The sequence below is a fragment of the Podarcis cretensis genome, assembly GCF_951804945.1.
Source record: "Podarcis cretensis genome assembly, chromosome: 5".
NCBI classification, from domain to species: Eukaryota; Metazoa; Chordata; class Lepidosauria; order Squamata; family Lacertidae; genus Podarcis; species Podarcis cretensis.
In genome coordinates this window covers 1,963,566-2,201,719 of record NC_137174.1, presented here as the reverse complement: position 1 = coordinate 2,201,719, position 238,154 = coordinate 1,963,566, and the positions used below count along the sequence as shown (strand labels likewise).

The following is a 238,154-nucleotide window of genomic DNA, read 5'->3' as shown; positions in this document are numbered from 1 at the left end:
GACCTGGAGCTGACTGTGGCTCAGATCATCAGCTTCTTATAGCAAAATTCAAGCTTAAACTGAAGAAAGTAGGAAAAACCACTGGGCCGGTAAGATACAATCTAAATCAAATCCCTTATGAATACACAGTGGAAGTGAGGAACAGGTTTACGGATTTAGATTTGGTGGACAGAGTGCCTGAAGAACTATGGATGGAGGCTCGCAACATTATACAGGAGGCAGCAACGAAAACCATCCCAATGAAAAGGAAATGCAAGAAAGCAAAGTGACTGTCCAACGAGGCCTTACAAATAGCGGAGGAGAGAAGGCAAGCAAAATGCGAGGGAGATAGTGAAAGATATAGGAAATTGAATGCAGATTTCCAAAAAATAGCAAGGAGAGACAAGAAGGCCTTCTTAAACGAGCAATGCAAAGAAATAGAGGAAAACAACAGAATGGGAAGAACCAAAGATCTGTTCAAGAAAATTTGAGATATGAAAGGAACATTTCATTCAAAGATTACCATAATAAAGGACAAAAGTGGTAAGGACCTAACAGAAGCAGAAGACATCAAGAAGAGGTGGCAAGAATACACAGAGGAATTATACCAGAAAGAAACGGATGTCTCACATACCCCAGGTAGTGTGGTTGCTGACCTTGAGCCAGACATCCTGGAGAGTGAAGTCAAATGGGCCTTAGAAAGCACTGCAAATAACAAGGCTACTGGAAGTGATGGTATTCCAGCTGAACTATTTAAAATTTTAAAAGATGATGCTGTTAAGGTGCTACACTCAATATGCCAGCAAGTTTGGAAAACTCAGCAGTGGCCAGAAGATTGGAGAAGATCAGTCTACATCCCAATCCCAAAGAAGGGCAGTGCCAAAGAATGCTCCAACTACCACACAACTGCACTCATTTCAGACGCTAGCAAGGTTATGCTTAAAATTCTACAAGGCAGGCTCAAGCAGTATGTGGACCGAGAACTCCCAGAAGTGCAAGCTGGATTTAGAAGAGGCAGAGGAACCAGAGACCAAATTGCAAACATGCGCTGGATTATGGAGAAAGCTAGAGAGTTCCAGAAAGACATCTACTTCTGCTTCATTGAATATGCAAAAGCCTTTGACTGTGTCGACCAAGGCAAACTATGGCAAGTTCTTAAAGAAATGGGACTGCCTGATCACCTCATCTGTCTCCTGAGAAATCCCTATGTGGGACAAGAAGCTACAGTTAGAACTGGATATGGAACAACTGATTGGTTCAAAATTGGGAAAGGAGTACGACAAGGCTGTATATTGTCTCCCTGCTTATTTAACTTATATGCAGAATTCATCATGCGAAAGGCTGGACTGGATAAATCCCTAGCCGGAATTAAGATTGCCGGAAGAAATATCAACAACCACAGATATGCAGATGACACAACCTTGATGGCAGAAAGTGAGGAGGAATTAAAGAACTTTTTATTGAGGGTGAAAGAGGAGAGCGCAAAATATGGTCTGAAACTCAACATCAAAAAAACGAAGATCATGGCCACTGGTCCCATCACCTCCTGACAAATAGAAGGGGAAGAAATGGAGGCAGTGAGAGATTTTACTTTCTTGGGCTCCATGATCACTGCAGAAGGTGACAGCAGCCACGAAATTAAGAGACGCTTCTTCTTGGGAGGAAAGCAATGACAAACCTAGACAGCATCTTAAAAAGTAGAGACATCACCTTACCAACAAAGGTCCGTATAGTAAAAGCTATGGTTTTCCCAGTAGTGATGTATGGAAGTGAGAGCTGGACCATAAAGAAGGCTGATCGCCGAAGAATTGATGCTTTTGAATTATGGTGCTGGAGGAGACTCTTGAGAGTCCCATGGACTGCAAGGAGATCAAAGCTATCCATTCTGAAGGAAATCAGCCCTGAGTGCTCACTGGAAGGACAGATTGTGAAGCTGAGGCTCCAATACTTTGGCCACCTCATGAGAAGAGAAGACTCCCTGGAAAAGATCCTGATGTTGGGAAAGATGGAGGGCACAAGGGGAAGGGGATGACAGAGGACGAGATGGTTGGATAGTGTCTTCGAAGCTACCAGCCTGAGTTTGACCAGTGGCAGTGGAAGACAGAAGTGCCTGGCGTGCTCTGGTCCATGGGGTCACGAAGAGTCGGACATGACTAAACGACTAAACAACAACAATTCCTGTAGCATGAGATTATTCCTTTTTATCTACTGCTGTTAGGTTTTTGACTAATAACTCTGTCTTATTTTTATTTAATTTAAAACCTGCAACTTGCCCAAACTCCTGAATTTTTTCTAACACTATTGGAAGAGAATTTTTTGGATCTTCAACTGTAATTACCAGATTGTCGGCATATGCTTTCAATTTATATGACTTTTTCCTTGATTCCTGTAATCCTTTCATCTGCCCTTATATTTCTCGTCAGGACTTCTAGAACCAAAATAAATAATAAAGGTGATAACTGACATCCTTGCCTTGTTCCTTTCTGTATTTTAAGTTCAACTGTTACCATCTGATTAACAATTAATTTTGCTTCTTGATCTGAATAAATAGCTTGAATTCCTTTTCTAAAATTATTCCCAAAATTAATTTATTCAAATACTTTTTTCATAAACCCAAGAAACATTATCAAAGCATTTATCCGCATCTATAAACATCAATGCCACTTGCTTTTTCACTTCCAGGTATTCTATAACATCTATAATAATTCTTATGTTATCCTTCATTTGTCTCCCTGGAAGAAATCCTGCCTGGTTGAGACTGGGCATTTTGAAGGTTGCCATGGTAACTGGGTGTGAGGTGACATGAAAAGAGAGGCTTGAGCAAGGGTTGCTGGGAGGAAGAAGAAGGAAGGAAGACTGGGATCCATCTTGGGCAGGCCGGCTGAAGGCCATTGGGTCACTTCCAACTCTTAAGATTCTATGATATGTCTCAGTTCTCCAAAGGAACACAGAACCGAGCTATCTGTGACATGATTGGTCAGTTTGCGGAAGCCACGCCTATCACTCTGTCGGGTTGCCAGTTACCTCACTAGAATGCACCACAACATAGAATCACACAATCTTAAGAGTTGGGAGGGACCCAAGGGTTGTCTGGTCCAACCCTCTGCATCCATGACAGATGGCCATCCAACCTCTGCTTGGCTCGAGTCCCACCCTCCAGAGCAGGAGAAAACAAGCACGCTCCTTCTTCCACGTGACAGCCCTTAAGCTGCTTGCAGATGGCGAGTCTCAGTCTCCTCTTTTTCTATCATCCAAGTGGCCTCAGCAAGCAGTTCAGTTTCAGTTATTCTGATTATTTCTACATTTAGTTAAGTATTTTTACTTATTTACTTGATATGGTGGGGCAGCTACGGCCATGTGGAGTGATGCTCTAGCAGAAAGAGTTGTGAACAATTAACCACTTCATTATAACAAGCTGTGCAATTTCTTAACAAAATGTCTTGACAGCATGTCTAGACAAAAGAGCTGCATGAGCAACCTGCAGAGGAAAAACTCAGGTTTACATACTTCACATTAACACTGAATAATCGTACATGTCACCATCACCTAGTATCCCCTTGTACAGCAAACTTACCATGCTTATAAACCATGGATTTGACGCCACCCAAAAAATAAGCTTTGGGTCACCCCAAATTACACAGTCGCACCACCTAGAAGCTGTGCCCTGTCTCAGTGCTGCCCCTATGCCAATGTAAATGCACAAAAAGCAAACTTGGGCAAAATATAGCACTGATGCATCGTAATGATTAGTCCTTCAGTAGCAGCTGGGAACCCCAGAGCTTAGTTTGTGCCTAGGCCCATCTCCTACTTCCTTATTCCTAAGTATTCACTTGGGGGGATTACATACTAGGGTTGCCATATTTCAAGTGGTAAAAATCCGGACACAAAAAGTTGTGAACTGTTGAGTTTTTTTAGGGAAATTGCCTGATAGCCCCTCCTTCGCCACTGAGCCCAAGCTGCCCATGACAGAGCCAGAGGCCAAGGTCACCTGGCCAGAGCCTGAACCATAGCCAGCCCCACATTTTTTTAAAAAAACCCAAATCCAGGATATTTGCTTAAAAATGTAAAATTCCCCCCAGATGGGGATGGAGGACCCCAAAGAGGACATGCCCAGGAATTCCCAGACATATGGCAACCCTATCACATAGTAATGTGTGTTGCACAAAAATGAAACTTTAGGCCACTTATAACGCTAGTGCATCTAAGGCATACTCCTTTCTTTAAGGGGGGGGGTGTATCTGGTGTGGTCCAAAGCACACATCACTTTCAGATTCTTTTCCCTGTAGCCCACTGTTAAGTTGTGGGCGAACATAGCAGACGACACAGCGATTCTTCCAAAGCAGCTCTTTATTTGTAAGCTGGAACAGAACTGCACTGAGGAGCTCAGTCAGCCTGCTTATATAGAGCTCCAGAACAATTGTAACTGTTGCAACTTTCTAAAACTATCCAATCACGGAACGTCACTTTCAATCCTTCATTTGCATACAAACTATCCAATCACTAAATGTCACTTTCAATCCTTAATTTGCATAACTATCTACAGTATCCCCCTGCTGGCCCAGGGTGAGAACTTCAGTACATAACACCCCTCCCCACCGAGATAAGGTGTTAGTTACAATCGTAATGGTTTCCTTATATACAGCACTACACGTAATGGTTCAACTAGGCACAAAAGCATATTGGTTACATTTCACATACTTAGACCAACAGTGATACATGTCCAACAACATAGTCCTTTAAATAAGTTGGGCACTTGGAAACTCTGTCAGACCGCCGGGGAATGGTAGCCAGGTCCGGGGGGCCACACAATTCTTGCTGAGGCTGTGGTGCGACCCTAGGTGGCATTGAAACCAAGTCCCCTGGATCCGCTGCTGTGGGTGGAACCTCCGCAAGTGGAGTTGGTGGAATGTCAGGCACGGCAGTGGTCTGAGTCTGTGGTAAGTCTGGCAGACCCTCTGAAGCAGCTTGGTTCGGCTCCACGCCGGCAGTTTGTGAGAGAGGTGTAGGTGGAGCCTCACCATCTGTAAATGTCTGTTCCGGAGCCACGAGCACAGTTGGGGGCACCACGGTAGTGTCCAAGTCCCCAACCCTGCGCCTAAGCTGGTCTATGTGCCGGCGCCACAAGCGTCCGTCTTCGAGTGCCACCTGGTATGAGTGAGGTCCAGTGACTCCCACTACTGTGGCTGGCACCCAAGGAATGTCCCCCACAAAGTTCCAGGCAAAGACCTGGTTTCCAGGAACAAATGTCGTGGTGCGTTGGCACAGCCTGGGGGGTTCGGCCACGGCAAAGTCTGGGTGCAGCCGGTCGAGCGGGGACCTGAGGTGGCGGCCCATAAGCAGTTCAGAAGGACTCCGCCCTGTGGCCGCATGAGGGGTGATGTGTTGTACGAACAAGTATTCGGCGACCCGCTCGTGCCAGTCTACCCGGTCCAGGCATGCCAGTGCCTCTTTTGCCGAGAGCACCATTCTCTCTGCTTGCCCGTTGCTGGGTGGATGAAATGGTGCCGTTAGGGCATGGCGGATGCCCAGTCCCAAAAGATACCGCTCAAAAATGCCTGACATGAACTGCGGTCCATTGTCGGAGACAAGGACATCAGGACACTCATGCGTCGCAAAGAGGCCTCGCAGCACCCGGATGACGGCCTCGGTAGTGGTGGAGGGCATCAGGGCCACCTCCAGCCATTTGGAATAGGCATCCACCACTACCATAAAGGTCCGGCCATGAAAGGGGCCGGCCAGATCGATGTGCACCCTCAACCAGGGTGTCTTGGGCGTCTCCCAGGTGTGTCCCTTAGCTGCCGGTGGCGCAGGCCTCGATTCTTGGCACGCTTGACAGGCGGAAACCCAGGCAGTGATGGCATCATCCATGTTAGGCCACCAGACGTAACACTGAGCCAACGCCTTCATTTTGACGATTCCCGGGTGTCCAACGTGCAGAGCCTCCAGGACACGTTGATGGAGTCTTTGGGGAATCATGACGCAGTCTCCCCACAGCAGACAGCCGCGATGAGCTGAGAGTTCATGTTGTCTGGTTGCGAAGGGCTGGAACTCTGATGCAAAAGGCCCTTGTGGCCTCCCCCTCCACACCCAGTTGAGCACACGGCTGATGGTGCGATCCTGGGCAGATGCGGAGGCCACAATGGCAGCCGATACAGGCGCTGCCGGAAGATCCTCAATCAGGAGGAGCGATGAAGCAGGAGCCGGATCTTCCACAAACACTAGAAGAGGGCAACGGCTGAGGACGTCGGCATGGCCCATCGATTTCCCTGGGCGATGGACGAGCCGGTGGTGGTAGGCAGCCAGGAAAACAGTCCATCGCAGCATGCGCGGCAAGAGGACTGGTGGAGTTGGTCGATCACCGGTGAGGAGGCCCAGGAGCGGCTTGTGGTCAGTGATGAGGTCGAAAGTCCTGCCGTAGAGGTATTCATGGAACCTCTTCACTCCAGCCACAAGAGCCAGTGCCTCCTTGTTGAGCTGGCTGTAATTCCGTTCCGTCGGAGATAGTGTCCTGGAAAAGTAGGCAAGCAGTGCTTCTCTTCCATCTGGAAAATGGTGACTAAGGACAGCACCAATGCCAAAAGGTGAGGCGTTGCAGGCAAGGACCAGCGGCCTGGCTTCACTGTACTGTACCAGCACACTGTCCGATGAAAGAAGAGCCTTGACTGCATTGAAGGCGGCTGTCTCCCGATGACTCCAGGACCAAGGTGTCTTTGTGCTGAGGAGTCAGTGAAGAGGCTCAGCCACTGTGGCTTTGTGGGGCAGGAACATGTTATAAAAGTTCAGCAGTCCCAGGAACGCCTGCAACTCCGTCTTGTTCTTTGGGATGGGGGCCTTCTGGATAGCGCGGATCTTGGATGTGGTTGGGTTAAGGCCAGAGGCGTCGATAAGATAGCCCAGGAACTCCACCTGTGGAACGGCGATCTGGCACTTCTCCCTCTTTACCTTGAGCCCGGCCTCCTGGAACCTGGTCAACATGGCGCGGAGGCGCTCGAACAGCTGCTGGTGTGAGTCTGCGGACACCAAGACGTCATCAAAATATGGTACCATGCCCGGAAACCCTGGCAGGAGACACTCCATAAGGCTTTGGAAGATGCCAGGAGCCACACTCACCCCGAACTGCAAACGGCAGCAACAGAATGCCCCTCGGTGGGTGACGATCGTCTGGGCTTCAGCAGTGGCATCATTGACGGGCAGTTGTTGATAGGCTTAGGCAACGTCCAGCTTAGCAAAGACCTTACCCTCACCCAAGAAATGCAGCAGGTGTTGAACAACAGGAACCGGGTAAGTGTGCTGCTGAAGTGCCTTGTTGATCGTGCACTTGTAGTCAGCACAGATTCTCACCGACCCGTCTGGCTTGACAGGCGTGATGATGGGGGTTTCCCACTTGGCGTGGTCAACCGACTCCAAAACTCCTTGGGTGATCAGTTTGTCCAGTTGTTCGTCCACTTTAGCCTTGAGAGCAAAGGGAACCCGGCGTGGCTTTAGCTTGATGGGGACGACTTGTGGATCAAGGCTAAAGGAGATGGGCGTACCTGTATATTGCCCCAAAGTGCCGTCAAAAACCTTGGCAAAGTCTTTGACCAGACCCTCAGTCTCTGCGTTAGAGATGCAGTTGATGCCGGTGACTTCCAGACCGAGGGCATCAAACCAGTCTAGCCCTAGGAGGCTTGGCCACTGACCTTCGACCACCACCAGTCGGAGCAGACCCGAAAAATGCTTGAAGGCGATCTGGAACCGACCAACGCCTACCATGGGAATGTCGTTTCCCTGGTAGTCTCTCAGGTGTATGCGGTGAGAGTCGAGTTGCCTTTTGGACACTCTGGGTACCAGTCTTTTGATGGTGCTCCAAGACACGATGGACAGGGCAGACCCGGTGTCGATCTCCATGTCACATGGAGCTCCTTCTATGAGGACCGTGACGTTCAGCTTGCGTCGCGTAGGCGAGTCGGTTTGGCCAATCGTGGTTCCAGACGGGCAGCGGCAGTTGGTGAGAGCGAAACAACTTTCCTTGGCAGACTGGAGTGAAGACTTGGACTTGCGAGTCGATGAAGGGGGGGTGTCAGACGGAGCCAATCGGCAGACCTTAGCGATGTGGCCCCTTCTGGAACACTTCCTACAGATGGCGTCTCTGAATCAACACTTGGCACGGGAATGGTTGCCTCCGCAGCCGGCACATTCCGGTTGGCCCTTGGACTTCTGTTGGAACTTCCTGCGCTCCCGCTTTGTCTGGTGCACGTCATCGTCTTCACTGGAGGATGCCTCATCACTGCTGGCCTCTTCATGATGCACCGGAACTGGCTCCCTAGCAAGACGCGGGCTGCTGGACTTGTGGATCTCCTGGGCGGAGCGTTCAGCAGCTTCCGAGGCCACGGCCTCCTCAATGGCTTTCTGCAGCGTAAGGTCTGGCTTGGCGAGGAGACGCCGTTGCAGATGGATGTCCCGGACCCCGCAGACAATTCGATCCATCAGGGCATTGTCTAAGTCTCAGAACTCGCAGTGCATTGCAGCCTGTCTGAGGGCCGTGGTATAGTGGTTGATTGACTCCCCCTCTGCCTGGTTCCGGTGATAAAATGAATGGCGGGCAGCAATCTTGGACGGCTTTGGCGCGTAGTGGTTGCGGAGCTTCTCTTGGATAGTATCCCATGGTGTTGCCTGGACTGCTTCAGGCACAACCAATGCTCAGGCCATCTCAAACACCTCAGGCCCACAGAGGCTGAGGAATAGGCCCCGCTTCCGATCCTTTGATACTGCTGTCAGCTCGTTGGCTTGGAGGTAGCAGTCGAACCGAGCGAGGTAGGAGTCCCATGATTCAGAGGCTGGCGCAAACGGCGGTAGAGGCACAAGTGAAGCCATGATTCCGATGCCGGCGTGAAGGGCGATGGATGGAACAGTGCTCTAGCCAGAACGGTCAGCTCTGAATTGGTTCTGTTCAGTGATTTCGCTCAGTGATTTCGCTCAGTGATTCAGCTCAGTTCAGAGGATGGCCGCATCTGGCTGTGCTCTGATGTTCATTGATCTCATCCTCATCGCCAGTGTTAAGTTGTGGGTAGACATAGCAGACAACACAGCGATTCTTCCAAAGCAGCTCTTTATTTGTAAGCTGGAACAGAACTGCACTGAGGAGCTTAGTCAGCCTGCTTATATAGAGCTCCAAAACAATTGCAACTGTTGCAACTTTCTAAAACTATCCAATCACTGAACGTCACTTTCAATCCTTCATTTGCATAACTATCTACAGTATCCCCCCGCTGGCCCAGGGTGAGAACTTCAGTACATAACACCCACCATCCAGTTTCCAAAAGTGACAAAACAGATGCTCCAGGAAGCCTGGAAGAAGGCCACAAGAGTAATCACCATCTCCCATAATGTCCTTCAATGTAACTAACCCACACAACTGACTATTACATTTTGTATAGGGTGACTGATGGAGCTTCTGGTAGCTTTAATATTTGTGTAGAAGAAAGGGTTTTGGCAGGTGCCCCTGCAGGTTTCTGTCCTGACCAGAAGCACCTGCCAAAATCCCACCCCACTTTTATGCAAAACCATGGCTGCTCAAAGGCATCTATTTTTATGAAAGGATTTTAGATCCCAGAGCTGGGAAGAATCTTTCCAACAGCACAGCGCACAAAGTCAATGAACAATATTGGAACCCGAAGCATTCTTCACAACAAATTGAGCTGACTCAAAGCCATATTGTCATGACAACCATGCATAGGCGCCGACTCCATGGGGCCTGAGGGGGCCCAAGCCCCCTCAAAAATTCGTTTGGGGGGCTCTGCCCCCCCAATAATTTAAGAAAATTATTACCGTAAATTTCGCTCTATAACACGCAGATTTTTTCTCCTAAACAGTAAGGGGAAATGTCTGTGCGTGTTATTGAGCGAATGTGTGGTCCCTGGAGCCGGAGCGCAGGGGCAAACATCAGGCAAAAATAAGATCGGGCGGGCGGGCGGAGGGAAGGCGGAAGCTGCTGCTTTCCTGCATTCTGCCTCAGGGTCTTACTGCCCACCCGCTTCTGTTGCTGCGTTTGCTCAAACTCAACAAAGAGCAGGGAATCCCCTGCCCTCCTGGCAAGCAGAGGGTTAAGGAAAGGATCGAGTCCTTCCTTCTAATTCTTTCCTAGTCACACTGCGTGCAGGCTCCAGCCCACCACCTCCTCCTCTCCGTGCTCTAGGGACTCGCAGGCAGCCGAAAAACATGCAGGTGGGAGAGAGAGAGAGAGGGCTGGCTTGGGGGGGGGGCTTTTGCCTTCCTTTCCTCCCCCCCACCCCGTTAAACTCCTCCCCTGCATTCTTAGCCAGCTGCTTCTCCGCACACCCCTCTTGTGCTTCTTGTCCCTTCTGTGTTTTTCCTTCCCTCCCCATTTAAAACGTGGTGACAAAGCACGGATCCACATGGATCCTCAGGATTTTTGCATTGGGTCACCCCAAATTCACCATTAGATCACATTACATGTCCATGGCTACAGTCTGTACCAAAAAAATCACGCACCCACTGTTGCCTGGGGCTGCAATGGTGCAAAAACGTGGTTACAAAGCATGGATCCACAGGATCTTTGCACTGGGTCACCCCAAATTCACCATCAGATCACATAGCATGTCCATGGCTACATCTTGCACCAAAAAAATCACGCACCCACTGTTGCCTAGGGTCACAGTGGTGCAAAAATGTGGTTACAAAGCATGGATCCACATGGATCCTCAGGATTTTTGCATTGGGCTACTCCAAACTCACTGTCAGATATTAAAAATCTTTATAAAATAGAGAATTAAATACATACAGAATGTTAAATTTTCAGTTTCGAAATATTAGTACTAGTTTAGTACTGTATTTCTATATTACTATAGTACTGTATTAGTTATTTTCAAATACTTAAATATTTTTAGGGTGTAAGACCCAATTAAAGCCCGTTATTTACATACAGTATTACAGTATTTACATACAGTATTAGGCATACTGTATTAACTTTATTAACTGTATTAAAGCATTAACTTTGAGATATTATGTTTATTTAATGAACCCTCAGCCTTATTCAAAGTAAGCTTAAATTAGCTATTTCACTTATTAATCAAAGTGCTATTACTGTGCGACAGCAATATTTTATGTTTTATTCTTTTAATGATAGTTTAGGATTTATTTAAATATCATTTCAGTCTTTTCAGAGCTGCTCTGTAATATTCTATAAGCATAATTGTTACTGTAAATTAAATTAGCTTTTTACGAAAATACCGTGCGTGTTTATGTTTTGTTTCTTTTTTCAAAGCCAAAAAGTGTTTCAGGCTTGTCGAGTTTCCCGGAGTGTGGAGTTAGAGAGAGTCGAGTTTTCGGGGTTCTAATGTTGATCATATGACTCTAAAATACTTTTAAAAAAACTCACTAATTTTCATCTAAAATTTAGGAAACTTCCCGGGGCAGGACCCCGGTATGGGCCCCCCCAATATTTTTTATAAGTCGGCGCCCCTGCAACCATGTAAACACACATAGCACTGAAATCCAGAGTGCCAACTGATTTTGAATCAAATCAAGTATGGCAGTTCTCTCGGGACCCATTGGTGATCAAGCAGGCAGGGTTGCCAGATATTTTAGGGCCCTAAAGGTAAAGGTAAAGGTACCCCTGCCCGTTCGGGCCAGTCTTGCCAGACTCTAGGGTTGTGCGCTCATCTCACTCTAGAGGCTGGGAGCCAGCGCTGTCCGAGGACACTTCTGGTTCACGTGGCCAGCGTGACAAGCTGCATCTGGCGAGCCAGCACAGCACACGGAACGTCGTTTACCTTCCCGCTGGTAAGCGGTCCCTATTTATCTACTTGCACCCGGAGGTGCTTTCGAACTGCTAGGTGGGCAGGTGCTGGGACCGAACGACGGGAGCGCACCCCACCGCGGGGATTCGAACCGCCGACCATGCGATCGGCAAGTCCTAGGCGCTGAGGTTTTACCCACAGCGCCACCCGCGTCTATTTTAGGGTCCTACTCCTATGCTAAAGGCCGATCACCCAGAAATTATGCTTTTCAAGCCAGATAACAAGCTGCTATGAATTATCACATGCACCAAACCTCTTGCCAATTTTATTTCACAAAGAGCAAACTTTGGACCTGCCTTCAGCTGCTACCTAGGGGAATCTCCATCTCCCCCCACCTGCTGAACCTGTGGCTTCTTGAGGGACTTCCAGACCAGGACCTGCCTTCAGCTGTGCAAGTAGTGCAGGGAGCAGGACCCTGGGCAGGCAGACAGCATGGGAAACACCTGCTGCCCCCGCTAGGTGTGCGCCAGTTGCTATAAAGCCTGCCTACCTGAGGGGCGGGGCTGCCCCCAAAGCGGACGACACCAAAGGAAGTCGTCTTTTTGGACTTGTCACGTCGGGGTTTTAACAGAGGATAGAGTTTTAACTTGGGTGGAGTTGTTTTAAATTGTTATACAGTGGTACCTCGGGTTAAGTACTTAATTCATTCCGGAAGTCCATTCTTAACCTGAAACTGTTCTTAACCTGAAGCACCACTTTAGCTAATGGCGCCTTCCGCTGCCGCTGCACTGCAGGAGCATGATTTCTGTTCTCATCCTGAAGCAAAGTTCTTAACCTGAGGTAATATTCCTGGGTTAGCGGAGTCTGTAACCTGAAGCGTATGTAACCCAAGGTAGCACTGTATGTTAATTTGGATTTTTGGATTTGTTATACGTTAATTTGGATTTTTTGTCTTTATATTTATTTATTTTTGTTTGTATATTTATTTATTTATAGTTATATTTGTGGGCTGGGGGATTGTTTAGGGGCTTTTGTTGGGGAGTGTATTTTGTATTAGTTGGTATACGTTAGTATTGTTAATAGTATATATGCTACCGAAGCGAGCACTAGTATTGCTACTTCCTGGTTTGCTGCTCACGCATGCGCAGAAGTGCAATCCGCTCCACGAGTGTGCGCAGACGCAGCGCTTTGCCCCGCATCCTTTTCAGCTAGTGACCAGGGCTCCAGAATGGATCCCGGTCGCAAAACAAGGTGCTACTGTATAGCAAATCATTTTGGCTTCCACTTTTCCAGCTGCTCTGAATTGAATCAAAGGGTGCTATGATGCCCAACATGTCAGTAACTATGGAAATAAACTTTGTTCTGCTAAAATGATGCATGTAATATCATTGGAAGATCATTCACGGAGTATGTGAGTGACTTTACAAATATCAGTTTGTATAATAGTATTGTCTTCTTGAGAAGCTGTTCAAATACCTAAATGAGCATGGCAAAATACCGTACAGTCAGAATTAAACACATTTAAATTCTATTGATTTCTCATATGAGATGTGTTTAACTCCCCTATTGAAATAGATGGAGCTTAATTTGGCTTTTCTTTAGGTGACTTGTACTCTTTATTTTCCTTCTCTTGTATTTAATCCTGTCTTGAGCCCAACCCAAAGAACCATAATTATTCAGATTGACAAACGGCACCATCAACAACAGATTATATAGACAAAACCACAAAGATATCATCAAGTTCAAGAACACTGTCCCCCTTCTCCCAAGGCCTAGATGTGCTAACAAAAGTCTATGTTCTTTGCCCTTACTCATACAGTAGTTCCAGGATTCAATAAGTGATTAGGGTCTTTTCCACAAAGATGGAAAAACTGTTCCAGCAGGTGGCAGCAGCAGACTGGAGGCACTGCAGTACTGACACTAGTAGCGAATGGTAGCAAATTTCTACTCCAGGAAGCAGCAAAAGGTTCCTATAGGATCTCTGCAGCTTCAGCCAATAGGATCCAAGTTGCTAGTGTAGTTCACAATTCTCCCGACTGACGTTTGTTCCTATTCAACGTTAAGCAGTGAGTTTTCCTGGAGGAAAGCGACAGGACAAGTGGAAGAAACATGAGACAAGACAAAGTATAGACGAGCCCTGAGCTGCTACTTGGTGACTTCAGCTAATAGGAATTATGGCACAAGACCTCTGCTACAATGCTTAGCAAATCCTGAGTTTCAGGCATTTGGTTGATTGAGTTTATATACCACCCTATACCTGGAGGTCTCAGGGTGGTTCAGAGAACAACATTAAAATATAAAATCACAAAATATATAATCAAAATAAAAACAACAACCCAATAACCCCCCCCAAACCCCACATTTTAAAAGGACACAGGATGTCAATCAAATCAACCAAAGGCCTGCTTTAAAAGGAACATTTTCGCCTGGCGCCTAAAGATGTATAATGAAGGTGTCAGGTGAACTTCCCTGGGCAGAGCATTCCACAGACGGGGAGCCACTGCAGAGAAGGCCCGTTCTCATTTTGCCACCTCCGGACCTCTCAAGGAGGGGGCACACGAAGGAGGGCCTCCAAAGATGATCTCAGGGTCTGGATAGTTTCATATGGAAAGAGGCAGTCCTTGAGGTATTGCGGTCCTGAGCCGTTTAAGGCTTTATAGGTCAAGACCAGCATTTTGAATTGGGCCTGGAAACTGATTGGCAGCCAGTGCAGTTGGCCAGGATCAGTGCAATATGCTCAAACCGTCTTGCTCCGGTGAGCAACCTGGCCGCTGAATTCTGCACTAACTGAAGTTTCCGAACCGTCTTCAGAGGCAGACCTACGTAGAACGCGTTGCAGTATTCTGTCTGGTTGGATATAACTAATTATAATTCTAAAATCTGTCTTGTTGGATATAACTACTGGTAGTTATAATTCTATCTAGTGTTCATGTATATATTATGGCAATAATTCTATAAACTTGATTTAGCAAGAATACTGGTCTGTAAGTCGCAGGTAATGTTTAGTTTTTTCCTTTTGTATAAATTAGTGTTTGTTTCCCAAGACTCTGGTATGGCTTTAGTTGTTCTACGTTCTCTAAATAAGTTTTTTATTGCTCCTATCTGATAAAGTTTTATAAAATTCTGCAGGTAATACATCCAGATCAGGCATTTTAGTATTTTGAAGGGATCATATGATGTCATATATTTCTTGGGTGCATTCAAAATATATCTGTCCTCCAGTATATATTGGAAGTGAAATTTTATCCAGACAAAGTTTTTTATATATATTCTGCGTTTGTATTAATTGGTATGGTTTAATAAAAACATTGCGAATTTATTAATTTTCTCTTCATTATTTTCAGTTATTCTGTTCTGTTCTTTCAAAAATACATGTGGGATCAGGGCTTTTTCACATTCTCTTGTTAGTTTCCATGCTAATACCGTATCAGCTATATTCCCTTTCTCAAAATATTTTTTTGAGTAAAATTCAAGAAGTTTTCTGCCTCATGAACATTTTGCAGATCTAATGTATTTCTATAGTCCTCAATAAATTCTCTCATAAATTTATATTATTCCATATCCATGCATCAATCAGATATAAAGTTTGGTTCCCTTAAAGTAGCTCTGAGGTAGAATATTATTGGTATTTCTGGTCTCATGTTCAACTTTGGGTTTATAATCCTATTAAAGCCCCCTCCATATATCACAAATACATAAAATGTTAGGTATCACTCGTCACGAAATAAGGAAAAGGGTGCAGATAACTTTAAGGACATTTTCTGTGAGTTCTGGGTGTGGTTTTCCAGGCTAATTAGGCATAGCTGGTGATGTGTATAAAGAGAGAAGTTGCAGTTTGCAACTGCCTGCAGAAAGAGAACGCCCACATGCTTTGTGCTTGTTGTTTGTATAGTCGTAATAAAACTCTTGTTTGAGTCTTTTACATCAGTCTCGTGGTTATGTCGTCTGATGCCAGGGAAAATTCTGTTGGCTATTTGCAGTATGGTAGCGCTGCAGAGAGCTTGCTGGGGAGACCATGCATTAAAAAGAAAGGGACTCAAAAATAACTTAAACAAGGTATTAATTACAAAAACAAAAACTCCTTATACGCTAAATACATCAACAACAAACCAGACCCAACCACCAACCCATCCCCCAGGGTAATGGGAGAGCTAGGTGCTGCTCCTTATATACTACAACCAAATGCTGACACACCTTAATCAGTACAACTCAGCAGCACCTGCTATGTTTCACAGCTGTAAAGCTGGGTCTCGTTATCTTGCTCTGGCCCTTGCTCTGGCCCCTTAAAGACATACACATTGGGTGGAACAATGATGAACCTTTACATTTAAAGAAACCATTCAACATTTCCCCTGCGGTTCATCATTGTGGAACAAAAACATAAAGCATACTTTGTACATGTCTTTCATGCGTAACCTTTGGAAGTGCTTTTGTAAAAATGTCCGCAATTTGATTGTTACCTGGAACATATTCAAATACAATCATTTCATCAGCAATTAGTTTCTTTACAAACTGCAGACGTAATCTCAAGACTCTAGTGCGCTGCGTATTGGTCTCTGAACACAGGATAGCGAGTCCGCTCTGGGAATCAAGGTAAACTTTTACTGGTAGTGTTACTTGCATCTGTAGGTCTGCAAATACTTGCAGATACCATTCTACATCACGAGTAGCCTGAACGCATGCACATAATTCACTCTCTGTTGTGGAGAGACAAATAATGGTTTGTGTCTGGGACTTCCATTCAAATGGACAACCGTTATAAGAAAACACCATACCAGACACACCCCTGCAATTATTTTGTTCCACTGCATGAGATGCATCGCAGAAAATTTCAAAACCTTTGTCAATACTTGACGTAAACTGCAACCTATAATGTTTGGTATGTTTAAGGTACATTACCACTCTCTTAAGAGCAGAGAAACATTGTGTAGTGGGCTTTTCCACAAATTTTGCCAGAAAGTGAAAAGCATAAGTTATATCTGGTCTTGAGATTCTTTGAATGAAATTTAGCTTGCCTATGGCAGAACGATAAAAAGTTTTGTTAGGAAATGGTTTATCTTCACCTGTAAAGGTGAAACCACACACCATAGGCGTTTCCTTCCCATTTGCATTTTCTAAACGTAGCATTTCAACAAAGTCATCAATTTTTGCAGTTTGATGAACCAGAAAAGATCCATTTTTGCCTTTCTCAATTTGCATGGATAAGTGTGGGTTAAAGCTTCAGCGCCTAGGACTTGCCGATCGAAAGGTCGGCGGTTCGAATCCCTGTGGCGGGGTGCGCTCCCGCTGCTCGGTCCCAGCGCCTGCCAACCTAGCAGTTCGAAAGCACCTCCGGGTGCAAGTAGATAAATAGGGACCGCTTACCAGCGGGAAGGTAAACGGCGTTTCCGTGTGTGGCTCTGGCTCGCCAGAGCAGCGATGTCACGCTGGCCACGTGACCCGGAAGTGTCTCCGGACAGCGCTGGCCCCTGGCCTCTTAAGTGAGATGGGCGCACAACCCCAGAGTCTGTCAAGACTGGCCCGTACGGGCAGGGGTACCTTTACCTTTACCTTTAATTCCACCACATCAAATTTCTTCTGTAACTGTGAAACTACCTCTTCATATTCCTGTTTAGTTTTTGTAGAAATTAACACGTCATCTACATACACACATATCTTTGTTACAGAGTTTGCCCCTTCCTTTATAAACACACAGTTGTCTGCCTTTCCTTGTGAAAAACCAATATCCAGCAATTCTTTTGCTAAAGTTTGGTGCCAATTCCTTTGGTGCAGACCATAAAGGGATTTATTTAATTTGCATACCAAACCTTCAGCGGCGTCTATGCCTTCAGGAACACGCATAAAAATTTGTTCTTTTAAATCTGCAAACAAATATGCAGTTTTTATATCTAGGTGATAAACAGAATGTCCACGTTGTGATGCATCTTTTAACAAAAGTTTAACTGTTTCATATTTTACACTTGGCGAATAACACAAATCATAATCTTCGCCTGGAATTTGTTAAAAACCCCTAGCAACTAATCTTGCCTTGTACCTTACAACTTCATTTTTGTCATTCATTTTAACTCTATAAACCCATTTTGAATCAATAAGTCTCATATCTGGGGTTTGTGGTACAAGAGACCAAGTGTTATGCTCTTTTAAAGAAGCTATCTCAGAGTTCATAGCTTTATACCAATTTGCAGCTTGGTGCTTAGGTAAATTCTGAACATCATTGTAGCTTTTTGGCTCAAAAACCGCCTTATTGGCATACACAGTATTAAAATGTTCATCTGCAAAACGTTGTGGCTTCTGCCTCTTTCTATCTAAACATCTTAGTCCAGAAGGAGAGTCAGACTCCTCAGACTTAATGGGACTAAGTGAACCACTAGTTTCAGGTTGTAAATCATCATTGTCAGACTGAAGAGGTGCCTGTAGGCTAAGCTCACGGTCAGAAAACTCAAGAGAATCTAACCTCCCCTCGGGTTCCTGTGACTTTAAATCATCAAACAAATTATCAGATTCAACAGGCTTTTTGTCTTTTTCCATTAATTCAGAAGCACCATTTCCTGCTGCTGCTGCTTCTTCCTCTTCTTCCTCAGTATTATCTATACCATCAGTATCTTGGAAAACAGCAACTCCATTCCAATTTACAGTTTGTATCATGCTTCTGGTAATATGAAATTTGCCAGTTGCTGGTATGTAAATTCTGTACGCCCCCTGCTGGTAGCCCATTAATTTTCCCTGAACACTACGCTCACCCAATTTTTGCTTAGCGGGATAATGCATAATTACATCTGAACCCCAAATGCGTAGGTATTTCAGATTAGGGCATTTTTTAAACAGCTTCTCATAGGGGGTGACATCTAAACCAGAATGATAACTGCGATTTCTAACATAACAAAAAGCATTAAGCGCTTCAGCCCAAAAGTCTTTGGGCAGTTTAGCATCGTGCAGATAAGTTTTAACCCCTGCCTGCAAGTCACGCTGCACCACTTCAACAAGCCCATTTTGCCAGGGACTTCGGGGGCAAGATAACTCATGAGTAGTCCCCTGCGCTTCCAGGAAATTCTCAAAATCCTCAGAAACAAATTCTCCGCCCCGGTCAGAAAACAGGTTCTTAATAGGTTTCTTAAAGTGTGTTTTTACCCAGTTGCAAAAAACTTTATACTTCTCAAATGCTTGGGACTTCTCAGCTATTGTGTAAGTCCAACAATATCTACTATACTGGTCTATGAGAGTGAGCCAGTACTTTGAACCTCCTAATGATGGTGGGAGTGGCCCAACTAAGTCACAATGTACACGCTCAAATGGCTCAGTTACTTTCTTATCTGAGCACCTACCCTTGCGTGCAACCTTAATCTTATTCTTGCAACACGATAAACATTGCATAAAGAATTTACATGGTTTTAAGTTGAGGCCATTAACAATATTCTTTGTCTTAATTACATCAGCAAAATTCAGGTGTCCTAGAATTCTGTGCGCCTCGTGGACACACCCGGAATGAGGCCTTACATTCCTCAACCCCTGGCTTGACTGTGCTGCTCTGCAATTTATAGGCGATTGGGAGTAGGTGCGAAAATACAGTCTATATAAACCATCAGAGTCCCGGGCATACAATAGACGTTTGTTCCCCTCAAAAAACTCACACATTGAATTTAAGAAACGCACACTTATGCCTTGACGAGCAAAACACCTTACTGATAATAAATTGTCCACTGATGGGCAGTAAATGCAGTTCGCTATTGTAATGTTTAAAGAGTCAGGTTTAACAGTACCCCTGCCAAGCGACTGCAAGACTTGTGAATTGGCTAAATGTACATTACCAATTTCCTCTTCGAAAGAAATAAACAAACTTCGATCGTTGCAAACGTGGTGAGAGGCTCCTGAGTCCACAATAAAAGACTTCCACTTGGCACCTTTAATTCTTTTATGATCTGCAGTCCGAGCATGAAAAGCTCGCGGCTCATTTCTGTCTTTACGGTGCGATGTTGGCTGCTGAGATGACAACCGTGACTGACGAGCAGAAACAGGCTTAGGAGTACTTTGCTTTCTTTTGGATCTGCAGTCCTTTGCAAAATGTCCTTGCTTATTGCAGAACCAACAACGCTTTGCAGCTTTAAATGCAGTCGCATCACCAAAAGGTTGCATATGGCGTTCCTCATTACTTCTGGAAATAGGAGTGCTTATGGCACAAGCCTCCCTTCTATCCAACTCGCCCATTAATCTTGCCGTCACCCCTTCCACAGTTAATTGTGCTGGTGGGACGGCAGATATCTGGCTAGCTATACCATCAAAGTCCTCATTAAGGGAACAAAGAATGATAAAAACATACTGAATATCAGGTATGTCCATGTCCCTTCGAATTAATTCACCGCGTATTGCTTCCAGACGTGTCAAGTGTGCTGCCAAATCACCACCAGGCTGCAACTTAGTCTGGTACAACTGCTTGAAAAACGTCAATGCAGATGCTGACTCTTTTCTAACATGCACTGCTGCAAGACTGTCCCACACTTCTTTGGCAGTTTTCTTATTCCTTATGTAGACTACTTGCTGGTCGCTGACTGCCAAATTAATTATCGCCCTGGCTTTCGCATCTCCTTTCGACCAAGCATTTGTTACAGGGTCAGGAGGGTCATCAGTTACATAGGTCCATACTTCTCTAGAGGTCAAAAGCGCCTCCACCCGAAAGGACCATAAACTATAGTTCTCATCTGTTAGCTGTGGAAAGACCAGAGCCTTCTCAGCTTCTGGAACCCGGTCAACCATTCTGGAACTCTTCCAGACCCACAGAACTACACTAACAGGAGAAGGAGTTTTCAAACCTTTCTCAGAGTCCAAAAATATGCAGTCATCCACTCAGCAGCTGGGCCCATAACCAAAGATGTTGGCTATTTGCAGTATAGTAGCGCTGCAGAGAGCTTGCTGGGGAGACCATGCATTAAAAAGAAAGGGACTCAAAAATAACTTAAACAAGGTTTTAATTACAAAAACAAAAACTCCTTATACGCTAAATACATCAACAACAAACCAGACCCAACCACCAACCCATCCCCCAGGGTAATGGGAGAGCTAGGTGCTGCTCCTTATATACTACAACCAAATGCTGACACACCTTAATCAGTACAACTCAGCAGCACCTGCTATGTTTCACAGCTGTAAAGCTGGGTCTCGTTATTTTGCTCTGGCCCTTGCTCTGGCCCCTTAAAGACATACACATTGGGTGGAACAATGATGAACCTTTACATTTAAAGAAACCATTCAACAAATTCACCTCCAATATAAAAGGCCATTATCTCATCCAAAAATTTCTTATAGAGAAACCTGTGTTTCTGGGCATGCACATTAACCAAAGTTACTTTTTTTAATCAAACATATTCCTTTTAACAAATATATCCTCCTGTATTTTTCTCTTTACATTTAATAATGTGAAAAATGGTTGGTTTAATGTATATAGCTATTCTTTTTGTGTTGATGTGGGTTTTTAAACTCCTACGGTATAACTCCTTTTGAGACTTAATATGGGTCTCTTGTAAAAAATAGTTATCTTCTTCTTCTTTGACATATCTGGCTATATTGTTTATTTGAACCACCATTAAGCTCATATATATATGAACGAAACCATTCAGTAATCCATTGTTATATCCATCAAAACTTATTTACACTGTTGAATTTATCTTAATGCTATCAGTGTTTTTAAATGAACACAATTTTCACCCATATATTCAGTAAACATTTTCCAGTCTTCTTTGAATGTACATTCTTCTTGTTGTCTCATTCTATATGTTAAATCTTTCATTTTTCCTTATTCAAATTACTCAAAGTAAAAAGAAAAGACTTCAGTAATAAACTTCAAGGAATGCAGAAGATGAGCAATAACCAATTTTAATTTTTGAAGTATTTTTTTAAAATCAGGGCTATAAATCCTAAGAACAATAATAACTTATTCCACTCAGTTATTGAATTATTTTCAATTTCAGAATCAATGGATAACATGTTCTTGATAGCGATCTCATCTCTTTAATTTTCTTAATTAGCACAAGAGAAGCAAAAGTCGATACTCTGACATAAGCTACTGCTCTTCACTTTAGCTTTTGCAGGAGGGTCCGCACCCCCACCCCTTTCTTCCCTTGCAACATTTTCTGAATCTACATTGTACTCCCTCAGTCCTATCCGGAAAACATCTGCTTAACTCTTACAGAAATGAACAGAACTTTAAAGTCCTTTGCTGTGCCTGAACAATAGCGCACATGTGTGTTTAATGGAACAGTTTCATTTCTCACTATGGGAGGAAATGGTTTGATTGCACACATAAGATAATTAGGAAGTAGATCCTACCTTTGCAGGTGCAGTATTACAACAGAGCATGGAATCAATAATTAGTCCTTAAGAGAAGTAAATAGCATGCTTAATTAAGTCCTAGATCCATACGTGGGTGGGGATCCCTTGCTGGATGACAGTATATGAAAAATATGAACAGCTGCCCTAGGGTGAAATATAGCTGCTAGGATTCCATCAAAATGCCCTGAAAGATACTACAGCTCAGCTCAGTGCCATGGCACGTCAAGGTGTTTTGATATGTGGCTCCTCTGCAGAAAACCTCATAAGATCTTAATCAGAAACTAGTTTTGGCTCAGCAATGCACAAGCCTCATCCCAGAAAACCTCTTCTAGTGCTTTGTTTTATAACAGATGCAACTTCTTCCAAATCCCTCTATCAGCCTGGAAACTAGAAGGCTGTGCTCAATGGGACTAGGTGTGGCCCAGGGTTCACAGCTGCCAATCCCTCCTATAAGACAAAACGTAGTACAGTGGTACCTCGGGTTACATACGCTTCAGGTTACAGACTCTGCTAACCCAGAAATAGTACCTCAGGTTAAGAACTTTGCTTCAGAATGAGAACAGAAATCACGCAGCAGCAGCGCAGCGGCAGCAGGAGGTCCCATTAGCTAAAGTGGTGCTTCAGGTTAAGAACAGATTCAGGCTAAGAACGGACCTCTGGAATGAATTAAGTACTTAACCCGAGATACCACTGTATAAATGTGCAATGGGAAAACTGCTCCCCAGTCATCTCAGGACAACTGGTGCCAAAAACAAAAAATGGGGGATATAGCTATCTGAAAATTCCTGACCAGAATTTTACATATTTCCAGTCTGACAAAAGCTCTCGTTATGTGGTCAAAAGTAAGCATGAAGGCTTGAAGTGGAGAGGGCAAGGTGGACAGGCCTGCTCCAGCCACAACATCTCCACATTAAGCAGGAAAGTCTAAGGGGGCTCATAGGTGTGGAAAAGTCGGAGTCAAACCTAGCAATGCGTCTCTATTTGTAAAAGAAGGGTTAAAGACCACAGAGCTACAGATTTCAGGCAATTGGTCAGGGGTTTTTGTAATTTCCCACACATGTGGAACTTCAGGATTAATTGTTATTCCCCTTTTATTTTCCAACAATATGCAATTCAGCAGCAGGGTTCACACAAGACATTCTGTGTCCCCTGAAGAAGAGATACGGCTGCTGCCCCCTCCCCCCTCACATGCATGACATTATTCTCCCTCCTCATCCTTTTGTGTTTCCTTCTGTATCAACAACAGCAGTTTGTGTGTGAAAAGGCTTTCCAGAAACTCCCGCCTGGCATAAAACCCTGAGGAACAGGGGGTCTTCCCAGAGAGGTGAGCCATTGTGGATGAGGGGACCTCAGAGAGCACCTGCATTGCTTTGCTGCTGCCAGGACAATTGTTATTTAAAGCTTAAGAGCAGCAAACTGGTAGACCTTAACAGTAGTTAGATGTTAAACTTGTAAATTTTAAACAGCATTTGATACACCAAAGCATAGCGGTGCAGGCGTTATCCAAGGCCAACTTGCCCACAATCCCTTGCTCTAAGGACGTACAGCAGCAAAGTTGTGGCTGCACCCCTAGAGTCCTGCATGCTGGCAGTGGGTGGGTGGGTGGGTGGGTGTAAAGGGTTCTCAAATCCAACGCGGTTCCTGTTGTGTCACCTGAGCAAATGCCTAAGTGCAGGTTGACCCTGTTTGAATAGATACCCTTACAAGCCTTCTCATGACTGGGAACTCTGATAATGCAGGGCCCCCAATCACAGGGAGGCTTGTAAAGTTCAGCTGTCATGGACATGCTTCTGACTCCTTCTCAGTTTAAGGCTGCAGTCCTATAGCCACATACCTGGGAGTTAACTTTGGAGCAGATGCACATAGGATGGAACTGAAAGCCCCCACAAAGTATTCTGAATGTGTGAATACAGCTGAACTTTCAAAGCAATTGTGAGTCCTACTGAATTCAATGGGGCTTGCTTCCAGGTAAGTGGGAACAGGACTGTAGTCTTAAGCCATACAGGAGTAAAGCTAGAAAAGGTGCTGGTTTTGCCTAGGTAACAAATTAAAACTGTTAGCTAATCACCACATTCTGTTCACTGCTATAAAGCATGTAGATGGAAAATACTGCCACTGTTAGATATGCATAGACAGATAACTGCAAATAATGACTAAGTATAGTTCTTTTTCTAAATAAACTGACCTCTTAAAAAGAATCATATTGCAGTACAAGTTATATTCTGAGAATACTTAATGATCATAAAGTTACCACTGGATTTGTAATTTTCCTCTCTCCTTCTACTACCAGAGTGACCTGTGTGTACAAAAGCAATTGGTGAGGGGGCAGGAGCTTTATAGATATAATGATAGGGAAGGAATGAAACCTCCCTATTTAGAGGCAGCATACTCCCAGGAGCCAGGTAGTGGGAACTGGGAACAGGACTTCCCTTCCTATTGCTTTATCTTAATCACTGGAAAGAATCTTGCGCCACCTGTTGTAGCCACGATCTTTGGGACTTTTGGAGTCAAGGCTAATCTAGAACTTCTTATCATTGATACTCCATGTGACCTCAGTCTGGAGGAGGAGGAGGAGGAGGAGGAGGAGGAAGAGAAGAGGAAGAGGAGTTTGGATTTGATATCCCGCTTTATCACTCCCCTTCAGGAGTCTCAAAGCGGCTAACATTCTCCTTTCCCTTCCTGCCCCACAACAAACACTCTGTGAGGTGAGTGAGGCTGAGAGACTTCAGAGAAGTGTGACTGGCCCAAGGTCACCCAGCAGCTGCATGTGGAGGAGTGGAGACGCGAACCTGGTTCCCCAGATTATGAGACTACCGCTCTTAACCACTACACCACACTGGCTCAGAAACAATTGAAACATCACTGGAGACTCATAACTGGTGCCCAAGCTTTGCTGATGCTATCATGGGCTTCTGCGTGAGGGCAACAATTATATCAGGAGTGCCATCAAAGAATGTATAAATATACAATGTGCAGAAAGTGTTGACATGCACTTCCCCTCCTTTTCCCCAGGGAGGAAACCACTGAAGGTTCCAGTTGAACTAGGATAATCAGATTTAGTCAATGGCGAGAACAAAATCCTTATGGTGACCAGATGCAAAACAGGACAGGGTGCTTGCCTGTGTAGAAGAGGGAATTACAGCAGGTGTACCTACACCTGCAGAAATTCCCTCTTCTGTCTAGTAAGGTGGTACACTCAGGAATCCTCATCCCCCTTTGGCATGTGGTTACTCTAGAAATCCCATGGGTAGCCAGATTGACTAAAGCAAATCCCAGTTTTCCAATTTCTTTGGAATGAATTACTCTTCTACCAGGGAATAGCCAAAAGGAAGACATGCAGAAGGATAGCATTTATGAACATATCTGTGCTACAAACTTGTATAAGTTGGTGTGTGTTTTATGTTCTGGCATGCAGGCAAGCTGGCACCCCCTTCCTCGTCTCACACACATTTTGAATTGTTTGACAAGGTTACTGAGAATTCTCTTCTAGAGACTCCCTAGCCCCCTCCCAGAACTATAGTTCTAGAGTTTTCTGATGAGTGAAAATGACTATTAATCAAACAATTATATTATACACACACATACACACACGTTCTCAGAGTCTAGCAAACTTACCGTATTTTTTGCACCATAACACTCACTTTTTTCCTCCTAGAAAGTAAGGGGAAATGTCTGTGCGTGTTATGGAGGGAATGCCTACGGGTGGCGGGGGGATCTGCTGCAGTCGTGAGCAGAGGATCCATGGTTCCCCTTCCTTCCCTCCTCCATGGCTCTCTTTGAAACAGCAAAGCGGGAGAAGAGCCGCTGAGTGGGGAGGAGAGAGGGACAGAGAGCCTGCTTGCTTTAAAGGAGCAAAGCGGGAGAGGAGAGGAGCCTTCTCCTCTTATACCCCTCTTCTGCATTATTAACAGCATTCTTCTCCACCCACCCCATGCGTGTTCCTTGTCGCTTGAGTGCTTTTCCTTCCCTCCCCCCTTAAAACGTGGCTACAAAGCACGGATCCACATGGATCCTCAGGATTTTTGCATTGGGTCACCCCAAATTCACCATCAGATCACATAGCATGTCCATGGCTACATCTTGCACCAAAAAAATCACGCACCCACTGTTGCCTGGGGCCGCAGTGGTGCAAAAACATGGTTACAAAGCATGGATCCACATGGATCCTCAGGATTTTGGCATTGGGCTACCCCAAACTCACCGTCAGATCACATGTCTGTGGCCACAGCATGAACCACAAAAATCATACATGCACTGTTTCGTTTAGAATATTTTTTTTCTTGTTTTCCTCCTCTAAAAACTATGTGCATGTTATGGTTGGGTGCGTGTTATAGAGCGAAAAATACGGGTAGCTATTTCACATACCCCCACAGGAGTAGAGCAGTCACAATTTGCTACCCCAGAATAATCCTGTGGGAGGTTGGATTGCAGGAAAGCAGGCCCCACCTCAAGCTGTGAGTGAGGCAAGAGCCAACAAGCTCACAGGAGGCTGAGCTCTATGCCACTGACAGTCAGAAGCACAATGTTCTGATTGCCTGGATGCTTGCATAAGAAGCCCTTGAGATTCCAGGGCAAATCACCTCCAAGTTCCCTTACCCCTCAGGTGCTCCCTGGACCACTGCCTGCCACCACTCTTCCTCATCCAGCCAGTCCCTGACACTAGCCTTCAAGAGCACAGGTACCTGAAAGGCACAACCTGGGCCATAGGTCAATAATGAAGTGTTTGCCTGAATGCTCAAGGTCACCCAGGTCACAAGACATACTGTGTCCAGCACAGCTACAGCTAGCAGTGAGGCCTGCCATGGCAGCCACTGACTTTCATCAACAGACACCAGCAGGTGCCTTTACCAGAGACAAGCTGGCAGCACTAAGGGAGGGAAGCCACAAGGCGGAGGCATTCTCTGAGAAAGACAGCCTGCTGCACCAAGGAGAGGCGCTCCATGTGCCCGCTGGGGGGTTTCGCGCCAAGAGCCTGCATCAGTGCCCTGACAGCTTGGCTGCCGGCCACTTCGCACAAGACCCTGTACCACTTGTTGCGACAAGTTCTGGTGGCCGCGGGTGTGCAAGGATATCAAGGAGCACGTTCTCACATGTGAGACCTGCCAGCACACCAAGCGGCCACGAGGAGCCATGATCTGGATGGTAGTTCACCAAGATGGTGCACTTTGTGCCGTGTAAGGAACTTCCAAGAACCCAAGAAAATTAAGAGCCCAAAACTGAAAATTAATTTGGACCAAATGGAGTTGTTGATGGTTTGAAGTTCAGAGTCACATTCTCAAGTTCACTGTGTGGAGATACTTCTGAATCCAGCGCTGCTCTTGGATGCTCAGGATACAGCATGGGCAGGGGTACATTTTAGCCCTTTGTCTGGTAGCCAGATATGTCATCTCTTGGATAAAAAGGATCTGACACTGCCACGACTTGATAACGTCCAGCTTAGACTACTGCCATGTGCTCTGTGTGGTGCTGCCTTTTGAAAATGTTTGAAAACCACAACTGATCCAGAATGTGGAAGCAATGGATTTAACCCTTGCATATAACTCCAATGCTATTTCCTTTCACTTCCTTTGTGGACCCAATTCAAAGCACTGACATTGATTTTAAAGCTGTAAATAGGCTGGGACTAAGGTCCCACCTGCACTATGCATTTACAGCAGTGTCATACCACTTTAAATGGCAATGGATTCCCCCCATAGAATCCTGGAAACTGTAGTTTGTTAAGGGTGCTGGGAGTTAGGAGAGCCCTGTTCCCAGAGTTCCCTAGGAGGAGGGTTTGATTGTTAAACTACTTTGGGAACAAGCCTTGGGAGGCTCTAAGATGGAGACCTGGTGTTTCCCTAAAGACTAGTGCAGCGGATCCACCACTTAATACCACCAATTAATAATGTGGTGGATCCACTCCTGCTAACTGCCCCCAGTTAAATATAGTGCACCCACCTCACTGTGCACCAATTACACAAATTTCCACAGTTTACTACAGATTATCTAGTGGGCGACTTGTGTGAGGGAAAACTTAATGATTAGGCAGGAGCTGATCAAACAAGAAAAGTTTTATTAATAAAAAATAGGTTTATGAAACAAAACAGGTCAGGAAATGCGTTCTTTCAGGTAGAAGGTAACTTACTTACTTTAACACACTATAAGATGTCTCAGGCTTAAACACAATACTATAGGCACAACTCTTCTGAAACTGCAGTTACTAAAAATCAGTTGTTTCACTTCAGGTGGTAGATGTTCAGGTTTCTAGAATAGATCGTAAAATGCTCAACTTAGCTTCCGTTACTTAGCTTTGGCAGCTAAACACTTTTAAAGCAGCCCAGCTTCCCTCCTCGGTTAAGACCTTAGCTGACGAGTGAGGGGCACTTTCCCTCACTTTCCGCTCTCTTAACAACCTGAGATATTCCCAAAGGTCTAACAGACCCCCTTGTTCCTGGGAGTCTTCTGGACCCGGAAGAACTCTCCCCTCCTGGCTGGACAGAGACCTAGGCATCCTGAATTCCCTCCCTTCCCAGACCCTCCACACGAGGAGGCTCTGTCCTCTTGCTCCAGATGGTCTCCTCAGGGTGGATGCAGTCAAATCCTATCCTGCTCCCTAGCTCTCCTCTCAAATCCAGCCCTATCTCTTCTCAAATCCAGCCCTATCTATCTTCTCAACCGAACCTGAACCTGAACCTTAGCCTTATCTCACTCTCTCCCTCAGAACCGGCTCCTTTTATTCTCCCTCCCAGAGTGCTGCTCCTCCCCCTTCTGTGTCTAGCTGACTCTGTAGCCAATCAGAGAGAGGCTCCAGCCCTCTGGTGGATTTCAGGGGGACTGCATCGTCAGGCTCTGATCTGGTTCTGCTGTCCGTCACAACTAGCAACACCTGACTAGAAGCCTCCCATTACTATTATTTGATATTTATTTATACCCTGCCTTTCCCCCCGAGAGGGACTCAAGGTGGCTTACAGATCAAATAAGAACAGCTGAAAATAGAGATGGGGAGGGTATCAATAATAAAAAAACAGTGAGACATTGAGTGCGCATTGGCCTGGGTGCACAATTTTTGAGGGACGCAAACCAGATGACCCCATGCAGACGGCCCCAGCCTTGCCCAGTGCTCCTTTCTGCTCGCTTTGCTCCAGTGGGGGTGGGTTCACTCCACTGGCATCAGCAGTGGGGGGCCCACAAGCGACAGGCGGGGTGCTGGCAACCAATGCTATGCTGCTCAAGGCAAGTCAAAATGCACTTAAGAGCCAGGTATGCACTACACTGCACAATATCATTTAAAATATATTGCCCCCATTTTACAGATGAGGAACAATACCTGGGAGTAAACCCTTTTGAACTTGATGGGATATCCCTTTGAGTAGACATGTAGATAACACCACTACAAATGCCTTACCTTCAAACACACCTCAAATTAAGAAGCAGGACATACAGAGTGAAAGCATCTATCTCATACAGACTGAAGTTCCTCTCACTGTTGCAATCATCAGGGCTTCAGCCTGTAAGGAGGGAATCATCCAAGTGCCACAGGCAGTAGAGAAGAGAAGAATCCTGGAAGAAAAAGAACCTCCCCAGAGCTTCTGATGCAAAGGACAAGAGAACCACTGTCCCTCCCTACCTCAGTCTGTGAACAAAAAGCTCTGAAGATTTCTCTGCTGCCTGCCCTATCCAGTTACTATGGACTCATCTGATGAAGAAGTTGTTCCTTGAGGTTGATGACATTACCGTCTCCCCTAGACCTTTTCTTACTCCAGTGTGAAAATAATTTTTCCTCCCTTCCTCACAGTGCTAAATCTCAGGGTTTACCAAACATCTGTAGCAGATTAGGGGTAGCTCAGTTGGTAGAGCATGAGAGTCTTAATCTCAGGGTCGTGGGTTTGAGAACCCATGTTGGGCAAAATATTCCTGCACTGCAGGGGGCTGGACTAGATGACCCTCATGGTCCCTTCCAACTCTACAATCATGTGATTCTATGATCCTATCTATAGTAAAGTCACTTGGCAGAATGATATGGACCACCAACATAGACATCCTGGGCAGGTGTAGTGTAGATGATCTGTAAAGGCTCCTCTTCCAGCAGGTTCCAGTCCTTGGGAAGAGGTTTAGCAAAGAAGCTGTAGGGATGAAGGAATGTTGAGATGTCTGGATCTGCCATCTAGGCTTGGCTAAGGCAAGAGACATAGTAATAGTAATAGACAGTAATTTTATTATTTTTATGCCACCCATCTGACTGGGTTGCCCCTGCCACTCTGGGCAGCACCCAACAGGGCATTAAAAACACAATAAAACATCTCACAAACTTCTACAGAAAGAGACTTGTGGGATCTGAAAGATTAACAAATTTTATGGCATTAGCTTTTGTGCGTCTGATGAAGTGGGCTCTAGTCCACAAAATCTTATGTCATAATAAAGGTGACATGAGCATGTTGTTTTGCTGCAATGGACTAGCACAGCTACTACCCATCTGGAAATTGTTACGATAAAGAGCATCATAATTACTGCTTTATATTGTCTCTTGGGTGACTAATGCCTGGCTTTTGCAAGGATTTCCTGTGCTGTGTAGAGCTGCACATTCTGCAGAGCTTTTGTGTACGTCATTGTTTGCCAAGAAGTAAAACAATTTTATTCCACCAAAATTAACATTGAATATCAATTGGCTGTTTTTAGGGCACAGAACTTTTGATAATGTTATGAGTTTTGCAGGGAGTAGGCTGTATGCTAGGGCCCCTTCTAATTCCTGGATACAGCATGGATTCAATTCCTGGAACAGCCAGGCTAGCTTCCTTGTGAGGTAAGTATGGGCCATTAAGGTAACAAAGGATAAGGCTCTGTGACAGATTACAAATGCCTCCCCCCTCAACTCGCTGGCAGTTAGAAAGACAAAGGCCAGAGTTGGGAGCTGGGTGGCTGCAAGTTAGAACATACCCTCCAACATTGCTCCTATGAAAATAGGCACAAATCAGAAACCGGGACGGGAAAGGGATTGGTGGGGGAGGACAAGCAAAACAAGCAGGGCTATCAGTCTGTAGTATTTACAAAAAATTATACTGCTAACATTAAACCTTGTTGAACTAAATAGGGCTTAGGAGACCTATATGTGCAACTACTGCAGCCCAAATTCTATATGCTCACAAATGGTGGGAGGGGACAGTCCCCACGAAAGTGGAGTGGCAGTTGAAACTGATGGAGTATGCAGAATTAGCAAGTCTAACCAGTAGAATTAGAGGCCAAGACAAAACAGCTTTTATGGAGGATTGGAAAATGTTTGTAGACTGTATGAAGAAGTATTGTAAACAGGTTAGATTGTTAGTAGGTTTAGAGTAAATTCAGCAGTAAAAGGGATTTTGAGAATAAAAGGAGAAAAATAAGGTATGGCTTGATTATAATATGCAGCAGCAATTGGTATTTAGAAGAAACCATGGAAGGGTGGAAGGGAAGTCATTGGTTAACGTGATGTTTTTTATTAACGTGTGAATTACTGTATTGTTGGAAAATTATAAATAAAATATTCAAAAAGGGCTTAGTAGACATCACTGTACATCATTGTACTGCTGCTGATTATTATTATTATTTCAAATTAAAGGTTGTCAATCTTTACACACTCTTCGGTATTCCATTTGGAATTAGGAATTTTTGTAAAGTATGAAATATCCAATGATATCATCACCAAACACATTCTTGATAACAAATCTATTATTTAGTATGATATATTTGGTGGTGTAGATTTCCAAAGTTTTCCAACTATTTGGAAAATGCAATTGTACTCTAGGAAGATATTAAGTAGCTGTCCTAAGTAGCTTTCAAAATTCTCCAATTCACATTGAAACTAATGTGAATTTTCTCCCTCCACGCAAATGGCAGGTGTCTATGATACAATTTGGACTGCAACAGGGGACAAAGGGTTAAGGTCCCTTTGCCTCACACACAGAGATCAAGGCCCCAGTCTGGATTATTTGTGAAAGCAAAATCCTGTACTGGAGAACAGGCAGTGGGATTAACATCATGTGTAGTTTCGCCATCTCCACCTTTCTCTTGTGGAGTTCAAAGCTGCTGCAAAACCCAAGGGCAGTTCTGTCCCCCACTGCTTTAGGCAACACTAATGGGACCAAACATATTGGCCATACCAAGCGGCGCACGTTTACCTGCACATTTTCAAACATCATATATGCCAACATTTGCCATCAATGCCCTTCTCTTGTTGTGCGGGTCAAAACAGGTCAGCCTCTGTCTGAGAGAATAAATGGACACAACACAGACATTAAAAGAGGGCGACACTAAGAATACAGTGTTTCTCCAAGGACTTCTAGAGCAAGCCTTCAAGTGCCACACTTGGAAAATTAGCATTTCGCAAAGAGACTGCAACATGCAAGCTGCTGAATTGGAATTATTTGACACTCTGGAGATTAGTCTCAACACATTCTGGGAGCGGCCAGCTCATTAACGTAAGTAATTGTCTCTCTTGAGGTGTGTTTTTATGCTATTGATCTTGCTGTGCCTATTCATCACCAGCGGCTGCTTGTGGGGAGTGGATCACTCCCACACTGCTCTAGATATAGAGTGACACACCTGCTGTTGTCTTTTGTGGTGCTTGACCTCTTGACCTTACTTTATGCAAAAAAACCCAGTGATTTTATTTGATTTTTTCCTTTCTGCTTGGAATATTGTGAGTGTACACTGTTCTGTTTTCTGGGTGCAAGCCTCAGCAGAAGACAAGGCCAGAGTACCTTGCACAGCTTTGTGCAGGACGACATGAGAGCAGAACTCAGGTGTTGCTTCAGCAGCGGCTGCCCTCAGACTGTGCTTGAAAGAGGAGCTGCAGCCCCCCCCCCCCCGTAGCGAGCTCTGCCTTCAATAAGAGTTGAATATTCCCTTGCTTAAGCAGCCATTGACAGCAGGGGAGAGAGCAGTTGCTGGCACCATGAGTTCTTCTTGCACAAGCATTTATGAGGCTGGAGCTGTGGGCACGTCCCTCTCCCACTCCAAATCTGTGCCCCCATTCCCTGAAAAGGGGTGTCTGGGCCAAGGTCATTTTGCATGTGTGTGCACCCCATACACGGGTAACTACTTGATGGATCTGAAAGTGGGCTCTTGCAACTAGGCTAATTGCAATTCAATTAATTAAATAGGCTGGTTAAGATTTAACTCTAGTTAGGGTTTTTCCTGTCTGTACGGTTCTTGGGGCTCTCCTTGCAGGGTCATGCTCCTCGCTGACCCTGCTCTGCCCATTCATTGAGTGCTTCTCAATGGCCAGCATGGATCCTGGGTTGTGATAATGCCTCTTGCTTGGATGGATGGAGAAACTGCATGGATGGGGGCAGCAATGATGGGGAGGGGCAAGACAAAGTCTTAGGAGGAAAGGTTGAAGGAGTTAGATACATTTCTGTCTTGAGAAGGGATTCTTAAGAGACAACGGCAGTATATGAAGGTTTATAGTATAGATGATGAAGCAAATGTGGGTTTTTTGGGGATAAGCAGCCTCATGTAACCAACATGTTTAAGTCTAATTAATGCATGAAGGGGTTAATGCCATAGAGTAAACTGTCCTGTGAGGCTTACCTAGGTCACTCCCTCTCACCTTGGGAGGAAGGTATTCAAGCCTCTTACTCCAGTCTACCAGAGAAACTCAGTGTCTGAGGAGATCTGAGCTGGTTGCTCCATGCTCAGATCACATGTCTCTAACAAGCCATTCTTGAGTTCCTGTACCAATAATTTGGAACTTTCACCACTTTGTGACTAAACTAAATACCACTTTATTGCCTGTGCAACTTTTTCTGAATGCTGTATGGAAAAGCACATGAACCTGACCTTTGGAAAGTTTGTAGGTAAACCATTTTTAACTTGCCAAAGGTGGTATTTCTATGCTGGGGAAGAGGGATACTTTAAAATATGCCATTCTAAGTTCCTTCCAAAGTTCTAACAGCTTATATTTCCACTCTTTACTTAGCTGCATATATTGTTGTTTTATATCTCTGTTGGGGTTCTCTACTTGCCCCAAACCTTGTTCTTGGCATCCAGGGAATTCTCCTTGAAATTTTTGCTCTGAAGGCAAAACAGGCCACTTTTTTTTAGAATAAAGGGGGACCTGTCCCTTAATAAAAACTTAATCAATACCCAGACAATCTCCCCAATGGACCCTGAGATCATCTCCTGAGGCTCTTCTTCATGTACCCCCTCCACAAAGAGGTCTAGAGGGTGGCAACATGAGAACAGGCCATTTCTGCAGTGACTCCCTGTTTGTGGGATGCTCTCCCCAGGGAGGTTCGCCTGGCGCCTCCATTATACACCTTTAGGCGCCAGGTGAAAACATTTCTCTTTAATTAGGTATTTGGCTGATTGACATCTGACACCCTTTCAAGATATGTTGTGGAAGGGGGGATTTTTGGGTTGTCTTTGTGTTTTCATTATGTATTTTGTGTTTTTTATATTGTAATTTTGTGTTCTGAGATCTACGTATACAAATTTAATAAATAATAATAAGTCTTTGAACAAGACTGCTCTTAAGTCCTTGCAGTTTGGGCAGACTAGTAAGTAGTGAGGTAAATAAATCTTCAGGCACATCATCACCACATGGGCAAACTCTCTTTTCTTCAGGGATCTGACGAAGGCATCCTTCAACTATGGCCGAGCGCATAGGCTGTAGCCGCAGAGCTGTAAAGACTTGTTTGTCTTCATTTGATATTTGTGAGGAGTCTGAATGGGGAGTTTGCCATAGCAAGACAGGCAGGCAGGTAGAAATGCAATCAGCACAGAAATCTTTTCTTTTTTCTTTTTTAAATAATCTTTATTACTTTTCAAACTTACGGCAGACAAGAAAAAACAAAACAAAAGAAGAAACAATACAATAAACAATACAAAACACAACCTTAACACTAAATTAAACAAAACAAAACAACAATTTAAAAAACATATAGCATACCATTTCATTAGTCTATCTTTCATTCCCTTATTTCATCGACTTCCTCTCACCTCCCTTTTTGTATTCCACTTCTGTTACTTGTTTCAGCAAATCCTTTCCACCTTTCTCTATTTTTATCATTATGAATGTCTTAACGTATTTTTAACCTTATTTTCCATTAATTCTAAAATACTTATTTATACTTAACTCCTTATAGCATTTCTGCTAAAGCCATAAATTTTCATTCCAACAATTTTCAAACACTCATTAATTTTACAATATTTCTATGTACAAACTTTAGACAGCACAGAAATCTTTTCATGTGGCGAGATGCCATCTCAAAGTCTAATGAACTCGGAGTGTCCAAAGAAAGGCCGGACTTATCAATAACTTGTGGCATTTCCTCATTCCTGATTATATGCTTGTAGAGCAGATAAGACACTTCACTTTTTAAAGAAAGATATATATATATATATATAGCTTATCCCAGCCAGACCAGTCCCATTTTGTTAACTGATCTGTTTTGCTGAGTTGGTTTCCCTTTGCGTCTTCTGCTCAAATTGCCCCTGGAGCAATTCAGTTTTTTTCATAATTGCCAGTGCTGGAAAGTGGGACAGCTGATAAGATCTCTTTTTCTGGCCTTATCCAAGATTAATCGCAAACAAGACTTCCCTCCCATTTTTCTCACTGGCATATTTGCTTGAGATAATGAGGCATCATGAACTCTATTTTGAGGTCATGAGAGTGAAGAACAATATTCAATGAAATTTGAATTGAACAGTAGTTGAAGAATATTAGGTGAGATTAATCAAGAGTTGCGAGCTACTGCTTGTTTTCAAGACCTGCCATGAAACAGGATGATCTGACATCACAAGGGAGAAAGGTGTGTAAAATTATGAATGGTGTGGAAAGTATGAGGGGTGGGAATTTGTTCTCTCTCTGATAAAACTGGAGCTTGCTGGGATGGGCTGAGCGGGTGCCATCCAACAAAACCAACTGGAAGTAGGTTCAGCACAGATAAAGGAAAAAAATTCTCTCGCACAAGGCATAATGTCCCTATGGAATTTATTGTCAAATTATATGGTGGTCACTAGCTTGCATAGCTTTTTAATTATTTTTTTATTTATATTTTTCAAGTTTATACATTTCACTATTTTTACAATCATTTTGACATTTCAAAACTTGACTTCCTTCCCCCTCTTTCTGTGGTTCCTTAAATTTATTTTTAATATCTTCTGCATATCTCACCCAAATTAACTTAATTTGCTCATTTATTCATCTTCTTTAAATATATACTCTTATGAAACTGCAGGTTATTACAATAATCCTGCCAATGTTTTTATCTGTTTACAATTTATCTGTAAATATTCAGTAAACCACTTCCATTCTTTTATAAAAGAATGTTTTATTGATTTCTTATTCTTCTGGTAAGTTTCGCCATTTCTGCATTTTCCATACGGTTTGTATCCATTCTTCCTTTGCTGGGACTTCTGTAACATTTTTTGCAACATTCTTGCCGCTGTAGTGGCATACATGAATCAGTTTCTGTACAGTTTAGGTAGTTCTGTCCCTATAATTCCCAAAAGAAAATATTCTAGTATTGGGAAGACCCAGTTTTCTGAGTGCATGTTCTGGAAGTTGGGCAATAGGGGCAGTACAGGATTCCTTTTGGTGTACCGACCTCCCCGCTGCACCAAGGATTCCCTGCCCAAGCTGCTTCAGGTCGTGGCGGATGTTCTCCTGGAGACACCTAGTTTGGTTGTCCTAGGAGATTTTAACATCCATGCTAACACGACCTTACAAGGGGGCTGCTCGGGACTTCATGGAAAGCATGGCCTCCATGGGGCTGTCCCTGAATAAGTTTGGCCCAACTCATAGTCGCGGACATGCCTTAGACTTGGTGTTTACCTCTATGGATGTGGGTGATCTGACACTAAGTAAAAGTGAAACAAAATAAGTGCCATGGTCAGATCACTTCCTGGTGCAACTGGACTTCTCCACAACTCTTCCTCTGGGTGGTGTGCCCCCACCACTTAATGGATCCAAATGATTTTCAGAGAGGGATAGGGGATGTTATATCCTATGTTGATGGCCTTTCAGCTGATTCCCTGGTGGCCCACCGGAATGCAGAGTTTACCAGGACTATTGACTGTCTGGCTCCGAAGCGCTCTCTCCGATTGCATGGAGCCCGGACAGCCCCATGGTTTTCCCCAGAGCCGAGGGCAATGAAACAATTGCTGAGATGGCTGGAGCGCTGGTGGTGGAAAACTCACTCTGAATCTGACTGGACACAGGTTAGAGCTGCTATTTTCTGCAGATGCCATAGAGGCGGTGAATAAAGTTCTCTTCGCCATCACTATCACCACTTAATAGGCTCATCGTTGAGCACTGTGGTCTAAACCACTGAACCTCTTGCGCTTGCTGATTGGAAGCTAAACAGCATTGCTGTGTGCTATGGTTTACGTCATGGTGTCCCGTTGCACCAGAAGCAGTTTAGTCATGCTGGCCACTTGACTCGGAAAGTTGTCTGCAGACAAACACTGGTTCCCTCAGCCTGAAGTGATATGAGCACTGCAACCCCATAGTCACCTTTGACTGAACTTAACCGTCCAGGTTAGGGTTAGGCCCCTTCATGGATCACTGCCCCCTTCATGGATCACTGCCTCCCCTTCATGGATCACTGCCTTGCCGTGGCGAAGGGGCTTGAAGAACTCAGAGAAGCTATGAACTATGCTGAGCAGGGCACCCAAGATGAACAGGTCATAGTGGAGAGTTTTGACCAAACGTGATCCACCTGGAGGAGGAACCGGCAAGCCACTCCAGTATCCCTGCCAAGAAAACTCCATGGACAAAGACAACAGGCATATAAAAGTTATGACGCTGGAAGATGAGCCCCTCAGGTCGGAAGGCGTCCAACATGCTACTGGGGAAGAGCGGAGGGCAAGTACAAGTAGATCCAGAGCTGATGAAGCGGCTGGGCCAAAGCCGAAAGGACGCTCAGTTGCGGATATGCCTGGAAGCGAAAGGAAAGTCCAATGCTGTAAAGAAAATTATTGCATAGGAACCTGGAATGTAAGAACCATGAACATGGGTAAGTTGGTCAAAAATGAGATGGCAAGAATAAATATTGACATCCTGGGCATCAGTGAACTAAAATGGACGGGAATGGGTGAATTCAGTTCGGATGACCATCATATCTAGTACTGTGGGCAAGAAACCCGTAAAAGAAATGGAGTGGCCCTCATAGTCAACAAAAGAGTGGCAAAAGCTGTACTGGGATGCAATCTCAAAAATGATAGAATGATCTCGATACGAATCCAAGGCAGACCTTTTAACATCACAGTAATCCAAGTTTATGCACCAACTACTGGTGCTGAAGAAACTGAAATTGACCAATTCTATGAAGACTTACAACACCTTATAGAAGTGACACCAAAGAAGGATGTTCTTCTCATTATAGGGGATTGGAATGCTAAAGTAGGGAGTCAAGAGATAAAAGGAACAACTGGCAAGTTTGGCCTTGGAGATCAAAACGAAGCAGGGCAAAGGCTAATAGAGTTCTGTCAAGAGAACAAGCTGGTCATCACAAACACGCTTTTCCAACAACACAAGAGACGACTCTACACATGGACATCACCAGATGGGCAGCATCGAAATCAGATTGATTATATTCTCTGCAGCCAAAGATGGAGAAGCTCTATACAGTCAGCAAAAACAAGACCTGGAGCTGACTGTGGCTCAGATCATCAGCTTCTTATAGCAAAATTCAAGCTTAAACTGAAGAAAGTAGGAAAAACCACTGGGCCGGTAAGATACAATCTAAGTCAAATCCCTTATGAATACACAGTGGAAGTGAGGAACAGGTTTAAGGATTTAGATTTGGAGGACAGAGTGCCTGAAGAACTATGGATGGAGGCTCGTAACATTATACAGGAGGCAGCAACGAAAACCATTCCAATGAAAAGGAAATGCAAGAAAGCAAAGTGGCTGTCCAATGAGGCCTTACAAATAGCGGGGGAGAGAAGGCAAGCAAAATGCAAGGAAGATCGTGAAACATACAGGAAATTGAACGCAGATTTCCAAAGAATAGCAAGGAGAGACAAGAAGACCTTCTTAAACAAGCAATGCAAAGAAATAGAGGAAAGCAATAGAATGGGAAGAACCAGAGATCTGTTCAAGAAAATTGCAGATATGAAAGGAACATTTCGTACAAAGATTTCCATAATAAAGGACAAAAGTGGAAAGGACCTAACAGAAGCAGAAGACATCAAGAAGAGGTGGCAAGAATACACAGAGGAATTATACCAGAAAGAAACGGATGTCTCATATACCCCAGGTAGTGTGGTTGCTGACCTTGAGCCAGACATCCTGGAGAGTGAAGTCAAATGGGCCTTAGAAAGCGCTGCAAATAACAAGGCCAGTGGAAGTGATGGTATTCCAGCTGAACTATTTAAAATTTTAAAAGATGATGCTGTTAAGGTGCTACACTCAATATGCCAGCAAGTTTGGAAAACTCAGCAGTGGCCAGAAGATTGGAGAAGATCAGTCTACATCCCAATCCCAAAGAAGGGCAGTGCCAAAGAATGCTCCAACTATCGCACAATTGCACTAATTTCTCACGCTAGCAAGGTTATGCTTAAAATTCTACAAGGAAGGCTCAAGCAGTATGTGGACCGAGAACTCCCAGAAGTGCAAGCTGGATTTAGAAGAGGCAGAGGAACCAGAGACCAAATTGCATCTGTCTCCTGAGAAATCTCTATGTGGGACAAGAAGCTACAGTTAGAACTGGATATGGAACAACTGACTGGTTCAAAATTGGGAAAGGAGTACGACAAGGCTGCATTTTGTCTCCCTGCTTATTTAACTTATATGCAGAATTCATCATGCGAAAGGCTGGGCTGGATGAATCCCTAGCCGGAATTAAGATTGCCGGAAGAAATATCAACAACCTCAGATATGCAGATGACACAACCTTGATGGCAGAAAGTGAGGAGGAATTAAAGAACCTTTTATTGAGGGTGAAAGAGGAGAGTGCAAAATATGGTCTGAAGCTCAACATCAAAAAAACGAAGATCATGGCTACTGGTCCCATCACCTCCTGGCAAATAGAAGGGGAAGAAATGGAGGCAGTGAGAGATTTTACTTTCTTGGGCTCCATGATCACTGCAGAGGGTGACAGCAGCCACGAAATTAAAAGACGCCTGCTTCTTGGGAGAAGGGCAATGACAGGCCTAGACAGCATCTTGAGAAGTAGAGACATCACCTTGCCAACAAAGGTCCACATAGTTAAAGCTATGGTTTTCCCAGTAGTGATGTATGGAAGTGAGAGCTGGACCATAAAGAAGGCTGATCGCCGAAGAATTGATGCTTTTGAATTATGGTGCTGGAGGAGACTCTTGAGAGTCCCATGGACTGCAAGAAGATCAAACCTCTCCATTCTGAAGGAAATCAGCCCTGAGTGCTCACTGGAAGGACAGATTGTGAAGCTGAGGCTCCAGTACTTTGGCCACCTCATGAGAAGAGAAGACTCCCTGGAGAAGACCCTGATGTTGGGAAAGATGGAGGGCACAAGGAGAAGGGGGCGACAGAGGACGAGATGGTTGGATAGTGTTTTCGAGGTTACCAGCATGAGTCTGACCAAGCTGCGGGGGGCAGTGGAAGACAGGAGTGCCTGGCGTTCTCTGGTCCATGGGGTCACGAAGAGTCGGACACGACTAAACGACTAAACAACAACAACAACCGTCCAGGGGTCCTTTGCCTTTGCCTTTTACTTTACCCCTGCCCAATGCTTTGGTCCTGATGAAAACTATGACCAAAAATAAGGGGAAAACAGAGTTTATTATGTACTACATTTATATCTCACCTTTCGTCCAAGAAGCTCCAACATGGTTTGCCTTCTGCTCCATTTTTATCTTCTCCCAAACCCTGCAAGGTATTTCAAAATTCTCCAATTCACCTTGAAACTAATGTAGGGCTAAGTAGTTCTCCATTTAAAGATTATAAGTCCTAAACTTACCTTGGCACTTTTGTGCCCAAGGGGGGTAGGGCGCGGAGGGGTGGGGTGCACAACAGTTCAGGGTAGGAGAGGGGCAGGGAAGCTGCTCTCTGCTGCCACCGGGTGTGGGATGTGCCATGGCTGAGGAGGGGCGGTGGCGACGCTGCCACCCACTTGCTTGCTCTCCTTCAGGTCTGACCTGGGGGGTGGGGTGGGCAGAACTTCACCAGGCACAAGCGCCGCAGCGAAGGAGCAGCTCTTCCTGGCACGGAGCTGTACATTATCAGCTTTTTAGCTGCATTTTGTGTTCAAGTGCACACTTAAAGGAAAAAAAGCACTGGTCAGAAATTGGCTACCACAAAATGTGGTGTTGAATGTTATTTTAAATGAAATTCAGGGTGGAATGAATCCTTCCCTAATAGAGAGAGCTTTCAAGGCAGTCATAGCAAGTTTTCTTGTCAGGTATTTAATTCTGTTCCTGTAGTATCTGTTTCTGGAGAAATGCACTAGTCCATAATGTAAGCCCTTAACAACTCGGGTCCAGTTGATCTTCAAGACTGCCTTACCCAATATGCACCTATTCAACGGCTTTGATTGATGGAACTGGAACTTTTTCAGGTGCCGCATAATACCTGCACTGCATTTGTAAGAACTTGGTCGATTAGTGTGGCGGCACGAGTACTTTGGAACTCCCTGCCACTTGAGATCAGGCAGGTGTCTTCACTGTATTCTTTCTGGTGCCTGCGAAAAACATTATTTAAACAAGCCTACTCAGATGTTTAGAAAGTTTGCATGAGTTTTAATTTGTTTTAGTCTATTCTGTTGTGGTTTTAACCTTTTGTATGTTTTAAATTATGGTTGTAATTTTTTTAGTGATGATTTTATTGTTGTTGTTTTTTGTAAACTGCTTTGAGGTTTTTCTGCAATCAAGTGGTGTATAAATTGTGTGAAACAAACAACAAATAATACTAGCTGTGCATGAGAGACAGCAGGTAGGCAACCAATGTCAGGAGCTGCTGGGGTTAGAACCAGGAACCCTAATCTTTGTGCACAGTTGCCCCATGTGGTGAACCACCAGAACTGCAAGTGGAAGCATCTTCGGCAGGGGAAGGGTGTGCGAAATTTTCTCAGGCTTTGGGTTGGCCATTGAGCCCTCCTGGATAGAAAAGGATATAAAGGGCTTCCTGTTTGAGCTGGCGCTTGACCTGAGCAACTCCAGTTTTCCTTGCTCTCATGTTTCAGTGTGTTCTTCAGCTATGACTCCTGGCTTGGTCCCTCGCCTCAAATTCCCTGGCATAACTTGTGGCATCCCTCTCTGTCCAGCCCTTGTCTTCAAAGCAGCATCAGTTTCCTCAAAATAGCACACTGATATTGCCTGATGGTTGGGAATGGAATGTACAAGAAGGACCACTGTCAAGTAGGTACTGCTGGCCATGCTGTTGGCAAGTGGCTGATGGGCCATTGGCCAGCAGGGGCCTCAGACACAGCTTTCATCTTCCTTTTTTTAAGGCAAGTGTCTAGCCCTCCTAGAAAGGAAGCCATGAAGCAAAATGTGCATGTACCCTTCTAGGATTTCAGTGAGATGAGCCAGCCCTTCAGTCCTTTTTCCAATGAGTAAAGTCAGAGATGTAATTGATGAGTGAGTTGTCTGGACACTAGGTGACAGGAATTTCTGGGGTCCCAAAGAGCTAATGTTCACCCCTCTCCTTTAGTGCACTTCTGCTCATTTTCTAGTCCTTTTAATTTCTGTAGTTTGTCCTTCTTTTTTTCCCTAACAACCAGGATGCATATTTTCTGTGTGGGTTCGTCTGAGACCTGGTACTCCCTATAAGTTATTATCTGCAAATACCAATAATATAATATAAGTTATTATCTGCAAATATAATATATATATCTGCAAATACCAATAAGTGTGAGTGGATGTTAAAGAAAACTGAGAACTTTGCAGAGAGGCTTAGCATGTCTTCAGCTGTGCAGGAACTGAAGACTCATTAGGAATCCACTGTACAATCAACTTCCAGGGCAATGGTGTGCATGTTTATCTGTCTCTAATGGGTTCACTCCCAGGAAGGTGGGCACTGGATTATAGACTAGACTTTGGTTTAAGACTGGCATTGGGGGAAGGTAGGGATCAGCTATGTGGCATGCAGAAATTAAGCTACTTCTAGTATGGAAATGCAATTATTGGGAAAGCTTCACTTGTTCACATTTTTTATGTGTGTAGCTAATGATTTATTTTTGGGACCTCCACTCCACCTGCAAAGAGGGCATAAATGTGCACATGCAAATTTTATGTAAATATGCATCCTCTTCTGTGAGTGGGTCAGAGAACCCCATCCACATACAAAGTACTGGACCAGAAAATCCTTTCCTCTCCACCGCCATGCACAGGACCAAATGTACACCAGCCATCAAAGCCTGTATAGTTGGTAAGAACTTTTAGCTAGCATATTATTAGAAAACATATTAACTAATTGGGGATAAGTATATCAACAACCATAGTAATGCTCATGAAAGTTAGATTGCCAGCAGCTAAAAATGATTATAGTGCAGCCACGAATGCTTGTGGAAGTTCAGTTTCCAGACCAAGCCTCTTATTTCCAGGCAGTGCACACAGCAGTTGCGAAAGGGTGCTGGGCAAGAGTACAGAACGAAGGAAGGCTGTACTTGTAGAAAAAGAGTTGTAGAACATCCAATTCTCTAACTGCAGGTTCGCTTGTAACAGAGAACATATTGTTTATCTCCTTTATTGCAGTGGCGTAGCATGGGGGGTGCAGGGGGGGCCGGCCGCACCGGGCGCAACATCTGGGGGTTAGGGTTAGGGATAGGGTTAGGGGGCGCAAATCCACGGGTTAGGGGGCGCAAATTACTTGCCTTGCCCCGGGTGCTGACAACCCACGCTACGCCACTGCTTTATTGGTCAGACAATCTAGCAGTAGCTGGAGAAATTCTGCCCGTTTTTGCATTTTAAATTAGCAAACATTTTCTTAGTAAACTTGCACAACAGATTGGTAAAACAGTCTTTCTGTTGTGCCTATAGTTTACCATTCATTCCTATAAAAGTTGAAGAGTTTCACAAAACTTCTTTATTTTGCAGTTTGTTTTACCCATTTATAAGTATATAATTCCAACATTTGTTTGCGTATGCATATCTATCTATTTTCTATCTGATTTGCATTATAATATTCCCTTTATTATTTATTTTATTGTTCACTCCTAAAATATCTCCCAAGTAAAGGGAGTTCACTATTTAAGCCTCATTGCTTTCAGTGAGTAAGTTAAGCACATCTCTCTCTCCTATTTTAGTAAGTGGAACTTAAAAGTGCTCAAATTTGGCTGGGTCATTACTGGTAAATACTGGATTTTGAAATAAGCTAAGTTTCTATTATGTGATAGAAACTTCTCCCTGCACAAATTGCTACTAGGTTGACAGACAGAGTGTGATTCTTTTGATGGATTTCACTGTCCTTGACCATGGCATCCTCCTGGACCTGGATCACCGTGCAGGGCGGTGGGTAGGCCACTCTACTTACCTGGCTCCAGTTATTCCTCGAAAGCAGGCCCCACACAAACCAGACCAGAGATCCATCTCGTTAAACATCCGCTTCTCCCAGTGGCCAACCAGACGCCTATGGGAAGCTCACAAGCAGGACAAGAGAAAAATAGCACTCTCCCAACTTGCCTTTTCCAGCAACTGGTATTCAGAGACATCCTGTCTCCAGTACTGCAGATAGTACACCATCATCATGGCTAGTTGCTATCAGAGGCGGAGCAAGGTGGGTGCAGTGGGTGCGGCCTGCCCCAGGTGACATCCCTGGGAGGGGGGGTGACATCGCCGTGCCACCCCCCGGGATGGTGCTTGGTGCAGGCAGCACACCCCCTGGAACACACACCCCACCGGGACGCTCGGTGCAGGCGGTGCACCCCCCCCCACCTCTGATGTTTAGTCAGAATATCATTTCTTGTAACCCGAATTCACTGTTTCAGGCCCTGTCCTTCAGAGCTTCCTCCATCCTCCTTGTAACAAGACCTTTAGATATTTGAGGATGGCTGTCAAATCTCCTATTTTCCAGGCTAAACATACCCAGCTCCCTCAACCATTCCTCGTAGCACTTGGTTTCCAGACCCTGTCTCATGCTGGTCACCCTCCTCTGCACATGTTCCAGCTTGTCAACATCCTTCTTAAATTGTGGTGCCCAGAACTGGACACAGGACTCCAGGCATGTTCTGACCAAGGCAAAATAGAGTGGGACTATTACTTCCCTTGATCTGAACACTATACTCCTGTTGATGCAGCCTAGAATAGTGTTCGCTTTTTTTGCTGCTGCATCACACTGCTGACTCATGTTGAGCATATGGCCTACTAAGACCCCTAGATCCTTTTCACACGTACAAGTAGTAAGCTAGGTGTCCTTCATCTTATCTTTGTGAATCTAGTCCTTCTTGCCTAACTGTGGAACCTTTCATTTGTCCCTACTGAAATTCATTCTGTTAGTCTGGGCCCAGTTCTCCAATCTGTTAAAGTAATACTGAAATTATGCCAATAAAGGCTGAATGAATGAGTAATCTTGACTGGCTACACCTCCCGGTTTGGTGTCATCTGCAGATTGGATGAGCATCTCCTCAACACCTTTATCCAAGACATTTAGAATGACATTGGACAACAAGGGGCGCAGGACAGATCCCTGCAGCACCCCACTTGTCAACCAGCAACAAATCCACCTAACAGTCAACTAATTCAGCCTACATTTTACCCGATTCTCCACAAGAGTATCATGGGGAGCCTCATTTCTGTTTCTTTTTCTTTTTTGATGGAGTAAGAAGCTGGGTGGATCAGGAGAATGTTGTGGACGTAGTGTATCTTGATTTCAGTAAGGCTTTTGACAAAGTCCCCCATGATACTGTTGCGAGGAAGCTGGTAAAATGTGGACTGAACAAGGGAACTCTAGGGTGGATTTGTAGCTGGTTGGCAGGTCCAGTGGCGTAGAGTGTGTGTGGGGGGGGGGGGATAGAGGGGCCGTTGTCCTGGGCACGTTTTTTGGAGGGGGTCTTAGTAGTCATAGCATACTTTTTCAAAGTGCTCACAGACCGACTGTCAAATTATCTGTTCTAGGACCTTTCCTGGTATTGATCTCAAGCTCACAGATATTTTCTTGGGTCTTCCTTCCCTCCACACACGCCCGACTTCTAGACAGAATAATATTTTCCTGCATTTATTTAGGACTAGCTTAAGATTGCCAGAAGAAGTATCAACAACCTCAGATATGCAGATGACACAACCTTGATGGCAGAAAGTGAGGAGCAATTAAAGAACCTTTTAATGAGGGTGGAAGAGGAGAGCGCAAAATATGGTCTGAAGCTCAACATCAAAAAAACGAAGATCATGGCCACTGGGCCCATCACCTCCTGGCAAAGAAGGGGAAGAAATGGAGGCAGTGAGAGATTTTACTTTCTTGGGCTCCATGATCACTGCAGATGGTGACAGCAGCCACGAAATTAAAAGACGCCTGCTTCTTGGGAGAAGGGCAATGACAGGCCTAGACAGCATCTTGAGAAGTAGAGACATCACCTTGCCAACAAAGGTCCGTATAGTTAAAGCCATGGTTTTCCCAGTAGTGATGTATGGAAGTGAGAGCTGGACCATAAAGAAGGCTGATCGCCAAAGAATTGATGCTTTTGAATTATGGTGCTGGAGGAGACTCTTGAGAGTCCCATGGACTGCAAGAAGATCAAACCTCTCCATTCTGAAGGAAATCAGCCCTGAGTGCTCACTGGAAGGACAGATCCTGAAGCTGAGGCTCCAATACTTTGGCCATCTCATGAGAAGAGAAGACTCCCTGGAAAAGATCCTGATGTTGGGGAAGATGGAGGGCACAAGGAGAAGGGGACGACGGAGGACGAGATGGCTGGACAGTGTTCTCCAAGCTACCAGCATGAGTCTGACCAAACTGTGGGAGGCAGTGGAAGACAGGAGTGCCTGGCATGCTCTGGTCCAGGGGGTCAAGAAGAGGACCAAACGACTAAACAACAACAAGCAGCTTTCAAACAGCAGCCAACAAGTTAGATACAGTAACTTGTTTTCCCATGTATAAAGATAGTAGTAAGCTATGTCCAAAAAGGCAATGGAAAGCTGCATGTAAAAGTTTTGCTACCTTGTGTCAAATTTAAATCATTGTTTGCACTTTCTGAGCTGTAGAACAAAGCAAGTTAAGGGGATCAGGGGAGCCCTGGCCGCCGCGCAACAGAGTAAGTCCACTGAACTGAATGGGACTCCCATACATACGTAGTATTGGTCTTAACTTCCCTTTCCCTTTCTTCTTTAAACTGAAGCAGATGGAACTTCCATTCTAAGAAAAAAAAGAAAACACCGTTTCACAACTGTCAAGCAGCAATAAAGATACTAGAGATTCCTTCCCTCGTTCTGGCTTCCTCCCCTCCTCCCTCGGCCCCTCGGCCCCCTTCTTGCCTTTGTCTCCCCCCCCCCCCGCTCCGTTTGGTCGAATCCTCTTAAAGAGGCAGCAGCGCAGAGCAAAGCCCAGACAAAAGGCCCTTGTGCTGCTTCCCGCACCTTCCGCAGCTCGGCGCTTTCTAAGCCAACCACGTGGTGCCGCTGGCTCTCGGCGGGGGGGGGGGGGGACGCGGATTGCGCGGAAGTTCGCGCTGAGCCCGGGCGCATTTTACTCGGCAGGAATTTCTACTTGGCCCATTCCCGCCCCGCCCGCCAGGCGCCCCGAGGCCGAACCCCGCGGGGCTTCCTCCCAAGTAGTAGTCGGGGAGCTCGGAGCGCGCCCTCCGCCTGCCGCGCTGCTGTGTCTCCGAAGTCAGTCTCCCGGAGTTCCCCAGGCTTGCTCCGCGTTCAGTGTGCCTGAGGAGGAGGCAGCAGCACCCAGGAGCCTGCTCTCCTAGCTTCGCAGCCGCAAACTGACCCGACCAACCCCGCCGCGCATCTCCTCGCCTGAAAGGGGCCGCCTTGTCATTTTGCTCCCATTTCCGTGCCAATCTGGAAATGTGAAACCAGCTCGCCGCTCCCTCCAGCTGTCTTTTCCGCGAACGTGAGGCGCGCTCTTGTGCCTGCCGATCCTCCTCTCTCTCACAAGATCCCTTTATTTATTTCCCTGCAACCTGAGCCAGCCCCCCCCCGCCCCCCGCTTTCTCCGTTTCCTGGTGGATCCGGCTCCTTTAAGAGGCAGAGCTCAGTGCTGGGAACTCACGTCACTTTGCAACCCAGAAACTCTCCAGATCAATGAGCGAAGAAGAGCCGCTTTTCGCAGTTCTGCCTTTCGGTTTCTCTCTTCCAGGAAAGGGAGAATTCCCACGTTCAGGGGCAGAGAGAGCAAGCGGGGGCAGGAAGGGGCGGACTGCAGCTCGGCGGGAGACCAAACACTTCTTTCTTAAAGAATCAGAAAAATCAAATTCCCGTCCCCCTCTTTTGGTATCTGCTGAGAGCCCCAAATGCCCCAGTGAGCCATGCCGGGCGCATCTCCCCGGGCAGATCGGCTGCAGTCCTTGTGGATTTGTCTTTCGGGAAAGATGATCGGAGGAACTTCTTAAAACGCCTGCGGTTGGCTGGGAAAGGATTTCTGCGGGGGTTGGAGGAAGAGGAAAGGAAAGAGGAAAGGGGAGAAAAAAAAGAAAGGCGAGAACTTCCTGGTCTCTTTATTTCCTCCTCTTCGGAGACATGTCTGAGGGTCCCGGCCAGTGTTGTATCAAGGTAAAAGCTCCTTTTAAAAACCCTGTTTGAAAACGTACTTAGAGCTGATAATGTAAAGATGCAATTGTGTGTTTAATCCTTGGTCGCTTTAAGGAGTCGCCGAGAGCGGAAATCAGCGCCCGGCTCTCTTCCTTTTCTTCCTCCTCTGGCTTGGGCGAGACTCCCTTCCCTATAACCTTGGGTTTCTTCGTCTGAAAAGGAGGTCGACCCTGATCCGTCGGGAGAAACGGGGGAAGAAATCAAGCTTGTTTTCTGTTTATTTGCAGGGGAGTTTGGCTGTAAACCCAGAGTGGGGCTTACTCTGGCTACACAGCTGGTACGCTGCTTTGCGCAGGGATCTCTGAAGGCAGCCTGAACTTTCTGTAGTATTCAGAGGAGAAGTTCCTCCTCCACACTTTCAAACTGGAATTCTTCACTAAAGCTGCTGCAGTTAAAAAGAGATGCCGCTCTCCACCCTTTCAAACTATAGAGCCGTTTATGGCAGGTTCCAATCCTGAGCAGCCTGTGTAGGTTTACTTGGTAGTAAGTCCCACTTACTCCCAAGTACATACAGAGTTAATTGTAACCTTACTTCTGAGTGGCTGTGCAATGTGATCCTTTTCCTATTTACTCAGAAGTAAGCCCCATTCAACTCAGTGAGACTTGCTTCAGAGTAGAGGTATGTATGTGTGCATAAGGAAGGGGAGCTGGTTCTCAAGAGCTCTGTGTTTTATAAATATTGAGCTTAACACGTTTTATAGGCTGCCTTACTAATGTCCAGCATCAGGTGATTAAGTCTGAGTGACATTCTGACAGCTAAAAGGCTAATGTCAAAATTATTTTGAGATCGCTATACAAAGGAGGGAAGGGAGAGGAGAGGGTGTGCATGTGAAACAACCTTTGTCAGCAGCTTATTTTTAAAATGTCAATTGAGCACTGTGGTGCTATTACTACATACATTTGCTACTTGCTTAATTTACTTATTGGTTGCCTAGAATGGATAGAATTGGCACTGCTGCACATTTGTAAGATACAATTGTTTAGTATGGCAGCGCCTGCACTTTGGGACAGCCTGCCTAGTGACTTCAAGCAGGCACCTTCACTGTACTCTCTTCAGCACCTGCTAAAAGGCTTTCTTGTTTAGGCAAGCCCACCCAGAAGCTTAGAAAGTTCAGGTAATTTAAATCTGTTTTAGTATTTTAACTTTTTAATGTTTTGAAATAGGGCTGTGAACTTTTCTCAGTTTTATTTTTTATCTTTTTGTAAATGGCTTTTAGGCTTTTTACAATCAGTGTATAGATAGGAAATAAAATAAATAAATAGAGGGGGCTGTTTTGTTGTTTGATATTTCTGCTGCAAAGTTGCATTTCTTTCTAACAAACTTCAAACTTCCTTCAAAGTTCTCTGGAACATTTGATAGAATTAAATAGGTTGCTCTGTGTCTAGTGGCCAAGGGATTCATTCAGATTATGAAAAAGGAAGCATGGTTTCAGTGAGCTAATTCCAAAATTTGCTTTTGAAAATTTTTGAATATGCATTTCCATTTAGCCAGAAAAGGTATTGTCACATCTCAAAAACTTTTAACTCTCTGTACTTTTTTTTTTTTAAATCCAGCAAGGTATTTCTCTCAAAATTACTGATGCTGTAATCCAGTGAACTCTTTAGCCCAGTGAGACTTACTTCTAAGTGAGCATATAAGTTGCTAGGCTGATTAGGGAATAGGTCCCATATAACTTGGATGGTTTCCCTCTGAGGAAATATGCTTCAAATTGCAAAGCAGCAATTTCAACATACAGCAGTCCTTCCTCTGTTGTGAGATGCATTTCCCAGGGGGCATTGATAGGGTTGCACCAAGGTCATGAATACGGATTGAATATGTACCACAAGTTTGTACACAGTTTTATTTCAGGAATGGCACAATTTCTCTCTTTTGAGAGCTGTTTTTCTGCAGTGGCCAATTCAAACCTTCCCCAGATGGCCTTAGACAAGCCATAGTTTTCAGCTTCCATTGTCTCATCTGTAATATTGGGCTACATCTACTTTCCTACCTTTTAGAGGGGTGGCTTTAAAAGATTACTGAAATAATGGAACGTAAAGCACTGAATATTCTAAATGCTCCATAAAAATGCTTAGTATTACTGTTTATCTCTGAACATGTGTAGTAGCATTACATGGGGAATTTAATTGTGTAGCCTGATCCTATCTACATTTATTGAAAAGCAAGTCCTACTGATTTCAGTAGGACTTACTCCTAGCAGGTATGTATAGGATTGCATCCCAGTGAGCGCTCTGAAGATGGTTATTTCTTGGTCTGTTGAACAAGCTTGTGGTGAAATGTCTCATTTTAAGTAGCTCCTACAGGCCCTTAAGAATCTTCCACCTTCCCCCCAACCCCACCCTGCTTGCTGCACCCTGCAGTTATGCCTAATAATTGCAAGGGTCCATATATGGGCAGCAAAGTTCCTTTTTTATTCCCCTAATTTATATTTTTATTCAGGACAAGTTGTGTTGCTTCACACCCAGTATTTCCATTTCAACATGTTCACTCAAATAAACTTAAGGTTCTATGTAATGTGGCATTTTAGGGATGGGTGATCAGCACCAATGAAGCTTGAAAGGGTATTCAGTGTGTGAGGTATATATTGCTTATGGTGGCTGCTGACTGAATCTTTACAGTATTACATAGCAGCTGAAAGTTTCACTTTCAAACTGTTTTATGTTCTCCAACTGTATTAAGTACATATTTCCCCTTATCTTTCCTTTACCATTCTGGGGCACACAGTACATAGTTTGTTTACAGTAGGTTTATGGTAAACTAAGAACTACTAACCTGTGAGTGCCTCTGACCTCAGTTGGACTTAGTTCTGAGTAGACATGTGTAGGATTGCTCTTTGAGTAATGTGTTCTTTTGTACAACTGTAACTAAGCATTTTGGTAGGGTTATGGATCTGACTGGGACGCGGGTGGCCCTGTGGGTTAAACCAGAGAGCCTAGGGCTTGCAGATCAGAAGGTTGGTGGTTTGAATCCCCGCTTCCGGATGAGCTCCCGTTGCTCTGTTCCTGCTCCTGCCAACCTAGCAGTTCGAAAGCACAAAGTGCAAGTAGATAAATAGGTACCGCTCCGGTGGGAAGATACACAGCGTTTCCGTGTGCTGCTCTAGTTTTGCCAGAAACAGCAAATGCTTCTGCTGGCCACATGACCCGGAAAAACTGTCTGTGGACAGACTCCGGCTCCCTCGGCCAGTAAAGTGAGATGAGCACCGCAACCCCAGAGTTGTTCGCGACTAGACCTAACGGTCAGGGGTCCCTTTACCTTTTTATGGATCTGACTGTTTAAAACAGGATTTTCTTCTTGTTTGCTGGTCATTGGCTTTCCAGGTTTCCATTCCAGAAAGGAAGTATAGGCTACTCCCCATGTACACGGGGGTTATGTTCTGAGCACCACACACATCAGTGAAATTGCGTGTATTTGAAACACCATTGGAAAAATAATTAGAGGGGAAAACACCCTCTAAACCCATTGGGAAACCCTTGGAAACCCCTTTAAAAACCAGCAGCACTTACCAGATGCCAAACTCTGCCAAAGCACACCACAATCGCTCCCTCCAAACCTCCTTGCTCAAACTCCAACTCCCCACAAGCCTCGGCAGTCAGTGCAAGGGCTTGTGGGATTGCTAGGCACTGTTTTTATGCCTTTTTGCCCTTTCTGGGCTCTTCTATTTATTTTTTAAAATATATTTTTATTGTGTTATACAAAACAAATTTAAGTTCAAACTTTAAATATCACCACAATCATTTAGCATTCCCCTCCACCCTTCCATGGCTACCATTATCAATCTTTTTCTTTCCAACTGCTTCCCTTATTTTCTCTAAAAAAAAATTAATCATCCATTTATACTATAGTTTTTTTTTTGTACATTACAAGCATTATTCAAATCATGCCAAAGTTTTTAGTTGTTTACAGTGTTCTCTTAGGTACATTGTAATTTTTTCCTATTCCTTCTTAAAGTTCTTCCTAGTTTCTGATTTTCTCAGTCATTTCGCCGTTTCAGCCTAGTCCATCATTTTCATCAGCCATTCGTCTCTGGTCGGGACTTTTATCTTCTTTTCAACTCTGGGCCAGTAGTATCCGCGCTGCTGTCATCACGTACGTAAATAGTCATTTCTGCTCCTTCAGAATCTCTGCACCTAAAATACCAAGTAAAAAAGCCTCTGGTTTTTTCACAAACGTTATTTTAAACATTTTTTTCAGCTCATTGTAGATTATTTCCCACAATGCTGTTGTTATCTTGCACGTCCACCGCATGTGGTAGAATGTGCCTTCTTTCTCCTTGCATTTCCAGCAGACATTTGAATCAGTTCTATACATCTTTGCTAATTTTACAGGTGTTAAGTACCACCTATACATCATTTTCATATAATTTTCCTTCAATGCACAGCACGCTGTAAATTTTAAATGCTCCCTCCATAACTTTTCCCAAGATGAAAATTGGATATTGTACCAAATATCTTGTTCCCATTGTATCATTACTGATTTAGCTTCTTCGTCTTTGGTATGCCATTCTAGCAACAGTTTATACATTTTAGAACATAACTTCACATTGTTTTTCATAAATCTTTTTCAAACCTTGAAAATTCTTTACTAAAACCATTTTTGAAATCTATTTTAAACACTTCATTTAATTGATGGTATTGCAGCCAGTCTGTTACTAATTGTCTTATGTCCTCAAAACTTTTCAATTTCAATTGTTGTTCTACTTCCATGAGCAACTCTTTATAGGTTGCCCATTCACGTTTTGCATTAGTCTTTTTCAAGGATATCACTTCCACTGGGGAAAGCCACCATGGTGTCTTCTGCTCTAACAGGTTTTTATATTTTCCCCATATACCATAAATTGCTTTTCTTACCAAATGATTCAAAAGCCCTTTATGCACTTAGGTTTTCTCATACCATAAATATGCATACCAACCAAATCTATTAGCATGACCCCCAAGGTCTAAAATATCTGTATTTTTTAAGATTATCCATTCCCATAGCCAGCAGAGACATGACGCCTCATACTATAATTTCAAATCTGGCAGAGAGAAGCCACCTTTTTCTTTGGTATCCATTAGTAGTTTATATTTAATCCTTGGTTTCTTCCCCTGCCAGATAAATTTAGAAACATATTTTTGCCAGTGTCCTGCTCTTTGAAATAAAAATAACATTCTTGTCAATACATTCATTTTCATAACTGAAATTCTTCCCCAAAGTGATAAGTTCTTCCTTCCCCAGACATCCATATTTTTCTTTATCTCTTTCTATGTTGTTACATAGTTATCCTTAAAAATATTTATATTCTTAGCTGTTAACCATACCCCCAAGTACCGCACCTTTTTTCAATTATCAGTTGTGTTGCTGGTTGTAACTCATTTTTTTGTTCTGTCATATTTTTCACCAATGCTTTCTTTTTTTTAATTTAACTTGAATCCTGCTACCTGTCCGAACTCAGATATTTTATCTAATACCCTTGGTATACTCACCAACGGGTTTTCTACTGTTACTAGAAGGTCATCTGCAAATGCTCTCAGTTTGTACGCTTTGCACCCAACTGTTACACCTTTTATTTCTTCATCAGATCTTATGTTCTTTGTCAGGGTCTCTAATACTAAAAGAAACAATAATGGCAACAGGGGACAACCCTTCTGGGCTCTTCTGAAGCCATTTTTGCATTTTTAAAATTCATTTCCAGGTTTGGCATGTCTAAATGGGGAGTTGCCTGTATTTTTTCACTTTTTCAAAAGAGGTGACTTTACATGTACAGGAGACTTGGTTGAATAGAGGAGCTCTAGAGCTTATGTACAGTGGTACCTCGGGTTACAGACGCTTCAGGTTACATACTCCGCTAACCTGGAAGTAGTACCTTGGGTTAAGAACTTTGCTTCAGGATGAGAACAGAAATTGCATGGCGGCAGCGGGAGGCCCCATTAGCTAAAGTGGTGCTTTAGGTTAAGAACAGTTTCAGGTTAAGAACGGACCTCCAGAATGAATTAAGTTCTTAACCAGAGGTGCAACCGGATCTTCAGCAAGTAAAATGAGAAATCGAGTCTTTTTGGCATTTCCGTTAAAAAACAAAAAAAGCTCAACAACTTTCAGGGTGCCCTGGAGCCCTGCAAGATAACCCAGTCAATAGTTGCTCCTGACATCCCATCCACCTCTTGGCCATCCTGAGCAGTGATGAGGCTTCTGACCTGTGCCAAGGAATTCTATGATGTCATTTTCTTTGCTTTGGAATGATGTCTCTGCTTGTGTACAGGGGGGCCTCTCCACTCTGAGGGGTGCAGAGTCAGGGATGCGTTCTACACTGTAGAATGGCTCCTTATATGAAGGTTACAGTCACCAAAATGGAATTTCTAGTTGCCTGGGCAAGACAGCTCTCTTATTTTTTGAATGATGGACTGACTGTAATTGATTCTCAGTTAAACATCTGGCTAGTTCAGATGACAACCTTGAGCCAGGTTAAGAGCTTCAAGAAGAAAAGTCACTTTATCCAGGAACAGTCCACATATCAGCGTTCAAAATTTGCCAGGTAACAGGCACATTTTGCACCTGGCTATTTGCCACTTGCGACCAAGCAGAGATGCCCAGGCACCAGGCACCGCTGCTTTCACACACTAGCAACGCACCCTATAGAATTCTTTTTTAAAAAATAATAATATTTATTACCTTTTCCAACAGTTTAAACACTAAAAAGAATAAAAACCAAACAATACAGCACAATACAATACAATACAAAAAACAACAACAACTATACATTACACTAACAAAGCACTAACATTAAACTAACAAAACAAAACAAACACAATTTAAAACACATCAAATAGTTTCAATATCTTATCTTTCATTCCCTTATTTCCGTGACCTCCTCACACCTCCCATTTTGTATTCCACTTCTATTAATTTTTTCAGCAATTCCTTTCCATCTTCCTCTGTTTTTAATCCTATAATTATCTTAACACATTCTAACCTTATTTTCCCTTTAATACTCTATTAATCTATTTGTCCTTAATTCCTTATAACATTTCTACTAAAGCCATATAACTTCATTCCAACATTTTTCTAACATTCATTGATTTTACAGTGTTTCCGTAAATAGTCTTTAAACTTTTTCCAGTCTTATTCCACCGACTCTTCTCCCTGGTCTCGGATTCTGCCAGTCATTTCTGCCAGTTCCATATAGTCCATCAACTTCATCTGCCATTCTTCCCAGGTGGGTAGATCTTGTGTCTTCACCCTGTAGAATTCTATCTGTTATATTTTATCTGCACAACCAGAACGAATTTCTGAGTGGAACCAAAAGCTTGTATTGAAAAATATGACTTTCGAGCTGTCTGGCCCCAAAATGACAACTAGGCATTCCATTTTGGCGACTGTAACCTTGGTTTAAGGAGCCATTTGGTGCCTAGCTGATATATCTGAGTCTCTAACACTGCCACATATATTCCAACCACCTCTTTTTTGGATATTGCTCCTGCTTAGGCTGCACAGAAAGCAGTTTGCTTCCAGAAATTCATTCCAGTTGTGCAGATAACATACAACTGATAGAATTCTACAGGCTGGGGTATTAGTGTGTGAAAACAGTCCAGATCCAGGGATCCCCAGGCATGCGCCTCCAGGTGGTAGGGATGTCAGGCCCCATCCTGGCACCCAGTCATCTTCACTTGGTCGCAAGTGGTCAAAAACTAGGTGCCAAATGCGCCCGGTGCTTGGCTAATTTCAAAAACTGCTGTCATACAGGGCAGTTTCAAAGTTGTAATTAGCCCCCTCTCCCCCTGCCACAGATGACTGTATCTAGTAAATACCTAGTGCATAGCATTTTGGTTATGCTAAAATAGTTTTTAATGACTCCATATTTCACCTGCTTTAAATCTAAATAACATAAGGCAAGTCCATGCTGTTGAATTATCTTAAAATATTTACAAATGTTGTGAATTTCTGAACCAAAACATTTGATCAGGAAAAATAAGCAATAAAGCACCCTTAGTATGGCTTAAATGCTATTTACTGGAAGTTTTCCAATAAATATAATTTTCAAGTATATAAGTTTTAAAGCACGCTAAGGGTGCTTTATTGCCTGTTTTTCCTAATGAAATTGTTTGGATCAGACAAACATGAAAAATTAACGTGCCACACTTACCGTTTACTAAATTAAAAGTTATATATGATCAATATGATCTCAATCTGTTTAGGGGATTCTTTCAAGTTTTTCCAGAAAACCACATCATTGTCTGGAAGTGACACTGGCATAGTTCTGTGGGTGATCACTGCTTCATATTCCTAAGCGATTACAGTAGGAGCAGGATATGACCAGGGCAAATTCGAAACTGTTTGCCTGCAGGGCATCTATTTCAGTTGCTGTTGAATGTTTAACTCAGGGTACAGTAAATCCTGCTGCTCCTGTGTGGAAGCCAACACCCCACTTGGTCTGATGTTTGGACTCATGTGTGTGAATCTTGCAGAACTCAGCATCCCCTTGCCACCACCAGCCCCAAAATTGGCAGTGCACGTGGTGAGGGATTGTCAAACATTACTACCCTTTGTGTGTTTTCCTACTTGCTCTTAGGAACCATATATTTGTTGATAAAATTTGTATACTGTCTTTCATCTGAAGATTTAAGGGCAGTTCATTATGCTGCAGGTTCATCTCTCCCTGCTGTTCGTGTGTGTGTGTGTGTGTGTGTGTGTGTGTGCAGTAATATGTAAATTGTCCCCAAGATTGCAGCTGTAAATAGTATAGCAGGCCTCCATAAGGTCCTCTTGTAAGTCTGGTGTGGTGTTACTGCAGCAAGCGGTAGCTTCACATCTGTGGAATGGCCTCCCCATTGAAGTGAGTCTCACCCCAACTTTATATTATTTTAGAAACCGGGTAAAAGCTCACCTTTTTGTCAGGCTTATGGAGGCTGATGAGTTAAACCAGTTTAATGATGCTTATGAAAACATTTTTTTTTTGCTGAAAGTCTGCATAGAAATCTCTTAATTAATAAATAAATTGGTATGAATTTATTGAATGGCTCTTTTTTGTCTACATTTTCAAAGTGGAGATAAATGATAATGGCTTGCCATTCAGGGTTGTTGTAAGAATTATTAATTATGATGTTTGTGAAGATCTTCCACCACTTAAAATACTAATGTCTAATTGATGTGTTGTGTGATGTTTGACATGTGTATAAATGATAAAGTGTATTTCTTGGATGAAGTTGATTTAAGAAACTAAATCAACAGATTCCACTTGAGAGCTTTCTGGGAGGCAACTTAATAAAAGAAACTTCTGATCTGGGATATCCCAATTAAATGGAAACCTTCAGTTCTTTATAGAACTCTTTTTTTTATCTCAGAGCAATTTTACAAATTATAAGCGGTACACTCCCATGTCCCAAACACTGTTTATCTATGTGCCTATGTTCTCTGAATGGTATGTGGAATATACTATTGAGATTAAGATTTCTCGGGGCTTTGTATTCCCAGCATATGAGCAGCTTTTTCTAAACCTTCCTCCCATCCTTAAGGAATAGTGGAGGTGTCTTGGATAGCAGCTGTCTTCAGTTAGGGCACCCGAGATTTCTGAACACTGTTAACTCTGGCTACACATAGTTTCCCTGAACTGGGGACACCCAACTTTTGCACCCTTGGGGTTCAGCTCTGCTTTCCAGTAAGCAAAGTTTGAAAGTGTCTCCATGTTCATATGTGAAGGGCAGGTGTTGTCACCTGTGTCTTTTCTGCAACCTAGGACAAGATGGAGAGCACTAGCTCTCTTCCTGCTTATGACCGCTTTTTTTTTTTTTTTGCCTGGAGGAGATTCTTATTTGCCACAGGCAATTGTAGCTATTTACAAGTCTTCAGGAAGAGCTCTATGGCTACTGGGCACCTGTTATCTGGTGTGCCTGGGGCATTATTGAACATGAAACCCCCAAAGAGCTGTGATGTTAAGTATAGTATATTTCTTGCTCCATTGCGTGGTTTTAGAGAACCATTTTGTTTTTCCTTTCTAGTAAAAATGTTAGTAAGTTTTTTTACCACACATTGATTACAATTGTGTAGAATTGTTAGCTAGTGGAACAGTCTTCTTCCTGCTCTAGACTATTGAAATAGGAATGTGTTGTGTATACAGCACCTGCCTGTGGGAGCATAGCATTGTGTTTGCCCTGTTAGTAAAACCAGGGTCAAATACTGAAAGCATTACTTTGTCAGAACAGTAATGATGAACACAGAAAGTTACACTAGTTAGGAAAACTGTTTTCTAGAGGACTCCAGAGCCTCCCAGGCCATTGTACCAAATCACCAAAGACCTTTTCATGATGTGCTTTGAATATCCATATAGTATTCTTTGTGGTTAGGAATTACTTCACATCTGCTTGGAAATAGAGCTGTTTAAATAAAAATGCTCTGCTTTAATGCAGTCTCTAGCTACTGCCAGGGCTTCTGAGTTTGATCTGAAGTTGCAGGCCTTTAGTCTCCTTCTCAGGAGTATGGTTCAAACAACACCTGCCCTATGCATTCAAGGAATGACGGGGGCTGGGCTGCTGCCTAGCCTCGCACTGCCCTGCTGCTGTCGTGTCTCATGACCGTACTACTCCCTGTTCTCTATGTGTTCAGCAGGAATTTTGTGTCCCTCTGCTTCCTATGTGCAGAAAGGAGCTTTGTAATTTGGCATGTACACAATATGTAGAGAACTTTATGCATGTACATTGACGTTTATGAGAACCTAGAAAACATGATGGTCACTGGTGTATTCACGTTGTAGGGTGCGGCTAATCTGTGTAACCTCAGACATGTTTCATTAATGTATAGGGAGGTCATCTGACACATGTTCCACCCAAGGTATCCAGCGGCAGGAGCAAAATCTTAGGATGAGGGGTGAGGAGCAAAGGTATAGGCTTCTTTTGGCTTGAGAGCTTTGTTATTAGCTCTACCCCTCCCCATGCCTATTGTGGCAGAACCAGGCATAGTCAGTTTGTGGCAACCATAGAACAACTGCACCAGGCAGAGTGGTCATTCCTTTGCCTAAAACAGGTTATCTTCGTTTTTATTTTCATGTCTTTGCCAATGTGACAGACACTCATAAGAAACAGTGGAGAAATTAAGTTTTTAGCATATTTATGTGATTGGGCATTACTGTGTCTTCTTCTAACAAGCAATAGAAACAAGGACAGGAATTCATACTCTTTCCTACTTTGGGCCGATTCTGCATGAAAAATGGCATTTATTTCATAGAATCATAGATTGTAGAGTTAGAAGGGATCCCAAGGATCATCAAATTCAGTGGTTCACAATTAGCAAATTACTGAGGACCCCCTATTTTTCAAAAGCCAAGCCACAGACCCCCCTCCTTTTGAAAATTTTGATCACTCTATGGTAGTTACCTTGCAAAGCAATTTTTTGAAGAAAATGTGGGGTAGCCCTTAATAAGCAAAGGATTTTAGATATACTAAAAAACAGACCATAAAAATTGTGATATTACCACACATTGCCTGTCCCCAGACTTCCCTCCATTGCTCCACTACAACTGAACATTAAAAAAGCAATTGTGTCCCTAACTTGCAAGCATTCTATATGCAGAAGGCTTTTTATATGAGAGAGTATTCCTTACTCGTAATCTGATATGGTACATCTTAGCAAAACTTTGCAGCATACGGTTCTTCTAACTGAGGGATCTTGCACCTTCAAGACATAGGCGAAGACTTGGTCAGGGCTTGATAAAGTACTGGTGAAGACTGAGTAGAAAACAGCTGTAATATTGTAATGTTGGATTTATTTAGTTAGTTAGTTAGTTAGTTAGTTAGTTTAGTTAGTTAGTTGGTCCTCCTGTGCCTAAGTTTCATCCCTGGCTTAAAGAGATTACAGTGGTATCTCAAGTTAAGAACTTAATTCGTTCTGGAGGTCCGTTCTTAACCTGAAACTGTTCTTAACCTGAAGCACCACTTTAGCTAATGGGGCCTCCTGCTGCTGCCGCACCATTGCTGCGCAATTTCTGTTCTCATCCTGAAGCAAAGTTCTTAACCTGAGGTACTATTTCTGGGTTAGCAGAGTCTGTAACCTGAAGCGTCTGTAACCTGAAGCGTCTGTAACCCAAGGTACCACTGTAATTAGTTAAATACAGTACTTATTTGGAGTGAGGTTTTTATTCTTGTTGATTACCCTATAGGAACAACGAACTTTTTACCTTATTAGGATTCTGCCGGACATCGGTTTCCTTCCACCCCCAAATGTAGCCACAGAGCTTCCCACAGAAAACAAGAAAACAGCATCCACGCAGGCTGCCTTTTGCACTAAATCGGCCTGGGTAATGTATTGATACATCGCCCAGGACTGGTATGAGGGGCAGACTGTGATGGCAGCTTCACTCGGCAGAATGTTGCTCTTGGCTCCTTCCAGCTGGTGCTGGTAGCAGCGGGACTCAGGAGCTGCAGTGGTTGATATACCGCTGAGTGAAGCCACCATCCCGCTCTGCCCTCATGCTGGCAGAGGGAGAAACAATCTGTATCGGCAAGGAACCTCTGCTTCTTCAAACTGCTTGGCTGAGGAGCATGTGACTGCCCTTGCCCCAGCCAAGCAGTTTTAAGAGCCCCTGACCTGCCACCTTCTCATACAAGCCGGGGGGGGGGGGGGTCGGTTGCCGCTTCCCTCAGCCAAGCAGTTAACAGAGCCCCTAGCCTGCCGCTGGCTCGTTCAGCTGGGGGCCAGGAGGCCTCCCCCCCCAGTTGAACAGTTCAACAAAGGCCTGATGCTCCTTGGCTCACATGTGAGCCTGAGAGGCATTGGGACTTGCTCACTGTGTAGAGCTGGGCCATTATCTTAGCTGTTGCTTCCTTCCCTAAGGCGGGAAGAAACAGCTGAGATAAATTCCAGTCATTGTGATATATCAGGATTTAGCTGCTGATATTTCACGATGTTGAAAAGAAAGCATCGCCCAGTCCAAGCACTAAACTAAATCATCAGAGGTTGAGCTGTTGTGCTAATCATAGTGGAAATTTGCTTAGCTATTTCCCCTGTTGGGCTTCCAAGAAGGGACACGGATCCCCAACACACAAGGCAAGATTCACTGAAAACCCTCCCTACAAGCAGTGGGTGAGCTCTCTAAACCTGAAAGCAGTTAGAAGTTATTTTCAGTTAAAAAGTAGAGATTAGGGGGAAGGAATCTCTTACATTTTTTTTAATGATAAGCAGGTGAGCTGTTTCTACTCCCCCCTCCCCTCCAACCACATGAACCCTAAGAAACTGTGTCAGAGGTTTGTACCCAATCCCAGCTCACTTGCCATCCAGCAACATTCTCACAAGGCATTCACTGTGCAATTAACAAGGTAAGTGAGTCCCTGGCAGGGGATGGTGCTGTGGACCCCCTGGGTATGTTCGGCAGACCCCCAGGGGTCCCCAGACCCCTAATTGGGGACCACTGGTCTAGTCCAACTAAAGCAGGTATGTCCAAAGTCCATCGTGGGGGCCTAATCTGGCCCGCCGGTCAATTTAATCCTGTCCCTGTGGCAGTTTATTTCCTGGGTTAAAATCCTGAAAAAAGCTCAACAACTTTGGTTGGTCCTCAGGCATGTCAACTTCATCACATCTGGCCCTCTTTGAAAAAAGTTTGGACACCCCTGAACTAAAGCATCCATGACAGATGGTCACCCAACCTTTGCTTAAAAACCTCCAAGGGAGGAGAGGCCACCACCTCTCGTGGGACACTGTTTCACTGTCAAAATTCTTTCTGATGTTTAGTTGGAATCCCCTTTGCTGGATCCTGGAATTAGAAGGTGACTCAGGTATACAGCCAATCCCCCACAACTCATCAAAACATGTCCTGCAAATGCAAACCATTCTTTTAGTCATCATATTGCAGGGCAGGTTTAGGTGATTATGTGCTGTGGCTGAGAGGAAAACTGGAATGTAGTCTGGTATTTATGGAATAGAATTCTACAGGATTTGTTGCTGGTGTGAAAATAGTCTAGATCCAAGGATCCCCAGGGCTGCACCTCCAGATGGTGGAGACGTCACAAGTGGCCGATAGCCAGGTGCAAAATGCTACGGGCACCTGGCAAATTTCAAATACTGCTGAGATGGGGAGTGCTGGGAACAACACAAGCAATAGTTCCTTAAAAAACAAATATCTCCTTGTCTTGCCCCCCCAGCCCCTCCTTTCCCTTAGCTGTACATGTCAAACACAAATCAGCAGGACCTCTGCTTGGGATCTGCTTTGCTAGATTATTTGGGGTACATTTTTTTTTGGGGGGGGGAGAGCTATAGCCCTGAGGAAGTTTTCAACAGTCAGTGACTTTTCTGCTTGCCTTGTCCCACCCTCCAGCCCTGGAAGCCGTAAGACAGCTGCTCCAGAGGAAGAACTGTGAGGGGAGAGAGACTTTCTGTCCATCAGGCAATGGCTTTTTCACATGCCTTATCCCACGCTCCAGACTTGGGAGCCTTTCCCAGACCATGAGCAGCATAAGCAACTGGAAAGAGAGGAGTTCAGGGAAATAACTAGAGCATGTACCACTCTGGGGAGACAGTGCGCAGGCGGGCATGGGCTCAGCTGGCGTGCCAAATGGAGCTACTGGCTTAGCTATCCCAGGTTTGTTGATACAGTTATTAAATTGATTCTATATTTAAAAACGGTACACCTTTACATAACACATTGATATATAACAGGGAAGGACATTGCTGGCTGTCGTTGACAACAGAATACTGCCTTGAAGGCCCAATTATCTTATCTTATCTTATCTTATCTTATCTTATCTTATCTTATCTTATCATCTTACCTTACCTTACCTTACCTTACCTTACCTTACCTTACCTTACCTTACCTTACCTTATCATCTTATTGGTTGATTGAGTTTATATGCCACCCTGTATCCGGAGGTCTCAGGGTGGTTCACAGAAAAGATCACAATGTATATAATCAGAATATAGGGGATGGAAAGAACAGTAAAATCAGTTCAGCAAACTCAACCCCCATCCATACAAAATCCCTAATAACAATAAAATAATTTCATCAGATATAAAATTGATCTTCCCCAAATGACATCAAGACACAATCAGATAAAGGCATGGTATGATGTTTGACTCCATAAGTACAGGGGTGGGGTTCTTTCTTTCTTTCTTTCTTTCTTTCTTTCTTTCTTTCTTTCTTTCTTTCTTTCTTTTTTGGTTTGATTTTTTTGAGGTATAACAATTCCTGCAGCCAATTAGAAGCTGTGCTTTGGAAGTCGAACGGACTTCCGGAACAGATTCTGTCCGACTTCCGAGGTACGACTGTACTGGGAACATAGTGTAAAGCATGTAAATGCCATTTGTCTTGTGTGGGAAGCTTCTAGAAGCCACAGGTGAGAGCCGAGTGCAGGGTGGGGACCAAAGGTGGACAAATTAGCCCAAAATGAGCATGACATGTCCCCCACCAGAGGTACTACCCCTCCCCTAACACCCCATGCACCCCGGGAAATGGCTTCAAGTGGCTGACTAAACCAGGTGAGGGAAGCTGATGGGTCTCAAACCCTCAGGGAGTGCCAGAGCTCCCCTGCATGCAAAGACAGGCTCCACGGATGGAGTGGAAGAGATCAGTAGTGGGTCCAACAATCAAGAAGGTGGTTTCTACATGTGCTGTGTGGGGAAGTAGGGGGTGGCCCACCTGGGAAGCTAGCCCCATCTAGGAGAAGAAAAACTCTCATCCTATGCATCTGCTGCCTTGCGGGATATCTTCAGGAGCAAACCCTACACCAATCCGGAGTGGAGTCCCTAAGGTGGTTAGATGGTGCCTTGTATGCTGCCTCCTGGTAACTGCTACAGCCAAGCTAGTGCCAAACATCTTGCTCTGCTTTCCTTTGAACCACATCTGCAAGGCTGGGGGGGGGGGGTCCTTGTTGTCTGGGAAGCCCAGGATCTCCAGACGCACTGCCCAAGCTTGTGTCCCAGGGAGGTCATGTTAAGTGCTGCTAACGCAGTGCTTTGACTTCACCCCTGGAGGTGCACTCCTTTGTCTCTTGGGACAGACTTAAGCCAACAACAATGTGTGGGAAACTTTGTATTGGGGAGGTGGGCAGGAGTAGTACCTGAAGCAGAAGCTTTCCTATATTATTTTTTCTTTCTGTGATTGTATTCTTCCTGCCCTTGTGAGTGCAGATGGTAGGCTATTGAAACAAAAGGTGAACTGCCAGCTGGGAAACATAAAACCATAAATATCTGCACATAGCCTTTGCCAAACATCCAATGTTTAAATTAATTTAATGTGGCAACATAGCAATTTAAATCAACTGGAAACTCAAGACTTATCATGGCAGCTATTACCGGCTTCCATTAATGGAGCAAAACAGAGAAGGCATATCACTACTATTTATTAAGAGGCCTAGAGAGAGGCCAATATATCGCATCAGTGATGCAAACATTAGAGTCTGCCAAGTAAAGTACTGGAAAGATCCTTTGAAGCAGAATCACGTGATTTGATGCTGTGCTGTAAATAGGCAGTTTCCAGGTTTGTTTGGTTCTATGCACTGGGATTGCTTAACGGTACAGAATCTGAAACCCTTGATCTGAAAATGAGTTGGCAGCACATCTTGGGACTGGTTCCATAACTTGCAAAATGGGGCTTCAGGAGCCAGAGAGTGGTGCTACTTGTGAAATGAGAGTGCTCTTTACTGTGCTTCTTTCTGTTCAAAATTTATTTCATGGCAGTGGTGTGGGTTGTGCAATACATAATATTTCTCTACTTTGATATGGCTTTTACCGAGCGCTTTGGGTGAAATACAAATCCCAAATAATAGCACAACTGACAAATGTTTGAATGACATGTGCACACCCAGCTTTTTCTTTTATTTAAATCATTTACACCCAATCTCTCCTCAATAGAGGCAAAGGTGACTAAAGGCAATGAAGCTGAAAACAACCGTTATAAGAAATAAAAACAATGACACTTAATGCACAGCAGAACAATAAAAAATGAAATAAAATTGCTATTAAAAACCAATGTCATCAATGCAGCTTCCAGCAAATTAAAACAATTTAGCTAGCAGGACTTTAAAAATTATGGCCCAAAGGTTTCATAAAAATGACAGGCTTTTATGGCATGGCCAAAACCTGTTGATCATGGGAAAAGATGAGCCATCCTTTTGGAGTCCCATGGCTGAGAATCCCCATCTCGGATCCCAACTAGATAAACCTCTGGGGATGCTTCATTGGAAGATTTTGGGAGAAGGATGTCCTTCAGATATCTTGAGCTCACTCTGAGTTGGGTCCGGCACTTACAAAAAAGAAAAGAGAAGTCAGCGTAGTTGTTTTACTAGGCCTCCTGGCTCCCAGGACGTGGCTCCATACACAGCCAATTGTAACTTTCAGATACTTTTTGAAAGGAGCATCTCATGGAGCAAAAAGCTTTTTTGTTACTTTGCGGACTCACAAAACTTCCTCAGAGTGTAGACAGAGTGTTAAGTTTTAATCCGGAAGCATTTGAAGTGGATTTGCAAATGGTAATCATAATGCAGGAGTCTACAGAAAATGAGCTAACTTATTAGTGGCCAGAATAGTGGTCCACAACACACAAGCTTAAGAATTCTGCCTTGAGGCTTTTTGTGTTTAGAAGAAAGGTCTGTGTGTTTTCTATTGGAAAGCTTTCTTTCATACTTCCTGATGTAATAACAGGAGAGTAATAATGTCCAAAGTAAATATTTGACTGTGGATCTATTCCCATGTTCATCAGTCTGATTTTTATTGCTTCTGTTTATAGCTTCTCTTCACTTTCTTCCCTTTTTTTGTTCAGTATTTTCATCAAATGTCCCTCAAATGCTGCTGTTCGCCTGTGTGTTCATTAATTCTTGTCATGCCACCCCCAAAATATACCATAAAAAGGGAAGCTGTGATGGACCTTACAGCTGCCTTCTATCTTAAGGTTACCAGATTTTTTTCAATGAATCCGGGGACACAATAAATAAATAAATAATAAATAAATAAATCACGTTCGGGACGGTGATGCTGCAGTGGTGGCAGTGGCAGAGGGGCAGCTGCCACCTTGACCCCAACCGCCATCTTTCCCCTTCCTCCGAGGCTCCTATCTCCTTTCTCCATGAGCCTGGGCAGCCCCTGAGTTGTTGGTTCTTTGGTGGTGGTGGGGAAACGGTGCGTGGTGGGTCAGGCATGGAAGGCGAAGAAGGAGGGCCGAGAGCGGCGGCGGCAAGGCTCAGGCAGCGCGATGCCTCCCTTCCCATTGGAGCAGCCCCAGTCCCATTCCTACCTGCGTGCAAGCAGGAGGGGGTGGGGATCCCTCAGCTGGGAAGGGAGGCTTCCCATTGCCTAACTGAGGGATCCCTGCCCCCTCCTGCTTGCACGCAAACTCTGATAGGCAGCGTGAAGCCTCCCTTCACAGCTGAGAGATCCCCGCCCCGCTCCTGCTTGTACGAAAGTAGGAGTTAGGATCGGGGCTGTTCCGATAGGCAGCATGAAGCCTTTTTTCACAGCTTGGTTGCTGGGGTCAGGGAAGGTGGAGGCAGCCTGGAAGCTGTATCTGAGAGCCCCTGCACCACCATCAGATGGGGACTTCCAAGCAGCTCCTGAAGCCAGCCAGAGCCAACTTCTCTGGGCTGCTGAGACTGTCGCAGCTGCCTTTCCCAGGGACATTAGATGAAATCCGGGGACATTCCGGGGATGGAATTTCTCCAGGGACTTATTCGCAAATCTGGGGACAGTCCCCGGGAAACGGGGACGTCGGGTAACCCTATTCTATCTCCCTACTACATCTGTAATGTCTTTGTCTCTCCACTTAGCCCACCATAGACATGGCTGGTTTAATCTTAGGCATTTTCTGTTATCATTCTTTTATAAGTCAACAGAATAGTTGTAAGTGATCCCCTGAAGAAGAGTGACACTTGCAAAACTTTGGTATTATTCTTTTAGATATCTGGTTCTATCCAAATAATAATAATAATAATAATAATAATTTTTATTATTATTTATACCCTGTCTATCTGGCTGGGTTTCTCCAGCCACTCTGGGTGACTTACAGCATATATAAAACATAGTAAAAAAATCAAGCATTAAAAGCTTCCTGATACACAGCTGCCTTCAGAAGTCTTCTAAAAGTCAGATAGTTGTTTATTTCTTTGACATCTGATGGGAGGGCGTTCCTCAGGATGGGCACCACTACCAAGAAGGCCCTCTGCCTGGTTCCCTGTAATCTCACTTCTCGCAGGGAGGGAACCGCCAGAAGGACGATGGAGCTGGATCTCAATGTCTGGGCTGAACAATGGGGGTGGAGACGCTCCTTCAGGTATACTGGGCCGAGATGGTTTAGGGTCAGAACCAACACATTGAATTGTGCTCAGAAATGTACTGGAAGCCAGTGAAGATCCTTTATGACCAGTGTTATGTGGTCTCGGCGGCCGCTCCTAGTCACCAGTCTAGCTGCCACATTCTGAATTAGTTGTAGTTTCCAGGTCACCTTCAAAGGTAGCCCCACATAGAGTGCATTGCAGTAGTCCATGCAGGAGATAACCAGAGCATGCTCCACTTTGGTGAGATAGTCTGCAGGCAGGTTGGGTCTTAGCCGGCGTACCAGGTGGAGCTGGTAGACAGCTGCCCTGGACACAGAATTGAATTAAGTCACACTTGAAGTATAGAATCAGAATTGTAGAGTTGGGACCACGAGGGTTATCTAGTGCAACCCCTTGCAATGCAGGAATCTTTTTCTCTACCAACTGAGTCATTTAGCTAGCTATCACTAGACCCATTGAAATCCATCCATTCCATTGCTTTCAGTAGGTCTGCTCTGACTATATCTCAGTTGGCTACAACCCATTGATTTTAGCTTTACGTTATTAAAATACATATTCAAATGTGTTTTGTTTCTGTGTGGTTATTCACATACACCCCTATTTTACAATTGGCATTATAGCCCTCCTCTTTACCTTCCCCTCTTTTGTGGTTACTGGCTATTAGGCCTCACTGCTTTGTTGTATAAACTTAGGCTCATTGTGGCCATACTGGTTTTAAATGAGCTTAACTATGGTTTGGTGTGATGTCTGAATTGATAAAGCATAGTTACGACCATGGCTCCACCTCCAGAGACTGCTGTATCATGAAGATAAAAGTGATGGATGTGGGAAACTGAGAGAAGAGAAAAGAGAAGCAAACCATCAACTCTCAACCATGGCTTATGTGTTTTGTTTTTGAAAGCTCAAATCATGGGTTGTGTTCTAAACTATGATTACTGCAAACCATGGTTAAACATGATGTCTCAGTTGAGCCCTCCTTTCTCCTCCCCAGAAAGAAACCATACTTCTTTATGACCAACAAGCTCTTTTTCACAGAGGAGGACTCTTTGTGTACTATTACTTTTTAGTCTTTTGGTTAAGTTACCAAAATGTAAAATCACATCCTTGGAAAAACATTGTAGGTGGGCCTTTACATGTTGATAGCAGCTGTTGTGCACACCTCTAGGTAGAGGTGTCTGTCCCTGACAGTTGCCTTATGCAAGCTTTTTGGCTTGAAATTTTGAGTGTGGGTGGGTGTTGGCTTCCTTTGTGCGTGTTTTGAGAAATATCATTCGGATCAGTAGGGAAATACGGGCCGCAAGATCCTCTTCTAGTTGGAGTTCCTATGCTTTTTAAGAATGTGTGAGAAGGTTTGGCTGAGGCTTTGTGATGGAGAGGAAAGTCTACCTTTCTGAGCATAGATATGGACCATCAGACCCAGGGGTATCTCCCACAAGTCCATCTGGCCCTTGGAAATCTCTCCAGGCTTCAACCCTTATTAGCCTTGCAAAAAAGCTAAGTAAAAAACCCTCCGCTCCTATAAGCAACTTTAACCTGTCTTTTGGAAAGGGGATTGCCATGATCCTTGACACTGGAAGTATTATAATGCTGCACACTACCCCAATCTCATAGTGGTGCAAGATTCCAGGGCTTTCAGGCGCTTACCCAGGGTTCAGTTTCCTTGAAATGAGGAGCATTAAAGAATGCGATACCTGCCTGATATATGGCTTATTTACACACATTTACAACCTGAACCTACGTTGGTGGGGTTCACAGCATTAACACACCAAGAGGGTCTTGCTTCTCCCAAAGGTACAGCTTTGAATTCCAGCAGAAACCAAGCATGGCCCTGTCTCCCAGCTGCCCAGCCTGCAGCCTTGCTGCCAGCTTCTAATTCACACCAATCTCCACTACCAATTCTGGTCCTTGTCTTTGTAAGTACCAGGGAGCTGAGGGAGAAGGGCCCTCATTTGCTGTCTGGCACAGAGTCACTTCCTTCCTACCTTAATGGCCCATACTTGGAGGGTCATTCCCAAGACACTTGTCTGGCTATTTCAACAATTTGAATCCTTGCTTAAATTTTAACCCTTTCTGGATCCAGGATTTAGAAGGGGGCTCAGGTATACTCCTCCCAACTCACAACAACAACAATGGTGACCTTTTTCTTTCTTCTGTAGTTTTGTCAGTTGTAATTTGACATGGCAAGAGATTACATGAATGTTTTTTAATTAGAGTGTGGGTGGCAGATGAAATTTGAAATCTCAGTCCTCAGGTTTTTATGGCAACCACCCCAGGGAGAAAAAAGCAATTTGTAGAAACCAGGGCACGGTGAGGACGTGGCGGTTCTTGTGGCCAAACTCTTCAGTTCCTCTCTTCTTGTTGAAACTGAATTGTGTGGTGGCCTATTGTTTTAATTGCACAAACTCTGGGATAATTCACCATATTTACTAGGTTGAATTTCTTTTGTTGTTTGTCAGGTGGAGAAAATTTTTATATATATATATATGTGTGACTATTGAAACTTTTTTCAGTTCAATTTAATAGTCTCTCTTGAAAAAGAATTCTGGATTAAAATGGAATATGAGTAACCCAAACATGTTAAAGCATACACTGGTAATCTCTTAAAACATGCCCATCTGTTTAATTAAAGACTATTTTTCTATCTGAGAAAGAAGCGTGGTGGGAAGAGGGGTCTCTGGACTCTGAGATTTAGCATTCTTCTCAAGTAATGTTCTGTATCCTCATTTATTGCTGTGGTTTCCCTATTGGACTGAGGGGTTACCAAGTCATCTCACTATATTAAATTCAAATTTGTTTTCAAACCATTTTGCTTTTAAGAAACGTGATAGTTACTATAACTATCTATTATTCACAATAGGTATTGATTGAAACAGAAACATCGTTCTAGGCAAAACATTCATTTTTATCACTGAAATTCTACCAAGCAGTGACAATTTTAACTTCTCCCATCTTGACACATCTTGTTTAACTTCAGCCTGTGTTTTGACATAATTATTTTGAAACCATGTACAGTTCCTATTTGTCATGGTTATACTCAAGTACTTATTATTTTCAGTTTGAAACTATTTTCTCCATCCAAATATTCTGGTATTCTGTTGTCATATTCTTTGTTAACATTTTCATTTTCTAATGGTTAATCTTAAAACCTGCTAATAAACCAAACTCTTAGTTTATCCATAAGAACTCCTGCTCCTACAGGTCCACAGTTTTTGACCAGCCTTAGTAATAATCCAAAATGTGTGCTCACCACATTGAATTTGCCCACCCCACTTTCTTGGCCCCACAGGGAGAGGGATACTTGCCAATGGAGAATTAATCTCTGGGTCCGAGCCTGCCACACAGTCTGGTGTTCCAGTGTTAGAAACTCAGATATATAAGCTAGGAGCCAAATGGCTTTTTAAACCAAGGATACAGTTGCCAAAACGGAATGTTTAGTTGCCATTTATGGGCAAGACAGCTCCAAAGTCTTATTTTTCCAATGATGGACTGACTGCGATTAAACATCTGGCACCTGGATTAAGACTGTGCTTGTAATACAGAACAAATACAACATTGCAACCTTACATGTTTTTCAAATACTTCCAACCTGTGTTCTGTATTTCTCTGTCGTTTCCCAAGTTGAGATTTTGATACAGATGTATTTGCTTTAAATATAATTAAAGGGTAACTGCATATTCTGAACCTTCTGTTAAGGTCTAAGAACTCTACATAGCAATCTCCACCTTTTTATGGCTGTAAATCTATGCAGTTCTGGACCACTTTTGCTGACAGACAGTCCAAGCCTGTTTAGCCATGCATTCAGCCTCTCTAGGTCAAGGGAGAAGTCTTGCCTCATTTGCCTAGATGTGATTCCGGAGTTTCAATTATTCATTAAAGTAGAGTCAATGAAAACATGTTTGGGAATTGTACATTTGATCTGTTTTGTTCAGTGTTTCTAAATTTCAGAAAACTTTTTTCACCCCTGAATTAAAATTGGTCACAGTTCATTTTTACACCTGAAAAGCTTTGCTTTTACAGCATGGGAGGATTATGCATAGTTGAAGTAGCCTGTGCTTTGTGTTTCTGTGAAGGGCCACTGATCTGGGTGCGCTCCCTTGCTGGAAGGCAGAACAGTGATTAATGTAGTGGTGCAGCAGCCTCTTTTCTGAGGGCAGATAATCCTGCTGCTTCTCTGCATCAAGTATACCCTCAACACTTTAATGGCACTTGATGCAGAAAGGAAGCAGAACTGCCCTCCCTCAGTGGAGACTGCTTGGAAAGAGGCAAAGCCAGCCAGTAAATCATTTAGAGCTGTAGTGGGCAGTCTACTCTAAAGTGAGCAGGGATGTAAGATAGAAAGTTTACAGTAAATTTTCTGCAGAAAAAAATCATTTCTAAAAAGGCATTATTGTATAAAATTAATTAGCAACTTGAGGAACTGATACATTTCCAGTCAACTTGGGCAGTTTCAAAGTTGTACTCCCCACCCACCATCCCCGGTGTGTATCCCTAGGAGACATATAGAGTGCTTGTATAAATAAATAATCAATCAAACAAACAAACAAACAAACAAACAAACACACATGCATAGTATCAAGCACAATTATTTGGACAAGCTATCATTAGTATTTTAACAGTTTTCAGCGGTCATTTCCCCCTCCCTGAAAATGACAGCCTAAGGAAATTGCATGCTGTTGCATAGTCATGTCTTAAAATATTCACCAATACTCTAACGAAAACCATTTTGAAACAAAGTTTTGTATTTGTTGAAGCATAACATTTAAAGCCACATTAACAGCACACTCCTAGACATGTCTACTCTGAAGCATGTCCCACCAGTGATGGCTAGTGAACATTGAGACTGGTAGAGCAGAAAACAGCAAGGCCGACAATGGATGAAGCCAGAGCCAAGAGCAGGTGAAAGCAACCAATTCTGCTATGGGCCCCATCCTCCTCCCTGGGCTTCTCCACACTGCCACTCATCCCAAGCCTGGAAAGAAGGGTCTGAGGGGTTTTCTGTTTGCCCCGCCACTTTCCCTGGGAAAACCCATTCTTTGGCAACAAATCAGAGCAAATGTCAATCTGCAGAAAACCTGATTGACACGTACTCTGATTCAGTGATAAAGATCAGGTTTTCTCAGGGAAAGCTGCGAGACAAGCAGAAGTCTGTATGAGCCCCCTGTTGAGTTCTTCAGAGACAAGGAAGGAAGCTGACATCCAGGGCTACCTTCTGGACCGGTTTTAAGTAAGAAGACAAGAAGGAGACTGTTTCAAAGCAGTCTGAGGTTGGTCAGACAGTGGTCTATTTGCCCCTGTGAACCAGCCTCTGCCGTGTTTATGTTCCTACTGGAAGCAATAGGAGTGCACCTATCATCATCATCATCATCACCACCATCATCATTATTTTTTCATTATATATTAATTGATACCCTGCCTTTTTCCCTGACGGGACTCAAGACAGCTTACAGACAAAACAAGACACATAAAAAACATAGAAAAAACAATAATTAAAAAACAATGAAACAGTAATAGAGTCAAACCATATCAATAATCACAATTAGAATAGCACGGCACCAGCGCTTTCATTAAAAGCCAGATCCCCAAAGCCTGTTTGAACAAGGAAGTCTTCATCTGTTGGTGGAAGGACAACCAGGAGGGAGGGGCCAGGCTGGATAGCTTCTGCAGGGAGGGAGTTCCAAAGTTGCTTCATGTTATCAATGTCAACATTATAAACAAGGATCCGCTGGGGACAACATTTTGTCAAGTTACTTATCAGGTGGCCTGGCTTTTGTAAATCGGAGGGAAGTCATTATCTTTAATGAAATCTTTGTGCTGGAAGAGTGTCTCTAATTGGCAATGAGATGTGGGAGCTGTACAGTACATAGAAAGAAACAGAATGGCCCATGCTTCAGGTTCTGGTCTAGCATCAAGTAGTGGCAATGGGTTTGGCTTTGTTGAGAAAGGGGTCTAAGTGCCAGCAGTTGGACACTCATTACATCCATTTCTCTCTAAGGCTGACTATGCAGCTGCCATCAGGGTGCAAATGGGTGTGTGTGTCCAGTCTGTGTGATCTTGCTCCACTACATATGAAGCCTTTCCCATCTCTCATTCTAAGTCCCTCAGGCATTCAGTGGACACCCCTAGGGTTACAGCAGTGCTCAGTTATTATATTTTGTGCCCTCTGCTAGCAGTGTTGCACGTGTGTGGACGGTTATCTCAAACTTTTTGAATGTTCTGTTTTGTCAAGGTGTGTGTGGAGGGGCGGGGTTTGGTGCCTGGGTGTGCAAACTATTGAAATAACTAAATGGATAAAAGTTTTATTGTTATTTATTAAATTTCTATACCACCCTTCATCCAAGGATCACAGGGCAGTTTACAGTAAAAAACACACACTCAAAAATATATAACATAATAACAAACAAAAAACCCCAACACAGTTTAAAAGGCCAAAGATTGTTTAATTAACTAAAGGCCTGGGAGAAGAGGAGTGCTTTTTCCTGGCACCAAAAGATATCTGGTGGAGGCTCCAGGCGAGCCTCCCTGGGGCCAGCATCCCACAAACAATATTTTCATTGTATTAGATCTATATGCCACCCTTTATACACCACTGAATGCAGATCACTTTGAGGCTTCTTTCTTACAATCAAGCAATATCTAAAAGGAAGGAAGGAAGGAATGTATATGCATTTGACTATAGATGCTTGCCAGTGCTATATTACTCTCAAATCGGATTTCTAGCCACAGTTTGCATAACTACTTAAAACACATGTCCCAGTCAGCTTCTATAGTGCATATCAGTTTGCACAACTTCTCTCTCTCTCTGTGTGTGTGTGTGTGTGTGTGTGTGTGTGAGAGAGAGAGAGAGAGAGAGAGAGAGAGGGAGGGAGGGAGGGAGAGAGGGAGGGAGGGAGGGAAAGACAGACAGTGAGGGCAAGAAACAAGAATCCCGAACGTGCAGGGGTTGTTTGGGAAAGAATGAATTTCTGAAACTCTTCACAGATTATTTGTGGTAATGAAGGGAATAGTTTTTGTATAACTGTAGTTAAGACTAAAGAGCAACATCAGTGACAGTGTTTGTCCGCTCCTTCTGCCTACACTTTTGTCAACTATCTGTGAGATGTCCTGAATTTTGCTTGTGTAGCATGGTTGGAAGGGTAAAGACAGAAATAAGAGCTGCATCGAACAGCTGATGTTTCCATCATTAAGTGGGAAGGTAAAAAACTCAACAATAGCCATTCTCAATGCCTTAGATCAGGGGTCCTCAAACTAAGGCCCACGGGCCAGATCTGGCCCACCAGCCTTCTAAATCCGGCCCGCTTAATGGTCTGGGAATTGGGTCCGCTTGTTCGGTCTGCGCCAGCGCGAGCAGCACATTCTTTCCCCCTCTCTCACATCGTGACGGCGCCTCCTCCCTCCCTCCCTCCTCCTGGCTTCTCCCTGCCCTGCCTAGAGCCGAGAGGAAGGGGGCCAGGCTTTGTTGGTACCACCAGCAGCGTTAGTGCTTGAGCGGCCAACATTGCAAGCAGGCTCATTTGGGGCTTTTTTGGTGCCAGCCCATCTCTGGAGCCCTTTTGCATGCCACTCATCATCCCTCTGCCACCGCCAGCCCCTGCTGCTCACAAGACACAGGTAAGCAGCCACCGGGGCTCGTCCAGTGCTGTGGAGAAGGGAGGGGGAGTTGTGGGGGTGTGTGGCTTAACTGAGTAGAATGTCTCCTTTTAAAATGCATCTCTGGGTTAATTTTGTAGAATGTGTCCTTTCTTGCATTTTTTTTAAGGGACAATTTTATTGCCTGGTGGAACAGTTTGGATCTCTTAAGTTTTGCAGGGCAACCCTAGGCATGCCTACTCAAAAGTGCCGTATTTTTTGCTCTATAGGATGCACCGGACCACAAGACACACCTAGTTTTTAGAAGGGGGAATCAAGAAAAAAAATATTATTTCACTCCCCAACCCCAAAGAGCAAAGAAGCCAAGGCAGTGAGCGTGATCCATCCCGCTCGCTGCCTTGACTTCCTCTTTAGCCTTGCGCAGCCTCTCCAGCCGGGGGAGGCTAAAGAGGAAGCCAAGGCAGCGAGCGGGATGGATCGCGCTCCCTGCCTTGGCCTCTTTAGCTTTGCGCAGCCTCTCCTGGCTGGAGAGGCTGTGTGTGGCCATGGCAATTCCCCCACCTCCCGCAAAAGCCCACAGGAGCCGCGCACCCTTTAAGGGCTTTTCTACGAGGAGGGAGAAGGGGCTGACTGGCTGTGTCAGTCCCTTCTCCTTCCTGGAGAAAGGCCTGCAAGAGCCGCGCGAAGCTTGTGTGTGGCTCTTGGGGGCTTTTCCTGCCTGCCTCTCTCCTGCATTCGCTCCATAGGACGCACAGACTTTCCCCCTTAGTTTTTAAGAGGGAAAAGGTGCATCCTATGGAGCGAAAAATACCTGCTCTCAAGAAAGCGTGTCTAGGATTGCAGTCTCAGTGACTCCCTTAACTGCCTGCCCTCCAAAACACCCACTATCCCCATTCATTATTGACCAGGTTGCAGGAACATTACCTGTCGGTGGAGAACCAACCTGTGCTCCAGAAGCAAGTTTTCAAAATTAGACCTCCTCATTAAACAAGTGAAGGAGGAAAACTTCTGCCATCTCCCCACAACTCAAAACCTGTTGGCGGAAAACCAGCAGTTGCATGCCCAAACAAGACATGTGTGGATTTACTAGAAATGTTGCAAAAGGAGTTTCAGATTAGATTTAAAGAGCTTCATCTCCATGAACAGGACATACAGCTTTTCTGGAACCCATTTTCTGTTGACATTGAAATTGTTGATCCGATTTACCAAATGGAATTGGCCAAACTACAGAATTGTGACTCTCTGAAAGACGCATTCAAATCAAGCAGCCTCACTAATTTCTATGCATCTCTCCCCTCTGAGACATATCTTAATCTCAGGAACCATGCACTCAAATTTGCAGCCGTCTTTGGTAGCACCTATGTCTGTTAACGGGACACAGGTGGCGCTGTGGGTTAAAGCCTCAGCGCCTAGGGCTTGCCGATTGAAAGGTCGGCGGTTCGAATCCCTGCGGCGGGGTGCGCTCCCGCTGCTCGGTCCCAGCGCCTGCCAACCTAGCAGTTCGAAAGCACCTCCGGGTGCAAGTAGATAAATAGGGACCACTTACCAGCGGGAAGGTAAACGGCGTTTCCGTGTGCGGCTCTGGCTCGCCAGAGCAGCGATGTCACGCTGGCCACGTGACCCGGAAGTGTCTCCGGACAGCGCTGGCCCCTGGCCTCTTAAGTGAGATGGGCGCACAACCCCAGAGTCTGTCAAGACTGGCCCGTACGGGCAGGGGTACCTTTACCTTTACCTTTATGTCTGTTAACAGACATTTTCCCAAATGAAACATCTGAAATCTCCAACCAGATCCAGACTAACTGATGAACACTTCCATCATTTGCTGCTACAGTCATACCTCGGGATAAATATGCTTCAAGTTAACTATTTTCGGGTTGCGCTCCGCGGAGTAACAGAGCGCGTTACTTCCAGGTTTTGCCGCGTGCACATGCACAGATGGTCAAAATGATGTCACGCGCATGCGCGGATGCAGGTTGCATTTGCTTCAGGATGCGAACAGGTCTCCGAAACAGATCATGTTCGCATCCCGAGGTACTAGCAGTGACAAATATGGAACTGGATATCAACTATCTTGTTAGCCAAAAACAAGTCCATACTTCCCATTGAAATACTTATAAGTTTATGTTGATTAAAATTGTTCTTCATTTTAAATATTGTATTGTTTTTTGTGCACTACAAATACAGTGTGTGCAGTGTGCATAGGAATTCGTTCATATTTTTTTTCCAAAATATAGTCTGGCCCCCCAGAAGGTCTGAGGGACAGTGAACCGGCCCCCTGCTGAAAAGGTTTGAAGACTCCTGCCTTAGATTATATCAGTCTCAGCATAATCTTTCAATAATATATAATTCTCTGGTGTGCTCTCAGCAGCAAATATACTTGGAACAAAAGAGTACTTAACCTGAACAAAATCTGAATACAGGACACATAGCAATTTAGTTTCTAGCATGTGCTTTAAAACCCTTATCTATGCCAACATTGTGAATAGTTTTTCTAGAATAAATACTGGGATGTCTGGCTTCTGTGTTCTCTGTGGGAGCTGGTCCAACCCTTATCTGTGACCCAGAAGTCTAGACCTCACACCTTCCCTGTTATAGCTGGCATCATCTATCAGTGAGGGCTGCATAGGCTATGAGGGAAGAAACTTCTTCCTGGCATGGAGCGGTTGAAGACACAAAAAGCATCCCTTCAGTCAGGAGGTGGGGAACCTAATTATTAGTAGGTCTTTGCATTGTCTGACTGAACATAATATGTTTTTTGTTTATTGTGACCCATAATGTTCTGGAGTTGGCAACACCCAGTTATGCATGGAGAGAATTTGATGAGTTTTCTTTTTTACAAATGTCAGTGAGTCCAGGTAACAGGGAGGTAAACAAGGTCAGATGTTGACCCACAAAACTGCCATTGCTGTTGGCAAGGTGTATGACAACTGCCAGACATCAGGACAGGTGGTTTACTTCCAGTGTGTCTGTTTGTGTGTGTTATAGATTTGGCCAATGATTATTTGTCTCAGTCATTTGTATTTTACCTGTCTGCCTCAAAGAGGCCTCCAGGACTGCAAATAAAGCTAAAACACAGTAAAATATGTAGTTGCCATTTAAATCAAGAACTTAAACTTGTAAAATTATAAAATGCTGTTCGAACAATAAAACACTAGTGGCTGTATCAGCTTTGTAAATAGACTCTTGCTTAGTTGCTTCTGTCAAATGATGGGTGAATAGGCAGGGGAACTTTACAAAAAGTGTCTCTTTAGGCCACACTTTACTAACTCATCTTAGTGTGGGCGGGGGGGGGGGCTGGTAAATCCTTTTTCAAAGAAGGCTTTCTTGAGAGACTGGAATGTATATTGTGTTAACACAAGACAATTATTCCACACAGCCAGCAAATTCCCACAAGTCTTGCAGAAGAGAGAGGTTATAACTTCTCTGAAGACTTGTGGGCATCCTGAGGGAGAAGATTCCAGAGGCTACAATTATAGAGCTGGATGGGACACAGAAGGTCATCTAGTCCAACTTCCTGCAGTGCAGGAATCTCAGCTAAAGCATCTGTGAGAGAGGACCATCCGGCCTCTGCTTAAAAACCTCCAGTGACCTGGCTTTGAATATCCAGCAACATCTGAAGGGTAGCTACTCCATAGTATTCTTATACTAGGTAATTTTAGTAAGGAACTGCTTGGAAAGGGTCGTTTTCCTTGTGCATACAGTCATGGCATTTGCCATGAAGCTTCTGATTTCCACATGGCAAACTTAGGTGTCATCAAATAAATGTTGAGAATGGAGTGTGCTTGCTTATTTTCTATTGGAACATCATAAAACCATGTCATACGTTAAATTATTTGTGAAGGTAAAACCAAAAATGTACTGTATTGGCCCAAGTATAAGCCACACCCACAAATAAGCCACACCTTTAAAATTCAGGGGGGGGGGAGGGAAAAAGACAATACCTGAATACAAGCCACTCCTTTAAAATTCTGCAGGCACTCACACCCATAAATGGCAAATGTAGGAGAAAATCCTACGGGTACATTCCCCCGCGCTCCTGGGCTGCTTCCGGGGGGTGGTGAGCAGTGCTACTTTGCCAGTGGCCTTCCCCCTTGGGTGTTTGGGGGAGGCTTGGGAGCCACAGTTGGGACGGGCGCCATTGTCCCGCACCCCTGACAGCCCTCATGGCAGCATCCTGGGAGGGCGCCCACTCTCCATTCCAGCCTTGGAAGGACCTAGGGCAGCTGTTTCAGCAGCGATATCGTAAGGTTGCGAATATAAGCCGCACTTTAACTTTTCACGGTCGGAATTTGGGGGAGGGGAAAGTGCGGCTTATATTCTGGCCAATGCAGTAAGTTTATGTGTAACAAATGTATGCATATACAAGAATTGTACATAGATTAATTGGGGAGCTTATATTGGCTGTGGCTGCTATATAATGTGTGAAAATGCTCTAGGTGCATATTGGGGGCCTGAAAGCATGAATTTCTGCCTATTTGCATGATTATCTTGCTTTGGAGGCCGTAGGTCCATGCATGGTCACACTGTTTTAAAGCAAATATGTGGGTAAATTCTGATTATCATAGGCCTGAATTGATTTCCAGGAATCAACCATGATATTAGGACCTTCGTATGTGGGATTTTTAAATGTACGTACACTAGGGGTGGGCGCCCCCAATTCACTTCATTCAAGCTGAATGCACTGAGTACTGCACTGAGTACTATAATGTGAACTAAATATGATATATTTAGTATCTGGTATTTGGAACAAGTGGCTTTGATTCAAAAACCAGATGCTGAATTACCAGAGTTGAATTACCCATTCTTGCATTTTACTGGCAGCTTTAGCGAAGCCGTTAAAGGATCAAAGAAAAGAAATGGTAGACACACCCTTAATTAACTGGCAGGATATTAGTAGCAATACTTATTGAAGGAGTATGGGAAGTCTACTTAGAAGCAATGCTCTGTCCTTATCTTACCCCAGGGATGCAACAGTTGTTAGTGTATCATTTGATCTGGTTCTAATTTCTATATTGCAATCTTGCATTGTTGTTACTGTTTCCATAACTCTAGCTAGATTCCACCCCACCCTTCCTCAACTAGTCTTTCCCAATAATTACAATCAATGCGAGGGGGACGAGGACCAATCAGGTCTTGGAGATGAAACCCTCCCTGCCTGTTGTGCTACAGTGGCCTCTTTATTTACTATTGTCAACTCTTGCCACCACCAGGAAAGATCACATGACTGCTGTTGGTCTGTCAGCCCTAGGGATTGAGGAGCAGAACTGCTAATGTTTCTGGCCCATGGGCATAGCCAAGGGGGGGCAGCTACCCTCCCAAATCAGTAAAAATCAATACAAAGCTGAGGTTCTGCCCCCCATAACAAAAGTCCTGGTCTCTACAGTTTTGTCCTTTAACATTAACTTTATCTGTACAAATAAGCAAATGATGATGCTCATCTCCATGCTATGAAGTTTCACCTGCTGACTTTCACAACCTTCTGGTCAAAGGCAAATTAGCAAACAGCCCATATTTTTTCTGGTTAGTTGACATCCCTACTGTCCAGTACTATGGATAAGTGATTAGATACCACATATGTATTATTATTATTATTATTATTATTATTATTATTATTATTATTACTACTACCAACCACCTTTTCTCCTAAAGGAACTCAAGCGCATCTAACTATAAACAGAAATGCTCGTGTGCTGGATTTGGGCTTGGGAGACCTCCAAATCCCGGTGAGCTGCAATGATGCTCTTGGGCCCCTCACACACCCTCTTTGCATAAGCTACACCAGAGTTGTTATGAAGCTGAAAGATGATGACTGCTTTTCCAGTGCTGCTACTTCCTCACTCACTCTGTAAGCTAGGTCAGACCCTGTGATGTCCTAAGCCTTCACCCTAGTGCTCCGTAAGCAGAAATTTACTTACTGTTTTCAGGTTACACTGGACTCTTGTTCAGAACATTAAGCTAGTATACAGAGAGCAACAGAGAACCTGGCAGCTTTCTCTATCCCATCTCACACTATTCCTTTGCATACTTCACTTGGTGTGCAGGGTAGGCATGGGGAACCTGTGGCCCTCAAGTTGTTGTTTGGACTACAGTTCCCATCCTTGATGGCCACTGACCATGCTGGGAGATAGGAGTCCAACAAGAGTGAGAGTAAATGAGAGAAAGGGATTATTTTTAGGTTTTCACCCACCCATTGTATACCACATTTTAAAATGTTCAGTTATCAGCTGATACCTTGTTCCCCCCCCTCAATCAAGGTAACTAAACTGGCAGACGGGATGCAGGTGGCTCTGTGGTCTATACCATAGAGCCTAGAGTTTGCCGATCAGAAGGTCGGCGGTTTGAATCCCCGCCACAGGGTGAGCTCCCGTTGCTTGGTCTCAGCTCCTGCCAACCTAGCAATTTGAAAGCACATCAAAGTGCAAGTAGATAAATAGGTACCGCTCCAGCGGGAAGGTAAACGGCGTTTCCGTGCGCTGCTCTGGTTCGCCAGAAGCAGCTTAGTCATGCTGGCCACATGACCCGGAAGCTGTCTGCGGACAAACACCGGCTCCTCGGCCTATAGAGCGAGATGAGCGCTGCAACCCCAGAGTCGGCCATGACTGGACCTAATGGTCAGGGGTACCTAAACCTTTAACTAATCTGGAAGACAAACAATATCAAAATTAAAATAAAATACTGCTATCAACAAAAAAAAATTAAGTAATGAGTTCAAAAAGTTATTGACTAAAAAGGGGAGTGAGAGGTGGAGAAAGTAATTCTTGATTTGGTAGCAGAAGGGAAACTTGCAGAGTGGTCACAAAATTGTTAGGGGCACAAAATTTCAACATCTGGTGCTGCCGCAATACAGCTGTGTGCTTCCGTCGCTGGGCTCCATTGAAAACAGCTTCTTCTTGTGAACGAGGAAGTGACCCCTCCAGACAACAGAAAGGCTCTTCTTTTCTTATCTCTGTGGCTGTGATCTTCTGGGTGACTCGGATGTCATTAGGCAGTTGAATGCGCAGGCGTATTCTGTCCGTTTTTCTGCCTCCCTCCCACCCCTCCACATGGCCCTGTGCGCTAGCAACCCACACTATGCCACTGAGAAAGTGTACATCCCATTCTTCCACTGTATTGACTGGGCTTCTAGTTTTGTGGCAAAGGACATTCCAACCTGTTTGATCCCCGTTGTCTGAGTCTGAAGAAAGAAACATTAAAATCTGAGGCCTTTGAGCTGTGGAGAAACTGTTCACACTGTAAAGTGTAAACACTCAGAATGAACACTGTGCATTCTAAAGAGTTTACACAGTTGTATGACATTTGAGTCCAGTTTTGACCTGCTTTGCAAGGCCTTTAATTTCCGGTATTGTCAGGTGTAATTATGGAGAACTATTGGGGCAGAACCCTCCCTTTGTTTTTGCTTTTTGCAGACGTGCATGTGCAAACGAATAGCTTGAGGGCATATTGAAGAATGGACTTCTCTAGACCAAGCTGCTGATTAAAAGGACAGGAGCGGGTTGTGGCATGTTTTTCCTGATTGGTTGGCAACCTTTTGGGGAAGAAGAATAAGGATGTAAAGACTGCATGATATACAACATATATAACCTTGATCTGAAATGCAAGTCCAGATTGCCCCTTCCCTTTCTCCTCTTAGCTCTACTTGAAAGGATAGTTGTGAAGATGAAATGTGATTTGCCACAGGTGCTACTGGGACATCCTTGGGGAAAGAGAAGCCAAATCCTGTTAACATACCTGTGAAGCTTTACACGCTTTCTAATAGGCAATAGGTTTTAAATTTAAATTCTAGAATGAAAGTTGCATGTCTGGTGCCTTAATTTTTTCCTTGTAAAAAGCATGCAACAATACTAGAAAAACCTTCCTAAACTCAGGGCTTTGTTGTTGTTGTTTAGTCGTTTAGTCGTGTCCGACTCTTCATGACCCCCTGGACCAGAGCAGGCCAGGCACTCCTGTCTTCCACTGCCTCCCGCAGTTTGGTCAGGCTTGTGTTTGTAGCTTCGCAAACACTAACTCAGGGCTTAGTGGGACATTTTAAGATTTTTTTTTTCTCTGAAAGGAAAGTCCAAATCATTCTGGAGGAAAATTCTGTCGAGAGAAGTAGGTGTGTCAGTTCAGAGTGACCTCTTGAGAAACAGCTCAGGCCTAAAACTTTGGCCCGTGATTTTATCTGACCTTTTTGTAACAATACCTTGATGTAAAGAGTCTTTACTGCTTCAGTCCTGGCATGGCTTGATAAATGCAGTTTACTTGTTGAAAAGGATATTCCTTTATGAGAATATTTATGCCCTTATCAACAACCAATTTTTAACAAGCACCATGTGCAGCTAGGGCAACACAGCATTGACTCTGCTGACAAGAGCAGAGGCCAAAGAGCTGTGAACCTCTTTCATCCAGTTGTGGCCAGGAAGAGGGGCTCTGTCCTCCTCCCTCTTCCTCCTTTCCAGTGGGAACAGGAACTTAGAGAGTCATTTCTCTCAATGTGTGCTTATGCGGGAGAGAGTGGCTGAGGATTTGAATAAGGCAGGGGCAGGTGGAATGGAGGATTATATAGTGAAAACAAGATAGGAAACGGATACGGGGCTAGACTGAGGGCTAAACTATGTTAAACTAGCGTGGGGGTCCCTTTGTGCTCTTGGTCTGATCACAATTCAGATCTGACGCCCCCCACTAGCAATTTACATGGGGGGGGGAATCTCCATTCACTTCAGTGGGAACTCCCCCCCCCACACACACATTCCAATTCCTGGGGTGGGGACTACTACTAGTACTATTATTTTTGTTTAGAATTTATTACCTGCTGGTCACCCTAAATTCCCTGGGTGGGTTACAACATTGAAACACAATATCGAAGGTTCACAGTTGGGTCCTAATCCACAATCTTCCATAGTTGGGCTCCAGTGTAGTTGGGGGGGGGCACGTTGGCAATTTGTGCTTGGTGGTGGATCCCTGCAGAGCTAAGTGGTTGCATGTACAGTGGTACCTTAGGTTACAAACGCTTTGGGTTACAAAAGCTTCAGGTTACAGACTCCGCTAACCCAGAAATAGTACCTCGGGTTAAGAACTTTGCTTCAGGATGAGAACAGAAATCACACAGTGACAGAGGGAGGCCCCATTAGCTAAAGTGGTACCTCAGGTTAAGAACAGTTTCAGGTTAAGAATGGACCTCCAGAACGAATTAAGTTCTTAACCCGAGGTACCACTGTACTGGTTGCACTTTATGTAGTTGGGGTAGGGTCCTAATTGTTCATTAGTGGAAAATATCAGGATTAGACCAGATTATTATTATTATTATTATTATTATTATTATTATTATTATTATTAATTGATTATTTCTACACCGCCCATCTGGGCAGCTTCCTCCTGTTGCTTTCTGGGACTGTTTCATTGGGCTGCTTTATGGAGCAGGGTGGCCCAGTGTGTTGAGACACACTCTCAGTTTTGCCCACTTCTTACTTAACTGGTCAGGGGAAACAAACCACAGAGTGCCTCCTTAGCATTACCTATGAAGCGGTGCTTGTGGATTCTTTTTCTCATAAACAAGCCACGAGTGGTAAGCCAAAGTTTGGTTACTGCCCTCTAATTAAGAAATTCCTTCAATGTTATAGGTTTGCCTAAATGTGGACCAAAACATCTGGAAGATTTGTTGTTGCTTACTGCTTTTGATGATTGTGGTGAAGCTGGAGGATTTTTTTCTAAGAACTGAATTTCGTGACTATTCAGTGGCTCCCCTTTTTTACTTTAACATATCGTGGAGGGCTAGCTCAGTGATAGAACACATGCTTTCCATCCAGAAGGTCCCCGGTTCAACCTGTACCATCTTCTGTTAAAAAGATCAGGTAGCAGGTGGTGAGAAGGACTTCTGCCCGAGACACCCGGAGAGTTGTCTGCCTGTCAGAGTAGAGCAGAGGTTGCCAGTATGGCACCTTGATGTCACCTCCTGTCATTCAGAAAGCCTCTGGCTCCCACCCTGTCGCTGCCCACATTGAGGTGAGGGTGGCTCATTTTTTCTTCCTTGAAAAGTCCATAGAGCTTCTGAGGGAAGGGAAAGACCCAAGGGAGCAATGCTCACGCCACTTGCCTCAATATCCCCATGGGCCCATGGGCCTAAAAAGGCAATGCAGACAGTCTAGATGGAAAAACAAATCGTCTAACTTGGTGTGATGCTGCTTCCTCTGTTCCTAGCTTTCATTTGCAGAGTGTATGTGTTTCCTGGCTTTTAACTCCCAAACCTTCAGAACCGAGTGGGATTAAACTTTAAAGAAAGACCACGTTTATTGTCAGGTGTGAGTTTTATAGTAAGATAATTAATTTAAAACAGGGGTAGCTGTCATGGTGCTTGCCAAATGTTCTGCACTGCAGCTCTTATTATCCCCAGCTAGCATGGCCAATGATCAGGGCACAAGCTTCCATGGATTGCTGTCAACTTCATCATATGCATGAAGTACCATATTATCCTGAGTTGTGGATATCTATCATCTATCTATCTATCTATCTATCTATCTATCTATCTATCTATCTATCATCTATATCTATCATGTGTGTGTGCATGAATTCATGGCTCCAGCCCCCTGGTTTCAACAGCTGAAATTAGACAGGTGCCTCCTCTCTTGGTATTTAGGCAGCTCCCAAAGACATTTTTGTTTATGCAGGCTTTCCCTGAAGTGTTACTTGGCCATATTATGGAATATTGATTGTACCATTGCAGAAGTTGTTTATAGAGTCTGTATTTATTGTACTTTATCTCATTTTATATTACTGTACACTACATCAAGGGATGCGGGTGGCGCTGTGGGTTAAACCACTGAGCCTAGGACTTGTCAATCAGAAGGTCACCGTTTGAATCCCCGCGATGGGGTGAGCTCCCGTTGTTTGGTCCCTGCTCCTGCCAACCTAGGAATTCGAAAGCACGACAAAGTGCAAGTAGACAAATAGGTACCGCTCTGGCAAGAAGGTAAATGGCGTTTCCGTGCTCTGCTCTGGTTTCACCAGAAGCGGCTTAGTCATGCTCGTCACATGACCCAGAAAAAGTGTTTGCGGACAAACGTCGGCTCCCTCGGCCTGTAAAGTGAGATGAGCGCCGCAACCCCAGAGTTGTTTGCGACTGGACCCAACAGTCAGGGGTCCCTTTACCTTTACACTACATTGATAGCTTCTGGCTATAAATCTATAAAATAAATATGTGTGTCTCAAGAAAACTGTTCATACATTTGATGTAGGATGTTCATGAAAGCTTCTGCCATAATAAATTTGTTACCCTTTAATTTATCTACCAAACTTTCTCCTTTACCCACTCACAAGGGATGTGTGCCTCTTTACCCCTTCTCTGTTCTTAGGTTGCATACTATAATAACCTCTGGGCAACTTTATGGGGGTCACAGAACAGTTGCGGCAAAAGTGGGCCAAGCAACTAATGTAAATCTTATAACAATAACTGAACCTGGATTCTTATCCCAACTTATGGATTATCCTGGGTGGTGTATCTTCTGAGTCATATTTGAGCTGAAGTTTATGATTGGCATTTTGTTGCAGACAATAACCTTGCTTTGCTCTTTTTCAACTAGTATTAAGAAAGTCTAATGCTTGTTTGCTTTCTGTTGTGCTGGTTCTTGACAAGAGTCTGAGAGCTGAGAGAGAGAACTGCCAAAAATAAATGAAACTGGTTCCACAACTATTGCTCAAACAAGATGAATGCCATGAGCATTCACAGAACTCTGCTAGTTTGCAACCAACATTAGTGTGTGTGTGTGTGTGTGTGTGTGTGTGTTTTAAAATGAATCCTCCAGCCACAGTCTGTGAACATAAAGGTACAGGTGCCACTACAAGTCTCACTATATGTCAACTCCACTGTGTCATACTGCAGTTTTATATCTCTTGGGCAGAGGAGTGAATAGCAATATAGCACAGGAGCAGGTGGCGCTGTGGGTTAAAGCCTCAGCACCTAGGACTTGCCGATCGAAAGGTCGGCGGTTCGAATCCCTGCGGCGGGCTGCGCTCCCGCTGCTCGGTCCCAGCGCCTGCCAACCTAGCAGTTCAAAAGCACCTCCGGGTGCAAGTAGATAAATAGGGACCGCTTACCAGCGGGAAGGTAAACGGCGTTTCCGTGTGCGGCTCTGGCTCGCCAGAGCAGCGATGTCACGCTGGCCACGTGACCCGGAAGTGTCTCCGGACAGCGCTGGCCCCTGGCCTCTTAAGTGAGATGGGCGCACAACCCCAGAGTCTGGCAAGACTGGCCCGTACGGGCAGGGGTACCTTTACCTTTAATGGCCCATAGTGTATGCATGATTTGTCTTATCCATCATAAGCGGAAGTTGGATGGCCGTCTTTAATGAATACTTTAGTTGAGATTCCTGCACTGCAGGGGTTGGACTCTTCCAACTCTATGATTCTGTGATAAACATGGTCAGTGCAAGCAGATTCAGTTGCATGCTGGCCTATGACATGAGAAGTCCAATTGGGAAAGGCCCAGAGACTCCATTCATGTTCCATGCTGGTTGTGACATTTGGACCACACTGTTTCCTGACATGAGCAGAGATTGTTTCTGTCATCACTGAACTTTTTATACACAAAGCCTTCAGCATGCAAAAAAATTCCCAGGATTCCCAGAAACACAGTCTGAAAACCACTGCTTTAGAGGAACAGTTGTGTGACTAAGAAGTTTGTTCCAATTAGTTCTTTCTTTTAAGCGGGGGGGGGGGGGGGGGGCGTTCAACATCTGTTGGAGCCAGGGAAGTTCAACTTAAACCTGAATATCCTTCATCATTCACAATGGTTTGAGGGGTGTGGGTGGGTGTATTTTAAGGAGTTATTTTTATGTCATACCAGAGTTACAGCTCTTTGATTAAAAAGCCACTTATTATGGTGAAAAGGTGATTTATCTGTCTTTTGAAAGCTTTTCAGCATGAGATACTCAAGGAGATCAATTTCCAAACTGGGCAGACAACTCTTAAACCCAAACCTAATGCTACTTTCACTGTTTGACTTACAGTGAGGGATTGTAGGAGTAGTATTTAAGGACATTAACAGATTCATTAGCCGCAGTCAGATTTATGATAATACAACTGCAGAGGAGCAATGGAAACCTGGTAGAGTAAATGTTGGGGGGCTGCCATTGTGGGGAAGCTTGCACATCACATTTACACTATCAAGTGATAAATAAAACAGGGCACCTTTATGCAGAATTTAGACCTTCTATTTTTCATTCTAAAAAGATTGATAGTTTTTTTAAAAAAACGTTCCAGCCCAATATGCCACAATTTGGGGGGAAATAATAATTACTGATTCAAGTGCCTGGACAATAATCACCAGCTGATAATTATGATGCAATGAAAACCTCTGACAAATATGATAAAGGTGAGTGTTGTCTTCCATAATAGGAAAGAATGTTATGGGCCATGCCGCTGCTGTTGTTGGGCCCTTTTATTTTGTTTTTGGTGTTTCTGTGTAATTTAACTACAATCCTATTTTTTCAAAGGGTTTTTTTTAGGACCCTAAAATATACTGTTCACTGCTTTCATGTTGTATGTTATCTCTGATTCCAAGAGAGAGCAAAAGTCATGCACACAGCCTGCTTACCAGCTGCTTGGGGTTCCCCCTGAGTCCTGTGACATCTCTTCTTCATAGAACCATAGAATTGTACAGTTGGAAGGGACCCCTTGCAATGCTCGAACCCACATCCCTGAGATTAAGAGTCTCAAGCTCTACCCACTGAGCTATCCCGGGAGCTCCCAGAGCTAGGAAGCAATACCTTGAACAGGGCAAATGGGCTGGTGCAGCAGGACCGGTTGCAGTTGTGTGCCTCTGGACTAGTTCTCATGGAGCTGGTAAACTTGTCTCGTCTCACATGCCAGAACAGCTCTTCTCCCCCACCCCACCCCAGGCGTGTTGTCATCCAAGTCTTTTCTCCTAATCAGTCAGTTCCACACCCTTGCCCCTTAGCTGCAAATATGGGCGCATGACAAACACCACGCTCCATTCTCTGTGCACTGCATGGTGGAAATGGTGGGAGTGGCCGATACTGAGTCAATAAGCCTGGTTTTTTTACTACACCATTTCAGGCTGCAGGTGGGAGCTCACATGACTGGATGCTCATGTGTGTGGAAATTAGCATGCCAGGGAGAAAAGTAGGCTAGAACCTGACCTACTAATTCTCTCTGATTAGGAATTTTATTGTATTTGCATACATCTGCAGCCAAGACTGTGTAATTGGGGGATGGTGGCCTATGGAGGAAAAGCATTAGATGACAGGGATGCTTGGACTGGTAGAATAGGGTGAGGTAGCCATGATAGCCATGATAACTGTGTTCTCCCTCCACTGTCAGAGGCTGCTTGCTTCAGAGTAGCAGCTGCTGAGCATTGCACTTGGGCCCAGCATGCATCCCAATGGCCATTTCACTGGCCATTGTAAGACCGGAATGTTGGCCTGGATCAGTGTTTTCCAACTGGGGCCGTATGGCCTCTGCCCCCCCCCCGGATATTCCAAGAGGGCCACAGGTGAAAATCACGTAAATGGGGGGGGGCACAGCACAAGGCTTGGGGGCTACAAAGGAGAAGTGAAGAATTTTTTATTTTTTAAAAATCTGATTGACTGGCTATCCACTTGGCCAATCAAAAGTGGGTAAGGGGGTGACCCACCAGGGCCTAATGCTCCTTTGTGCCACATGCGTTTTCTTGGAGGAGTCCTGGTTTGTTTCTGGAGGGAGAGGGCGATTGCTGGACCTCCCATGTTGACCAGTAGGGCCTGCGATCCAGAATCCCCCAGGTCAGGTAAGTGGGGTGGTGGGGTGGCAATGGGTAGGGCTGGGCGAGCCGGAGCTGCTTGTTGCTTCCGCCAATGCTTGGTCCGGTGGCAGCGTGGGTCTGACTCTGCAAGGTGTGGGTTGCAATCCACCTCAGTGCCTAGTGGATCAGGGCCTTTGGATGTTGCCAAGGGGTTCAGGGCCCATAGGCAGCGTAGGCCTGGCTCTGCAAGCCGTGGGGTGAAATCCACTTCAAAGCCTAGCTGAGTGGGGTTGTCTGGTGCTGCTGACCTGCATCTAGTAAATAACAAAGTGTCTACTTAGAAGAAAACTGCACTGAGTTCAGTGGGCCTTGCTCAGGGCGATCTCTAGCATATGTGCTGCCGGGGTGCAAATATCTGCCCAGTGCCCCCAAATTTAGTTTAGTCACCCCCAGATGAACTTTTATTAACCTTTTTTTGGGAGGAGGGAAAACAAAGTTGGGCGGGGAAATCACTCACCCATAACAATGACGCAGTGGGGGAAACTGCGTTTGTTCCCTGACTCTTTGGGAATATTTAACACTACGGAATAACAGAGCGACGGAGGAGGGGGCGGGGACTTTTGCTCCATTGCTTTTCACTGACACCGATCGAGTATTTCATGCCCTCCAGAATTCGGTGCCGAGGTGTCCTGCACCCATTGCACCCCCAGGTAAAGACGGCCCTGGCCTTGCTCCCAGGTGGGCCTTTGTGTGTGGGCCTTTGTGTAGGCAGCCAGGGCTCCTTTGGATGACAAGATCTTGTCGCACCAGGTCAGTGAGGAACACTTGCTTTTAAAAATTCTCTCTCATATATATACACACACACACACACACACACAGAGAGAGAGAGAGAGAGAGAGAGAGAGAGAGAGAGAACTCCTTGTGCACCTTTTGGACTACCATATTTTTTGCTCTATAAGACACACTTTTCCCCTCCTGAAAAGTAAGGGGAAATGTGTGTGCATCTTATGGAGCGAATGAAGGCTCAGCACTCCCTTTAAAGAGCCACGTGGAGTGTGTGTGTGGCTCTTGGGGGCTTTTACCTGAGGAGGGAGAAGGGCTGCCCTTCTCCCTCCTCGGGGGAAAGCCCCCAAGAGCCGCACACATGCTCCACGTGGCTCTTTAAAGGGAGCGCAGCTCTTGGGAGAGCCTTCATCCCGCTGCCCTGAAGAGGCTTCGCCTGGCTATCCCAGAAGCCAGATCCCTCTTGCTGTTCTGGCTTCTGGGATTCAGAATATTTATTTTCTTGTTTTCCTCTTCCAAAAACTAGGTGCGTCTTATGGTCTGGTGCGTCTTCTAGAGCGAAAAATACGGTATATCTGTAGGTTTCCCCCTCTATGTCAAATAACTGGGGTCAAATCAGTATTGTTTACTTTTTATAATACATGGAAGATGGATCTCCCTTGGGAGTTTCTGGACTCTCCTTCCTTGGAGGTTTCCAAGCAGAGGTTGGGTGGCCATCTGTCATGGATGCTTGAGCTGAGTTTCCTCCCTTGGAGGGGGCTGCACTAGAATGATGACCCTTGGGGTCCCTTCCAGCTCCATGATTCTATGTTTCTCTGCTTCAGCAATATTTCATTATGTTCCTAGATTTTAAGTAATGGAATTTTGTATAAATTATAAAAAATATAAACATAATATGTTCTATTTACAAACAAAACATTTAAATAGCTACCTTTCTACTGGTAGGAGGGGGCATGGGCGTAGCCAGGCTTTTTGTTAGGGGGGTCAGGCTTTTGTTGGGGGGCAGAACCTCTGATTTGTATTGATTTGTATTGATTTTTACTTATTGGGGGGCAGGTGCCCCCTGCCCCCCTTGGTTCCACCCATGGGGGGCACGGTCAGAAAAAGATTGGGAAATACTGGATTAGATGGTCCTGATCCAGCAGGGCTCTTAAATTCCTCTGGAAGGAATGCAGAAAACTGCCTCATGCAGAGACAGATTTTTGGTCCATCTACCTCAGTATTGTTTAATTTAGCTGGCAGTGGTACTATGGAGTGTCAGGCAGGATTTTACCCCCAACCCCAACCCCCAGATCTACCTGGAAGTGACAGATATTAAATATAGAATCTTCTGGGTGTTTTCCCTTCTGAACCTGAAGATGTTTTCAAGGCCTGAACACGTACATATTGAGAAGCGCTCTCTGGCTTAGGGGCCAGCTTCAGACCAATTATATTCTGCTTCAGTTCTATAGTTCTGGATCATACAGAAGAGGACCAAGCAAACTCTCGCTTGCATGGTGTGCAAAGTACCGTATTTACTCAAGTCTAATGTGCACCCTTCTTTCCAAATTACGCTGTGAAAACTTGGGTGTGCATTAGACTCGAGTAGAGACGGGAAGGCCTGGAAAATGATATAGTTTGAATATTCCACACACTATTTTTTCCCAATTTTTCCTTAAAATTGGCTTTGGGGAAAAACTGGAAAAAACTGTTCCCTCCCCCTAATTTTCCCATTTTTGCCCCAGGGCTTCCAGCGCCAACTGACACCAGGCAGGTGTTCTCACTGTACTCTTTCCAGCAACTGCTCAAAACATTTTTGTTAGGGCAGCCCATCTGAAGACGTAGAAGCTGCATGCGATTTACTACCTGCTTTTAACTGTGTTTTATCAATCATTTTCATATTCTGTTGTATATTTTTGTAAACTGTTTAGAAGCTCTCTTACCATCATGCTTTTTATAATATATAATAACAAATTCAGTTTAAAAAAAACCCTTTTCCTTTCAAACAGAGTTTGAGCCTTAGTGCAACATATTATTCAGTAACTGGATGTTGATTACTTCTGGGCCTGGCATGCAAAAAAATTGCCTTATGCTTTGCACTGGCTGTCTTCAAGTAGAGATGGAAAGGCCTGGGGGAAAACCAGAAAAATTGGGGAGGGGGGAACAGGTGTCCCCCCCCCCCGTTTTTTTCCAAAGCCGTTTTTTAGAAGTCCATGAGAAAAATGGCGAAGAGGAAGAAGAAATGGAAAATGATAGCAGTAGTTCAGAAAATGAGATAGAATAAACTGCATGCATATGTTGTGTCTTCTTCTTTTTTTTAAAAAAAGGTAGACCTTCTATGCAGCTTAAATATTGAGGTGGACCTTAACTTTATTTGCTGTTGGTGCTAAGGAGCAAATCTGATTACAGTATTTTTTATGTTGATGGTTTCTTGCTTTTTTGTTGCTTTTGAGGGAAAGGAGGCGGTTACCTGTTTTATTGCAAGCATAATACTTTTTATCTACACTGTGTTTCATGCAATTTGTAAAACTACTCCACATTGAACTTTCCATTTTTTCCGGGGGGGGGGGGATGGGGGGGACGTTTTTTCCTTGTGACTTCAAAATTTCTGGAAATTTTACATCACTTGTTGTTGTTGTTTAGTCATTCAGTCATGTCCAACACTTCGTGACCCCCTGGACCAGAGCACGCCAGGCACTCCTGTCTTCCACTGCCTCCCGCATTTTGGTCAAACTCATGTTCGTAGCTTCGAGAACACTGTCCAACCATCTCGTCCTCTGCCGTCCCCTTCTCCTTGTGCCCTCCATCTTTCCCAACATCAGGGTCTTTTCCAGTTTACATGACTAGACTCAAGTATATTTGCTTGATAACTCTCATAGCTCCTTCCCTATGCCCATTGCCACTGAGATGGGAATTATTTTCCACTTCCACTTCCCAAAGAACGGTCAGCTTACACTCTGCAGTGTAGTTGTGTTTGCCATTTTACACTTGTGTTTTGCTCCATTCATTAAACTGCAGACCATTTATTTTTGTCACCAAACACTCTGGCCCAGTTCTCACCGAGGTGGTAAACCTGTGTCCAGGCTGTGTCATGTCAGACTGCAGGTGGCTGCTCACATGACTGAAAGCTCCTCACCAGAAGTGAAACAAATTTTTCCTACACATCATAGAATGTCAGGGTGAACCACTGTCACTGACCTGTCATCTAAATTTGTATAAAGCAAGGTGGGGGTTGTTTTTGCTTTGTATGGAGGGGCCTGCTGTCATGTAAGCGTTCATATGCAGCTTATGCATATAAAGTGAGAACTTTATGCAGTGAGAACTTGGACTCATTTATTTATTAAATTCATAAATTTCATAAAATGAACACACGCACACAAACACAACACACATATACAATTCAACTGCCAAGTAAACTGTGAATGGACTCTAAGGAAGATTTAATCAGTGATGGCTACAGGTTCTCATGCTTGTGAGCATGCCTGAAGGAAAAGAAAAAAGTTTTTGCTGCCCCAAAATGAATTGGGACACATTTTATGCTAGGTAAAAGGTAAAGGACCCCTGGACAGTTAAGTCCAGTCAAAAGCGACTGTGGGGTGCGGTGCTCATCTTATTTCAGGCCGAGGGAGACAGTGTTCATGGGTCATGCGGCCAGCATGACTAAACCACTTCTGCCGCAACAAAACACCGTGACGGAAGCCAGAGCACACGGACACAGGTGGCGCTGTGGTCTAAACCACTGAGCCTCTTGGGCTTGCTGATTGGAAGGTTGGTCATTTAAATCTGCATAATGGGGTGAGCTCCCGTTGCTCTGTCCCAGCTCCTGCCAACCTAGCAGTTTGAAAGCATGCCAGTGCAAGTAGATAAATAGGTACCACTGCAGCAGGAAGGTAAGCTGCATTTCCATGTACTCTGGCTTCCGTCATGGTGTCCCGTTGCGCCAGAAGTGGTTTAGTCCTGCTGGCCACATGATCTGGAAAGCTGTCTGTGGACAAACACTGGCTCCCTTGGCCTGAAGCGAGATGAGTGCCACACCCCATAGTCACCTTTGACTGGACTTAACCATCCAGGGGTCATTTACCTTTATTTTATGCTAAGTCTGGATTCAGGCATAGTGAGTTGGAATGTACCGGTATGTGGTGAGAAGCTATAAAGAACTTTGATAAAGCTTTGAAAACTAATAAGTAGGAATAGTGGTAGTGATGTTGGAGCTCATGGAAATTGTAGTTCAAAAGAGCTGGTGATTACTAGGTTGGCAGAGGCTGCTGTAAAACATGTGCTTCCCCACTGCACTGTCTCTGTAGGAGACAAGTTGCATTAAAAAAACCACTGGAGTAAAAATTCCACATTGCTGCCAAGTGAAACTACTGTGTGCTGCATTCTCATCATGGCACATGCAGAAATACGGGAGGTGACTGTCACCATTCTAGCATGTGACATGGGCAGCTCGCCATAGATCATGTTGTAAATTTTCCCCCATGTCACTAAACCCCAGTTTCACAGCCTCCAGGACATTTTCCATGAATAAACATTATGACTTCTGCTGATTAAAAATGAGGTGTTGGTTTATTTAATACTGAAGAAAAATGGAGCCAGCATCTCATTTGTTTATTTAGTTTGTTTATATTTATACTAGTGAATTGCCCACCAAATTGTGGGGAAGCATCCAGAAGCACGACCATTAAGGTGGGCCATAGCTGAGTAGGTGGGTAAGTGCTTTCTTGTTGTTCATCTTTGTATGGCCACACTTACTTTTTAGCCTTTCTTTCCTGGTCTTCTAAGCATGGTTGCCTTTTCACCGTTCCTTAATATGTGTTGATAGCCAAGTATACAAATAGTTTCAAGATGATGCTTGAGTATGATTTCCCTAAAGGAACAGGAAAACAGTGGCACAAGCCTTATAGTTCCTATAGGAAACGGGTGTATGGAAGGCTGTCTCTCCCAGGAGAACAATTCTAAGTTCCTGAAGTGCAGCCCATTCCTGTCTCCTCTATTTCAGCTGACCAGCAGCATTTCATCTATGCACGCAAAACCTTTCAGAAGGTGAATACCAAAGGGCATTTCTGGAACATCACTGTAGAACAGTGCTCTTCAACCTTTGGTCCCATATGTTGTTGGATTGAACTGTCATCTCCAGCCACAATGAAGGGAGGTTTAGCCCTGCAACATATGAGGACCAAAAGTTGAACAGCATTGTTCTAGAAGAATCTATGCTACCCCTAAGGCTTGAGGTGGTAGTAGGTTACAGTGCTATTTAAAAAATAAAATATAAATGGAGGAAAAGAATTGAGAAATTGAGCTTTTTCCAATAATTTGATAAACGGTGCAAAAATGACCCAAATATTTGGAGTAAGTTGTGATAGTTTATTTGCACTAAAAAGTTGCAGACTTCTGGGTAATGGATGTGGTCATGCTATCTTGCACCCACCTTGTATATATTGTTTCCTTGCACCTCAACTCCCTGAGAGGTAAGAGTTTCTGGAGGGAAATTACCTATAGGATTAGCAGTCTTAGGAGGGAGAACACTGAGAACACTGAGCAGGTTTTGCTGGAGGTGCAGAAGCAAGAGCTCAGCTGACATTGTTCATCCCAAAGCTAAATTGGTTGCTTGAAATCTGTTAGAGCTGCTTTTGTTCTGAACACACCAACTATGCAGCAAAAATACGACAGCCTTCAGCTTTCCCCCTTGCATATTCACTCTGCCTGACAAATTCTTCATTCCCAGCTGCAGAATTAAATGGCTCTTTAGAATCTTGATATCAAAGATAAGGGGAGAGCTGCTTTTGTGTTGTCCCTGGAGTCAACGGAATTTGTTCTTTCCCTTTGTTCAGATCATGTAACCAGTGTGCTAATTGGGCTTCTAACTGGAGAAATGTTAGGGGCATAGGAAGCTGCTTTGTACCAAATCAGGCCCTTGTTGGTCTGTCTAAGTTGGTATGCTCTGCTATGTGGATGACTGACTCAAGACATTTTGATAGTCAAATAGTAAGATGGCACCTCTTCCCATGCCGTGTATTAGAAGCTGAGCAGCCTTGCAGTTCAATCTTCCTTCAGCACTGGAAATGGGATAGTGCCCTCCAGTGCACCTGAGGGGAGCAGGCTAATTTGGGGGCTTTATGGCAAGCCATGGAAGGAAATGACCAGGAGGCTCAGGAGGTATCTCCTCCGGTATCTTGTGCCTGAGGTGGTCTGGCAGTAGCGCCCCAAGGTTTCATAAGAGAGACATTTCCAGCCCTACCTTGCCAGGGGTTGAATCATTGTCCTTCTGCATGCAAAGCACGTCCTCTACCACCGCCGGTTTGTGGTGCAGAAAAGACCTGCCAACTGTATTGCAACATTTTCATCGGGACAGCAGAGTTCTGCTGCTAGAGATTTTTGTAACTCCCTATTGCAGTGTAAACTCAGCTGAGTTCATAGAATCATGGAATGGTAGAGTTGAAAGGGACATCGAGGGTCATCTTCCCAACACCTTGCAATGCAGGAATCTCAGCTGAAGCATCCATGACAGATGGCCATCCAACCTCTGCTTCAAAACCTCCAAGGAAGGAGAGTCCACAACCTCCCGGGGAAGTCCATTCCACTGTCGAGCAGCTCTTACTGTCAGGAAGTTCTTCCTGATGTTGAGTCAGAATCTCCTTTCTTGCAACTTGAATCCCTTGGTTCAAATCCTACTCTAGAGAGCAGGAGAAAACAAGCCCGCTCCCTCTTCCATGGGACAGCCCTTCAGATATTTGAAGATGGCTATCATATCTCCTCTCAGTCTCCTCTTTTCCAGGCTAAACATACCCAGCTCCTTCAAGCGCTCCTCATAAGGCTTGGTTTCCAGACCCTTGATCATCTTGGTTGCCCTCCAGTTTGTCAACAACCTTCTTAAATTGTGGTGCCCAGAACTGGACACAGCATTCCATGTGTGGTCTGACCAAGGCAGAATAGAGCAGAACTATTACTTCCCTTAATCTGAAGGGCTGTCACATGGAAGAGTGAACAAGCTTGTTTTCTCCTGCTCTGGAGGGGAGGACTTGAACCCATGGCTTCAAGTTACAATAAAGGAGGTTCCAACTAAACATATGGAAAAACTTTCTGGCAGTAACAACTGTTGGACAGTGGAACAGTCTCCCTCGGGAGGTTGTGGACTCTCCTTCCTTGGAGGTTTTTAAGCACCGGTTAGATGGGCATCTGTCCTGGATTCTGTAGCTGAGATTCCTTCATTGCAGGGGTTGGGCTAGATGACCCTTGGGTCCCTTCCAACTCTATGATTCTGTGAAATAAGTTTGCTGTAAGATTAATCTTGGGCACTTTTTAATTCAACCAAAGTATTCTTAGTCAGCTGAACATTTGCAACACTAATATAGCTCTTGGTAACATTTTAATTTAACTGAAAATAAGAGAGCTGAGGTGTCATATTCTTTCCTTTCCTTGTGATCAACTGCAGCACCTCCATAGTTTAAGGGAATGAAATATGAGAGTTTCTCTCCTGTCCTGGTGTTTGCAGATTCAAATTCTGTTCAAAGGGAGATTGCAGAGGAAATGAACTCCATGGAATCACTCTGGTCAATAAAACAATCTTGGCTCCCTGTGTTCAGGAAATGAGATGTTAATCTCTTTCCAAATGCTGCTTTGCATATGGGTCCTTTCCAAAATTCTGCATTCTTTGCTGTTGTTTTTAATTTTCGTTATTTGCTAAAAGTGTTTTAATTGGATCTGCTATACATCCTGAAGTGAAATGCTATAGAAACAGTATCCAGAATGACCAAAGGTCTATTAAAGAAAACAGCCAGGGGACAGAAGACCAAACACAAGTATTTCTGCACTTCCTCCTTCTAGAGAGATTTGCTTGCACAATCCACCAGGGTTCAGTCTGGAATCTTACTCCACCCCCCAGAATGTTCCTTCTGCACTGTATTTTTCACTGTCCTAAACCAGTTACAGGATCATGTATTACAAACAGGGGCGCCGACTTATAAAAAATATTGGGGGGGCGGGGGCCCATACCGACTTATAAAAAATATTGGGGGGGCCCAAGACCTCCAAACCGCTGCTGCTGGGGGAACGAAAGGGGCGAGCCCCGGGCTGCCCCGACCTTAAGTGAACCTGTGAGGGCCCGCCCTTTGCGGCAGCAGATTGGCTGCTGCCGTGGGCGGTGAATATTAATGAGCTAGGGGGAATCCCCGCTTCTCGTGGGGCTGACGCCAGCCCCGCGAGATTGTTGATGGGTCGAGAGCCCGCAACCCCACCCCCTCTCTAGATCGGGAGTGGCTTTGTTTTTCTTAAATTATTGAGGGGGCAGAGCCCCCCAAACGAATTTTTGAGGGGGCTCAGGCCCCCTCAGGCCCCATGGAGTCGGCGCCTATGATTACAAATGTTACTAGATTTTGGCTACTTTGCCCAGGAGTAGATGGGCATTCATTCATTCATTCATTCATTGATACTGCATTTATATCCTATGTTTTCCTCCAAAGAGCTCAAGGTAGTGTGCATGTTTCTGCTCCTCATCCTTTTCCTTTGCTGCAGTACAAAGGACAAATTGTTCCTCTGACATCATAGTGACAGCTGGTGACTGACTGGCAGGTGGGCTGAGACCTACCTACGGGGGGGGGGGGGGAGAACGCAGGATCTGACCCACCAGCTGCATCCAGCTCCCCACTCCTGGTATAGAGCAACTCACAGAAGGAGGGAAAAGATCAAGGAGAGGCTGGCTACGTCTTTCCTTTGATGGGTTCTCTACTTTGTGCTAGTAGTTTAAATGGTAATATGTTGTTCCTGCATAACGTTTTAGCCTTCAAAGGGTGTGTGTGTAGAACCAGCAGGGGGCTTAGTATGCCCAAGTGAAAGCTGGGCTTCCAGGAGAAATGGCAGCTTGCTGCTGGAAGTGTTTGGATGTCTGGGGCTTCAAGGCCCACAGCAGATAATTTTTGTTTTCCTTGTTCATACTTCTAACTTTCAAGATAAAAACAAACAAACTATACATAGCACATCTGTGATAGACTGTACTAACTTATTTAATTGACCACTGCACCTCATGGACTTGGGAGTGGCATAAGAGTGTGCTGATCTTCCTAGCATATTTGTCTCTTGTCTCTGTTCACCAAGATCCAATTTGGGAAAAAATGTGTCCCATCACTTCTGGAAGATGCATAGGCACAGATTTTAGACTGTTTCATATTTACATTTCCCATAGGATACAAGAAATAAATAATGTCAGAAATTAAACTACCTTGTATTTCCTTTCTGGCAGCATCAATTAATTTTTTTAAAAAAGATTTTTTTATTAGGAGTTTCAACATAACAATTTATCAAAAATACATTCCCCCCATTCCCTCCCGCCCCCCTCCCCAAAAAGCAAAGAACCCACCCAACCCCAGACCTCTCTCAGCTCCTCTCTCTGGTTTTTCAACACATGTTATTCTCTGCATGTTATAAAATTGTAAATATCCTTAGTTTTTCTACCTGTATATGCCAATACAAGATTTGTGAATGTTTATTCAAAGCCTGCCAAGAAGTCCAATTCAGTTCGTTCTTTCTTTAAGTACTTTGTAAAGGGTTCCAGGGACGCAGGTGGCGCTGTGGGTTAAAGCCTCAGCGCCTAGGACTTGCCGATCGAAAGGTCGGCGGTTCGAATCCCTGCAGCGGGGTGCGCTCCCGCTGCTCGGTCCCAGCGCCTGCCAACCTAGCAGTTCGAAAGCACCTCCGGGTGCAAGTAGATAAATAGGGACCGCTTACCAGCGGGAAGGTAAACGGCGTTTCCGTGTGCGGCTCTGGCTCGCCAGATGCAGCTTTGTCACGCTGGCCACGTGACCCGGAAGTGTCTCCGGACAGCGCTGGCCCCTGGCCTCTTAAGTGAGATGGGCGCACAACCCCAGAGTCTGTCAAGACTGGCCCGTACGGGCAGGGGTACCTTTACCTTTACCTAAAGGGTTCCCATTCTTCTTTAAAGTCACAGTTGGCCTTATCTCTTAATTTGTGTGTCAATTTTGCCAGTTCCACGTAGTCCATCAATTTCTCTTGCCACACTTCTTTAGTCGGGGTTTCTTCATTCTTCCATCCTTGTGCTATTAAGACTCTTGCTGCCATTGTCGCATACAGGAAAATATTTTTCAGTTTCCTTGGCAGGTTTTTTCCTACAATCCCTAACAAAAATGCTTCAGGTTTTTTAAACAAATGTTAATTGGAACATTTTCTTCAACTCATTATATATTATTTCCCTTTTTAAATTTTTTTTGCTACAATCCCACCAACATATGGTAAAAAGTCCCTTCTTTTTCCTTACATTTCCAGCACATATTTGAACTGGTTTTATACATTCTTCCTATCTGCACTGGTGTTATATACCATCTGTACATCATTTTCATATAATTTTCTTTCAGCAGAGAGCAATCTGTAAATTTTAAATCAATTTTCCACAATCTTTCCCAGTCTTCAAATATTATGTTATGGCCTATATCTTGTGCCCATTTAATCATAACTGATTTTACCTCTTCGTCTTTTGTTTCCCATTCTAGCAGAATATTATATGCACCTTTCTGCAGCCTCACCTTCCTTTCTACGACTTTTTGGAATCAAGATAGATAGATAGATAGATAATACTTTATTCGGCTATAAGCCCACAAGGTAAAACAAATCAATAGATTTGGAATCTAGACGTTTAACTAAGCCCTTTCTTCTTATCGTCTTTGTATATTTCATGTAGTTGCCGATAGTCTAACCAACTCTGAAAATGGTCTCTTATTTCCTCATAATCTCTTCATTTCCATTTTCCTTCTTGATCTTTTAACACATCAGCATACGTAAGCCACTTTCCTTTCTTTCTGAGTAGTTTGAGCACTAAAGCTTCATGTGGTGAGAGGCACCAAGGAATCTTCTGTTCTAACAGATCTTTATATCTTTCCCATACTCCAATTAATGAATTCCGAATTATATGATTATAGAAACTTTTATGTAACTTCCCTTTCCCATACCAAAAATATGTGTGCCAGCAAAATCTGTTGTCATGTCCTTCCAGTTCTAATGCACCTTGCTTTTCCAACTTCATCCAGTCCCTCATCCATACCAGGCATGCAGCTTCATAATATAATTTAAGGTCTGGGAGGGCAAAACCACCTCTATCTTTTATGTCTGTTAGTATCTTATGTTTTATCCTTGGCCTTTTGCCCCCTCCCCCCCCAGATAAACTTGGATATTTCTCTCTGCCATTTTTTAAAACATCTTTCACAATTACTGGGACTGATTGAAAAAGGAATAGCATTTTTGGCAGCACATTCATTTTAACCGCTGCTATTTTTTCTAACAGTGAGAGATTCATTCTGCTCCATATTTCTAAATTTCTTTTTATCTCGAGCCAATTTTTTTCATAATTGTCTTTATATAAATTTATATTTCTTAATGTTAGCCATGTCCCTAAATATTTAATCTTTTTGTGGACTTCTATCTCAATGTTTTGCTCCAATTCCTGTTTTTCTTCTTCCTTCAAATTTTTTAACCAATAATTTTGTTTTATTCCTATTTAACTTAAATCCTGCCACTTCCCCAAATTTCTGAATCTTTTCTATAACTTTAGGGAGTGAAGTTTTTGGATCTTCCACAGTTATCACTAAGTCATCAGCATATGCTTTTAATTTAAACTCACTTTCCCCAGTTTTTACACCTGTAATCTCTTTATCTGCTCTTATGTTTCTGGCAAGTACTTCCAGTACCAGGATGAACAGCAGTGGTGATAATGGACATCATTGTCTAGTTCCTTTTTGTATCTTACATTCATCTGTTATCACCTGCTTTATGATTAGTTTTGCTTTTTGCTCTGAGTAAATTGCTAATATTCCTTTTAAAAATTTAGGACCACATTAAATTTCTTCAAGTAGCTTTGTCATGAATTTCCAAGAGACGTTGTCAAAAGCTTTTTCAGCATCAATAAACATCATTTCTGCTTTCTTTTCATTTTTAACCTTCAGGTATTCTATTATATTCAGAATATTCCTTATATTCTCTTTCATTTGTCTACCTGGAAGAAATCCTGCCTGATCTTGATGTATATATTCATTTAATATTTTTTTCCCAGTCTGTTAGCTAATATGTTTGCAAACAGTTTATAATCATTATTTAATAAAGATGTAGGCCTGTAGTTTTTAATTTGCAGCAAGTCTGCATCTTGTTTTGGAATTACTGTAATATAGGCTTCTTTCCATGTTTCTGGAATTTCACCTGTAGTCAATATCTCATTCCTGACATCATTCAAGGGGTTCACTAACTGCTCACTTAATTTTTTATAATATTTTGCCGTAAGTCCATCTGGGCCCAGTGACTTGCCATTTTTTGACTCTTTTATTGCCTCTAACAGTCCTTGCACTGTTATCTGAGTATTTAAAATCTTCTTTTATATGTGGCATATTACTACTTCTAATATACTACTTCTAATATACTCTAATATAATATATTATATTATATATCTAATATACTCTAATCTAATATATTCTAATATACTCTTTGATCAAATGGCTTTCTTGGTTTCCATCTCTTCATATGTGGCCCACCTTCCCTCCTTATTTAATTTTTTGACCGTCAATACCTCAATGGGTGAAATCCACCTTGGTGTTTTCCTTTCCAGTAAGTTTTTATTTCTTTCCCACACTTCATAAATCGACCTTCTGATCACATGATTCACTAAACCTTTATGCACTTTCACTTTGGCATGCCAAAGATAAAAATGCCACCCAAATCTGTTATCATAACCTTCCAGATCCAAAAGATCTGTATTTTCCAACGTTATCCATTCCTTTAACCAACACAGACAGGACACCTCATAATAGATTTTCAAGTCTGGTATGGTGAATCCACCTCTTTCTTTTTTATCTATTAACAATTTAAATTTTATCCTAGGTCTTTTCCCTTGCTAGGTGAATCTCGATAATACTTTTTGCCACTCTTTGAATTGTCCTGTCCTTTTGATCACTGGAATTGTTTGAAATAGAAATAACATCTTGGGTAGTACATTCATTTTTACCACTGATATTCTTCCAGAAAATGACAACTTTAATCATTTCCTTCTTATTTGCCTTCCATGTGGATTCATAATTATCATTAAACAAATTGATATTTTTTGATGTTAACCAAATTCCAAGATATTTCACTTTTTTTACCACCATGATTTCCAATCTACGTTGCAATTCATCTATCTGTTCCTTAACCATATTCTTCACTAAGGTTTTGGTTTTACTTTTATTGAGTTTAAATCCTGCTACTTGCCCAGATTCCTCAATTTTCACCAGCGCTCCTTGTACGCTAGATTGTGGATCTTCTAATGTTAAGACCAAATCATCCGCAAAGGCTTTTAATTTATACTCTTTTACTCCAATCTTCATACCTCTGACTTCTGGCAATTCTCTCAAATTCTTATTTAATACCTCCAGGACCGTAATAAATAACAATGGTGACAACGGGCACCCCTGTCTAGTACCTTTAGTTATATCAAAATTATCAGTAAAGGTATTGTTTACTATCAATTTCACTTTTTGCTATGAATATATAGCTTCTATACCTCTCAAAAATATCTCCCCCACTCCCATCATTTTCAAATTTTCTTTCATAAAATGCTGAGAAATATTATCAAAAGCTTTCCCAGCATTAATAAACATTAGTGCCGCTTGTTTGTCGTTCCTGGTCTCCAAATATTCAATTATATGCAATATATTCCTAACATTATATTTCAATTGTCGGCGAGGAAGAAAACCTGCTTTATGAATTAGCTCATTTAAAATACTTTTTAGTCTATTGGCTAAGATGTCTGCAAATAGCTTATACTCATTGTTCAATAATGAAATGGGTCTGTAATTCTTTACATTAAAGCAATCAGTGTCTTTCTTAGGGATCAAAGTAATATATGCCTCTTTCCAGGTATTCAGAATTTTCCCTTCTTTCAGAATGTTATTCCCAAAAGAACTTCCCATAGCACTGGTGTCAGTTCTCCACTAAGAGTCTTGTAATATTTTGCCGTATTTTCAACTTATTTAAGAGTAGTGTGATTTACTAGTCAAGTTGTGTCTGCTTCCCCACTCAGAGGTCTAAGTGGAATCCAAACAGGAGTTCAACTAAACTTCTACTTTCCTGGGAGTAAGCACCATTGAATTCAGTAGGGCTTCCTTGTGAGTAGACACACATTTGCTTGCACTGCTTACCAACAAACACCCTCCCCACCATTTTCACACAGTACCTAATCTCCCATTTTGGCAGAAAGCAGCCAGTTAAATCTTCTTCCCTCCATTTCCCCCAGACACAGAAGGCCCCCCCCCCAAAAAAAAAACCCCATCCCACCAATCTCTTCCTTTTTATCAGAGGGAGGGAGTGCAAGCAAGCAAGAAAAGACTTAGTCTCAAATAACTAACCAACCAACCAACCAACCAACCTTCCTTTTTAATATGGAGGAAAGCTATGGGGGGGGGGTTGGACACAACACTTCCTTTTTTTCACCAGTAGGGGTGGGTACAGTGGAAGGAAGGAAGGAAGAAGCGCATTCCAGTTCTCTGTTTATGTTATTGGTTTACTTTGCCTGGATCTTTGATTGCCTAGCTGGGGGGTGGGGGTGGGGGGTGTCGCTCCTGGATCGTTAGAAAGCTCTACATAATTAGCTGAACGCAGGAAGTTAGGCTTTAAGAGTTGGTTTGTGTGCTTGCTTGTTAATCTCTCCTTAATCTTAGTGAGGGGAGGGGCAACAAAGCAGGAAGAGAGGGTGCCTGCCTTCCACCTGTTATAATAATTTAAAGGTCTTACATATATAAAATAGATGTTCATAAATGTACCAAGCAAACACATACAAATATGTAAACCACATGTCTGAAACCCACAGAAAAGTCCTGAAACCATTTTCTCTCTCCCAAAATGACCTCAAATATTTCTCTGCAAGGTCAAAGGAAATGGGAAATCTCCCCATTGTCTCTTTCACAAACCCTGTCTTAAGGGCACATTTAAGATATGAATAGGGTGAGCCTGTGATATGGACTCAGGAACTGAGTATTTACTGTTAAGTTGTGGGCGAACATAGCAGACGACACAGCGATTCTTCCAAAGCAGCTCTTTATTTGTAAGCTGGAACAGAACTGCCTGAGGAGCTCAGCCAGCCTGCTTATATAAAGCTCCAGAACAAAGTAACTGTTGCCATTTTCTAAAACTATCCAATCACTAAACGTCACTTTCGATCCTTCATTGGCATAACTATCTACAGTATCCCCCTGCTGGCCCAGGGTGAGAACTTCAGTATATAACATTTACCATTACAAAGGAATCGCCAGACTGCCGAAATAATGCAATCAGTTATCATTCTCAGGTAACCTGCCAGACAGGTTTTCTGCTGTAGACCGCCTCTTCTGTGATGTAGGTATGATGTATCTGAGGTCTTGAGCTACAGGGGGGCAAAAGGGGGGCAATGTTTGCTAAAGAAAGTAAAATCTCTCACTGCATCCATTTCTTCCCCTTCTATTTGACAGGAGGTGATGGAACCAGTGGTCATGATCTTAGGTTTTTTTGATGTTGAGCTTCAGATCATATTTTGCGCTCTCCTCTTTCACTCTTAGAATCATAGAATCATAGAGTTGGAAGAGACCACAAGGGCCATCGAGTCCAACCCCCTGCCAAGCAGGAAACACCATCAGAGCACTCCTGACATATGGTTGTCAAGCCTCTGCTTAAAGACCTCCAAAGAAGGAGACTCCACCACACTCCTTGGCAGCAAATTCCACTGTCAAACAGCTCTTACTGTCAGGAAGTTCTTCCTAATGTTTAGGTGGAATCTTCTTTCTTGTAGTTTGGATCCATTGCTCCGTGTCCGCTTCTCTGGAGCAGCAGAAAACAACCTTTCTCCCTCCTCTATGTGACATCCTTTTATATATTTGAACATATATTTGAACCATTGTTAAATGGTATAATAGATTTGCTGAATCATTACCTCTGTACATGTACAGAGGCTATGTCAGCTTGAGAGAGAGAGAGAGAGAGAGAGAAGAAAAAGGAGGTTTAAACCAAGAGGTGACAAAGCTATGCTCTGCACATGAAATTATTCAAATTTTTTAATGTAAAACTTGGAACCATTGAGGGCACTGCAGTGAGAAGTACCCCTTTGTGTGTGCCTTGCGTAAAATGCAGATTGCCCTAAACCTTTGCTCCAGGGGCTGCTTTAGAGAAATAAAAGGGTTAAGTACTGGACCATCAAGAGTTAAGAGGTTGCCAAGTTCCAAATCTAACATGCAAAATTCTCTCCACAGGTAAATATCAGAGTACTCCCACACTGAGTTTGTCTCTAAAGTAGTTTTTTTTAATGGATTTATAATTTATAATAGATTTTGTTTTGTGTGTATATGCCTATGCATTTTTGGAACAGAATTCCTGACAGAAAATTTCACAGGAAATAATTTTCCCTTTCAACAGGATACGTGAACCCCTAAGAAGACTCAACCCCATTAACAAAGTGTTTGTGCCTTCTTTTCTCCCACAGCACAAAAAAGTGAGGGGATACAAACAGTAATTTAAATATTCTATATCCAAGGTTCTCAGAAAAGTAATTGCATTTGTATTTCTTTTCGTCTTTCTTTCCTTACAGTCAATTTCCTTCTGTTCTGCTAAACTAGTTTGAATCCCTGCTATATTATTTGACGTCCCTCTATTTCTTTGTTGCTTGAACACTTCTCTTAAATAACAAACAATCTGTTTTCATTTATTTAATCAGTTTTCTTTTACATTATGTCTGAAATTAATCTAAGCACAACCAAGTATTTTTTGGAATCATGTTGTGTCAGGTAAAGGTAAAGGGACCCCTGACCATTAGGTCCAGTCGTGCCCGACTCTGGGGTTGCGGTGCTCATCTCGCTTTGTTGGCCAAGGGAGCCGACGTACAGCTTCCGGGTCATGTGGCCAGCATGACTAAGCCTCTTCTGGCGAACCAGAGCAGCACACGGAAACGCTGTTTACCTTCCCGCCGGAGTGGTACCTATTTATCTACTTGCACTTCAATGTGCTTTTGAACTGCTAGGTTGGCAGGAGCAGGGACCGAGCAACGGGAGCTCACCCTGTCGCGGGGATTTGAATTGCCAACCTTCTGATTGGCAAGTCCTAGGCTCAGTGGTTTAACCCACAGCGCCACCTGTGACATGTAGTTTTTAATCAAACTTAATCCTCTTTTACCTTGTTGCCGGCCGGCTTCAGGTTTCTTTAAAATTGTATGTTTTAGCATTTCCTTTTAGTTCCTCAAGATCATTTCCCTAAATATTTTTCAATTTTGGGACATATTTTTAAAAAATGGTCTGTAAATTTTTAGTATTGGTCAGATCTTTACCTTGTATACTTGATGAATTTGCCCCCCCCCTTTGTACATATGGATGTAGTGTACAATTCATTATTTTCCTGTAAATTAAAAAAGAGCAAAAAAAAAAAAAAAACCACTGAAACTAAGTGGAGGAAAGTAAGCTGAGCAGTTAATAACAGTAGTCATTATTTGGAAAGGTGATAATAATATTCAAGCGGACACGGAGCAATGGTTCCAAACTACAAGAAAGAAGATTCCACCTAAACATTAGGAAGAACTTCCTGACAGTAAGAGCTGTTTGACAGTGGAATTTGCTGCCAAGGAGTGTGGTGGAGTCTCCTTCTTTGGAGGTCTTTAAGCAGAGGCTTGACAACCATATGTCAGGAGTGCTCTGATGGTGTTTCCTGCTTGGCAGGGGGTTGGACTCGATGGCCCTTGTGGTCTCTTCCAACTCTATGATTCTATGATTCTATGAAAATGCTTAACTCTAAGATTTTCTTATTGTTTACAGCTTCCCTTATGATATTCTCTACCCTTTTGGGGTTTTTACCCCTTACCTTTCTAACTGTGTTTTTAAGTCCCAAAACCCCTGCCTCCTTACAGGATATCATTTCTACAGATGTGTTACTGCAGACCCAATGATGAAAAAAACCCAAAACCAGCCCAATTCCTCGCAACCACAAGACTACTTATTACCTGCAACAACAACAAAAGAGTGGACACAGCAATTTCTTTCCAAAGGATATAGACTGACGGGGAGGGGGGGGGGCTGACAAAAGGGGCAGGTTGAATTGTAAATACATTTTCTCTCTTTTTGACCTCAAGACTTTGTGCCCTGGGATTGAAGAGATATGTAAAAGCAGCAACAATTGTCTCAAAATCACATGATTGCTTCAAGATATCCAACTGGTGTGGAATTATTTGTATGTTGTGTGTATTATGCATTATTATGTAGGAATGCTGAAATGTGTCTGATAGTGTGTTATTTCCACCAAGGGTGGTGGTGGGGTTTGTGTGTAATTGTTTTTATGTTTAATGTATAATGTCTTAATGTATAGTGTCTTATTGCTTGCAGCCCAACGGAGGATTCTCATGCACTACATGCCTTCTAATAGATCAGGCTATGGCCCAGTCCAATATTTAGATTAGATCAATTTACGACCACATTTCTTTGTTCCACATGGCACTCTGCCGACTTTCCCTAACTCATTTTACCAAGAAGAAGCTTCAGGATCCATTAAACAGCAGATACATGAAGGTGTATATACTTTGATTTAGCAGGAATGATCCCTTATAGAGTTAAATTGACTGATTTGGACAAGTGCCCTTTTTAGAATGCGTTTTCACAGATTGGTTTGAAAAATTGAGAACCATGGGGCTATATAAATTTTAATTGGACTCAGTTTGAATTGGACAAGTGTATCCAAAGTGCAAGTAGCTTTCTGCTTTTAAGTGCAAGTGAGCAACTCCCTAGAGTGCAAGACCAGAGCCTATAATAATAAAATTCCATAGAAAGGCCAAGGCAAAGACATCTCTCTCATGATATGTCCAAACCTGTGGCGGCTGTGGAGGGTGCAAGGTGACATGGTCGAAATGAAAGCCCTCAGGGGATTCATCAGGAGTGCTTGCTGTGAGTATGCTGGAGGTGTGAGTCCAGAGGAGAGCTAACTCTGACACCTGAGAACACACAAAAAGGCAGAAACGAAACAAACTGCATTTTTCAGTCATTACTGGACCTTCCTGTTAAGTGTAAAGCATAGACCACTATTGAGAAAATGTTTCTCCCAAAATGCTAGAATGCCACAAGTAATTTAGTAACAAAATGCAACATGTGTTACTTTTATGTTATATCCTATGTCCAGCTATGTGCACTGCTACACCTGCAAATAGCCTTAAGAGGCCTGACATGCAAGTTTCTTCAGATTTACACGAAGGCATCCATTTACAACATTACCAGGTTATTATTTTGTGGGGCAACAATTTTTTAGAAAACGTCCACGGCAAACCCGGAACTACCAGAACAGGTTACTTCTGGGTTCGCCGCTCACGCATGCGCAGAAGCGCTAAATTGCGCCGTGCATGCGCAGACACACGCTTCAACGTGTGTCATTTTTGGGGTGCAGTGGGGCCTCTGGAACGAATCCCCACTGTACCCCAAGATTCCACTGTATATCTTTAGATGCCAGGCAGAAACATTCCTCTGCTCTGAGGCCTTTGGCTAAATAAATCACCTGTGGCCTTTTAAACTGTGCATGTGTGGAGAGGGGGGTTATTATTGTTTGTTACTATGTTATGTTTTTATATTGTAAACTGCTCTGTGATCCTTGGATGAAGGATGGCATAGAAATAATACATACATACATACATACATACATACATACATACAACAATATTCATAGACTTAAAATTTTATTTAAAAGGTAAAGGTAAAGGTACCCCTGCCCCTAAGGGCCAGTCTTGACAGACTCTGGGGTTGTGCGCCCATCTCACTTAAGAGGCCAGGGGCCAGCGCTGTCCGGAGACACTTCCGGGTCACGTGGCCAGCGTGACATCGCTGCTCTGGCGAGCCAGAGCCGCACATGGAAACGCCGTTTACCTTCCCGCTGGTAAGCGGTCCCTATTTATCTACTTGCACCCGGAGGTGCTTTCGAACTGCTAGGTTGGCAGGCGCTGGGACCGAGCAGCGGGAGCGCACCCCGCCGCAGGGATTCGAACCGCCGACCTTTCGATCGGCAAGCCCTACTGCAATTCTCTGCCATAGAGTTCCTTTCTTCAAAGATGTCTTATTTTAATTCATCATCTTTTGCCCCCAATTTCATATTATTCTATTTGTTCTTTCCTATCCATCACAGCAGGAAAGGATTTCATACACCCCTCCAGTGAGTCCCGTACCAACTTATACTTCCTCGTCATCGCCATTACATGTCCCAGTGCCTCGAGCAATCAGGATGGAGGAAGATGCCATCAGGCTCCCAGCCCACCTGCGTGAGTCTTCCTCCAATACTGGTATCATTGGGGTGGGAGGCGCCTTTTTTGTTGTTGTTCTTGTTGTATTTGTATCTTTTATTTAGAACAATGGACTTTCCTCACAAATGCCATGGACACTTGTTCTTCCTTCCTCCTTCCACGGATTGGTTCTTTGACTGTCATGTGATACATATTTCACCATCGACAGAAAGATGCATGTTGGGCTTTGTGTTTCCCAAAGACTTACTTTACTGGCAGAACACAGGGTGCTCTGAACTGGTCGCATGGTGTTTTCAGGTGCATTTTCTACTCCAGATAGTCCCACTTGCTAGCAATGAGCTCTGGAGATTATTCTGCATAGGCAGAGCACATCTAATATGAACAACCTCAACTTTTCCAGCACTTGGTAAATCAGTGTCCAATGTTTACTCTATTTTGCTTTTTAGGAGATCACTTTAAAATGATTAGTGTGAGTTCCTTCCATTGTGTGCATGTCTGGCACATGACTCAAGTGCACATGCATTTAAATGATGTGTGTGAAGACTAAAGCACCATGTAGTGCCCTGCTTTGCTCATGCTACAACCAGTAAGGTCTGTGTTTAACTGTTTGGTAGTATTTCAGATTATTTTATTTAACTATTTTATAGGCTTTTAGACCTCTTTTTAGGCAAAATTGCCTACCAAAGCTGTTTACAGTAATATACAAATAGATATGCTTAAAATCCAACAATATAACCATTCAAAACACTTAAAATGCCCAGTTTTATCCAAAATAAGTATATAGGCATCATTCCAGATAAAGAAGTAATTCACCTAAAGTCATCCAGTATTCTAGAGCAGTACCCAAAGGCCATAAATATAAAACCTGTAAGGCCCATTTAACAAGGGATGGGGCTTGCCTGACCCCATTTGGAAACGAGTTCCATAATTGAGCAGACACTTCCTGGAAAGACCGCGTTCCATGCGTTCACCAACCTCATTGGTGCTACATCTGGCATTTCCACAGGTTCCCCCTGAACGGATCTTAAAGTATGGGATGGCAGGTTGATACAGGTGCATGTGGCACTTATCCCAAACAATTTAGAGCTTTAAAAGTCAGCCCCAACACTTTGAATTGGGCCCAGAACACACTGGCAACCAGTGTACCTGACACTGTGTAATGTGTTCTAATTGCCTGGCCCCAACCAATAGCTGAGTGGGCACATTTTGAACCAGTTGGTTTTTGAACTGTCTTCAAAAGCAGCACCAAGAATTCACTAATACAGTGGTACCTCGGTTCTCAAATGCCTTGGTACTCAAGCAACTTGGAACCCAAACACTGCAAACCCGGAAGTAAGTGTTCTGGTTTGGGAACTTTTTTCAGAAGCTGAACGTGCTCCGTTTTGAGTGCCACACTTCTGTTTTAAGTGTTATGCTGAGGTCTATCTGTTTTTGCTATTTATTTTGCTTTTTTGTTTTTGCGCCTTTTTTGTTTTGTTTATGTGACTGTGTGGAACCCAGTTGAGCTTGATTGATTGTGTGACTGCAGTACATTGTTTATTGCTTTCATTTTATGGATCAATGGTCTCATTAGATAGTGAAATTCATGTTAAATTGCTGTTTTAGGGGTTTTTAAAAGTCTGAAACGGATCGATCCATTTTGCATTACTTTCTATAGGAAAGCACGTCTTGGTTTTAGAACGCTTTGGTTTTGGAATGGACTTCCGGAACAGATTAAGTTTGAGAACCAAGGTACCACAGTGCATTGCCGACTGTCGCAAGGTTTCTTCTCCCTAGATAGGGATTCCAGCAGCCATACCAGCCATGCAGATTAAAATTATCTCCTGCTACTGCTGCCACTTGGACTTCTCTGTTTGCACCAAATCCAAGAGCTCATACAAGCTCAAACTTGGTCCTTCGGGGGGAGCACAACCCCATCTAAAAGAAGTTGAATAGAGCAATTGGTTTCCCCCTGCACAGAATCTCTGTCTTGCCTCGATTAAGATTCTGATTGTTTACCTTCATCTAGCCCAGTATTTTCCCCAGACGTGCTTCAGAAACTCAATGGGGACAATTTTGTATGTTAAAATCAGTATAGGGCAGCCACTCCCAACCCAGTATCCTCCTTATGTTTTAGATTACAACTCTTATCATTCCTGAAAATTAGCCCTGCTGCTTATGGCTGATGGGAGTCCCTCATTATCTGTTGGGCACCAGGTGTTTGGGACAGATTGCAGGAGTGAAAGCTTGTGTTTAAGAAGCTGTGCCCCCTTAGCGCTGTGCTTTAATCTGTTGGGTTATTTGGATTTCCAGACTTCCTCTTGTCCCTTTTCAATGTCCCATTTTAACTTTTTTAACCTCAGCTCATTATCTGTAATGAAGCCCTGAAACTGCCTCCTCTCCCCACTCAGTCAGCCCAAGGGGGGAAATGCTGCCAGAATTTTGGTTTCTTTGTGCTATTGCACAAGATGGTCTTACCATGTATCATTAAGTGCTTTCTCACGTGGTGTGTGGAATACCCTGGGGCAATTTCTTCTTGGAAATGCCCAAAAAGTATATGAGGGCACTTTGTAGTGTTTGCCAGAAACAGGTAAGCAAAAACCCTTCCCTTAGAAGCACTGGATGTAGTGCCAAATCGCAAGTGTGTTTGAATCATTGATTTTTAACAAGTACATGGAGGATGGAAAGGATGGGGTAGAATTCTATTTTGCTCTCTTTTTCCGTGGCCTTCGCAGTAAATGTAACCCAGCATTGGAGTTTTTATTTCTTTTGTTCCCATATAGCATAGCAATGTATGTACTGAAGATCAATTACTTAACTGTGTTTATGGGCTAAGGCATTTCATAGGCACATGCGTACAGGCTGGGGTTTGTTTTCTAACACAGTTCTCCACTAGTGAATGTGCAGTTAAAGACATCTAAGAGATTCTGAAAGAGAGAGCAAGCGGGAGAGGGCTGTGGGTTTGGGAGGAGAGAAAAGCAGGCCAACCTTTTTGGGTGAGAGTGGAAGAGAAACCAGCCCTAGACTATAAGAGCTGTCTAGGGGAGTGGTTACCAGACTTTTTGGTGTGGTGACTTCTTGTCTTACTGGCACATGAATTTTGGACTTTAGACCTCCGGTAGCCAAAAGTTTTGTACAGTTTAATTTCAATACTGCCTGTTTTGCAACCATTGCTTGAGACATCCAAGCAAAAGTTTACACAATTGTAGCACTTACAAAGTTATTCACAGTTTTGTTTATGGGAATGTAAGAAAACCAGGCATCTGATTGCAGGATATTGCTTCATAAGCTACAAAAATTACTCTAAAAACATATGGTTATACAAACTCTCTCTCTCTCTCTCTCTGTGTGTGTAGGCAGGTGTCAGTGGGATCACTAAGCTTCTATTTTGCAACTAGTACATTTATGCAGGGGTTGGTGATTGTCAGGCATAGGCTCAGATCATTATTGATAAAGATAGTATTTATTATTTTGACTAAGCAAATTTCAAATCACTCTTGGCTTATCTGTTGTGTATTGAGTCAAAGGATTTTATGTCTGTATTATTATTGTCTGTATTTGCATTAGAGTAAAGTAACTGCCTTTTGGTTCCAGAGGGTACAGCTACTATTGGTTCATTTAAGCTGCTGTATTTGGATCCTCTGTCTTATTGGTTTCCTCCAAAAGGCAGGACTGTGATTGCCTGATATTGTTCCCTCCAAAATGTATCCTTTCTAGCTAGTTCCCTGTCCCTATAAATGTAGCTCTCCCCTCCTCATGTCTCAGTCTTGTTGCTTTAATAAAGAAGTGTTACTAGAGAACTGTCTCCAGCATATTATGTCAAGAGAGCTGAAATCACAAACCCCACGTCACAACAACTGGTGACGAGGATGGGATCCGGAATGCTGAGGAGCAGTTAAACGCAGCCCTGCCTCAGAGTCCGGATTGTAGCCAAGAACAAGACTCATTGGCCAGCTGAGAAGACGACCCTGCCCACAGGACAATGGAGAGTCCAAGGGTATTGGAGCCCTTCCAGCCATCAGAGCCCCACACGTGGGAAGACTACGTCGAACACTTCGAGTTCTTCGCAGTGGCTCAAGGGATCACCGATGCCAGCAAAAGAAGGGCCACATTCCTGAGCTACTGTGGGCCTGAGACCTTCAAGCTGGCCAAGGCATTGCTTGCCCCAGCGAAGCTAAGTGAGACATCTCTCAAAGATATTCTTGCCTGCCTAACAAGCCATTTAGCGCCTACTGATACCAAGATGGCCCGGCGGATGGAGTTTCATAAGAGGCAGCAGCGTGCTGGGGAGTCTGTATCTGCATTTCTAGCTGAACTGCGGAAGCTCGCTCAGCACTGCGACTTCCAAGATCTGGAAGAGACTCTCCTGGATCGGTTTATTGGTGGTCTGAGCAGCAAGAAAGCCAGAAGACGCATCGTGGCTAAAGAAGAGGTTACCCTTGCTTCAGCCTTGAAGGAGGCCACCGCCACGGAGAATTATGAAAGAGAGGAGCTTGATGCCAGTCGCAGGGTCCCTAAGCCACAGATAGAAGTTGCGCATGCCATGGACGAGCTAGAGGCTACTCCGAGCCAGAGCCCAGTCCGTAGGGTCGAGTCAGTGCGTCAGGCCTGCACAGTGCACAAAGATCACCGAGGCAGGTGCCCTGGTTGTGGCGGAAACCATGAGCGGAAGAGTTGTCGTTTCCGGGATGCTATGTGCCGGACGTGCGGAAAGACAGGTCACATCGCCAGGGTCTGTAGATCGGCGGCGTTGGGAGCGACAGGAGCACCTAGACTGGAGCATCGCAGATCGGCCACAGCAAACCACGTTCTAAAGGACTGCCACTACGTAACGGAGATCAACGGGAGGGTCGTGCAGTTTCCAGCGCAAGGCAAGGCACACGTCAAGGTGAAGATTGAGGGTCAGCTGTGCGACATGGAGGTGGACTCCGGATCTGGATTCACTATCTTGTCGGACCAGACCGCGAGGACATTCTTCCCCAGGGGTAAGTTGCCCCCTCTGGAGCCCTTCCCGGCAACTTTGCAGTCATACTCAGCGGGCCGCATCCATGTCATGGGAATGTGTGCCGTGAGAGTACAGTTCCCGGGACAAACAGGCGGTACTCAAACTGGTGATTGCGAAGGGCAGTCGCCCCAGTCTCCTGGGCACTGACTGGTTCCCCGCCCTGGGACTGAGTATATCAGGGCTTAATTCAATCCAAACCTGCCCTGAGATGAGCGAGGCATTATGCAAAGAATTTGCTGGTCTCTTTAATGGAAAACTGGGTTGTTATAAAGGGCCTCCAGTTGACTTCGAATTGGACCCTGGGGTGGCCCCAATCCGACTCAAACCAAGGCGAGTGCCATTTGCACTGCAACCCAAGATCGAAGCAGAGCTGGATAAATTGGTCAAGCAGGGAGTTCTCTCACCCGTGGACTCCGCTAAGTGGGAGACTCCAATCGTCACACCCCTTAAAGCAAATGGGGAAGTCAGGATCTGTGCTGATTACAAATGTACTATCAATAAGGCACTCAGGGGAAACTCATACCCCATTCCAGTCGTATCACATCTGTTGGCTAAACTGGCTGGGGGCAAGGTGTTCGCCAAACTTGACCTGGCGCAAGCTTACCAACAGCTGCCAGTAACCCCACAATCAGCGGAAGCACAGACTATTGTCATACATAAAGGGGCGTTCAGAGTTAACAGATTACAATTTGGAGTTTGTGTGGCCCCAGGGATTTTTCAAGGGCTCATGGAACGCCTGTTAAGAGGCCTGCCGGGGGTCTTGCCATTTTTTGATGACGTTTTGATTGCTGGAAAAGACCCACAGGAACTGGTTGCGCGTGTCCGTGCAGTGTTGCTCAAGTTCAAGGAGGTGGGGTTGCAACTAAAAAAAGAAAAATGCAGTTTTGGGGTGCCAACTGTGGAATTTTTGGGGTTTAAAATTGATGCATCAGGCATCCACCCCACAGATGCTAAGGTTAAGGCCATCATCAAGGCACCACGACCACAGAACAAGACGGAGTTGCAGCCATTCCTGGGACTTATTAACTTTTATCATTCAGGCCTTATGCGACAAGGCAGCACGAGTTATCCATGCATAAGAGTTGTCTCCTGTGGGGAGATAGGGTGATCATCCCAGCACCACTGAGAAACAGGGTTCTTGAGACGCTTCACATGGGACACCCGTGAATGGTCAGGATGAAGTCGCTAGCCCGATGTTATGTGTGGTGGCCTGGAATGGACCAGAACATAGAACAATGGGTACGAACATGCAAGGCATGCCAAGAGGTGTGGCCAGAAGTGGCCAGAGCACCAGTTCACTGGTGGGAGCAGTCCAGATCTCCCTGGAGCCGGCTGCACTTAGATTTTGCTGGGCCATTCCAGGGGAAGGTTTTTTTGGTTATCGTCGATGCATATTCCAAATGGTTAGAAGTGGCAATGGTCCCTAGCATGGCATCAGCTGCCGTAATCAAGGTGTTGAGGCAGCTGTTTGCAACCCACGGGTTACCTGAGACCATTGTATAAGATAATGGGGCAGCTTTTGTATCCCAAGAATTCAGGGCATTCTTGGCTGATAACTTCATAAGAGGGGTCACATCCGCGCCCTTTCACCCATCCTCCAATGGGCAGGCGGAGCGCATGGTAAGAACAGCCAAAGAATCCATTGCGCGCTTAATGGAGGGTAACTGGTCAGCTCGCATCGCGCAAATGTTATTTTTGCAGCATGCGACGCCGTGTACTGCGACGGGCAAGTCACCAGCTGAGCTGCTCTTGGGTAGAAGATTGGTAACGGTGCTGGATTATGTCCACCTGGATAAAATGCCAAACCGTAATTCAAGAGCAAACCCCCAGGCTGAGACTGACACAACAAGGTATTTCGCCCTTGAAGATCTGGTCTGGGTGAGAAACTATTCACGAGGTTCGCAGTGGGTGGCTGGTGTGGTCACCCGAACTAGTGGACCTGTGTCCTATTATGTGACCTTGGAAAATGGGCAGGTTTGGAAGAGACATATAGATCAGCTGAGGCGCCGGGCGCTCAGCAGGGAGGAGTCTGATAATTCATCCCTGGCTAACAACGCAGAGCTGCAAGACCAGAGTGAAAATGGCCCAGAGGTGCAATCACCAGGGGCTTCAGCAAATGAACCAGGGTCTGCTAGTCCTCAGGATGACGAGGTACAGGTAGGGGACCCTGAGATGTCTGGGACTCCATCTGTTCCTGACGAAACCCCTATAGCAGCCCCCCTACCACAGGTGACACCCAATCCAGAACCGGCAACACCTGTTGTCAGGAGATCAAGTAGAAGTTGTAGGACCCCACAGTACCTGAGAGATTACGTCTGCTGTGCTCACTAGGGGGGGGAGGGGTGTTGTGTATTGAGTCAAAGGATTTTATATCTGTATTATTATTGTCTGTATTTGCATTAGGGTAAAGTAACTGCCTTTTGGTTCCAGAGGGTACAGCTACTATTGGTTCATTTAAGCTGCTGTATTTGGATCCTCTGTCTTATTGGTTTCCTCCAAAAGGCAGGACTGTGATTGCCTGATATTGTTCCCTCCAAAATGTATCCTTTCTAGCTAGTTCCCTGTCCCTATAAATGTAGCTCTCCCCTCCTCAGGCCCCAGTCTTGTTGCTTTAATAAAGAAGTGTTACTAGAGAACTGTCTCCAGCATATTATGTCAAGAGAGCTGAAATCACAAACCCCACGTCACAACATTATCTATTAACTAATCCTGCATGCATCAGACACAAATTGTAGTAGCTGCTTGAAACAACTCTGTCCACACACTTTGCAGTAAATGGTCAACAGTTCTTCCGCCAGAGAGCAGCTCCCCAGTGTTAAATTGTGAGACTCAAGCCTTTGCCATCAGACTCTGAAATAACTTGAGAGGCAAGTTAAGTGTTAAAATGGTTCTATTTTATTAAATGTAATATAATAAAATGAGAAGATCTGCAAAAACCAATTAAACCAAATCATCAGGGCAAGTGGTCCGTATAGCAAGGAAGAATCAGGTAGAGGCAGGGTCCTTTCTTTCTCCTTGCCGGATTTACACCTGCAAACACGGCAAAGAATTTGAGGTAAAGGCTCCCTCCCTGCTGCCCAACGTTTGCCAAAGTGTGCATGCCAACCCTAAAGGGCACCAGGAGGGCCACAAAGCCAAAGGTAGCAGAAAGTGACTGAAGAGTGCCCTTAACCTAGTAATGCCGCAGGTGTTTTTCTATTTTTTAACAACCAGTTTTTAAAATTTTCTCTCATCTGCCTAGATTAATGTATATGCTGCTGCAAACCCAATTAGTATTTTCCAGCAGCATGAAGTACACAAAAAGTAAGATCTCCAAGGGCCAATCAGGGACTTCCTGCTACCCCACCAAATTCCTACTTGGCCTCCAAAGGGCAGCTAGCAAAGCCCATTCTGTGGCGGAAGGTGCGGTGAAGAAGAAAAAGAAGAGTGGTCTGAGGGCAGTGCCTGGATTATAAAGCATATATCACCTGGCCTTTTGGTACAGGGCAAGAAAACCTCACTTGCCTTTCCTTATCCTCCCTGAGGATAAACCACTCTAGGCCATTTGGAGTGGGAGTGGCATTCTGACATTCAGTTATAGGTATCAACACAACATTAAGAATATGCCAAGAAAACAAGAAGTTGGAAGAGGTATTCATCATTTCAGTTAAGGATTAAAAGTAGTTATTATTTGGTGTTGGTTTGTGGGTCGCAAGCCACAGTTTGGGAAACACTGATCTCGGGTAGTAGTAGGAGTGGTTTAGGTAGTCCTGCTTTGGACCTCTCCGAAGTGTAAAAAGATGTGCCTAAAGTCCTTCTTGAGTCAGGCATATTGAGAGGAATACATTTTAACTGTCACTGATAATTTTCTAATTGCAAAGTTGTAGTTGTTTTGATCTATTATTTCCCACCACTTATAAAAAGAAAATTAGTATAATTAAAAACGGGTTTTCCTATTTGTGTTGTAATTTTCAGGACCATTAATTAGAGCTCGACATGACTGCTAGTACCAATTTGCATACAACCCATCACATGTGGTTGGCAAATGCTTCCAGAAGACAAGGCAGACAATTTTCCTTCCAGGCTGCAGCTGTGGCAAAAATGGCCAACCCTTTTCGGGGGCTGTGGGGCTGTGACAGATGGGCTAGTAATTATTTTGCTGTTGCTAGCTAGTAACTCTGTGGGTTTATTTGAGAGGCTGCACCAATATTTTATTCTTATTGCTGTTTTGCAAGACTCTGCATATAGTCATTTGTCTATACAGGGGGCAGCCCCACCAGAAGGGGGTGGGCTGGGTTTACGTTCACTCCGTCGACCCACACAATGACTCGGAATGCACAAATGGGGAATAGCCTATAATCATTTATTTCTGTAGACCCTGGATTCATACATACATACATCCAGGGAACTGTGGCATATCATGGCTCCAGATGTTTTCCCTTGAGCAGTTAAAGGCACACACCTTCTCTCCCCACTTTATGTTTACTGACTATAATCTGGTGGGATCCTGCTAAGCGTGAACAAGCCCAGGACTTTATGTGCCAGATGCAGCCCTTTCAGCTAAGAGGGGCAGTCACAGGCAGTGTGTAGGTATAAAATGTGGGAGTAGGATGGGATTCATTGGTGCTTAGGACCTGGCCTTAGAGTTGACACCGTTGGGGCAACCACTGCTGAGGACCAGCCACCAGCCACCATCAATTACAACTGGACTGCCTGGGAGATTTGGGCACCCTTGGATTGGTGGGCCCTCCTCTGCATGTGTGCCTGCCCAGATGCATGGGGGGGGGGTCAGAGCCACTGCTGCTCCATACAGCTCTGCTGTGGCTTGTTCACATGCCTTCCTGACAAAGCGTCTGCCATTGCAGATGGTTTGCTTACTTACCTCCGCTTGCTTGCTTGCTTGCTTGCTTGCTACCTCCTTCTTCTAGGTGATAGTGATGAATTTGCTTTCTGAGCCCAATTGCCACTGCCCAAAGGGAGGGAGCCACTGAGCAAGTGGAGTTCACAGCAGGAAGATCATCCCTCCCAAAGCCAGAAGTGTCCCTGTCTAGTTTTGATGGGGTGCCATTTTTGGGCCAAAAATATTCCATTGGTTTTCTGGCTGAATATTTTTAGCTGAGGCGCTCCAGTGCTTTATAAAAATAGGTGGGGCAACAAAGTAGACAGGCTTGTGACCAATCCAGCTACTCATTCATCAGATCACTTACTGTATATGCACCTCTCACAGCAAAAGTCAACAGTAGACTCTATGCAGGCACATGCAGGCACACCTCATTTTATTATACTTTGCCTTATTGCACTTCACGGATATTGCTCCTTACAGCTGCAGGCAGCCTGGCCACTTCCAGGGGAAGGAAGCCCCCCCCCCCCACTGCCCCTCTTCTGGCCCTGGGAGTGGAGCTGGCTAGGGCTAGAGCTAGGTTTTCCCCCTCCCGACCCTGCAGCCAGGTGGGGCCTGGCTAAATAGACCACAGTATAGTATAAACATAACTTTTATATGCCCTGGGAAACAAAACCAAAAAAGTGTAACTTGTTTTATTGCAGTGTTCTGGAACCAAACTCCCAATATCTCTGAGGTAGGCCTGTATCAATTTGTACTTGCTGCCCTGCCTCTGTCACACTATCAAGCCCTTGGGAAGTAAGAAGCAACCAAAACATTCTGGTGAAGTGGAAAGTGGCTAGGAAAGAATTCTTGTTGTTCTGGTCCAGTGCAGTGTGCTTCAGTTTCCCCATATATGGGTGATCTGAAATGAACTGATATGCTGACCCAAAGTCAAAGACCTACTTCAGTTGGCACTTAGAGCAGATTTGCTTCTTGGTGACATGTGTGTTAGTTTACTGCCTGCATAATGAAATGTGCGGTTGTTGAGGAACTGTTCCAAGCAGAGTGTGTCCAGTTTGAGGAGCAGGGTCAGCAAAACCGCTCAGGTCCCTATGAGCGAATGGGCACTGCTGTGGTCTCCAGAGGCTGCACTCCTGAAGGCCAACCTAGGTGTGGCAGAGGCACCTACAGTTGTTCATCTGCCTGCCCTTTTTGTGCCTAAAGCAAAGCGTCTAAAGGGGATGTTTCAGGCACTTTTCTCCCAGCCCACCTGGGAGCAGATCAGAGCCCTAGGCAAGCATTATTGCCTGTTACCATTGCATGAGGGGAAGAGAGAGGCTTCCTCTTGCTAGTCCCCCATTGTAGGTTCCTGCACAATTTAGAACCCTGCACAGTCAGCAAGTGCAGTCCAGCTCTTTCCCTTACACAGTGGTAGTTGCATGAGGAGTGAATGTCTGTACAGTCAAACCTCGGCTCCTGAACGCCTCTGTTTTGGAACATTTCAACTCCCAAACGTCAAAAACCCGAAAGTAAATGCTACGGTTTTCAAACGTCTTTCAGAAGCCGAATGTCCATCTTGGCTTCCACTTGAGTGCAGGAAGCTCCTACAACCAATAGGAAGCCGCGCCTCAGTTGTTGAACATTTTGGAAGCTGAGGGGGAAGGAGAGAGTTCACTCCCTTCCCAAACTGTTCCCCTACACCCATTTTTAAATTCATGAGCAGGAATTTTTAAGAAGTGCCTGTCTGCAGTACATCATACAATTCTTACTGGAGTGGTGACCTCTTGGTAGCCATCAAACCTAATTGAGAGGTTATTTCAAAAGCCTGCTTCCATGCCTTAACTGGATACTGTTTCAGGCTTTTTTTCTGGAGTCTGCACTGTGTTGTTTCAGTTTTATTAGATTTATATGCTACAGGCCTTTCTGAATCTACTTTTCAGTGAGGAAACCTTCATGCTCTGGATTGCCACTGGGTGTCATTTGAATTGCTTTTCTACATTCTGTCTGTACTAACTCCTGGACTGAAGTCCTTCCGGCATGCAGGGGCTTAGGAGGGGGGGTGGACCAGCCCAGTTGCCCTCATTGAGGGGGGTGACATTTGGTGCGCCTGTGACCCCTGAGCTGTTGGGGTAAGTGGGGGAGCCGCGCCACTTTGCTGGGGGCATTCCCCCTCCCCCTTTGTTTTGACAGCTTGGGAGGGGCTTGGGAGTCATGGGCAGGCGGCGCGCCAAATGTCCGCCATGCGCAGCTCGCTCCATCCCCGTGGGCGGCTTGCTCCGCCCCTGGCTGCAGGGCAGCGTGGGCATATGCTCCACCACTGCTGGCATGCTGATTATATCCACAATGGGTGGCACCCACGTGTGTGTGTGTTAAGTAATGCTGTAAAGAGTGAAAAAAGAATTATTCCAAAAACACCCACTGTTAAGCTGATAATTTGATTTCTCATGAATTGTTCTTAAAACACTGAGAATGTAGTGTACAATTAAACTTGATGTGGAGCCTGTCACTGGTGTAATCGAGCCAACATGAAGCATTTTAAGTCCAAATTAATTTCAAAACAAGAGAGTTGGATCAGTCTCAGTTTTAAAAAGAACATTTTAATGTTTTCTCTGAGCTTTGGGTCATTATATACAGCCTGGTATAAAACTCCCCCTCCCAACCCCTCTCTTCTTAAAGCCAACAGCAACAAAACCCGCACTGATTTGAAGGGAAATTTCCCTTTTTGGGTTTCTGTGTCTCTGGAAAGAATTTTCAAGGAAGGCAGGCACCAGTTCCCAGCTACATGCTTCCTGATAAGGAAGTAGCTCCAGTAAAGGCAGCTATAAATAACTCTGTGTGTGTGTTAATTTTGAAAATGAAGGGAGATTTATTTACTGACGTTCCTCTAAAGAGAGAATGGCTTTGGATTAGAAGCACAGGTTTTCCTTTTACAGGTTATCCTTGTTGTAGAGCTGTTTACTCTGTTGTTTATCCTGCTAAGTGGATAAAATGAGTAACGCGAAATCTGATGTGCTGGGAGTGTTTCTGCTCATTACAGTGCAGGTTCCAGCATAATCTCCATATTTTTCTTCTCCTCACTGCACCCTTTTTAAAGGAAACATGCAGTCTGAAGTAGAGTTCTGGTAAAATTGCTCACTCCTTTTTTCTTTTTGGTTGGTCCTAAGAAAGGCATAGTTTTACTATCTTTGGTGGAGTTCTTGACAGGTTTTCCTCTACAATCCTTTTTGAGAGAACCCTTTTTTGTTTTGTCTGCCCCCCTCCCCCAAACCTGTGTAGAGGGCTTTTCCCACCATGCTCCTTCATTTCCACAGAACATGCACAATTAATACAGTATTAATTAATTATGGGGAGAGGTTGTTGCTGGCACAAGACGTGAGGCTTTCCAGCTTATGAAGCAAATGCTTTGATGCTGAGCTTTAAAGACCATTTCCGTCAGCTCCAGCCAGCAGAGCAGCGGAATGATATTTAAACCAGCCTCTCCTTACCAAGTTTAGAAAGTAAGAACCACTCTGTCCTGAAGAGATTTTTCAAAGCACAACAGAACAAAAGGATTGGAGAATAGAAGAACCACTGAAGTCTTCAAACAGAGGAGAGATGGGGAGCTGGTGGCTGTCTAGAGTAGGACAATTTCCATAAGCTTCCATTTGTAAAACAAATAGATGACTTTTGAAAGGGTGCTAGTGTACCCCTGAATGACTATTTTGTTCAGGCAATTATGTTGTGAACAGCCTTGAGACCTGTGAGTATAGGGCAGTATACTAATATACTATTACGACTATGAATAACAACAACAACAACAACAACAACAACAACAACAACAACAACAACAATATAAATAGGAAGGAGGCTGAAGGGGCAATTCTTCCCCATGGTTATAAATGCTGTTAAGAGAATATGAGCAGTATATATTCTTTCTTTTAATCCTTGGAGAGCAACTTCCCCCACAGAATTTAATTTCTTTTTTTATATATATACTGTGGTACTTCGGGTTAAGTACTTAATTCGTTCTGGAGGTCTGTGCTTAACCTGAAACTGTTCTTAACCTGAAGCACCACTTTAGCCAATGGGGCCTCCTGCTGCCGCCACACCGCCAGAGCACGATTTCTGTTCTCATCTTGAAGCAAAGTTCTTAACCCGAGGTACTATTTCTGGGTTAGCGGAGTCTGTAACCTGAAGCGTATGTAACCTGAACGGTATGTAACCCAAGGTACCACTGTACATTCACTGAAGATATTTAGTTCATAGATATTTAATATAACACACACACACACACACACACACACACACTACAACAACACATGCAGTTCAGCAACTTGACTCAGTTACCTTGTTATTTAAAAAATGCACACATTTCCCAAAATATGCTTTGTCTTCAAATCCCATTTCACCTTTCTTTAATATTAATTCTACCATGAGTGTCAAGATGCTTTTTCAACGCTTATGGTACAATTAATATTATTAATATTTATCCAGTGCTATTTTTCTAGCCCAAGAGGTGCCGGAACTCACCGTGAACATCTCCCTTGTTCTCTTATACAGTAATGGCAATGGCTCCCACCTGAGAGGTGCTGGAACTGAGTTCCGGCAGAAAAAAGCCCTGATTATAACATCCTCCCTTATAAGGAGTCCCCAATTACTGTGGTTTGAAGGTGGCTTGCTTTGAAAGTGGCCAGAATTTTAAATCATGATTGCTGGCCCTTATGACTAGACAAAATTTCAGGATAAACTAAAATTAAAGCAAATGCTGGTGAAGGAGGGGAGAGAGGCAACATACAAACCCCCGTCTCATGGTGGCTCCTTCCTGCTCACGCAGATAGGGGCAAAGCATGTTTCAGCCTTGCATGCGAACAAGGTGCAGGAAAGGAAGGCCAGAAGCTATTTAGAGCATAAACTTCCCCATCACAAGGTCACTTGTATATTTCTCTGTCCTTGCTACCTTCTGATCCTCTCTGGAAGCAAGGAAGATCTAGAGCTCTAATCATTCCACAAAATGATTGTAATCCAACAATATGAAAGCTGCTGCAGTAATACATTTTAAAAGTTCAACCCCAACTTTGATATAAAGTTTGCCTTAAGAGAATTTGTTTTTTAAGCCACAAAAAGCTAAACAATTAAGTGGCTTGGTGGATCATTCTGGATATAATTTCCCTTACATGTAATACAACTACCTAGTACTTCATTGGTTCTTCAACAACAGAAATAAAATGCGAATAGGGAGAAGTCTGAAAGGCAATGCATGTTGGATGAGTCTTGGTGCAGTTGCTGATGATGGTGAATGAATTTCTTGATTTGCAAGAATACCAAGCTTATTCTCTCTCTTTCATTTCCTCGAAGCCAACTACCCCTTTCAGTATTTGCACTTTTTGCTGGTTTTCACTTCCCTCTAATGACTTGGCAGAGACATCTTTTCAAAATTCCCCACTCATGCCGTTACTTCTTGTTCCCTCTTTTTTCCTGTGTAAGGCACTGGAGTTAATATCCAGCTTCTTTAAAAACATCTCTGTGACCTTTTTGTGGTTTGGGCCCAGGCTTTTCGTTTTATTTCTCACTGACTCTACTATAGTAATTATGATTCCATTTCATGAGGAGAAGGCAATCCAAGCCATATATATGCTGTGCTACCATACAAGTGCAGAATATCCCAGATTACAGCATTGCAGGCAGAATTCAGAGTCCTAAGGGTCTCTGCTTTAATTTTACTTAAAGCAAGTTTAAAGCCTTCATGGATGCAAATACAGTGGTACCTCGGGTTACATATGCTTCAGGCTACATATGCTTCAGGTTACAGACTCCGCTAACCCAGAAATAGTACCTTGGATTAAGAACTTTGTTTCAGGATGAGAACAGAAATTGTGCTCTGGCGGTGTGGCGGCAGCAGGAGGCCCCATTGGCTAAAGTGGTGCTTCAGGTTAAGAAGAGTTTCAGGTTAAGAACGGACGTCCAGAACGAATTAAGGACTTAACCTGAGGTACCACTGTATATGCTAAAAAGAAGCCTGGTATCAATCCAGTATTAACTGTAATGCATGAGTATGATGTGCTGAAAATCAGGTATGGTGTGCACATTTTGAAAAAAGAAAGCCTGCAAAAATATTAAAAGAGTTACTTTTTGGTTTTCCATAGTTGACGAGATTAGGGACAGGGTGTTCAGAAGCATCTTAGAAGGAGAGAGAGAACATGACAAATGGAGTGCATATTAGCAAGAGTGCTGTGTAAGAAAGAAGAAGTCTCCATGGTTGTGAGAGTGGGATATAGTGGGTGGAAGGAGTTGAGGAACTGGAAGGAGAAAACCATGGTTCAGTCAAAGAAAAGATGTGCCAAGAGTGTGAGGCAATGAGATCATGAAAGGGGAGAAGATTTTTTGATCAACAGAATACCATATTTCACTGCATAATTGCCACACTCCAAAAAATTGGCTACTGGTAATTACCTTTCATTATGTAATTGTTGCATGATACAATAGTGTTTTCCCCCGCCACTTAAACAGAGCAACAAGGTGGCATTGTGGATATGCATTTCTCGCGCGTGCATTGTGAGCATAGAATTCTCAGCGCATGTGCTGCCAGTGTATCGTATTTCCATAGGTGCAAGGGGTCCTAAAACTGGCATGTTTCCACAAATGGATCATAGAATCATAGAGTTGGAAGAGACCACAAGGGCCATCGAGTCCAACCCCCTGCCAAGCAGGAAACACCATCAGAGCACTCCTGACATATGGTTGTCAAGCCTCAACTTAAAGACCTCCAAAGAAGGAGACTCCACCACACTCCTTGGCAGCAAATTCCACTGTCAAACAGCTCTTACTGTTAGGAAGTTCTTCCTAATGTTTAGGTGGAATCTTCTTTCTTGTAGTTTGGAGCCATTGCTCCGTGTCCGCTTCTCTGGAGCAGCAGAAAACAACCTTTCTCCCTCCTCTATGTGACATCCTTTTATATATTTGAACATGGCTATCATATTACCCCTTAACCTCCTCTTCTCCAGGCTAAACATGCCCAGCTCCCTTAGCCGTTCCTCATAAGGCATCGTTTCCAGGCCTTTGACCATTTTGGTTGCCCTCCTCTGGACACGTTCCAGTTTGTCAGTGTCCTTCTTGAACTGTGGTGCCCAGAACTGGACCCAGTACTCCAGGTGAGGTCTGACCAGAGCAGAATACAGTGGCACTATTACTTCCCTTGATCTAGATGCTATACTCCTATTGATGCAGCCCAGAATTGCATTGGCTTTTTTAGCTGCCGTGTCACACTGTTGGCTCATGTCAAGTTTGTGGTCAACCAAGACTCCTAGATCCTTTTCACATGTACTGCTCTCAAGCCAGGTGTCACCCATCTTGTATTTGTGCCTCTCATTTTTTTTGCCCAAGTGCAATACCTTACATTTCTCCCTGTTAAAATTCATCTTGTTTGTTTTGGCCCAGTTCTCTAATCTGTCAAGGTTGGATGAAGTGTTTGTGTATGTGAATGAAATGCGTAACAATGTATTGTATGAAATGTTGCAAATGAAGGCAGAAGAAATTGATAGAAACTATGAAAATTTTGAAGGGGCGGTGTAGATTGTGCAAAAGATACAGGATAACTCCTACCCCTGGTTTTGCAATCTTCAATGAAACCCCAAAAAACTGCAAATTAGTTGCTGTATATATATTTTTAAAAACCTATAGATTATGAATAGTTTCCTTATCTTTGTATTATTTACTGAATGTTGGGAGAGACACTTGTTTTCTGACCTGAAATGGGAAAATTGCAACTTACTGTAAATCTGGCAGTGCATCTGGTTATATCCCTTGTGCTAAGGTGCTTCATAAAATGTTTTCTGTTATTCATTAAGTGTTGGCTCTCAACAAGATTCACAAGAGGTCTGTGAGAACAGTTTTTATAGGTTTGCTCCCCTCTTTTAGCTCCCCTTTCAAAAGAATCCCATTTTTAAAATAAAGTTCCTCAATGTGAAAGTTTATTTAAAATAAAACCTCACTACATTTTACAGACACACACACACACATTAAAAAAACAACAACCCCGAAAGCTGACTCCAAAATGCTGTCCTGCCAGATCTTAGGAAATATAATGGAACAATTTGGCTCCAATCCTAAACACATTTGCCTGTCCGTAAGTTGTTTTAGAATCAATTTGTCAGTGTGCTAAGCACAGGGTTCTTTGTTCCTGATTTCAAAGCAGGGGATTAGCATGTAGGATATTCTCCCCGTATCCCTGTTTCGTCATTGTTATTGCTGTATTTCTCCTTTTTCACTTTCCTAAAATCCCAGCCAACACTGCTTGTGCAAAGACTTTTCCAGAGAGAGAGAGAGAGTGTGTGTGTTTGAGGTGGACTTACTTTAAAAAAAGTGTTGTCTGTGGAGGAAGGGAGAGGTTTGTGGGCAAACAATCATGGGTAACGGGGGGGCTGCTTGCCCTGCCTGAAAGAGGACCTGTTCATTCCCAAATTCTGGCTGCAGAACCAGAAGCAGCGTAGGTTGAGCTTGCAAAAAAGAAAAAGAAAAAAGAAATCTCTTCAAACAGCCTCCGCTCAAAGGCCACACTTCTGAGGGAAATTTCCTTTTTGGGGAAGTTGCTGCAAAGGAATTTCCTGTGTGGGCAGACATAGCTTCCTGACTCGAAGGCTTATTGGATGGGGAAAGAGTTCATAATGGAATGACAAATTAAAGACATAGCAGTCCAGTTCCCTTCAAAACAGCTATCAAATGAGCTCAGCCCATGCACCATTCCACTCCCGCGCAGGATGAAAATAAAATGCTTCTCTCCTGACAGGATTCACTCTGAGGCTTCAAGCATATCCTTCCCCCAGACTCCCCTTGACTGTGATCTCAGTTTCTCCCTTGTTAGCAATTACCTGCTGATGGTTCTAGTTAAATATGGCTTCTTTGTCTGACTCATTTTCAATCAAGAGCAAATGTCTTTTGTGAAAGAACCTTCTCTAGAAAAGCAAATCTGCACAAGGTAAACCTTTCCCTTTTTCCCTACCAAAGAAACACTGGTTTCCTTTATGAACTGTTCTTAATTTGTTTGGATATTTCCACCATGTGACTCAAAAGTCCTAGGGCAGTAGTTTGGCTCCAGCATTTAAACTTGTTACACCAAACTTCAACCTGAGGCCAGGCGCAGTCCTTCCCGTTTTGCCACCTGAGGCAGTAGAGGAATGTGCTACTGCCAAGGGAAGCAGTGGGCAAACGGGGCTCTGCATCTAGTACTTCCACCACCTGAGGCAGCTGCTACACCCTGCCTCATTGATGGGCCAGCTCTGCCTGAGGCACATGTCTAGTTCATTGCCATACATACCTGACTTCCACACCCCACTCTCCTCACATATACCCTTTTGACTATAAAAGGACTTGCTTTTTATGGCCTAATCTGCTGACCATTGGTGATAAGGAGCTGCAGGCAGGCAAGTGAGCAGGCTGGCAGAGGAGGAATTGAGCACAGTCCAGCCTGGGCAACCAGCATAAAAATGTTGTCAGCCCTGGAGGAGGGATGGATCTCTATGTTTGTCAGTCCCCAAGGCTAGTATAAGGTTTTTGTTGTCATCATACTTTTATGAAATATATATAATTTTTTTTTTAAAAAAATTGTCTAGTAGCACCATCTGAAGAAGTGTGCATGCACACGAAAGCTTATACAGTGGTATCTCAGGTTAAGAACTTAATTCGTTCTGGAGGTCTGTTCTTAACCTGAAACTGTTCTTAACCCGAGGTACCACTTTAGCTAATGGGGCCTCCCACTGCCGCTGTGCTGCTGTCATACAATTTCTGTTCTCACTCTAAAGCAAAGTTCTTAACCCGACGCACTATTTCTGGGTTAGCGGAGTCTGTAACCTGAAGCGTCTGCAACCTGAAGCGACTGTAACCCAAGGTACCACTGTACCAAGAACAAACTTAGTTGGTCTCTAAGGTGCTACTAGACAATTTTTTAATTTATAAATATATATTTGTATATTTCTACTGCGTCAGACCAACACGGCTACCTACCTGAATCACAGGTGGAGGTAAAATGCCATGTTGAATAATTGTTTTGATTGGAAATGATTATTTTAATGACAAGAAGTATTCAGGTCCGATAGTTCTGGGTGATTATGTCGAAAAGGGATTAGTTTGAAGTCATAAAACCTTGAAATCTTCCATAAATTGGTGCAGCAAAGCATAAAGTTGGGGGATCAAAACTAAGTTAATGGGGCAGCCGCCCCACGAAGTATCCTGATCTTCAATCAGCACATCGTCCTGTAGCTCATTGTGATGAAATTCCAGTGCCTATCTTCGGAGAACTTCCTGACATTAGTGACGAAGATGCCTCCAGTGTTGAAGGACATGAAGAAGAAGAAGTGGTTCTTGAAGTTGATGCTCCACATCCATTTTCCCAAAAGGAGCTGAATGATCTAGTTCGCGACCTCAGCTTGTCAAAGGACTCTGCCGAACTGTTGGCATCCAGATTGAAGGAAAAAAACCTCCTCTCTGGCAGTGCTCGCATCAGCTTCTTCCGCAACAGGCATCAAGAGTACCTCCGTTTTTTCTCAGAAGAGAAGGACTTGGTGTACTGTGCAGATATTGTGCAGCTTCTGCTCAAGCTTAGAGTGCCACAGTACAAACCCAAAGATTGGAGACTGTTCATTGACAGCAGCAAGCGATCACTGAAATGTGTTCTGCTACACAACAGCAACCAGTTTGCCTCCATACCCCTGGCTCACTCGAGTACACTGAAGGAGAACTATGAAGCAGTGAAGTATGTGCTGGAGAAAATTGGTTATGATCAGCATAAGTGGTTTATTTGTGTTGACCTGAAGATGGTGAGCTTTTTGTTGGGACAACAGTCTGGCTTCACCAAGTACCCATGTTTTCTGTGCATGTGGGATAGTTGGGACCGTGCTCAGCATTACAGGAAGGAGGACTGGCCTGTGCGGGATGAATTGGTGCCTTGCAAAGAAAGGAACGTCATCAACGACCCTCTGGTGAACAGAGACAGAATACTCTTCCCACCACTGCACATCAAGCTCGGCTTAATCAAGCAGTTCACCAAGGCTCTGGACAAGGATGGTGACTGCTTCACTTACTTGTGGCAGGCTTTTCCAGGATTGACCATGGAGAAGTTGAAAGCTGGCATCTTTGACGGTCCTCAGATCCGTCAGCTCATCAGAGATCCAGAGTTCGGAAAGTCAATGAACGAAGTGGAACTGGAAGCTTGGAAGGCATTTGTTCTGGTAGTGAAGAACTTTCTTGGCAACAATAAGGCCAGAAACTACGCAGAACTTGTCAACAACATGCTGAGAGCTTTCAGAACCTGGGCTGCAACATGAGCGTCAAGATGCACTACCTATTTTCACATATGGACCGGTTTCCTGAGAACCTGGCTTCAATGAGTGATGAGCAGGGGGAGAGATTCCATCAGGACATGAAAGAGATGGAGACCAGGTATCAGGGTCGCTGGGACGCAGTCATGATGACTGACTACTGTTGGACTCTGAAGAGAGACCTCCCTGCCGCTGAGCATTCCAGGAGTTCCAAGTTCAAGCCCTGAAGTTTGAAAAATGGTGAAGCAACATGCAATTTACGTGTACTTACCTTTATCAATGCCCACCATTCAATTTACAGTAAACCTGACCTGATGGAGAGAAACGGATGCCATTTCCTGATTCAGCAGTGCAAAAATCTCTAAATCAGTTGCAAAAATACCCTAAATCAGTTGTAGAAATCAAAAAGTACAAAATTGTTGCCCAGTGTATTGTTCTGTGAGCAGTGGGCTTTGGGGAAGTAAATGCAAAGCTCCTTACTTTCTAGTTTGTTAAGGGTGCTAGGAATTGCAGTTCTGTGAGGGGTAAACTACGGTTCCCAGGATTCTTTGAGGGAAGCTTTAGGTGTGTGGTGTGGACGTCTTACACCCTTCCATTGTGAGAAAAGTCCCTACTCTCTGCTTCCTGTTCTTTAACCAAACACTGATTCATAAGAGAAGTCTATAAGCACATATATGTACACACATACAGAATTTAGAGCAGGACATTTCAAATGCAAAAATAGTTATTATGTATGACAGATAAATGTAAGGAAATTTATCTGGTCTTTAGAATTTGAATTTCGTAATTATGGAATTAGGTTTAGAGTTGAATAATGTAGTTACAGCTTTGAATGTTATTTCACATGCCCCAGAGGCAAACCCACATTTGCCACCAAGTGTGAACTCATCAGGGAAGTGCAGTCAATAACAACTATATGACAAGTTTCTATTTGTGATACATTTGTGTTGTATTCACACTCTGCACTGTATGTGAAGTGTACACTTAAAATGCACTTAAAGTGTATTCTGAAAACTATGATGTGCAAAGCTGTCCCTAGATGTCTGAAAATTGGTCTCTGCCTCAAATGCATCTAGTAAAGCTTTCTGCAGGTATTTCTGAAAGGCCTGATGAGAAATGGGGTCTTTTCTCTCTCTTTTGACACATATTGCCTTGTTATGACCAGATGAACTATTCAAAGGAACAACTGGTGTTTTGCTTGAGGGAAATTTCCTTTCTGAGGAAGTTAGTCATGCAAAAATGTGAAAGAAGACTCTAATGTGGCTAGAGGGAGTGCCCTGGTTGCACATTTCCTGGAAAAGGCAGCTGTTGACATACTATTGACTAATGCAAAGTCTGTCTGTTTGAAGACAGCTCCTTTCTCGATTCTCATTCCAAAGGGCATGGAGGGGACATTGCATGGTGTCTTTTTGGTTCAAACCCTACAACTCCTCAGTTTAAAAAAGCTTAGGCATCAGGCCTGTGAAAGACCTACTCAGTATAAAGCAATTTTATCTGCTCAGTTGACCCCCTAAATTGCCTTAACAGGTAACCCTATAGGAGTAGGCATGTTAACCTGCTTCAGCAAAAACAACTTTTACTTATGGCAGGTATCCTGTTCATGGAGATCTGTAAATGTCAAAGCCAGCACTGTGAATTGTATCTGGAAACTAGCAGGTGACATTGCATCTCTTGATGGAGAGGTGTAGCTGTGGTCTCTTGAACCAGTCCTTGCTTGCTAGGAAGCTGGCCAGGACCCTGCCAGTATTGTTCCCACCATTATGGAAAAAGTGAGCCAGACCTTCAAAATCTCAGAAATGTAGACTCTGAAAATATGAGCAAAGAAAAACTGAATAGAGAGGCAGCTGATTGCTTTCCTTCTGCTTCTTTTAACCTTTTGCTTGTCTCTCCCAACTTATCTTTTGCAGGTTTGGGGGCTAGAAATGTTTTCATATAAAAACACAAAAAAGAAGGTTGGCACTCTCAGAATTCTATTCTGAGTTCCAGTTGTATCTAAAGTATCAGAACTTCCACAAAGTTTGGTTTTCATCATTTCATGACACTGAGGTGAAAAAAGATGCAAACAGAGGAAACCCCCTGTTTAGTAGGAAAATGCTAGTCCAAATCAGGAAATACTTTGAAGAAGAAGAAACCAAAACAAAAAGCACAGTAATCTGTGATTAACCTTCTGAACCCACCTCTCTTCAGTAGACTGGAAATTCTAGAAGCCCAATAATTCAGGATAGATATCCATATGTCCAATATATTTTGCAGAATGCTCATGCTAAGATTTTGAGATTGCAATATTATGCATGCTGGCTTAGGGCTGCATGTCTCCAGTAAATGTGTACAGTCCTTCCCCCCCCCCCTACATTAGACATGGTCACATGATCATATCTCAGCTTCATAAACAAATGTGAACAAGCATCATGTTCCTGCTTTCCCCTTCCTGTCACACAAGTAGGAAGACGATCAAGATGCTACAGTTAAGCATTGCTTCCCATTATATTAGAACCGAGAACTGTCCCTAATGGCCTTCAAACAAGCCAACCATGGCTTCAGATGCTGGTTTATTAATAGTTTCTGTAGTCTGTAATGTATCAACATTGCAGAATGCAGTTCAGTTAAGAGTATTTATTCATAGGTATTTATTTCATAATATGTTCTTTGCTTTAATATATTTGGCATGAAACTTGTAGCATACTATAATTGATAATAGAGATGGCTAAAGAGAGGGGTGTTAAATACAGTGGACCCTCGGGTTATGTTACCTTCGGGTAACGTAACTTTCAGGTTGTGAACCCAGAAAACCCGGAAGTGTATTCTTCTGGGGTTCGCCGCGCACACATGCACAGAAGCACTCTGTGCACTGCGCACATGTGCAGAAGCAATGCCTCTATTTGCAGATTTTTCGGGGTACATACAAACCCCTGGAACGAATTACATTCATATCCAGAGGGTCCACTGTACATAGGATCTGGGTTGTTACATCCATACAATAAATTTACAGTACATGACATTCCCCAAAGAACTCTGGGAACCTTAGTTTGTTCAGGGTGCTGGGAATTGTAGTTCTGTGAGGGCTAAACTGTAGTTCCCTGTATTCTTCGAGGAAGCAATTACTTTGCGCTCATCCTCTATGTGTACCTCCTAGGGCTGGGCAATATCTGGTTTTCAATATCAGCTAAATATTGTGATATATTGATAGGAACTACACAGAGGCGAACAGGATAGTGTCCTGGGAACGGTTACTGCTTAAGGGTGTAAAACTGATAAATGATGATATTACCAATCACCTCATGGTCACTTTCGTTAGCAGGCAAGCCAAAATGCATCCAAACAGGATTTTTGGTTTTGGGATTGGCTACCAAATGGTGGTATTCAGGACAATCCAAAGTACGGTGATGAGTCATAGTGAATATAAATAATCAGGGACTGCCAGACTGCAAGCAGCAGAAGTGGCAGCAACCTTGCGGTGGCAGAATCAACAATAGCCGGGGGGCAGAAGCAGTGGCAGCCATAAGTGGCACAATAATCTTAACCCAAGGTACTATTTCTGGGTTAGCGGAGTCTGTAACCTGAAGCGTCTGTAACCCGAGGTACCACCGTAGTTGTTTATTTCCTTGACATCTGATGGGAGGGCGTTCCACAGGGCAGGCGCCACTACCAAGAAGGCCTGGTTCCCTGTAACCTCACTTCTCGCAGGGAGGGAACCGCCAGGAGGCCCTCGGTGCTGCACTTCAGTGTCCAGACTGGACGATGGGGGTGGAGACGCTCCTTCAGGTATACTGGGCTGAAGCTGTTTAGAGCTTTCAAGGTCAGCACCAACACTTTGAATTGTGCTCGGGAACGTACTAGGAACCAATGTAGGTCTTTCAGGACCGGTGTTATATGTTTCTGTTTTAACTATTTGTGCTTTTATCTTGTATTTTTATCTTGTGAGCTGCTCTGATTTCCTTTGATGAAGGACGGTATATAAATTAATAACAACAACAGCAATATCAGGAAAAATTCACAACCATACCTTAAAACATAAACTACTAATCAGATTAGAATTGCCTCAACTTTCAAGCATCTGTTTAGGCTTATCTAAACAAGAACATTTTTAGCAGGCAGAGAAAAGAATACAGTCAAAGTGACTACTTGATCTCAATATATTGATCTCAATATATTAAAGTGGTATAAATGTGCTTTAAATGCATGGTGTAAATATGATCCCAACAGACTCTCCTAGAATTAAGCATGACCTTCAAGATCTCATTTGTAATTGGCAAAAAGAAAAATGCTAGATTTTTCTTCCTGTATCCACCAGATGATTCTTTTCCATTGCAAACCATCCATCTACATATTTTATACATAACAACTGACCAGAGTTGTGCAAACTGGGAACTTTCCCTAGGCTAAATTACACAATCCTGAGAAATGATCTGAGCAAATGGAGGAACTGAATCCTTTGCTACACATTTGAATAGCTGCATATTTCTTCAGGTGTTGAGAAAGCTAAGCAAATAACTCTCTTCCTCCTCAATCAATACAAGGGGCTTTAAGCAGGGGAAAGGGGCACACTTCCTTCTCCAGCACGTTGAAGATTTCATAATCCACACACATTAATTTCTGTTCATGAATACAAGTAGCAACACGTTTGAAAACTGGATTGGCATCTCTGACTCTGGACATGTGCCAGAGCAACACAGCAGAAGGCAACCCCTGCTCCTCCCGTCTGTTTGCTTCCCAGACCTCTTGGCCAACCCTCCCTCACCTGCTGGGTGTTGCACCTGGAGATCTGCTTCCCATGGCAGGAAAGACCAAGGATGGACAGCAGGGCTAGAGAACTGACAGATAGGAGAATCCACATCTTCCGTCTTTACTGTTTAGGCAAGAGATGTGATAGGGTTGCCATATTTTGAAAACGGCCTTCCCAGACAGACCTGCCCTTAACACGGAAGCTGCAACCAAGCAGAGGTTTTTTTCTCCTGTTGTTTCCACACTCCTTTCCAGCACCTGCTCCCAGTCGCATGGTTTTCCAGGACCCTTTGTGCGCAAGGCTCCTGCTTGCCAGTGCCAGGGGGAGCCCCCCCCCCAGGCCCTCAGCCTCCAAGTGGCCACTAGCAAGGTTGTGCCTGGGCAGGGAGGCTTGTCACTCTGTGGCCCTCTGGTCCTGACAATGCAGCTTGGGCAGCTGATGGGGGCTGCCACCACTGCTGGAGAAGGCCCAGGCAGGACCAGAAAGGCCGCAGAGCATGAAGGGGGCAGAGAGGGGCTGGCCCAGAAGAACGCCTGCCCTCTCCCACCCTTTGGTGGCATACGTGTCCCCCTCCACCCCCTAATAAAATAAACAACCCCCCCCCAAAAAAAAACCCTGGACATTTAATGTACAATGCCAAAATCCACCTGGAGGGGCATGCTGGCCCCCCAAAAGAGGACATGTTTGGGAAATCCCAGACATATGGCAACCCTAGATATGAAGATATCATCATCATTATTTATTAAATTAGTATGCTGCTCTTATTGGTGCAGTTCATTTGATAATGACCAGTTATTGATATAGTTCCCTTTGCAGACTGTCTCATCCCAAAAGGTCAAGAACAGATTAATGCATAACTCCCCCACCCACACACTTTAAACTTGGTATAGTTACTATGGAATAAGGATGTCCCCTTTGTCTGGTTAACTCTCTGTTTATATCAAGGGCCAAATTCCTCTTTCCATCCCAGTCAGCTCTCAACAGAACTGAATGGTTGGTTTCTGAACTGAAGTCTTCGCTCAGGTCCAGCCCTTGCACTGTTTCTCACTAACCTGACAGACATTCCAAAGATGTCTCTGGTGGGCATCTGTCTACTACTGTTTTGTTGTTAACTTTCAGCTCTCCTACTCACCATGGAACAGTGGTGGAGGGCTCTTCATACTTTGAAGCTGTAATCCATTAACCCTACTTGATCCTTCTTCCTCTTTGCTGCTTCTCTCTGGATAGTCTTACTGCTCAGGTCACAAATTTAGTGGTATACTAAATGATCGAGTCATCAGAGTTATCCTGGGTGAACAAGTGTCCATTTTCAAGGGAAAACCAACTTAGAAGAGAGTGAGACAGAGTTTTTGCAAGATGAAAACCACCAATCAAGAAGGAAGCCACTCCAAAGTTAAAGGAGAAAGGAGGCAAAGGACCATTTATAAGGAAGTCCACATCGAGTTTCTGAAAAAGACATTTTAAGATAACGTGTACCCCAGATACGAGACCAGGGTGGCACTGGCAAGGTGCATCAGAGTCGAGGAAGATTGCATGCACAGAATAGCCAGAACAAAGAGGACTGGTTCCAAAATAATGACTAGGAACTGAGCTACAGCTCCTTATAGCCACTGTGACAGAAGGAGACGACCAAGAAGCAATCTGGGAAACAGCTCAAGTATCCACACACAGCAATATTACCAGCCGCACAACTTCCATTATCCCGAAAGCTATGGAGGAGGGTTCTGGCAGCCACCTCTCAGCAACACTTAACCAGGAGAGCACCTCTATGCCTTGCAGTAACAGAACTCCCAGGAATTGAACCCAGCAAGCTGTTGTTGGTAGAACTGGGCTTTTGTGAGACTTCCCAGGCAAGCAAGTGCCCAGTTCCATATTATGGTGGAGAGATGGTGAGGCAGCCTCCACCATTGGCTGGTGCATTGCATAAAGCAGTAATACTCCCTGGTGTGCAATGGGGAATTATCCAGCTGCAAATCCTGTAAAACGCTGGATGGTGGTGGAAGTGGTTCAGGCTCTCAGTTCTTCTCTTGAGATCTAGTTTCAGAACAAAGGAGCCAGACTGCCATTGGGGATTATCAAGCTTCAAATGTTGCCTGAAGATTACCAAAGTTGGCAGCAAAGCAAAGTCTTTCCTTCTCCCAACATCTTCCAGGGTTACCCATACATATAAGATTTGTTTTCTATCTTTAAATTTATTACATTTCAAAGTTTTTCAACAAAGTTTGTTCTTTTAGTGGCTTTGTCTGGGATCATCATCTGGCTTTCCATTTACTGAAGCGTTTGCTTCCCTTTATCCAAGGAAGCTAAAAACACTTGGATATTGAAATCAAAAATAAAAGCTAAACAACTAATTGACCACTTGTTCATTGCAGACAGATTGACATTGCCCAAACACTGGAGAGACTTATAATGTGTGCCATTGGATCACAGGTGTGATACTGGGCTGTCACCAATATGCTGATGACACTCAGCTCTATCTGCTGATGGATGGCCAAACCGACTCGGCCCCGAACACACTGACCAGATGCTTGGAAGCTGTGCCTGGATGGCTTCATGGGAGCCGATTGAAACTAAATCCTTCGAAGACAGAGGTCCTATGGCTAGGTCAGGATGGCATGGGGATGAGGGACCAACTCCCTTCTCTTGCGGGGGCCCAATTAGTGCCATTGCCTTCCGTTAAGAGTTTGGGTGTAATCCTTGATGCCTCCCTTTCCATGGAGGCGCAAGTTACAGCAACAGCCAAGGTGACATTTTTCCACCTTCGCTGCATCAAGCAGTTGGTCCCTTACCTTTCCTGCCCCGACCTGGCCACAGTGATCCATGCGACGGTCATCTCCAGGCTTGACTACTGTAATTCGCTCTACGCGGGGCTGCCCTTGAAGCTGTCCCAGAAGCTCCAGCGGGTGCAGAATGCTGCAGCGAGGCTCCTCACGGGGTCTCTGCCATGGGAGCATATTCACCCAGTGCTTTTCCAGCTGCTCTGGCTCCCGGTGGAGTACAGGGTCAGATTTAAAGTGCTGATTTTGACCTTTAAAGCCCTTCATGGCCTAGGACCCTCGTACCTACTGGGCAGCCTCTCCCGGTATGCCCCACGGAGAGCCTCAAGGTCCATAAATAGCAACACCCTTGTGGTCCCGGGCCCTAAGGAAGTTAGATTAGCCTCAACCAGATCCAGGGACTTTTCTTTCTTTCTTTCTTTTTTTAATTTTTTATTAAATTTTGACATAAATATATTTCACAAACATACAAAAGACAAAATGAAAAAGAAAAAACAGAAAAATAGAAAAAAACAAACAAACAAAACATGAAATACATACAACTTTGATGACATTGATCGACTTCCCTTTATCTCGATTTCGGAAATTATTATCTTGTTTATCTATCTGCTGTGTCTATTCCTTAATAAAACTTTTTACGTAGTAAGCGTTATCTCATGCCTACTGTGATTTCTATAAGTACATATGTGTTTCTGATCAACATTTTAATTTTCCCCTTGTCTCTATTTCCATATATATCCTAAATTTATCCCATTCATTGTTAAATTTTGCACTTCTTTGATTTCTTATTTTCTGTGTCAATTTAGCCAGCTCCAAATAATCGGATAATTTAAGTTGCCACTCCTTTAGTGTTGGGATTTTTGGTGTTTTCCAGTACTGTGCTATGAGGGTTCTGGCGGCCACCGTTGCATATTGAAAAAAGGTTCTATCTTCTTCTTTGATATCCTTACCAATTATCCCCAGCAGGAAGGCTTCGGGTTTTTTAACAAACGTGTATTTAAGAATTTTTTTTAATTCATTATAGATGGATTCCCAAATTTTTTTGAGAATCTCGCACGTCCACCACATATGGATGAATTCGCCCTCCTTGCTCTTACATTTCCAACACAGTTTATCGCCCGTTCTATACATTTTATGTAGTTTTACCGGCGTTATGTACCATCTGTACATCATCTTATACATGTTTTCCTTTAGTGTCGTGCATGCTGAAAAATTCATATCTTTACACCACAATGCCTTCCATTTGTCAAACTCTATGTTGTACCCTAGGTCTACCGCCCACTTCACCATCACATCCTTTACTTCCTCGTCCTTGGTGTCCCACTCAAGTAACTAGTTGTACATTTTTGATAATAATTTTGTTTTGCTTTCTATTATTTCAATCTGAAATCTAGATTTCTTGTCATTTATTCCGATCTTATTATCTTCCCTCCACATTGAATTAATTTGATGGTATTGAATCCAGCCAGTCAGCTTGCTTTTTATTTCTTCATAAGGTCTAATCCTCCATCCGGATTCTATTTTGGTTAGTAAATCTTCATATGTCCATCTTTCCCCCTCTATATTTAATTTTTTAATTGTTAAAATGTCTATTGGTGATAACCACCAGGGCGTTTTCTGCTCCAACAGTTTTTTATTCCTTTCCCACACTTCCAGCAGTGGCCCTCTGAAAATGTGGTTAGAAAAACCTTTATGAACCCTTCCCTTGTCTCGCCATAAATAGGCATGCCAACCGAATCTTAGATTAAACCCCTCTAGATCTAACAAATTTTTGTTTTTGATGACAATCCAGTCTTTTACCCAACAAAGACATGCAGCTTCGTAATATAACCTCAAGTTTGGAACCGCAAGGCCACCCCTATCTCTTTGGTCTGTGAGCAATTTAAATCTGATTCTTGGTCTCTTTCCCTGCCAAATGAATTTAGAAAGTAATCTCTGCCATTCTTTGAATATTGAGGTTCCTCTAATTATCGGTATATTCTGAAATAGGAAGAGTAATTTAGGTAGTAAGGTCATTTTAATCGCCGCCATTCTGCCCAACCACGAGAGATGTATTCTATTCCATGTATCTAAGTCCTTCATTATTTCTTTCCATGCTTTCTTATAATTATTTTCAATCAGATTTATATTTTTCATAGTTAACCAGATTCCAAGGTATTTTACTTTTTTAGTTATTTTAATTCCAGTTTGACTTTCAAGATCGTTTTTGGTTTCTTCTTCCATATTTTTGGTCATTATTTTAGTCTTTGCTCTGTTCAATTTAAATCCGGATAATTTTCCAAATTCCTCTAGTAGCTTTAACACTTTGCCGACGCTCTCTTTTGGTTCTTCCAATGACAGCATAAGATCGTCTGCATATGTTTTCAGTTTATATTCTTTCGCTCCTATTTTTATTGCCACGGATCTCTGGGGTTTTTCTTATCTTGTTTGTGATTATCTCTAAAACCATGATAAACAACAGCGGTGACAGAGGGCACCCCTGTCGAGTGCCTTTTGCTATTTCAAACTGTTCTGTCAGGGTATTGTTAATAATTAATCTAGCTCTTTGTTGTGTGTAGATTGCTCTAACTCCTTGCAGGAATATGCCATCTATCCCTGATCTTTCCAGGCACTTTATCAGAAAACCCCAGGAGACATTGTCGAAAGCCTTCTCGGCATCGACGAACATTAAAGCAGCGGGAATTTCATTATGACATTCTAAATATTCAATGATGTCTATTGTATGTCTAATGTTATCTTTTATTTGTCTGTTGGGAAGGAAACCGGCCTGGTCAATATGGATGAGATTAGTTAAACACTTTTTAAGTCTGTGTGCCATTATATCTGCGAAGATCTTGTAGTCGTTATTTAGTAATGAAATCGGTCTATAATTCTTGATGTTAAGTTTGTCCGAATCTGGTTTCGGAATCAACGTGATATAGGCTTCTTTCCAGGATGCTGGCATTTTTCCTCCTCTTAGTATCTCGTTGATTACGTCACATAGTACTGGTGTTAAGTGTTCCTCTAGGACCTTGTAATACTTGGCAGATAACCCGTCTGGGCCTGGGGCTTTCCCCAGTTTCATCCTCTTGATTGCCTCTCGGATCTCCTCTATTTTTATGGGTTTATTTAAGGCGGTTCTTTCCTCTTCTGATATATTTTTGGGACTATTTTCTTCTAGATATTTTGCGATGCCTTTTCAACACTGGCTCTGGCCTGGTGGAATGCTCTGCCTCATGAGACTAGGGCCCTGAAGGATCTGATTTCTTTCCGCAGGGCCTGTAAGACAGAGTTATTCCACCTGGCCTTTGGCTTGGAGCCAATTTGATTCCCTCCCCCTCTTTCTTTTTTCTTTTCCTTTCTCCTCCTGCGATGAGGCTACATTTTAATATTTTAATGTTTCAATATTTTAATGTTGTGTTTAAGTTGTATTCATTCAACTTATTTTTATTATTGCTTGTTAGCCACCCTGAGCCTGGCCTTGGCTGGGGAGGGCGGGGTATAAATAAAAATTATTATTATTATTATTATTATTATTATTAAAATGTTTTAAACTGTTTTAAGTGGTTCTAATTTTGGTTTCTCTGTTTTGTTTTTGTCAAGTTTATATTGGTTAAATGTTTAGTTGGGGTTGGTGGTTATTTTAATTTGGGTATAACTGTAAACTGTTTGTTGCTGTTGTTGGTTTCTATTGATTTATTGGTTTGTTTGTTTCTCATATAGGTTATTTTGTTTTTTAATGTTTGAAATACGATATATATTTAATGTTTGATATATGCTGAAGCTACCCAGAGTGGCAGAGGAAACCCAGCAAGATGGGCGGGTTATTTATTTATTTATTTATTTAACGTCAGATTTTTGTAAATGGATTTCAGAGCACTTTACAAGAGAGAGAGAAAAGAGCCCAACTCTTACCTGGGTATGCTCCAGGAGTGCTGTTGCCTTGTTTTGTTGATTGGCAGATTAAACAGTTCAAAGCTCATTCTGATGGAACTGTCTAAAGACCATGCTCATTAGCAACACTTTCGTTTGAGCTTTTATTTTTAAGGGGAGTGGTCCATTTCCCTTATCACCTTCATTGTTCCCTAAGAGGAAAGAGTAAGAAGCATCCAGAAGATGCTTCTAGGTGAGACCAGGCTTGCACTTGGTTGGGCAGCGTCATTGCATTTGTGTGCCTAGATCAGGGACTCTAAGAGGCTTCCCCCAACATTCTTGAGCAGTGTTCAAGAAGCAGGAGACAGCTATGCTGATAGCTCCAGGGTTGGTTTTTTAAAGGTTGGGATTCTCTACTTTCCCATTACCACCCGTGATATCACTCAGTGCATCCCTTGACTTTTGCCTATGGCAGCTCATGTTCATTTCTCTGTGGAAAATTGCAAAACTATGTTGCAGTAAGGGCAGGATCCCTGCGCCTGGCATTGAGTGTCTCAGCCTTCATTCATAGAAACATAGAGTTGGAGAGGACCCAAAGGTCATCTTGTCCAACCCCCTGCAAAATAGGAATCTCAGCTAAAGCATCCATGACAGATGGCCACCCAACCTCTTTTTAAAAACCTCCAAGGAAGGAGAGGCCACCACCTCTCATGGGAGTCTGTTCACTGCTAGCAGCTCTTACTGTCAGAAAGTTTTTCCGAATGTTTAGTCGAAATCTACTTTCTTGCAACTTGAAGCCATTGGTTTGAGTCCTACTCTGCAGAGCAGGTGAAAACAAGCATGCACCCTCCTCCATGGGACAGCCCTTCAGATATTTGACGATGGCTGTCAAAACTCCTCTTAGTCTCCTCTTTTCCAGGCTAAACATACCCAGCTCCCTCAACTGTTTCTCGTAGCACTTGGTTTCCAGACCCTTAATCATCTTGTTCATGCTCCTCTGCACACGTTCCAGCTTGTCAACATCCTTCTTCAATTGTGATGCCCAGAATTGGACACAGTACTCCAGATGTAGTCTGACCAAGGCAAAATAGAATGGTACTTCCCTTGATCTGAACACTAGACTTTTCTTGATGTAACCTAGAATAGTGTTAGCTTTTTTTGCTGCTGCTGCTGTTGTCTCATGTTAAGCTTGTGTTTCATCACCAAGACCCCTAGATCCTTTTCACATGTACTGCTAGTAAGCCAGGTGTCCCCATCCTATATTTGTGCACCTGGTTCTTCCTGCCTAGGTGCAGAACCTTACATTGGTCCCTATTGAAATTCATTTTGTTAGCTTGGGCCCAGTTCTCCAATCTGTTAAGGTCATTTGAATTCTGATTCTGTCTTCTGCGGCATTAGCTGCAGTTTCGTGTCATCTGCAAATTTGATGAGCATCCCCTCAATTCCTTCATCCAAGTCATTTATAAAGACGTTGAACAACAACGGGCCCAGGACAGAACCTTGTGGCGCCCCACTTGTCACTTTTTCCCAGGATGACGAGGAACTGTTAATGAGTGCTCTTTGGGTTCAGTCAGTCAACCAGCTACAAAGCCACCTAACAGTTACCTCGTTCAACCCACATTTTACCATCTTCCTTCATTGTTTGTTGAATTCTTTTCAACACCCTCTCTGCAAAAGGTTACTTGTAACTTGTTCCATTTGAACAGATGGCATAAGAGGTGTGTGTGTATGTTTAAAAAAACTTACAGATGTTTGGATTTGAATGATTACTGTAAATGTAGGCTTTTTTGAATGATGATGACAAAGAGTGGCTACAAGAAACACAAGGACGAGGTGTTCTGACACAATATTTCCTGTGTGGGATGTGGCTATTTGTTACTCCCATTTTTGTTTGTTTAAAGCAAAATGTCCAGCCCCCCACCCCAATTTTAAGCTGTATTCAGTTCTTTTTCAGGGAATTTGGAGAAACCACACATTGTACAGACAACTGGGTCTGGCAAAAAAGGTCCCTGCCACATAACTGCAGTTATTACAGTTCAGTCTGCTGCAAGAAAGGGGCCGGCAAGCAGAGGGTGACAGCTGCTTCCCTTGACCATCATTCTTCTGCTGAAAAGTCTCTTTGGGGAAGGCAGAAATGCCCCTCAAATTTTTGGGTTTAACGAAAGAATTAATTGGGGGGGGGGCAGCGGCTTACTATAGAGGCAAGATGGCTGAAGGTTGCCATCTTATGCTGGGCAATGTTCCTCATTACATAGAGAATGGCCCAGTTCACATATTTGGGTATTGTGGGAAATGTCAAGAGTTTCCCCCATATGTATGTTAAAGAGCTGAGATTGTCAGTAAAAAATACTAATACAAAAACATTTTCAGGGAGTGCAACCACCCTCCTACATACCTCTCTCTCTAGCATAGCAAATGCCACTTCAGTAAATAACCATTAGGAGATTAAGCATCTTCTGTGAACAAATTGTTTGGTATGCCAAAGGGAACTTGTCTGACATTTATTTTCCACAAGCATTAAGGATCCCGATGACATCTTAATTGTCTTCACCTGGCACAGTGGCAATAAAAAAATCAAAATGTGTTAGCACTTCAGTGACAAAAGGGCATTTAAAAAAATGTTCTAGGCTTTTGCTTAGCTGATATGTGGTATAATTATTTTTATCATACACTAGTTCCGTTTCTGATGCAGAGGCGAGACAGACAACTTATTAGTATGCTAACAAACACTTAACCTAAACTTATTTCAGCTTCCATTTGGGTCACATGTGCAAGTAGTTAGATCTGAGAATGAAATGGAGCTAAAAGATGAGGACAGCCTGTGCAAAGAAAAGAGCACTGGGCATTCTGGGCATGTTCAGAAATGCCCTGTCCCTAGTTTCACTCTTCTGGTTCCTTTCACAAAACAAGACACCTTCTCTGTGTTTAAAAGGACTTTGTCCTTTGCCCATCTTCATTTTCAAAGGCATATGTACTGTGATGGAAAGGCAATTTGTATACTCACTTTGAGGTGCTAACAGGGGTGCCAACTAGAATAAACATTGAGGGGGCTCAGGTAAGCCCCACCCCACTTAATCGATCACATGACGTGGTGCAGACACACAGTTTGAATGGCAACACCTGTTAACTACAAGTGGTACCTTGGGTTAATTCGTTCCGGAGGTCTGTTCTTAACCTGAAACTGTTCTTAACCTGAAGCACCACTTTAGCTAATGGGGCCTCCTGCTGCTGCCGTGCCACCAGAGCACAATTTCTGTTCTCATCCTGAAGCAAAGTTCTTAACCTGAAGCACTATTTCTGGGTTAGCGGAGTCTGTAACCTGAAGCGTATGTAACCTGAGGTACCACTGTATTTGAATGGCCCAACCCCCTCAAATAGCCCCCTCAGCCCCTAGGGGTTGGCTCCTATGGGTGTCAACGTTTTAAAGACAATAGTTCTCGCTCTTGTTCCCAGCCTTTCCAAGCCACCTTAAGACGTATTCCCTAAACACGCTTACACATAAAAGTGTGGAATTTGTATAGATACTTGGCTTTCTCTGATTATGCTACTCAGACAGAAAGCTGCTGTTTTCAGGGTCCCGTTTTATTTCTACTTATCCTGTCTTGCTGATGAGACTGAGCAGAAGTAAGCCAGGGTTACACTGCTAAACTAGGACTGAAGGCTCAGGACCCATTCAGTGTTGTTGTGAAGATAAAATAGGCAGGACTTCCGGGTTAGCGCGATCGGCTAATGGCGGATTCCCTCCGAGCTCCGGAGGGAATCGGCTCTACTGAAGACGGGTCCTACCGCGCCGGCGACGCGGGGACCCTCAGAAACCACAGGCGCGGAAGCCTGCGGACTTGGTGACTCGGTGGGCACCTTTAAGCGCCCTCCCTAACCCACGAAGAGCCTTTTTAAAGGCTACGGAGAGGGTACGGGGAGCGGCGTGGTGCTGAGAGTAGACCGCTACTTCAGTGGAGCGAAGCCGCATGCCATGGCCGGACAGCGCTGACTTTTTTCCCAAAATTCGGACTGGAAACAAATAACCCGTGAGTAGAATGGAATTTGGACTTTAAAATCTATACCTTTGAATTCGGTACAACCGGGGGATGTGCTAAAGGGAAGTCCGCACCCCCCCTAACTACAAACGATCTAAAGCAAGGATCGGTGGACTAAGGTGGAGAGTATTGTTTTTGGTGTTAGATAAAAAATATTTCCATGAGTTTGACAGAAGAAGTCTTTGTGCTGGAGAGAAAGTGAGGAGTTTTGGAAGCTTTTGTGTAACCCCCCCCCCCGAACCCGGGAGCGTCCTGTGTGTGAGCCGGAGGAAAAAGAACAAGAAGTTTGACAGCTGTCAAAGGAGCTGTCAAACGGGCGGCTAAAATTTAAGAACTTTGTTATTTAATAACTCTCTGAACTAAAAGTGTTGCTTTTGAACTGAGGTGGCTGGAAACAACGTAGTCACAAACAACAAAGTAACGGGCTGTTGGAAAAGGACTATCAAGCAACTGTAATCCCCCTAGGGGGAACTAGAGACATTACAATGGCTGCAGAGGGAAAATTACTGGCAGAGATAGAAAGAATGTTTTTTCTCGTGGGAATCCTGCAAGAGCAGAGTACGGCTATGAACAAAGAACTTATGACCTTGAATTCCAAAACAAACGACTCTGCTGAATGCATAAAGGATTGGTCTGATAAGGAATCTGCAGCTGAACCAGAAAAGACTTTTTTGGAACCGGTGGAGAGAAAAGAAGGAATGGAAAAAGTGCAGGAAAATATCAATCAGAAGCCCATATTGTCAGGAAATAAAGAAGAAGATCTTTGGATTACAAATCTGCGAAAGATGAGAAAGATGAAGGAGGAAGTCCCAGGAGCACTTGGAATATTGGAATTCAAAAGAGTAAAGAAATATGATTGGGACTTCCTCCTTGAGTATGGGAGATCAACTGACTTTTTGCAGCAACTGCTATTAAGTATCTTGGATGGAAGAAAATATGATGTGACTGTGATGGAATTCCTTCGAGACCTGAGGACCAACAAAAAGGGCTACCAACAAAATCGGCAGCGAGAGACTGACAGAGACTTGAAGGCCTCTGATGTGAGGAATCCGGGCTAGGATAATTGCTTGGGAAGGGATGTAAACTGGGGTAGGGAGGGAGGGGAGAACAGAATTTCAAAATTTTATGATTTTTGTATTTGGCCATTATGACATATAATTAACAAAAATACAAAGGGAGAAATTCGTGGAAGGGTAATTAGGTCGACCTTAGAAAAAAAAGATTTAATGTTTAAAAGAGAATTGGATAAATTAAATTTGGATAAGTAAAAAGGACTAAGTTTAAAAATAACAATAATATGTTAAAGATGTGAGATAAGAACTTGCTGAACTAATTATTGGAATTGGGATGTATGAAGAGGGGGTGGGGGAAGTCAGGGAAAGGGGGTAATGAAAATAAGAGTTTAAAAATATATATGTTTTGTTTTTGTTTTTGTTTTTGTTTTATAAAATGTGAAAACCTAATAAAAAATTTTATTTAAAAAAAAAGATAAAATAGGCAGGTGTTGGGAGAGAACCATGTGACCACCTTGAGTTTTTTGAAAGAAATGCTGGATAATGTGTTATAAAATTTACAACTGTCTTGCAGCAAGGTATGGAGATGTCTCTGAAGTTGGAGGTCTATTTTTTTGAGTCAGATTTGTTTTAACTTTCATTATGATGATCTTGGTTCCAACTGTTTTCAGAGTAAAGCAATTTTTGTTAAGCGAGAGAGGGAGGGAGGCAGTGAAAGCCCCATCGCTTTTATGAGAACTGATATAGTATTGTTCCATAACACGTCGTACTTTCAGGGAGGAGAAATTATCTTCTAAACTGAAGTTCTGATGGTGAAGAAAGGAGAACGTAGCATGTGGGATCAGTATCAGGGCAGAAGTATAAATACCTTTTATTCCTTTCAAGCTACTTAACTCCATGCAAGTACTGAACACTCCATTCATGTAATAACATAATATAATACAGAAATATAAATGATAGCTGTAAGAGTTTATTTACTTGCAACTATGTAGAATTAACAGCAAAAACAACCATAATAATTCAGAGTATTCATCTTTCTCATCTGCACATCAGATTTATGTGTGTTGGAGGCAGCATAAATTTTAATTCTTAAAAGAAATTAGTTGCCCAGCTGAATATGTTTCAGGTTTGGAGGTCAGTAGAAATAAATAATATACATTTAGTTCCACCACCACCACACCTTCTTTCTGTGTGAAGGGTAGCATTGAATTAAGGCTTCCCTCTGTAGCTGGAAAAATATACTTTGAATTAGGAATCTTTTTGGAATCAAACACCTAAACCTCTGCTTAAGTAGGATTTTAGGTGGGACCCTGTTTTTTTAATCAAGAAAGAATGATGTGCATTAGCAGAGTGTTAGGGAGGGATAGAATTCTGACATAACTAAATCACTCCCTGGAAGATGTTCCTGCTTCCCTGCTCAGAAGCCATCATAAGGTGACACTCTTTCTTTCACAGCCCCCACCAACTGCTCACACTGATAAATTAAGAATTGATAATATTAATATGATGGTGATGACACAAATATTCATATAGCACCTTTCAATTTTTCTAAGCACTTCATGTATCTTATTAAACCATCTTTACAATGTGAAAAATAAACATAATTAATCTCACATCATAGGGGAGAGGGGATAAAGTCCAAGTGAATAGTGGTTTGCCTAACCCCACCATGTGAGTTTATCGCATATTTAATATTTTAATCAATAACTTCCTTAGCCGCTGTGCTTTGCATATTAACTAGGTAATCTAGGGTAGCTATATATCAAAAAGTGAAAATCCGGACGCAAAAGTTGGTGAGCAAAAAAAGAAATCTGCCAAAATCTACACTTTCAACATGTGTTGCCATACATCCGGATTTTCACAGACATTTAAGTGATTTCCACTGGTTACGAGGGACGAATCCCAGCTATGTCTGGGGAATTCTGGACTTATGGCAGCCCTAGGTAATCAATCACCTGTATAGCTTTGCATATTTTACAAAAATGTAAACCGTTTTTTTGCCAAAGTTGTTGCTGAATGTTGAAACAGTTGACATTAGCACCAGATATGGGAATCGTAATTCCTGGAAGCTAAAGGAATGCTGGTGGTGGTTGTTGTTGTTACTCTTATATAAATTGCATTTATTAGACACGTTTTCATGATGTGTGAACCAAAGTGACTTGCAAAATGCTTCTAGTGCATCACTAGATTTGCCTTGCAAGTGTGTTGCAAAGTCAGCTTCACAACCCAATATTTCACTGATGAAGATAGATTCAATCCTGTGGATTTATGGCACCCCGTATCCTCACCAAGAACAGCTGCTCAAGTATCTTCCTTTACAATTACACACTTTGAAAGTCCCTTTTTGCCTGTTGTACAGTGGTACCTCGGGTTAAGAACTTAATTCGTTCCGAGGTCTGTTCTTAACCTGAAAATGTTCTTAACCTGAAGCACCACTTTAGCTAATGGGGCCTCCTGCTGCCGCCGTGCTGCCGGAGCACGATTTCTGTTCTCATCCTGAAGCAAAGTTCTTAACCCAAGGTACTATCTCTGGGTTAGTGGAGTCTGTAACCTGAAGCGTATGTAACCTGAAACGTATGTAACCCAAGGTATCACTGTAATTTATTCTGCAATAGCCAGGTTCCCCAAAGTTAAGCATGTTTAATCACACAGTTCGAAGATCCAAATTTCAAAAGTTGTATCTGCGAGTTGTATCTGCCATTGGTGCAATGGGATCTCCATTTCCTTCCCTTCTTCCACCTGCCCCAAAAATCTGCTCCAGAGGGTTCCCAAGCCTCCAGAAAGGATTTTGAGGGCACACAGAAGAGGACAGAAGCACCAGTTGAGGGGGAGTTATTCCCAAGAAAGTATCCCAGGGCTGCAGCTTTAAGGGGCAGAATTTCCTTGTAAATGGAATCAAGAGTAGAAGGAATATGGGATAGTTTGTGCATTTTTAACAACTGCTTCACCCCAGGAAGTAGCAGGCATATGAATGCGATGGGCGGCTGCCCTGTTTGGGATGCCCCAAGGCTGTTTTATTTTATTAGCAAGAAAGAAGTCCCTGACCTAATTTCTTTCCCCCCCACATGCCTGTCCCAATCTCTTTTTCAATCAGCAATGTTGGATCTCATCTCTACAGACAAATCGCTGATATGAAAGGAAAGGGAGAGCCCAGCCCATGCGAGAGCCCAGGTGGAGGTAGGCACAATTGCAGGGGGCAGTCAGTCAGTCAGTCAGTTGTATTGCACATAGCCAAAGGCTGCCGCAATGTACACAGAATCATTCAACAATTAAAAGAAAATATACTAGATTGATACAAAAGACTTAAAACATTTATATTATCAAAACATTACGTACTCTAAACAAAGCTATAAAAGTACCCCAATATACAAATCAAGACATTAAACAATAAAATTCATAAGCTAAAATCGTCACATGGCCACTAATATATCAAAAAAACAATGTCAATTAATACAGTGTGCAATTATACTTGGAGTTTGGTGACAAAGATAGAGCATAGCCTGATGTAAAGGTAAAGGTAAAGGTACCCCTGCCCGTACGGGCCAGTCTTGACAGACTCTGGGGTTGTGCGCTTATCTCACTTAAGAGGCCAGGGGCCAGCGCTGTCCGGAGACACTTCCGGGTCACGTGGCCAGCGTGACATCGCTGCTCTGGCGAGCCAGAGCCGCACACGGAAACGCCGTTTACCTTCCCGCTGGTAAGCGGTCCCTATTTATCTACTTGCACCCGGAGGTGCTTTCTAACTGCTAGGTTGGCAGGCGCTGGGACCGAGCAGCGGGAGCGCACCCCGCCGCAGGGATTCGAACCGCCGACCTTTCGATCGGCAAGTCCTAGGCGCTGAGGCTTTAACCCACAGCGCCACCTGCGTCCCATAGCCTGATGTAGATAGGGTCAAATAAGATAGGGTCAAATAAATTCATCTCCTTTACAGTTGGTGGCTACCTTGGCTATATAATTTGCTCTAATTTTCCTAGCGGAAGTTTCAAAAAGTGCTACATGCCAGGTCACATACTTATCTGTGTCTGTGAGGAGATATAAAATCATGTCAGAGGGGTTCTGGCCAGGGGACCTTGTCATTATAGGTGCTAAAAATCTTTCTCTTGCATCATTATATAAGGGACAGCGCAAGATATAATGCATAAGGTCCTCTACTTCAGGACATCCCCTAATGCAAACAGCGTGGGCAGCGTGATGTACCCAGTTTTTAAGGGGTAATCTATTCGAGAGCTCAATCAGGCATTTTTTGGGTAGTCTAGTGTTGTCCATCTGTTGAACTCTAAACCAGTAACAGAGAATTCTTTTATCTATTTGGCTCTCTATGCTCAACATGCAAGTTTCCAACCTGACCATGGCAGATTGCACGTCTTTGGGTACACCTAAAAGAACTTTAAAAATAATTCTGTGGGGGTTCCAAACCAGAGACCTTTGAGGTATCCCAAACCTCTGCACCATATAAAATCTGGGCCATTGTTTTTGCTTTATACACAGATAGAGCTGGGTTGACCAGATTTCCACCTTTACAGGCAGCGAATTTCAAAATAGCTTTTGCTCATTTAAAGGCTTGCAATTCAATATTGGATAGCTGTGTATTCCAAGATGCCGTTTCTGAATAAATCAATCCCAGATATTTAAACGTATTTACTTGGTTTATGATGTATTCATCCAGGTGGCAAACATGCTTTTTAGGGCGCTTCCCAAATACAATGACCTGCGTCTTATCATAGTTTATAGATAACGCATTCCTCATGCAATATGAACTTAATTTCGCAAGCAGCCGCCTCAGGCCCACATGGGTTAATTGCAGGGGGCATGTTGTTGCTCTCCTCAGGTGCCAAAATGTGTTTGGCCAGCCTCCTCAGGTATGTATGGCCTGAGGAGACAAATATTAAGCAAAACATGGTATGTTCCTCACAGCCAGGCACTCTTAAGAGAAGCAAAAGTGTGTCCATTGTAAAATGGACAAGTGGTGCCTGAGAGTGAGGTTGATGCAAATAAGTGTTTTAATTTTCAGTGCCTTTGTGCTTCACTGTCTGAGAATGGGAGAGAAAGATATAGCAAATTGCCAGCAAGGAAATAATGTCTGAAATCTCAAAAGAATGGAAAGAATTAAGAACCAAGAGAGGCCATTGGGGTAAACAAAGTCCTGCTGGAAAATAAAACAGCCCTAAGGTTTTTGGAAGCAAGTGTGGAACTCGCCCTAGTGTACAAATTAGTCCCCTGGCCTGTTCCAAGTCTATCTATTACCTTGAGTGTTGTTGATATTCTGCCTTCTGACTTAATAAGGAAGGTAATAATCACAATCTGGGCTGTGCTCAGGCTACAAAAATCATCGCTTTGTGTTAAAATCCCACTAAACTAAGTCAAATTCTGGTTTTTAAGCAACTAAAGCAAAGACAAAAAATAATCCAGGCTGTTGTTTTCCTGGTCAGTTTGCAACCCCACTCACCTGGATCTAATGCTAGCTTTGAAGAACAAAACAGAGCACAAGGTACTGGCAGAACTATGTCTATGTTGTGACCTGACCTCATTGAAAAGTGTAGCTTCTGAGGCAATGTAAATCAATATGAAATAATAATAATAATAATAATAATAATAATAATAATAATAATAATAGTAGTAGTAGTAGTAATTTTATATTGATTTGCACTGCATCTGAAGTTATACTTTTCAATGAGGTCAGGTCACAATTGTACCATATATCAGTAAGCACTGAGATTAGTTCTTTGCCTGATATTCCATACTCTCATTGATACCACTTCAAACTTAACTGGCCTCTTCAACTACTTCATTCATTCTACTCCCTGAGTATTTTCCCCTCAATTTCCATACCAGACTACTTGCTTAAGCCTGAAGCCTGACTTTGTCCTCTGCATTCCAATTGTAATTATTACCACAAAGGCACAAGGCAAGAGCAGCTGGAATACAACCCAAACTTTTCAGAAACAAATCATGACTAATCTGTGAGACAACTCGTGGCTTGTTAAAACAAACTGTGGGTTATCATTATGTGTAATGCAGCCAGGTATTCCCTATCATTTTTGAAAGTTTTCATTTAAAAGTTTTATAATGCATACAACATTTTCTGCCTTATCCCACAACTTCCATTTAGTATACAGTGGTGCCCCGCAAGACGAACGCTTCGCAAGATGGAAAACCCGCTAGACGAAAGGGTTTTCCGTTTTGGAGGCGCTTCGCAAAACGAATTTCCCTATGGGCTTGCTTCGCAAGATGAAAATGTCTTGCGAGTTCCTGCGGGGGTTTTTCCCTCCCCCCCCCTTTTCCTAAGCCCTAAGCCGCTTATCAGCTGATCCGCTAAAAGCAGCTAAACCGCTAATAGCACTAATCCACTAAGCTGTCAATGGGCTTGCTTCGCAAGACGAAAAAACCGCTATACGAAGAGCCTCACGGAACGGATTAATTTCGTCTTGCAAGGCACCACTGTATATGCTTGTGGTGAGTAACCCATTAAGGATATTCACTTCAGTTCTAGCTCACTGTTTCACGTGATGCTTCATGGGAAAATAGAATGCACAGCAGTTCCCTCTACTCGCCCCTGGCTTAAGCCATAGCAGTAAGATGGGGTAGTGGCAGAGCAATATAGCAACTGGATGTACCCGTGCCTCTGTACAACTCCATCTTCCAGAGCCCTAAAATCCAGGCTCAGGTTCAGACACTTTTAATTTCAAGTGCTGATCATGGGAAGAAGCAGAAAGTGTTTGCTGCTAATGCTGTCTGTGCATTGTGGCTCTTTCCTTTCCTGATTCCACCATTTGGCTGTAGCCCTGTACCAGAATTTTCGCAATCAAAAAGTGGCAGCCATATTTGTACTTACTTCATTAAGACAGTTATATCCTGACGTTCAGTAGCAATAACCTCCAAGGCAGCTGTCAAACTATTAAAACAAACACAGGAGACTCCAGTGCAATATCAAATCATGTAGTCCTGATTTGCATACCACATTTCATTCAGGGAATGATGAAGAACATTAACAAACACAACAATAAACTTGTCCCCAAGTAAGTGGCTTCATGACTGCAGCGTAAAGCACTAGCAGACATATCAATGTTAATGCAGTCATCCACCAAAATATGTGTCTTTAAGGTAAAGGTAAAGGACCCCTGGACCAGTCAAATTTGACAATGGGGTGCAGGCCTCATCTCGCTTCAGGCCAAGGGAGCCGGCAATTTGTCTGCAGACAGCTTTCCAGGTCATGTGGTCAGCAGAACTAAACCACTTCTGGCGCAACGGAACAGAAAGGCCGGGGACAGCTGGGAAGGGGGGCAGAGCCAGGGCCCCCAAACAAGTGCCCTGCTCTGAAGGTGATCTTTAGGAGGGACAGGGTCATATTGGGGTTAGGGGAACAGAAGGCTTCCCTTCCCAAACCTTTTAGACAGTCTTGAATGGTTCTTTCTGAAAGAAACTAGGAGACATTTAAAATCTTATTTAACACCATTGAAATGTGTTCAGACCAGCAAGTACTTGTAAAGAGGCTGGCTGCTGTGTTCCGACTGGTTGAAGCTTCTGAAGGTACATGGTATGGATAGATAATTGTAGCAAGCCTGTCTCTCTCTGGGAAGGGACTGCAGATAGTGCAGTGAACTACAGTGACGAAAGATGTGTCACGCCACACATGCCACTTTGGCATCAAGAGTCGGCTGAATTTGAGCACGTCTTAGCTGCAAACATTTGAGGGGGAGTGAAACCCCATCCAAAAGAGGGACTAAGCCTCCGTTTATTAGCCTTCATTCAGTTCAATACAGTGGTGCCCCGCAAGATGAACGCCTCGCAAAACGAAAAACTCTCTAGACGAAAGGGTTTTCCGTTTTGGAGGCGTTTCGCAAAATGAATTTCTCTATGGGGTTGCTTCGCAAGACGAAAAAATATTGCGAGTTCCCGCGGGTTTTTTTTGCTTCCCCCCCTTTCCTAAGCCGCTAAGCCGCTTATCAGCTGTTCCGCTGATAAGCCGCTTAACAGCTGATCGCTAAAAGCCGCTAGACCGCTAATAGCGCTAATCCGCTAAGCTGTCAATGGGCTTGCTTCGCAAGACGAAAAAACCGCTAGATGAAGAGAATTGCGGAACGGATTCTTTTCGTCTTGCGAGGCACCACTGTACCAGCTTAGCACCCATTTTAACATGTAGTAAATTACATGATACAGTTGTCACAGAAATTACAGGGGGGGGCCCACATCTTTAAAGTTGTTAAATGTTACAAATATCGTGCCTGAATGTATCCTTTCAACTTGACAGCTCAGGGAAGTTACCTACCTTTAAAAATACAGTCATACCTCGGGTTACAGCCGCTTCAGGTTGCATTTCTTTGGGTTGCAGACTGCCGAAACCCAGAAGTACCGGAACGCGTTACTTCTGGGTTTCAGCAATCACACATGCGCAGATGTGCTAAATCACGCTTTGTGCATGCGCAGAAGCACCAAATCAAACCCGCACAGACGTGGGTTGCAAACGCTGCGATCACGTTCGCAACCCAAGCATCTACTGTAATATAAAATCAACTCCTTTGCCAGTTTCCTCCATTCCAAAGCTATTTTGCTCTTGAAAAAACAACACCAGAAAGTTCCCAGAGGTCACAATTGCTGAGCTGATTGTTGGCCAAGGAAAGCCTAACCCCATCACCAGACCCCATCATCAGACTTGCCTTGGGATCCAGACATGCAAAGGAAGTTCTGTTGTACTTTGGGTGGTGGGACTTCAGAGGTGTTTGCCTGGGCTCATCTTATACCTGGGTCTTGCCCTGCCATGTCTGCTTATGCTAATCTTGTACCAAGGACTTGTCTGGACATGTTTGCCAAGGTTAAACTAGTGTAACCCTTTTGTGACATGTCAGTGATGTAAAGATCATGCTGTGCGAACTGTATTCTGGGATGCAGTGGGAAGTTTTAAAAGTCAATGTTGCCCCATCCTCGGGGTTCACTCGCTGCTGTTGAACCTGTTGTGCAACAGTAAAGGATCTAAGTCTGCTGTCTGCTGTTTTGCTCCAAATTGCTTGGCTGGAATTTCCTTCTTTTACTGACCACATAGACCCGTGGGCACTTGTACCCTGGCGAGCTAAGCTGTTGAGTAGTCTCTCAGTCCAGAATTTTCCCTAACACAGTGCTCACATGTAACAACTAAAAAGACATGTAGGGGACAATTGGAATCTCCCTCTGCAGTAAAAGTTTGCCCATCATGGGAGAAGAAAGACAGACCAGTTATGTAACCCACTTGCAAGCTCTCTGTTTATTCTTACTTAAGTAGATATGCGCCGAAACAAATGTAAGGTGGTGATAAAAGCTAAGAGGAATGTCTGTTGGACCACAGGAAATTTCCTGTGCAGGAAGAGATCTTTGGGACTTCCTGTGGAGGAGGAGTGCATTGTGGGTCTGTTGGCAGGAGCCTCTTTACCACAGCTGCAGTTAACTGGGTGGAGGAGAAGGCGGGAGGGAAGGATCATTATCAGATGTCTGCCATGATACAATCCAGAAATAGAATTTGAACTATGTGGTTGTGTTTTTTTATATATTTCCCTTCTCAGTGTTGCAGGGACAAGCATTCAATCAAAGTTGTGGTGAAAGTTGCTCATATGCAGGAAGTGAAAAACTGGCTCCTATCTGTAGCTGAATTCTTCTCTACGTGCGAAAGATCCAAAGGCTGGAAAGGTTTTACTTCTGCCACATTGTAGTCTGTCAAAGACTGCTTTTCAGGCAGCTTCATACTTCTGGCCCTCAAGAAATGAACTGGGGTATTCCTACTTTATCCATTCCTCAGTGGTTGTGCTGTCTTCCCCTTTGCACAGCAAGGCAAGGCACTTAAAAAAATATATCTGTGCGTATGGTTTCTAAATTATGTGCCAAAGAAATAATATTTTGCAACCTATATAAATTATACAAATGGTTTTGCTACTCAGGTGTGGTGTAGTGGTTAAGAGCAGTGGACTCGTAATCTGGTGAACCGGGTTTGATTCCCTGCCCCTCCACCTGCAGCTGCTGGGTGACCTTGGGCCAGTCACACTTCTCTGAAGTCTCTCAGCCCCACTCACCTCACAGGGTGTTTGTTGTGGGGGAGGAAGGGAAAGGAGAATGTTAGCCGCTTTGAGACTCCTGAAGGGGAGTGAAAGGCAGGATATCAAACCCAAACTCTTCAAATCCAAACTCAGGGGAGGAGCAAATAGGAGAATGCAGCCTTGGCCCCTGCATCTTTTATTTAGTAATTTCTCAGAGATTTTTCATGCATAAGGGCTAGAGTTGTTGTTGCCATTTGAATGAAAGGTGAGGTTCTCAGGGAACTCTGTTCTGTAACCAGACCATTCTGTGTCTGTTGTGCACTTCGGAAGAAGCTATAATTCCTGCAGGCTACTAAAGTGAGATGGGCACCACAACCCCAGAGTCGGTCACGACTAGACCTAATGGTCAGGGGTCCCTTTACCTTTACTATACAGTGGTGCCTCGCAAGACAAAAAGAATCCGTTCCGCGAGTCTCTTTGTCTAGCGGTTTTTTCGTCTTGCGAAGCAAGCCCATTGACAGCTTAGCGGATTAGCGCTATTAGCGGTTTAGCGGCTTTTAGCGGCTTTTAGCGGCTTATCAGCTTAGCGGATAAGCGGATAAGCGGCTTAGCGGCTTAGAAAAAGGGGGGGGGACCCGCAGGAACTCGCAAGACATTTTCGTCTTGCGAAGCAAGCCCACAGGAAATTCGTTTTGCGAAGCACCTCCAAAACGGAAAACTCTTTCGTCTAGCGAGTTTTCCGTCTTGCGAGGCATTCGTCTTGCGGGGCACCACTGTAGTCTACTTCCCCTATCTTACTGTTGGCAGAATAGGCACATGTGATTTACGCAGAGAGGAAGGTACACAGCAGTGACTTTGTTTGAGCCTTACAAACAAACATTGCAATCATGCTCTCCGCCCCCAGGCAGCAAAATGGAGCAGCAGGCAGAGATCATTTAGGAAGCGGGAAGTGTTGGCTTGGGACACCTATGGCGGGATGTGGGAAAGGGCTGCATGTGGTCCACGGATTTTAAATTTTTATTCTACAACATTTATATCATGCTTGATCGTAATAAAACCTATCAGTGGCTTACAAAATGATTAAAATAATTACATTATTAGTAAAAGATGGGTATTTTAGAAATGTTCAAAAGGTTATTAAGATCAATGCTGTAGTATCAATAAGGGATTAAAACACATATCAACACTCTGCATGTTTGGATAGGTTCCCCCCCCCCCCAAAAAATGTAAGTAGGCACTGAAAATAGTACAATGAAGGCACTTGCCTGATTTCAGTACACACAGAGTTCCCGTGTGCAGGTGCTGCCACAACTAACAGATCCATTTCTTACAAGCACCTGTGACAGTGTCGGTACCACAGATTGAAGCAGTCCAGTGAGCATAAGTAGAATAAGGCAACCCTGCAAGTTTGCACATGTACACCTTCATTACTGCCTTTGAACTTCCAGGGATAGAGTGGGCATTCTTTGAACTGGTTATGCCTTTTATAGATTTACTCTGCAATCCTGCACATTTGTACTTGGAGACAGAGCTGTAGCTGGGTGATCTTGCACCCCTGAACCATCCAGATTGCACCCCCTAGCCATGGACAAATTAGCTCTTCTTTCCGCCTGTCCTCCAACACCCCCCCCCCATTTCAATTCACCCTCTATTTAAAACCTTTTTAAAAATCTTTAATATTATTATTTATAGACATATGTATGGACATATTTTTTTGCTGATTTTGCGCCCCACTTCGCCCCCCCACCAGCTACGACCCTGCTTGGAGAAGAGAGCTACTGAGTTCAATGTGACTTACTTCCAAATAAGTGCGAAAACCTATACCCACTTACTTGGATGTAAGACCCATTAAGCTCAATGGGACTTACTTTTGAGTAAACATTTATATATGATTGTGTTATTTCTACCAGAAGGTAAAATATTAATTTACTATTTTTTATCAGTGCAGTGAGCTGCTTTGGGAATGTTTCTTTGCCCATTTGCGTAGGACAAACTGCACCTGCCCAACGGCCACTGAGTATCACTGCAGCACAAAGAATAAGTAGCTATCTGTTAATAATTCCAATTCCAGTTCAGTCTGGTGCGATACAGATACAGCTATAAATTGAGTCTATGTTTCCTAAGCTATCAAGACAACTGATGCTTCCCTTCATGCCTGCCTTACCTGTGCTGTCCCTGGAATAGTAAACGTTCATGTGACCAGGGTCTGATCCAATAAATTAAAACAATAATTCTTCATTTCCAAAACAATTTAATGCTGCCTCAGCCTCCTTACCAAAAGAACTTAAATGCTGTTTCAGCTTTTCACTTGCTGTTTTTGTTACACTGTGGAACTTGTTTGCCCGATAAGCACTTCCCCACAGGAAATTTCCTATGACGGAAAATGCTGGGGAAACTTCCTGTCAGAGAGGATGCTGGAGGGGACAGATAATAGAAGCATTCTAAACCTCAGCCCACAGCAACTAAGGAGGGGGTGGGGGTCAGAATTACTTGTGGGAGGAAAGAACAAAAACTAGCTAATCTAGACGAGCATATAACAAGAGTTGTTATGTTGGAAGCTAGATCTTCTGAATTCTCTTCCAGACGTGCTTTCTCTCTTTGGAAAATTGATTCCATTGCTGTATGGTTTCTCAGACATCCAGGCATTTGCAGCCTAAGAGATCCAAAGGCCAGAGCGCAACATCATATTACACCCAGTGGAAGAAGCTGTCTTGAGTCCATCTTAATTCAGCCAATGTAGTTCCAAATGTGAACAGCCTCCTGAGGCTTGCTATGGGTTGGTTGACACAGGAGCCCTAAACAAGATTCCACATGGTCAGAACCCTCTGGGTGGTTGTAGCAGCTGTTGGTTTCCACAGAGGACCCCATCCAGCCTTATTATTATTATTTTTAAATAATATTTTATTGCATTTTACACAAAAAAGAACAAAAAAGCAAATTTCCACAAACATTACAAAAGAAAAAGAAAACATAGACCAAAAAAAGAAGAAAAAAAGGAGATTTTAACATAAAAAAAACTCACTTTCCAATTATAACCTTCAAAACCTTATTTTCCTTACTTCCACCCGCCTCCCGATCTTGTATTCTATGTAATAATTAGTTCAGCAAGATCATTCTTTATTCATTTTGATTCTTAATCCCTCCCTTTGTGCTCTTATTTAACTCAGTCACTAGAACCCCTTCTTTTCCTTTTCAATGTCCTCAACATTCAAAGATTTTACAGTGTTTTTGTAGATAGACTTTAAACTTCTTCCAGTCCTCTTCCACCTGCTCTTTTCCTTGATCTCGAATTCTGCCGGTCATTTCAGCCAGTTCCGTATAGTCTATTACTTGCATCTGCCATTCTTCCAGGGTGGGTAGATCTTGCGTCTTCCAATGCTTTGCAATGAGTACTCTTGCTGCTGCTGTAGCGCACATAAAAAAGGTTCTGTCCTTCTTTGTCACCAATTGGCCGACCATGCCCAGAAGAAAGGCCTCTGGTTTCTTCAAGAAGGTATACTTAAATACCTTTTTCAGTTCATTATATATCATCTCCCAGAAAGCCTTAATCCTTGGGCACGTCCACCAAAGGTGAAAGAATGTCCCTTCAGTTTCTTTACATTTCCAACATTTATTATCGGGCAAATGGTAGATTTTTGCAAGTTTGACTGGGGTCATGTACCACCTATATATCATTTTCATAATATTCTCTCTTAAGGCATTACATGCCGTGAATTTCATACCGGTGGTCCACAACTGTTCCCAGTCAACAAACATAATATTATGACCAACATCTTGTGCCCATTTTATCATAGCCGATTTTACCGTTTCATCCTCAGTGTTCCACTTCAACAGCAGATTATACATTCTTGACAGTATCTTAGCATTGGGTTCTAACAATTCTGTTTCCAACTTTGATTTTTCCACCTGGAAACCGATTTTCCTGTCCAAATGATAGGCCTCTCTTACTTGAAAATAATGTAACCAGTCTCGCACCTTGTCCTTAAGTTTCTCATAACTCTGCAATTTCACTTTGTCTCCCTCCTGTTCCAAAATTTCCCAATATTTTGGCCAGTTAGATTCCATATTAAGCTTTTTCAGGGCCTTTGCTTCCATAGGTGAAAGCCACCTTGGGGTTTTATTTTCCAATAAATCTTTATATTTCATCCAGACATTAAACAATGCTTTCCTGACAATATGGTTTTTAAATGCTTTATAAACTATAGCCTTACCGTACCACAAATATGCATGCCACCCAAAAACATTATCATATCCTTCCAAGTCTAAAATGTCCGTGTCTTCAAGAAGTAGCCAATCCTTCAACCAGCAGAAAGCTGCTGCTTCATAATATAACTTAAGGTCCGGCAGGGCAAACCCCCCTCTTTCCTTTGCATCAGTAAGAATTTTATATTTTATTCTGGGCTTTTTGCCCTGCCAGACAAATCTAGAAATTTCTTTTTGCCACTTCTCGAAGCAGTCCATTTTGTCAATGATTTGTAACGTCTGAAACAAAAACAACATTCTTGGCAATACATTCATTTTGATAACAGCAATTCTACCCAGTAAGGAAAGCTTCAAATTTGTCCAAATTTCAAGATCTTTTTTCACTTCTGACCAACACTTCTCATAATTATCTTCAAATAGATTTACATTCTTCGAAGTCAAGTTCACCCCTAGGTATTTCACTTTTTTCACCAATGTTAAACCTGTTTCTTCCTGAAACCTTTCCTTCTCTGCTGTTGTTAAATTTTTCTCTAAAACCATAGAGTGCTTTGAACTTTTGAAAAGATTTTTCTGAACCTTCCAAGCAGATGATCTCTTGAAGAATCCAGTGTCTGGTGCAGGGAAATGAATTCACTTTTCTCTAATGAACCAAAAAGTGACTATGGGGATGAGTGGTTTTTCACAAACTGATAATATTACCAAAAGTTCTGAAGTCCACCTCCGAGGGCCTTCTGGTGGTTCCCTCCCTGTGAGCAGTGAGGTTGCAGGGAGCCAGGCAAAGGGCCTTCTCGGCAGTGGCACCCGCTCTGTGAAACACCCTCCCATCAGATGTCAAGGAGAGAAACAACTATCTGACTTTTAGATGACATCTGAAGGCAGCCCTGTTTAGGGAAGTTTTTAATGTCTGATGTTTTATTGTATTTTTAATATTTTGTTGGAAGCCACCCAGAGTGGCTGGGGAAACCCAGCCAGATGGGCGGGGTATAAATTGTTGTTGTTGTTGTTGTTGTTGTTGTTGTTGTTGTTGTTGTTATATTTTAAAAGTTTTAACATACATTATTATTTGCATTAGTCCACAAACAATCTCAGTATCTTTATGGGGGGGTTCTTCCAGCCCCTGGACTTCCCCCCACCCCTCTGCCTAGTTCCACTAATTATCTCTTCTATTTTCTGCATCTAAATACCTTTATCCAAACTATTAAATCTCCTTTTTAATATCCCTTGTCAAATTATATTGTTATATTCTGCTAACATTTTTTGATATTTGCAGTGCTCCTTCATATATTCTATAAAGTTAATCCATGCTTTTTTAAATTTATTGTCTGGGAAATTGTCTTCCCAGACAATTTCGCCATTTCGGGATAGTCCATCAGTTTCGATATCTGTTCTTCTTTCGATGGGGTTCTTTCTTCCTTCCATCCCTGGGCATACAACATTCTTGCTGCTGTTGTCACATACATAAATAGGACCTCTTTCTCCTTCGGTAATTCTTCTCCTATTATACCTAATAGAAAAGCCTCTGATTTTTTAACAAAAGTTATTTTAAACATTTTTTAAAATTCATTATAAATCATTTCCCAGAAGGCTTTTGCTAAATACCATTGGTACATCATTTTCATATAATTCTCTTTTAATGAACAGCAAGTAGCAAATCTTAAATCCACATTCCACAACTTTCCCCATGAATCAAGTTGGATATTATGACCCACATCTTTTGCCCAATGTATCATTAAAGATTTTACTTCTTCATCTTTTGTCTCTCATTCTAGCAACATTTTATATATTTTGACAGAACCTTTTTGTTATTTTCCAACAAGTTTTTTTTGTAATCTTGAGAGTTCTTTCCTTTATCCATTTTAAAAATGTCATTTAGCTGATGATATTGGAGCCAATCAGTTAACAAATGCCCTTATACAGTGGTACCTCTGGTTATGAACTTAATTCATTCCAGAGGTCCGTTCTTAATCTGAAACCATTCTTATCCTGAGGCGCACTTTTCTAATGGGGCCTCCCACTGCACGTGCACCTCCAGCACACGATTTCCGTTCTCATCCTGGGGCAAAGTTTGCAACCAGGAGCAACTATTTCCAGGTTAGCGGAGCTCGTAACCTGAAGCGTTCGTAACCAGAGGTGCCACTGTATTCTCATAGTTCTTCAGTTTCAACTGATTTCCCTTCTCCACCAATAATAATAATAAGATGATGATGTTGTTGTTGTTGTTGTTGTTGATGATGATGATGAAAACCCTACACTATCAAATTCACTACTGAAACACATTACTGTACATGACTTAAAATGCCTATCAGTTGACTGGTCAGCAGTGGCGGAGCATTCCCCGCTGGCACCCAGGACGGGGTGTGCTGTGGTGGCAGGGCTCACCACCAGAGCAACCCCCGCCAAATGCAGCTTAGAAGGACACAACAGCTCATGATGCGACAGGGCATCCTGAGGAATGCAACCCTCCCCCCAAAAAACTGCGCCCAGGGCAACAGGCCCCCACCCACCCACCCACTATACGTCTGCTGGTTAGATACTGTCAATTGACCACCAATTACTTGATCATGTCAGATTTCTGTGAAGAGCACCCTCGCACAAGTGTCTGACTTTTTCACATCTTATAGCAGTGGCAGGAAATAGAGGGCCCTTGTTCTCCAAGCCTGCAAGAAGCATAGTCACACATGCATACACGTTTAGGAAGCCTCCTGCTTTCTTTATTCTCAATTAAGTCACATGGCTCTCATCTATGAACAGAAACAAGTATGAAGCAGCAATTCTCGCTGTGGGCAACTGCAGCAGGCCTTAGACTCGTGGGCTGTCCCTGCCCTTCCCCTTCTCTAGTACAGCCATAAGGAGGCAATTGGAAGTTTTCACTTCCAATTTCACTTCCAACATGCTGCACATTGTGATTTTGTCTGAACCCTAAAAAGGTAAAGGTAAAGGACCCCTGACAGTTAAATCCAGTTGCAGATGACTCTGGGGTTGTGGCGCTCATCTCACATTAGAGGCTGAGGGAGCTGGTGTTTGTCCGCAGACAGTTTTTCCTGGTCATGTGGCCAGCAGGACTAAGCCTCTTCTGGTGCAACGAAACACCGAAACCAGAGCAGCGTACGGAAACACCACTTATCTTCCTGCTGGAGCAGTACCTATTTATCTACTTGCACTTTTTGGTGTGCTTTCAAACTGCTAGGTTGGCAGGAGCAGGGACCGAGCAACGGGAGCTCACCCCATCATGGGGATTCGAACCGCTGACCTTCTGATCGGTAAGCCCAAGAGGCTCAGTGGTTTAAACCACAGCGCCACCCGTGTCCCTATGTCTGAACCCTAAACTGTGCCTAATAAAATATAACCCATGGTTTGAAGTAGGCATTTCAGGTATGGACAAAATGGCAAGCTACGTTTCTTCCAAAAATGGAAGCTTTTCGCCATACCTTCATTAAAATTTGGTAGAGTTATTGGGGCCATAAAATTGCTTTTCAGGCTGAATGCTGCCTGCAGACCACAAGGTGACTCTGTTTTACTTTGACTAGTCCTTAAAACATTGAATCAAGGTCTGGGGAAAATGTTACTCACCTTTGCACTCCTAAGAAAAGGAAAGACATTTTCAGGTTCTAAGAAATACAGATATTCTGTAGTTTAATGCTGCTGTTCCTTTTTGTACTTTGTATGCGACATGTGCAATCTGTTAACATATGGGCTTGTATCCTGACCCTATGCCTTAGTTAGGGTTGCCGTATTTTGAAGAGCAAAAAAGAGGAAAAAAAATTCTGACTTCTACCACCCCTGCTGAAATTTCCCTTTCCACACATGCACATCCTGCTAAAGGTGCAGAAGCTCCTCTCTGCCTTCTCACCTGGTGATGCTGCTCCAGATCCCCTGGTCCTCTCGCATTCTCTATCCCTTAACAGAAGTCATTTCCTCCAGCTCCACATGCATTGCCCTCGAAGGCCCCACAGCCCCATTTCCAGTCCCCCAGCCTCCAGCCACCCTCCCCGGCACGCTCCTAGCCAGCCCTGAGGGACCCTCTCTGCGCACAACCCCTTGCTCTTAGCACCCAGCACAGATTGTTCCAAGCCTCTGCAGGCAGCCCTCATGCATCTCCCCGCACCGCTATGCAAGGACCTCTTCGCACTCCCGCCTGCATGTCCTCTCAGCCCTCCCGGCTGGCTGCCATCCCCTCAGTCACCGAATCTTAAAAATCCACCGGAATGAACTTTTAACAATGAAAAAGAGGACATATCCAGGAATATCCGGACGTATGGTAACCCTCCCTTAATGCACATAGTACATAACTTCCCCTGGTGCTAGATAGAACCGTTGTTTTCAAGGGGTAGTCAGTTTGTGTGGCAAAATGCACCTGTGGCCTCCTTCCCTCTCACCCATGGAGAATAGAGAGTTCATCTAGATGCACAACCATCCAAGTTCTTAGCTCTTAGCTCCTGAAGCTTCCAATGAATAAAAAACAGCCATTGCTAATTGGAGTGAAGGCAGTTGGAGGAAAGTACCGTATTTTTCGCCCTATAGGACACACTTTTCCCCCTCCAAAAATGAAGGGGAAATATGTGTGCATCCTATGGGGTGAATGCAGGCTTTCGCTGAAGCCTGGAGAGCAAGAGGGGTCGGTGCGCACCGACCCCTCTCGCTCTCCAGGCTTCAGGAAGCTATCTGCAAGCCGTGGGAGCTCTCCCATGCAAGTCGCGCAGCTCTCCCATGGCTAGCGGAGAGCTTGCCTGCACCCAGAAGCTTGGGGCGCGCTGAGCTCAGCACGCCCCAGGCTTCCGGCTTCGCGCAGCTCTCCGCTAGCCGTGGCTTGTGGATAGCAGCCTGTTCTGGGGGCTGGGGGCGGGGGAAGCTCGGTCTTCCCCCACCCCAGCCCCGCACCTGGGGGGAAATAATTTGTTTTTCTTCCCCCCCCCCAAAAAAAAACTAGGTGCGTCCTATGGGCGTCCTATTTTCATGTTGGGCTTTCATGGTAGAGAGCTGCGGGGATAGGATTCCATGCATCCCTAGATTTTTTCTAGTTTGTTTAGGTCTAATAATAATTTAGTGTAAACATCAGTGGCGTAGCGTGGGGGGTGCAGGGGGGGCTGGCCACACCGGGCGCAACATCTGGGGGTTAGGGTTAGGGGGCGCAAATCCACGGGTTAGGGGGTGCAAATTACTTGCCTTGCCCCGGGTGCTGACAACCCACGCTACGCCACTGGTAAACATTGTGGGCTGTAGTTCATGAAAAGCATACACTACAAGACTGTTGGCTTTGCTGCAGTAGCCTAATGAAATTTGTCACTATTTTGTCCTTGCTATTGTAGTATTTCCCCCGTAGGATCGTATATTACAGTATTGGGAACAGGTAGGTTTCTTAGCTGTAGATCCTGGCCCATTTAAAAAATTGCTTGATTTCAGAACAGGGAACGTATTTTCCCTTTGTTGAGCAATTTTAATGTGAGGAGGGGTTTAAGAGGGATAGGAATTTAGCTTCTGTCTTCCAGGCCACCCCACTCTCCTTTTCCTTAAATTGGTGACATGGTCAACTTTCATGAATCTGCAGGCGATCACTGCCCAGTGAACTAATTTAGAGTCCTGCTTGTACACCTGATAAGCAAATGCAAGCCGTGTGTTATGTCAGCAGGTCAGCAGGGTTGATGGAACATGGGATTTTCACTCTGGTTCCAGAAAGGGGCTGTCACTGCTTCCAGGAAGCAGCACTTGGCTCTGCTTCTGGAGAGCTGGAAGATTTATTTCCTCATAGCAAGGACTCTGAGTCTGAACATTCTTCTCAAGTGTTTTAATCAATACGCTTTTCTCGCATCTTATAAGTGCAGTCCATTTAAACAGAGGGGGGGGGGTTATTTATTGCTAGTTTCGTTGATTGTGACATTATCCAACATTGTGACTATGAGAAGCAATATGACTAAAATTTTAAGACATCAAAACAAGTAAAATGTCCAGTGGGAAAAGGGAAATTGATCCTAATCAGGAAGTTAAGCCACTTTAGTCCTAGAAATTGGAGAAAATAAAAACTGTAGAGGGAGGATGGTCAGCCTCAGAGATTTAATAGATAAAAAAATTAATTATAATAAAGACTGGCATAAGATTTAGTAGTGTTTTGGGAATGATAAGCACAACAAAGGCAGAACTTGATGAGTGAGAGGTGGAGCCTATAAAAATCTAATGGAATCTGGAGGGGATGGGAAACACTTGGAGAAACCTAGAGTAGAGCTAATGTAGAAACCTGGTAGCTTATTGCTAGAAACTAGTGGTCCAAGAATGGAGCCTAAAAAATATGGATTTTATCAGTTTTTCAGATCTCAGTATCTTATATAACCAGTTAATGAATTCCTTGTAGTTACATATAAACATTCAGAAATACACCAACAATCTGTGTGATTGTGTGATACATTCTGTGTGCCTGAAACCATAATTTTTCTGAATCCCTTCCAATGAAACTACTACTTTTTAATTTTAATTATTTTTAAGTTTCCTAGTCGTCGTGATGACTGGTAAAATTTGTGAAATGCAGCTTTGATGTTCAAGACCTGAAAGTTCTGAAACACAGAAGAACAATAGCAAAGCTTACATTTTACAGTATTTTGTTAGCAAGCCCTTACTGTAAAATGCATTCTCTTGATTGGGGGTTGACTCATAATTTTGAGCATCTGTGGCTGGCAAAACAGCCCCCTTTCCTTTATCCTGATCTTCTGTTCTGAAATGCCCCCTGCCCTTTCTTCCCGGCTTTAATTTCAAGGCTGGTATGTTTTTGCCAGGATTGCGTGGTTGGTTGGACAGAGTCTTGATGCTGTAATTAGAGATGGTTGCTCCCCCCCCCACCCCTTTTTATGATGTGCAGGACTTGCCTTCGGGTATTCTGGTTTCTTAGCTGCTTTCCATTCCCCTGCCCACTAGAAATGCAATCTACCCACCCCCTCACACAGAAGCGTTCCAGTTAAATCACTTTCTTCCTCCAGCACCACAGAGCAATTGTGTAGGGTGTGGTGTGGTGGGGAAGGAATCCTCCTGGGGGCACTGTTGGAATTCCTTATATTGTAACCACAAGCTTCACCTTGTAGCCATGAATGTTTAGCCTTCTCCCATTCCACCTGTGGCCATGCCCTACTTTAAAAATAAGAAGATATGAAGTGACAAGGAAAAGTACAGAGCATGTACAGAGCGACCTCCACCCCCATTAGCACCTTCCTTCCAAGGAAGACACTGACAGCATCCTCAGCACACAGCCCAATTTAAAAACAAAACAAAATTATCATCTAAAATCAACAGAAAAAGCCAGAGTTGAGTGCGGAGTTTAGCACTGATGTGATCTAGAAGTAAAGCAGCAAGCTGAAGAGAGTCAGAAAAACATTTGAGAGCAATGTTTGATTTCTGTTTGAATCCAAGCTATGGGAGAAGCAAGGCCTTTTCGGGGTGTTAATGCTGCAAAGCCCTCCATTGTAGATTCAGGTTGTATATATGTGTAAATAAATCATGCTTGTACTGAACCTCTCTCTCTCTATATATATATTGCTGCAAACAGAATCAGTTCAGAAAAGACAAGACAGCAGAAGGGACAGGTGTTAAAATAATGTTTTGAGATTTAAGATCTAAAGATGTAACAATGGTATACACTGCAGTTAGAAATCCTATGGCACCTGGTGCATTACAGTTGCTGCAGCAGGCAAGAAAAACCACTAGGTAGTCCACAAGAGCCTTAGCACTTGTCCAGTGGTCCATGGGAGGAGAAGGTTGGAGATCATGGCCCTGAATAAGCACAGAGAAATTCACAAATTTTTTTGGTAAGTCACAGAAACTATCAAGAGAAGGCATTAAAGATTTTATGCCATGGGTTCATTTACCAGAAGTAAACATTAACAAGAAACAGGACATAAATATAGAACAGGTAAGAAAAGCTGTAAAACATTCTAAGAGTGGAAAATCTCCAGGTCCAGATAGATTCATAGCAGAATATATATTAAAAAAATACTGACAATATAGAAACACCATAAGTGGAGGCTTTAAACTAAATTTAAGCTGGAAATCTGCCCCTAAAATGGAAAATAAGAATCATATCTGTATTATATTAAAAGGGGAGAATAATGAAGATTTAGTGTGCCCTATTGAATTTTGATTGTAAAATTTTAACCTCCATAGGGTAACAGAAAAATGTGTGCATAAAGATCAAACAGGTTTTATTAAGTGATGAGCTATAATAATGAGTTTAAGAAGGGTATTAAATATTATGCAATCTCTTGGTTTCTGGATGAAGAATAAGCTCATGACAGGTTCAAGTGGGGGGTTATGAAGGATTATTTTTTTTTGGAAAGGATTGTATTTCCAACAAATTTCTGTAAGCTGAAAGATTGAAATATTTTTGGCAGAAGGTAACTGAAACTATCAACAGAACTGTACGGAACAACCTTACATTTACAGAGCAAAATATTCTCTTGAATTGTATACCCAGCACATGGAACCTTACAAAAGGACAACACGAGTGGACTCTCCCTGCCCTTAGCTAAAGCAAAAAGACTGATACTGATGATTTGGAAAAATAAAAATGCAGCTCCCTTCTACAATTGGATTGGGGACTTGCACAAATTTGCAACATATGAACAACTTGCATAGAAACACAGACTTGCCATGGACAAATTCAATGATATTTGGAATCCATTCTTACAAATACTGTAATAGGTGAAGATCTGGTGAAGTACAATAGCAACCTTGTAAAATACAGTGGTACCTCAGGTTACAGACGCTTCAGGTTACAGACTCCGCTAACCCAGAAATAGTATCTCGGGTTAAGAACTTTGCTTCAGAATGAGAACAGAAATCGTGCTCTGGCAGTGTGGTGGCAGCGGGAGGTCCCATTAGCTAAAGTGGTGCTTCAGGTTAAGAACAGTTTCAGGTTAAGAACAGATCTCCGGAACGAATTAAGTACTTAACCTGAGGTATCAGGTACAGTTTTGGGTTTTTCCCTCTCCCCCCCTTTGTTTTCCCTTGTACATCGGTTCTGTTTCTCCTTTTCTTTTTCTTTCTTTTATTTACATCTCACCATATTTAGTGCACATATAATTATGTATTTTTTTACCTCCCGGCCTTGGCTGGGGGGGGGAGGGGGTATAAATAAAAATTATTATTATTATTATTATTATTATTATTATTATTATTATTATTACCTTTCAATGAAGGTGTGTGTGTGTATGTATATATATATATATATATATATATATATTTCTGTAAGCTGATAGATATAGAAATATGGTTGGGGTGAGATTTAATGACTTAGGTTTCCCAATGTGATATCCTAGTAGAGTGGTAAGACAAGGTTGTCTGCTGTCAGAGGCATCTCTAGTGCAATTGATGAGACAAAGTAAGACAATAGAAGGCATAAGAATAGCAGAAACAGAACATAAAATCAGCTTTCACTGTGATGATACAGGAGTTTTCTTATTTCACTACACAGAATCAGCCAAAATAAATTGGGAAAATGAAACAGGAGTATAAGTGGCTGGATTAAAAATCATTATAACAAAATATGAATTATTACCAGCAAATGTATATTATGATGAGATTGAATATGAGAGTCGCATAAAAGAATTTAGCTGGTGTAGTAGAGTAAAATATCCGGGTCTCAAAATCACAGATTAACTAACAGAACTATTCAAAGATAATTAGCTCCCGGCTAGATCCGGCACAACAGATCCAACAAGATTAGAATTCTGGAAAAATGGGGGTGGGGTGGGGAATAAGCCTAATTAAGACAAATGTTTTAACAAGAATAACGTGTTTTCTGCATAACATTCCCATGTTTTTACACCACAAATGGTAAAGGAATGGCATAGAAAATAATATCAATTTTTATGTGGCTAGGGAAAAAGGTAAGCGTATCAAAGGTTATAGTGAGAGGGAATCACTGGAAGGGAGGACTGTGGAGTCCTGATTTTGAATTTTATTTTGAAGCAGATATTTTAAATGTATTATGGATGGTCAAAAGAATCAGAATGAAATAATATAGGGGATGGAGTTATATAGTAAACATTGGACTTAAAACATGGGATAAACACAGAGCATATCTCACTTCCAACATATCTGATATACTCAGTGCTTTTTTCTAAAAATGTCTAGGGGTACTCTCATATTCCTACTCATATTGAAATGTTGCCCCACAATGAGGCCAAACTTAGATTCACAAACTGCTTAGGGGTATGCGTATCCCTGCGTCCCCCCCAGAAAAAAAGCACTGGATGTACTCTATGTTTATCCCATACTGTAATTCCAGTACTTACTACGGTTTTCCATAGTGTTTCGATTTTTCATTCATGATTTAAAAGCTTTAGGAGTCCCCATGGATTCCTGGGGCAAGAGTGTTACTGCACTGGTGTCCTGCTTGTGGCGCTCCCCACTGTGGGAAACCGAATGCTGGACTAGGGACGCCTTCAATCTGATGCTGCAGGTCTTTTCTTATTTTCTCCTGGGCCATTGTTGGTGGAAGGGAAGCTTTCTTCTTTTCTTGAAAAGATATTTTCTGTACCATCATAGAAGGCACAAAATGTGATACAGATACCCAGGTTAGGGATACGCAGTGCTTTTTTCCCTATATATATATATATATAAAAGGTTTAGGGGTGCTCTCATTTTGACTCAAGAAAATCACCATTTTATAGTTCAAATTGGGAAAAATAAATACAGTAAATGGACAAAAGTACAAAGATTTACAAAAGGTTTAGGGGTATGCGTCCCTCCGGAAAAATGGGGGGATATGGGGGTATGTATAACCCCATAACTTGATGCTCAGCAAATAGTGAAATCCCTGTGTCAGATTCTCCCTGGTATTTTGTGGAATATTTTTGTTTTGGTTTCAGTTTTTCAGTGTATGATTATTCAATCATTTCTGTAGGCTTGCAGCCCATTTACTGGAGCAGAGATGATGTAGCCCATTGGCTGAAGTGGGCTGAAAAGGAGTTCTCATTAAGACCCATTGACAGCAACACTTTTGAGATGAATGGCAAAGCGCTCTTGCTTTTAACCAAAGAGGATTTTCGATACAGGTCTCCACATTCGGGTGAGTACTAAGAAAAAAGGAAGGAGATGCATAATGTGGCCTCCTTCATATGTAGTGCTAAGCGAAAGTATGGGTAAGCATGAACGAGAAAGCATGTGGGTATTCTTAACACAAATCACAGCTGCTTTGTTCCTGCTCTGGACTTGCTAATGTTGTGGCACCCAGAACTAAGCCATGGTTTGACTTTGCTATAGCCAAGCCTTGGTTTAGTGCTTGTGGTTTGTCTAGAGTGAGATTTGAACTTATTGCTAAACCGAAACAGGACTTAGGTATGGAGAGCACAACAGCAGCATGGCAGGAGTGAAGCCCCTGTGCATTCTGCTGTGAGTACCCGCGCACTAGGTCATTCACGCTTAGCCAGGATTTGGCCTACCAAATTGCGTAGGACTGGTACACAAAAGCCCTCTTTGGGTATTTGTTTTGTGTCTCTTGGGACATAGCAACCACACCACTGGGAATAAGGGCAAGGGGGCTGAAGTAAATTCTGAGAGCAGTGGGAAGCAATGGGGCCTGCAATCAGTCTTGAAGTCCTGGGCAGGTTTGTGCAGGTGAAGGTGGTCCCAGGCTGTTGAAGGGCTCTAGCCTTCTCACAGATGAGAGCTGCATTTCAAAAGCTAGATGTCATGAAAAGATGTTCTTCTGTCTAATGCAGAGATGGCAATGGGGAGGGGGGCATTGAGCGTGACGTCAGGCCATTGGGAGGAGCCAGGGGGCAGAGCCAGAGGTGGCCGCAGTGTGGCTTCAGTGGCTGGTGACTCCTGCTCCTGCTGCTTCCGCTGTCATTGGCAGGGGGCCGCTTTGACCATCTCCTTCCTTCCATGGCAGGGGGAGGAGGAGAAGGATTTGGCCCCTGAAGTGGTGCTGTGCTCAGCTCTGCATTTGGCCTCCTCCACTCCCTTTGAATGTTGGGGGGGCAGCCCCTCCCAAAATAATCAGGGGAGGTCAAAAGAGCTTGACTCCTAGGAGATAGCATCCTTGCTCTAATGTAATAGTTTTCTATGGTGCAGAATTTTTTTTTTTGTATGGGGAAACATTTTATCCTGTGTAGTTGCAGTCCAAAGTGGCCCAAACATAGGGTAACCATATATCTTTCATTCACTTGCATGGTCTGTTTGTCTTTTAGGTGATGTGCTATACGAGCTTCTTCAGCATATCTTGAAGCAAAGGAATTCTCATGTGCTGTTTTCACCTTTCTTCCATCCTGGGAACTCTATCCATGCTCAGCCAGATATCATGTTACATCAAAACCATGATGAAGGTAGCAACAACTATCTCTTTCTTTCTTTCTTTCTTTCTTTCTTTCTTTCTTTCTTTCTTTCCAACCATTTTTATCTGTGGGCTTTGTGTGGAATGAAATAGGATACATGGGGGGATACTTGGCAAACCCTTATATTATGACCATGGTTGTGGCTACACATTTAGAGCACTCCTTTAAAAATGAACTCAGAATTGCTCCATACAGTTAGAAAATATGTTACTAAGGAAACCAAAGAAGGCCGGAGTTTGAAGTAACAACGGTAAACTTTATTTTATTTTTGTCATAATATGCAAAGAAGGCTTACAGCCAGATCCTGAGTCTAACTCTGTAGAGCTAAACACTCTTTTGACAACAGAGTAGACCTATTTGCTTCACTTACACAATGTGAAATGGCAGGCTGGTACACCTGCATCAAACACAAGTGTGTATGTGGCAACCACTACATAATGTGTGAATTGGCCTTTTATCATGGGTGTCCGCTGTGCTTCAGTTTCCTTTCACATGAAGTTTCTATTTAAAGAAAGCAAAACCACTTCCGGAGGCGGCGCGAACGGCAATGGCTGCCCTTTCCTAGTCGGGGAAGGGAAGCTCCGCCGAAAAAGGGTCTCCCGCTGCGGCGAAGCGGGGACCCATTCTGGAAAACCACAGGCAGCAGAAGCCTGTGGTCTTGGGGTCCGGCGGGCGCCAGGAGCAGCCCCCAAAACGTTGAAGGAACCCCGTAAGGGGCTCCGGATCGCGGAGGGGGTTGCGGCGCTGAGGATCGTTCCGCAATCGGCGGAGTGAAGCCGCGTTGCTGCTGCCGGTGAGCGCTGTCCTTTCTTCCTAAACTACAGATTCGGAAAACAACAACCCGTGAGTAAACGGACTCTAAAAGTTTCGGGACTTTAAGTACTTAATTTGGCTGAAAGCGGAGTGACGAAAAATAGGAAGTCCGTCTTCCGCTGTCATTGGAGCATTAAGCAAAGAGCCGGAGGAGTGAAGGCAAAGAGTGAACTTTTAATCTAACTGATCTGGACATCCGTGGAAATTATTTTTAAGCTGAATAAGGACTTTAAGCAATTGATTATATGACTTTTATGTGGACTTTGATACCTTTCTTCTATTTGGATTATAATTAAAATAAGAATCCCAGGTGCTGGAACTGCCTGAGTAACTGAGTAGCCAGCTTGCAGGACTGGATACTTTTGAACTTAAACTTTGAAATAATCTGAGGGAGTTTGAACTGGTTACTTTGAAGCATCTTTTGGATTACCAGCAAGCACTGTCTGAAACACTGTGACTTTTTAAACACTAACTCTGCTAAAAATTACCTTATTGAAGGCTCTCGGACATTAAATGGGATTATAATAGTTTTAATGAAATTGTCTTCTTCCCTAAAGACATTTTAAGTTCCCCCTAGAGGATTTGGGATTAATAGCAGTGACATTGTTTTACTTTCCCTTTCCCGGCCTCCTGTTTGACTATTACCATCTGGGCCGCTGCTTTTCTCATGAGAACAACTCAGCTTGACCTTGAATTTTAGATAACTCTGGAATGAGTGGCGCAAGAAGAAAGGGACCGAGAACCAGACAAACAACTCTAACCGCAGTCTCCCAGGCACGCAGATCATCTGTGCCTACTGTGCTTACTTTGCCTACTCTGACTTCTGAGAAAGAAGCTGCTTTTCTGCCAAGGGCAGAAACTGAGGAATTTCAATTGGAAGAGATGGCCTCAGGAGAAATTAGTTCTACTTTAGAGAAAATTCTTGAAAAACTGGAATCTTTGGATAAAAAAGTGGAATCTTTGGATAAAAAAGCTGATCAGCAAACAGCTAAAATTGAACAAAATACTGAATGTTTAAATAGACTAACTGGACAAGTTGCACAAAATGTGCAAGCAATTGGAGAACTGAAGGAGACTGCAGGTGAAAATCGGAAATTGGCTGAAGATACCAGCCAAAGATTGGGAAATTTAGAGAAAGAGGTAAGACCACTCAGCAAACAAGTAGGTGAACATCAGACCTATCTTTCTATGATAGAACTACAGAATAGACAGACTAATTTAAGGATAAGGTCGATACCAGAGGTGGAAGAAGGCAACTTAGCTGAGTTCTTGACTAAAGAATTTTCCAAGTTTTGGAACCTAGAGGAAAAAGACTTCAAAATTACATCAGCCTTCAGACTTGGAAGACTTATAAAGAGAGAGAAGCCCAGAGATTGCTTAATAATACTGAGATCAAAGGAGGAAAGGGACAAGATTTTGGGCTTACATTACGGAAAGTCACTGGACATTCTGGACAAAAGAATTGAAATTTTTAAGGATATTCCTAAACAACTTTTGGACCTTAGATCTGATTATTTGGAACTAACAAGACTGTTAAGGAGCAACACAATTATCTTCAGGTGGGACTTTCCTCAAGGATTATCTTTTACTTTTAGAGGGAAGAAGATTAAAATTAGATCATTGGAAGATAGAGACAAATTCCTGACTGCGTACGGAGAGGACCTTCAAAAAGGACTGGAATTACCCTCGGGGCCTGTAGTACCAGAGGTGCCTGCACCCTCGGATTCTGAAGATCTAGCGAACAAGGTACTACCCCTAGAAAAATAACCAGACTTATCCAGGATGTCTCTGCAACTTTTGAGCTGGAACATAAATGGCTGTAACATTCCGGAAAAAAGAAGGAAAATTTTTCATATATTGAAAAAGGAACAATTGGACATTATTTGCTTACAAGAAACACATGTGACTAGGCTCCACCGGAAAGTATTAATAAATAAAAGACTTGGTCAGGAATTTATATCTTCAGACAAAGTAAAGAAGAGAGGCGTGGTGATATATGCAAAAGAGAGCCTGTCACCTAAATTCTTATTTAAAGATGAATATGGAAGAATTTTGGCAATCGAAATACAACATCAAGGAGAAAAGATTCTGATATTAGGAATTTATGCACCAAATGAAGGGAAGTCGGAATTTTTCAAGAAGTTGCATGAGACTATGCTGGAACATCTGGATTATGACAACATCATCATGATGGGAGACATGAACGGGGTCGTATCAACAAACATGGATAAGTCACAAAGCCAGAATGTCACTAAAGATGGCAGACTACCAAAGACCTTTTTTGAACTGACTGACAATATGGACTGGATTGACATTTGGAGAACAAAGAATCCCTTGGGAAAAGAAGGAACATTCTTCTCTGAAGCTCAGCTGACTTGGACAAGAATCGACCAAATATGGATAACTAGAGGTCTGGCACCGAAGGTCAGAAAGGTGGAAATCTGCCCAAAAACCTGCTCCGACCATAATGCACTGAAAATGGATATGATACTATTACCAACTGGTTCCTTTAGATGGAAGATGAATGACAATTTGTTCAGAGATCAGGAGATTACTAAGAAGGCCCAGAAAGCATTGAAGGATTATTTTGAGATAAATATGAACACTGCAGTGGAAAAAAGAGTTATTTGGGATGCAAGTAAAGCTGTGATGAGGGGGTTCTTGATACAACAGAATGCGGCAAGGAAGAGGATACAAAATGACAGAAAAGATAAGATTTTGGAGAAAATAAAAGAATTGGAGAAGAAGTTAAGATCAAACCCGAAGTCCCTGCCGATCTTGAGAGAAATCAAACTCTATCAAGCACAGTATTCTAAACTGATAAATCAGGAAATAGAGTGGAAGATTAAATTAATGAAACAAAAAACTTTTGAATCGGCAAACAAATGTGGGAAACTGCTAGCTTGGCAGTTGAAGAAGAGACAAAAATTGAATACAGTTACAAATTTGGAAATTGAAGGAAGAAACATTCAGAACCCCACGGAGATTAGAAAGTGTTTCCAAAAATATTTTAAAAAATTATATACTCAAGGGCCGCAGAATGAGGACGAGATAAAACAATTTGTGGAGAAAAATGGACTTAAAAGGCTGTCACAAGAAAATAGATCTCTCCTGAACAGTAAAATAACATGTCAAGAAATTGAACAAGCCATTCAAAACATGAAACCGGGCAAGTCTCCAGGGCCAGACGGGCTAACCTCCAAGTATTATAAGATATTAAAAGACCATTTGATTCAACCACTGATGGAGGTTAGCAATGAAATTATGGAGGGGAGGAGGGCGCCGGAATCGTGGAAGGAAGCTTTTATCACATTGATACCAAAATCGGAAGCTGAAAAGACGCAACTTAAGAACTACCGTCCCATCTCCCTTTTAAATGTGGATTACAAAATTTTTGCAAATGTTTTGGCAAGTAGATTTAAAAAAGTTCTAAATGAAGTAACTCATAAAGACCAGGCAGGCTTTCTCCCAGGTAGACACATGTTTGCTAATACAAGGAACATTATTGACATTTTGGAACTTTTGCAAACTGATATAAATACAAAAGCAGTGTTAATCTTTATAGATGCGGAGAAGGCCTTTGATAATATCTCTTGGAAATTTATGAAGGGAAATTTAAAAGAAATGGGAGTGGGTCGGGGTTTTGAGAATGGGATTGATGCAATATATTCAGAACAAAAGGCTAAATTGATAGTAAACAATGTGGTTACTGAAGAGTTTAAAATTGAAAAAGGAACACGACAAGGCTGCCCGATTTCCCCTTTGTTATTTATATCAGTTCTGGAGGTGCTCTTGAATATGATTAGAGGGGATCGGTTGGTGGAAGGGATTCAGGTCGGAGCGAAACAATATAAACTTAAAGCTTTTGCAGATGACCTAGTTTTGACCCTGCAGGAGCCAGAATCTAGTACAAAAAGAGTATTACAACTGATTCAAGATTTTGGTCGGGTGGCTGGATTTAAACTAAATAAACAGAAAACCAAGGTGTTGGGGAAAAATCTGACAGATGTAGAGTCGGCACAGTTTCAGAGAGAAACGGAACTAACTGTGGTTAAAAAAGTAAAGTACCTAGGGGTAAACATATCAGCAAAAAATCTGAGTCTATTTAAGGATAACTACGAAAAATGTTGGTCTGAAATTAAGAGAGATTTGGATAGTTGGACAAAATTGAAGCTTTCTCTGTTAGGCCGAATCGCTGCTGTTAAGATGAATGTATTGCCAAAGATGTTATTTTTGTTTCAGACATTGCAGATTGTGGACAAGACAGAGTGTTTCCGGAAGTGGCAGAGAGATATATCTAGATTTGTCTGGCAGGGCAAAAAGCCCAGAATTAAGTTCAAGATACTAACTGATGCGAAAGAAAGAGGGGGCTTTGCCCTGCCAGACCTAAAGTTGTATTATGAAGCCGCAGCCTTTTGCTGGCTAAAAGACTGGCTACTTCTTGAGGACACTGACGTATTGGACTTGGAAGGGTTTAACAATGCTTTTGGTTGGCATGCATATCTATGGTACGATAAGGTTAAGATTAATAAGGTCTTTAAGAACCATATTGTCAGGAAAGCAGTTTTTAAAGTCTGGACAAAATACAAAGACTTATTGGAAAATAAAACTCCGAGGTGGCTTTCACCTCTGGAAGCTAAGGCCCGAAAAAGACTCAATATGGAGGCCAATTGGCCAAAATATTGGGAAATATTAGAAAAAGACGGAGACAATTGGAAATTGCAGAGTTTGGAGAAAATGAAGGATAAAGTGCGAGACTGGTTACATTACGCTCAGATTAAAGAAGTTTTTAAAAATGACAAAAAGCTAGGGTTCCAGGTGGAGAAATCGAAGTTGGAAACAGAATTGTTAGAACCAAAAACTAAGGTTTTATCAAGAATGTATAACTTGCTGCTGAAATGGAATACACAAGACGAAATGGTTAAATCGGTTATGATAAAGTGGGCTCAGGATATTGGGCATAATATTATGTTTGAGGACTGGGAAAGGTTGTGGACCACTGGGCTGAACTTCACTGCATGTAATGCTTTGAAGGAAAATGTAATGAAAATGATATACAGATGGTACATGACCCCAGTTAAACTTGCCAAAATATACCATTTGTCTGATAATAAATGTTGGAAATGTAAAGAACACGAAGGAACATTCTTTCACCTCTGGTGGACTTGCCCTAGAGTGAAGGCCTTCTGGGAAATGATTTATAATGAGTTGAAAAAGGTATTTAAGTATACCTTCACTAAGAAACCAGAGGCCTTCCTTCTGGGCATTGTCGGCCAGAAGGTGTTAAAGAAGGACCGAACATTTTTTATGTATGCAACAACGGCAGCAAGGATACTCATTGCCAAGAGTTGGAAAACTCAAGATCTACCCACACTGGAAGAGTGGCAGATGCAGCTGATGGACTATATGCAACTGGCCGAGATGACGGGCAGAATCCGAGACCTGGGAGAAGAGAGGGTTGAAGAAGACTGGAAGAAATTCAAGATATATCTTCAAAAGTATTGTAATTTGGTTGAAGGCTAAGAAGGATGCTAGATCATAAATAATTGCCTATCATTGAATTAGATTTGAAATTGACGATAAGTGAGATTGAGGGAAATATAAAATTTGTGGAGATTAGATCAAATTAATTGAACAAAATTTAAGAATATAAACAAGATGATAAATTGCTGGAAAAATTTATAACGATGTAAGTGGGAGTGGGAGACGTGAGGGAGTCCAAAGAAGTTCTGAAAAATATGTCATGACCCATGTTATATTGTTTATTATTTTTGCATTTTGTATTTTAAAAAAAATCTTAATAAATATTTATAAAAAAAAATAAATAAATAAATAAAGCAAAACATCATTTTGGCAGTGGCCCATTGCTCCATGGGAGAGCACATGGTCTGCATGCAGAACTCTGTAGAATCAGTTCCTGGCTGCTCCAGTTAAAATGGACCTGGAGTAACAGGACTGGGAAAGAACTGCAATAAGATGAGCATTAAGGGTGGAAAAATTTCCCCAAAGATACCAACTGTATTCAGAAGAGATTTTGCCCACCCCAATCCATCCTTCTCTGCAATGCACAACCTCAGGTGTATTTCAAGGCACCTTTTAGTTCACGAGTCCCCCAACAGGCCTGGCCAGTGCATCTTGTGAACTAGATGTATGGTCTAAAAATTGAATTGGAAACATGGGGGCTTTGGGGGCTTTGTAATGCCAAATCATACTTTGGAATTGGAAGCACAAATGTACGTCTCACATGCTTCCTGTTTCCCTCATGCTTTACAATGACCAACTCCTGTCCCTGGTTTTCAGCAAAATGTAGTTGTGCTGTTTCATCCAAACTGCATGTTTCACATTTCCCTTTATGCCAAGATTGTAATCCACTCTGATTTGCTGGAAACCAGGAACAGAAGTTGCAAATCTCTGTGTGGGAGGAGGAGGAGGAGGACACAAACCCAAGGCTCCTTGGGTGCATTCCCATGACAAACAGCCACATTGCATTGGAACCATAAGGCTTGATTCTCTAACTAACTATTCCAAAGTTCTGTTGTTCAAAATTGTGTTTTAAGTTGTGCCATCTTAGTTCTTGAAAACTTGGAGCTCCTTTCTGTGCCACAGACGCTGGACACTCCACTGCTGCCCTGTACAGTACATCCTGTACTTGTTCAAAGAAGAGATGATCAGCTGATCCCAAGATGTATTCCTTAGGGAACTCCCTGCTTCGTCTTATTTATTACTTTTTATCCTACAGAGCTGTGGACATACACGGTTCCCCCTTTCTGAATTGTATCCTCACAATAACTCTGGATCAAGCTCCCCAAGAGAGCTCTATTTCTGAGGAAGGATGTCACTGTGGTGCCAGGTCATCCTTGTTTAAGTTCAATACTTCAGCTACTATGCCCCTTAGGCTCTCTTACCAACTGGCATCTTGATCGCCTTCCCTGTTCTTTCAGGGTATGGGCTACATCGGAGATACATGCAGGACTGGAACTGGCAGCCAATTACCTGGCATCACAATGACATTGGTAACTGTTTACTCATGCAGTTTGTGATCAAACCATGCAGGCAAAGACAAAAAGAACCAACGATCAACAGATTGTCTGGTTTTGCAAAGTACTGTGCAGGCAACTTCACAAGAAGCTGATCTTTGAGATTGCGTATCTCCATGCACAACGCTTCATAAGACCTGATGATCACCTGAGCTTGGAAGACCAGGTGCACAGTGCCTGATTTCAACATGTGGACAGAAGCCTGTCACCTTTGATGGACACCTGATCATAGGCACCTGTCATTAGAGTTTGCAATGTCAAGTGCAGAACACTTTGCAGAAGACTTGTAGGCACCCCACAAGCTCAGCCCAGTTGTGTCTTTACCTTCTCCATGCCTGATGTCATATTTGGGCACATCTTAACCAACACAGTCTCACAGGCCAAATGTGGTTCCCGTAAGCCACAGGTTCCCCACCACTGCTCTGCACAAAACATGTGGTGGCTGGATTTCAAGGACTGCACATTGTTCAGCTTCTTCTATGGACACAACCCATAAGAAGGAAGACTGGTTTTTGTTCTAAGTGTGTGATGTCAGATAGGAATGCCAAGACCAAGAGGTGCTGGCTAGTTCTGCAGCATCAGGTGTGCCATGGCACCTTCCGCTTCAGTGGAGTCCGGGGTCTTTTTCACCTCCAGTCCCTTATAGCCATACTCTCCCCTTGTTTTATTGTATTCTCCAAGTGCTTGGTGAATACTTTTGCTCTTTGCTCCTTTCCCCTCAGCTTTGCTTCCAACCACTAAAATAAAGCTTTCGCATATGCATTTTTTTTAAAAAAGGCACCTCTTGGTAGAAATTAAAAGCTGAGGAGGAGCATTTCGTTTTAATTAAGGATTACTTCCAGCCACAGACTCTGGGCAGTGAGGGAAGCCCTTTGTGCCAAGACTTCACAGGCAGGTAATGAGGGCTTCTTGTGTACTTTGAGTCACTTGTGCTGCCTCTTTCCTGTTGGTGGAAGAACTCACACAGCTAAATATAGCCCTGCACTGCCTGTTGGGTTTGCTGTTGGGTTTAATTCTTCATTGGGTTCTGTGGTATGTATCTGCTCCAACCAGCTCACTTTGAATGGCCATAGGAGGAAAAGGGCCTGGCAAGCATTCTCCAGGCGATCCTTACAATTCAGTCTTGAGTATGGTTTCTGTTTCTCTCCTGAGTGTTGTGTGTAGGAGAAAAGAACTGTTGGTGCACTGCAAGAACTAAATTGCTGAAAAACCTCAAGGGTTTTGTGCTTCTAATTCCTAGGCATGGTTTGCCATTATGTCCAAACAGCCCCAAAAGCCCACCTACAACGGAGACTGCTGGCTGCATCTATGCCCAAGTTACTGTTCTGGTCTTGCCTCCTTCCAATCAGCCTCAGTGAGGATGCGGGAATAATTTTTGTATCAGGAAAGATCCAGTGAGCCAGCCACACCTAATATGAAGACAAATTACTTGTCCTTGAAGAAGATGTCCTGTTGCAATTTTTTCCAGTCAGGGATTAGGGATTCAATGCAGAAATACAGAAAGTGGGCTCTTCTGCAGCTGAAGGGTTAACTGGGAGGGGTATTGTTTTGGTCAGTTGCTATGTTATGTGTGTCTTTTTGTGTTTTTATGTAATAAACCACCTTGTGATCCTTGGATAAAGGGCATTATATAAATTTAATAAATAATAATGATAGCTCTTTCATGTGCATTTAAAAATACATTTTAGGTTTATGATGGAAGAGTGTATCCAGTTTTAACTGAGGATAAAATAGTTCCTTAGCTGTTACACAGAACCTACAGACCACAGGCTATTCCATTTCTGTGGTGCACAGCCATGCTTTCAATGAGCACTTTGGCTGATAACCGGCAGTCCACAGGGCCCTCCCTGGCACTCCTGCCAAGTGTCACTGAAGATGGCAACACACAGGCTGTGTCTTCCCTAATTCAGATCTTTTTTAATGCAGAAAAAGAAACACATTCTTTTGAAATGTAATCCTTGCATTGCCTTAAAGGTGTAAATGTTTAATGTTATGTCTCTCTGTTGGACTGCATGCAGGAATTGTGTCAAATGACCATGGCTTATCATGCAATGTGCAGTGTCTGAGCGAATGGGCTCCATGAGCCCTGGGAAGCCTTCTAGATGGCACCAACTTCATTGCAGAGCGTGATCATTTATTTGGCAAAAATCCAATGCCTTCCAGAGGTTGATGTGTGAACCACCTTTTCCTCTGATGCTGCTCATACCTTCCTTATGAGAGCACATCAGAGAACCCTATCTTGCCATCACTTTACTATCATTTACTGACAGAAGGGCAGAGTTTTAAGGAGATGTGAGATCAATTGAAGTGATGTCCTATCAATCAATATTTTGCATTTATTTCCATGCATATGGCAAATAGCGTGTAGTGGGTGGACGTGTATACTGCATATGGTGAAATGTTTCTTACTTGGTTATTGTGACCTTGACATGCAAAAAACTTAAATCAGATACAGAAAGAGAGAGAGAAACACAATGCAAGCCTATAACCCCACCCAGAAATAATTCTCAAAAATAATTCACATTGAGTTCTGTATGTTCATACAACTACAGTGGAACCTCGGGTTGCAAACGTGATCTGTGCGGGAGGCACGTTTGCAACCTGCAGCGTTTGCAACCCTCAACGCCGTGTCTGCACACGCGTGGGTTGCAATTTGGCACTTCTGCGCATGCGCAAAGCGTGATGTAGTGCTTCTGCGCATGTGCGAGCACCGAAACCCGGAAGTAACCTGATCTGGTACTTCCGGGTTCGACGCGGTGTGCAACCCAAAATCACATAACCTGAAGTGTCTATAACCCGAGGTTCCACTGTACAGACATTTTATTTCATCCCAATTTCTGCTGCTTTTCTGAGCGTATCTGTGTAGCCATGTGAACTAGAAACTTTTTTTTAAATTGAGATTTCTGGAAATCTTAATGAGATCCAGTGAACTATATGCCCAGCTGTACTCTACACATTACAACATCCTTTTGGGGTTTGTTTGTTTTTGTTTTTTAAACTCATTTATATGCCTACTATTTCCCTAAGGACTCAAAGCAGCTTCCCATTTCACCCTCATAGCCACCCTGTCTGGTAGTCTAGGCAGAGAAGCAGTACCCAAAGTCACCCAATGGGCTTCAGGGTTGGAACTTTGCAGTTCAAGCCCCCCACTCTGTCGGCTGCACCCGACTCCTCCTTGGACAAAAATCATGACTTCCTGTGTTCATATCAACTAGGTAATCTGGTGGCACACATGGCTCTGAAATATGCTTAAAGGGTTATTTCTTTGCAAGTCCAGTTTTAAGACATTGTTGTTCAGTCACCGCAGACAGGGCATGGCCTGGCTCTGAAGTTTCACTTCCTTGTGCCCATTTCGTTATTACTGACCTGAGTAGTCAGACAAAGACAGACCTTTCTTGTTTATGATTTGGGGCATGTGAATCATAAAATACACACCAACGTCGCTTCCTCCTGAGCAGTAACAAGGAAACTGGTGGTTGCTGGCAGGATCCATTGGGAGGTGGACAGCCTGATGAGTGGGCCTGGAGTCAGCCTAAGGTCACAGAGCTTGTGCGGGGGAAGCAGAACTTTGGAAGCCGAGTTCACAAAAGAGGCCTTTTGCTTGCACCTCATGGCAATTGTATTTTAGAAGCAAGGCACCACTGTTCTTTTTGAACAGGCCCTTTAAGACAACAGTGGTAGCCACAGACTGAGGAAGAGAAGGAGCAAATACAACAACCTAATCTAGATGCATACGTCAAGGTGTGGCAGATTTGGAGTGCCATGAAAAGGCTGAAAATTGTTTTAGCTCCATTAAGGATGTGTCGTCGTTCCCCCCCCCCCCCCCCAGATTTTTGGATATATATGTGGCCATATGTTTGCTTTGTACATTTTTAATGATTTCTATTAAGTGATGAACATGGAGCAAGGCTTAAATAAATGGTTTTAACAGTGTACTTTCCACATCAAGACATGATGCAATTTTCACTCCTGGCAAATCTCGTGCTAGTGCTGTGTATGGACAGTACATAGCATCTTTTGGGTGGTGCTTCAGGGCTCTGGAATTGCAGGTCTTTTAGAGCAAACATTTTTAAAAAGGATGTGTTATTTTGTAATTAAGTTTTTTTAAACTTTCACAGCCATTTATTTTGTAATTTTACTGACAATATTCATTCAATATTAATTACTTTTAAATTCCATTAATTTTAATGGGAAGCATTTAAGCATATGCTTAACTGAAATAAATGGATCTGTTTTTAATCAAAATTAATTGGATGATAGCCACAATGTTCTGAGGGTGTATAACAGAAATAAATTTTTACTGAACAACCTAACTTTATCATAAGTGTATAGTGGTATAGGACTCTGTGTATGCCATAATTGCAAAGGACCACAAAAAGTATGGAACAGTGGGCTCTCCTTTCTGAGAGTCTTCACTTTCTTTCATTTTCTTTTTTTTTAAAGCAAGTTTACAGATCTTATAGATCTTCTAGCTACACTACTGACATCTCAGAAGCCTGAGAGAACAGTGCTTTCAGGGTTTGGAGAAAGGACACCAGTGTTCTTGTCTCCACAGGTCTAGCAAAAGCAGGGTAAATTTTGCAGAATAGTTGATGCAAAATGTGATACAATTTGCATCATGGCTGCAAGTCATATAAGACAGCTTTTCTTGGCATAGAATTTTAACATTTTTTGGGATAGTAAACACCGTCCATATGCTCTATCTTAAAGCCTGTCATGGTATGAATATATTTGTCTCATCTTTTCAAAACAATGTTTTTGTCCTTGAGAGAACAAATATGGGCAGTGTTTACTCCACCTTAGTATTTGGCTGGAACCAAAGAATCCAGTTAAAATTGCGTCTTAAGTTATGTGTCACCAGTGCTATTTTTCAGGTAAAAGAGGTGCCAGAACTCACCATGAATGACTCCCTTGTTCGCTTCTAATGGCAATGGCGCCCACCTGAGAGGTGCCAGAACTGAGTTCCAGTGAGCTCAGGCTGAAAAAAAGCCCTGTGTGTTACCTATGAACTCCCAGTTGGCCATTCCTGCCATTCCTGCGCAGAATACACAACTTTTTTCTTTCTTTTTCTTTTGCTATACAGACAACTTTGTCCAGAGACCTTCAAGACAATCAGCTGACACAATGCATCACAACCCGCCTACCATTGAATTATTGCATCGTTCTAGATCCCCCATTAGTGCCAACCACAGGCCTTCACCAGAACCTGAGCAGCGGTCATTGAAATCCCCGTTGGAGAACACTATCCGTCGCCTCTCACCAGCTGATCGGCTCTCGGGAATGAGGCACCACCAGGAGAACAATAGCCAAGAGTCTTACCCTCTCTCAGTGTCCCCCATTGAGAACAACCACTGCCCAACCCCTTCCGAAGTGCTTCAGAAGCCTTCCAGTCCCCGCCAGGAAAACACAAGGGTGATTCAGCTGATGCCCAGCCCCATCATGCACCCCTTGATACTGAACCCCAGGCACTCTGTGGATTTCAAAGCCTCCAGGTTGTCTGAAGATGGGATGCACAGAGAAGTAAAACCCATCAACCTGTCCCATCGGGAAGAATTAGCATACATGAATCACATCATGGTCTCCGTCTCTCCACCTGAAGAGCATGCAATGCCAATTGGAAGGATAGCAGGTTAGTATGATATATTCCAAGTCATGTATTTTCTTTGGTATCTACCATACGTTTTCCCAAGGGCTGATGCTTGGGAAATTTGTTGATTTCATATGAAGACAAACAGAAGTCCATAGGTTGAAGGTACTATAGAAGCAAATGGGTAAATAAAGGTATTTACTTTATGGTGATCTGCCATCATCTTGTTCTTAGAACCCAAATCCCCAAAATTATGGATGGTCTTTCTGACAAAGTAACAACCACCAGCTCCTGATTAATCTTCCTTGCGTTTTCCCATGAACATCATTCCTCAAAATACATTCATTTTATGTATTATTAGATGTCATGGTTTCCCAGCAAACAAATTTAATACTGCAACAGGTTAAATGAATGAGCATGGCCCAGGTAAAGCTAACTGCTGTTAAGTTTGAAGGATTCCAGTGAGAGAATGCTTAATTCTATTGTATTAAATTTAACAGAGATTCACATTCCTTATTTGCTTGGATTGGCTCTAGGAAGGAGGGATCTGAATTTCTCTTCTGCCAGTGCAAACATAAAGGGGTTCTGATGAGTTATTATTAACATTAATAAGCACTGTGAAACAATAAAAAATGGCCTGCCCACAGGTTTTCCTTCCCGGTCTGTGACAGTTGTACATATATATATATATATATATATATATATATATATATATATATATATATATAGTGTTCTAAAAGTGTTTTTACTTTTTACTTTGTTGTACCACCATAAACGGTGGTTTTTATCCATGTATTTTTATTTTGTTTTCTTTTATTTTGGGTTGGGGTGGGATGGTTGTTGAGTGGGGTGGGGATTGGTTTTGTTTTGGTGTAATTGTTTTTTGTTTGTTTGCTTTTATATTTTGTAAATGGAGGCGAGTATGAGGCTTGGGATTCCTACTGTGGAGGGGCGAGGGAGGTATGGCGGTGGGGGCAGATGTCATAGGCGAAGGGGATCGAGATACGGATATGCTCGTACCCCTTCCAATCTGCGCCCCATCCTGAGAGACGAGGGTAGGGTGAGCAAGGATTACTCACCTCCATCGCTGGTGTTGTGCAATGCCAGGTCTATAGGCAATAAAACCACCACCCTGCGAGATTTCTTCATCTCGCAGGGGGTCGACCTGGTTTGTGTGACGGAGACCTGGGTGCGCGAAGGGGATACTGTTACCTTACAAGAGATGGCGCCCCCGGGTTTCTCTGTCCTCCACCAGTCGCGGACTGTGGGCCGGGGGGGAGGGGTGGCATTATTAATCCGGGAAGATTGTTCTTTCAGGGCTCTACCATTGCCATCGATCCCCGGCATTGAATGTGTTGGCCTAGTGTGGGGCTCCGAGGTGAGCTTGGCTGTCTGGCTGGAGTACCGGCCACCTAGCGCACCAGCAGCCACCCTGTCAGGCCTGCTGGAGGTGGTGGCTGGCTGGGCCTTGGAGTTCCCCAACCTATTGGTATTGGGGGACTTCAACATCCATGCTGATGCCACTCCCTCCTCACAGGCTCTGGACCTGGTGTCTTCCATGGCGACACTATGGCTCTCCCAGTTTGTTTCGGGCCCCACACATCAAGCAGGCCACACGCTGGATTTGATCTTTGGCGTTGGTATAGATGTGATCATGTTTCCTTCGATGGAGGTGCCATGGTCTGATCACTACGCTCTGAAAGCCAGGATTGACGTTCCACCCCCACCCTGCTTGGGTGGCGAGCCAATTTGGGCTCGCCCGCAGAGGCTGATGGACCCTGATAGATTCCGTCAAGCCTTGCGGGACCTTGCTCCCCCTGGCGACTCATTGACTGAGCTTGTTGAGGGCTGGAATACCCAGCTCCTGGCAGCCATCAATGAGATCGCACCTAAGCGCCCTCTGCAACCCCGCAGAAACCGGGCTCCCTGGTTTACCGAGGAGCTCCGGAAAATGAAGCGGGACCTCAGACGGCTAGGGCGAGTATGGCGGGGTGCCTGCGACGGAGCTTCAAGAACATCTTATAGGGTTTTTATGAAAACCTACGAGATGGCAGTGAAGGCCGCTAAGAAGTCCTACTTCTCGGCCTCCATTGCATCCGCTAGCTCTCGCCCGGCGCAATTATTTAGTATAATTCGGTCTTTAACGTCCCTTGAAGGACAGCCAAATTTAAATAACAATTTGACACACAGCTGTGAGGCATTTGCGAGCTTTTTTGCGGAGAAGGTCCTGTTGCTCCGCCATGACCTCCCTGCCAATTTGGATACAATAAAGGAACTGGAGGCCCCTCGACTGTCCTCGGGTCCGGTATTGGACCACTTTGACAGGATATCCCCAGCCGATGTGGACAGACTCCTCCGAGCTGGAAAGCCCTCCACTTGTCCTCTTGACCCGTGCCTGTCCTGGCTGATTAGAGCGTGTCCAGACGAGGTGCTGGCCCCCCTGGGGGATATCATCAATTTGTCCCTTGGCACCGGGACATTCCCAGGGGAACTGAAGGAGGCAGTGGTGCGCCCGCTTTTAAAGAAAACATCACTAGATCCCTTAGATCTATCCAATTACTGCCCGGTTTCAAATCTTCCATTCCTGGGTAAGGTGATTGAGAGAGCGGTTGCTGAACAGCTTGGTAGGTTTCTGGATGAAACATCGGCTCTGGATCCATGCCAGTCTGGCTTCTGCACTGGTCATGGGACCGAGACGGCTCTGGTCACCCTAACAGATGATCTCCGCAGGCAGCTGGATCGAGGCGGGTCGGGGCTGCTGATTCTTCTAGACCTGTCAGCAGCCTTCGACATGTCCTTGCCTACTGAATTGCTATTCCTTCCTTGCAGCATTACAGCAGCAACAACAAAAATGTGACAGGCTGTCGTATAATCTGCTGTTCCTTGAAACTCCCTCCCTCTTCAAAAGATGCATGAGAGGGCAGTGCACCTATTCACTAGAAAGAGCCTCCAGAGTAGAGAAATCCAGAGTCTTATACCTCCAAGGGGTTGCAATGCTTGCAGCTATTGCAAAAACAGCTTTGCTGGCTACTGGCTGTTTCCATATATTGAATAAATGCATGGAAGTGGGGAGTGTTTATAGCGGCTGTTGCCATCACTTGACTGCCATGTCTTCAGTGGAAGGCGAGAACTGGCCCAATGTGACTGGATGTGCACAGGGTCTGTACTAGTGGATGAGGATTTATGATTTATGCAGGCCCTTATTGTGTCTACTTGTACTTGCATAGCGCCCATTGACACAAGTGTAAGAACTCAGGAGAACAGTCCCCTTAGTCTGAACTGTGAGTCAGTGACTGGGATAACAGGGCTCCTTCCAACATTCCCAGAGCAGCAGAGGGCCCACTACGGACAAGGGATCATGGAACAATCCTTGTTTCGAATGGGGAAATGGGAACTTGCCCCAGAGTGCAAGGACCGCTGAGAAGATCTCCCACTGCATATTGGAGATCACTGAGGCATTGGAGAGATTGTAGTGTGACTTTTTCTATCAATGCTGACCTGTTGTGCTGGCATGCTCAAGAGGGAGGACTGAAAGCAGTGACCACTACTGAAGTCATGAGGTGGGGGGGGGAGAGAGAGGTTGCAAGGAGCCCACAGAAGCCTGGAGCAGGTCGTTAAACTGATAAATTGATGATAGGGCTTATTGTTTAACACTGCTCTTCCCTGCCCCAAACCAACAGAATTAATCAGGTGGCATTTTACTACCTGCAGCCCTGGAGAAACCATAACTATTCCTCAAAGGCAGGGCTTTCTTCGTCTAACCAGTTTTGCAACACTTACTGAAATGTCTCATTTTAAGAGACTGCTGCTCATTTGCATACATCAAATATTTTTATACAAAATCTATGAAACATTTTTCCATTGTTGAACACTGAAGCATTTTTTGCTGACTTTTTAATTAAAAAGCAACACTCAAAAGAAACTAAAAGGGGGTTCTAATACTTCACGCAAAGTGATAAGCAAGAAGGAAATGGCAGGATTGCTTAGGTTTCCCCTGGCTAATCTGGTTAGTCTGAATGAAATGTAATCTGCTAGGAAGTCTGCTTAGCTGGACAAACAGCCAAGGTATATCAATGAAAGTGCTATCTGATGTGTAAAATAAGAATGTAGAAGCACAACCAACCTATATCGCTGTATAATATAGCAAAACACTCTTTCAGTCATAAAAACTTCCATGCAAGTTTTCCCCTCTCCATTTATTTTAACAATTAATCCCACAAACACTCATCAACTAGATGAGACAGGAGAGATTTATGATTGCTTATCTCTCTTTTAATTTACTTTAAAAGCCAACATGGGTGGGGTGAAATTGGGTCTGGGCCACAGCACTGAGGTGGAGGGATTAACTTCCACCCCCCCACACACAATGGCTACTTTCCCTACTAGACAAATTCAAATGCTAACTATATAGAACTACTATATTCCCCTACTATTTTGTTGTTACTACTACTACTACTACTACTACTACTATTATTATTATTATTATTATTATTATTATTATATACCACCCTTCATATGAAGATCACAGGGCGATTCAGGTATGACTCAGTGTCCCGCATTTATGAATTCTGTTTTGACCAGTCCTGGATTTGTAGAAGAAACATATGCTTGAGAAAAGTCTTGCATCTGTACTGGAAATACCTGTCTGCTGTGGGAAGCTGCTCCTTCTTTGCTGTTTTTGGCTTCAGGGTTCCAAGCAAGTCATGAATATTTGCTTGGTGCTAGTCATAGCCAAGAAATAAAGAACAAGGCAGCACTTAGTTCCATCTGCCTTGTTCTTTCATCTTTGGTGCCTCCTGGCCGTGCATTTCAGTTCCCATGCTCCCTGATTCCTGTAGCCTTATGCAACCAACCTAGCTATGAAACTACTTTTTTATATTCTGCCATGCACTTAGGCAATTAGTTCGGTGCATCGTATTCCCATAATTCACATTCCCTAACAAGAATGGTAATTATATTAATGAATTATAACATTCAGAATGCTTCCCAGCCCCTAAAAGCATCCTGCAGCCAACATTGCATAGACACAATAGAAGTAGAGAAGCCCTCTTCTGACACCACTGCTGTGGAGGAATAAGCCCTAACATGTGCTCTGGCGCTTCCTTCACTTTCACCCCAGCTATTTCATTCCTCCAAGTTCCCCAGAAAACTTTGGAGATGGCCAAGATATACAATGCATTAGCAAACATTTAGGAGGTATCATGTTAACGATACAGCCCTTTGCTTCATTCCAAAACTTTGAAAAGACTTCCAACAGACCACGAGTCAGAGGCTGAACCTAAGACATGATCCCTGAGCAGATGCAAGCTGAAATTCTCAACACACTCAGAAGTTATCACTACCCTAAGGAGTCTCAAAGTGGCTAACAATCTCCTTTCTCTTCCTCCCCCACAACAAACACTCTGTGAGGTGAGTGGGGCTGAGAGACTTCAGAGAAGTGTGGCTGGCCCAAGGTCACCCAGCAGCTGCAGGTGGAGGAGCGGAGATGCGAACCCAGTTCCCCAGATTACAAGTCCACCGCTTTTAACCACTGTTGTTGTTGTCGTTTAGTCGTGTCCGACTCTTCGTGACCCCATGGACCAAAGCACGCCAGGCACTTCTGTCTTCCACCGCCTCCCGCAGTTTGGTCAAACTCATGCTGGTAGCTTCGAGAACACTGTCCAACCATCTTGTCCTCTGTCGTCTCCTTCTCCTTGTGCCCTCCATCTTTCGCAACATCAGGGTCTTTTCCAGGGAGTCTTCTCTGGCCAAAGTATTTGTAATGGTTCTAGGGGGTTGCTCATGCGTAAGTTGCCGCCACTCTTGGCTTGGTTGCCTGGTTGAACCCTTTCTGTCTGGACAGCCCTTCACTGTGTGGCTGTCTCAGTCGCTGGCAGAATCCGTCAGTGGGCGTTTCTTAAACTTCTTCCAGCAAAAAAGTTGTTTGACGCCAAGTCTCCTCCTACTCTCCCTGCGCGGAAGTCTTCTGCACAGGGAGGGTGTGGGCAGCGGAGGACCCGTGCTCTCCCCACTAGTCTCGGGACGGACTTCCGGTCGGCGCCAGCGCTTAATGGCGGTCCGAGCCTCGAGCTCCGAGGCAGGACTGCTCCGTTAGTTCGGGTCTTACCCGCTATGGCAAGCGGGGGACCCCTAAAATCACAGGCGCGGAGCCTGTGAACAAAGGAGATTCGGTGGGCACCCTTTGCGCCCCCCGGTACTGTGAGGGAGCCTTTTTAAAGGCTTCTGAGCGGCATCGGGGTAAGCGCGGTGCTGAGAGTCGTCACCCAGCTAGCGGAGTGAAGCCGCGTCGCCATGAGCGGAGAGCGCCGATTCCTTCCTGCAATTGGAATTTGACCATAACACCCGTGAGTAAGATTGGAAAAGTAACGGGACTTTAAAAAAAAAATTGGCTGAAAACGGGAAAGGCAAAAATTAAGGAAGTCTGCCTCCCCGGAACTGCAGAAGGAATAAAGCAACGAAAATCAAGCTGCACTTAAAGGGAACCTTTCTAATTTTTTTAAGCTGTCAAACTGACATCGGACTTAAAACCTCCCCCCAGATTGGCAGGAGAAGGGGGGAAGGGATTGGAACGCTGTTAACCTGCTGGAAAATTAATGGAAAATTAAGACCTTCCATTGCCAAATCCCCTGGGGTCGGGCTGCCCAAACAAGACACCGGGATGTGGACTGTCAAACTTTGAGAAGTGGGGACTTGTTTGCAAAAAAGCTATCGGACCTTAGATGTACTTTGCTGCATTTTGGCCACATAGAAAAATAGAGACATTACAATTTGGACATTGGAAACTTTTGGCTACTGTTATACTTCCTTGCTTCTTTGTTTTCTTCTATCTCTGCCATTTGGATACAATTGAATGCTCCCTCTAGAGGGCTCTATCTGAAACTGTTGCACTTGAAAAAGTAACAGTGGGATTTTCCACTTGGGAATCAACTCTGTGAAAACGACCTTGAGGATATGAGTGCCCCTACAGAAGAGATAGTAACAAGGCAGAAAGCAAAACAATCTCACAAGAAAAGGGCCTCTATATCAGGAACTGCAGCTGTGCAGGAAAAAACACCAGCTTCTATGGATCCTATGACTCAGGCTCTACTTAAAATAAATCAATCCCTGGAAGCATTGACAAAACTTTCGACAGAGAATTCTAAAAAATTAACAGAGTTGACAACAAGGTTGGATGTGAATACGGCTAGTGTTGCATCGAACACAGATTCTATAAATAGATTAATTCAGGAAAGTTCAGAAACACGAAAGATTGCAGAAAGTGCAAAAATAACGGCTGAAGAGACAAGGGAAAAATTTGGGCCTATTATTAAAAAAGTGAATGAGCTGATGCAGCCCTCTCCTTACTGGAACTTCAACGTAAAGAGAAGAATTTAAAATTTAGATTGGTGCCTGAAGGGGAAGGGGACAACCTTGTGAAATTTCTCACAGAGAACATCATAACTTTTTGGCGGGAGGAATGGGAGGAAGATGAGGAACTTGAGATAATATCAGCCTTTCGACTGGGTAGAAGGCAGGACAAAAAACCAAGGGACTGCCTAATTACATTGAGATCAAAAGAAGAAAGAGATAGAATATTGAATTTGCATTATCAAAAGGCATTGGTGATCCAAAATTGTCAGATACAGATTTTTAAGGACATTCCTAAATACATTTTAGAGGTGAGAACATATTACAAGAGTTTAGTAGACCTGCTGAAGAAAAATACTATACCATTCAGATGGGAGTTTCCACAAGGATTGTCCTTTAACTTCAATGGAAGGAAGATTAAAATAAAAACAATTCAGGACAAAGAACTATTTCTAGAGAAGTACCTGGAGGATCTGCAGAAAGGAACCGTGGAGGAGAGGGAACCACCCGATATAGCAAATTTGTCATTTGGACTTTCACTACCACCATCGGAGGAAGAGCAGAAGCTTGGAGCAGTTGGAGGAACAGCTACCTAAATACAAAATGTCTCTGCAACTCCTTAGTTGGAACTGTAATGGTTTGAACCTTCCTCGGAAAAGAAGACAGGTTTTTCACATTTTGAAGAAAGAACAATTAGACATAATATGTTTGCAAGAAACCCATATTGCCAGGATACACAGGAAATTATTAATAAATAAGAGACTCGGTCAAGAATTCATCTCATCAGACAAAGTAAAGAAAAGAGGTGTGGTGATCTATGCAAAGGAAAAGTTGGCTCCAAAATTAATATTTAAAGATGAACAAGGAAGATACCTGGCAATTGAAATACAAATTCAAGGAGAAAAGATATTAATTGTGGGAGTTTATGCCCCAAATGAAGGGAAGGCTGAATTTTTTAGGAAGTTGCATGAGACATTAGTTGACTTTTTAGATTATAAAATCCTAATGATGGGAGATATGAATGGAGTTGTCTCAACAAACATGGATAAAGCACAGAGACAAGTGATCTCGAAAGAAGGGAGACTACCAAGGATCTTTTTTGAAATGACTGAAACAATGGACTTGATTGACATTTGGAGAACAAAGAATCCTTTAGAGAGAGAGGGAACTTTCTTCTCAGAAGCAAACATGACATGGACAAGAATAGACCAAATTTGGATTTCTAGTAGTCTGGCGTCAAGAACAAAAAAAGTAGAAATCTGCCCAAAAACGTGCTCCGACCATAATGCGGTCAAGATGGAGATGAAACTAACAACAACTGGTTCCTTTAGATGGAGAATGAATGACACCCTATTCAAGGACGAAGAGATCCATAAGAAGGCCCTTAAAACATTAAAAGATTACTTTGAGATCAACAGGAAAACAGATGTGGAAAAAAGAATAATTTGGGACGCAAGCAAAGCCGTGATGCGAGGTTTCCTAATTCAACAAAATTCTATTAAGAGGAAGCAACAAAATGAAAAGAAGGAAAAAATTTTAGAAAAAATAAAAGAAGGAGAGAAGAAGTTGAGGTCCAAACCAAAGTCCCATGAGATTTTGAGAGAAATAAAGTTTCATCAGATGCAATACATGGAACTCATGAACCAACAAATAGAATGGAAGATAAAGCAAATGAGACAAAAAACTTTTGAATCAGCGGATAAATGTGGGAAACTTCTGTCATGGCAATTGAAAAAAAGGCAGAAAATGAATACGGTAACAAGTTTAGAAATGGATGGAAAGATTATCCACAAACCCAACGAGATCAACAATTGTTTTCAAAGCTTTTTTAAGAAATTGTATGCACAAGGGCCAACCAACGAGCAAGAAATAGAAGAATTCATCAGAAAATACGGTTTACCAAAAATCTCAGAACAAAGTAAAAGGATCTTAAACGAGGAAATAACAGAACAAGAAATAGAGGGTGCCATTCAAAATATGAAATTGGGAAAATCACCAGGACCAGATGGCCTGACGGCCAAATACTACAAAATGCTGAGAGAATGGCTGATACAACCATTGAAGGAAGTTTGCAATGAAATTTTGAAGGGGAAAAAGGCACCTGAATCGTGGAAAGAGGCTTTCATCTCACTTATACCGAAAACAGAGACTGAGAAGAACCAGGTTAAAAACTACCGCCCTATATCTTTACTCAATGTGGATTACAAAATTTTTGCAGACATTTTGGCAAAAAGATTGAAAAGAGTGTTGGTAGAAGAGATTCATAAGGACCAAACAGGCTTTCTCCCAGGTAGACATATGTCAGACAATGTGAGGAACATTATAGACATTTTGGAGCTGCTGGACGTTGACATTAATAGGAAAGCAGTTTTGATTTTTGTGGACGCGGAGAAAGCCTTCGACAACATTTGTTGGACTTTTATGAAAAAGAATCTCCAAGGGATGGGGGTAGGACAAGGTTTTGAAAACGGTATAGGTGCAATATACTCTCAACAAAAGGCCAAATTAATTGTAAATAACGTGGTAACAGAAGAAATACCTATAGAAAAAGGTACACGACAGGGCTGCCCAATATCCCCTTTGCTTTTTATATCGGTCCTGGAGGTTTTGTTAAACATGATTAGAAAGGACCAGTTGGTTAAAGGAGTTCAGGTCGGAGTTAGACATTATAAATTAAGAGCATTTGCAGATGACCTAGTATTGACTTTGCAACAGCCAGACACTAGTACTAAAAGAGTATTAGAACTAATTGAAACATTTGGTCGAGTAGCAGGTTTTAAATTGAATAGACAAAAAACGAAAGTGTTGGAAAAAAATTTAACAATGGAAGAAAGAGAGAGTTTTCAGAATGAAACAGGTTTGGAAATTACAAAAAGGGTAAAATACCTGGGGGTAAACTTAACATCCAAGAATGTGAACTTATTTAAGGATAATTATGAAAAATGTTGGTCAGAAGTTAAAAAGGATCTGGAAATATGGTCAAGGCTGAAACTTTCCTTGTTAGGCCGAATCGCTACTATTAAGATGAATGTATTGCCTAGAATGCTGTTTTTATTCCAGACGTTGCAGATTGTGGATAAGATGGACTGTTTCAAGAAGTGGCAGAAAGACATATCAAAATTTGTCTGGCAGGGCAAAAAGCCCAGAATTAAATTTAAGATTTTAACTGATGCAAAGGACAGAGGGGGGTTTGCCCTGCCGGACTTAAGACTTTATTATGAATCAGCAGCTTTCTGCTGGTTGAAACACTGGCTACTTCTTGAGAATACTGACATTTTGGATCTGGAAGGGTATGACAATAGTTTTGGTTGGCATGCATATTTATGGTATGACAAGGTAAAGGTGTATAAAAGTTTTAAAAACCATATTGTAAGGAAAGCATTGTACAACGTTTGGATTAGATACAAAGATTTGTTGGAAAGTAAAACCCCTAGGTGGGTGTCACCAATGGAAGCTAGGGAAGTAAAAAAGCTTAATATGGATTCTAAATGGCCAAAATATCATGAGATCATAGAATACGATGGTGAAAGGGTGAAACTTCAGAGTTATGAGAAACTAAAACCTAAGGTTCGAGATTGGTTGCATTACTATCAGATAAATGAGACGTTTAAACAGGACAGGAAAATAGGATTTCAGAAAGAGAAGTCAAGATTAGAAACAGAATTGTTGGAACCCAATACTAAGAATTTATCAAGAATGTATAACTTGCTGTTAAAATGGAATACACAGGATGAAACGGTGAAATCAGCTATGATCAAATGGGCACAAGATATAGGTCATGATATCATGTTTGCTGACTGGGAACAATTATGGACCACCGGTATTAGATTTACTGCATGTAATGCTTTAAAAGAAAATATTATGAAAATGATCTACCGGTGGTACATGACCCCAGTCAAGCTAGCAAAGATTTATCATTTGCCTAATAATAAGTGTTGGAAATGTAATGAGACTGAAGGCACTTTCTACCACCTTTGGTGGACCTGCCCAAAGGTTAAAGCTTTCTGGGAAATGATCTATAATGAAATTAAGAAGGTCCTTAAGTGGACTTTTCCTAAGAAACCAGAGGCTTTCCTTTTGGGTATGGTGGGCCAAGTGGTGTTAAGAAAGGATAGGACTTTCTTTATGTATGCCACTACAGCAGCAAGAATTCTACTGGCAAAGTATTGGAAGACGCAAGAATTACCTACTCTGGAAGAATGGCAAACAAAGGTGATTGACTTTATGGGACTGGCCGAGATGACGGGCAGAATCCGGGACCAGGGGAAAGAGACAGTGGAAGAGGACTGGAAGAACTTCAAAATATATCTTAAAAATAATTGTAAAATTGAGGAATGTTAAGATGTCAGGGGGTAAGAAGTAAAGAATTGCAGCAGTAAACAAAAAAAACTTAAGAAATATTTACGAAAAGGAATTAAGACAATGGACTTAAGGGTTGCTAAAGAATTATTAAACAAGGATGCAGGGATGGAGAGGTATGGGGAAGTCAAAGAAAAAAGGTTATGAACCAATGAGTATGAAGTTATATTGTGTTATATTGCTGTTTATTATCTGTGTGGAAAATTAATAAAAATTATTATAAAAAAAAAAAAAAAAAAAGTTGTTTGACGCCAAGTCTCCTCCTACTCTCCCTGCGCGGAAGTCTTCTGCGCAGGGAGGGTGTGGGCAGCGGAGGACCCGTGCTCTCCCCACTAGTCTCCGGTGAAGAGTCCTGGAGCCTTTTCTCCGATTCCCCCATCTGCCCTCCTTCTCTCCTGGTGTTACGTTGATTTCCTTCCCCAGCAGCTGGGCTGCTTCTCTCCCTGCTGGGACCCTCTCCGGCATTGCTCTGGAGCCTTCCCTCCACCTCTGTCTCTGATGGCAGTTCCCTGACAGTATTGGAGCCTCCGCTTCAGGATCTGTCCTTCCAGTGAGCACCAGGACATCTGTCCTTCTTAAGCACTACACCACACAAAACAGCTCTCACCATCAGAAAGTTCTTCCTGAGGTTTAGTTTATTATTAAAGGTGCTATTCCTGCATACATTGTGTAGCATCCACACAGCTTTGGACTCCTTGCCATTTAACTGAGGGAAACGGAATAAGTAACCTATTGCCAACTACCAGTCTGCAATCTTTCAGTGACCAGTTTGCAAATGCAGACCCCATATGGAAGTACCCCAGAAAATGTCCTTACTAAGGGAGACAACATGTGTTGAATTCCTTCTAACCTTTTGTCTTGATAGGGTTAATGTCAGTATCACTTTGTCAGTACCTAAATTTAATACTTGATAAATCAGAATTAATCAAATCCTAATTGAGCGACTTTGTGCAGTACCCCTGCTCACTCTTCTCACCAACCATCCAACTTCTCCAACTACCCTCCAGCTTCTTTGCCATCTGCCCTTCCCCCATACCTCCCCCACCCCTTTGCTCCAAGGCCCTCCCATTCCCCTTGCACCTAATGAAGGAGTGGGGGCTTCATAAAGTGGCTTGCTAAACCGCTCTTGCATCACCTCTCCCTCCGCTGTAAAATAGCTTTCCTGGGCAGGTTGTGTCAGGGAAGAGTTAGAAGTTTCCAGTTTCCCAGAGGGGGGAAGGAGAGCGGTGAATCTAATAGAAGGGAGCAGGAGGAACAAGAGGGAGGGACCGGCTGTTCCCAGGCAAGGCCAGGGTTGAGTTCTAGCTCAGATTGGGAGGAGGGGAGATACAGGCCAGCTCTAGCCAGGAGGGTAGAAAGAAGAGCGGGAAAGCGAAGGGAAGGGCGCCTTCGCCATTTTGAGGGTGGCTGGTCACGGAGAAGCAGAGCTCAGAAGGGATCTGAAAGAAGTGACTCGGAGGAAGAATAGTTAAGAACCGTTTATAAGATTGTTTTGTTAATACGCAATAAAAAGTTATAAAAGACAAGAAGTGTTTGTGTGGTGATCTGAAGAGGACAACGACCAGGCCTGACAGGTTCCCCCCAGTGCTGCTTGCTTGCCTGCCATTTGCCATCCTGGAGGTGATGTGGCCACTTATGCCATGTGAACTGCAGCATGACAACAGCCTCACATTTTTTATGTATATAGTGTCAGTTTGCATTTCTTAGTACAAAAAGTATTGATCTGATGTGTAGGGTTCTGGAAGTTTCTCTGTGTGAAAGAAACAAGCAGAAGGTTCCTGATGTTTGGGCTATTCCTTCAGAGAAGCTGAGTACAGCTGGTTTCAACTGGTTCTCTGTCAAGGTCATGCTGACTCTAAAAATAAGGCCAGAAGGAGCCTGGGTTTCACTTTATCTCTCTTTTTCTCTTCTAACGTAGTGTTCTGTACATAGTATGCTTAGCATTAAGGTTTAGACTTATTATAAGTTATTGTAAGTTAAGTCTGCTGCAACTGGATTTCTTATGGGCAGTGCCAATCCTGAATGTATTGGATTTGTGACCATTATGCTCATTTGTCTTCAGTAGCAGTAAAGCTCTGCTGGATGAAATATAATTGATTGCCTCTGGTCTATTTGGGAGGGAATCCTGCAACATGTTTAAGTTTTTACTCTGCTAACTATGTGTTGGAATCTGCTCTGAATCAATATTGAGTAGAATTCCATGATATATAGAAAGACATTCAAGAGTATATACAATATGCTCTTCTTTATAATACAAATTATCTATTCTTCCCCTATAATAATAAATGAAATATATATAATTTGATTCCCATTTCTGTCTGAGGTAAAATTTCCTGGTGCTATAAATCAGGCATTGTCACTGCTGGAATTCATTCCTGCAGGAAATTTACCAGATCTGCTCCATCAGTAGAAAATAAATGATAGTGTTTTTCTGCCATACTTTTGTAAGCTGGTTTGAGACTGTTATTTGTGCATATTCTTTCTCAATTAATGTTTATGGTTTGCTGGCTTGTTTTAAAGTAGATTTGAATCTTTTAAATGATATGTTGTCTGTATCTTTTCATATTGGCATGAGCTATTTAAAGACCATGTTCAGCAGAAAAGCAGAACAGAAATGTTTAAATAAATTAGGGGCTGTAAGTCCACCAGGGTACTTATAGGGCACCTAGAAAACTAGTGTGATGAGACAACAAACAAATTCAAATAAATAAATAAATACATTCTATGCTGAATGCCATCCCATGGGGTGTGAAATTCAACCTTCCCCTTTTAGAAAAAAAAGCTGTCTTTGAAGTGTGACAATTTCTTAGCTTTGGTCTGCAACCAGTTTTTGAATTCTAAATTTCTCACTGAATATGCCTGTGGTGTAAAATTTACTTGCATGAAACTGAAGGAGTGGGGAGAACTAACCTTTTTGCTTAACCAATCTAAAAATACTGGCTTGAAAGAAAGAGGGGAGAAGTAATCAAAATTTAAATAATCTGTTAGACCTTTAATTAGAGATCTAGCCAGGGTGAAATTTCAATCCAATTATCAAAAGTGAAGGCATTTAACTACTTAATAGCTCTGAAGTAATTGCAGTGCTTTCACAGAATCATGCAAATGCTGAGTTGGAGAAAAGTGTTAAGGGACATACATGTGGAATTTTCTGTTACATTAGCAAACAAGGATCATGACAAAAACACAAAATTTCTAGAAACAAATTATTTCAAATGTGCAATCATTTTTTAATAGAAACAATTAGACAAATACATGGTTTATCAAAGGCTAATGTGCATGATAGCTAAAGCCGCCATATATAGAAACGCTATATCTTTGAATACCAGATTCTGAGGACAATCAACAGGGAACTGTCGTCTGTTTCCTGATCTTGCTTGTAATTTCCCTGCGGCGTCTGACTGGCTTCCGGTGGTGGGAGATGGAAGGGACCTCTCATCTGATCTCCCGAGACAACTCTGGTGTTCTTAGGTGGAAATCTGAATTGTCAGCATCATTCCTGGTGCCCAATTCATTCCAGGCGTGGGTCTTTTCAAAACCTTTGTGTCCTCTTCACAGACTGCAGGCTCCTTTGGGATTATGTCTATCAGCTGCTGTCAGACAGCCGGTACGAAAACTTCATCCGATGGGAGGACAGAGAATCCAAAATATTCCGGATAGTGGATCCTAACGGACTGGCCAGGCTGTGGGGAAACCATAAGGTAAAGAGCAGCTTAGCTTTAGTACACCAAGTATTGCTGACCTAACCTGGCAATGTTGGACAGAGAAAGGGAGAGGTGTTGATCTCAAGGCAACAGTGTCCCTGAGATAGGGGCTACTAAGAATCTACACAATCTGGCTCCATGCATGTTGCTGTTTCTTGGTCCATGGCTTGGGTGTAACAGAACTGTAATAACTGGGATTTTTTTTTAATGTAGACTAGGGGCTGCATCCTTACTCACTCTGCTTGCCAACCTCCCTCCCAGCCCCCCACATCCCTAGAGCTTTCCCTTGTCAAACCATGCAGCTACAAATAGAGCTTTTCACCTTTCAAGCCCCATTTTTGAAGCCACAACTCTTCTATTCTGCAGCCCTGCTTTACATCCGTTTTCATCTTCACTCCTGTGTCTATGCATCCTCCTTTTGTGCAATGCCCTTTGCACACAATAGTAATTCCTGCACCTTCCTCCTACCACACCTTGCAGCCACCACCCTGTTCACCTTCTGCCACCACTCCTCTTCTGCATACATTTTCATTCCCCGCTTTCATCTTCAACCCCATTGCATACCTCCTCCCTAATTTTCTCAACTGCCCCTTGCACACAGACCACCCACATTTGCATGCCTCCTCTCCTCTTCTGCAGCCCCTTTAGGCACACATGCCTTGCTGATATATATCACTGTATCTCTAAGTTGAGTAGAATCTTAAGAGCAAGTCTGTCAGTTATCCTGTTCGGTTAGAGAAGGTTAAGTTAAGTAATGGATGTTGTACTATGTGGGTTTTGCTTGTCTATTCTAAGTTATTACACTGATTTTAGAACTTCTTGCTGAATGGTACCAGGAAGGAGGGCTCCACATCCTTTATCTGTCACATGAGGCAGCTGAGGAATGGAGGAGCGCAGTCATGGACGGGCTGGAAGCAGAGGAGTGGTGGGGGGGATCCAGCTGGGGAACCCTCTGGGGAAGAAGGCTCAGAGCCAGGGGACTGGTGGTGGGACAACAGTGAGTGTCTGAGGGAGAAGACTGGGAGGAGGAGGTGTCAACAGCAGAAGAGGTGGCAGGGTTTAGTGAACAGGAAGAGGCTGTGGCAGAGCACTGTTCAGACTCTGAGGTGGAAGTGGGGGCTGGAGAGTAGGGGGACCAGAAGGCAGAGAGGCAAGCTGCTGAAGAGGCCCAAGAGTCTGCTGCTGCTGCTGCTGCTGTGACTAGCTCCCCTCCCCCCGGTCTCCTAGGACACGCAGAGAAATGAAATGGGCAGAGCAGAGGGGGGTTGTGTGCAGACATAGCCTAAGACTGCGCGGGAAAGACCCTGGAGAGGAGGAGTCCTAGTGGGCACTGGGGTCCTTCAGTCCTTGCAACTGCTTCATCAGGGCAAGACCTAGAAAGAGTTTCTGAGACCACTAGGCCAGAGCTGTGGATTGTTTCCTTGAATAATTCACTTTACTGGCCACAAGTGATTCATTGTGTTGTGCTGACCTACGCCTGACTCCAGCCCTGATGAGGGGGAAGTTTGAGTACAGCAAGAAGAGAGCGGGACAGAACAGGAAAAAGTGGCTGTTTTAAATAGCAGCCCAGGGTTTAGTAAAGCAGGCACGGAGATACACTGAGGGTTGCTTTCCCCTTGCCCCCCCAAAAAACCCCCCCCAGTTCTAACAAGGAGAAATAGCAGAGATGGGTACTTAGCAGAGATGGGTACTTTGAAATGAACAGCAATAAGCTAAGATAACCAAGCCTTTCCAAACTCCCTTGTCACTGTACTCAACTACCACTCCCCCCCCAGTGTTACCCCTGCATGCTCTACTCAGACCTCTGCAATGTTTAAGATTGCCACTGTTTTCTACTCATCCCTGCTTTACTCAAATCTCTGCTGTTTAAAACCACAGTTTTCCTCTGTTTTTCTCCCACCTAGCTTTACACAAATTGTTGCTGTTGTTTAAAACAGCAGTTTTCCTCTCAATGTTTCTCCATCCCCACTTCAAACTTTGCTGTTGTTTAAAACAGCCATTCTTTCCTTTTCAGTGCTCTTCCCTTCTCGCTGTACTTTTGCCTCTTCCAGGTGGTAGTGGACTCTCCTTCCTTGGAGGGTTTTAAGCAGAGGTGGGATGGCCATCTGCCATGGATGCTTGAGTTGAGATTCCTGCCTTGCAGGGGGTGGACTAGATGACCCTTGGGGTCCCTTCCAATTCTGTGGTTCTCAGCTGCCTCATGTGTGAGAGCTAAAGGACAAGAAGTTCACAAATAGTCCATACTTTACTCAAACCACCACCGTTTTCCTCTTAGTTTACTCCATTGCTGCTTTATTCAAACTTCTGTCATTATTTTAAACCCTCTCATTGTTCTTCCCTTCTTGCTCCCATGCCATGACCACTGCTGTTGTGCACTTTGCCTTCCTTTTTCCTCCCCTATCCTGCATATCAAGGACTGGGATGAGGCAATTGGGGGCTGTGCGATGACATTGTTAGATTTTTATTATATTGTGAGATAAAGTGATTCCTTCCCCAATTCTGTAGCCTACTAATATATGTGGGAAACAGAACAAAAGGAAAGACAGAAACCTCAACCACCTTTTTCTTTGTATTATTATGATTTAATTATTGCTTCATGCTTTTCTTCTTTCTTTACAGAACAGAACAAATATGACATATGAGAAAATGTCTAGAGCCCTGCGCCACTATTATAAACTAAATATTATCAGAAAGGAGCCAGGACAACGACTTTTGTTCAGGTGATACTTCCTCATTTTTCATCCTTGTTGTTTGCAAGAAATTCTTTTTCTAAATTTCCTTATGGATAATGTTAGAGGAAGCTATAAAATAGAATGGTTATCGCCCTCCAGAAATGTAGCTAACCTGACTAAAAACCAAACTTCTGAATATCTGAAGGCTGGGGATGGGTTCACCAGTTCACAGCATTAAAACCAATATCTCAGTATCTATCAGTGTTGAAGTATTCCATGAGGCCACTGAGTAGACTGTATGTGCAGCTCTGCATATAAAGCTGACAGTTTGGCACTTGGAGGATTAATCAAATCAAACTGTGACTTATGTTCAGCAAGTGGTGAATTTGCGATATTGCATTAATGTAAGCATGAAGCCAAAAATTGCATTTTGAAAAAATTCAGAGCTATTAAGACCAAAACAGGGGACTGGGTTTTCTTTTTCAGGACTGCATATAGCTCTTTATAATATTTGTACTAGTCCATTGTCACGCTGGTGACAGGTGGCACATGCTCCAGAGTGAGGGAAGCATCAATGACAGGTAGGCACAGCAAGCAAGCAAGGCTTGTGGCAGAAGGGGAAGCAAGAGGGGCAGCCAGTGAGAGCTGAGCATCTCTCAAGGGTGTGGAAGTGGGTAGTTTGAGCAAAAGGGGTGATGAGGCGCTGTGGATGAGTGAGCAGGAAAGGAAGATGGTGCAGGAAAGAAAGTTGCAGGAGTAAAGACAGAAGTGAACAACCCTGCTGTGTGAGTGTTAAACTGAAAGTCGTCAGATACTTTGTATAAAGTGCTGAGGCAGGGATTATCGTTGTAGTGAATTTTGGTTTTTGTGGGAGTTAGAGATTTATTTTTTTTGCCCTGGTGAAGACTCTGTGGTTTGGTTGGGAGAACTCTAATGTGCTGAGCTCCAGCCTTTGGAAAGAAATACGTTCTGTTATAATAAATTATTTTGATGGGAAACCAATCATAATTTTTTAAGGAGATCCCTACCAGATTTTTGCAAAAGAGAGATGGATATAAACAACTAATGGGATTGTTGAAGAAAAATGGAATACAACACAGATGGGAATTTCCAGAAGGGGTGTCATTTTATTACAAAGATAAAAGATTTAAATTAACTGATGTTAAGAAATTCATCAGAAGATATGAGAAAGAATTAGGAAAGGTGGACGCTGGTCTCACTGGACCTGCTGGACCCACTGTGGATTCAAAGGAGGGAAAGAAGAAGAAGAAAAAGGAGGAAAATAAGGAGGAGGAGGAAGAAGAAGAAGAGGGAGGAGAAGAAAAGGGAGAGGAAGAAAATATTGATAAGGATAAAGCTACCCAACCTTAAGTTAAATTTTATTGACTGTAGTGACCAGAGAAATGACGTTGAAACTTATAACTTGGAATGTGAACAGTCTTAATAATAAATCTAAAAGAAATAAAATTGAGCATATTTTAAAAAGACGGAATTTGGATTTAATTTGTTTACAAGAAACACATGTGGCAAAGAAACATAGACATATTTTGATTAACAAAAGGTTGGGGAAAGACTTTATAACTTCAGATGTAAATAAGAAAAGAGGAGTAGTCTTGTACATAAAGGAGAAGTATGATCCTAAGTTGATTTCCAAGGATGAAGAAGGGAGAGTGATTGTAGCCCAAATGATGCTGCAAGGGGGAGGAAATTATCATTGTTGGAGTTTATGCACCAAATGAAAATAAGGCTGAATTTTACAAAAAAAAAATTGGAGGAGAGGCTGTTGTAATTTATGCATCAGAAGATAATTTTAATGGGGGATCTCAATGGAGTGGTACGGCCAGAACTAGATAGATCAGTAAAAAGGAAAGCAACGAAAGAAGGCAAGTTACCAAAGACATTCTTTGACTTGATTGAAAACCTTGGACTAGTTGATATATGGACACTAAAATATCCAACTACAAAACAGTTCACTTTTTTTTTCCGAACCGAACCACAGTTTGGGAAGAATAGTTTATATATGGATATTCAAGGAACTAGTACCAAGAGTAATTAAAAATGAGATCACACCGGGAATACTATCAGACCATAATTCAACACTTATGGAATTGAAAGGGAAAGAACAGTCCTCCTTCAGATGGAGGATGAATGAAAGTTTATTTGATGACCGAACAATAGTGGAAAAAGCTAAAGAGGTAATAAAAGACTACTTTAAGTGGAATCTACATAAAGAAACTGGACTTGAAATGGTTTGGGATGCAAGTAAAGCTGTAATGAGAGGCTTCTTGATACAGAAAAATTGCCACCAAAAGACAGAAAGAGAAAAAGAAAGAAGTCCTGAATCACCTCATGAAGAATGAGAAAAAGCTAACATTGAAACGTAAAGACGAACAAATAAAACAAACTATTAAAATGTTGCAAACTCAGTTCTCCATGTTGGTGAATCAGGAGGTTGAATGGAAGTTAAAATTAATGAGACAATTAATGAGCGAATAAGACTGGAAAGCTGTTAGCTTGGCAGTTAAGAAAACGTCAAAGTCAAAATACAATTAATAAGATCAAAATAGGAGATAAGGTGACAGAAGATCCAAAAGAAATAAGGAAGGCCTTTCAAAAAATTTATAAAGATTTGTACAGGAAGGAGAAGGAAGATATGAAGAAAATAGAGAGATATTTGGAAATTTATAAAGTAAAACAAATCTCATTAGAAAAAAGGAAACAATTGAATACACAAATAACAATGCAGCAGATTCAAATGGCAATAAAACGTATGAAGCCAGGTAAAGCTCCAGGACTGGATGGCTTCACAGCAAAATATTATAAGACTCTTAATGGACAATTGACATCTGTTCTGTGGGAGGTGATGAATAATATTCTGAAAGAAGGGAAGATCCCGAACATGTGGAAAGAGGCATATATAATGCTAATCCCTAAGCAAGATACAGATTGTTTGAATGCCAAGAATTGTAGACCAATATCGTTATTAAATAATGACTATAAGCTTTTCGCAGATATTTTGGCAAATAGATTAAAAGAAACTCTTAACGAGTTGATTCACAAAGATCAAGCAGGTTTTCTTCTGGTCGACATAAAAGAGAATGTAAGACATATTGTGGATATAATAGAATATTTGGAGATCAGGAATGATAAACAAGCAGCATTGATGTTTATAGATTTGGAAAAAGCTTTTGATAATATTTTTTGGCATTTTATGAAGAAAAGTTTGGAAATGATGGGAGTAGGGGGATCTTTTCTGAGAGGAAAAGAATTCTTTGATATAATAAAAGGTACTAATTGATATAACAAAAGGTACTAATTGTCCCCATTATTATTTATTGGGTCTTGGAGGTATTGACAAACAGGTTAAGAGAAGCCTCAGAAGTGAAAGGTATAAAAATTGGTGTAAAGGAATTTAAGTTTAAAGTCTTTGCAGATGATTTGGTTTTAACGTTAGTGTCAGGACTGGTCGTTGTCCTCTTCAGATCACCACACAAACGCTTCTTGTTCTTTTATAACTTTTTATTGTGTATTAACAAAATAATCTTATATAATCTGAAATAAAATAATCTGAAATAATAAGATAAAATGTCTCCACACTTTAAAGGCAGCATGCACAGCTAAAAGTTCCTTATCAAATATGGTGTAGTTTTGTTCTGATTGATTTAATTTTCTAGAGTAGAATGCACAGGGTCTCCAGTCCCCTTCCTTGTCCTGTTGCAGCAGAATGGCCCCAATAGCCTTATCAGAGGTGTCAGTTTCTACCTTCATACGTTTACTTGGATCTAGGTGCATAAGATATTTTTCTGAAGCAAACACTGCCTTTAATTTATCAAAGGCCTTCTGTGCTTCCTCAGACCATCTGAATGTCCCCTTGCCTCTTAGACAATCAGTCAGTGGTGTTGTGATTTTGGAATTTACGAAAGAAATTAGCAAATCCTAAAAACCTCTGTAGATCTTTCTTAGTTTTAGGTGCCTCCCATTCCACCACTGCCTGAACTTTACTGGGGTCCATGTGCACCCCTTCGTGGGAAATGCAATATCCCAGGAACTCCACCTTTTGTGGGTGGAACTTACACTTTTCTAACTTCACATATAACCTGTTGGTCCTCAATCTCTCTAACACCTGCGTGACATGTTTTACATGTTCTTCCATACTTTCACTATATATTAAGAGGTCATCTAAATAAGAGACACAGATCTGATCCAGTATACCTGCCAAGATGTGATTGATGAAGGTTTGAAATACCCCTGAGCCATTTTGCAAGCCAAAAGGCATTACCAAGAATTCAAATGCACCATACTTAGTACAAAAACTGGTTTTCCACTCATCCCCTTCTCTAACCCTTATCAGATTATATGCTCCTTGTAGATCAAACTTGGTAAAGACTTTGGCTGACCTTACTCTCTCTAAGAGGTCATCTATACGTGGCAATGGGCACACGCGAGGTTTTATTTGGCTGTTAAGGATTCTGAAGTCACATACTAATCTCGGTGCCCCTTCCTCCCCTTTCTTTTTGACAAAAAAGACGGGAGCACCCCCGAGGCCATGGACTCTCTAATAAAGCCTCTCTGCAAATTCTTTTTCAGGAACTCCCTCAATGCTGCAGATTCTACTTCCGACATGGCATATATCTTGCTTGGTGGCAACTGTGCCCCAGGGACTAGATCTATCTTGCAATCATAGGGCCTATGTGGTGGAAGTTTATCTGCTTCTTTTTCACAAAAAACATCCCGAAAAGCAATATATTGTGATGGAATCTCACTTTCATTCCCCATCAACTTCTCTTCCACCTCTGTTCCCATTACTTCCACCGAGATTTTCCCCTTTTGCCCCAAACAATGTGTCATACAATAGATCGAACCAAAAACCAAAGACCTTTGATGCCAGGCAATCACTGGATTGTGACGATTGAGCCAACTCATGCCCAGGACTATCGGGTGCCCAGCTACTTTGGTCACATGAAATGCCCTGGTCTCTGAGTGATGACTCATATCCATTCTCATTGGTGGAGTCTCGTAAGTCACTTCTCCTGACAGTAGCGGTCTGCCGTCGATTGTTTTCACTCGTAGTGGGAAATTCAAAGGTAACAAAGTGATTTTGTGTTCCTGTACCAATTTCTGGTCTATGAAATCTGCTGACACTCCTGAGTCTAACAGCGCCTCTACCTGGACCCTATGTCCATTGGGTAGTTGTAGTTACACCTTCACCGTTAGTCCTGGAATAGGTGGTTCCGCGTGAGAGCCTTCTATTGCTCCTCCACCCAGCTGAAAGCTCCCATTTCCAGCCGGGGACATTCGTTTCCCTGATGCAGTTCCTTCGGGCAATTGTCTTCTCCCATGTCTGCTCCAGATAGAGACTCCCATCCTTTACGATTGCAACATTGTCGTGCTAGATGCCCTGGTTTTCCACAGACAAAGCAACGCCTCGTGTCTCTTCCTCTCCCTGCATTTCCTCTTACCATGGAAGAGGTAGTAACTGGGAGGGGTCTGGCTGCTCCTAATTCCATGGGCTCTGGCCGCTCTCGTCCTGGCACGTTGCCCATTCTACTTTCTGTACTTTCGATATTGTTTTCCCGCCATCGCGGTCTCCATTGTTCCTTCTTTTCACTAACCCTCCGTTCTATGCGTAGGCTCAATTGCAGGCACGTTCGGACCAGAGAGTCCAAGGAACTAGGTTCTGGCATTTGGGCCAATTGGTCTAAAATCTCATTATTCAGTCCTTCCCTAAAAAGGGCGGCAACTGTTGGGGAATTCAGATCCCATTTTAATTTCTGCACCAGCAAACTAAAGTTGGACCAATAAACTCCCACAGTGTCTTTTCCTTGTCTCATTCTCAACAGCTGCCTAGCTGTGGTTGTTTCATGCGCAGGGTCTAAGAAAATCGTGTCTAGATACTGCAGAAACATTTGTAGTTTTCCTAGGGTGGCATCCCTCCGAGATATTAGGGGTATAACACACTCCTTAGCCCTCCCTTCCAAGAAATTAATCACATAAGCAACCTTATCTTGCTCCAATTGAAATTCTTTATCCTTTATCTCAATTATGTAAGAAATTTCTGTCTTGAAAGCCATGTATTCAGAGGTTTCTCCCTTGAAGCTACGTGGACGTACAGTAAATGTTTTACTCCCTCTATCTCCCCACGTTGCTTGCAGCATGGTTCTATGTTCTCCCAGTGCTGCTGATAGTATGTCGACTTGACTTTTCAACTGTAAGTTCTGTTGCCATAAGTCCTGTAATGTTAGCTGGAGCGCTGGGGTTTCTCCTTGCCCAACTGGCGCCACAGCTCCATCCATTTTGGCTTCTCCTTCTTTACTTATAGTGAAGAGGCGCAGAGCAGAAGGTATTCTGTCAGGCTTGGTCGTTGTCCTCTTCAGATCACCACACAAACGCTTCTTGTTCTTTTATAACTTTTTATTGTGTATTAACAAAACAATCTTATAAACGGTTCTTAAATATTATTCCTCCGAGTCACTTCTTTCAGATCCCTTCTGAGCTCTGCTTCTCCGTGACCAGCCACCCTCAAAATGGCGAACGCGCCCTTCCCTTCGCTTTCCTGCTCTTTTTCCTACCCTCCTGGCTAGAGCTGGCCTGTATCTCAGCTCCTCCCAATCTGAGCTAGAACTGAACCCTGGCCTTTCCTGGGAACAGCCGGTCCCTCCCTGTTGTTCCTCCTGTTCTCTTCTATTAGATTCACTGCTGTCCTTCCCCCCTGGGGGAATGCTTTCTCCCTCTGAGAAACTGGAAACTTCTAACTCTTCCCTGACAGTTAGAAGAACCGCATTCTAGTGTACCAGAAGCGTTGGAGGAAACTGAAGAATTTGGACAACTAGCAGCGTTTAGGTTGAATAAAACTAAGACTAAAATGTTGGTTAAAAATATGGTTAAAGAAAAAATAGATGAATTGAAACAAAGGTCTGGAATCTTGGTGGCAAAGAAAGTAAAATATCTGGGAATTTAGCTGACTGCAAAAAATTATCAGTTTATTTAATTTATTTAACTAACTGGTGTGGAAGGAGATTAAGAGAGACTTAGAGATATGGAATAGATTAAAGTGGTAGAATATCTGCAGTAAAAATGAATGTATTATCTAAGATGTTATTTTTATTTCAAATGATTCCAATAATCAAGGGGACTGGACAATTTAAAGAATGACAAAAAGTACTTTCAATATTCATCTGGCAAGGGGAAAAACCTAGGATAAAATTTAAATTACTAATAGATAAGAAAGAGGTGGATTCTCTGTGCCAGGCTTTATTATGAGGCGTCTGTCTCTGCTGGTTGAAGGAATGGATTACACTGGAAAATAAAGACTTACTAGATTTGGAAGGATATGACAACAGATTTGGTTGGCATTCTTATCTTTGGTATGATAAAGTTAAAGTACATAGAGGTTTTACAAATCATGTGTTAGAAGATCTATATACGAGGTCTGAGAAAGGAACAAAAACTTGTTGGAAAGGAAAACACCATGGTGGCTATCACCTGTGGAGGTATTAACTGTAAAGAAATTGAATTTAGAGGGGAGGTGGACCACCTATGAAGAGATATTCATGAAAACTGACAGAGGTTGGAAATTAAAGCCATATGACCAAATTGAGGGTGCTCTTACAGGTTGCTTGCAATATCATCAAGTAAATGATGTTCTTTTGTGTGATAAGAAAGTAGGATTCGAAGATAAAAAAATCTAGATTTCAAATTGAACTGTTGGAATGCAGAAGTAAATTGCTATCTAAAATGTGCATTTTTTTATTAGAATGGTATGCACAGGATGAGCAGATGAAAGAGGTTATGATAAAACGGGCACACTTTTTCAGATACCAGTACAGTAAGAACAAAATACCGTACCCATGCATTTCTATGTTGCTTGTGTTTTCAGGTTCATGAAGACTCCAGATGAGATTATGAGTGGTCGCACCGACCGCCTGGAGCATCTTGAATCTCAGGAACTGGATGAGCAAATATACCAGGAAGATGAGTGCTGAAAAAACCAAGCCCCCTGCTTCACTTTGGTCTGTGGAAGAGCAGTCTACGTGGAGGCACAGTCAGATGGGGAATGAGACCCCAGGACTTAGCATTTACTTTGGAGACAGTGCAAGAGCCCAGAGTACCTTAGAAAAAACAAATCTATTGGCAAGGTGTTGGCAGCAAGACTTGAAAGAGAGAGGGGAAATATAGTACTACTGCACTGCTCCTTTTAGAGTCTCCCTCACCCTGGGATATTTTTGTTTAGTTTTGTTTTTGGGTTGGTTGGTTTGTTGAGGATTTTCTTTTCTAATTAATATGCCACTTGGCCTTTTTAAAGCAATGTTTGTAGAGCAAAACATCAAGTTTTTGCTTATTCTGAAGGCTTTCCTATGGAAATGTAGTACAACTGTTTTCTGTGCATAGTCTCACAAGATGATTTCAACATAGGAACAAATGGTGACAAATGCCATAAAAGAAATGAGAAAATGGCTGGAGTTATTTTTATTCACGCTTGTCACAAAGGTTAAAGATTCTGGATGGTGATCCATGGTGAAAGGTATAAGAAATTGAGAGCCGTGAGTGGTCTATCTTGAGTGAGCATTGTGACTTGAAAGTGTCTGCAAAGCACCCCAGTCCCACAAGGAGAGATAAATGGAAGAGCTCTGCCAAAGTCAGTAGGCATCTCCACAATTTTCCAACTCAAGGAAGCTTTAAATGAAAACCATACTAATAGGACGGGAGTTTTGCTTGACTGAGTTTGTTGAGCCATCACCAGGGTATTTTCAGTTTGAAGAGGGTTTTTGTTTTTTGTGCCAGCCAACAGTCTCTAGGACAGAAGAAAGGTTTGTCATAAAAAGAGAAGGAAGGAGTTTAAGGCCCTTAAAATTGCAAAATTGCATTTCTAGAAGCTCTGACGGGTTGTCATCACAACTATATGTGCTGGCGGGGAAACACAGATTGCATTTCTGGGCTGATCTTTGCATTGGTTATGTTTCACTCTGTTGTAAGTGAAGTTTTCTGGCTATCTTACCCATAAATATGGAATTTCATTTTAAAGGATGAGCATTCATGCCCTGTTAATTTTAAATGTTTTAGGTTCTTGCAGCTCCAGACTGGTCTGTAGCTTTTTTGCTGAGGGGAGTTTTGTATGCACCTCTGTTGGTAGGAGGTCTTAGCCCTTTAAACATCAAGAAGGTTGTTAAATTATTCTGAAGTTAACAGTATGCTACCCTGTGGTTCTCTACCACACAATATCTTACTCTTCATAAAGTTCATATGTTCATCTGTACATATAATGACATAATTCTGTCTGTGCTGCAGCATCCACACTCAATGAAAGCTGCTCACAGGGCTGTATGTATCTTAAATGCTAATGAAATCAGTATTCTGTGCCATAATGACTTACAATTCTGCATCAGGAATGCAGAATTTGAAATTGTATCACTTGGACCTGATATTCAAATTAAGCATATTTGCTGTGATTTAATTTGCATAAAGAGTTCTGCGTCTATAAGTGGGGTAAGGTGGAAAGGAATGGCTATGCTGATGTCTCTCCATCTCTCCATCACTGGTAATTCTGCTCCGCCAACCTTCTGGCTTCTAAAATTTATTCTGAATCTTTAAAAACTTGCTCTTTAAAAAGAAAAATTAAAGTGAAATACTCAATATGTTTCTGCATTTGCATAGTAAGGTTATATAAAACACAGAGCCCTGGTCATTGGCTGGTTTCTTACCAGTTTCCAGTAAAAGTCATTCACTATAAAAATTTCACAGCAGTATTCACTAAAAACTGGTCTGGGACTCTTCCCTCCACCCCGAGAAAATGTTAAATAGTGAAATGAAACATACTACTGATAAGGGATAAAACTGTTAAATCTAAGATGCAACATGTGAAAATAAAAGAACCTTGCACATACATTTAAAGCATTCATTTTCACACATTTGTCCATCACTCTTCGTTCCCCACAGGTAGCTCCTCTGGCCCCTTAATTTTCATACCAGTTACGTAGCCAGCATAGCATACATTGGCCAAGAGATACTATGCACTCTGTGTTAATGGAAAGGAGTCTCAGCAGAACAACTCCATTCCAGATTTAGAGCTGCAGGTGGATCAACATGTTTTATGGAATTGTTTCTATTGAGCTTCAAACCCTGCTCACTGTTGACTTAAGAAGCTTCACATTGTCTGTTTTATATGAAAGGGGCCTCAAATTACATTTATTGTGTTTGAATTTGGCAGTTCATTTTTGTTGTTGCAGATTCTTAACATGTTTTTATGAATGGCAGACTCTTCCAAGGGGGAACCCTACTTTCCCTTCAGTCACAACAAAGGCTGCAATTCTAAAAGCTTATGAATCCACACTCACACTATGGTCCCATTGTTCTTGCATCCATGTAAGCAGCCCAGACAGTCACAGAGGCAACAGCTAGGGGGGGGCATTTCATTGGATGGCTGTTAAATAAAACTGCGGCTGCAACGGTGTGCTTTTCATATTCAGGAACTGAATATGAGTTCTTGTTTCTCTGGGGCCAAACTAGAACCATTACCAATTAATAAGGGGCTGCTTCTGAAAATGGCAGCTGTAGGGCCGGGTTTGCAACTGTTCACAAGATGTCCTGCACTTCCCTGTCTTCCCAGCAGTAGTCAGTGATGGGTAGAACAAATAGGAATAGGGAAATGCTTAAAAGTTATTGGGGAATGGGGAACCCTACCATAAAACTCACCTATACAGTGGTACCTCGGGTTACAGACGCTTCAGGTTACAGACTCCGCTAACTGAGAAATAGTACTTTGGGTTAAGAACTTTACCTCAGGATGAGAACAGAAATCGTGCTCCGGTAGCGCAGCGGCAGTGGGAGGCCCCATTAGCTAAAGTGGTGCTTCAGGTTAAGAATAGTTTCAGGTTAAGTACGGACCTCCGGAACGAATTAAGTACTTAACCCGAGGTACCACTGTATACAAAATGAACATTGCAAGGACGCCTGGGTTCACATAAGGGCAGAGATTTCTTTGACATTCTCTTTAAATGGCTGCAGCCACGTGCAAATTAAGAATGAAATGCTGTTGTCAGTTTGCTTGGTTTTTTTAATTAAAAAATCTTAAGTAAATTGTAGCCTGTTGATGATGGCTCTTCTTTTTGTTTCTTCAAGGTGTGGGGGTTAAGGTGATTGAACTGAATGAATGTAACAAAGAAAACAAGAATGCCTCTTCTCAGGGCCAGTGAGTTGCAAATAATTTTTAAATGCTTGTAATTACATCATCTCAATAAAAATTTTAATATATAAAGTTGTTCTGTTGTTTTTTCTTAAGCAAGTATATGCTGCAGGTAAGTACTCAAGGTGTTCAAGGCTTTACCTTCCCTCTCCTCTCCACCACACCCACCTTTTTTAATAGCCACCTTTAGCAGCGCACTAATCATGTGAGAGAACACTGAAAACTGAAGTTGTAATGCACAGCAGATGAAGGTAATTGAGTCTGAAGCTCTGTTCTGTGCTCCAAACTCATTTCTTCTGGTATAATGGTATAAACTTGTAACATCCATGAAAAAGTCTTGTCTGTTTTGAGAACTTAAGAGGATTTCTAGTTGCCCTCTAGAGGTCTAATGTGGACTATGTTCACTTTTGCACCTTAAAGGTAAAGGGACCCCTGACCGTTAGGTCCAGTTGTGGCCGACTCTGGGGTTGCGGCGCTCATCTCGCTTTATTGGCCGAGGGAGCCGGCATACAGCTTCCGGGTCATGTGGCCAGCATGACTAAGCCGCTTCTGTCGAACCAGAGCAGCGCACGGAAATGCCGTTTACCTTCCTGCCGGAGCGGTACCTATTTATCTAGTTGCACTTTGATGTGCTTTTGAACTGCTAGGTTGGCAGGAGCTGGGACCGAGCAACGGGAGCTCACCCCATCGCGGGGATTCGAACCGCTGACCTTCTGATCGGCAAGTCCTAGGCTCTGTGGTTTAGACCACAGCGCCACCCACGTCCCAGAGCACAGTAAATGTTTCCCTCCTTCCCCCTCCCCCATGTTATTCAGAGCGCATCAGTTCCCCACTGTCTACTAATACCGGCATGGATTCATTGATGCTGTTTAGTGTCTGATTTGTTGGCACTGAATGTTGGTAATTCCTTGCCTCATCCACAGTCAATGCATGTTTGCAAGTTCACTGTCATGAACCTCTATAGTGCTCTTCTGGATATGGACATTCCTTCACTGTTCCTACATCAGCAACTGGTATGCACATGTCCATCATACCCTCTTACCTGAACACTTGCACACAACTGACTTCACAGTGTGGCCCTGCATTTTATTTTTAAAATAGTGCATGAGAATAGCACAATTCTCCCACTGAGCATGTAACAGAAGCACCAGTCCTTTACCTCTGAGGGTATATTGTGTGACTGTGGAAGTGGATTTACTGTTTGCACACTGATGATCTTTGGAACGTGAAAGGAGCTTCCCTCTTCACCAACCTCTCTCCCATATGCTCTGGTTCCTGCTGCATCTGGGCTTTCAGTAGGTCTATAGAGGTTTACCCTTCACATAAGAGGAAGTTTGGGGCTGGACCCACTCCCACATAATCCCCCCTACAGCTGTGTTCTGTGGAGGTCTGAACAGGGGCTCCCACATCACCATTTAGACAGCTGTAGGCATGTTCAAGGAACACCCCTTCCCAAACATCATAAACATAATGCCCATGCGCTGTCTGCATGGACAGATATACTAATTTTGTCATAGGGAGCAAAAGTCTGCATTCCCTCCCCCTTTGACCAAGTCTTCACCTTTTACACAGCCTGATAAATTTACTGGTGATGACAGCAATATGTGATAGCAAAGGGAATAATGTCCTGTTTCCTTCAATGTAACCAGCAGGATGTGAAAATAGAATTGAATATTATATTTCAACAAGCTTTTATTCAAAATTATATTGGTAACCATGATCAAATCTAGGCTTGCTTGCTCACTTTAATATGGGACAGAAGTATATACTTAAATTTTGCTTTAGGAAATAGTTTACACTGACAGATTTCCAGAGATTTCCAAACAGCCCAGACTTGGGTGGATTTCATAAAAGTGTTTCTTGCATTACCGTGATAATAATGGACTTAAGATCTTCTTCAGTGTTTATTTGGCTGCCCACTGTCACAGAGTACAGGGGGAAGTGAGAGGAAAATATAAGCAAGGTACATTGATGGTCTGCCTTCATAAATTAAAATTTGCAAAGCAAGAAACTTGCTTTTTAGCCCAGCTGTCAGGGGGTAAGCCTCAGTTCCAATGCCACTATTTAACTACAGAAGTAAAGTAATCCAATAAAAGCTGTTCCAATAACAACTTCCTTTGGTGTGTTTCGTAAGTTTTTGTCTTTGGAGACAACATAGTTTTGACTAACTTTCAAAGTTGTTCCATAATTAATAGATTTGGCTGAAACAATTGACTGCTAAGTGCTATTTTTATAGGGCTGCCATATTTCAAAAAGTAAACTGATTTTTCGATAGAATTGCCTAAGATCCAGGACAAAGCGCCGGGACATATGGCAGCCCTGATTTTTAATATGACATTACTTCAATCTCTTGACACTTTGATTATGTGATTTATCTTATTAAATAAGTTCATGGCATGAATGCATATGACAGTCATTACAGAAACTTTGCAATGGGGAAATTCCCCATTTGGATGTTTCCTGGAAGAAGTTTGAACAATAACTTGAACAGCAACATTAGATATTGCTATTTGTAATACAAAATATTTAATATTTGCTCATTTATTTCTTTATTAAATTTGTATATTGCCCTATACAAATATCCACAGATATCAGGGAGGTTCACAACATTAACGTATTATGCAATAATATTGGGAATTAACTATGGTAATAGAAGGAGAATGGAATTGCTCTATGCTCATATTACTGTATGAATAAAGTAATACATTAAAATCTTGCATCTTTAGGTGTATGCCTATAAAGGAAAATGTGTGAAGAGGCTGTAATGCAGGCACGCTTCCATGCACCGTGTATATGTGTGGCACAGGGAAGTAAATAATTCCATTCAAAGCCAAATGGTGGTAGAGAGCTGGAGAGTCCTTGGGGGTTGCGAGGAGACCTTGCCCAGAGCCCAGAGGGCATCAGTCAAGGTGGAAGAAGCCCTGAAGAGACTTTACACTTTTCAGCCTCCCCACCCAACAGCTGGTGGGCGGGATAGAGCAGCAGCAGTAACCACTTTCCTGCATGTCCCAGACTCCTGCCAGCCTGGGAACTACAGTATTTTGGTATGAATTGAAGAGAAAGAAGCAGAAAGGGTGTTTAGAGGGTGTGCCCCACCTTACGCAATTTCTTTTCAAAAATTTTAAATCCTTACTGATTTTAAATATTGCATCTATTCACCACAAAGAGAAAAAAAATAAAACACATCAAATACAAAAAAATGTTACATATAAATTAAATTTCTTCCATGCGTTGAGACTTCCGTCTTCCTCAGCGTGGGTCCTTTGTTTCCTTGTTGACTGCATATTGTATGACATTTAACTCATCATAAATTATAATCTTTGTAGCATATGACATTGCAGAAGTTAATCAAAGCATGTCAAAGATTTCATACGGGAACAATGTTCTTTTAAATATAATCTGTATATATCCCATTCTTTGTTAAACTGTTGGTTTGTCTGTATGTCTATGTAGAATTGGCAAAGATGACAGGAAAAATTAAGAACCAGACAAACCACCTTATGCAATTTTATTTATGTGCACAGGGGCCCAGACTGTAACTCCCATGTAAGTGGGGAGTCACCCACACCTGACAGGGGAAGCTGCAATAGTTTTTCACAGATATACTCTGTCAGTGGCAAGTACGATGGAGGCAGATATGAACAAATCCTATTATTCTGTCTAAAGTTAAGCACACTCAGTTCTTTAAAATGTTTCATGGTACCTGTCAAGGCTTCTGTCAAGGCTTTGGGAAAGCTATTCCTCCCCCAGTTGCAGCAAGAGTAGATAAACAAGGTATAGTCCTTTTTAATGGGTTTATTCAGTCATAATAGCGAGAGGCAAAAGAACGCAACAAGCCTTAACAACGGTGTTGCTCCTAACTGGGCTCCTCCTCCCTCCTCCCTCGCTACAGCACCTTCCCTTGCGGTGTCCGCTCGAGGTCAAATGTCTGATTCCATTGTTCCTGCACTCTTAACAAATGCCGAATTCTGGGAGACGGGGGGTCAGAAATACTCTCCAGTGACAATGTGTCATCTGGCTGCCCTGCCGCAGTCCCGTCCCCCCACTTCTTCTAACACTTCCCAACTCTTCTGTTTGTCTATCTCTGAGCTGTGACTTTCCTCAGACCCCTCAAAGCCCTGCTGTAAGTCAGTGCTGCCTCCTCCTGCAGTATCAGGAGAAGGGGGGAGTGGTTTCCACCATTCCTCCTCCTGCATCTCACCCTCCTGAGTCCAGTCCCTGACAGTGCTTCAAGAACTGCAGGAAGATTAGGAAGGGCAAAAATCACCTATGCACAGCTTTCAATATTAAAAACTGGAGAGAGTAAGGGACATTTAATGAAGTCACACACCATGTGTTCTGACTCCCCAGTATTTTAGCTCAGTCAAGGCTATCAGTCCTGACCTCTGGCTCACCACAGACTGCTGCTCATGCTCAATGGAAAAGGCTTGAGCACAAAAATGTGGGTGCCCTTGGCAGGCATACTTCAGTCCTTAGAAGCTATTCCAGCAACTCTGGACATAAACATGCACAGCAGGGTCAAAAGGAATAAACAATTTAGTGTCCTCTTCCATTCTTAAATTGTGGTCCAGAGAACTGCTGAATGTATGTGCAGGTAAGGGGGAGGCAGCTGGAGGGCATACTTACTTTTTTATTTTACAAAGCACAATCTCTTTTTTTAACAAAGAAAAACAAAGCACAATACAGGCCTTTATAACTGACATACTTAGCTGCAAGACATGCAGTGAGGAAAAACCCCGCAGACCCCAGTGCGTAAGAATCTCTCAGTGTCTCAAAACGTTGGAAGAATGGCAGTTACCAGGGTCAACGGCAGATGTTCAGGAGACCAGCAGATCTTCCGTTGGCTTATAAAGACAGTTTGCTAGCCTGAGGTAATTGATTAGCAGCCAAAGCTGTTCAGTATGCATTGCTTTTTTAACAATCCCTTTTCAGTGTTTGGCAGGTGAAGGGGAAGAGGCTGAACGACAGGTGAGTCTAACAAAGTGAGCATTGTTTTACTGCTCCTACTTCCTCCAAATGGTAGGAAGTTCAGGGCAGCTGTTTGCAGGTCCAGTTTCCTCTTGAATGAAAGGGAAATTGCCAAAGACATGGGCTGACTTTGTCATATCTGTCTGCTTACAAATATACAGGTGAGCTGGTAGAGAGCAAGCAGGCCAGTCAAGCAAGCAGTTCAAGATTCACAACTACAGCAGTCAAGCATGGTAAAAACATAAAGGCTGCATTGGCTAACATTCAAGTTAAATTATGTTGTTCTCTTGTTCTGTTGAATTTCTCTGCTCTGCATTTGATGTACAAAAAACTATGAAAATTCATTTGATTCTTCTGTACTCAGGCATGTGTCATCAAAAGGCAGCTTAGTTTCAGACTCCATGTAATAACTATATATTAAAATCAGAGCAGCCATAAGAATCATACAGCGTGAGGAGTTGGGGACAATTAAAAGCACAGGCAGGGTGGGGGGGGGGGAGCTGAATGCTCTCCAGCCACACTTCACATCCTATAAGTGCTGCACCCAGCAGCTTTTCAGAATTCTGCCACATTCCCTGATGGCAATTACATTGATGGCAATTACCAGCAACCTGGGGAGGAAACAGCAAGTGGGCATTTATTTATTATTTCTACATTTATATCCCATATTTTTCACCAATGAGCTAAAGGTGGCACACATAATTCTCCACTTCCTCATTCAATCCCAAAACAACCCTGTGAGGTATTTTAGGCTGGTCTAGAAGCAGCCTGGCTGGGGACAGGGGGGGCATCTCGCCCTCAGGATTGTGGGTGTCCTCTGCTGCAACGTGGACATGTGACATCACACACACACAATGTGTGTGGCGGCCAGCAGCCACAGCTCCTCTTTCTCTCCACAGCCAGTGAGGCACCCTTTTCCACAGGGAGGGGCTCAGACTCGGAGGCAGAGAGATTCTGCCGCTGCATCTGAGCCTCTCCAGAAAAGGGCGCCTTGCTCGCTGGCTATGGAGGGGAGAGCTGAACTGCTTCTCTCTCAGAAGCCCCACCACTGCTGTCTGCCAACTTTTCTCATTGACTTTGTGGGTGCTCAGTCCCTACAATTATATTATTGTGGGTGCCCAGGCACCCATGGCCCCCTGGAGTTGGTTCCCATGACTGGGAAGATCTCTGCATCAGAAGGAGAAGTAAACCCACTTGCTATTGAAACGTCTTCCCTCTCCTCAAGGAACCCTGTAGAGGAACCCTGAGCTAAGAACCAAATGTTCCCTGTTGCAATCCTCTTGATTAATCTAACAATTTAAGAAATGCAAACTTGCAACCCTAGTCAGCTTATGAATTGTGGCCACGATTAACTAAATGTTATTTGAAGAAACAATGAACAATGCTTAAGAAACCCAGAAATTTGAAGAGAAGTTCCATGGTTCTCCAAGGAAATATGCATTTCATGGTCTTATGACAACCCAAGAGCATTTGGAGGCGGGGAAATATAATTCCGGCATCAAGTACTTCATTTGACAAGATTTTGAGCCTCAGCTTCATGGTTTTCAGGAAGGGGGGAAAAGATGTATCTTGATGAAGAATTCAAATCTACTGTGAAGCAAAGAACAAAAATTCCAGATGACAAGAGTAGAAGGAATTTCAGGGTTTAATGTTAGCCTTAAGTCATGCACTGTTTGGAACTGAAAAAAGGAGAGGTTTTTCTGCTGAACTGTCCAACTTCTCTTGATCAAGATCAGTGTTCTAAGGAAATGTAAACTAATCATTTACCTAGATGGTCCAGTTATGGAACTTTTTGGCAATTTCTAACCTATTTTTAACATTAATAAAATGTCAAGCCATATAGGCCAAGATCCAAAATTACTCTTGCACAAAAGATCTGTTGTGCCATTTCTAGGGCTGTATATTCCCATCCATATCTTCACAGTGTCCAATGACATCAGATCCTGCTGGGTCAGGCAAATGTTCCATTTGTTCCAACATCCTGTTCTCATGCTGGCCAATCAGGTGCCTGTGGGAAGCCGACAAGCAGCAGCTGAGCACAAGCTGAGCCCTCCTCCCTTTGGGGTTTCCAGCAACTGGTATTCAGAAGCACTACTGTCTCTGACTGTGAAATGTTGAAGAACTTTCTTAAAGATTATAGTAAGTAAGTAAGTAAGTAAGTAAGTAAGTAAGTGTTGTACAGAACTGAATTTCAGATTGCAGGGGGGGGGGCTGAGAGAGAACCAAGATAGCCAGACCCTTCCATCCCTTCTCTCCACAGTGCCTCACACTCCATGCTCTAAGGCGAAATCCTCCCCCGCCACCAAACCAACTCCCTCCAAGGACCAAGGACCAGGCTGGAGAGCCAGCCGAGAGGCTGACCCTGTTCAGAGCAAAGCTGCTCAGCGTGCCTGTTGCTAAAATAGCCAGGAGCAAAGTCTTCTCTCATATTCTGTTTTTCTGCCGTCATCCTTGCCAAAGCAAAGAGAAGTAAATCAGCACAAGGTGCCACCAACTGTTGGCAAAGTGAAGGACAATTCTGTGCTTCCTGCTTATCTTGGATTGATATGCCGACTTTGATTTAGCAGAAGTCCTGGACTAATTAATGTGGAGGGTTCACTGTGTTATTCTGTTTCATTTGTTGTGTTTCTTAACACAAAGTTGACCAGCCTTCTATTTAAAAAGTTATTAGGACTTTGGTTATACAGACCAAACCGTTCTAGTATTGAGAACAAATTATTTTTAGGTGAGCTTTAATACTGCTTTAGAATGGTTTTCTACAGCTTGTGTGTGTTTTATGGAAATATTTGCATTGATCTTACTGTTTATTTTTTAAATTGCTTTTATTTGTTTGTTTACTTAAAAATTGTGACCCGCCCAGAAGACATTGTTAATAGCTAAATGTTAAAAATAAAAATTAAATATTTATTTGTTGATTACATTTCTTAGACTACAATCCTAACTCAAGTTCCCTGGAAACAAGCAGCATTTAATTCAATATGTCTTACTTTTCCTATTGCACTGTTAGGATTGTGCTTTAGTTTCTTTTGGCCTTGCTGATAATATCCTTCACATGGTAATAATCAGAACTCGCCTCAGGGGTGTGCTTGGCCAGAACCACACAACAATGTGTGCAGGAAGGGTCACAGATATCAGCATACTAGGTGACAGCTTGTATGTCCAGATTGTCTAAACGAGCCCTCTGTCTCCTGCTGAAATACATCTATTGCTTGCAACAATTTATGGCTGTGGGCTCTCTTTGCACCAGCCAAGTCATCAACAGAAGTATGAATTCACTCAAAATGGGTCTATTTTCAATCCTTCCCATGATCTCCCATAATGGTTCAATTGAGGAATTCCTGGGTAGTGATGATAGTAGCAGGTTGATCATAATGGCATTTTTCTTCAAATATTAAAGAGTGAAGCTTATAAGGGAGTGTCAGAGATGTCCTAATATCCAGACATTCCGTATATCCAGCATATATCAAAATGTTGATACAATCTCTATTCCAAAGGCTTTCGATGGCATAGGCCACTGGCAATGTATCAGGAGAATGGAGGTGGAGTGCATTACTATAGCCTGCCAACCCTTGTTTGATTCAAAGGCACTGTGTTCATTGTTTGGGAGCAAAAAGAGAGAGACCGTGTTGTTGTTTTAAAAGGTATAACAATTTAAAAGGTATTACAATGAGGAAAATACTGGAGATAAACCACTGGCTGTGCAGGTGGTGTTGTCAGGAGGGATTTAGCTTCTTAGATCATGGTCTCCGCTTCCTTGAGGAAGGACTTCTGGTGAGAGATGGGCTGCAACCTCACAGCGTGTTTGCCAAGAGTCTTGAGAATCTGATCAGGAGAGCTTTAAACAAGGTCTTGAGGGGGAGGGAGAAAACAAAAGAATGACAAAAGGGCACCTGGCACTGGGGGTAAGAGCTTCATTGATGCACAGGAAACTGAGGTGGTGCTACGTGGCCTCTGTCTTCACCCAAAAGGAAAGCGATGCCCAACCTGGTGATAACAGAATAAGTGACATAAGGAGGAAGCTGCAGCCCAAGATGGGAAAAGAGGTGGTGAGGGAACACCTAGCTGCTTTAAATGAATTCGAATCTCCAGGGTCTGATGAGCTGCATCCCAGGGTACTAAAGGAGCTCACAGATGTAATTTCGGAGCCTTTGTCTTGTGGGGATGTTTAGGATAACAGACAAGGAAATATTTGTTAAGTATTATCCTTCCTTCACTCCCACAAATACCCTCTATATTCCCAGAAGCTAGCTGATAGATTCATTTGAATCTCTACAAAGTGACTAATCCAAACTGGCTTGCCCAGATGGATTATCTCCGATGCCCACTTTTCTGCCTCTTAAAATACAATAAAGACTCACAAGTCTGTTTTTAAAAATATAAGAATAAGTTTATTCACAAGTTGATCACAGTACACATCCTAGAAGGCAGGCTTTAAGCTTCAGGTTACAAACTTATAACGTGGCTCACATCCTTTGTTGAGGATGGACTCAAGCGCTTCTGGCTGAGAGCCAGCAGACAACAAAATGGATAAGGCTAAACTAAGAGTTGAATCAAACAGAGAGACGAAATGGCTGTGTAACTCTGCTTTTATAGAGTTTTGTTTGTTTGTTTGTTTGTTTTTGTTTTGTTAAATTTGCTTAGTACTCTGCTTTTATAGAGTCACACTCATTTGCTGAGTCACTTGCAGCAAGAACAGGAAGTTATACTTCCCCCTGTCTCTGTCCACTCTAGGAACCAAATCACGTTGTACTTGACTGTACTGATGTAACACATCCCACATGTCTATTATCTTTGAGAATTATTGGAGAACGGGTGAGGTCCATACAGACTGGAGGCTGGCGAATGTCCCTGAAATATACTCAGAGTCGCAAAGTGATTTCATGCTCTTTATTCAGCTCATAGTGGTGAGGAGGAATGAATGAAAGTCCCCTCAAAGTATCTGCTTATATACATTATTTACACAATGGGCAGCACATGATTGGTTAATTCCGGAATTCTACTGTAAGCCAATCAGGTTGTGGATTCACTTCTATCTGGAGCATGATTGGGTGGTTCCTGCCAACCAGTCATACTGCTGCATTGTTCTAGGACCAATCAGACTGCTGCATTCTGAATCCTATTGTTCTAGGACCAATCAGACTGCTGCAGTTTGGATCCTATTCAACTCAGTACATAACGGTCCCCATCTTCAAAATGCGGGGAAAGGAAGATCCAGAGAACTACAGACCAGTGAGCTTGACATCAATACCAGGGAAGGTCCTAGAATAGATAATTAGAGAGAACAGTCGGCTTGTGAGCAGGTTCAGCTTGACTGAACCCAATGAGTACTCATTAATGGTCCCTCGCCATCCTGGAAAAAGTGACAAGTGGGGTGCCGCAGGGCTTGCTGTTTTTCAACGACATTATAAATGACTTGGATGAAGGAATTGAGGGGATCCTCATCAAATTCGCAGATGGCACCAATCTGGGAGGGATAGCTAATGCCACAGAATACAGAATCAGAATTCAAAATGACCTTAACAGATTGGAGAACTGGGTGCAAGCTAACAAAATGAATTTCAATAGGGACCAATGTAAGGTTCTGCATCAGATGCACAGATATAGGATGGGGGACACATGGCTTACTAGCAGTACATGTGAAAAGGATTTAGGGTCTTGGTGGAACATAAGCTTAATAAGAGTCAACAGTGTGTTGCAGCAGCAAAAAAAGCTAATGCTATTCTAGGTTGCATCAACAAAAGTCTAGTGTCCAGATCAAGGGAAGTAATAGTACCACTTTATTCTGCCTTAGTCAGACAACATCTGGAATACTGTGTTCAATTCTGGGCATGACAATTTAAGAAGGTTGTTGACAAGCTGGAATGTGTGCAGAGGAGGGTGAACAAGATGATTAAGGGTCTGGAAACCAAGCCTTATGAGGAACGCTTGAAGGAGCTGGGTATGTTTAGCCTGGAAAATATCTTAAGGGCTGTCACATGGAGGAGGGAGCATGCCTTGTTTTCTCTTGCTCTGGAGGGTAGGACTCAAACCAATGGCTTCAAGTTGCAAGAAAGAAGAATCTAACTAAACATTTGGAATAACTTTCTGACAGTAAGAGCTGTTCAGCAGTGGAACAGACTCCCAGGAGAGATGGTAGATGCTCCTTCCTTGGAGGTTTTTAAGCAGAGATTGGATGGCCATCTGTCATGGATGCAGAGGGTTGGACCAGACGACCCTTGGGTCCCTTCTGACTCTTAAGATTGTATGATTCTATGTTGTGGTGCATTCTAGCGAGGCAATTGGCAACCCGACAGAGTGATAGGCGTGGCTTCCGCGAACTGACCAATCATGTCACAGATAGCTCGGTTCTGTGTTCCTCTGGAGAATTGAGAATCTTAAGAGTTGGAAGTGATCCAATGGCCTTCAACCGGCCTGCCCAAGATGGATCCCAGTCTTCCTTCCTTCTTCCCAGTAACCCTTGCTCAAGCCTCTCTTTTCCCGTCACTTCACACCCAGTTACCATGGCAACCTTCAAAATGCCCAGTCTTTGTTCACACCTCAAGGCAAGGGGGGAGGGCAGTTCTCTTGCATTGTCAATGACTCTCAATGGCCCTGTATTGTTTCCTGCCTTGTAGGGGGTTGGACTAGATGACCCTTGGGTCCCTTCCAACTCTATGATTCTATGTTCAAAGCTGCACCAGAAGTCCAGGAGAAACAGTTATCCTTATTTAGGTTAGATAAAGCCAGTAAGAATTTGTACACACCAGAGAAAGGATTGTGTGTGTGTATATATTTTTGGTGAGGCAATGTGATTGCCCTGAATTCTGATAGGAGAAATGTCAGATACCTCCCCACACCCTGCTTCTCATTTCCTTCCCTTTGTGTAGCAAGAGTAGCAAACCGTGGGCTCCATGGTGACAAGAGCCTTACTCACTGTACCACCAAGGAAGCTTTTGTCAGCTGACACAAGGAGCCAAAGAGCATTCACCTGGCCCTGTAAACGTTTAGACTTAGGCCTGACTTCTCTGTCTGGGAACTTTGTTGGAAAATATACTTTTGTCTATTATTTTGCTCAACCAGCAGATGGCTCAGATGGATGCAACTATGTGCTGGGGCACACTGGTGAGAAATGGTTGTGTGCCGTACATACTTTTTCAGAAGTCCTACTCTATCGAACCGGATATGCAACCATACACACACTTACCTGAGAGTATTGATGTGAGTGTGGCTTTGCTGTGTTTTATATTTTGATATGTGCTATATTAAGTCATATTGTTATACTAATGTTTTGTGTTAATTGTATTGTTTGCTGTTACCTTTTTTTTTCAGCCTCCGTTTTCTGTCTTTATTTTTTTTTAAATGATATTTTATTAAAATTTCACAACAAAGAAATTATAAGACAATCAATAAAAAAAACCACAAGAAAAAATACAAAAACACAAAAATACAAAAATACAAAAATACAAAAATACAAAAATACAAAAATACAGACAATTAACATAAAAAAAGAAAAGAGAAAAGAAAAACAAAAATCCCTCTTTTTTTTTTAGTTTCTCCTCTTTACTTAACTTATTTTCCTCACGCCTCCCTTTTTTGTATTCCACTTAAAAATTGGTTCAGCAAATTCATATTATTTTTCCTCACATATTTTAGCTTCAAGCTTTCATCTAATATCAATCCCTTCTTACATAATCTTTTACTTTATTACTAGAACCCCTTCATTTCATTTCAATGTCATCAACATTCAAAAATTTTACAATGTTTCTGTAAGTAGATTTTAAATTTCCTCCAATCTTCTTCCACCAACTCTTCTCCCTGGTCTCGGATTCTGCCAGTCATTTCCGCCATTTCCATGTAGTCCACTACTTGCATCTGCCATTCTTCCAAGGTGGGTAGATCTTGTGTCTTCCAATGCTTTGCGATGAGAATTCTTGCTGCTGCTGTAGCGTACATAAAGAAAGTTCTATCCTTCTTTGACACCAATTGGCCGACTATGCCCAGGAGAAAGGCCTCTGGTTTCTTCAGGAAAGTATATTTAAATACCTTTTTCATTTCATTATAGATCATCTCCCAGAAAGCCTTAATCCTTGGGCACGTCCACCAAAGGTGAAAGAATGTACCTTCAGTTTCTTTACATTTCTAACATTTATTATCGGGCAAATGATAGATTTTTGCAAGCTTGACTGGAGTCATGTACCACCTGTACATCATTTTCATAATATTCTCTCTTAGGGCATTACATGCCGTAAATTTAACCCCAGTGGTCCACAACTGCTCCCAGTCAGCAAACATAATATTATCTTGTGCCCATTTTATCATAGCAGATTTTACCGTTTCTTCCTCAGTGTTCCATTTCAACAGCAAATTATACATTCTTGATAGTATCTTAGCATTGGGTTCTAACAGTTCTGTTTCTAATTTTGATTTTTCCACCTGGAAACCAATTTTTTTATCCAAATTGTAGGCCTCTCTTATTTGAAAATAATGTAACCAGTCTCACACCTTATCTTTTATCTTCTCATAGCTCTGCAATTTCAATTTGTCACCCTCCTGTTCCAAAATTTCCCAGTATTTTGGCCATTTGGCCTCCATATTAAGTTTTTTCAAAGCTTTCGCTTCCATAGGTGATAACCACCTTGGGGTTTTACTCTCCAAAAGGTCTTTATATTTTATCCAGACATTAAACAGTGCTTTTCTGACAATATGATTTTTAAAGGCCCTATGCACTTTAACCTTGCCCTACCACAAATATGCATGCCACCCAAAAGCATTGTCATAACCTTCTAAATCTAAAATGTCTGTATTCTCCAGAAGCAGCCATTCCTTCAACCAGCAGAAAGCTGCTGATTCATAATATAGTTTGAGGTCTGGCAGGGCAAACCCCCCTCTGTCTTTAGCATCAGTGAGTATCTTAACTTTTATTCTGGGCTTTTTGCCCTGCCAGACAAATCTAGAAATATCTCTTTGCCACTTCTTGAAACAGTCCATCTTGTCAATAATTTGCAATGATTGAAACAAAAACAACATTCTCGGCAGTACATTCATCTTAATAACAGCAATTCGACCAAGCAAGGAAAGCTTCAAATTCGACCAAATTTCTAGATCTTTTTTCACTTCTGACCAACATTTCTCATAATTATCTTTAAATAAATTCACATTCTTAGAAGTCATGTTCACCCCCAGGTATTTTACTTTCTTTACTAATATTAAGTCTGTCTCCTTCTGAAACCACTCTCTCTCAGTCGGCGTCAAATTTTTCTCCAAAACCTTGGTTTTTAACTTATTCAATTTAAAACCTGCCACTTGACCAAATTCCTGGATTAGTTCTAAAGCCCTCTTAGTACTAGATACTGGCTCCTGTAATGTCAATACTCCGACCATATTGTTTGCTGTTAGTTCCTCAGGAAGGAAAAGTTAAACCAGTTCAATAACTGAATTTAAATTCTATATTAAAATTAGAGGGGTACTCTAGAATTCTTCAGCTTAACAGAATTAGGCAGACCTTTAGCTGTCCTCTGGTGTTGACCATGCTTTATACTTTAAGACAGAGATGAAAGACTTATGGAGACCTAAGACCTTCCAGACATTATTGGACTGTGGCACCCCATCATTCCTGACCATTGGCCAGGACAACATCTGGAATGCTAAAGGTCTCTAAGACATACACTAAGATTACACCTGAATAATAAATGTTTCCAGGTAAAAGTATATGCTTCAACTATCAAAAACTCTTAATGCTATTGGCCAGCCCCAGGTGTCTTAAATTTAAGAAATAGCAAAAGCATAGATAAATAATATACAGTTAAATTGGTTTTTAAAAAATGCATGAAGAATCCATTCTATTCAGCTTCACATGGACCAATATTTTCAAAATTACCTATCCAGGAAGCTGGACGTCTTCCTGCGTCCATGACTGATAAGGCTATTAACAGACACAGTATTCACTTCCTCCCATCCTCTAGGGTCCCGGCTGTGAAGGTGATAATAAGGTAAAATCGCATGTTAGCATGGATAGGAATTAAATCTATCAGCTATAGGATGGTCCATGGAAGGTGACCGCATACTTTATCCCACATGGGAAAACTTACAAGCATTGTGATAAGCATTTTATTCCAAAAATCATAGAATTAGACACAAAGGTCTTGTAGATTACTTTTGCCCACATCTGCTGGTACAATATTTTTCGCTCTAGCACTGCTTAGAGAGAAAAATCAAGTTTTGTAGAATGTCATGTCTGCAGAGTGACCTAGATTAATTTCTCAAGATGGTTCCAACCACCACATAAAAATAGCCACATGTTTAGGAGCTGTTTGCTTCACATCAGGAAAATTATCTCACTAGTATGAATATGACTGCTCCTATGACTGATCAGTGACTTGTTCTTCACATCCTAAGTACAGAAAATCTTAAGTGATGAAGAATGAAGCTCCTCACCGCAAAGCATAACTGCATCTAGTTCAAACCTGTTGCTACAATTTAAGCTGGTTCATTAACCCATTTGGGAAGGACCATCGTTCATGAAGGGTGTTATCTTAATGTTTCAAAGAAAGCCAGGCACTTGATGTCAAATTCCCACTGCCCCATCTGTAACATCTAGTTCAAGCCAGATTGAATTGTTAATTGTCTTAAGAGGCTCACACGAGTTTGCAACCTGCTTTCTGCTGCTTAAGAAGGGGAATGTAATTTTCTAGCATGAGTTAGGAAGGATATTAATAATATATCCTCTCCTGCCACCCTCAACATTCCCACCACAAAAATAAAATTGAAGGGAATCTTGTTGAAGCTTACTCAGAAGAAAATTTACACATCAAAACTCCTTGAAAGGGTTTGCACAGAACCAAGAAAAGGGGTGGATGGCAAAAAGCCTCAAAGAGACAAAAAAACAAAAAACAAAAACCAGTTTAAAAGGAAATCAGAGTGTCTTGGCTGATCTTATGGAAATGCAGTACTTTAATGATCCTGTGACCAAATAAATCCAATTAAAAACCTGACCTCAGATAGAAAATTGCTGCACCTCAAAGTTTTCCTTTCGACAAACAATTTGCTTTTACTGGAAGGGATGCTCATTTTCCCTTTGGTCATACAGTCATAATACTTCTTAGGATTCCTTTGTATTCAAATTATATATTGCCTACTTTTTATGCCCTTTACAAATAAATGTGTTGAGGTGTGTGTGTGTGTGTGTGTGTGTGTGTGTGTGTGTACACAAACACGCATCTGGGGGAGTGCCAAACTGAGTCTTTGACCCAAGTGACAGAAAGCCTCGTTTTGGCCCTGCTTCAACTAGGGGGCTCTCCAGATAGAGGACAGTGGAAGCGGATTCCACCACTGTATACCAATTGTGGCATCTCTGTATATCCTAAAAACACGACAGGTTTTCCTATGGTTTTTGCATGAGGTAAAACTTTGATACTTGGGAGACTCAGACAGAAGGTGAGCAATTAAGAAATATTTATTTTACAGAACAAAGTTGGTAAAACAAATGAGGTGTCAGGAGATAAAGTTCTTTCAGTAAACAGTTAACTTACTAATAATTATACTAACTCCAATGCCTTCCACCCCCTAAAAAATGTTTAGGGGTACTACTCATATTGAAATACTGCCCCTCAATGAGGCCAAACTTAGATTCACAAAATGTTTAGGGATATGTGTACCCCTGCGTACCCCCAGAAAAAAGCACTGGATATACTCTATTGGATGTTACAGGCTTCTAAACAAGGTAGTAAACAAACAGCTTCTTTTAATCTTCAGTTGCTTGTTTTCAGTTCTTACTCTTCAGTTAGATGTTATAAGTTTCTAGACTAGTTGGTAAATGCTTAGTCTATTCCTAGTTATTTCATTTCAGTTCCTTAACTTAGTTGTTGCAGTGTTACAGCTTAATACTTCGGCTTCCTAAACAAGGTGGTACTTTCTGTCAGTTATCCAACTTTTCAACAATCCTACTCCTGAGGTACTCCAAACAGTGCAACAGATCCAGAGGATCACCCCACTTTGGGAGTATTCCCTTTCTAGAAGATCTCTCCTTTCCTGGCTGGAACGAGACCCAAGTCGCTGTATCCTCACAGCTCTACTTCTCCTGGCTCAAACTCAGCCCTCCCATCTGAATACTCTCAGAGAACACTAAAGAACACTGATCTAAGCTCAGAGACTCCTTTCTCTAGCTGTAGATATTTTCCTCAGGGTGGATGTTACACACAGAGACCAGAACAAACTCTCTAACTCTTCTCTCTCTAACTCCCTTCTAAAACTATCTCCCTATCTGAACACTACTTCAGAAACTGCTCCTTTTAGTCTTCCAAAGCTCTTTCTATCCATCTGTCTGGATAGCAAATTAGAGAGGGCTTCCAGCCCTCTGGTGGAATTCTGCGGCATTGCATCTCCAAACTCTGGCTCTGCTGTCCATCACAACTGTCCTCTGTGATGCCTTCATCTGTGCTAGGTGGCCACCTGCCCTGTTTAAAAACCTCTAGCAAAGGAGAGTCCAGCACCTTCCATAGGAATCAGATCTGCTATGGAATGGCTCACAACATCAGAAAGTACCTCTTTGTAATATGCAGTTCCACCTTTAGTAGTTTCAAATACAATACTAAATGGGATACACGAGTCTCTAGAAAATGCTGCTAGAAACTTCTGTGTGCAGCTTTCCAACACCCCCCCCCCAAATAAAGGAGGGCTATGTAATGCCTTCAGTTTAGATTTGGAGGACCCAACAATATGGGACACAGCTCAGCGGCAGAGCAGGTGCCTTGCGTGCAGAAGGTCTCCGCTTCCATTGCCAGCATCTCCAGATCCAGCTGGGAGAGCATCTGGAGAGCTGCTGCCAGTCTGTGCAGACAATGCTGAGCTAGAGGGACCAATGGTCTGATCTGGATCATTGCAGTTTCCTTCGCTCTTACACTTTTCCTCTTCAATATTGTGTTCACCTTATGAGTTTTGGGAAGCACTATCAGGAAGAAAAAGACTAGAGTGGCACACCACCTGAATTTCTGGTACTAAATTTAAACGATCTGTGAAGATAGGAATGCTACCTGTGTGCTCTCACACTTTCTCTGTTTGTTTGTTTGTTTGTTTGTTTGTTTATATTTATTACTTGGCTCATAACACTAGGCAACATTTTTTTACTTTTTGAATGTTGTCTAGATTTCTACAACTGATTTAGGGTATTTTTGCACTGCTGAATCAGGAAATGGTATCCGTTTCTCTCCATCAGATCAGGTTTACTGTAAATTGAATGGTGGGCATTGATAAAGGTAAGTACACGTAAATTGCATGTTGCTTCACCATTTTTCAAACTTCAGGGCTTGAACTTGGAACTCCTGGAATGCTCAGCGGCAGGGAGGTCTCTCTTCAGAGTCCAACAGTAGTCAGCCATCATGACTGCGTCCCAGCGACCCTGATACCTGGTCTCCATCTCTTTCATGTCCTGATGGAATCTCTCCCCCTGCTCATCACTCATTGAAGCCAGGTTCTCAGGAAACCGGTCCATATGTGAAAATAGGTAGTGCATCTTGACGCTCATGTTGCAGCCCAGGTTTCTGAAAGCAGTCAGCATGTTGTTGACAAGTTCTGTGTAGTTTCTGGCCTTATTGTTGCCAAGAAAGTTCTTCACTACCAGAACAAATGCCTTCCAAGCTTCCAGTTCCACTTTGTTCATTGAGTTTCCGAACTCTGGATCTCTGATGAGCTGACGGATCTGAGGACCGTCAAAGATGCCAGCTTTCAACTTCTCCATGGTCAATCCTGGAAAAGCCTGCCGCAAGTAAGTGGAGCAGTCACCATCCTTGTCCAGAGCCTTGGTGAACTGCTTGATTAAGCCGAGCTTGATGTGCAGCGATGGGAAGAGTATTCTGTCTCTGTCTGCCAGAGGGTCGTTGATGACGTTCCTTTCTTTGCAAGGCAACAATTCCTCCCGCACAGGCCAGTCCTTCTTCGTGTAATGCTGAGCACGGTCCCAACTATCCCACATGCACAGAAAACATGGGTACTTGGTGAAGCCAGACTGTTGTCCCAACAAAAAGTTCACCATCTTCAGGTCAACACAAATAAACCACTTATGCTGATCCTAACCAATTTTCTCCAGCACATACTTCACTGCTTCATAGTTCTCCTTCAGTGTACTTGAGTAAGCCAGGGGTATGGAGGCAAACTGGTTGCCGTTGTGTAGCAGAACACATTTCAGTGATTGCTTGCTGCTGTCAATGAACAGTCTCCAATCTTTGGGTTCCTACTGTGGCACTCCAAGCTTGAGCAGAAGCTGCACAATATCTGCACAGTACACCAAGTCCTTCTCTTCTGAGAAAAAATGGAGGTACTCTTGATGCCTGTTGCGGAAGAAGCTGATGCGAGCACTGCCAGAGAGGAGATTTTTCCCCTTCAATCTGGATGCCAACAGTTCGGCAGAGTCCTTTGACAAGCTGAGGTCGCGAACTAGATCATTCAACTCCTTTTGGGAAAATGGATGTGGAGCATCATCTTCAAGAATGACTTCTTCTTCTTCATGTCCTTCAACATCTTCGTCACTAATGTCAGGAAGTTCTCCGAAGATAGGCACTGGAATTTCATCACAATGAGCTACAGGACGACGTGCTGATTGAAGATCAGGATACTTGAGGCTGCTCCGGTTCTTTTTGTTGATCCCAGCTGCACCAAATTATGGAAGATTTCGAGGTTTTATGACTTCAAACTGATCCCTTTTCGACATAATCACCCAGAACTATGGGACCTGAATACTTCTTGTCATTAAAATAATCATTTCCAATCAAAACAATTATTCAACATGGCATTTTACCCCCACCAACTTCTTCTAAAATGCTCCACACAAGCGTAAATCTGAACAAAAACGTAAAAAAACGACATGTGGCCATAGCTCAAAAACTTGACCTGATTGAGCAAAACCAATGTGATTTTTGGATTCAGGGCATCAGATTTGTCCTAAATCAACTGAAAAAAGGCAGACAACAAATTTGTTGTTGACCAGTGATACATCTCCCAAGTGGCATACATCTCTGTGATGCAAGCCCAGATGCTTGTATTAGGAGTGGTAATCATATTTGATGCAACATCAGATGTGTCAACTATCACAAAGTTAAATCCAACAGCTCAGCCATCAGCATGGAACTGGGCCTCCTTGCATGCAATGCCTGCTACAGGATAGAGCACACATGACAGCTGCAAAAGAAAGCAGGAGGGTTCTTCAGATGTTAGTGAATGGAAGGGCAGACAAGCTATTAGCTTTTGTTGTTGTTGTTGTTGTTGTTGTTGTTGTTGTTGTTGTTGTTGTTGTTAGCTTTTATTAACTGGTAACAGAATCTCATAATTAATACAGTGGT

The 238,154-nt window shown here is 43.1% G+C and overlaps 1 protein-coding gene and 2 long non-coding RNA genes across 4 annotated transcripts; 1 reads left to right on the top strand and 2 right to left on the bottom strand.

Annotated features, from left to right (window-relative positions):
- Nucleotides 1-36,020: 36,020 nt before the first annotated feature.
- LOC307215831 lies at nucleotides 36,021-44,720 on the bottom strand. Its single transcript, XR_013838654.1, has 2 exons — nucleotides 40,784-44,720; nucleotides 36,021-36,490 (listed from the first exon to the last, which is right to left on the bottom strand). It is a non-coding gene; the product is annotated as an uncharacterized lncRNA (long non-coding RNA).
- Nucleotides 44,721-48,068: 3,348 nt separating this feature from the next.
- Nucleotides 48,069-217,950, top strand: ETV6 (ETS variant transcription factor 6). Of its 2 annotated transcripts, none has more exons than XM_079975337.1 (8): nucleotides 48,069-48,626; nucleotides 111,082-111,211; nucleotides 173,752-173,916; nucleotides 175,040-175,174; nucleotides 188,117-188,662; nucleotides 203,882-204,024; nucleotides 206,647-206,747; nucleotides 214,576-217,950. In XM_079975337.1, exons 1-8 carry the CDS (start codon nucleotides 48,594-48,596, stop codon nucleotides 214,679-214,681), a joined length of 1,359 nt encoding a protein of 452 aa, XP_079831463.1. In that variant the 5' UTR covers nucleotides 48,069-48,593; the 3' UTR covers nucleotides 214,682-217,950. The 2 variants fall into 2 exon arrangements, with proteins under 2 accessions (XP_079831463.1, XP_079831462.1); XM_079975336.1 differs by having other exon boundaries at nucleotides 48,070-48,626; nucleotides 111,079-111,211.
- On the bottom strand, nucleotides 123,193-139,407 carry LOC307215854. Its single transcript, XR_013838678.1, has 3 exons — nucleotides 138,122-139,407; nucleotides 125,757-125,927; nucleotides 123,193-124,137 (listed from the first exon to the last, which is right to left on the bottom strand). It is a non-coding gene; the product is annotated as an uncharacterized lncRNA (long non-coding RNA).
- Nucleotides 217,951-238,154: the final 20,204 nt, after the last annotated feature.

Coding starts and splice junctions, on each gene's coding strand:
- ETV6 (XM_079975336.1), top strand. CDS start 48,594: ATGTCTGAGGGTCCCGGCCAGTGTTGTATCAAG. Junction 48,627..111,078: donor CCGGCCAGTGTTGTATCAAG/GTAAAAGCTCCT, acceptor TATCCATCACAG/CAGGAAAGGATTTCATACAC. Junction 204,025..206,646: donor GGCTGTGGGGAAACCATAAG/GTAAAGAGCAGC, acceptor CTTTCTTTACAG/AACAGAACAAATATGACATA.